Source organism: Nelumbo lutea, chromosome 4, assembly GCF_056320005.1.
Source record: "Nelumbo lutea isolate HS-2025 chromosome 4, American lotus-T2T, whole genome shotgun sequence".
Lineage (NCBI taxonomy): Eukaryota > Viridiplantae > Streptophyta > Magnoliopsida > Proteales > Nelumbonaceae > Nelumbo > Nelumbo lutea.
The window spans coordinates 8,855,076-9,143,433 of record NC_142687.1 but is presented as its reverse complement, the minus strand read 5'-3'; the positions used below and the strand labels follow the sequence as shown (position 1 = coordinate 9,143,433).

The window sequence follows — 288,358 nt, the reverse complement described above, 5'->3', positions numbered from 1 at the left end:
TTCTTTTCATTGATTTTGTTCTACTTCAATTTGATTTATTATTATCCCTAAAGTAAATGAAGTCATCTTATCTGCGGCCGTTGGATTCTGGTAGGTTCTGATTCAGTGCAACTTTAGGACACCACCAGATAAGATGTAGGATTGTAGCTTGTAGAAAATGACGTGTCCCACCACACAACTGCATGATCCAATGGTTCAGATGTGTCGTGTAGAAAAAGAGACATTTGTTCACGCCCTCGTTGGAACACTGCTCACTGGTCCTCCTTTCAACTCCCAAATCCCAAGTCCCAAGTCAGGCTTACAACTCACGAGTCATCGAGTCGTCGTCTATCTTTCTTTCGTCCTCCCTACTCGGCTACTCCCTCCCCCACCTTCGGACTTCAGATTTTTTTTTTTTTCAAGGCCAGACTTCAGAGTTCAGACCTTCTCTCTCACAACTCATACATATGATTATGAATTTATGATCTTCCATTCTACATGTCTACTAGTATTCGCGCTCTTTTTTTTTTTTTTTTTTGAGTCTTTTTTCTTTTAGTCTTACCAAAAAAAATAAAAAAAAATGGTTTTTTAATGGGTGGAGGTTATGTGGGGCTTCCCGCACGACCTCTTTCGTTTTAGCCACGTGGAGGAATAATTTAACAACTCAGAGCAATGCAATCCCACACGTAAAAAGAACCTTCAGGATGGATAGACACCTCTTGAATCTTTTCTACGCCACGTCAGTCCTATGGCCCACTATATTTGACACAAAACATTTAATATATATCCGGATCCGGAACCGGAACGGAAGAAGCTGAGACGTAGGGCCGTGCTCAACTGCAAACCTATCTGCCACGTGAAAGATTCCTAGGTCGCTAAACCACTCGATTAATAAAAAACAAAGTAAAAATCTATGATACCGGAAATACATGGTACCGCTTCGATTTGTTTATTCATTTAAAAATACTACGCGGCCGTAGACTCCATGTTTGCACAGTGATTACCCATTACTGATTCCGCGTTGGGAATTAGGTCAAGCCTTCAACATCACCCACCAACCCAACCAGTTTTCAGTTTCCAGTCCCAACTCAGCCACCATAAAATTTTTATCATATATAAAGTGCAAATATAATGTATAAGTTTTTTATATTAAAATCGTTTTATTATAATTTTTATAGTAATTAAAATGTTTAGTGTATTTAATTTATTTTTAATTATAAGGATTAAAAATATAACTTTAATTATTACTTTTTATCTTATTTAATCTCTTTTAATTAAGTCTTAGGACAATTTTCTTAAACTATTTTTATTATTTGTGAAATTGACTAACTCCACTATTCCTTTAATTGGCATGGCCTTTAACTGCTAATAGAAACAAAATGTCTGAGAAAGGAAAACCGCCACCTTGGAAACTTGCAACGGTGGTGGTGATTTTAGTTTGAACGAAAAAAAAAAAAAGATGGATTTTGACAATAAAAAAAAAAAAAAAAGAAAAGAACAGCTGGTGAGCCTCCGGTGACCTCAATTGGTAACCCAACAACATGACACTAGAATTCCCCACAAGAGCTTCCATGGCAAAAACAAAGCGAACCAACAGACTCCTCTATGTAAACGACATCAACAGCGATGACGAAATCGAAAGGAGGGTTTAGAGTTTTGATCTTTAAGTTTTTTCAAGTGTGGATTTATTGAGTTTGAGGTTGTGCTTGAGGACAGGCCTGACTAGGGCTATATCAATGAGAATGATGTCCAGACCGAGCAAGGAGAGTTCCATGCCAGCAGGGCCACATCCAGAGCCCAGTTCAATGGTTCGCTTTCCAGAGAAGTTGAGAAGGAGAGAATAAGGATTTGGGGTGGAGGGAGAAGCCAACCCTCGACGAATTTGACAAGGGCAAGGGAGCATGGCCAAACAGAGGTGCCGACGTGCATGGAGCCGTCAATCGGATGGTTTTGATTGTGTTAGGAAGAAATTGCATAATGTAATGGCTTCCTTTGTGGGAAGGGACATTAAATAGGCCTTAAATCACTAGGTTCACCGCCACTGTTCATCCTCTTCAAGCTCTCGAAGCGGTGGTGCATAACGCTCCCCACGGCCATTATTCTTCCTTCCTTTTTTCTCCTCTCTTTATTCTCCCATATCTCTCTTTCCCTCATCACTCCCATCGTTCTCTTCCTTTTTCTATCTCCACTAATCATCATCACTTCCGACGAAAAACAGAGGAGTTGCAGCGGCGAAACTCCTCTGTTACTCTCACTCGGTTAATCCCTTTTGGCACAAACCCAATCGATACCCAACGCCATTCTATTTTCCATTGCTTCCAAGCTCTCTCGTCCCATCGGCCCTATTCTCTATAGCTTTACGATTCGGACAGGAAAGATTGACGCAACGGCCATAATCTTCTACGAGGTTATATCTGCTCGGAGGGGAATGACCCAAAGCAAAAATATGTCAAACCTCCTCTATTTTTTTTGCATACATCATCCATGGAGTATTTGGTCGCAACAGTTGTTGCTGGAGCTCCCTTCCATAAACCAGCAGTTCTTCGGAGACTGAACCTATAGTGACCCGTCAGTTTTTTTTTTTTCAGTCGAGTAGTCAGAAGTTTGGGTGACCCTTGTTACAACTCCCTTGCCACGAGTTCACTGGTTAACCTCCGGCAAAAGAGTGCTGCCGGAGATTTAAAGCACGGTCAATAGAGGAGTCAAGGTATTTTATGAATTTTAAAATAATTACCGTTTACATTGTCACATGTGAGTGTAACGAAAATTTGATGATAAGGGAGGTTTTAGACAATTATAAACTTAAGGGTACTTTATGACAATAGCTAAACAGTAAATGCAGAGATAGTATTTTAAGGAAACTATTAAATCTAATTTTATGTTTAATAGTATAAATCTATATATTTTAAAATTGACTCAAAAATAAAATCATTCTTTATCCAAGTGGTGGTTAAGCAATTCAATCATCCGAATCAGATTGATCAATCTAAGAAGTCATAGTTAGGTAATAAAATTTTTAAAATATAAATAAATAAAGAAAATTACAAAAAATATATAAAAATTAGACACATTTATGCAATCAAATTAAAAAATAAATGCAATAAATAACAATTATTTTTATTGATAATGAAAATAAAATATATAATTTAGAACTAGCCAAAAATGAAATATAAAATTAATAATAAATAGTTCAACTTTTGGGTTAAATGTATTAAACTTTAACGTTATAAATAAATAATAAAAATTAATAAAATATAAAAGTACAAAAAAAATAAAAATGCATACATTTTGTTAAAAAAAAAAGCATTCACATACATGTATAATATCATATATTTATCATATTAAACAAAAAGTAAGTGTAAAATATCAGAATTAGTTTTACACACAAAAATACAAAAAAAAAAAAAACTATAGTAAAAATTGAACACATCTATAATTATATATTTACACTACTACTAAAAATATTTATAAGATTGTAGGATTTTTTTACTAAAATACTTATTTTTTTAATTTAGTCCCTATTTAAATATTTAATTGTGATGTTTAAATTATAAATTGAACTACTACTTTTCACTACATTCAATTCATTCTATTTAAATCTTACATTTTCTTTTATAAATAAACTAAAAAAAAGATGCACGAAAAATAAAGCATTACAAAATGAAGAATCTAGTTAAACAATGTGATTATGTAATTAGATTTAGATTTTACAATTTACATCCAATTAATAATATAAAATATAAAATATAAAAAACAAAAAATATATAAAAAAAATTATAAAAAAATTGAGGTTTTAACCCCTGGAATAAAGCTAAGATTTCTAGGGATGAACTGAATCCTAAACAGGGAGCTACTAATAGACTAGGTTGTGTATAATTTCATATTTGTGATATCCCAAAAAAATTGGATATCATTACAATCATTATGTGCATACTTACTGATAAAATTACAATCATTATCATTATTTAAAATTATTACAATGTTACGTATAAAATATGTGCATACTTGCTGATAAAACATAAAAATCAAAACAGCCCCTTTGTCGTTGTGAAAAAAGAGGGAAAAGAAAAGCAAGGCCGTTATACTTCCACGAAGGTGATCTGCCTTGGAATTTGAAAGTTGAAACATACGTCAGCCCTGTGTAGAATTTGACAGTTAAATATTGATGTAAAATCTATGATTTGGAAAGAGTTGAGACTTACAAGTTCAGTAGATGCGTCATGCCTCCCGTGTCGACCGAAGTTGCCACCTGTCCTATGATTGAAAGCTCACAACCCACTGCTCTTCAAAGGTCCCACTCAGACTGAGGACTTTCATTCAACCCTTAGCTTGCAACAAAAATATAGAATGAATTTTATCCCACGGTGCAATTGGAATTGAATGCATAAAAGCTTACAAGAAATGCTCAATTGAAACCATAGCTGAGGGTAGGTAGGACCCATGAAAAGACATGCCTAGTAGTTGCGTTGCCTTTTGATGGATAGATTCCACCATGTCTAGCGGGGGCGAAGTTTCCAAGAGCTGCACCAAGTCGTTGTTTACTAGACATAATTAGAGTTCATTCCACGTTAACTAAAAAGTACCCCAACCCTAACCCTATTCATTCATGAAGCTGCACCAAGTCGTTGTTTACTAGACATAGTTAGAGTTCATTCCACGTTAACTAAAAAGTACCCCAACCCTAACCCTGATAAATTAAGAGTGTAGAAGAAAACAAAATTATCTGAAAACGGGAAAGGAAAGGCACATGTAAAGAGGACAGCCAGGAATAAGACTATTGGAGTTGTGTTGTGTTGCTCACACATCACACATCACAGATCACAGTGATTTTAGTTTCCGTAGTAGGCTAGGACAGTGGGATCATGAGTAAAGCAACAGAACGATGTATCGATGTTGATCTGCCCGTGCTTACGACATACTTAGTTACTTTGATGATGATTTGGGTCTGCATTCCAACGGAAGAGGACAAGGTTTGGATGTCCTCTTGCCTCTTGGGGCGGGATACGGGAGGAAGAATTCTATCCATTAGAGAGAGAGAGAGGTTGAGAAAGTAATCAATAGCAATAGGGCAAGCAAACCCTAGCTACACTATAGCACCAGGCAACAACACTAGACAACCAAACTGACACGAGGCGTTTTCGTTGCTGGATACAACACCAAGGTTTCTTCCTTTCTTCGATCAGCCCCCTTCCAATCAAGCTAATTCATTTCTTGTAACCAAAACCAAGCAATGGGCTTGTAACTACTCCAATTGGTACCACTGGAGTGGGGACCCCCTGAAACGTCTCCGACTCCAACATCAACATCCCATCCCTGTTTTCACATTCCAACGTCGATAACTTGATATCGGCAAATATAACACGGCTCTACGGCCTAACAAACTAGAATACAAAACTAACACAGTAACCAAGCGCTCGCTACTCAATACACACACACACGACTCTCTCATACTCTGCTTATAGTCTCACTAATGACTAAACAGATGCCTGAGGCACATCAGCAAATGGTCCACAAGGTAGGAACTAGGAACTAGGAACTAGCTCTTGACTAACCCAGATTAATTAATGTTAGTTTTGTTGCAAACTGCTTCCTTCCTTGCAATGATAAAGCCACCCATTTTGTCATTCTAAACTAATGTATATTGGAATACAGAATTACTGTTGCAGTCTTGCAGACCACTACACCGAAGAATTCTATGTTCTACAACAGCACAATTCTGGAATGACATCATAGAAGGTAATTAACCCAAGACTGCTGGGTTTTCTGCATGCCCGCCCGGGTTGGTATTCTCTCGACCAAGCTAACTGCGTGTGTTAGGGATACGCCAGAAAGGTGATTCATGAAGGGTCATTGTACACAGGAAGCATCATAGGAAGGTGAAGTGAGTATGCCGTGGTGCCTATGGCTATGGCTATGGACTCTAACCAAAAACATCAAACACTTGATTGGGATAGAAACAAAATGTGAGAACCCATCTCACATCTACTAGGAAGGAAACCAAACCGTTGCAATCATTGCAAGAACTCGCCGGTCAGACTCCCGTGGATAGTGATCATCATATCCAATTCCTTAACAGTCCTAAGCATGATATTCAAGGATGTTAGGCTCAGGACCAGACCAGACATAATTATTCTACATAGTTCGTCTTCCTGGAATTCACAACAACGGAACCCAGGCAGCTCATTGTTTGCTTGAAATCAATTCCAATTTTCCCTGTTCAGTTTGACGCGACCCCTCCTCCTGCTTCGCAAATCACAATCAAGTTGAGTTAGAATAATTGGATATATGATTGTCGAAAGCATTGAATTATTGATTCAATACCAGGAAAGATGATTGGCTCATTGGCAAGCTTAAAGCTTAGTATGGGTTTAACTACTACAATTTTCAAACCCACCCATAACCAGAGGTTCATTCTGTAGACTGTGATTTGTGAAGAAGTTAGTGAGGCGAGGAGATAGATGACGAAAAAACTTGCAATCAGACAACCCATACGGAAACGGCTATTAATTTCTTGCTTGCAATTTTTCCTTTCCCGGAAGATTCCCTGTTGAGTGACAACTTAGTTGGATAAGCACAAGCCTCAAACCTCACGCACCCAAGTTTATAGATTCTAGTTACCAATCCTTTTTAAGCTATTGTCAATTGAGTCTGAACCAGGTCTCCGCCAATTGAAAAGTCTCAACTCTGAAATCCAGTATAAGGGATGCGTGGAGAGCACTTTTAGGGTACCCAGCTCAGGTTTCGGAAGTGCAAAAGAATTTAAGATTATGAACTGAAACGGCCAGAACTGTGAAAGTTTGTTTTAAACTATTATCAATTGAGTCTGGACCAGGTCCCCGCCAATTGAAAAGACTCAATTCTGGTAATCCAGTTTAACGGATGCGTAGAGAAAACTTACACAGCTCAGGCCTCGGAAGCAAGGTTATAAATATTGATACAGAAATCGATTCAGAAGAATCAGTTTAAGTCTCGACTATCCTCTGAACCATGGCCTAACCAAATACACCCCCTGTAGGAGCATATTGGGAAGGCCCCAATACAATAATCGACCAATACAAACCGATTCAAGAAAATTCTAAACCTTGCTTGAAAGTACATAAGAATACAAGATTATGAACTGGAACAGCCAGAACTAGGGAAAGGTTGGCCGAAACCTTGTGCAGTCCGCCCCGCAGACTGCATCACTGCAGCTTTCTTTGAGAACCTCACATTTTATAACATTTATATCATTTTGGCCAAGAGCGTCTCAAAGCTGCCGTCTGCAATGGTAATAGCAAGGATGTCTTTGTACCATTACCATTGCTATTTCTATCTGAATTGTTTTGGGTTGACAAAGATACCGGCCATGACCCCTTGACGAGAGCCCTCGAAAAAGATTACATTGATTGGGCTTACGGCTAGCATTCCCCAACAATGTTTAGATGAATTACTCAATTAGTTGTTAGTGGTGAATCTCTTCAACAAAATCATGGTTATCATGTAATTTTTAAGACATTCCGGTTGACAAAGCTTCTAAAACTACCACCAATTCCCATCAACGTCATTCCAAAAGGTATGGGCCTGAGCCCATCAGTAAGTTGAATAATGTTCAACAACATACTGCAAAAGCCAATACATGTTCAAGATAGTAAAACTTGAGTTTGGGAGGCCACTGAACGATTGTTTATATTGTTAACAAGAAACTGAATCAAATCGGAACCAACCCACCTTCAGCGACCTTTTTTAGAGCTTTGCGAGCAATCCAGTGTGAATCGACTTTGTCACAATATTGTCCTTGAGATCCAAATCACTTGCATTCGGCGGGACATCCACTGCTGGAGAGCAATTGAAAAATCCATGGGGCTGGCATGCAAAAATACCAATGTAAGGGCAGGCTAATAAAACTTTGGAGCTTCAACTATCAAGACTTGTCTGCAAATAATCGTATCATTTAAATTCAACGATATGGCCACGAACAAGCAAGCAGATAAAGAAAAACATGTGTACTGTGTGCAGATGTACAAATTTAAGAAATTTTCCTTACACTGTGCGTGATGTATATACATACAGAGGTAGTCTATACACAAACGTTGCGGCAACAATATCACTGGGGTCTATGAGTCCCAGACTTCCAAACTCGAACCAAAAAATCAGTTATCAAAGGTTAGATTTTATGGCTTTGGGGACAAATTAAGACAAACCATATTAAAGATGTCAATAGCATACCCCACCATTAGAGAAATATGCAAGAGATCCAGAAACAGTTGAAATACTAAAAATAGAATGACTGGCAAGATAGCTAGAATTGTTGCAAACCATTTCTTCTTGAACGATGAACCTCAACAAGGAATTAGCTCCAACATTAATAGATTTTCCCGTAACATTATTAGAATGATGAATCCAACAAATTTCTCACAACAGATTATATAACCAATGCCAACAAACAAATGGTCAATGCAGTTTTGTGCACTAAAATTCTATTATTGTGTAGATGGTGTTGATATCTAGCTCCTAGCACCACCAGTCCACTCATCATTTTGGGTGTATTTGGAGGAACTTTGGTGCATTGTTTTAAATATGTTTCCTTCAGCATATAACATCTTTAGAAGTGCCCGTACAGCAAGAATTCTAACAACGTAAAACCTACTTTACTTCAATACCATTTATAAGCATGATCTATTTAATTTTAAAATTTGCATGCATAAAGTGCATGTCCCAAGAAAATGCCATGACCATGACTAGAGCATAGAGTTGGAAGGAAAAATCATGTTCAAACTTCTAATGCCAACAAACAATTAGTGATATAGCAACCATTAAAAAGGCACAATTTCTGTTGCAAAATTATGAGTGGATTACCATAAGCATAAAACCAATTCGCTCTACTGGCATGACTGGCCAGTCTTCCAAACGAGGAATGTGTGTAATTCCAAAAACGTACCTGCAACAATGCACAAGAATATAGGTATCACAATGACACTTGCGTCAAGCCAGAGCAGCAATAAAGTGCACAACTTTTTTGGGAAGACAACAAAAAGCACATAATAAAGTCAAGTTGCACAACCAAAATACAAGAAACAATATGGGCCTCAAATTTTGTAGTAATTCATTTCACTGTTTTTCATCCAATGTTGACAGTCTTGGACTGGACGCAAAACCAAAACCACTTTGATTACTCGGTCACAGGTTGAACCTTCCAACCATCCAGTTCAACCATTAAAGTTGCTCAAATAAAAATTGCAAAAAATAAAATAAAACAAATCCAGATTATCTTTTTAAAGCTTTTTTACATAAAAAAGCATAAAAGCATAAATATTATAGGTTATAATAGATAATAACACATTACTTACAAAAAAAATAGATAATAACACAGCTATGTGAGGTAGGTTTGACCAAGTCAACATTTCTAATGACCATACAGCCTACAAAACATTTTGACTGCTTGTTCTCAATTCTTATGGTTCAACCATCCAGTCTGATCTGTCTGCTAAACTGGTTTAATCATTTTTTTTCTTCGAAAAGCAACTTTGTTTCGTTAAATCTAATACTTTCATTGAAGCACTTCAAGAATGACAATTTATCATATAAATCCTAATAAATTAATCATGTAGCACAATTCATTTATCAGAAACATATTTTGAATAATCAGACCAACAGGAAACCAAAAACTGTTATGATATATGGAGATTGTAGCACCAGCAAATATATGTATACATGAGACAATGATATTTGCTTGTGTCCAACATAAATATGCTTTCAACATTGAAAAGGATATGTGGAACCAACCAGAGAACTATATCAGTTTCTTCAAGTGATCTATCTTGCTTGACCCATGTAGCCAATCCCTCACCAATACGTGGATTTTGATTAGGAAACTCTCCACCAGGATACATCTCATCACGTGAATAAGGCGTAACCCAGAGATTATGTTTTAAGAAAGCAGCTCTTCTCAAAAATTTTGCCTCAGAACCAGCTAAAGGCAAACAATTAGAACCAGGGACAAGCTTATATCCTGTTAGTTGGCCAGTTCGGTTAACACTTCTTGTGTTCCTGACCTGAAACATGAAGGAATGCACAAACAATCAAACAATAATATCCTGATGCCAAAGAAAAAATTGCAGCAGCATGAGTCCAACTGGAGTATAATCAGAAAAGACAAGCAGTAGGCAAGCAGATTTTTGAAAGTCAATGAAAAAAAACAACATCAACAAAGTATGTCTTACAATCCAATGGCGAGCAGTTAAAGGATTGCAATCGCGCATTGCTTGCAATTCTGATCTGAGTAGATCTTCTTCGGCATAGAATGCATTGTTATGGACGTTGTCCTTCCCTGGCTCCTCAACTTTAACATTCAACTCAACCACCTAAAGAAACAGGATTTAAAATGTCTAAAAATATTCTTAACAGAAACAGTATCTCCATAGCATTAAGCACAGAACATAACCCATAAAGATACATGCACACAGCTAGGGGTGTCAATTGAACTGGATTTGGTCCAATCTGATCCAGTCTAATGTGAGTTCACTATAAATGGAGCAGGTCCAATCCAATCCAATGAATTTTTTGGACTAATTTAGACCGGTCCAATTCAATGTCTGAACCATTCAATCTGTTCAAATTCATTCTGATTTAGATTGGTTTCAACCCAAACCCAGTCCATCGACACATATATTCTTATCTTATATCAATGAACCAGATATTAGCTTAATCCAGCCCAATCCAATATAAATTTGTTATGGACAGACCAGGTCCAATTCAATTTAATAAATATTTTGGACCAGATTGATCCAATCCAATATATCTTGTTGGTCCGTCCAATCCGTCCAAATTAATTTTGGACTGGACAGGGTCCAATCCAAAACCAGTCCATTGACACCCTTACACAGTCACAGACACACTAGAGACAATACACACAAGAGTTATTTCAATAATCTTTTTTTCTTGAGAATTATTTCCATAATCAATAAGGTATATGAACACAAATTGGTGACGCATGTCGGGACACATCAGACAGAGAAATACAAACGAGAAAGAATTAATAGTGGCATAATTAATTATAGGATTAATAATTGATTAAGTCCTAAACAAAGAAAAGAAAAGAAAACAAGGATAATGTACAAGGTTTCTGTGAGTAGCACATCATTAAACATCTTAAAGAATTTCTTTTGGGAATGAATGTGCATACAAAAACATATAAAATATTTATTCTCTGCATGTAACCAAAATATGGCAAAGAAAACAACACATTTGTCTCGGTTTATTTCAATGTAGGATCAGGTGCAACATTTCTATACCCTTTAGAAAGGCAGAAAACATAGCTCTCATTGTAAAAGGACGAAATACTTACGTCTGAAGAACTTTTTATCCATTTTACAAAGAAATGTCGGCAAGATATGATTTGCGGCAAATTAAGAAAGATATGATTTGCTGCAAATTTAGAAAGATTTGATTTGATTGATTACAGATTTGATTTGATTACAGATTTGAATAAATTTAGGAAAGATTAGATTTGAATAAAATTAGGAAAGTCATATCCTAGGATTAAGGGAAAGATTTAATCAATCCCTAATTGAGAAAGATTCTAGGAGTAATTGAGAGAGATCCTAGGAGTTTTTCTCTCCTATCTTTTCTTATTTAAGTTGTATGCTCAACATGTTTTATCAACACATTATCAATACAGAAGTATTTCTTCTTCTCTCCCTCTTCATTTCTTCTTCTCTTCCTCTTTATTTTTCCACATGGTATCAGAGCTTTAGGGTCCGATCATGAATGTTAAGGCCTCCATGGTTGGCTCTGGTTCAGCCTCTTCAAATGCTACCAGTGGCCATCTCTCTTTCTGAGAATTCTCTTCAAATTACCATTCACAAATTGAATGGAAAAATTTATCTTGAGTGGTCTCAATCCGTGCGGTTGGTGGTCGACGGCAAAGGGAAACTCAGCTATTTGAATGGCGAAGTAAAACCGCCAGCCACTGATGATCCAAAGTACAGGCAGTGGCGTTCTGAAAATTCTATGGTTACCGCCTGGCTGATCAACTCTATGGATCCTATTGTTGAAAAACCATTCATGTTCCTGTCGATTGCTCATGATGTGTGGGAAGCCGTTAGGGAAACCTATTCAGGTCTGGACAATCATTCACAACTGTTCGAACTGAATACCCGAATGTGGAAGAAAAAATCAAACAGTGACAACAAATCAGAAGGAGAGTCTCTTCCTTTCACAAAGGAACAAATAAAGCACTTATATAAAATGTTTCAATCTCAATCGTTAAGAAACTCTAACCCATCCTGCTCTCTAGCCTAGTCAGGTAATTTTTTCAATGCAGCCATTGCTTGTACCAAATCTAATGACTCCTGGATATTAGATTCAGGTGCCACTGATCATATGACCGGCACTTCACAATTCTTCTCTTCATATACACCCTGTGCAGGGAATCAAAAAGTTAAAATTGCAGATGGTTCCTTTGCCATTGTTGTTGGGAAAGGAACTATGTCTATTTCTCCTTCTCTAAACCTTAAATATGTTCTACATGTTCCTAACCTATCATACAATCTCTTATCTGTCAGCAAACTAACCCTTAATCATAATTGTCGAGTTAATTTTTTTTCTTTTTGTTGTGAATTTCAAGATTTAACCTCGGGGAAGATGATTGGGGGTGCTAAACTGGATGGTGGCCTCTACCTCTTTAATAAAGGATCAACCTTTGAAAGGCAAGACCGACAAACTTGTTTCAGCTCTATCTCTGTTTTTAGTGACAGTGAAGTTTTGTTGTGACATTATCGGTTAGGACATCCTAGCTTTCAATATTTAAAGAATCTATTTCCCTAGTTATTCATGAATAAAAATCATTCGTGTTTTAAGTGTGAATCTTGTGAATTAGCAAAACATCATCGTGCTGTTTTTCCGTCCCAACCATATAAAAAATCAAAACCATTTACCATGATTCACAGTGATGTTCGGGGTCTTTCTAGAGTAACAACTCTTTTTGGAAAGCGTTGGTTCATTACTTTTTTTTATGATCATACTAGGGTCACTTGTGTTTTCCTTTTAAAAGAGAAATTAGATGCTGAAACTGTGTTTAAAACTTTCTATAACATGGTTCAAACACAATTTCAGACTCAGATTGAAATTTTTCGAAGTGATAATGGAAAGGAATTTTTTAACAATGTGTTAGGGAATTTTTTTGCTGAGAAAGGAATTGTACACCAAAATTCGTGTAATAATACATCTCAACAAAATGGGGTGGCTGAAAGGAAAAACAAACATCTCCTTGAAGTTGCTAGATCCCTAAGTTTTTAAACTAAAGTTCCTAAATATCTTTGGGGAGAAGCCATTTTAACAGCCACTTATTTGATTAACAGACTGCCTACACGAATTTTGGATTTTAAAACACCCATACAGGTTTTCATTGACTGTTTTCCAAACTCTTGGCTAGTGACAAACATTTCCTTAAAAATTTTTGTAAGTGTGGCCTTTGTTCATAACCATGATCCTAAACGTTCAAAACTTGATCCAAAGTACATAAATGTATTTTTGTAGGCTATCCCACTAATCAAAGAGGTTACAAATGCTTTGATCCAATTTTGAAAAAGATGTTTGTGACTATGGATGTCACATTCTTTGAAGGAACTTCATATTACAAACACTTCCATCTTCAGGGGGAGAGCAACACTAGTGAAGATGGTCTTTTAGATGGTTCTGATTTAATGTTTGAATTTGTCCATAATGGTATTCCTCACAACCAGTCACCGAAAGAAAGTGAAGTAGAAAATATAGATTCAGTGGAAACAAATGAATTAAATATTGAAAATGAACAACCTTCGGTGATGCCATCTCAAAATAAAAAAGCTGAAACAATAGAGATGCGTGTGAAACAGTATAAAGGCCTTATATATTCAATGGAACATCTAGCACTGAAAAGGAGAGGCACTATTCCGCAACATCAACAAGAATCTGATCTGAGGGTGGATCATGAAATCCATGATAATTCTCCAAAAATACCTGAAAATATTCCTCCAGGTAATTCTAATTCTTCTAGTCAGTTTGATCTTCCCATTGCTCTTAGGAAAGGTGTTAGGTCTTGTACAAAGCATCCTTTGTCAAATTTTGTATCTTACAAAAAATATTTCACCTTCATATTGTGCATTTATTTCACAAGTGTCTAGTGTATCCATTCCTAACAATATCCAGGAGGCTCTAAATGTTCCTGAGTAGAAAAAAACTGTTTTTGAGGAGATGAGAGCTTTGGAAAAGAATGCTACTTGGGAGAAAGTGGATCTGCCGAATGGAAAGACATTGTTGGTTGTAAATGGGTGTTCACTCTAAAGTACAACTTAGATGGATCCTTGGAGAGATATAAAGCTCGCCTAGTAGCTAAAGGCTTTACTCAAACGTATGGAGTGGACTACTCTGAGACCTTTTCTCCAATGGCGAAACTAAATACAGTTCGCGTACTCTTATCTGTTGCAACTAACCTTGACCGGCCACTGAATCAGCTGGATGTGAAGAATGCCTTTTTGAATGAAGACTTGAAAGAAGAAGAATATATGGAACCTCCACCTGGTTTCATTGAGAAGTTTGGAACTAAGGTATGCAAGCTAAAAAAGTCTCTATATGGACTTAAACAGTCTCCTAGAGCCGAGTTTGAAAGATTCACAAGGTTCCGTTAAAAGTCAAGGATATAGTCAAGGGCAATCTTATCATACTCTTTTCACAAAAAGATCCACCAAAGACAAGGTATCGGTTCCGATTGTCTATGTTGATGACATAATCTTTGACTGGAGATGATATTGAAGAGATGAGCAGACTAAAACAGAGCTTAGCCAAGGAATTCGAGATTAAAGACTTAGGCCAGCTAAGGTACTTTCTTGGAATGGAAGTGGCTTGATCAAATAAGGGCATTATGGTTTCGCAACGAAAATATATTCTAGACCTCTTGAAAGAAACTGGAATGAGTGGATGCAAACCTTCAGACACTCCGATAGAAGTTAAGGCTAAACTCGGAGAAGTTAAAGATGGGGTTCCAGTAGATGCAAGTAGATACCAAAGGCTGGTAGGAAGATTGATTTACTTGTCACATACACGTCCTGACATTGCCTTCGTTGTGAGCATGGTGAGTCAATTTATGCACTCCCCATACGAAGAACATCTTGAAGTTATGTATCGAATTCTTAAGTATTTAAAAGGCACACCAGGAAAATGACTCTTCAAGAAAAATGAGAAGAGAGGGGTTGAAGTGTATACAGATGCGGATTGGGCAAGCTCAATCACTGATAAAAGGTCAACTTCAGGGTACTACACATTTCTTTGGGGCAATTTAGTTACTTGGAGAAGCAAGAAGCAAAGTGTAGTTGCTAGAAGTAATGTTGAGGCTGAATTCAGATCAATGGGTCAAGGAGTGTGTGAGGTTCTTTGGCTAAAGAGGGTGCTAGCAGATCTTAAGAGACCAGTGAGTTTTCCTATGAAACTGTATTGTGATAACAAAGCAACTATCAACATTGCTCATAATCCGATTCTACATGACAAGACTAAACATGTTGAAATTAACAGACACTTTATAAAGGAGAAACTCGAAGAAAGAATAATTTGCACTCCGTTTGTACCAACCACGTAGCAAGTTGCAAATGTTTTGACTAAGGGCTTGTTGAGACAGCCATTTGAACTTCAAGTTAGCAAGTTGGGCATGATAGATATCTTTGCACCAACTTGAGGGGGAGTGTCTGCAAGATATGATTTGCGGAAAATTAAGAAATATATAATTTGCGGCAAATTTAGAAAGATTTGATTTGATTAATTACAGATTTGATTTGATTACAGATTTGAATAAATTTAGGAAAGATTAGATTTGAATAAAATTAGGAAAGTCATATCCTAGGATTAAGGAAAAAATTTAATCAATACCTAATTGAGAGAGATTCTAGGAATAATTGAGAGAGATCCTAGGAGTTTGTCTCTCCTATCTTTTCTTATTTAAGTTGTATGCTCAACATGTTTTATCAACACATTATCAATACAGAAGTATTTCTTCTTCTCTCCCTCTTCATTTCTTCTTCTCTTCCTCTTTATTTTTCCACAAGAAATAAATGCAGTTTTGTGGGTATACCTGATTGAATGGTTCACCAGGCTTACAATCAACAGCCATGTCCATACGGGCAACAAAGAAATGTTGATGAACTGGGGCATATAACCCTGGTGCAATTGTTGTTCCATATTTTCTTGATTCTCCTGGCTGCAATGCTCCCAGGCTAAGAATTCCAGTAAGTTTAACCTCAGCTTCAATTTTTCCATCCTGCGACCAAAACGTGTAACAAATAAATTCACAAGTATTGCAAACTAAAACTTTTAGTAGAGTGCAGAATTTGATCAAGACAAGGTCATAATTTAAATGTTTAATAGAATTTCAGGTTCAGAAAATGTTCAACACCAAAGCTAAAATACCGTTAAGTTCAAAGAAAATATAATAGAAAAAAAAAAAACAAATGAGGTTCAAATTAAGTAGAACTGATGTTAAAATTCATTATATCCATTGACAACCTAAGGTTTTCTTTGAGCTAACAATTTAACACTCGTAAAGATAATAAATTTTTTGTGGTTTTCCCACATCTCTTATCAGCATATACTTCATACATCAGTTACAACCTTGAACCTTAGACCTACCTAATAGGCATTTAACCAATAAAAAAAGGAAGAAAACAGGGATATTTTACACAGCATAAAAGCTCAAGTTGGTTACACCCTAATAACTACCATTTAATAAAACAAAAATTACCTACATGCTTAACTGAAACAAAGAAATAACCTACCTGATAAAAGTGCCAGAAGAATCCATATTCATAATTTGCAACAGTGCATATAAAAGACACCGTTAGCCGTCTAGATCTCCGAACTTCTGCTAAGCCTGTCCTCCAGTCCTGATGTTTCCATAGGATTCCATGATCCTCTTCATGCAAACAGACACAATTTTCAATTGTCTCAACACCTCCAGTAAAATTTGTAAAGTGGGCATCAAAGTATTTGATGTAACCCAAACAATCACATCCCTGACAAAAAAAATAAAAAATATATATTTCTCATAATAACAATTTTCATGGCTGAAAAAAGGTGGACAGCGTCAATGTTCCAACCGAAGGCAAAGCATAAAATAAGTAATTGCACCTTCTTAAGAGAATGGGCATTTTTACCAAGGCCATCTTCCCCAGCATCAAATGCATTCTTCCTATAGTGTGGCGCATTTGGATCTCCATAAGGAACTACCATCTCAACAAAGCTCAACCTATGGGCCACAGATCTCCGACCTCGACTACCATCAATATATGCAACAGAGTAGATAACCAGACCTTCCCTAGGAGTGAAACCAATGCGAAAATTCCACTGCAACCAGCCAAAATATAAAGATGCATCTCATCTTAAGGCCTTAAACATAGTGGAGAAAGGTAAAATGGTAAATAATAATAATTTATATGGGCACGCTAGTATGTACCTTCTGCCATTCTACAAAGTGCCCATTGACACGAAAGCTTGGACCTTCAGGCTGAATAATTTGCAGGGGCTTCACATCACTTCGGTCAACACCTCCTCGTGTTTCACCAGGAGTATAATTTCTCAATGGATCAGCTGGAGGTAGAGGAACAAGCTTCCGGTCTTCAAACTTAATTACCACCATATTTTGCATGTCAACAACCACATATATGCCTTCAACGGGACGAGCATAACCATTTTCCATTGGGCAGTCACTCTCAGTTCTACAAAAGATGAGTGGTTTGGCAAGCCTGCGACTAGGAGCATCAGCCTCACTATGATAACCAGCACACCTGTAGGAAACAATTTACAGTCCAAAGCATAAATAAAAGATTAAATCCTATATTAGCAACATATTCTCACAAACTAGAGGTGTAAATTTTGATTCCCATGAATAGCCAGCACACCAAGCTAGGCCTGAACTTGGGGACATTTAAAATCCAACAGAATGTTCAGCCTGCACCCTGCCCACTTGCACCTTGACTTACAGTGTATCATAAATAAAGATACAGATGCAGAATTGACTAACCAGGCATCTACCATCACAAGATCCATATCCTCAATACCCCTCTTCTTCATCGCCTCCCGAAATGGAGGGTAGTCTTTAACAACAGCTTCACATTCAGCATACTCTACAGCATCCTGCAGATGTAGAACAATAAAAAATGAAATAGAGATTCTAAGGATGTATATCTAATTAACAGGAAACTAGAAGCATCTTAGGGAAAGCAAAAAAAAAAAAATCCCACTTAGCATAAATGAAGTCATTATCCCATGATTTGTAGTTCTATCTTTAGAAATAGTGGAAACCATTTTAGTAAATGATGTTTTTTGAGTTAGTAAATGATGTTTTTTGAGTCGGTAAATAATGTTAAAATAAATTTAACTACCTTCTTTTGGAAAACAAAAGAAAATGAAATAAAAGAAAAGGTCATTGATCAAACTTCAACTAAATCCACCAAGTGATCCAAAAACTTAAATTTAGTCCGCCATAGAACCACAATCAGTCTTCATGGGTTTTTCTAGGAGAATGTTTAGTAAACATTCAGCAGGTTCAACAAAATGTCAAAGAAATATTACATACCATGGGAGGTTGAACATCTGGAATGACTTGTGATGAAATGACTTTCCCCCTATGATGTCCACCTCGAGTTGCTGCATGCACTTCAGATAGTTCGACAACCCAGACACTTGTCTCGTTTGATTTTTTATTGTATACAACAAGTCTAGCACGCCTTGGAGGAAGTTTACTAGGAATAACAGGTCCACCTTTTGTTTTGGGGAGTAATGATGGTTGGAATGGAGGGAAGAAATATGCATCTGCTAACGCAACAACATTTTTATCTGGTTCCAATAAAACAACTTCAATAAAACGCATGCCATCTCTGACCTGAAAATGAAGAGAAAGGAACCCATTACAATGAACCTAAAATAAGTATAAGAATAGGTTCCAAATTCAGCTCCAAGTATCATTCCATGCCATATTATTTTCTAAACCTATATCAAAAATAAATAAGATGTATTAAATAACCTCAGGAGTGGCACCAGCAGCCCTGACAGTTGCCACTGCTACAGAGATTTCAGCAGCCAATAAAGGGTCCAATGGATGGCTGGATTGAGCCCTCATCATGACTTGCAGACCTGTACAATCATGAAGATGAAAAAGAAGGGAGAAGAGCATAGAAAGCAACAGAAAATTAGTCACAAAGAAAACAATACATGCAGTATCCAATGTCTGTAAAAACAGAAGCTAGGAAAAACATCAAGTAGCTAATCAGAAAGCATCCAATATAGGGCATACTTATGCCTCAAACTTGCATAAAAAGGTCATCAAAATTTCCCTAGTTTTCTTTAATAAATATTGAAGATGCACAAATACCAACATAGAACTCACAAGTACAAAAGAAGATGAATAATAAGGAGCAAAGGATTTATGTTAACATCAGGAAATGAGAAGGCAGATGAAAAAGAACAATCAAAAGGTCAGGCTTCTATCAACATTGCACTGGAGCCCTGAACTAACCTCAGTATGATGCTTGGTTTTCAGTTTACATAATGTACAACCATTTTCCTTTTACCAATGAAGTTCAATGACAACTTGAAATAATCATAATGTCAACATAAGATGATGGTAACTCACTTTGAAGAGGCTATATGCACTTTTACGGATGATGATGTCTTCAAGCATTCAATAGGCATGCATAATGTAATAGAACTATTATTTGACCCGGCAGGGAACTGGTAGGAATAGAATAAGATGAATCATGTGGTCTTGGATTCATTGAAATTAACATCAAGCCTATCAATCACTCATTTCCTAATCAAATGCAAGAAAATAATACACAAGCATGCCCTTCAACCAATAAGGTACTATCGGTAAAAAAATGTCGGCTAAATCCATGCAAATTCCAACACTCACTTTGGGCCCTAGTTTACATTAAAAACTTTAAGTCGAATTTAAAATTGGCATTACACGTCTATTAGTTCTCTGCAAGTTGCAGTTTGTGACCTTCGGATGTTCCCTGTTTATCCATTATATCTAAAAAGAATCTTGCATCTTTTTTCAAAATAAAAGTATAATTGGCGGTAAATATTTTTCATGGCATAGACAGTAGTAGAACAGTAGGTACAGGTTGGTATTGCTATTGTGAAAAAATAAATTATGAATGAACAGACACAAGAAATTGAAGAAAGCAAATAAAACAAAGAAATAAATCCAGAAAAAAAAAACATTTAAAGAATTTTCTCATCTCTTGAAACTACATATTATAAGCATGGAACACGCCAGATGCTCAAATCATATCACTATACCCTGTCAATAATTAAATCTAGACTCCAAGAACCATTCAGGTGAACACTTGCATCATAACCTAGAAGGCAATTTGTCCATGCAAGATACCACTCGACAACAAAGAAGACAATATGGCTTTTGCTAAAGTTTCAATACAATAGTCCTACTTTCCTTTGTTTTTGACAGCAATTTCACAACAATCACTGGCCATCAGATGCGCAAAACAATCTCAACGGGAAGGAAAAACAGAGAAAATTATTCCATGCAACAGAGAAAAGGAGAAAAAGAACATGTACATGTAGCTCATCAAGATCAAAGTTATAAAGAGGGAAAAAGAAAGACAGATCACCCTTCGAGGAAGCATTTACTGACGACTCAGGAAGAGAATCAACGGGGCGAATCACTGACGTCGTCATGACACCTCTCTTGTGACGCTGATCGTCACTCCCATCAACATTGTCTACACTCCAATCCTGAACAACGTCTGCTACTGTAGTTGAAGAAACAGCTGCTTTTCGGTGCACGGCAGCAGGTTTATCGCTAATGCAGCAAGACGTCGCTTTTTCCTCAGTTGTGGCCATTGTAGTGGATTTGCAAGCTCACCAAAACCGCCGTAGTAGCTCCCGCTGCAATCTACTGACATACAGCAAATCTCAGGACAACCAATCTCTTCCACCACCACCCGGTCTCCCTCTCGCTCTCCCTCTTCCCTTCTATCTCACACCGTCGTTGCTGACTGTCTTAAATAATCGTTATTTGGATTATTGATTTAGAACAACCTAGAAGATCGCAACTGCAATATAAGATTGTGTTCTGCTCTGTGTACAAATTCCGCCACCAAGGGATTCGGAAGCCAGGACTCCGAAACAGTTTCCTTGTTGTTCGGGATGGATGAAATTTCTAGGAGTCCAATTTATAGGACGATGGAGATAAATTCACGTGCCGGTCGCACAAGCTTTAGTTTTTTCCTTTCAAGGGCTGGGATGGAATTAGGTAGATCGATTCCTTTTTAACGATCCACAATTAGGATGGCAAAAGGATCTATTTTGGATGCCTGGGCGTCTGATTGTCACAAATGTAGCTTTTTATAATAGGAGTAGTGTAGCGTAATATTTGATGCTTCTCTTTCAATGGGAAATTGGGGATGGATATCCTGTTTTTTCGTTTTTTTTTTTATTATTTTTTCGAGTGTTATGCTTATCACCACTCACCAGGACTAAATACTCTGAAGTAATGGAGTTATGGAGATATGGGAGCACTCCGCACTCGCCACTCGGGGAGTAGCGTGACTAGTGATAGACTGATAGGAGCATCTACTTGTCAGAAAAAAACATTGTATTTATGTCAATAAAGAAATTAAATATTCTAGAATGCCCAACAAATTTAAGTATTTTAAGAAAAGACCTTGCATCAAAAATGTTATATCGGCCCCTTGTACTTTTAAATTTTACATTTGTTGCTCCAAAAGTAAAGAGCTCCTCTTCTTCTCCCCGGGGCCCCAAAAATCCCAACCCATTGACCCAACTATTAGTCTATTACCGTAGCATAATCCATCATCATGTGCTGTTGAATGAGGATGCATTCAGAATTTATTAAAAATAATTTATAATATGTTAACGTGCAAATATGTAAATTTAACAAACAATATAGATCATAGATGGGAATCTGTACTAAAATATTAAAAAAGGCTATTTCTTATTTTTGGTAATTAAATAAGGCTATATCTAGCCATCTAGGCTTAAGCTAAGCCTACGATTCATGTGCCAACAAAGGCTATTAGTTGTCCTTTCCAAGTTGAATAAATTATAGTGGTTTTGCAACTTTTTGTCCTAAATATTAATAAAAGATAATATTTTTATAAAATAATAAAATAAGTAAGCTTTTTTGAAAAATATTAAGGAAGGGCAATGACACTGTTCATCGCCTTCCTTTGCGTTTGTATTCATACTGAACCTCACAACTGAATCGGAGCCAACCGCGGAGCCGTCCAAAACAATGTAATCACATATGTTCCTCATTAATGCATAGCACCATCGACCAGTTGAACGATCTGACCCGTTTGAAGTTTGCTCTCAACGTTAACAAGAATCATCTAGAGCTGTTAGTAGAAAAAACGTATGTTAAGTGGGCCAGGCATCTTCAATGGAAGCGCTGAAACAGAAAATGCACCCATTCCCAACTTCAAATCCAAACATCCTGTCAAGTTTTCAAGGATTCAAGCATATAAGAACCCACCCATCTCTTGCTTCCAGAGAAATCCAGGTCTTCAGAGCTCGAACACCCACATGAAAAAACTTCAAACGAAACCTAAGCAAAGCTGCAAAGGGAACCCCACCTACAATGCCCGAATACTCAGGATCATTCGTAGGGTTTCCACGATTGCTCATAGCCAAACCAAATGGAGAGGGGGAAAGAAGAAGAGTACGACGTCCTGCCGCCTGGTACTGGTTTCACAGACCGGATGCTTTTGTCTCAGACCTTTCTTTATTAAACGAGAGAGAGAGAGAGAGAGAGAGAGAGAGAGAGAGAGAGAGAATTTCAGGCATTTCAAAAGAGTTTTGGTGGAAAATTCTCCCACGAAAAATGAATAGTCGTGGCGCTGCAATGGTCAGAGACAGAAACAGGTAATGCATTGTAAAACAGTAGTGATTTCATGTAGCACGCATCAGAAAACAAATGCGAATCGTGAATATCAACCGTTAGATTTAAGGTGTTCGTGGCATAGCGGAGACAATCGTGTTCGTGTTTCGGTTTTCCTTCACTGGTTCAGAAAGGGAATTCCGGCCTCCATCACCAGAGGAAGGGCAAAGGAAGACAATGAAAGGTATCATTGCCCTTCATTGATATTTTTCAAAATAATTTATCTTATTTTAGTTATTTTATAAAAATATTATCTTTTATTGATATTTATGTCAAAAAATTGCCCTTGCTTCAAATTAGGCCATAAAGGGATTAAGTCTTTTACTATAAGTTCGGATAATTAAGGCTCATTTTGGAAGTATAAATATAAATATATGGAATGCAAAACTTTATATTTTCTATCTATCTGTACTGTATATCAAATGAATAAGGTTTGGAATTGGAATTGGAATTGAAATGTATTGATTCTAATTATTTGGCTGGGCAAAATTAGAATTCCATTTTCATTTATGGTCATGCAAATTTTCATTTCAATTATTGTCTTAGTCCAATTTCCAACGATTTTGATTCCTATTCCAATTCCAACGGCAAATCAAAAGGACCCTTAGATAATTAATCCTAGGATCCAATTGATAAGAACACAAATACAAATGGAGATTACGTGTATAAACTATAAAGTGTACATATTTGCATTTACACTCTTGGTAAATGGAGCCTAAATGATTTTATTGTGGCTCAGTTTTGAAACAGTATAAATACAAATATATACCATATAAATACATATAAAATAATACAAAATACAAGTTTTTACACTCTACAAGTTTATATTTGTACTCCTTCCAAACTGAGCCTAATAAGAGCAAGGTTTAAAGTATAAATACATATTGGGTATCATATCAATGGGTCAGCAATACACAAAATAAAGGGAATTTTGGGGTAAGACCTATTTCAAGGAATTGCCAATGCCTTTAACCCCCCCTCCCAACATGTTTGAAAGAAAAACTAAAGTTGCGTTTGTTTGCAATGTAAAACCTCATTGATATAAAAGTCCATGGATGGAGTTTCACACCAAATAATCTAAAATCTCTGAAACGTTGAGCTTCAAAAAAATGTGATCATTGATGTAAAGCTCTACTATAAATGAGGTTTTAGTGTTTTACATCGATTTATAATATAAAGCTCTGTTTCATCCAAACATCAACAAATCTAAATCGTGAGTAGAATTTTACATTGATATTGATTTACATTGCAAACAAGCACCAACAAAATCAAATCAGAGTAGGTTTTTACATCAATGTGGTTTTACACTATAAACAAATGTAGCCTAAAGAAAATTCAAAATATATTGATACAAAATCCGATATGCCCAATTTAACGTATCGGACTGTACCGATACTAAGAACCTTGAATAGAGATAGCAACAAATACAATATAGAGATGATCATGGGCTCGCCCAAGCCAGACCCGGACCAGGTTTTTATAGGGCATTAACAGCTTTGACGCCTGCCCGGGCATGGCCCCGCCTACACCCCGAGCCTAAGCGCAGTCGCCAACTGGGCCAGGCCGAACATCTGGGCTGGCTTGTGAAAATTAATAGATACTTATCTATTTTTTTAAATTTGTAAATTGTATCCTAATTTTACATGTCCCTTTCTTGAATTCTCATTTCACATTGATTTAATTACAATCCATCAAAATTAAAAAGCAAAGGAAACCCCCCATAGATTACAAATTTACAATGCTGTGGGCGTAGACTGAGCATTCAAACAACATTCAACAGAATCATTATACCTGATTGACTCAAAGCGCATATATAAATTATAAAATTTAAACATCATCGATACCCATAAATTATAAATAATGCCGTATAAGATGCAAAAGGCTGTGACAGTGAGGGAAATCCTGTTGCTGAGTCGTTATATAGTCAGTTATCATTGGCTACATACATGAAATATCATCATCATCAGGCATGTTCATGAAGAACCTGACATGTGACATACCAATATATTAACTAGGCATGTCATGGATGGACCCTCTGCCATACATCATCCACTTGGGTTGCTCCATTCTATAATTTATTTCCGTAAACCTTTCTAATGACATTATGTGGTGATGATTTCATGTGTTAACTATAATTTTGTCTTCATGGATGGAACTTTTTTGGTTCCTGTAAGAATATCAACTCGCCATGGCTGATTCAGCACCCACATGTGCAAGTGGATTAATGTCTTGGTTGAGACTGATGACTCCAATCCCCGTCGTCTATACATCTGTAAAGTAGGGACGTCGGCGGATCGGGCTAAGTGAAAGCCTGCCTTCACCAATCATACAGGGATCGGGTCAGTCAGCTTAATCGGGTCGAATCTGGCCAGCACCAAACATAACGCATTGTATATTTAATTACGCAGTGTTAGTCTTCTATTTTCGAAAAATAATGGTACTAATCATGGGGCAAGTCCGGGCAAGCTTAATAATAACCCATTCCAATTAATCGCGTTGGATTGACTACAGGTCAGGTTTAATCGGTTGAGCCAAAACTGTATCAAACCCAACCCGCAGAAGAATCCAAAGCAAATAAACAAAAGAAATGGACCTGCTGGATGTGGGGGCTCATGTCATCTATTTTATAGATGACTTGTTTCTTTGCTATACCGGCACATTATTGACGATTTTGATTAATGAGAATAACGCTGGGAAGGGATTGAATCGAATTGGATATAAGCATATTCAAAGTTGATTTGCTTATGGAGTTCAGATTACAATTAAATATTGAATGGTATAAATAAATTGAATTAAAAATGACTAAAATATTATATATTAGCTTTAAAATAAATGAAAATGACTTGAATGTTGTATTTTATGAACAAAATAAATTAAAAATAATTATATTAAACTTGAACATATGACAATTTAGTAAAAACACAACTTTGGAACCAAATTTATCAATAAACACAACTTTCTAATTATAAACAATGCGGATTCAAAATACTCCCTTAATGGGTTCGAATTTGAATTTGAACAATCGGATACAATATACAACTCTTTTTTTCTTTTCTTTTCTTTTACTATTTTATTTGGTGATACACACCACTAATATCCCCCCTTTTTCAACATTGATGGTTGTGGGAATCAAGTAGTCTATGTCATGTTGAAATAGACCAACTAACATACCAATTGAGCCACCTCTTAAATGGCATACAGTCCTAATGAATAACCCTCAAATCTGCAGCAGGAGGAGGGACTACTGATAGGAGAATTTAAAGCCAAGGGCTTTTATAAAACACAAAATAGGACCATTATTTGCGAATATGCAAATTATGAGGTCCTTATCATGTAACCAATGTATATATTTTTGATAAATACTAATAAAGTAATAAGTAAATGGAAATGTTGAAGGAAAAAGGCGTTGTTGGCCCTATCAACGTCGGTATGGTTTGCTGAATAGAAAAAAGACGTCGGTGTAGATGGTTGTCACGTTGGTGGTGGAACTGGAACCTAATAGACATACACTGGATAGGGACACTTAGCTTTTTGCCTTTTACAAAAGTAGATTTCGTTTTCATACCCACCCTCCTCTTTATTATTTCTTCTTATTTTAAATAAATAAATATAGTAAGAAATATGTGAATAGAAATAATGTTTTGTTTGTATTAGCCAATGGTGTGTGAATGGGGAATAGCATACAAGTGGACGATAGATGTAATAAAGTACCAGGTATAACTGGAAAGCTAGCATGTCATCCATTTCTAAATCCGAAAAGCAGTAGTGAGTAGTGAGAACTGACATCTATTTGTCCAAACATGTCAATATTCATTCCCAGCTAAGGACCCAACCCTTCAAAAAAAATTAAAAATCTCTTTTGATAGTTATCAAATAATCGTTAAACATATTTACTATATTAGGCCCAATTTACTTGAAAAGAGATGAGAGACCTGTTAAAAATCATACAAATACTCTTTTCTAACCATTCGGAAATAAAATTAAGTAACGTGTTGAAAAGAAAAAAAAAAAAAAGGTTACTAACCATTTTTGGAGCTTGAGAATATTGTAATTGGCTCGAAACTTCATTGGAAAAGATGTGTTTATTAATTTGTTGTTCAGTCAAAAAAATCAGATGTGACTGGGTTCAATGGAGCTTGTAAAATCTGCCTAGAATTCGGTCGAATTGTTAGATTGAGTGTGCCAAACAAGATTTAAATGTACAGAATCGTTGAAAAATTGCATCATATTGGATGAAGTTGACCTTACGTTTCTATGGATTACTACTGGCTTCGGTGTGCTCCAAATGTTCGGATGTACTCAGGAAGACGTGGATAGCACGATACAGTCAAAAAGTAGACTTTACTCCACCAAATGACCAAATTGCTTTGTGCTTGCGTTGGTATTTTTCTTTTTCTTTTCTATTCTGCCTCTGATATCTCATCATATTCGTGGTCCGTGGATATGGATGGGTTGGAATACAACTTCCAAACTGCTTGTGGGGTTGGTTGAATTAACCATCGCATGCACCTCCAAATGCCACAACGAATACACAACAAATAAATTAATATATACAGAAACCACAACATGAGCTAAACGTTTGTTTAGTAATATAATGTAATGAAGTGATCCAATTTCATTATCATATGTAAAAGAAATATACTTATAACTTATTTAAATAAAATGAACAAAATTGAAGTAGCTTAAATGTTGTTTTAGATATCATGATTTTTACCGATACGTTTTGGGTTTATCATACAAATTGGCATGTAATTGTTATTTGAGGCTGAAAGAGGCATATCTTCATCCATGCGGGGGAGGATTTTTGTAGAGATATCAACTTGACATTTTAGGTACAAACAAAAATGGTACTTGTCATTGCAGCTGGACTACTTACTCATAATATTTATCTTTCATTAATTTGTATTTATTAACTTAAAATGTTTCAAATAAAATCAGCAATGGTGTGTACCACAACCTAAAATGGTTTGTACATTATGCATATATTGTAAAAGAGTCCAGATCTACGCTGGCCACAAAATCCTATACATGGGGAACATTTGCAATACTTGCATCTGATCATTCATGGAGATGTTCCTGACGTGTGACTGTAATATCTTGTTGCTAACTAGCATATTGTCGTCAATGGATCCAAACTGCATAGAAGACCATTTACAGCACCAATGAATAGTGAGAAATGATTTAAGGCCTCATAATAATGGATATGGCACCAAATAGAACAGAAAGGCAAGATAGATTCATTTTACCAATCCTATGTACAATTGAGAAAAGAGTGAAGGAGAATGATGATGATGATGATGATGATGATAAGGAGCTGGAGGAAGCTGAGAGAAGTGGGGTGAGGATTCAGCCCAACCATGTGTTTCAATTAATGGACTTTGCTATAATATTGCTTACCACACACTCCTCTTATAATTTCCATCCTTAAAACTATAGGAAGTTGCTATTAGTAGATGATGATCACATCTCTATATATTTCTGCAATAACGTTTTTATCTTTGTGGCTGGGACATGGAGCACTTATCATTCTGATGGGGTCTGTCATATTTTGGTGGGTCTTGAACATTGATTCACTCGTGATTGTGCTTGAGGTGGACATTGGATAGGGATGTGTTGGTAAGATGGATGACAGCTGAGAAGCGATTTTTTTATATGTACAAAACCTCTGATGATGAGGGTACATTGTTTCTCCTTTTTAGGATTGAGTTTTTTTTGGGAGAATGACGGTTTGGCCCATGGATAGAATTTTTAGGCTCAAAATACAGTTGGGGTAGATGCTAGTTCGGAATTGATGTCAATTCATGGTCCGGCATTGGCATATAAAATTGGGGTTTTTTGACATTTTGAATGTTTATAGGTCTATAGTGGAATACTTTTTCATAAATTTCTCTTGTGGTCAATCACCTAGTTATTCTATAGTGGTCGGGCATTGGCATATAGAATGGTTTTTTTTTTTTTTTTTTTGAAAGTTACTAGAGGGCCCTGTGAGATGCATAGAAGCAAAGCGAAGTGAAGTGAAATGAATCATATAATAAATTTAAGGGATTTTTGGACTGCAATCCCCCTCAGAAATTTTTTTTGCAATCCCCTCCTAGTCTATTAGTACCCCCCACCCCCCTATAAACCACATCCAGTCTATGAATTTGATATCAATCTATGGGCAGGATTCAATTTACCCCTAGGAAATCCTATCTCCACCTAGGGGTGGACTGAATCATAAAACCCCTAAATTTTATTTTATTTTTTATTAATTAATTAACTTCCGAAGTATATTAACTGAATTTGAGGGAAGGTAAAATAAAATAGATATGAATCAGAAAATATATGAGAATAAGACATCGAGGGAGGTAGTCATGACTGAAATTTAAGAAGAGAAATAGGCTTTGCAAAGAGAAAATAATTAGTAGACCTGTTTTTTGTCAAAAACAAAACAAAATAAAATATTAGTTAACCATGCTAAAATGAAAAAAAAAATAGTGCATATTCCCTTCAGAGAGAGAGAGAGAGAGCACCCACTCTTTGAGAAAGGGGAATCATAGGTAAAATGACCAAGCTGGAAAATTGCAAGAAATTAATAGTGTCAAATAATTTTCTTCTCCTACAAAGAAAGACAGAAAAACAAATACAAATAAATTAAATTTTAATTCCATAAATAAAAGGCCAATGCAATTCATAAATAAAATTGAGAATACCCATTGCTCGGCATGGGCAAGTAAGATTGAATAATTAGCATTTTTTTAAAGGAAAAGAATAACGAGAGTGGTTAAAAAACCAATTGAATTTCTTACTTCCATGATAATTAAAAATATATTGCAATAACTGTTAACATTAAAGTTTATCACACATGTATATTATAACAGTTGTGTTTTGTCCTTTCAAAATAGTATAAATAGTCCGAATATTAACATATTAACATTGTTGCAAGAGTCGCTGTGATAGGAAGCAAAACAGTAATCGATGATAATAATCCGTCAGCTACCGGGAGATTGACCAAAATAATCAATATTCAGATTCCACCACATTTGGTTTGGCCGTCTAGCTAACAACAAATCGTCTCCAAAAAAATATCTCTCTCATTGGGGCAGCAAATTCATTACCAACCGTCATAGGCTTTAGCACTTCACAATGAGGCTCCCCTAGCCCTACCTTGACACTAATCATCATAAAGACCAAGTGGGTGGGAGTTTTCTATTAATTAAGAGAAACAACACCACCCAGCAAAATGTAATTAACAATCACCTAACCAAGTTAATGTTTAAATATAATTAACAATTAGAAGTTAACGTAATAATTACAAGTTATTTTTTCTTTAGGCTTCTTTTGGTTGCAATGCAAACGCAATTATGTACATTACAAATGTAAATATGATTCACATTTTAAATCGTTTTTGTATTTATCCTATTTATTTGAAATCGGTGCAAAGGTATAGGCCCATTATTAACTGCTCCAACTATCTTATGCTACAAAGCTTCAACTTTGGTCAAAAGTTAATTATCAAATTAATACAAATTTGTATCAAAAAAGTAGATAGAGTAATGCTTTCTTTTTAGAGTACAAAAATGTCAGAAAATGCAATTTTACTTTGAAAATCATTACTTTTTTACGTTTCAAACAAATGCTCGCAAACGTGAAATGGGGTGCATAAATACCCCAGTTCGGCATGCAAACAAACACAGCCTTAGGCTGCATTTGGAAATGATGCAAATGAAGTGTAAATTCCATTTCAGGGTAAATTTACACTCTGATTCGGTTTTGCTTTTGTTTCGCAACAACGCATTATGCATTGACAATTGACAGAAAATACATTTTTCAATGCATTTTACATCTATAAAAGTATACCAATAAAAAAGAATTAAATTTGCATTCAAGTGGGCTTTTGATAAAAAAGGCATGTACTTTATTAGAATTCGTATTTGCATCTATTGCATCTAAAAGCATGTTTGTTAAGAAGGTAAATTTGTCAATGCAAAACTAATCCAACTTTATATTTACATGAACCTTTTTACACTTTGCATATTTGCATTCACACTCTATTTTCATAGTTTCCAAATGTAGCCTTACAATCAAATCATAGTGGGGCCTAATAAATTAGATACGCCATACCTCTATTGTACCAATCATACCAAACACCCCTTGTATGACCTTCTAACTAATTGCATAAAGGTTCTATCCAATAAATTTCTTGCATTTGTTCCAAATTAATCCATCACTTTAGTTGCAACCAGATCATGGGTCTCAATTCTAGACATAGAAGGAAGGTAAGTTATGAGGATCCATACCCAAGGATCATTCTAGGGATGGATGATGAACTGCTGAACTTGTTCCATAAATTATAAAATCCAAAGAAGGAAAACTCAATAATCAAAATTTTCCACATGATGTATGGGATTTCTTTTTCAGAACATACTATGGAACTAATTAATGTGACTGATTGCCAAATCTAAACATGTTTATGACTAAACACGTAGCTAGTCAATCCCGTGTTTGGATCTATTGGAAAATAATAAAGAAGGCAAATGGAGGGTTGAATAGTGTCATTTGATCATTCTCCTTAAAACTACATTTATCCCGTATGGTGCAGTTGGGTGATTGCAAATCGGTCGTCAAGATAAAACAGCCCAGAGGCCACTAATAGGTGTGCAACCGCTTACCAGACTTCCACTTGAAAATGTTGGTGTAAAAACTAAGTCGACCAACGCTCCTTTTATAAAGTATTTTCAAACTCGAATAAACATAGAGGTGTCCAATAAGACAAATACTCTTCAAAACAGTGCACCTGTTCGAAGAGACACAGAAAGGAAAGAGACATAAACCTATTCGAAAAGACAGAGGAGAGAGAGACACAAATAGGAAAAGAAATTCGTTCAAAAAGTAATTTTGAATTTTAAAGTCAAACCGTTAAAGCGGTAAAAACTAAAAACTGATTCGATGCATTGCACGTACACGTGCACGCACCCACGACCTAGCTCGGCTCGGCTCGTGCGTGTAAAAAGCACATCCAACCCCTCCTCACATGCATGAGATATCTAAAGTGCTTTACTCCTATGGGCCCCTACCTATAAAGAGCAAAACTATAGATGTACTCTAATTCTACTCTTTTCCAAGTAATGTGAGATAATGAATGAATATTCCCATGTAGTCAAGAATCCAAAGAGGAAAAGACAAATTTAAAACAAAAGAAGGAAGAGAGATTCTTAAAATTTTTGAATCCCCCTCAAAAAAATCTCTACCGTATTTGTACATTCATGGCCCGATAGGCGTGGTGCTATGTGGGTAGGATTTTTTGGATAGATGATCTGGATTCGTCAATACCCCATGGTTATATTCTTTAACAGTCAAAAGTGATAGACAGATATGGCCATCGGCGGCTCGCAAATTAACAACATTTCATTTTATTTATGAAAAAAAAAAGGAAGAAATGATATTCTGCTCATTTGCCAAGAAGAAGAAGAATAAAATATCATGGCAGAGAAAATATAATCACGAAAAAAATAAAGTCGCAATAGAAGACAAAAAAGAACAAAACTGTGTGCTCATTGTGGTCTTCACAAATACGTAAAAAAGCAATAATACAACGAAGTAACGTTAACATTGTGTGCTTTTTGACTGTAGTATCAATTATTGATCATGGCCACATGCATAAAGTATCTGTATTTCACGAATTTTTCTTTATCAAATGGTTGTGTTTATAAAATCCATCTTCAGCTTCTTTCTCCCTGCAAAATTCAAGCACCACTGGAGAGAAGAATTAATTGCAGAAAACTTGAAATGGCCGAGCAACATCAACTTCCATCAACCTTCAAGAAAGAAAGAGGTATCTAAGGTTTGGGCAAATGAAAAACAGGGGTGTTGGTGATATAGTCAAGAGTAGAGGTAACACTAAGGCTGTGATTGGTTTGAATGAAAAAGTAGGGAAAGGAAAAGAAATGTAGAAAAACTTTTACAAATCGTGTATGGTTTCCTTATATTTCCCTATTTTTCCTTCAAACCAAATATACTCTAAGAGTCAATGTTTTCCTTCACTTGCCAGAAACTGTTAATCTCTCTTTCTCTCCCTCTGTGTTATGTGCTATGCGTGAACAAAACAAAAAGAAACAATGATAAAATAGAATGGTCAGTGATTGCCAAAATTTCTGTGTTATGTGCTATGCGTGAACAAAACAAAAAGAAACAATGATAAAATAGAATGGTCAGTGATTGCCAAAATTTCTAATGAATATTTTTTAACAATTATACTTTATTATAGGGATGTCAGGCATTATAATCAGCCAGATCTCCCACCTACACCTACCCACAAGACATTAAAGTTATACATTGGGAATATCTCCTCATGAATTTTAGCAGCAATAAATAGGTGAGATGTTTTCAATGTGTGGCTGTATTGATGTGTGGGTAGGATAGGCTTTGACATCAGTATGATGCTAGGCCAAGTTTCCTGCCCACAAGAACTCTACCCACAACACACTACTTCCGTGAATTGGGAACATCTCCCCATGCATAATACTATGTAGGAGGATGAGATGTTCCTCATATGTGGCTGTGATGTTATGTGAGTAGACATGGATAAAGTTCTTATGGGTGGGAGATCCGGACTCCTCGGGTTGGCCCTTAAAGACGGTCAAAAGGGCTTTAATGTTATGTAAGAAAAAAAATTGAGAGATTTAATGGAAGGGATTGATTATTGAATAGAAAGAAAGATAGAATGGGAGAGATTAAGAACGATTTCATTAGAGAAGAATGATGAAATATTTGAATAAAGAAAATTAAGAGTTTAAAACACAAGAGGGTCTTTATGAGGAGACATACTAGTCCATTGAGATTTATGAGACTTTATGATAAGAATTTGAGATACTTAATTTCAATTTTTATTTTCATTTTAGTAGTTTTATAATTTTAATTTTTTACATGTATGAAGGAGAGAAGGGGATACTTCTTGTAACGCTTGTGGTGTGGTGAGACACCTTCATCTGCCCGTGCCCCACACTCCTCTTTCTCATATAGATGTAAACTAGAAAATGACCATCCCGTACTAATATTCAAATCAATTTTATTTGGCATTCATTGTTTATAATGTAAATTTAGATTAGTTTTCTTTTATTTGATTATGTTATATATAGATTTATTATTTAATTTAAGGTATTGAAAAAAATTATTTGTAAACAATAAGCCAGTTTATGGATATTATATAATTTGAAATAAGTTTTTTAGTGAAAGTAACAAGAACCATTCATAGGTCGAGTAATCCGATGGGTTGACATGGCATAAATTGGGCTTGAACAAAGTTTGAAGCCCACTGGCTCTCTTCTAGAGCCCAACCCTAAATTCTCAGGCAGCCACACAATCGGCAAAGTGGCGAACGTTCACCGACGCAACAACTCCGGCGGTGAGTCCTCTCTCTCTCTCTCTCTCTCTCTCTCTCTCTCTCTCTCTCTCTCTCTCTCTCTCTCTCTCTCTCTCTCTCTTGCTCAGATACGAACTAATCACTGTTAAAATCGCAGGTCGCAGCTCACAGTCACCACGAACACAATCACCGGCGATGAGTCCTCGGACTCGGGCTCAAGTTATAGGCCCGTTGGTTGGGCTAAGCTCGAACTTGGGCCTAACAAATTTTCATTAATGAAGAATAAAAACCCGGCCCATGAACATGTCTAAATCCAACCCAATAATATCCACCAATCATCCGAATCCAAAGTAATATTGTTGGATCAGGTTTTCAGGTTCATTGACAGAGCCAGTGGTAATAGAAGGTTATAGTGTTCCCCATCCACGCATCCCATGAGACAGAGCTTTCACGAACGAGACTGGGGATCAAAGTCCCATCTTCACCAAGGTTAGGGGGTTTTGGCTCAATTAATCTGTACGGGGTTTATCCTCTAGGTAGTAGAAATTTATCAAGTCGTGGCCATGTGAAGGAATGATGCGACTGGTCATGTGTTGTTCAATCTTCTTCGTTATGATGGTGTTTGGAATTGTGAGTGTATTGAATAAATATTATCGCATAGGTGTTATTCAGCATTGGGGAAATCTTCATTTTAGCACTTTCCCCAATAATTAGGATTTATTCAGTATTTTGTTGATGTGATGTCTAATAATCTCTAAGTGTAAATATAACATATTCATTATTGTTTTTTTTTTTTCAATTTTACAAACAAATCAATTACAAATATTTAACAAACAAACCCACAATTCCAAAGACATATTACATCTGTCTTACACCTTATTTTGTATTGGCCTTTTACCCATCTGATATTGGCGTTGCTGTTTTCTTAAAGTCCTTTGTTTTCTTACTGCCATTGCACGAAATGTTTCTACTGTTAGTCCTCAGGTTTTAGTTGATACTGTTTTTTTCCTTTTTTGTTTTTGTCGACCTAATAATGCTTGAGGCTCCAGCTGTGTAGGCGTAGCAGCCACTTGACACATTTCAAAGCATGCTGCCTGGACTGGACGTCTACAAAATTTGCAGTCTGGTTTACTATGTCTTCCTAATCTACGTCTAATGTATTGTAGGATCTTGAGAGGCATTTTCCAATAAAAAGATGTCGAGATTCTTCTGAAGTATGGTTGACGCAGTCATAGACTAAGCATCTTTTGAGTATTGAAAGAGCTTGGGCACGAGGCCAAGCGCAATGAATTCAACATTGAAGCTCAAATGCTCATTTTATTTTGGAGATGTGCCTATTACCGAAACCTAATAACAATTGAAAAAAAAAAAGAAAAAAGAAGAAAGAAAAACAAAAAGAACCATTCTTTACATTTAGGATGTGTTTGGCTTGAAAAAAAGGTACGGAAATCTAGTACCTTTTCTTTCAAACCAAATACAGCATTAGAGCTTGGGAACTTCAGATCACAAAAAATCAATTCTGACCTTAAGCAATTAATGGCTACTATACAAGCAAATGATCTACAATAGCATCAATTGGAGAAGATTTATTTAGCTTTTTGGCTTTTTTTCCGGTAGATGTTGAAACTACCCGATGGTGGCTCAGTTGGTAGATTATACAACCTAATAACAACTGAGTGAATAGATACCATGCGCTTTGAGAGAACAAGCAAAGGATGTCACGCGACTCACGCCTATCTGAGGAATTCACTGAATTTAAACTAGTACTCTTACCAATCCAGTCTAAAAGTGAAGAACTTGTCTTTATCCATACGAAGACCAAGCCCAGACCCGAACCACAAGTGACTGACAGTCTCTTCCTCTCGATGACAAACTGGACATGAGACCGGCCTGGTCCATAAATCTTCCTCTTTGCTAGATTTTGTTGGATTTTAATCTCATAAGAAATTAAATCCAATGGATTTGATTGGTCAATTACATGAGAAATTGCACATGTACACTTGTTTGAAAAAATCAAATTTTCTCTTACAAAAACCTAGTTTTGAACTTATCCTACATTGGAAAATTATAAGTTTCATTTTCAATATTTCAATAGGAACTGATTTACACTCCTTAGAATTAGTAGAGGAGCGTATGGGGATTCGATACCGCGCAACACGCGCGTGCACATGTGTGTGTGGCGCAATGAGGCGCACTTTGCTCGCACTTCGCGTGGCTTGCGAAGGGCGGCTCTGGTTTTGGTACGTTGATGACCATTGATCACCATTGATGAGATCAACGGTCACGATTCAATCGAATGTGAATTTCGGGCTGTAACCCAATAGCAAACTCAGTAAAACTGAGTGGGGGCAAATAACGTTCTAAAAATAGTGTCTTCAGACGCACCTCAGAGCTTCTCCTCCTAAGTTACAATGACCACATCTTCCCCAACAAATTTATATTAACTGCTAACCTACTATGAATTGCTCTACATATGAAGGATCTGATTTTCGGAGCCACATCTGCTTCCCAAACAGCTTTAGTATTCACTTCTAGATCATTACTAAATGACTGGCCATTAACCTCTTTTGCCACACGATAGGCTGAAGCTGAACGGACAGAGAAAACCCCAGACTTTTCATAAGCCCAAGCCACTGAATCCTCCACTCCATGAATTGGTAAGTAGGCCTTCAGAATATCCTCCATCACATTAGAGTAAAACCATTGTTGTAGCAGCCCCCATATTCCAAGCTTTCTAGAATGGAAGAATCACATCTGAAACTCTATCAACTGGACAGTCAACTGGCTTAGTTTTGTTCAGCTTGAAACGATTCCTAATCAGCAATTAACCAGGCATCTTCCCAAACCTTAACATTACTACCATAGCCTATACACCACAATAAGCCTCTATCAAGAATTTCCTTCCTCTTAAAGAATACTATTACAGCCCCACCAGCCCACCTTACTCTGTTTATGTTACATTTGGCATTCCTTATTGTAAGGACTTATCTCCTTCTTGCACGCAGTTAAAAACTGAATGTCTAACAAGGACTTAGCTTGTTTGGCTAACAAGGACTTAGCTTGTTTGGCTAGGGCCTGTTCTTTTGCTCTTTATCTGAAGTCTGACATCCGAAAGTGTAATAATTACATTAAGAGGTATATTAGTATTGGTGAACTTTTCTTACCTCTAAACTCTGAATGCACAGAATGTTGTTTTAAATTCAGAATTTTGAAAATTATCAAATATCCAATTTGATGAGAGGATTTTTATTTATCTTTTTGCGATGATCATTGAAAAACAAAAATTTGTATATTTGCACTTTAAGAGATAAGAGATAAGAGGAAATTAACAACCATTTTTCTCTTTTAAAGTTAAAAAATTCATATTAAGAGATAAGAATTAAAAAGAAATGAATAGGCCCTAAGCCTCTACACTTCCTAGCCCAAAGAGACTTCGGGTTAATTAAGTCTCCATGCTTGTTTAACTAACAAGGCAAGTTAAAACATCTTGAATCACGTAATCCAATACCACCTAATGTTTTTTATCTCAACTAATTGTGCCCCTGTCAGAAAAGATACAACAGCTTGGCCACTAGTAGACATATTCATGGGTCAAGTAGCCCAATGGCCCGGCCCATACCCCAGTCGGGCTTGGTCATGTAATTAGGCCCGCGGGCCTGACCTCGGACCTATCACAGTAAGCCTGACTGTATTTCGGGTTGGGCTCAGGATTTGTCAAAAAAGCCCAGCCCAAGTCCGGCCCGACTTGAATCAACATTACATATTTTATAAAATATATAATATGTATTTTATATATGATATAAAATATATAAATAATATAATATTTATTAAAATATATATTTATAATTTAATATATACATTTTTTATTCTTTTCTCTCTCTCTCTATTCAACCGCTAACAGTATGGGCTAAATTTCGGGCTCGGGCCCAAGCTTGGGCTTCGGGCTTTTTATGAGAGCCGGGCTTGGGCCCAAGTTGTAGGCCCGATGGTCGGGCCGGGCTCGAGCTCGGGCCTTAGAAAATTCTGTTAATACAGAGTGAAAGCCCGGCCCATGAACATGTCTAGCCACTAGGTAATAGAAACTTTAAAATCCTGAATTTGGTTACAAGGAGCCTTAGATCATGGTTTTCAAAACCGGACCAGAAAAATCGGGAACTGGTCACCTGACCGGTTCTGTTTTTCCTTAAAACCACTTTTTTTCCCAAAACCGTTGATTTTGGTCAGTAAACCACTGAACTGGCAGATTAACCATTCGAACCGTTCAAACGATTTTAACCTTTTTTTTCTGGTAACCGGACCCTTGACCGGTTTGGTCACCGAGTCAGTTTTAAAAACCATGCCTTAGCCATGAAACCGGGGTTTATGTATGATCAAAAACCAATTTATTTCTCGCAAACCATATGTAATAGGAGCCTATAGACTTTGTTGAGCTACAGCCAGCCACTTCAAAAATTGTTGAGCTGCTCTGTTATTTAGGCTAGCTACCAAATGGCTGAGAGTATCTGTAGGGAACCTAATTGCACATGGCAGTCCAAACCATACAGCCTTGGCAAAGTCAGACTCACAATCACAAAACAGACGCTGCCATGTTTCCGCAGCACTGTCACAAAATTCATATTTCATAATTTGCAGATCATCTGACCGTCACATTCTAGTTTTAAGCTTTAACCATGGTAAAAACCGTTAATTAAAAAGTCTATGCCTGAGGGCAATTTTCAAATCCCATACCCAACTAAGAATCTGTCTTCGAATTTGATTATATTGGATCGGTTAGAGGTGTATAATATCTGTTCCAATTATAAACTGATCAAATTCAAATCACCCTTAGTAGGATTGAATTCCAATTCAGACAATCGAATGCCATTTACAGCCCTATTTTTTATTAGAGAGGGCTGTTAAGATTCAGTATTCAGCTATGTATTCTAAAAGATGGAGTAGGAAATACCCATTTCTTCAGGAGATCGGCTTACGACTCAGCCTTGCCCTGATAGAAGCCGAACTCTTTCTTCAGATACGGACAGGCCTTCTATGATCTAGCTGGGTTTGTTCACCTCTCGCAATGATTGATTCCGTACCCCCCCCCCCCCAAAAAAAAAAAAATCTTGAAAATTGTATAGCCACTTCGACCATGCTTACACCATTCTCTGCAACTTTCTAGGCCGGAAAGCTCGAAAATGGCTTCAAGCTTGCCATTTTTATGGTCCAATTAGTTTTATTTAATCCAATTAACTGGATTTGGATTGTGAGTTACAATCACTTTGTGCTTTGAAATTAGCAATTTTGAGTGTTTTCTGTCAAATATCATGGCATTGCACCCCCATCTGGAGTTTGTTAACTACTGAGAATAGAGGGTTCTTGGTCATCGTTTCTTCCGTGAAATCTGGATATTTATTATTTGTTTGGTCAAATAGTTTCAGGGTTTATCGGTTGAATATCCGGTATTTCTGTCTGATTCTATTTGGTTTATTAATTTACCCAAAAAAACCTTCAAGTCCTATGCAGACCATCATAACAAATTGTTATTAACAATTAGAATCTCGAAGAAAACGGAGTGAAAGAAAACAAGAAATTTTGTTGGAGAGATTAATGGTGATTTCTCTAACATGAGATTGCTCAATAAATGGACAGGATCCAAGTCTATTTCAGTACTTTTCCGTCATACTATCATAGCATGAGTCAATGACCTTGTATGCAACTAAGCAATAAAAAGAGAAAAAAAAAAACTCCAATTTCTCTCACATTCACGTACATTCATCAGAAACTAAATATCAACACCATCGAAAAGAAAGAGCAGATGACACAGCATGCTTGTTTGCATCTCATTTCCTCTTGGCTAATCACTACTTCACTACACACACCTGAAGTCATAAGCCACTCAAATGCCACTTAACAACTAGTTATCGACAGGTACTGGATTGACACGTTTTGAATGTTAGGGTATTGAATTGTTGCATTTTAAAGTTGAGGGACCAAAATGGCACTAGGCCCAAAGTGCAAGATACTAATCGGGAGTTTTCCCAAAATATAATTGGAATAGAAAATCGAAGAAACAAAATACAAAAACACTCCTACAGTTTCTAATTGACTGTATGCTTCACCTGAAGCAGTTATTCTCATTAAATATTTGAATTAACGACAACTTTGACTCTTTGAGTATTTAACCATGCCTCGCAGGAACCAAGAGGGGATTGAAATGCTTTCTGGCGCTAAAAGTGGAACCAAAAGATGCTTAAGATTAAAATTTGAAAAGAATGCAATGTTTCCTCTAGGGCTAGAAGTCGAAGCAGAAGATTAGTCAGAGAAGAAATTAGCACTGACAGTTTTTTTGAAGACGCTGAGAACTTTAACACGTCGACTTCACTTTTTTGATGCCTATCATTACCAGTTAAACAACAACCCAATAACTCAATCTAAATTAATTCCCCCTCCACATAAATCTTCCTTGGCATCCAGCAAATGGGCATACAAAGAAGACTAAAGGAGAAGGTTTTGAGAATGGCTGATTGACAACTGTAGAAATGATAGAACGGGAATGAGCATGAAAGGCCATTGCCCGGTAAAAAACAAAAACAAACAACAAGGGATAATCTGATAATATGGTCAGAATACCATATATAGCAATAGCACCAGTAGGAAGTGTCTTTGGAAAGTTGGAAGGGTCTACAAGGTTTAATGGCCCAAGGATTTAACATTGCAGAATGGCGAGCAGGATTCTGGATTTATGTAGCCAACCATATACTTGGGCTTGGGGCAAGGCTTTGTTCAGGTTATAGGGGAAAAGCTCAGAAAAATAAAGCTGAAACAAAACTAGCATTATCGAAACATTCACTGATCTGAAATATCAGACCTAGAAGCAAATAGAAGAAAGACTTCAAACATAGTCTTTAATTTCAAAACATCAAACATATTTAGTGACTACCAGTTTAGCACACAATTACGTGAGCAATAACTAACAAGTACTGCTTCATTTGAGGAAATGAGCTAAAAAAAGATAAACCGTTTCTCAGCTTACAAATATCAATTACCAAGTAGCTCAATAACTCGATTTTCCTGTGGCAAAGTTCTAAGCAGTTCCAAGTGACGCAAGATGTAAAGAATTCCATGTCAAAAATAAAACTCTCTTACTCGGATTTATACTGTCGCATTCTTTGACCAATGCTATTGATGAAACAACTAACGAACTAACTCGAACTAATGTAGACAAATCGATCGATCTAAGCAACAAGAATAAAAGACAATAAATTTGCACCAATAGAGCCTCGAACAATAAATCCATCAGAAAACATGAACAAGCTCACATGAATCAAACTAAGAAAAACAGACAAGTACTCAAACGATTTTCTAGTTCCCTTAAATTAAAATTTAATATCCAAAATATAAGACCTAAGGAGGAAGGAAAAATTAAAACAGAAAAAAAGTAGTAAATCCGATCACCGTATATAACTAAACCTACGCAGTGAGAACGACAGCACCACCAGCCTCCTTTATCTTCTTCTCTGCAATCTTGGAAACGAGCTTGGCCTTCACAACGATGGACTGAGATGGGGGCAAGACACCTTTGCCCAAAACCTTGAAATAACCAAACTGGGCGACATCGATGAGTGGGGCGTTATCGGGGGAGGCCTTATCCTTGACCTCCTGAGGGACCATAGACCAGAGCTTGTCGATGTTGACGATGGGGCAATAGAACTTATTGCGGAGCTTGTGGAAGTAACGCATACCCACCTTTCCAAAGTAACCGGGATGGTACTTGTCGAAGAGGATCCGGTGATGGTGCATTCCTCCGGCATTACCCCGACCTCCGGGATGCTTCCGGTGCTTCCCGATACGGCCGTGCCCGGCACTCACATGGCCTCTCTTCTTCCTGTTCTTCTTGAAACGCGTCGTCATTTCTCTCCCTTTGTCCCTCCCTCGGTTTCTCTCCCTTCTCTGATGCAGAGCGCGGCGGCGAAGAAGAAATTGGGGTTTCGCATAAAGGTGCTCTTATAGTCATTGGGTTCCTTCAGTCCTTTGCCCTTTATGCCCTTAACCACTTTGTTATTTTACATTCACCCCTCACCACCGAGGGGGCAATAAGAGCTGCTGCAAACGAATCGAATCTTATACATCAATAATGTGAATTAAACCAAAAATGACCAAATATTATATTTATTTATAATAAAATGAATTAAAATGATTTCTACTACACTTAACAATTTTCTAGTTACTAGGAGATACAATATTAATTTTATGTAAAAGTGTAATCATATACCAAGTTTCACCAAATCGAATCATGGGTAGATGTCCATTTGATCCAACTATATGAACTGAATTTGGATCACCCTCAACCAGATTGAATTTGAATTTGAATTCATTCAAGCCGGTAGCATTTATAGTTCTAGGGAAGAAAGGAAAAGAATAAGAACAGTCTTAGTAATAAGAAACCTTGCACTTGAAAACAAATCATATAGCTCTTTTACTTATTTATTTTTATTTTTGGCTGTGTATTAGCGTATAATATATGCACCGTATCTGTATGCAAGTTTCATCGGTAAAGATTGTCTGCGAGGTGCTACGCCCATACCTATTATCAATTTATGCAACTTTCTAAAGCTCCATACAGTCAGTAGCCTAAAGCATGATCTGCTTTTATCTAATTTATCTAATTGACAATTGGATCCACCACTCGTCACCTAGACACCTACTCAGGAGTCAGGCCTAAATTGACAATTGGAACTTAATGCAACCTTAGTCCCAATACGAGGGCCAATCGTGCAAATTCTGTCCTGTTAAAAACCACAATTCTTTGTCAAGTTACAGGTATATATATATCCCGAACTTTGGGGGTAGTGTCAAGTTAGTATCCAAACCTTTAAATGTGTCACTGCAGTATTTAAACTTTCAAAAAGTGTTAAATTGATCATTGTGTTAATCAATCGCCTTGAAAATGTCAAAATTAGCCAAAAGAAGACATTGTTCATTATCTAATGTCTTTTCATTGTCTTCTACCTTGAAACTAAACGTTTATCTTCAAAGAAAAAGATAGAGAAAGAACATGAAATATAATAAAGGAAATTAATAACTAAAAGCAAAGAAATAACCAGACAAGAATGTGTATCAAATCTAAAAGTAGAAGACAATAACTTCATTAGTGTAGAATCTCAATTTGCAATAGTAGAGTTCAAATCACCGAGGCTCAGTTTGAAAGGAGTACAAATACAAATTTGAGAGTGCAAACCTTGTATTTTGTATTATTTTATATGTATTTGTACTCTTTTCAAATTGAGCCCAAGGAATCTCGAGACCAAGAATCAAACAGGAGGTTATTAATCTATCTCAATGAAAACGATACATATCTATACTATTTTAAAAAGCAAAAATTGACGCCTCTACATTTAAATTTATTGATAAAAAGTGAGGGCAAATAGGATAATCAGTTATTAATATTAAATAAATTGAAAAGAGGTAATTTTATGATATTCAATGCACTAAATTCTCTTTCAATAAATAAAATATTTAATTCATTAAATTGCATTCGTGTTCAATGAATCATATATTTAAGTTATTTTTGTTTCTTCTCATCATTAAGTTCTATTAATTAAATTCATACTTAATAAATTAATAATTTCAATAACATAAAGCTTATACTTTTAAAATTTACCTATAAAAAATATAGTTTTCATCTAGGTGGTGGTAAGAAATTAAACCATTTTGGGTCAAATGGATTAATCCATGTTGTCACAATTAAATAATAATATAAAAAATATAAATTAAAATAATTGAAAACATTTTTTATATCATGTTAAACAATAATAAGTATGATAAATAAGAAATGTTTTATTAGTGATGGAAATTGAATGTAAAATTTAGAACCAATTGAAAAATTAAATTTCCTACTCTCTCTCATTAAATCCTATATTTAAGATATCTTTTCTCATCATGAAATTCTTGTAATTAAATCCACAATATTAATTTTAATAGGATAAAAATAAATATTTTGAAAAATAATTTGAAAACAAAACCATTTCTTCCCTCCCAGTGGTGGGCAAGAAATTCAAATATTTGGGGTCAAATGGATTAATAAATAATTCCATAATTAAATAATAAAAATTTTTAAAATAAATAAGCATGAAAGTGTAAGAAGTATTTTTATTAATGATGAAAATGGAATGCCAAATTTAAAATCTACCAAGAAATTAAATGATGTTATAGTAAAATAACACATCGTTTTAAAAATAAAAAATATAAAGAATCACAAAAATAAATTAAAAAAAAGAGAGAAATTTTTTAGCACATATCTATTGTTATATATTTATAAAAAATAAAATATAAAGCACATCTCTAATATTATGCATTCATTATATTGAACAAAAATAAGTATTATACATAAGATTTTTTTTTCAATGATGGAAGTGTAATACAAAATTTAATGTCAACATAGAAATCAAACTATTTTTCTTTTTGTGTGGTGGGTTAGTGGTTTAGTCTCCCTCTCTCTCTCTCTCTCTCTCTCTCTCTCTCTCTCTCTCTCTCTCTCTCAATCAATCAATCAATCTCTCTCATTCTTCTTCCTCACCTCCATATCGGTTAATATCTCATTCTCCCCCAATCTTTCTCTCGCTACCTCTCTGATCATTTTTTTATTTTTCTTACAATCTTTTATAATATTAATCAAACCGTATAAAAGAACTAAAGGGACTAACCACTTGTACAACCAAGTTATAAATTTCTATCAAGTTGGTGTAAATCTTATAGCCAAGAGTTTCTTATGAATTTTTATCACATTGGTGTAATGAATTTTGAATTATACGAAGTTGGTCTCATGTTCTTTTTATACAGTATGATTAATACCATATAAATGTGTAAGAAAATAAAAATAAAAAGAACATGAGAATGAATGTGAGAGAAACTGACGGAGAACGATAGAAATTACAAATGAATGAGTGATTTACCGAAAAAGAGAATGAAAGAGATTGGAGGAGAAAAGAGAGAGAAATTGATAGAGAAAACATAAATACAAAAAACGAAAACATTTTTGTTTATTTTCAAATCACACAATCGATGAGCAAAGATAGACGAATCAGAGAGAGAGAAACTAAAAAACATTTTCTTGTTTTCCAATCACCTAGCATTAAAGGGCAATTTCATTATAAGCTTTTTGTTGTGTCCAACATGGATTGAGATCCCATGTTGGCAATAGCCACATAAGCCTTCGATGACATGGAAAGGTTTTTTTTATAATATGAAAAGTAGAGTCCATTATCAGAGTTTTGTTGATTTATAGACTAACCTGTAGCTTAATTTTAAATGTATAGCCAATTATGACTATAATTTTCTTAATTTAAAACTAATCCAAAAGCAAATCTATTCTATTATATAGGTGGTGGGTCAATGATCCAATTTTTCTAAAAAACCCATTATGTCACAATTGAATAATAAATATTTTAAAAAAGATAAAACACCAAAAAATGAAAATGTGCATAATTTTGTCAAGAACATTTTAGAACATTTCTAATGTTATATATTCATCATATTAAATAAAAATGATTGTTAAAATAAAAGTTATTTTTATTTATGATAGAAATGGAACACAATATAATAATAATAATTGTTATTTGATACAAGCATTTAAATTTATTTTTAATCATATTGTTACTTTTGTCAATTTTCAATTTCTATCTTAACTATGATATATCTAAAATTCAAGTAATTAATATAAAAAACTTCTCATGTGGAACACATGTGCTTAATTACTAGTCATACAATATGCACCAATAAGCATCCATATTTTGAACCTTGCTTGACACGAACCTCTTATCAACGTAAAACAGACTACCAATTGCAATGTCCATTACATAGTTAAACCTCCTTTAAAGAATAGCTTAATTACAAAAGGAGACATTGTAAGTTCCTTGTAAATTTAAATTAATGTGAATACAGTGTTCCAATTATTGGGAGGGTCCCGTCGGCATAAATTAAGACCCTAAAGTTGGCCTGTTAACATACGCGCACCAAATGCAGCCTAATATTTTATCATTGAGTGTAATTTTAGTTAAATAACTCCTCTTGAAAAATGATTGTAGTTTCTGGTCAAAGGAGGCACAAATTGTAAACCCAAGGAGAGGTCTAAGTACTCAATCAAGAGCCCTGGACAGGCAGAACTAATTTGCCCTCGTTGAGTTTGCTTTGACTTCATACACCCCCACTTCATTTTATGTTCAGGTGTAGAAAGGGATACAAGAGACAAGGGATTCGTGTCCCACAAATGGCTTCAACTTTTGAGTTAGAAGTTGGAGCTTAAAAGCGGGGTTCAACTATTCAGTGTAAATACTGCTGGCATTAACAAGCTCCGCTATCTTGGTGACTCTCCTCAGTTCCCAACATTTTACATCTTTGACACCAAAAGAAATAAGAAATGAAAGGGTCATTCTCAACGTGTAAAACAATTCACAAAAGAAATTTTTATAAGAAACTTGTGAAGCACTAGTAATGACGAAAACCTATATATATGGCCAACTACACCACCTTCCTTTACAGAGATTACTATGATCTCGTGCATGTTCACATTTGAGAAAAATCTTGCAATCAATTTTGGATTGTGATCGCAGCACCCAATGCAGATCTTGTTGCACGGTTCATCTATGAAGGAAGAGGGCAACTCCAACCAGGCCCACCCAAAGAGTCAAAACAACCCAGAAAGTTTGGCTCTTCTCCCATCCAACAGGAGGTCGCCAAACCATGAAGTCACCCAAATAATCCTTGGATGAAGGAAGTTGATTAGTTGTTGACCAGTTTCTCCTTTGGTCCCGGTCCTTGTATTTGTCACTCCATGTTCCTGCATAGCTGCAACAACCACCGTTCGTCAATCACAACTTGTCTGAGATTCCATGGTTAGTTTATCTGTGCAATATGAGTTAGCATAAATTTTGAAGGCAATATTGTGCAATTCATTTGTTATTGATAAAAAAAAAAAAGTGCAATTCGCAATTAACTATGTTAGGCCAGTTCTGAGGACTCCCATTTTGGACTAGTCTATAACAACTAAACCCCAAAAGAATGTCCTGAGATTGTTGTGCCAAGAAAGCATGTCCTATAGCAGTATATCACATTTGGATGGAGAGCAGCAGAAAATGATGATTCCCGGACAGCAAGTATTTTCAAATCTAAACTATTAAGGTTCCAGATTTAACTTGGAGGCAGTTCTGCATGTTGTCATGCCAATACACATTTAGGTAACATCTTTTATATGCAACCCCAGTAACAGAATAAATATCCCAAGGAAAAAAGGGAAAAGAAAAGGAATAAAAAAAGATATATTCCATTAAGAGCAATAGAGTTCGTTCAGCTCACTACAACTTCCATCCGTTGGATTCATTGCACCATGATTCACAGAAGAAAGAAAGCAAGAAGGAGAAAATGAAGTATAAATAAAACATGTAATATAAATGTTAAGTGTTGGAATAATGTTAGAATAATTTAGTTGCAGTTGTTAGGGCCTGTTTGTCTAATTAAAATGTTTTTTATTTCTGTTATGTCTGTTATTGTACTCAGGGGCACAAGGGTCTTTTCCCTTGTTATTTCTGTCGCCCTATATATATTAAATAAACACTGGCGCCGCCAGTACTGTTGCATTGCAAACTCTCTCTTTTCTCTTCTCTTCTCTTCTCTTCTCTCCTCTTTCACCTATCTCTGGCCGGCTACACTGCCAAGATGGTATCAGAGCAGGAATACTGATTAAAAGAGAGCAGACCGATCAACCCTACTGTCAAGAGAAGATCGATCAACCCTACTGATTAGTGGAATAGGCTAGCAGAAAGGAAATCTGATTCTGGACTACAGAATAGCTACGACTGGTACAGTTCTTCCTCTATTTTTCTCCTCTTTACTCTCCTTGATCATGGGCCGAGTGAAAACCCTATGAATCTGGGGCGGCTGAATGCTATCGAACTTGTGTAACCCTAGTTGTCTTGGATTATGTGATCCTGTTGATGTGTTAAGACAACTGTAGGTCAATGCTGATCTGTCATCTCAATGGTTTGAGTTGACTATAAGCAAGAAGGATCTCTCCTGCTGATTAGTGGTTGTTAGCCATTCTAGATTTCTGATAGGCAGGTCTGAAACTGCCGAATATTACCTCAGTTTTGTCTAGAATTTGGTACGGTTTGTGCACAATCTGATTGGTAAACCCTAGTGTGTGGGTGTGAACTGAGTGGAGCATTGCTTTGTGGAGTAAGGAGGGGTCCTAAATCCGGTGTGTGGGACTGAGTAACTGCTTGACCATGTCGACTGAGAATTCTGCTACTTCAGAAATCTCAGGGAGCCACGATGGAGTGAGTGGGGGAATGGATATGAGCTTTCCCATGGTTGTCATTCCCTTTGATGGTCTGAATTACCTTGAGTGGTCTAGGGGGATAAAACTCTACATCACTGCTAGGGGGCGAATAGGATACATCAATGGGAGAGTAAAGGAACCGAAATATGAAAGTGCTGAGCATGATAGGTGGGACCAAGAGAACAATATGGTGATGTCTTGGCTCTTGGTTTCAATGCTACCACAAGTAGGGAAGACATTTATGTGGGCTGAAAGTGCTCGTGAGATATGGGAACAAGCGAAGTCCACTTATTCAGAACAGAGACACTATGCCAAGATATATCAACTACAAGCAGAATCTTCTACTTGCAAGCAGGGGGGAGAGGAGTCTCTCAATGTACTATTCTGATTTGACATCAATATGGAAAGAACTTGATCACTATCAGAATGTGAACTGGAAGTGTGATGAAGATGCAAAAGCCTATAAATCACTTGTATCACAGCAACGCGTGTTTGCCTTTCTCTTAGGGCTGAATCAGTCATATGAGTCCATCAGGGTACAGATCTTGGGTAGTAAAGACTTGCCATCAGTCCAGGAGGTGTATGCCTTGGTGCAGTCAGAAGAAAGCAGAAGTGTGATGAATGGTGTAGAAGGAGAGTCAGTTGACCTAGCGGTCCGGGGAAATTCAGATACAAATGTCGGAGGTGGTTTTAAAAGGGGTGACACTCAAAAAAAAAACAAAAGATAAAAACAAGCTTTGGTGCACTCACTGCCAGAAGACACGATACACTAAAGATAAATGTTGGGATCTCCATGGAAAACCTAAATGGGCACAGGATTTGGGTAAGAAGTCAACACCGGATTAGGGCAAGAAACCAGGCCAACAGAAACAAAGAAGGTATAACTCAGCTAATCTGGCATCGACAGAGATTAGTCCTTCCGTAACTCAGGAGAGACATCCTGGTTCTGACCCTAAGGAAGATATAATCAATTCCTTCCGTGAACATTTGGAATTGTATGGTAGGACTCTCCGCCAGGTGGATTCTGGGCCTACTCCTTCTACCTCATTTGCGTCTACATCAGGTAATGCCACAGCCTTCCATGTGTCATCTCATACTACTGATTCACCTTGGATTATTGACTCCGGAGCCTCAAATCACATGACCGATAAGTCAAATTTGTTCCAGACATATAACCTTCTCTCTGGGAGAGATAAGGTAAGACTGGTTGATGGTTCCTTTTCTACCATAGCTGGCCGAGGCACCATATCTCTCCCACTTGGCCTTACTCTTCCAAATGTCCTGCATGTTCCGAAATTACCTATTAATTTGTTGTCCATTAGTAGTATTACTCACTCTTTGAACTACTCAGTCACATTTTTTCCGTCTTCATGTGTGTTTCAGGATTTGACCTCGGGGAAGACGATTGGTAGAAGAAGCATGGTGGATGGTCTCTACGTGTTGGAGAATAATGCTGGTCTAATGGCGACTGAGTCCACAAGTTCGGCGAGTGAGAGTCAGGCCTATTTATGGCATAGTCGTTTAGGTCATCTTTCTTTTGAGTCGTTAAAAGTTATGTTCCCAAAGATTTTTGAGTCCTTGTCAGTGAGTCAGTTACAGTGTCAAACTTGTCAGTTGAGTAAGCATTGTAGAAGCTCTTTACCTTTAAGAAATAAAAGATCTGAATTTCCATTTCATATTGTTTATTCTGATGTTTGGGGCCCTGTTACTCTACCTATTGCAGCTGGCTATAAGTATTTTGTTACGTTGATTGATGATTATTCTCGATACACTTGGGTTTATCCTATGCGATCTCGAGAAGAAGTGCCACAAATTGTGAAAGATTTCCAACGCATGGTGTTCACTCAGTTCCAAACGGAAATTCATATTTTCCAGTCGGACAATGCAAAGGAATATTTCCATAATGATCTCACAAAGTTCTTTGCTTCGAGTGGGTCACTTCAGCGAAGCTCTTGTGCCAAGACACCCCAACAAAATGGTGTGACTGAACGAAAAAATCGTCATCTACTCGAAATTGCTCGTGGCTTGCTGATTCATATGAATGTGCCGAAACAGTTCTGAATGGATGCAGTATTGTGTGCGATATATATCATCAATCGCATGCCCTCTCGGCTACTAGAGTATAAGGCCCCACATCAGCTCTTGTTCCCTACAACCCCGCTGTCCACCATTCCGATGCGTGTCCTTGGGTGTCGTTGTTTTGTCCACAACCTATCACCTACTCGTGGTAAACTTGACCCTCGGGCTATTCCTTGTGTTTTTCTTGGTTACCCCTCATCTCAAAAGGGGTATCGTTGCTATGATCCCATTGCCCGTAAGTACTATGTTTCCATTGATTCTCATTCTTTGAGAGTCAACTGTTCTTCTCGGTTTCTCCTCAGGGGGAGAGTAGGGTTGAGGAGAAATAGGCGACGACTCATATTCAACTACCTCCTTTACCCGATCCTCCACCGTTCCGGGTTTTCCACCGTCGTCATAAAAGCCAGTAGAGTTCAAGAGTCGTGGAGCCGGACACTATGCAACCAACATCATCGGATTCACCCGAGGCAGATCCGTCTCATTAGCCAGGTACACTTGCTCCCATTGCTCCTTTAAATGTTGATTCACATGTCCCCAATGATCTTAATATTCCTATTGCTAAGAGAAAGGGTGTTAGATCTTGTACCACTAATCATTCTATCTCTAACTTTGTGTCCTATGAGCATGTTTCACCCTCGTACCGTGCCTTCCTCTCCTTTGTGGACAGTGTTCCCATCCCTAAGACCGTGGCAAAAGCTTTGTCAAAACTTGAATAGACAGATGCAATGCAGGAAGAAATTGATGCCTTACATAAAAATGGTACGTGGGAGTTGGTAGATCTTCCTAAAGGGAAGGAACCAGTGGGTGTTCACAGTGAAACACAAAGCTGATGGAACTATTGAAATGTACAAGGCTAGACTGGTAGCAAGAGGCTTCACACAGGTATATGGAGTGGACTATGCAGAGACTTTTGCCCCTGTAGCGAAGATGAAATCCATTCGGATTCTTCTTTCCTTGGCAGCAAATCTTGACTGGGATCTTCACCAATTGGACATCAAGAATGCCTTCTTGAATGGTGATTTGGAAGAGGAGGTGTACATGACCCAACCCCCAGGGTTCTGTGCCAGAGGCAGTGAACAAAAGGTGTGCATGTTGAACAAGTCCTTATATGGATTGAAACAATCACCTCGGGCTTGGTTTAGTAAGTTCCATGTAACAGTCCAACAAATGGGATTCAAACAATGCCAATCAGATCATTTTGTAAAAAGAGGTGAAGGTAAAATTGCAGCTCTTATTGTGTATGTGGATGACATAATGATCACAGGAGATTGAGAGGCTGAAATCCAGAGACTAAAAAAATTCTTAGCCACTAAATTTGAGGTGAAGGATCTAGGCCCCTTACGATACTTCCTTGGAATTGAAGTTGCCCGCTCTCACAAGGGCATCTTTATTTCCCAACAGAAGTATGTACTAGATCTAAGGCAAGTTGGGGGTAAAACCATCTGATTCACCTATTGAACATAATCACCATCTGGGAGACAGTCAGGGAGAGTTTTTGAAAGATGTAAAGATGTTCCAGAGACTTGTGGGGAGACTTCTGTATTTGTCTATGACCAGGCCTGATATTGCCTATGCAGTGGGTGTCCTTAGTCAATTCATGCACAACCCGATGACAACTCACTTTGAGGCTGCAGAGAGGATCTTGAGATATCTCAAGAAGTTTCCTGGGGCTGGTTTGTTGTTCCAGAAGCACAGTCACTTAAAAGTGGAAGTATATACTGATGCAAATTGGGCAGGAGCAGTCAATGACTGAAAGTCCACCAGTGGTTAGTGCCTTTGTAGGAGGAAACATTGTCACATGGAGAAGCAAAAAACAAAGTGTGGTGGCTAGATCCAGTGCTGAAGCAGAATATAGAGCGATGGCTCATGGGATTGTGGAAATCATGTGGATAAGAAATCTGTTAGGTGAACTGGGTTTTGCAGTAAACAATCCTACTTCACTCTACTGTGACAATAAAGTAGCCATCAATATTGTTGCTAAGCCAGTTCTGCATGATAGGACGAAACACATTGGAGTGGACAAACATTTTATCAAAGAGAAACTTGAAAGTGGAGAAGTGTGCACACCATATGTCAACTCGGAAGAACAACTTGCAGATATCTTCACCAAAGGTCTTCATCATGTGCGGCACAAAGATTTGTGTGACAAGTTGGGCATGATTGACATCTATGCTCCAACTTGAGGGGGAGTGTTGGAATAATGTTAGAATAACTTAGTTGCAGTTGTTAGGGTCTGTTTGTCTAATTAAAGTGTTTTTTTATTTCTGTTATGTCTATTATTGTACTCAGGGGCACAAGGGTCTTTTCCCTTGTTATTTATGTCGCCTTATATATATTAAATAAACACTGGCGCCGCCAGTACTGTTGCATTGCAAACTCTCTCTTTTCTTTTCTCTTCTCTTCTCTTCTCTTCTCTTCTCTCCTCTTTCACCTATCTTTGGTCGGCTACACTGCCAAGATTAAGCTCTTCCACCTTTTAAGTCAGCATCTATTTGTAGGTTTTGCAAAGGGTGTATATGTACATAGGTACAAAGGTAAATGCTTATCAGTTTATCAGGAGTCAAAAATGCAAATATCATATATTTATACAGAAATAGATACATACATGTGTGTGTGTTTGTGCATGCATATATACATGAAAAATAGTCATATTGAATTGTTAAAAGACTAATCCATTAGTAAATTCCTCAGCACTATTTCAGTTCAACTGATCAAAAATTGGGAGACAATGGGATATTTTGTACCAGAAATGCTAATCTAAGTATCTAACACCTAGTCCCCCTAGGTAACCTCTTACAACTTTGTAAAAACTAGCTTGAGGCATACTAGCTAAATGTTTTCGGAATTGGACCCTTATTTATCCATGTGCTACTCGGCTTAGAAAGACATTGATTCTGAACAGGTGGTCAAAGATGGTAGTTGAGTGGCAAGGTGCCAACCAGCTGGTTCGTAAGGTCTCCTGCTGGTCATAGCGGAGACTTGAGACCGAATCCCAAATGCACCTGGGGGGCTATGGGTTGGGGGATGAGCTACCCCCGTTGTGTAGCCCTTCAGAAGATATCCAAAAAAAAAGGTGGTAGTTGAGTGACAGAACACATCAACAGTGTTGGTCAGATGTTACTTCGTGTTAATAATACATTTCGGGTTGAAACCAGTGGTATGAATAAATAAAAGCAATGTTGCCAAATAATCATCAACAGAGAAAATTTTTATGATAACCACTCAGCAACACCATACAGAAGAAGCAGAAAAGATATTCAGCATATGCTCAAGCAAGACAACACCAATAGCAATAAACAATCATAAAGCCACTGCCTCTTAAAGAGAGATGGCATATCAATTGAATGGCAGGCACCAACTTATAACTTAATACATTGGTACAAGATATGTAGAGATGGCAATTTTCCCCATCCCTGACGGGGACCCAACCCGATGGGGTCGGGGATGGGGATTGAAGCCACCGCCCCGCCCCGACCCCGTTTTAATATATATATATAAATAAATAAATATATATATATATATCATAACATATTTAAAACATTATTTATAATTTAAATTTTTTATTTATTTTAAGTAAATTTGTTTTTCAAAAAACACTATTATCTAAAAAAAATTTAGGGATTTGGGTCCCGTCGGGAATCAGGGATGGAGGACAAATTTTATCCCCAACGAGGATCGGGGACAGGGATGGGGTTTAATTTCAGAACTGGGGGCAGGGACGAGGAATATGATCCCCGCCCTGTTGCCATTCCTAAAGATATGGTAGATACTGTAGATTCAATAATGCATGGCAACGTTAAGATTAGTGGAACAAAAAAGGTTGAAAAACATAATCAGATAGATTGATGAATCCTATGAAGGTGAAAAGCAACATCAAACAAGAATGTCTGCAATTTCTCCAGAGTCATCTCAAACAGTTTAAATGAAACCTGAATGCTTTCATCATTTTGATATACCAGTCCTGTAGTTTGTGTATGCACATATTTTTAAGAATATACTTAACTATATCTATTCAAAAGTCTCAAATTAAGCATCACAGAAATACTAAACCATATAGTATAAGGTAAACCAGTAACTAAACCATTTGAAATTCAAAGTAAGGACGACCAACACAAATTCAGCACTTTGTTTTCAATTGATTGGCTGCATAGGGAAAAGCAATGCTTCCCAATCTCATTTCAAAATGGCATTGAGCTTCATCATTGTAAACTTTATAGTATAAAAGCAAGAAAATCCAGCCAACTACTGATGTAAGGTTTTACAGGGGTTCGATAATTGGAGAACTAAAAGCTCAACAATAAAGCTTGCTGCAATTACTCATGAGGATTCACATGGCTTGGAAAAATGCAATTTCTGCCTTAAGGTCTTCAAAGTAAGCATCCAAAAATCAGTTAAATACATAAAAGTTTATCAATTATGCATGTGCATTTCCCACAGAAGTTTGAAAGCATCATTTTACTTATCATCAAAAGCATTCTTTTAATGAGTTATCCACTGAAATGCAGATGCTACAAGCAAAAGCCAATAAGCATGTCTAGCAGTAGGCAGAAGTGCGCTCCTCTTGCTACTGATATGTGAAGCACATATCTTTTTTTTTATAAGCTAGATAATGTGGAGTTATGGGAAAATAGATAGTTAAAAGGAAAGCAATTATAACTACAAATATTCTTCTTATAGATTGAGAGACATGAAAATTGGGAGTCATGGTAACTGGAAATTACAACCCTCTCTCCACATTTCTTCTGTGATGTTTAAAATCTGTACATTGAAACATGTATTTGATTCTTCTTGATGGTCATTTCCAACTTCCACTGGGAGTCGTGGTGGAGTGAAGGATACAAATTATCCTTTTTCTACATTGTGATTTCTGTGATGTACTATGGGCACAAGTTAATGGTGACTTCTTCACTTTGGGAGTTCTTTTTCAGATGGCATGTTAAAGGACCAAGTAGAAGGGGGAAAGTTCTGTGGGACATGATTCCTTTCTACTATCTACCTAACAATCTGGTTAACTTGGAAAGAGAGGATGGTTCGAATTTTTAATAACATGGTTACCTAGTAAGTACTACCTACACAAAAGCAATTTTGTTGGAATAATTGGATTAGATTTTTTTTAATGAGTTAAATGGGTTAGACTTTTCACATGGTGGTCTGGACGTGAAGCCAAGGCAAGTATTGCCTTATTGGCATGTAGTCAGGATGACTTGAGAGCAAAAACTTTGGAGAACAATCTAACTCAATTAGTACTTGATACATATCAAAGCCATTTATAAAAGAGTTCCTATTGCATGATAAGATCACCAAAGAGTACTCTTTCTCATCGTAATTAAATGATTATATAGCCAAGCAAGGTTTGGCTAAAATGATAAGAAGCTATGAAAGCAATAAAAACTAAAATGTCATTGAAACAAAAAAAAAAAAAGAAGTTAAAAGAAAATCAACAATAACAACAAATTACCTATCATAACTGGAACCAATTAATGGGATAGAAACCATCTCTTCTTGAGATATTTTGAGCTTGGGTGCCTGCAATATGTAACGAAGTTCAGCGGCTTGCCGTCGGATACTGAAACTTGGGTGCTGCTTCTCCAATTGTTGATAAAGCGCGATGCAGTCTGCATGTCGATTATTAGCCTCATAAGCCATAGCAAGCCATATTTGTATCTGGACACAACAATTAAACTTCGGTTATTAGACGGCAGGTACATTCCAATGTGCAACTGACAGCTAGATAGTAGAAGGGAAATTCCCCAATGCATCAGATACTGACCTCTCCACCAAACAGAGTCGGCCTAGGAATGATTGTGAGGGCGCCCTCTAGGAATTCAATAGCTCGACCATACATGCCCTTCCCATAGGCCTTCTGACCCAACTCAAACATTAACTTTGCCATTTCTCTCCGCTCAGCTTGCTCTTTCGCCACCTGCTCTTGTTCAAAATAGTAATGCCATCTCATTTACTACTTAACCATTAGCCATATACAGCAACCGCAATAAGAAATAAACTCAAATTTGTTTTAACAAATTCAGCCACATCTCTGAGATGACATCCATGATCCATACCATCTATTCGTCCATGACGCATTCTGCTTTTAAATCGGTAACATTTTTAATGATAAAACGGAATAAATGAGAACAAGTATGACATTCTTACACTTGTTCTCGTAACTCGACGTTACAATACCTTTCAAATGAAACTGGTTATGGAATATAACAGACCAACTGACATTGCACAATGAAGATTATAAAACGGTAGACAAAGAGAAATAATGAGTAAAACATTAGAGAAAAGGGTTATTGATGCCTTGATGGAGTCATCATATTATATTCTATTGGATTGACTTGAGAGTTGAGAGAGGGAAAATTATTCCGACCTTTTCGAGCTCCTTTCTCACTCTCATCCTCTTTTCTTCTTCCGTCTCTTCTTCGTTTTCGCCTTCGCCATCGGCCATCTGACTCTGTAACTCCTCTGCTTTCTTCTCTAACTCTTTCATCTCTTCCAGTTCTTTCACTCTCTTTCGCATTTCTTTTTCCCAGTCGTAGTCGTCATCTTCATCCCCATACCCATTTTTGTTGTCCTCGTCGCTCGGATCGGCATCGAAATCGACTGAGTTAGATTTGGACAAAATTTTCCTCGGAGTGCCGAATCGGTAATTTCTGGTTTCACCGTCAAGATCGAAGCTCCTGGCGGGAAGAGATGCAGAAACTTTGGCACCGTGGGTGATGTACCAGTCCCTCTTGGGGAGGTTCAGGATCAAGTCGCAAATCACCGCACGATTCCTACGGTCTGTCAACCCTGCCCGAGACGAACTCGCGTCCGCTAGCAGTGCCAAATTGCCGAGCAGTACGGCCATGCCCGTTGGCGTATCCCCTTAAGAAAACCGAGCACGCGCAGACTCACCGGAAGAGAGAGAGGAAGGGGAAATAAAGTTGTTATCCACGGTCCACACAGTTCCTTTATATTAGTTTTCCCTCGCAGAGATGAATGAATCTGTGTGTGTGCGTTTATGAGGGCATCCACTGAAAAAGACGATACTGCGGGATTGGAGATATTTTGCTGTCTGAAAACTGGAAAGACGAAAATACCCTTACGTCTCTACCAATATACCATAAATAAAATCATTGATTGACGTATTGTTTCTGGAAGAAATGCTAATACGGATAATAAGTACCATATATAGGGTAAAATAGTCCAGAAAAGAAATAGACGTGGCGGTATTGTAGTTGCGGTATTAGTAGCTCTTGCCGCCTTGGAGTCAAATGTGTCACGGAATCAACATTGAATTTAGAAACGAGGACAATCATCACCGTCCATAACGATGATTCTCTGAGTTGACCCACAGATAAACACCAACCTGTTTCTTGGCAGGTTCGGGAAATGCAGCTAACGACTGTCCCACTGTTTTGAAGTAACCGTTTTATGGAGTACATAATTTTTGGGTTCAGTACTCTGCAACAACCGTTTGGCAAGTCTTTTTTAAGAGATATTAGCTCTGACAGTTAAGGGAGGCAGATTTTGACATAGGATCTGATTAGCCTGAAGACCGTATAAGATTTAGGCAGTTCGAAGACCGTATGGGTTTTTTAAGTCTTTTCGTGTGAGGTTAAAACACGAAGATGCATGATGTTTTATTTAGAGCTTTCCAAAATCAGTTCAAAGTTCGCATCTTTTTAGTGTTTTGGTGAATAAATTTTTCATGTATCAAACGGAAATAAACTGATTTTTTATCTTTTTAATTTGTAAATAGCCGAAAGATTGCACGAAAAAATACACCAATACAAATATATTAGCAGCCCCTTATAAACTGCATTTGAATTTGGCATCAATTCACCGTCTCTTGTACGGTGCGGTTATAAAATTCTATCTTAGACTGATCAGTCATTTTCCCTAATTTTTCTGAAATAGGTAAAGTTGCATTAGGAAGCAGTGTAAAATTCGATTTGATGTAATTTTATACTCATTGAGTTTTATGAGTTTTATGGTTGTCTAGTGTAAAATAAAGATGAATATCGATATAAATGAGTTTTTTGATAGTTTTTTATATTTAAAATCAATATTAAAAATATATCAAAAATCGATGTAAAAACCTCTTTTGGTCTCTCCATTGGTGTAAAGGTAGTTCTCCCATGAATCTCTCTCTTTTCCTCCAAACTACTCCGTCTCAACCCAGTTTGTTTCAATCTTCCTTGTTGTCATTGCTTCTCCATCAATCATTCTCTTTATCTCTTTCACTCCCTCCCCTTCCCCCCCCCCCTACCCTCTCTCTCACTCCAAGAACAATCGCAACCATGGTTTTAAAAAATAAATTGGTGATCGAACTGGTTAGGGGTCAGGTTATTGGTTCGAATAATCCAATCGTTCGATCCAAACGACCAACCCATTCTGACAAAAAATTAAAAATATAAGAAAACGTTCAAATGGTTAGAACGATTAACCGACCAACTCAGCAATTTGCTTACCAAAATCAATGGTTTTGAGGAAAAAACAAATTTGGGGGGAAAACAGAACCGATCAGGTGACTAATTCCCGATTTTATCGGTTTGATTTTGAAAACCATGATCGCAACTACAACAGCCACCAGCCCACCATGACCTTAGGAGTCCATTGGGATCATGATCACAACTTTAGCCAGTTGGCAGCCACCATGATTGGATGTCTAGGATTCCAATATGGAATCAGTCAATCAGTGTGAAAACCCAAACATGCCTTGGACAAGAAATAAGCTTTTGCAACTACGTGGTTCAGATAGCAGCAAATAAGCTCTAGATTTCGATCCCAAAACCAGATTCTCAGTCTATAAGCCTAAATCCTATGAAGCTCTTGTCACAGATGCTGTAGATTTCGATCCCAAGGCCAGATTTTGATCCCAAATTGATTTTTCGTTGGTTTTCCTGTTACCAGATTTCGTCTGTAAATCCTAGGAAGCTTTTGTTCTTTCTCATGTTTTCCCTCTCAATTCCTTGCAAATATTTAAACTGATTCATCGTAGAAGAATAGGGGTTCTTGTTATAGGATGAAAACGAACGCATTTAATCCCAGCTGCAACTTAGGTTTTTGAAGATCATGCTCAATGTTGGAGTGGAAAAAAAGAGGAGAGAGACTGACCAATCAAAGGCTTAAGCAACGCTACCTTTTTACATTGACACACAAGAGTGTAAAATGAGTATAAAGCCAAGTTTCTTTTTACACTAAAAAATCCGACGTTGTTAAACTCCATCATTGTAAACTTGTATTTACACCACAAATAAATGCAACCTTGATGATTGTAGTTTTCTTTGGGCAAATAAAACCATTTCCCTTGACAAGTGATTCCTCAAGAACATTATTTTGGTGATTATAAATAAAGTGTACGACTTGATAAAAAAATTAACTAAATAAGACGATTAGCATTTTTGACATACTCCCCCCCCCCCTCTCTCCCTCCCCCAATCTGTGGATTTGCAACCAAAGATAGGGCTGTTCACGGGTCTATTTGCATTTTTTCTGTCATTATTAAGGCTGATCAGGTTACTTAAAGAGCAAACTAAAACCTTAGATTAGCATTATTTGTGAACCTGACCGGCCAAAGTAATCTGTGGATTAACATTATTTGTGAACAGCCCTATCTTTGGATTAGCAAATGACATGATTATTAGCATTATTAGCCAAAACCAAAGATTACTTAAAGTAATCTATGGATTAGCATTGTTTGTTAACAGCCTTAGCCAAAGACATGATTATCGCATTTGCTTGAGAGTTGAGGCCCACCTCTGACTTTAAAACAAAAACCTCCTCGAGATTTAATATAAATAATTTATTATACGTACCATTATCTGTTTTCAAGGGGAAAATACACAGTTTTGAATCCATAATAATGCCAGAAAAAAAAAAAAAAAAACGATTCCACCAAAAACGAAAGGCATCCACATAACATTGCCATCATTATCTCCATTGTTCAACATTATTATGAAAGTGAACATATGGTACTAAAAATCAGGGTATAAGTCATACGCATACTACTCTTCCAAGCAGTAGCAGAGTCACGGATTTTCTTTTTTTTTTTTTTGTGGGGGGAGGGGGGGGAGTGAACCAAGAAAATGAGATGTGGAGTAGGGATAGGGTTTTGAGAAAATTGGCCTAAGAAGGTTTGGATCTATGATAATTTAAAAATAAAATAAAATAAAACAATTTTATTTTATGAATACAAACTTCAAGTGAAAGTTGTTGATAAAAGTCACTGGCAATGCCCTCTTCCTACCAGCCCACATACATTTTTATTGTATAACAAAAAGGAAGACCATGTAGACAATGTTCTTATGTAATTCTCCTAACAAAATTCCTTTAAAAGAACAAAGCAGTTCGACCTCACATATCCATTTTGTCAGTACTTTTCGTTTTGTTTAGACATAGTTCTTAAAAGAGATTTTGTATTCGCTGTAATGGAGTAGACATTTTTGTCTGATGCTGGTATGAAAATAAGGGTATGTTTAGGTGTTTAAGAGAAACATCCATGGAGGTTTAAATCTCTTACCCATTTTCTAAATCATTTACTAATAAATTCACATTAATTAAGGGGGTGTTCCACAACATGATTTTTTTTCTTGTTTTTGGTTTGAAAGATAAATCAAAACCATTTTACCTAAAATATATTATTTATCAAAACAAAAACACACAAAATAAAACATGTTATTGATTGTGTATGTATTCTTTATTTTTAAAACTGAAATAAAAAACATGTTATTGAATTCCTTGATTAAAAAAGCATGCTTTTATCTAATAATTTAATATCATGTTTCATAAACATATAATTTATATCTTATAAAATTTGTTTATCTTAATAAACTATTATTTTGATAGTTCCAAGGGCATGTATTGTTTTGTGGAACAAACCCAAATTGTTTTCACCATTAAAAACAAAAGTAAGGTTCAAAAACACATTGTTGCTGATGTGGCAATTTAAAAAAAAAAACAAATGAAAACAAAAAACATTTGTCTTGAAACACCCCTTAAGACGCCCCCTTCAATTTGATTATTTGTAAAACACTTCCAAATTTGTATTGCTATGATGCCCTACCTCCTTAAATTGGAGATCGGCTTCCATCAGGGCAAACCTGTGCCCACGCTGTTCTAACGGTGTTTTGATACCTTGCATGGGAATATCTCCCCGTGAAATAAAGCATATACTTACGGAGATATTCTCAATGTGAGGCAATAAAGGCTAATCGAACAGGCTTTGCCCTGACTGAAGTTGATTCCCTTACAGTGACATTTTAACCTTCAAGAGTTAAGAACCACTAGACCATATTTATCAACGAAAAGTGAAAAGATAAAACATCCACTTTGTCCCTATTGAATGAGGATAAGTGCATACAAGCAATAGATCCATTTTCATCTCCATGGGTGTTGAATCACCACTATAGTCGAAACAATTCTTTGCCCTTGGACTCGAACTAGCTAAGTCTGATTCTAGTCCTACCAGCCATCCCAACACAAAGTTCGGATCTGCTCCTCACACCGGCTGCACAACACGTCTTAGTTGCACATTATGAACATCTCCCATACTTATATGTTATTATTCATGGAGAGATGTTCCCAATACATGGTTAAATGTGGCTATGAGGTTGGTATAAGGAGCAAATCCCAATTCCCAATCACAATGTTCAGGCATCACTTGTTCCATTATATAGGAAACCAAATCACATGTGTAAAGCATCGACACAATTCACAAGTTACACCCCATAGAAACCAATTGCCAATGCTTGTTTGTTTGTTTGTTTGTTTGAAGTGCCTCAAAATAAGTGGCACAATTTATATTCAATCCAGATGCCACTACTCCTCCATAACTACAATAGGGAAGCTTCTTGTAGTTCACCCAGTGACAACTAAACAACACCAAACTCCACTTCATATTTCCTTAAATTGTAAAAATACATCTAGCGATGCTTCTATTTGTTGAAAGTTTCACTAGCAATGCAAGTGTGGATGATGAAGATGGCAACAATGATTAAAAAATAAGAAGAAGATAAGTGATTCAGCAACCACAGTTGAATGTTGGGCAATAATTAATGAGACGTATGTGAAAGCTCCTACTCAAAGGGGAGCACAATGCTATACTATTTTCTAATGCCAGGCCTGTTCGTTTGCTCTAAAGTCTGACATTTGAAAGTGTAATAATTATATTAAGAGGTATATTGGTATTGGTGAACTTTTCTTTCCTTTGAACTCTTAATATAAAGAATGTTGTTATGAATTTTGAATTTTGAAAGCTATAAAATATCCATTTTGACCCCATATGTGAGAGTTTTTGTTTGACTTTTTGGGGGTATCATTAGAAACCAAAAAGTTATATGATTGCATTTTAAGAGATAAGAGGAAACGTGCAACCAATTTTTGCTTGAAGTTAAACGTTTTCTCTTAAGAGATAAGAGTTTAGAGGAAAAGAACAGACCCCAAATCTTTTTTCTCTGTCCATAAGTAACTACATAAACATCATTGGGAGAAGCCTCTTTTTTATTATATTTTTGTATATTTTCTCATTTTTTGTTGATACCACTGTAGTTTATATAAATAGAAAATGACGTAGCAGCAGCTCATATATTGGCTCAAAAACCCAAACATCTGAATTCTTATATCCCTTTTGTGTACCCCCTCAATTAATTGTTTTAAGTTAGTGGGAGGGGGCAAATAATCTATGTATTTGGTATAGTTTTTGTTTATTAAATAAACATTTATACTTGTTTTGTAAAATGGTTGATAAATGTTTTTCAGGGATTTATTGACAATTAGATGCTACTAGGTGCCACATCAATAGAACAATAAATAAATGCTTTTACATTCCTTTCCCCAATGGTTGGTCTGCACTTAAATTAACACAATAATTTATCAATAAATATGAATATGAAATAGAATGATGGAACAAATGCTATTTGACGATGACATGACACAATTTATCAAATATACCAAGGCCATACCAAACACCGCCAGTATCCTTGATGATTTGGGGGTTCCCTTTCTAACGACAAAAAAACACCCTAACCATAGATTGAAATAGAAAGGGGAAAACCATGGGGTTTTGGCTTTGTCGATGCATGTACTTGTTGAGATTTGAGGCAATAGTGATGGCGATATTAAGCATTGCTTACCTATGACGGTGGACGATAGGTGTATCATGTATCGTTGATTGAACAACCTCGATTCAAGTCCATGTTAGTGTAATTTTTCACACCCAATTCAACAGTACCCTATACCAGATGTGACTACTGATCTTCCAACACTTGTACCAAAAGTCTCTACCCTCGATTCAACACTACCCTATACCACTCATCATGGCGGTGGATGACTCAGTTCACCACTTCATTTCTCTCATTTTATTATCTATTGGAGATGCTCATAAGCTCCTATGGATGACTTCATTTATGATACTATCATTTTATGTATTTATATCACTCGTTTACCCATTTTATTTTTTTATTTTTTACATGTAGTTTGACATCTTTTCCTTAAAACATTAATGTACATTACATGTAAATTTACTAACTACGTTAAGAAAATTATATCCAATCACACACATATATATACACTTAACATAACTAAGCAACCTCACAGACAAAAGAAAAAGGGACATTATAAATGAAAATTACTAACAAATAATTGACCAGAACCCAAACCTGGATCTCCTTCTAGAAAAACCACACTCACACAGCTTCCAAGTGCACATTGCGAATATCTCCCATACATGTATTTTAAAATCAATGAAAGCATCTTATACAAAGTTTAGTAAGGCTTGGACCCTAGGTAAAATGAATATGGTAAAATTTGCATTCAATCAATTAACAAATGTGAATTTTAAAATCCATTCTTGATCATTTGCATGTATGTGAAATAATGAGATTGGATGTTAGATTGAGTTTTTCAATATTGTTATTAATATCCTACATTAGCACAAATGCATGGGAGTGCAAATAAAAAATATATATAAAAACTCTTGTTTGATTTTGGCTTGGGTTTTACATTCTTCTACTTCATGTCTTATTTTACCTCATTTATATTGCAATGAAACAAAATAAGGTAAAATTCAAAACACAAAACAAATCAAATTTTGCACCCAAATGATTTACATCATCATAATTTTGCATAAGTACAAATAACATTGCATTGCAACCAAATGATAAATCAATTTTCCATAAGTACTTATTCAACCTACCTCATGAAACTTTTGTATTCCCATTTGGGAATGGTCACTTTACCTCTCTTAAAGCAAGTGGAAAACAAAAGCAACTCCAACGATCAACAACTGCATCTATCTCTTTAAGGTTTAAGGAGGGAAGCAACAACGTGCCTTTTAAGAAGACTACCCAAAAACAACAATGATCAACACAAACTAAAGTCCCTAAGCATAGGCTATTGAACATCCACGATGCTGGTTTACTAAAGCGTTGAGCACAACCAATAGAGCAAAGCTCTTCATTATATCGAACTACGTCTGGCTTCTCACTCCAATAATCACCTAACGAGCAATACCAGGGAGTATCTTTGTTTTTACTTATACTAATATCTTGTGAATCTTCTTACGTAGTTCTTTCTTTTTGCATATTTTCGTTTTCTCTCACTTTTGGTTTGGTTACTCTTTCCAATCTCCCTTTAACTGCTTAGTTATTGATTGCTAGTTTAATTTTTTGGTTCTAGTTCAACTCTTTTAACTAGTTTGTGCCCACCTTTACTCCTTCATCGAGTAACTCTATCAGGGTTTCTCCTGAGACTTTTTAGTTTGCTCGGCACACCCAAAATATCTTGTCTCAAGCCCTTGATCTCGACCCATCTGGTCCCTCTTCCTCTAGAGGTAAGCGCCCACAGATTGACCTTTTACAACACTTGGAAATTGAAGAACCCACTAACATACCTATCTATGAGCGCCCAAAGTCATCTTCTTGAAGTGATAAAATTGAACAGATTCTGATCATTGTTCCTGCCAATGAGAATGATGAAACAACTCTTTATTAGAATATGCACCAGATGAAACGTACTTCTGACTCGGTTAGTACTTCCTTTTATCTTCTTCTTTCTTTTCTAAATAGGGAGGTGGTGGCTGGCCCAAAACAGCCACATGTCCACCAATGTTGATTTTAAGCTAGAACTGCCATGGAGCCAAAAGGCCCAAGGCAGTTTAAGGTCTGGGGGTACTAATTAAAAATCATAACCCATATTTTATTTTCCTTTCTGAAACAAAAATATCTTCTGACAAAATGTCCTTTTTGGCCCATTGTTTTCGTTATCCTAACTCTTTTCTTATGCCGCATGAAGAACGAACTAGAGGACTAGGCATCTTTTGGAAGAACAACTTAAATACTTCTGTCTTTTTTGAGCCACCCAAGGTAAGTCTTCCTAAAAGTATTTTATACCCAACAATATAGTGATTGGCTTCTAGGTTTTATTTATGGCCATTCGATTAAAGCTCATCAGAACAATTTCTGGCTACAATTAAATCAAAGACTCCAACAATTCAATTTACCCTTCATATTAACTGGAGACTTTAATGAAGCGGACAATATAAACATCCAAGACCCTTATACTTCTAGTGGTTCGTGCCGCCTTTCATCTACTCAATACATAAATCTCATTTTTTATCATAATCTAATTGAACTTTATATTCAAGGTGGTATTCTTAGTTGGTCTAACAAACGTTGAATTGGTCTTATTTGTAGAATTTTAGATAGAGCTATAGCTTCCCCTGATTGGATCTCCTTTTTTTTCGTAATGCCACTCTTTCAACTTCTGCAAAGTGGGGCTCCAATCGTTATCCCCTTGTCCTAAATTTGTCTCCTCTCCAAACTAGTTTTCCAAAACCTTTTAAATTCTTTGAGATGTGGCTATCGGATGACTCTTACAAATTAGAAATCTTAAATGGATAGAACTCTCATTTTAATGGTTTTGCAACTTTTAGAATATCTTCAAAATTAGATAAAGTAAAACATAATCTCATCAATTGGAGGAAATTGACCTTTAAAGATCCCTATCTTAATTTGAAAGATGTTGAATCTCAAATTGTGCAAGCAGAACAAACTAGTCTTTGGGATCATCAAAATATTTTAATTTATATCAGAAAATTGACGAGATTCAAATTCAATTTGAAAGTTTTTAGAGACAGAGATCTAGACAACTCTGGCTGAACTTAGGAGACAAAAATACTAATTACTTCCATATAAGTACAATATGTCGCCAGAGAGTAAATGAAATTCAAGGAGTAAAAAACCAACAAGGCTGACCTGTTCACTCAAGACTCTCCTATTGATCTGTCATTTATTTACCACCTTTTATCTCCCATTATTACTGAAGAAGAAAGCTGTAGTCTAACAGCTATCCCTTCTAAGGAAGAAACCAAATCAACTCTCTTCAGTATAGGCAGCCTTAAATCCCCAGAACCTCATGGGATCCTGCTTTAGTTTATAAAGAGTTTTGGGATTAGATGGGACCTGAAATCATTGAATTCTCTAAGGAAATTTTCCAAAACAATAAACTGCTGAAACATCTTAATCATACTTTTATTTGCCTTATCTCCCAGAAGGCAAATTGTACTGCAATGACTGACTACCGCCCCATCAGCCTTTGTAATGTAATTTACAAAATCCTGTCCAAGATTGTTGTAAATAGACTCCATACTCTTTTAGATAAGTGCATTTCCCCTCATCAATCTACTTTTATTATAGGTCAACAAATGATAGATAACACCTTAGTAGCTCATGAAATGTAGCCATCAAACTTGATATGGCCAAAGCCCATGATTGCCTAGAATGGTCTTTTATCCTAAAAATACTCAAAGCTCTAGGCTTCAATCAAGATTTCTGTCAAATCATCTTTGGATGTATCTCTACAGCTTCCTATTTTGTCCTTATAAATGGCTCCCCATAAGGGAAAGTCCTACCGACTAGGGGGGTTATGCAAGGAGATCCTTGATCTTCATACTTGCTCATTTTAGCCGTGGAATGTTTAACTAGAATGATCTTGAAAGCTGAAATAGAAAACCACTTAACAGGTAAGCCCCAATCATCTCTCATATTATTTTTGCTGATGATATTCTCTTATTCTTAAGAAGTAATAGAGATGAATTAGATAATCTGAAAAATCTCCTCCATCAATTCCAATAAGCCTCATGACAGCTCATTAACCTAAATAAATCAGGGATATACTTTAGTAAGAACACCCATCCAAGACATTAGAGAATGATCCGAAGATAACTCCACATTGAGAATATTCCTGACAATTTGAAGTATCTAGGTCTCCCTCTCAGTTGGGGCAGAAATAAACATTCCCAACTTTCCTTTATTTTGGATAATTTGAAAAGTAAACTTAATAATTGGAAAGATTCCTCTATTAGTTAGGTTGGGAAATTAGTTGTTATCCAATATGTTATTCAAGCTATCCCTTCCCATGCCATGACAGTTTCTCAACTACCCCAAAAAGCAATAGATTGTATTGATGAAATAATTAAAACTTTTTGGTGGGGTAAAACCGAAAATAACTCTCATCCCTATCACTAGGGTTCCTAGGACAAACTGGCCCTCCCAAAATCCCTTAGTGGTATAGGTTTTCGAAAAACCAAGACAGTAAATGTCACTTTCCTCAAAAAACTTGCTTGGCGTTTTTTGAGTGAGCCTAAAAAACGGCCGGCCCAAATTTGGAAGTCCAAATACTTGTCTTCTAATACTCCTTTTCCTTACTCTATACCTAAATCCAGTTCATTCTTTTGGAAATCAGTTGCTCCTAAGCTTCAAGATCTATCACAAGAAGTCGGGTTCCTTGCAACCAATAATTCTGATGTAAGTATCACCTTCTATCATTGGATCCAAAATGGAAACAACTTTTAATTTCTAAATCAGCCTATCCCAGCTCATTTTTGCAACTTATCATTTGCTGATTTAATCATTAATGGTCATTGGAATATTCCCTTATCCCAAAACAGTTTTGATTCTAACAAAGTCTCTGCAATTCTCAACACTCCCATCCTTCCTGATAATACAACAAATCAATGGATCTGGACAAAACATTTCTCAGGAAAATTCAAAAATTCAATAGCTTATTCAGATCTCCTGCAGGGTGGTATCCCTCATTATGTCAATCAAACAAACTCTCCCAATCTTATTATTTGGCATTTGAATTGTCCCCATAGGTTTAAACTCCTTTTTCTGGCGAATCATCAACAATTTCATTCCGGTTAAAGAGAAGCTGTTCTCTTCGTTCAAAGATCAATCTTGTAGCTTCTGTCAAATAGAAAGTGAAACTATTCAACATTTATTTTTAACTTGTCCTTTTACTAAATCAATTATTTTTGCCACTCCTTCAAATATTTTAAATCCTAACTCCCCTTATAATTCTTGGTCTGGAGGCATTTTGGATCTTATGCATAAAATTCCTGATAAACATCTCCTTAAACAAATTCTTGATTGGTATGCCATTTCTCTTTATTATATCTGGTTTGCTTGAAATGAATGTATTTTCAGAAACCATACTATTTCCAATCATTGTATAATCTGGAAAACTAATAGTATCTTTCATAACATTTCTTCTTCTTACTTAAACACAATTCCTGATCTTCCTCTACAGTTCTGCCTAAAGACTACTCAGAATATTGATCATATCATATTTACTGATGCATGGAAAATTAATCAAATTTATTATTCTTATGGTGTTATTCTACTTGATTCACACAGTTATCTTGCTTGCAAATTGCAGGAGGAAGAAGAAGTTTAAAGTCAGTTGAAGAAGCGGAACTTTTTACTATCCATAAAGGACTTTCCATTGTCCAATCGATAAGGAGATGTCACATTTTGCTCTGTACTGATTCCAAAGCAGTTATTCAAGCTCTTCAAGATTGTTCTTCTTTACATTGGTCTCTTTTAAGCCTCTTAATAGAGACAAAAAATTTACTGCTTTCTTTTGAAACTTATCAGCTAATTTTCTTCAAAAGGAGGTACAATATTCCTGCTCATCAAATAGCCAAATTAGCCAAAACATTACAGCAGGAGTCTTTTGTATGTTATGAGTACCCTTATTTTTTTCCTCCTGAACAAAACTTTGTTTTTTGTTCTCCTTGTTAATATAATCTTTTACTCTTCAAAAAAAAAAAAAAAATCCATAAGTATACCTATTAGGCTATCACCCAATGGATTTCACGTGAGGAAAAAATTGACAAAACATCAGTAGACAAAATTACATATTTTAATGATGAAATTTATAGACAGAATAATTAATTATGTAATTTATATACGAAAAAGCTATAATTTATCATAAAATGAACGGACCTTATTTTTGAAGACTTAAAAAAAACATATTTTATTCAATCAAAAAATTGATACAAGTTTAGAAAATTGACAGCAAGGTCAATCAGGAAAACCAATAAAAAAATCAAGAAAAAGTTGACCCAGATACAATTTCTAAGAAAGAAAAAAATATAAAAGTTTACGGTCGTATTTACATTTCATTCTTATTTTTCTATCAAATCAAACAAAATTTTGGGTTAATAAACAAATTTAAGAAATACGGGGTGTGTTATCTGTTATTATCAAAACTTCAGGTAAGATATTTGTAATTAATCAATTCTGGCGTTCTTTTGTCGCGTATAGACGATGTAAAAGATAAAAAGAAAAAAAAAAGGAAAGGAATCGCTTCTTTTATCGTTACTGTTACTTTTTAGTGAGATCACATCTCCGCCCCCACAAAGAGCCGCCCCACAACGCCCATCGGGACTGGTACTATTTTCGTGAGATGTTTTTAATACACGGCGGGGATCAGCACAACCTTTTTAGAGCCATTCTGCGTTTTGTTATGATTTTATTTTTCGGTAGAAAAAGGAAAATGAGTGAGACAATAACCAGTCGATAGTGTGAGATGCCAATCGCCAACTGACATCAAACACTCGGGGACGAGGGACAAACCAGTACATTTGATTTTCGAACTAAGCACAAATTTCCGACGACAATCCTTAAATTAATCAATCTGGTTTCCCGCGGCTGCTCAGTGTGTGGAAAGCCAGAGTCAGTTCAGTGACTTCAGTACACCAAGTACCCACTAACTCCCCCTCCCAAAGTGAGCGTAACTAGGGCTTTTTTTTCTTAGCCACTTCAATACATACAATTTCACTCTCCACTGATAGATAGCTAGTCGTTTGTTCTCCAACCTCTGCTATGTTGAACCCTTTCTCTCCCTTCGGTTTCGTTTGAGTCGGTAGATTCCGAGAGAGCTTGAAGATGTTTTCGCTCGCGTGGTTGACCGTGCTGTTACTGTTTGTAAATTTGCCAGCATTGCAGGCAGTTTCCGGCCCCCATGTAGCTGATGTGAATATTTTATTACCTCCTCTGATGACTTATCCTGTAGAATATCGGCTACAAGGAAGTGATGGCTGTTTCTCTTGGTATGCTTGATCATTGTTTCAAGTTGGACATTGTTATGCATTTCCCCAGTGTTAATTCAATTGCTATAATCATTATTTGTATTCATGTTTCGGTATCTTTTTTCACCTCAAAATTTACTATGTTATGACTGCACTGTCGTGTTTAGAACTCAAACAGCTGTTCGACTATCACCCATTTGTGTTACTTGACCAAAATAGGAGGTCCAAGTTTGACAATGTCATGCATTTCCTCAGTGTTTGTTCCATTACGATGCCTTTCTTTAAGGTTCTAGAAATGACAATCCCTTAACTCCATAGTGCTAAGCACCATGTGTTTCCTCTTGGGAGACACCTTGAAATGAAATCAACCAAATTTCGTTTTCTGCTAACATTTGAACCCCTAGAAAATGGCTTAGTTTTTTTTATCACTGAACAAGGTCCCTTTCTGCTTTCGTAATTTATTCAAATACTAAAAATGCCCCTCTATGGATGACATATGGGCAAATTCCAATTTGGTTTGTACTGGGAGCTCTGCCACCCTCAATTGGACCCTGTTTTGCTTTGTAACATATCCCTTCGAATGCAAGGCACTTAACTATCAGGGCTCTGGTTACCATTTTGTGTGTGTGTGGGGGTGTGTGGGTGTGGGGGGGGGGGGCAATTGGCCGTTGAACCTATGCAGAGTCCAGTCATTCATGGGTTTTCAATGACCTGAAAAGGGACTTGGTGAGTTGGTTCTTTTATTAACTAGGTTCAACCAACTGGCCCATTCTGGTTTTCAAAACATTGATAAATATGTGCATTTATATACTGAAAACTAATTGCTATGTCATCATCATCATCATCATCTAAGTCTTATCCCAACTATACGAGGTCAACTATCATTTGGCAAAAGTTTTAATGCCTGCTGCCAACATGACGCAACCCTCCTCATTAATCCAGGCATGGGACTGGCAGTGTTAGACAAGCACACACTGGCAGAGTTACGGGCATGCTTTTAATTAATTTTGTTAACTGATTAGAAATCTCATGGATGCAACAGGTCATGGGACCATCATGATATTCTATCTGTTCAACCAGAGTACAATGCTAGTAGTCGCTGCTCAACAAGCGCTCGATTGAGATCAATTGCTCCTTATGGTGGTAGAAAGGAAACTGCTGTTTATGCTGCTGATCTCCAAAGTGGCACTGTAATCCGTTGCAAAGTTTTTATTGATAACATCTCCAGAATCCAGATATTTCATAGCTCTATTAAACTTGACTTAGATGGGCTTGCTACACTGCGTGTCCGTGCCTTTGATAGTGAAGGTATCCTTTTAGTTTAGTGAGATCACTGGCTTTATTTTTCTTTCTAATTATATGGCTTTTGGTTCCTATTATCATTTTTTTGTTTGCATTCTTTGATGGAACTTGGTGCTAGAGAATAGGGATCGTCTGCAGTCTGCCTTGCACAATTTTCTATTAGTATTATTTTTAATTGTGCTTTTACAACTTTTCTTCATGAAGCATTACAAAATTGAAATTTATTAACTTCCAAGATGTTCCCCTAATTCACCATCTTCACCCCAGTTACACCTTTCTAAATGTGAATGTTATTGAACAAAACTATAGGTCCTATGCAACATAAGAGAGTTGCATGTTGTTGCCTAGATAAATGAATATACTTTTCATGTTTATGAAGCTAAACATGTAAAGTTCTAATATGTAAAACATAAATAATGTAACAGGACTGCAGAAAATTTTAAAGAGGATGGAATTTAAAATTTGTAGTTGCTTGTTCTTTAGTATTCATGCCACCTTATCTTAATGGATGGATGTGTCTGACTTCTGCACATGACATATTATTTCATGTATCTAATTTGTGCATGGGTAAGCATCTAAAATGAGTATTTATATTATCTTACCTGTGCATTGGTTGCTTCATGTCTGAGTTTTCATTAACTGCCTACAAACTTTAACATGTCAATTCTGTTTGGTTTTTACCAAATATTTATCTTTCTTCTATTAATATATTCTGTTTTGATTTGTATCGCAGAAAATGTGTTTTCATCATTGGTAGGTCTACAGTTCACGTGGAAGCTTATTCCTGAAGCTGATAGAGTGCAGCATCATCTTACTCATGTTGCTTTGAAGGATTCTCCCTTGAGTGACTGTGGTGGTTTTTGCGGTGACCTAGATATCCAAATAAAACTGGAAGACAGTGTATGTATGCTGCTAATGCTAGCAAATGATAAAATGTCAATATTTCAATCGCACCCACCCAAATTATCTAATATATACATAATATTCTTTTCTTTTTCTATATGATGCAGGGTGTATTCTCAGACTTGTTTGTTGTAAAGGGAACTGGAATTGGCCATGAAATTGTTTCAGTGCATTTGCTAGAACCACAGTTTGAATACATGGCGGATGAGATTGTTTTAACTGTTGCAGAAGCAATGTCACTTGAACCTCCATCACCTGTTTTTGTGCTCATCGGTTCTTATTTCCATTATAGTTTAAAAGTTGTTCGCCAAAATACTCCTCAAGGTTTTCAAATGCAATTTTTGTAATTAAGATTTTTGATTTGCAAATTCCTAAATGCATTTCAATATTATGTCTAGTATACATGATTGTGGTGGCAGGAGTAGCTAATGAGTAAGATAAGTCTCTTTTGCTCTTCTTTGCTTATTTTCTAATTTGATCAAATCTTTTTGTTGTCCTGTAATATCTATTTCTAAAGTAGAAATTAATATAATAATAGCATGTGGAGTTGGAACTTTTTTTTGGTATGGAATAAATAGTTGGTTTGGGTTCCTAAAAGCGGATCCAGGCATTTCGTTTTTTAATATTGCAGTTGTGTGGAAAAAAAGAATAAAATAGATTTTACAGGATAGACTGTGTCAAACACCCTGAAGTTACATGAGGGTGCTAAACTCCCTTCCCCACATTACCCTTTTTTTGTTGATTAGAGTACAAAGCTCTCTTGTTCCCTGTTGGATGAAATCAGTATTGTTTAATGTCTTCCCTAATCTGGCCCCTTGTCTTGCCAGTGCATCTGCCATATCATTGGCTATTCTTCTTATCCAACTGAAAGTGGGTTCTCAGATCCCTTGCCAGGCAAGTTACCTCTATCATAATTGTAGCACCAAGGTTCTTGACTCTTGTTCTTCATCCACCCAATGTAGTACATCAATCACCCTTCACTATGAGATCAGTATAGTTTAGTGTCTTCCCTAACTTAAGCCCATGCAACAATGACATCATCTATGCCTTAATTGAGTTGCATTGACTTATTGAGCCAGAATAAATTGTCAATACTATCCTTTCATGATTCCTTAAAATACTCCCTACTCCTGCCATAATAGGTTTGCCCAGGTTACAACTGTCAAAATTCCGTTTAATGCACCTTAATGGTGGAGGTAACCAAATTCTAACTGTTGAAGTTCTGGAAGAGGATGGGTTTGCAATCTGTTGCAAGCCCCTTTGACCCAGTGGGTCATTAACAGCAATATTCTCAATCAAGGCTTCAACTGTAAATTGATTGAAGGATGGCAGATCTGGTGCATCTCCACAACATCTTCCCCCTTCTAGTTTTAGGAGGGGACCACCTGCAACTGAGAAGGTTAAGGAAAATACTCCCAAATACCACCAGAAGCAAGGGGCAGGAGATTAGTAAGTATTGACTAGTTTCACCACTTGACCAACATAAAAAGCACAAATGAGGGGGACACCAAGTGGGTCTCCTATTTGAAAAGGGCTAACAGGTGTTTCTTTTGGTGGACCACGTCCCAATAGAAAGCCCTAATCTTCGGTGGGGTGGGACACCGTATTATATATATATATATATAAAGAGAAATTCATTGAAAGAAGAAGAGAATACAAAAGGAAGGTGATAAGAAATCACCCAAGAGAGATAACAAGACACCAGATGCCAATACAAACTTACAACCAACAACACAAGACTAAAGACAATCAACAAAACGAAGACCCAGAAGCACCACTTCTGGACACCTCCACAAGCTCCGAGACCACACAGGACCCAGTCAACCAAGTCCTAATCCTCCCCTTCGAACACTTCCTCCTATCTGTCAATATCCTCATCCCACATCATTCTCTGTCGCCCTCCTCCTACCTAAATCCACACCTAACTTTCCAATCACCACTTCCTGAAAAGGACTGTGAATGGCATCAGAGCACTCTACCTGGGAAGATTCGCAAACAGCCACGTCGTTATCCTCTTTTTCTCCACCGTTATCTTCTGAAACCATTCCAGATTCAGCATTGCCAATCCCTATCGCAACTTCCTTTGTCCTCTCCCCCAACCTATCCTTTGCTTGGTCCAAACATTTATTTTGAAAGACCTCACAAGCGTTGGCCTTTTGATGAAATACTTTCCAATTGAAAGTCCTAATCTTGGGTGGAGTTGGTCTAAACCATATATAACTGGGAAATCCCTTTTTAGGAGGACAAGGTGGGAGCATTGTTTCGAAGAAAGAAGCTCAAGAGAAGATGCTAACTCCCATAACGAATCCAAGGATGAAAATCTAATAAAGTGTGGAAATTTTGCCAATGAAAAAAAGGAAGTTTAAATAGCTGACCCAGGGTATGGAGATTAAACTGCAGTGGGTAAAGAGACGTGCCAACTCCTTTGTTGATAATCTTGCTAGACAAGGGGTGGAAAGGGATCAATTGTTCTAAGCTGTGTTGTAATTTTGAGTTTGCTTTTCATGTTGGGGAGGGTTAAGAGAGTTTACCTCTCCCCCTAACTTCTGTTGTGTTTTCTCCTTAATTTTCTTTATTAAAAGTTTCAGTTATTGATAAAAAAATCAGATAAAGTGTCGAAATTGATTTCAGGAAAGCTAGGAAGGTTTTGGTAGCCATGATAAGACTAGGAAGTGATCAAAACAGAGGTACATGAGATGATGTACAGAGAAAGGATCCAAGAGATTGCCCTGAAAATTACATAGGTAGTGTATTGTCACTATACAATTCATTTCTATGAAACCTGACTTAGCTAATCCATTGACTACTGTGTTTAGTTCCCTAGAGATATATTCTTCACCAAAGAATTAGTAAGGAGAAGAGGAAGAGGCAAGTGAACTGAAGAGAAGGAAGATAGGTTGAGAGGCAAAATCAAGGCTGGTGGTGCCCCTTGTATTATTTATACTTAAGTGACTTTGGGACGTAAAGAAAATTGAAATTACAAGAGTGCCCTTGTGGCACATACTATCATAAAAAATGTATAAAAACTCAACACTCCCCCTCAAGTTGGGCTGTGTATATTGATCATGCCCAACTTGTTACATAGTTCATTGTGCCGCAAATAGGGAAGAGCCTTTGTAAGAACATCAACAAGTTGTTGCTTTGAACTAACATAAGGAGCACAAACTTCACTCTTGTGCTTGTCAACTTTAATATGTTTCCTCCTATCATGGAGGACAGGATTGGTAGCAATATTTATGTTTGCCTTGTTGTCACACTATAGAGACATAGGGTTGTTAACTTGAAACCTGAAACCTGAGTTCCAAAGTCCTTCAGCCACTCACTGGGCCATAACCCAATATTTGGCCTCAACAGTTGATCTTGCAGCAACACTTTGTTTCTTACTGCTCCATGCCACCAGGTTTCCTCCCACGAACGTACAATACTCACTGCTGGATTTTCCATCATCCACATCTCATACCAAGTTCATTCGTGTAAACCTCTACCTCCGGATGATTATGTTTCCTAAACAACAAGCCAGTTCCTGGACATTGCTTTAAGTACCTGAGAACCCTCTTTGCAGCTTCTAGGTGAAGAACCTTGAGTGAATGCATAAATTGACTAAGAACTCCCATGACATAGGCAATGTTAGGCTGAGTCTTAGAAAGGTACAATAGCCTTCCTACCAACCATTGCTTCATATCCCTCAATGGTTCTCCATCACAATCTCCCAATCTATGATTAACATCAATAGGGGTATCAATTGACTTTGCCCCTAGTTTACCAATATCTTGTAGAAGATCTAGGACATATTTCCTCTAAGAGAGAAAGATGCCCTTTTGTGATTGGACATCTTCAACTAGGAAATACTGGAGCTGGAGGTGTCCTAGATAGGGGTGAGCATTATTTGGTTAAAACCAAAAAACTGAACCGAAGTTAAAACAAAAAAACTGAACCGAAATTTCAGTTTGGTTTTTGGTTATTTCAGTTCGATTATTTCGGTTTTGTAAAATTTTGGGTTCGGCTGAGGTTTCAGGTTTAGAAATTCGGTTAACCGAAAAAACCAAATTTTATTATTTATAATATATATATATATATATATATTAACATATAATACACATATAATATGTATAAAGTATATTATATATTAAAATATATAATTTATTATGTACATTGTATAATATATAATACATATATAATATCTATAGCCCAAGTAGAAAATATCTTTTCAAAATATCAAGCACCACTAGGCGATAGACATAGTTGAGGATGATGGCCGAAGGTTAGGTCTCGACAATGGAGAGGATGGTTGAGGTGGACGTACGAGGGCTAGGGAAGGTGGTTGAGAGAATGCAGGTGTTGGAAGCAAGCTTGGTGGGTAGATTTGTTGGCATAGACATAGAAGTGGATAAGGTGGAAGCATGGGCGATGATAGAGTGAGGGAAGTAGAAGCTAATGGAAGTGAGGAAGCTAAATGGGGGATTATTTCTGTTTATGTTTCACAGCAAGGAGAAGGTGGGGCTTGTTATGAATTAAGAGAGAGCGAAGGAGAGGGAGTTCGATCTCAGACTTGACTGGTGGTTCCTGGCGGCAGGAGCTATATCATATCAAAGAAGAGAAGGGCTGTATGGATCGATGTGGCTGGTGTCCCTTTGCATGCTTGGAGTATAACGACTTTTGAGGCAATAGGAAACCACTGTGGGGAGTTCCTGCAGTTCGATGATAGGAATAGATCCTGGGACAAGCTAGATTTGGCAAAAATTCTAGTAGCGGTGGAGGAAGTTTCAAACATCCCAATTCAGGTAATCTGAAGTTCGCAGGTGAAGTGTATGACCTGAGGATTCTGGTCGAAGGTGATGATTTCACGTTCTTAGGTTGGAGGAGTTTCAATCAGACCAGAGTAGCAGAGGAATAGGGGAAGGGCTAGAGCCCTAAGTCGAAGTAGGGGAGGGAGTTAGAAGAAAGGGAGAGGAATCGACAGTCAGGGGAGAAGGAAGAAGACGAAGAGACCTTGTCAAAGGGTAAAAATGGAATTTCATAGGACTATATGTTTTAAGTCATCTAATGTGGCACATAGAGAGGAAGGAGGGAAGGGAGCCAAAAAGCCACAAAAAAAGGGGGTGGTGAGGAGATATTGCCATAAAAGGGAGGGGGAAAAGGAGACTTTGTGGGTGGGGTCCATAGTGGTGCGAGGAACTCAAAGCATCCCCGTCTTATGGTTTTAGGTGTAAAGAAAGGGAGGGGTGCAATTGGAAAGAAGAAAACCAGCAACCAAAGAGACAGGAGTTCGAAGAGAAAGAATGGGAGGGAGGAGGGTCTGGGTGATAACAAGATTTAGCAAAGGCGGGAAGGATTCGACGAAGGTGAGAGGAGGGAGGAAGAAGAAGAATAATTTTAAGGACCCTGTGTAGACTTCAGAGTTGAAACTGCATCAAAGGAAACATCAAGTCAAGACGAAGAGGAAGAGAGGTGTCATGAACCGGAGGAGGAAGGTGTAAGCTGACCAGTACAAGTTTTGCCCTCTACACTAGCAGTCGAAATTCAGCAACTTAGAGATCCTTCTCTCGAGGAAGTAGTGTGTGCAAAGACTCCAAGAAGAGGGGAATGAACAAAACAAGAAGTTGCGACTGTGCCTCGGTCTATCGATTCTACAACAGTAGACAAATCAGACGAGGTAACTCACACCTTTTCTTCTTTGGCAACCCCAATTGAAGTGAGAAGTGTTGGCGGAGAGGGAGGGAAAGTGGAAACAGGGGTTGAAGAAGGTAGGGGTTGTGATGGGAAAAGGAAAAGACAAAGGGAAGCAGATGTGTCCAGGGAATAATAGAGGGTGTATAATAGAAGGAGGTTGTTGGGTCTTTAAAGAAAAAAAGGGAGGGCAGAAGGATTATCAAGAGGAGAAAGGAGCTTAGAGGAAGCGGTAGACTTGGGAAACAGTGGATGTGATGAGGGAGGGGAGGCAGGGAAAGGAAGTGGAGTGATAGCCGAAGGAAAGGACTTGGAGTTGAAAAGGATAGTTGATAGAGAGGTAAGAATAGGGAAGTCTCTTGGACTATTCTTTTAGGGAGGAGAAGGCTTTGCCAAAATTGTATTTGGACATTTTGAAAGAAGGAAAGTAGAAGAAAAGTCAAAAAAAAAAAAAAAAGAAAGCAAGAAAGAGAACAGCTGGAACGAAGAAAGAATAGGGGAAGACCAAGTTATGTTTGAAGAGTGACGATTGGTCGGAGAGGAGCAAGTTAAAGAGGGGGGCGGCCCGGGTGGGGAAAGATGAAGTTGTTGAGTTGGAATGTCAGGGGATTGAGTGAGAAAAAGAGGAGGGATTTGGTACACAACCTAATCAGAAAACAGAAGCCTGATGCAGTCCTATTACAGCAAACAAAGTTGGAGGCCTTCGATATAAAACTGATGCATGAACTGTGGGGGAAGGATGGAGGAGAATGGGTGGAGCTGAAAGCAGTCGGGTTGTCAGGTGGTTGAGTCATACTATGGGATCTAGGGTCTTTCAAAAATCGGGGAGTGGGCTGGGAGATATTTGGTGTCAGTTTGCTTACAAGAGACAAATGAAGAGTGGGTTTGGGGATTGATGAATGTGTATAGGCCAAATGAGGATGGAGAAAGAGCGGAGTTCTGGGAAGAGTTGAGAAGGGTAAGGCAGAGCTGGCTGAAGGAAAGGAAAGAAGTACTAAAGAGATTGTGGCTTCAGTTGGTAAACTCATCACAAGCTGGGTCATTTCTCGTCCAAAATTTGGGCAAATCAGACTTTTGGACGTAATGTGAATCAGTTAGTCTGATATGAAGTTTGATGTTATGCTTGCTTTAAGTTAGGGTGTCGTCTTGACACCTGAATAGCTTGTATCTGTTTTGTTTTAATAAAATTTTTACTCTTATTCTTAAAAAGAAATAGTGTTGAAATTCGGTTTTAACTGAAATAACCGAAAACCAAACAAAAGATTTGGTTTTTCATTTAAAATTTTGGTTTATTCGGTTCGGTTTTTAACCAAATAAACCGTTTGCTCACCCCTAGTCTTAGATCCTTAACTTCATTTTGGAAGCTAAAAACTCTTTGAACTTTTGTATTTCTGCACTCCTGTTACCTGTGAGAACAATGCACCTACATAAGCTATAAGTACTACTACCTTTTCTTGATTCCTCTTTACAAAGAGAGTGTGGTCAGATTGGCACTGCTTAAACCTTTTTTGCTGAACTGCTATATGAAATCTGCCAAGTCAGGCCCCGGGAGACTACTTTAGGCCATACAAAGACTTCTTCAGTTTACACACCTTGTCCTCACTACCTTTAGCACTGAAACCTGGTGGTTGAATCATATATACCTCTTTCAAGTCACCATTCAAGAAAGAATTCTTAATGTCAAGTTGATGTAACTCCCAATACATAGTGGCTTCTGGTGATAAAAGAACTCGGATAGAGTTCATCTTTTCAATAGGTGTGGAGGTTTCATCATAATCAATCCCATGAACCTGCGTGTACCCCTTCACCATTGTTAAGTCCTTAAATTTGTTGGATTGGGAGCAGGTTATTAAGATACTCTCAGTCACAGCTTAAAAAAAGGGGCCTACAGTCTAGTTTAGTGAACATCAGGCCCCAAGTTATTTGGGCTTATTTATAATGCAATAAGCATTTAATGGGTCTGCAGTAGTGCCCATTTAGTGGAACAACAGGCCCTAGAAGAATAAATCCATTTTAAGTAATTTCTTGTGAGGCGTCCCACTTATTTATGAGGGGATGCCACTTGTCCTATTCTAACAAGAGGACTGTTTTCCCTCCTTTAACCATTTGAAGTGGGGGGACACATGTCACCCTAGGGGAGAGAGTTATTTTCCCTCCTCTAACCACTTAAAGTGGGGGGGGACACATGTCACCCTAGGGGAGAGAGTTATTTTCCCTCTAACCACTTGAAGTGGGGGGAACACATGTCACCCTAGGAAGGAGTTATTTTCCCTCCTTTAACCACTTGAAGTGGGGGGACACTTGTCACCCTAGGAAGGAGTTATTTTCCCTCCTCTAATCACTTGAAGGGGGGGGACACTTATCACCCTAAGAAGGAGTTATTTTCCCTCCTTTGACCACTTGAAGTTGGGGGACACTTGTCACCTTAGGAAGGAAAAGTTTTATTTTCCCTCCTTAACCCATTTTAAGTGGGGTGACACTTGGCACCCTAAGAAAAGAGGAGTGGGGAATTACTTAACCACCTCCCTCCTCTATATAAACCACTCTCCTACAAGGAGAAGGGGCTAATGCCTTTTTCGTGGGCTAATGCCTTTTTGTTGGCTATTACTAATTGATTTATAGGATTTATAGCATTAAGAAACAAGTGGGAAGAGAAAAGAGAAGAAGATTGGTGTGGAGAGTGTAAAAGAAAAAGGAAGAAGGTAGGGAATCTTGTGTTCTTCCTACTCCTCTGATTCACAACTTTAAGTCTTAATCAAGTCTGATTCACTAAAATCTGGCCCAATCAATTTAAAATGGCTTGAGCACTGCAACCTCAAGCTATTTTTTTGATCTCGCAGTGCTCAAGGGGGCACTGTTAAATCCTTAAGTTTGTTGGACTGGGAGCAGGTTATTAAGATACTCCCAGTCACAGCTTAAAAAAATAATAATAAAGAAGAGAAAATGGCTTTCTTATAAGCCCAATCAGTTCTATTGGTAGGCTGAAACATTTTTAATAAAAAAAGGAGCTTGTAGTCTAGTTTAGTGAACAACAAGCCCCAAGTTATTTGGGCTTATTTGTAATACAATAAGCATTTAATGGGCCTGCAGTAGAGCCCATTTAGTGGAACAACAAGCCCTAAATCCATTTTGATTAATTATTTGTGAGGTGTCCCACTTATTTATGAGGGGATGCCATTTGTCCTATTCTAACAAGAGGACTGTTTTCCCTCCTCTAACCACTTTAAGCGGGGGGACACATGTCACCCTGGGGAGAAAGATTTATTTTCCCTCCTTTAACCACTTGAAGTGGGGGGACGCATGTCACCCTAGGGAGAAGGATTTATTTTCCCTCCTTTAACCACTTGAAGTGGGGGGGGCACATGTCACCCTAAGGGAGAGAGAATTATTTTCCCTCCTTTAACCACTTGAAGTGGGGGGACGCATGTCACCCTAGGGAGAAGGATTTATTTTCCCTCCTTTAACCTCTTGAAGTGGGGGGGACACATGTCACCCTAAGGGAGAGAGAATTATTTTCCCTCATCTAACCACTTGAAGTGGGGGGACACATATCACCCTAAGGGAGAGAGAGTTATTTTCCCTCCTTTAACCACTTGAAGTGGGGGGACACTTGCCACCTTAGGAAGGAAGAGTTTTCTTTTCCCTCCTTGATCCATTTTAAGTGGGGTGACACTTGGCACTCTAAGAAGAGAGGAGCGGGGAGTTACTTAACCACATCCCTCCTCTATATAAACCCCTCTCCTACAAGGAAAAGGGGCTAAGGACTTTTTTGTTGGCTATTACTAATTGATTTGCAGGATTTCTAGCATTAAAAAACAAGTGGGAAGAGAAAAGAGAAGAAGATTGGTGTGGAGAGCGTAAAAGACAAAGGAAGAGGAAGGTAGAGAATCTTGTGTTCTTCCTACACCTCTTCAATATGATACTCCTTGTGCTTCTCACATGAGATGGAAGCCCATATTCTATCAATTCCTCTCACTCTTTTTTTTTCTTCCTTTTATTTTTTCTTTTTTTCCTTGTTTCATATTGAAATACATGTAAGGAGACAACCATCTACAACCTTGTTCATGAAACTTGGCTGATTATGGTTCCTTACAACCTAGTAACCTGTGTGTGAGGGGAAAAACCATCTACAACCTTGTTCATGAAACTTGGCTGATTATGATTCCTCACAGCATGATAATGCACACAACCATAATTTAAAGGCCATTTGTAGCCTTATTGATGAAACATGCTTTTTATGATACCTATTTACTTGTTATGCATACAATGTTTGTTTCTTTATATGCTGGTTTTCTCTCAAATAAAGAGGGAATATATACCAGAATTTTCCTTTGAAAATTCTGTAGAAAATTCATACTTAGTTTAGTCTCTATTCATTGGTACTTCTGAATCAGAATCAAAAGGTTTTCTTTGCCCCTAGCAGAGATGTAATTAAGGGAATATCTACGTGATTTCCTGAATGGGGATTACCCAAATAACAAAAAAAACCCAATTATTAGTCTAATTGGGTGAATTATGTTATGTGAGGAATTATACTAAAAAAAATTTCCACTAACATAATTTTGGCACGCCCGATGGGACCCATTCTCCTTTTCATCTCTGATGAAAGAAGTTGAAATAAAAATAGGCTAAAACTAAAAAACATGGTGATGGTTCATACAATATCCTTATATTTGTATTGTGCCTATACAGGAAGAACTTATGGCACCAAAGTAATTGTTCACTACCTTGAACCGACAGTTGTAGAAAAGGAGAAAATGGGGGGCTCAAAGAAGCCTTCCTACAAAGAAACATTCACTGTGGATGTGAATCCCCTTGCTGCTACCATCATGGCCTCGGTTCCTAAGACCGAGAAGAAGATTAAGAAGGGAAAAAAGAGAAAGGTCAGTAAGACCTCTTCTGCAAGAAATAGCCTACGTATACAGGCTATGCTCAACTCTGCCAAAAGGGTAGGTTTTAAGCCTCCAAAGGCAAAGGTAACCAAGAAGGTTGCCTCATCAACCTTGAAGATCACAAAATCAAAGGTGGTCTCTCTAGTAAAGGCTACCAAACCAAGGTCTAGAGTGATTGCCTCAACTCAAATCATGATCGGAACCATTCCCGTGAATTTGCCAACTCCTCTACTTCCAAAACCTCTACCGAGGTTTCAAAGGAAAATAATGAAAATGCTCCTACTTCATTGCAGTTGAAACCTCGAGTTATTGAACTCAGGTCATCAAGTGGAAATGACTCTACCCTTCGTAGAAAGAAAGTTGTTTTCAATCAAAGTTCTCCCCTTACAAAAGAGGCATCAAGAGAATCTTCCAATATCATTCGTAGGTTTAAAAGATCTTTGAAGATTAAGAAATCTCAAGCTGAAGCTTCTATGTCACTTGCTGGTTTTGCAGTAAAACAATCACAAAAATCAAAATCAGATATGGAAGCAAAGAAATGGGCATTCATATCAAGATATATGTATGCAAAGCAAGCAGGGATCTTTTTCAAGCAGGGGGCATACACCATACCCACCGAAGAACTTAGACAGGACCCATCACAAGAGTGAACGCTCGATTATTACATAGTTGGGAGGATACCCCAAGTGTAAGTTCAGGCATTCAGTTAGAATCAACTGATCAGATGTCCATAGTTCAAAAAATCAACCCGATGCATGAAGATCTTGAATCATTAATTCAAGACATAGAGTCTATGGAAGAAGTATCTTCTTAGTTTCAGGAAAGTGTAATCATTGCAGATGACCAAGAACCAATTTCTATGCCAGTTTTTGTAACAAGAACTTCAAGCCTAGAAGAACAAATCCAAGATATGCAACGAAGACTGGCTGAAAAGGATGCTGAAATTACATCCCTAGCTGCACAAGTGGCATCTCAAGCTAGCAGTTCCACTAGGGAAACTTCACAACAGTCTATTCTGGTTCCTACCCCTACTTCTCAATTGGATTTAGCATTGATTGTAGAAGGAATTAAGGAGTTTTAGGCATCATTCGCTGTACCAGTCCTCAGATACAGGAAACCGTATCCTGCCCACTATGATACACTCCCATTTCCTTCAGGATATCAAAAGCCCAACTTTGAGAAATTTGATGGAATAAATGGATCTCCCCATGAACATTTGGCCCATTTCTATTTTGCATGTGGTGAATCAGCAATGTCTGATGCCTTATTAATAAGGCAATTTGTGTAGTCCTTGAAAGGAGCAACTTTTACCTGGTATACACAATTAGCACCAAGATCAATTATCACACGGGATGATATGCAACGTGGTTTCTTAGCACAATTTGTGAGCTCCAAGAGGAAATTATCAATTACAGACTTGGCGGAGACGAAACAGAGGCCAAATGAAAGTGTAAATGAATTCATTACACGTTGGAGAAACATGAATCTTCAGTGTGTTGAGCAATTAAAGGAAACATCGGCAGTACAAATGTGTGCTAACAATCTCTTGCCAGGGATTGCCACCTTTGTAGGTACAACAGAACCACAATCATTTGATGCATTGGTCTCTAAAGCTAGCAATGTGGAAAGACAAATTGCTAGGCAAAAGGTTGTGGCATGCAAGCCTAATCCTCCTTCAGAAACTAAAAAGAATGGCAAAAAGCCTGTAGGCAATGGAGAGGCCATGGCCACCTTCGTTAGTGTTAAAAAGAAGGATAAGGCTAAAGGAAATGATGTTCCTAAGCCCATGACTTTGCAAGAAAGAAGGGAAAAGAAATATTCCTTTGAAAATGAAGATGTACAAGGGATTTTTGATGACCATATGGCAACAAATGCTATTAAATTGCCAGATCCAAAGCGACCAGGTGATGTCAATAAGACAAAGGACCCAAAGTATTGTCCTTATCATAGGATGGTTAGTCATCCCATAAAAGATTGTTTTGTCCTTAATGACATTATCCAATCAATGATAGACAAAGGGGAAATTGAATTAGCTGAACCTCCTACAAAAGAGACTATTGCAACTACTAACAGTATTATCTCTTGTAGAAGAAAAGGCTCCAACTATCCCTTCTTTATATGAATTAATGGCGCAACCAAGCATGTCATGTTTTGATGATTCCTCTGCTTTAGAGTATGAAGAAAGTTGGCAGACAATTGTTAACAAAAATCCAAAAGGGGCAGTTAAACCCTTAAGAATAGAAAAGTTTGCCTCTCCAGGTATCACGTCTAGGAGACGTAAGGTCCCCAAGAAGAATAAGAAAAGAAGGTCCAAAAAGAAGCCTCAGATAATTTTTGAGGATGAATATGAACAACCCCAAAGGTTCCCTGTTACTCTAAAGGAATATATTCCAAAAGAAATACTTGATGAAGTGAAAATGGTCTCAACAATGCCATGTCATACAACATCTTATCAAGAAGAAGATGCGTCTACAATGCAAAATGAGGTGGACCAAATCACCTTACAATATAGCCGACGCCGTCTTCCTTCTACACAAGAACCTTCTTCAAGTAAGGATTCAATTGAAAAGGCTAATAACTCTACTACACAAGTAGAGATTGAAGAAAAGGAGGATAGGGAGTTTGTTACAGAAAATGGGACAAATAACTCACAATTAGAAACACCACTTCGAGTTCGTCCTATACGAAAAGCTAGAATGTGTGCCAAGTATGATGTTCTTGCTCACTTGAAGCGAATTCCGGCTCAGTTAAGTGTTTATGATGCATTGCAGCTTTCTCCAGATTTAAGAAGGGCCTTGGTTTAAGCATTATTAGATCCTGAAAAGATCAAAGATGAAGTGAATCAGGTGGAAGCACAACCAAGTTACCCTAAAATGTGTGGCATGCGCTTCCTTTGATGATTAAGATTAGCAGCTTGGAACGGAGTATCATAACCATCCCTTATATGTGTCAGGCATAGTGGGTAGTACACCCATTAATCGAATACTCCTTGATTGTGTATTTGCAGTAAATCTTTTGCCCTTGAAGACACTATTGGTTATGGGTATGACACCTCGCCAACTATCTCCTTCATATCTAACTATTCAAGGATTAAATCAAGAAGGACAAAAGGCAATTGGTACTATTGTCTTAAAAGTTGAAATCGGGGAATTGTATTCAGATGCCCTATTTCATGTTATTGACACAGACACCTCCTACAATGTCCTCCTAGGATGCCCTTGGTTGCATACATATGGAGTAATCCCTTCAACGCTCCATCAATGTTTTAAATTCAACAAAGGTGGAGAAATAAAGAAGGTTATTGCTGATCCAAACCCATTCCAAGGAGAAGAGGTGCATTATGCAGATGCCAAATTTTACAAGACTATTGATCTGTCGTTGACTTCTCCAAAGAAAGGAGTCACAAGAGGTAGCGTGAATAGGGAGCACAAACCTTCAATGCATGAGGGTCCACCAAAAACCCCAAAAATCAAGATTGCCAGGATCACATCTGAAGAGCCAAAATTGCCAATTGACTCTAAACCTAAAATTGTTTTTAGGTACACTCCTAAGAGTCAAAGAAGCCAGGGGCAGAAAGCCCTCACATCACTGCAAGATTCTATGACAACATTAATGACAAGCTACACATGCCCATTGAGGATGATTGATCAATCAATCCCACAAACTCAATTAATAGTATCAACTTCCCTTCAAAATATTAAAGTGAAAAATAAGAGGATTGTTCTCCGCAAGTTTAAGCCCTTGTCATTTATGGCTATGAATAGGGACAACGGCAATCCTATTTGCCGTGATGCAGCATCAACTTCAGAGGTTTCAATACTCATAGATTGTGAAAAGACTATTTTTAGTCAAGAGGAAATAAAGCCTCGAGTCTCTGTGTTCAAACGACTTGGAGACTTAAAAAATGTTGAGCATGAAAAGAAACGAGTTTCTGTCTTCAACAGACTCATATTACCATCCCAAGGGGATTAGCGGCTTAAACTTGTCCTCTCGGTAAACAAGAAAGTAAAAGATTGGGAGAGACTAGGTGAAGAAGTCCAACAGATATTGAAGACTACAGAGGTGTTGCAGATTTCTCCCTTTGACGACCACAAAGCTGTAGTGTATTTTCAGGGGATTCCTCTGGATTTTGCTACTGTTTCGGCTGTAACAGAGCAAGGTGTGGTGGTGTTGGAGAAATGGAAGCCTTTATGCAATGTACAGTTGGTAGAATCCACAGAACTTATCAATCTGAAAATTATTGGGTTGCCTTTCCATCTATGGAAGATGGAGGTATTCAGGAAAGTTGCGAAGCTACGTGTAGGTGAGATGGTTTCCTTTGATGCTTCCAACCTGAGTGCCGTGCAGATTAGTGTAGCTGGAGCAAAGCCAGAGCTTATCCCAAGGTCTTTGGGTTTAACTTCAGATAATGTAGAACTCAGGGTTTGGATTGCAACTTCTACAGAAGCTAGATGGTGGAGATTGGGGTGGAGTGGGGAAGACAAAGATGACGTGGCCTCCAAGGTTCGAGTTAACACTGGGAAGGAAACTGTAAAAGCAAGGGATAGGAAAGCAGTACCCCGGTCTTCCACTTTAATTGGCAAATCATAGGATCGGACTAGGACTTTTGCTCAGGTGGTAACGTCCAAAGGTGGAGAAAGTCTGTCAGAAGACTTTTTGAATTTGAATAGGTGTCCAAAGGTGGGGACAGGTGGAGGTAGACTGGAACAGCAACCAGGTGGATTGTCATTTGATATGGCCCAGGCCTGCTGTCAGGGAACCAATACTAAACTTTTAAAAAGACTGGGTCAGGTTCAAAATTATAAGGATGGGCCAACAGTAGAAGTGAGGGGTACTGGTGGGCCCAGTCTTAAACTTCAAGTGGATGGGCCTGGAAATAAGACTCCAACAGCAAGTAAGCCCATAGATAAATCAGGTGACCACTTAAATAGGCACGTGAGGTGGAACAAGGTTCAAAAGACTATGGACATTCGCTGTAGTATATCTTCGTCTTCTTCAGATTGGTCTGCAACTGGCTCGAAAGAAAAACGTTTGTCTGGTCTGACTTTAGTGTGGCAGCCAAGACTGGTCTCTTACTCCACTAGCCCAGATAAACCTAATCCGAGATATAATTGCATGACCTTAGAAGAGGAGGATTCTGCTTCAGACTGGGTAAGTGTAGATGATGAGTCTCTGAAAGAGGAGTTGTATGTTGAAGAGTCCAGCTATGGTAGCATACAGAGTAAATGTCGTTCAAGGTTTAGGGAGGAAGATGACCCAGGATTAAAGTTACTGTTCGAAGATGAGGCTTGTACACTTCCAGGAGAGTTGGTTTGGCCTAGAAAGGAGTTGGAAAGAAAGAAAACAGGCTCGGGTGAGGAGAAAACCGAAACAGGGAGAAAAGGGGATTCAATCCTTTGTAAAGACCAGGGAATGGGTGCTTGTATGGTGTGTGTTGGCAATCTGGTTCCTCCAAGCAGCGCTATAAACTGCCCGCTTCCCACTGCAATCAATCCAGATCTTGATTTCGAGGGTCCTATTTCCAGCGAAAGTCAAACAAAAGGGGTTCAGGCTATTCCAGCAACTCATATTGCATCTTCTTCCTCCCAAGGTTTGGATTGTTTTCAGGTTCAGTTTTTGGTTACTAACTCTGTTTCCCCAAGTCCTGTGTGTGTCTGGCCTACAGGTGATTGCAGCCCAGCTTTAAAATTTGCCGGTTCGTTTGATTCGGGACAAGTGACAGAGGTAGTGGGGGAGATAAATTAAGTAGCAGAAGAGAGAGAACTAGGGGACAAAATTTGGGAGTTGATCTTGGAACTATTTAGAATCAGAATGGAAGAGGAGCTGAATGTGAAAGAGGGTAGGGTTGAGGAGGAGATTATTCAATTTCCCAATACAGTGGAGAAAAGTGGATACAGTGGAAAATCAAAAGGACAACGGAAAAAGAAGAAGAAGGGGTCAGGTAAGAAACTAGAAGGAATTGAGAAGGTGGAAAAGTCTAGTAAGAAGGTAGGAGAGCTTTCTAAGAAGAGGAAGAAAAAGCTGAGTGAGGTGGAGAGGTTGAAGAGTGGGGTGGTTTATGATAAAGCGAGTGGGGGTAGGAAGGATAGAAAAAAGGACTAAAGAGGGTGGTTTGGTTGGGGCTACCTGAATTGTTTGTCCATGAAGTTAATAAGCTGGAATGTAAGAGGTTTGGGGAGTTCAAAGAAAAGGCGAGTGATCAAAGACTTCTTGAAAAGAGAAGAACTAGATGTGGTCTTAATACAAGAATCAAAATTGTCTGAGGTGGAGGAGAAATGGGTGAGGAGCATTTGGTCAACAAGAAATTTGAGTTGGGACTTTGCACAATCGTGAGGAGCTTCAGGGGGAATTATTACTTTATGGAGAAATGAAGACTGGGAGTGTGAAGAAGAATTAATTGGGAACTTCGCGGTGTCAATAAAATTGAAGAGAAAGGAAGATGGGTGGCCTTGGGTGGACTGAAGTGAGGGCTGAATAGTAAGCAGACAAGCTACGGTTTCCCTGCTTAAGTAGCGGATTCAGCCTGTAACTGATAAATCTTTGCGTAGTGTCTCTGCTCTGAATAGGTTGATTTAGCCTGTTCCCATATCTCATTTCCTGTATCAGCCCATGTTCCTGTCTTGGGTTCCTTGACCTTTCCATTGATATAATAACTGGCTTTTCCCCTGGATGTAACATACAGCTTTACTCCCTTAGACCATTCTAGATAATTTAATCCATTCAATGGGGTAATAGGCATAGGGAAATTCATACTGTCAGCCCCAACAGTAGGTGTTCCCTAAGGTGATGTAATTCCCGATGATGCAGAATCGTCAGTTGCCATTTACTGAAGCACCCGACCACCAAAAACACAATCTGATCTCACTAGATGGAACCCAGCACCTCAGTCCAGCACTCTTGGAGGAAAAAATAAGGGACCAAATCCTAGTCGAACAATAGGAACTGCTGAGACCCTTCTCACACACTGGCTACACAGCCAAAGAACAACTTTTCATCACTAACACTGCACACACTGCTAACAGCATATACTTGTGCACTGGATCACACAATCCACTACAGCCACAAGAGAAAGGCACATGACCCCAAAAAAGACTGTTTACAGCATTCGGCTACCACCAATTACTTCTGTTGGCACTACAGATAAGAACAAAAGGGAAGGAGAGACGTATGATTGCTGGTCTGATCAGTCCGAAAGAATGAACTCTTTCAACAGTTGAGAAAAAAAAAGGAAAAAAGGATTTGAAGAGAGAAGTTGATCTCAGATCTTTTAATGCCCAAGAAGGTGCTCTGATACCATATTCTTCATCAAAGAATTGGTAAGGAGAAGAGAGGAGAAGAAGATGAAGAGATTATAAGAGAACCGAAGAGAAGAAAGATAGGTTGAGAGGCAAAAATAGGGCTGGCGGTGCCTCTTGTATTATTTATACTTAAGTGACATAAAGAGAAAGGAAATTACAAGAGTGCCCTTGCAGCTCATCCCATCAGAAAAAATATAAAATCTCAACAAGGCATCGATGCCAAAATATCTCCAGCTTCCGCTAAGAAGTTAGCCAGCCTCCAAGGGCCTCCCCCCTTCTCCTTCAACCAGTTAATAGTATTAGCGGAATCTCCCTCTATAGCTAAAGAAGATATACCCAGCTGTTTGGCTATGAGGAGACTGGTAAGGACAGCTGGAAACTCGGCTTTTGTAGAGTTGGCCACCCCAACCGGACCACTAAAGGCCCAACAAATTCTTCCATCCCTTATTACTCTCATACCAGCCTCACCCGGGTTCTCTCTAGAGCATCCATCAAATTTCAATCTCCACTCCTTCCGAAAAAAAGAGGTAAGACTAGGAAGTAGGAAGGATAACCAAGTCTTGTGTGAAAGGACAAGTGGTTTCTTCCATCTTTTGGTTCTTCACACAGCACATTATGCAAACTTAGAAATAACTTGTCTTCAAGAAACAAAGTGATTTACGGTTAGGATGCTAGAAAACAAGACCAGTTACATAATATACTATTTCCATGGACAATTATTCACTCTCTTAAATTTCAAGACAATTGGAATGACCAGTGTATTGCTCTACTGTCTACTAAATCCGTTTTGAATATTGCAGTTCAGACTAGGTTTTGGCATTGCTGCTTATTATTGAGTTTTTAACTGTATTAATCTATATTGCGCATTTTATCTACACATTTTTCTGATCCATATTTACTCTTACTATTCTCAGCTTCAATTTGTATAAGAATGTATGGTACCTAGTTAACTATGCCTACCTGCTTGTTTCTGCTTTCAACTTTTTCTTTTTGATTAATTAATCTCATTTGAGTTTCTCATTACCTCTTATAGCAATTGATTTACCATCTCCATATCACCGGTGGCATGTATCAAACTCTTCGGTGGCACAGGTCGACTCTATGATGGGATTGACTCATTCATTGAACTTAGGAGTTACAACTATCACTGTAGAAGACACTAGAGTTTCAGGGCACGCGCAAATGTCATCCCTTCATGTTGTTCTCCCAGATGCTATGTATTTGTATATAGTGCCTTTGAGTATATCTGGTGATCCCATGGAAGGTATCACAGCTACTCCAACAGCCCATTGGCATGTTGTTGTTGGCCGAAAATATGTCATTCACATGAAGGTTTTCTCCCGTGGACCTTATGCACATGAAATATACATCACACAGGTATTAACTCTCTCTCTCTCTCTCTCTCTCCCCCCTCCCACTTAGTAGTATTAATTTAAAAATGGATTTGAAAAGTTCACAGATGCCAAAGCAAGCTTTATCATGTATGAGGATGATTAGTATGTATTGGTACTTTGATATTACTTATTCTTGTGCAACAAATATTCTCATCATCATTGTCATCATCTAAGTCTTATCCCAATTATATGGGGTCAGCTGCATGAATCCTGTTTCACCATCATCATCATCATCATCATCATCATCATCATCTAAGTCTTATCCCAATTATATGGGGTCAGCTTCATGAATCCTGTTTCACCATTCCATTCTATTTAATGCCATATCCATTGTTAAATTATGAGCACTTAAGTTATTTCTTACTACTTCAACCCATGTCCTTTTTGTTCTGCCCCTAGCCCTTCTAGCCCTTCTAGCTCATCATCACTGTCATCATCTAAGTCTTATTCCAATTATATGGAGTTGTATGATTTGGTGATTTCTTGTCACTCTATTAGACGCGTTCTTTTTTTCTTCTTAATAAATTCTCCTTTCTATTTCCAAAAATCTTGTTATTGTTGTTGTTGTTGTTTTTGTCGTCGTGCTGTTTTCTCTTATTCTCTCTCTAATCATTAGTCAACTGCTAAAGAGTGGTTTCTTCAATTGTTCTTACATATTCTTCTATTTATTGCCCGTTGATTCTTCTTAAGCTTCTACTGTTGTTCTGTGTGATGAAATCTGGTTGCATTACCCAACTCAGCACTTAGCCCTCATTTAGTTGCACTAATCATGGTCATGGATGAAATACTAAACTTGTTCAGGTGGAGGTTCCATGGTGCATGTTGGTTGCTGATGATATAATATTAATTGATAAAACAAGAGAAGGATCAAATGCAAAATTAGATTCATTGACAAATACCTTAGAAACAAGAGATTTTAAAATAAGTAGGGCTAAAACAGAGTTTATGCTATATAAATTTAATAATAATTGGAGTGGAAATCGGGATACATTTGGGATTACCAGCCAAGAGATATATCAATGTGATCTCTTTCCTTATCAGGTTTGATAATCAATAACAATGAAGAGATTGAGGAAGATGAAGGGTTCCTCATAGAATTAGAGGAGGATGGGCAAAATGGAGGAGCTGCTTCTGGAGTCTTATGTGATAGAATACCACTTGGGCTAAGAGGAAAGTTTTATAACAGTTATAGGGCCTGCAATGTTGTAGAGTGTTGGGCAATCAAAGAAACAAAATATATGATGAGTGTGGCAGATGCAAATTTTAAGATGAATGAGTGGGAAAACTACAAAGGATGGAATCAGAAATGAACTTTTTTGAACTTCGAAGATACCTAAGAATAGGTCCAATAGTTGATAAAATGAGGGAAAACGGACTAAGATGGTTTAGGCATGCACAGATAAGGCCATCTACAGCAGCACTGAGAAGAAGTGTTCTGTTACAAGTCAAGGGGCTGGAAGAGCTAGGGGGAACCCAAAAGGACATGGTCTGAACTCTGAAGTAGTAACAAATGGTTTTAGGGCCCATAATTTGACAATGTATATGATTTGTTTTTGAAGAGTAAAGAAGAAATGTATTAAAATAAAAAGAAAAGTACAATCTGACTGGGTGTCAAGATGACACACCACACCAGTTAGTCACGAAGAAACAAGTTTACATTACAAACTTGAATCTCAAGAACATCCCAAAAATTTCCACCAAATCTGCACTGTTTACTTGCTCAAATTCTGGAAGGACTAGAACCCAGCTTGAAACCAGCTTTCTGACTGAGGCCACCAAAACTTCAATGCTTTTTGAATTGTCTTCGAAGAGCCTTCTATTCCTTTTCTTCCATAATGTCCAGCACACAGCTACTGAACACAATGGAATAATGGAACAAGATTCTTATATGTGACTCATATAGTTTGAACAAGGTTTAGACAATGATGATAATGGAATTAAGAACTGTCTAGTTCAGACCTATGGTCAAGAAGAACTGGATAGATGTTTGGAAAAGGATTTGGCTCATATTTGGTCATTATTTTTTTCCTTTACTAATTGTAGTTCATTCATGTTCTAAAACATTTACTTGGCAAGTTGGCATCTCCTTTTCTTATTATTCACTTGGTTTTCTTACTTAAATATTTCTATTGTATGTGGCAGGGAGACGACATTAAATTGTGCTACAATCAATCTTTGTATTGGGACATATTCTTAGTACAAAATAGTATTGCTGTTAAACATGGTTGGCGGAATTCTAGAATCCTGAAAGCAACTTCACAGGGAATGGGAAGATTAACAGCTTCTTTAACCCACCATACTGAGCACCCAGCAGCAACAGAGGTGACAACATCTTTTATATTTGGTTGGAAGTGAAATTAGAAATACATGGGAGGGATTTGGAATACATTACCTTATAGTTTCAAAAAAAGTGTCATTCTTCCTTGTCATACATGGGAGGGATTTGATTATTGTGAAAGAAATATTACTGAATCAAGATTTGGTTGTTCCCATGATGATTTTCTTTTATAGGTTCTCAAAGTTGTGCAAGAAGTCATGGTTTGTGATCAAGTGAAGTTTAGATTGGGCGAAAGAACTAATTTTTCTCATAGCATTTACCTTCCCTGGGCTCCTGGTGTTTATCAGGAGGTGGAGCTAAGGGCAATGGGAGGTCAATGTTTTTTTTTTTTAATAATTAATGGGTAGTCAATGATTTTGACATTTTTCCTTATATTGTTTAAATAATTTAATAGCTTTTGAGTTTTGAAACTATTGATGGACTAGGGAATTCCACAAACTGCTGCAGGTTGTGCAAAGACGTCCAGTGATTATAAGTGGTATTCCTCTGATGCAGTCACTGTGTCTGTATCTCCTTCTGGAGTTATCCAAGCAAAGAAGCCTGGTCAAGCTTCTGTTAAAGTGGCATCCATTTTTGACTTAACCAATTATGATGAGGTATTGGTTCCTGTTCAGTGTTCTAGTTTTGCGTAGTACTTGCACTCTACCAAACATTTGGTTATTGGTTTTGCATGTTACTGTGCTTGACTGCTTGAGTTAACCTGTTCTTTAATGCAAGGATAGCAAGAAGGTATCATAGACTTCCGGTCTTCAATTATAAACTAGAATTCCCTAAATATCTTTAAGTTGAATTGACAAAATAAGAAAATGCAGTATTAGAAGACCAATATTTTGTTTTATTTCCTTTTCCTATTGGTAAAATGATGATGTTTTATTGAGTAATGATACAGGAAAAAGGAAAAATGGAGTGACCCTGAGATACTGTCACAAGCACAAAGAAATTGTCTTCTGTCTATGGCCCTCTTGGTTACCAACTTAGTAATTGTCTCCTCATTTGCTAACCTCAATCTGCAAGAAGAGAGACAGGATATGATTGAAGTCCTAATTTCTTTTGTTATACGAGACAATCTCCTGAAAAACTTATATTTCTCCTTAATTCATGTTCTGTTGTTTGTGTAGACTTTATTTCCTGTATTTTTTTTTCAAAAAATAACTCTTTTCTATTTGAATTTTCCATAATTCAGATTGCATATAATAAATGAGTTTTATTTTCACTTCCACTGCTTATAGCTGCCATCATATTATTGCCTTCTGAAGTGGTATGATTTTTATAAGTTGCCTTACTGTGTGGCATCTTCCCTGACTTCATGTTCTTAATGTTCCTGATATAGGTGATCATTGAAGTTTCTGCCCCTTCATCTATGGTAATGATGCAAAACTTTCCTGTGGAGACTGTTGTAGGAACAAATCTTCAAGCTGCAGTTACATTGAAAACATTCCATGGTAGTATCATACCCCTGAGTTATCCAAAGTTATTTTCTTCCTATTTGGTTATCTTACTGCATCTTCTCATTCTTTTTTGCATGTATTCTCTTTGGCATTTTTCAGGTGCCTCTTTTTATAGATGTGATGCTTTTTGTTCGTCTATTAGGTGGAAGACTGGAAGTGAGTCTTTCAAAATTGTCAATACTACAGGGGATGCATTAGCATTGGACAAACTGCTGAATATTAAGGACTTTGACTCGCTTTATGGTCCTCCATGTTCATGGACCTACATATATGCTTCTACTGCTGGTCGAACTATGCTGCATTCTACATTGTCCAAATTGTGGCAAACTTCTGATCATCCTTTAGATGGTCCCATTGTTCTAAAAGCATCCTCACATATATCTGCATATCAACCGCTTATTGTCTACCAGGCAGGGGATGGGAACAAGTTTGGTGGTTATTGGGTTGATTTGGCTAATGCGGAAGCTGGAAATCAGTTGGAAAACTTGGATGAACTCTATCTTGTTCCTGGAACAGGATTAGATGTAATGCTCCTTGGAGGACCTGAAAGGTGGAATGAAGGTACTGAGTTCATTGAAAGTATTGAAATTTTTGATGAAGAATATAATCCTCTCAAGGATGAAGTAATTGTTCATCAGGCATCTACCAGTAGTGATGGTGTATATGGAGTTTTATGCCACGCATTGGGAAACTATGTAAGGCCCTGTTATTTTATACTTTGGCTAATTTGCCTTACTATTTCCTAAGTTACAAAACTTATATGTTCATAATTTCTTCGTCTTGCTTCATGTCATAGAAACTAGTATTTTCACGTAGCAACTTAGTTGGGGATGATCATCCAGTGCCAGCTATAGCAAAATCGGAATTGTCCCTTACATGTAGCTTTCCTGCCTCAATCACACTGATTGCTAATGAGCCTGGTATGTTTGGAGAGCTAGGAAGTATCCTCAAATATTTACACTTGTACTTAAAGATTTGCCACTTGTCACTGACATGCTGTTAAATGTCCCCTTCCCCCAAGCCCTTAAAAAAGGAAGAAAGAATGAGGTTGCCATTTAATTGTTTTTCCATGTTTTTCAGTGAATGCACTTGATCTTGTGTGGTCTGCAAGACAAGCTGATCGTAATCCAGGGAGGATTCGTGTTACCCCTATTACTGTTGCAAATGGCTGTACTATTCGTGTAGCTGCAGTTGGTATCCATAATTCTGGAAAGGCTTTTGCAAACTCATCTTCTCTTTGTTTGAAGTGGGAGCTGAGCAGTTGTGATGGCCTAGCATATTGGACTAATGATAATGGCCTGCAAAGATCCACTGCCAGTTGGGAGAGATTTCTGGTTTTGCAGAATGCATCAGGACTGGTATGATCTGATTATATGTTCCATATTTGTTTTTCATTGTATACATTATCTTTTTATACTTCTTGTTAATAAGAACTCAAAATTTTTGGAATTATATTTTGTTATATACCTTACTAAATATGGCCAAATCCTTTTTTGTTTGGGCTTTTGGTGTTGTTACATTCATAAATTGTTATCGTTAGATGTATTTTCCATGTATTCTATCTTTTGCTTGTTTTTTAGGTGTTATTGGTAATGTGTTCATGTCATGATTGGAACTAATATTTTTGTTCTTCTAAAGCATCAGAACTTTCTAGTAATTTGAACAGTAGAAGATCAAGACTGTAATCAGTCTTGAATCCTAAAAGGTTTTAGGTTTGCAAAACAGAAGAGAAAGTGAGAGAAAGGAGAGAGAATAGAAGAGAAACAAGAGAACACAAGTTGTTGAAAGGAGGGACAGATTCTAACAGATCTGCCGCTGCCACTCTCTTAATATTTATAGGTTATGTTTAGTACATAATGGAAAGGACACATCTCCCTTGGTACTTACATAATAAATAAAGTAAATAAAAACTGAAATAAATAACAACTGAATTAACAAACTGACTCAAACTGACACTGCTATAACTGAAACAAATAACTACACTGCTGTCTTACGAACACAGTGGGGACCACTGCAGTGGGGCCCACATCAGTGTTCTCTACACTCCCCCTCAAGTTGGGAGTAGATATCTATCATGCCCAACTTGGATAGATCTGTCTCTAACTTCTTCCTTGGTACAACCTTGGTGAGGATATCCGCGAGCTGCATATTAGATGTGATGTACGGAAGACACTTCTTGTGATGTGATCCTTACTCGCACAAAATGTCGATCAACTTTGATATGTTTAGTTCTGTCATGCTGCACTGGGTTGTGGGCTATATTAATAACTGCCTGATTATCACAATACAACATTAAGGCTTTTCATAGTCAATACCCAACTCTTCAAGTAGTGACCTCACCCATAAGATTTCAGCCACTCCATTAGCCATTGACCTGTATTCCGCTTCAGCACTGGAGCGGGAAACAACACTCTGCTTCTTACTCCTTCAAGAGACAAGGTTACCTCCCACCAGGGCATAATATCCAGAGGTAGACCTTCTGTCATCAACACTTCCAGCCCAATCGGCATCTGTATAGACTTCCACCCTCATGTGATTATTGTTCTTGAGCAATATACCTCTACCCGGGCATCTCTTCAAGTATGCTAATATTCTCTCTGCCGCAAGAAGATGAGAAGTTCTAGGGGAGTGCATGTACTAGCTAACAACACTAACTGCATAGTTGATATCCGGTCGAGTGAGGCAGAGATATAGAAGCTTTCCAACCAACCGTTGGAACATAACTTTGTCTTCAAGTCCCCACCCTCTGCACTAATCTTGTGATTTTGTTCGATGGGTGTATCGGCCGGCTTAACACCCAACTTTCCAGTTTCCGCCAACAGATCTAGAACATATTTTCTCTGAGAGATAAAAATCCCCTGTTTGGATCTAGCAACCTCAATACCCAAAAATTACCGTAGTGCACCAAGATCTTTCACCTCAAATTCTTAATGGAGCTGTTTGAGGGACTCAATCTCATGACTGTCATTTCCTGTCACCACAATATCAACATATACTGCTAGTAGTGTCAGAGAGGACTCCACCTCTTGATGAATAGTGTATGATCTGACTGGGCCTGTACATAACCAAACCTTCCAAGGGCTAATCTGAACCTATCAAACCAGGCTCTAGGTGACTGTTTCAAACCATACAATGCCTTGTTCAGTCGGCAAACCTTCTTACCTGTCTCTGTATCATAGAATCTAGGAGGCAACTGCATTGGAGAGGCATTTTTAACATCCATCTGAAACAGGAGCCAAGAATGATTTGCTGCAAGGGATAACAAAACTCGAATGGTGGTCATCTTGGCTACTGGGGCAAAGGTCTCCAAGTAGTCTATACCATAAGTCTGAGTGAACCCCTTTGCAACCAGCCGGGCTTTGTACCTTTCAATAGAGCCATCAGCATTATGCTTCACAGTGAACACCCATCTGCATCCCACCGGTTTCTTTCCTTTTGGTGGGTCAACCAGTGTCCAAGTATTATTATTCAACAGTGCATCCATTTCGACTTGCATTGCATCTTTCCATTCTGGAACTGATAAGGCTTCTTGCACTGTTCTTGGAATAGGGACATCGGCAATGGAAATGAGATAGGACCGGTAAGATGGTGATAGACGATCATAGGATAAGAACTGTGAGATGCTGTGAGCTGTAGAAGTGGTGCAATGTCGTTTCCCTTTGCGAATGGCAATAGGGAGATCAAGGTCATTCACAGGAGGGGAAGTGGCAACAGTGAGAGGTATCTCAGTAGGCTCTAGATCTGGAGGCGCAGAAGGAACTGGAGCTGGCCGGGACTGTCGAAGACTAGGATCAACCTGCCTGCATCGCCTGTGATAGACTTTCAACTCCGGCTCCCTATGATCACCCTCACCACTACAACCTTCATTACCCAGTGGAATAGGTAAAGGAACAACCCCACTTCTACCAGCCCCGCTTCCACTCTCACTTCTCTCCCTCTGAGGAAAGAAACTCAAAACAACCCCACTCTCACTGCTCTCCCCTTGAGGAGAAACCCTAGGATATTAGGGTGTCTCCTCAAAGAAGGTGACATCCATGGAGACAAACCGTTTCCTTGAAACCGGATCATAGGAGCAATAGCCCTTTTGAGTTTGTGCATAACCAAGGAAAATGCATTTGGATGCCTTAGGTTCAAATTTGGAATGATGAGGCCCGAGTAGCTGAATGAAACAGGTACAACCAAAGGTTTTAAGGGGAACAATGAACAACTCCTCGTCTGGGTATAGAAGGGAAAAGGGGGTTCTCATATCAAGGACCCGGGAAGGAACTCAATTAATGAGATAAACTGCCGTGAGGATAGCATCACCCCAGAAGCGAATAGGTACATTGGAGGTAAACATAATGCTTCTAGCCACCTCCAAGATATGCCTATTCTTCCTTTCGGCAACGCCGTTCTGCTGTGGTGTATAAGGGCAAGTGCTCTGGTGAATAACTCCATGGCTAAGAAGGTAGGAGGTCAATGGCTGAGCAAAGTATTCCTTTGCATTATTAGATCTAAGGACTTTTGATTTTGGTCCCAAACTGAGTGAGAACCATCTGATGGAAGTTTTGGGTCAGAGTAGGAACCTCATCCCGAGAACGCATAAGATAGATCCAAGAAAACCGGGTATGGTCATCAACAAACAATAGAAAATATCTGTACCCACCCATAGAAGAGATATGATATGGCCCCCAAACATCAGTATGCACAATATCAAAAGAGGAATTACTCCTTTTATTACTTAAAGAATAAGAGGTCCTACAATGTTTGGCAAACTCGCAACTCTCACACCTCAACTTTGATAACTCAACAGACTCAAATAAAGCAGGAAACATACTCTTCAAAGACTTAAAAGACAAATGACCTAATCGGTTATGCTTTGGCATAACCGAACTCACAGACTGGGACACAAAAGACTTCTTATCCACTGACTCCTCCTGACGAGAACTCTCTCCAAGCAGATAGATCCCGTTCGTCTCACGGCCAATCCCAATCACCTTCCTCGTCTCCAAATCCTGAAAAACACATCGGTCAGGGAAAAAGGTTACTGAGCAGTTCATGTGTTTGGTAATACTATTAACTGAAAGCAGGTTAATATCAAGCTTAGGAACATGCAAGACAGAAGATAAAGAGATAGTATCCGATAGCTTGATGTCCCCCTTCCTCGAAATGGGAACAAGAGAGCCATCAGCAATGGATACTCTATCTCGGCCAGAGGACAAGTGATAAGAAGTGAACAAAGATGGCAAGCTAGTCATATGGTCAGATGCACCTGGATCTATTACCCAACAGTGATCAATATTACCTGGAGCTGAAGCATGGTAAGCTGAGGCTCGAGTACCTGAATGTGCAAATGCAGATGTGGCAGGAGCTGATGGTGACTGAGATGGCTGAGCTGAACTCCCAACTTCCTTTTCCAACTGTATGAGGGCAGCCCGAACAGTAGCTAAAGTCTCCAGGGATGTGCCTGATGAGGATGTTGAATCAGTGTTCACTGCCGTATGAGCATTACCCTTCTTATTTCTTAGTTTTGCTGGGACCAAGTGAGGATGTAGCTTCCAACAAGTATCTTTTGTGTGCTTGGGTTTCTTGCAATGTTCACATACCAGATCCCGTTTATCTTCATTCTTCCGGTCCCTTTTTGAGTCACCCCCTGGCTTGGGTGTAATAGCTGTCAAGGCTGGGAAAGAGGGCTGAGGCTGCATCATAACTTTCCTCCTGGTCTCTTTGCTATGCACCAGGGAGTATGCTTGAGAAAGGGTCACACCATCTCTTGTCAATATCTGTTGTCGCACAATGTCATATTCTGAATTCAAACCAGCCAGAAACTCAAATACCTTATTCGTCTCGACTTGCTTTCTGTGAGTCTGTGCATCTTTAGGACTCTCCCACTCAAGGGTCTCTAGATGGTCAATCTCATGCCACAAGGATTTCAAGGTAGAGAAGTAGACAGAAACTGGCTTCTCTCCTTGTTTAAGGCTGTTCACCTCACACTTCAGTTCATAGGCTCTGGCAACATTAAGGGGTTGGAAATATGTTTCTTTCACAACATCCCATATCTCTTTGGCTGTCTTTGCCCACAAGTAATTTCGGATGATATGTGGCTGCATAGAATTACACAACCATGCCATAACTAAATAGTTCTCTTGAACCCACTTGGTGTATGTTGGGTCCTCATTGGAAGGTTCTTTCACATCTCCCTAGAGGTAACCCAGTTTTCCCCTTCTTCCAATAGCCATCATGGCTGATTGCGCCCACTCCAAATAATTTGACCCATCAAATCTCATAGTTGTAATTTGTAACCCGGTTTCAGATACATTACCATAACTGTGGTTTCCAAAATTACTTTCTCCCTGACCCTTAAACTCCATCTTTGATCAAGATTCAGTGGCTACAAACTGTTAGAGCAATTATACCAGAAAACAGAGTCAAGTAAGTAAGTCTGAAATCTGATCCGAAACCAACACAAATCTGATCTGATCTGATCCGATCTGAAACCAACCCAAATCTGATCTGAAATCAATCGCCTATCACAATATATGCAAGAAATCAACTTAAATCTGATCTGAAATCAATCGGCATGCACATTACCAGGCAGCCTATCAATCTGAGATGCTATTTTCTGAAATCATTACTGTGGGGCCCACTACTGCTAGAGCAAAAATATGGTTTCAACTGTAGGTTTGAAGTAAGTGCTCAGCTGCACTCTCCAAGCAGTCCGCACAAGTGGGACTTGTCGTAGGGCAATATGAAACCCTAAAAACTAATCACCTTTGAAGAGGAGGGTTCGGCCCAACAGTCAAACCCTAGAAACAAACTTAAACACAGTTCGGCAAGCCAAACCCTAGAACAAACTTGAACATAGTTCGGCCCCTCGTTCTAGATAGGTTCAACCTATCTCGGTTGGCTGCAGTCTCTAAAACTCTGTAAAAAAAACTTACTTACTGATTACCTGTCTTCGGTTTACTGGTTACCTGAACCCTAACCTTCGCTGCCGCTTCCTGATTACCAACTCTCTGCAAGCTACGACAAGTCTTCAACTGCTGTGAACCTCTCCTGGTTATCTCCAAGATTCAGCCACTGAAAAACTTTTTCAAAGCTTCCAGCCCTAGCTAGTCCTCATGTGGTCAGCTGGACTAGACACACATGAGAAGCCCTAGATAGGCTCTGATACCAAGTAGATGATCAATACTGTAATCAGTCTTGAATCCTAAAAGGTTTTAGGCTTGCAAATTAGAAGAGAAAGTGAGAGAAAGGAGAGAGAATAGAAGAGAAGCAAGAGTACACAAGTTGTTGAAAGGAGGGACAGATTCTAACAGATTTGCCGCCGCCACTCTCTTAATATTTATAGGTTATGTTTAGTACATAATGGAAAGGACACATCTGCCCTTGGTACTTACATAATAAATAAAGTAAATAAAAACTGAAATAAGTAACAACTGAATTAACAAACTGACTCAAACTGACACTACTATAACTGAAGCAAATAACTACACTGCTGTCCTACGAACACAGTGGGGACCACTGCAGTGGGGCCCACTTCCCTGTTCTCTACATGAACAACAACTAAGTTTTCAGGAATTTGTTGATCTATATGTTTTGTTTACTCCTTGGTGTCTTCACTAGTTTTTACCAAGGTTGGTGAAGTGGTGTTCAACGGTTCAAAAAAACTGATGTTCAAAAGTGAAGCATGCTAGCAGGCACCACAGAGGGTTTATCAGTGGACTTCACTGCACACAGACATGGTGTATAACCTTTAGCCTTTTCCAATAACCTCACCTCACATGGGTTTCAGCATGTTTACAGTGGGCTAAAGTCTACTGCTAAACCCTTGGAAAAACCTGCTAGAATTCCATGCCAAAATTTTAGCGAACTATTTAGTCCTTAACTGGAATTTGGATAGAGTAACTGTCTCAAGTCCATCATTATTTGTAACCTGAAACTGGAGGTGTCAAAGCATACTCATTCAGCTTGATTTTAATATTATTAGAAAAATTATTCAATTACCTATCCCCCAAGCTCACAAGTTCATGCAATTCTGCCATGAGCTTAGTTCTGGGAAACATATGGACAACCTATGGATTTTTGATGACATTCAATGTTTAGGGTTTATTTGAATCTTTTAGATTAGATTTTTATTGTTTGAGGATATTGGTTCAGAAATTATTTTCTTTGTAGAAAGCTGTCTCAAACATGTATTGGGTCAAAGGCTTTACTTTTAGAAGTTTTTTATGAGTTTTAATCAGTTTTAGAGACTTAGGTGGTTTTCGGAACCATGGTCATCTCATGGACGGTCCGTTTTGATCCTTGCCACGGGATGGCCACATCATTCGGTTTTTTGTGGACAGGACTGATCCATAATATGTCATGGATTGTCTCTGTCTACAATCCAAAATCTCGACAACACATATATCTCGTGGATGTGATCGGTCCACAACATTTCAACACTCTATTTTAATACAATACATCTCTACATACTTTTCTTTATAATGTTAATTTTTAATATTTTTATCAATAAAATAATAATTTTAATGTTAGTTCTAGCACAAGCCCGTTAGTGCTCCTTCTCCACTCTTTTTTCACTTATTTAAATATTATTTTTTAAAGTTTTCATCAATAAAATAATAATTTATATTTTTTAATTATTTGACTATATTTTTTATATTAAATTTAATATTTATTGGTTATTATTAATTTATCGATGCCTTTTTCAATTTATTTATCATATAAAATGTAAAAATTAAACGTTTATAATCGACTGTGTAGATCACTTCATAAACTGTATATGGGATACATGGAATCAAGAGGTGTGGTGGAATGGTTTACACTACACCTATAGAACGCCACTATGGGTGTACATTGGTCCAGTCCCCACAGTTTGTCCATTGTTCAAAACAGTTGTGGACTATGATGTGGTGTGGTGTGGACCAGACCACTCAATTTCTCATCCACACACAGAACACCCCCTTACTGTTTATACTCTGTAGTTAGTCTTTAGGATTTCTTAGACTAGACATATCAAAACAAGGTGCTTTAATACTAGCCAAATAAGCCTATATGAAGCATAGTTATAGAAATTGTATGATTTACAATATGATTTTTGAAATGAACCCTAAGGCTTCTTATTCAATGCTTATATATAAAAGAATCTTTTGATTATTGTTTTGATCCTATTATTTGATTTGTTAATATCATATAGTTTATTAATTGACATGATTCAAATTAAATTGGTTAGGATCCAATTTTCATACCTTGTCATTTCCTTTTTTTGTTTTAAATAATTTTTTTCCCAAGGTTCTTTTATTTCAAAACCCTTGCTTGACTGAAAATTTGTTTGGGTTATTAAAATCTATTTTAAGGACAAATTGGTCTAGTTTCTTTCAGTATGTAGGTTAAGTAACCATTATGTGGAGGTCAGTTAACCCTGATGTTAAAACTTGGTTAAGTTTCCTATGTAATTCAATCTTCTCTGTGTTTTTTCCCATCACTTAGTATTTTTGGGAGGTGAAGTGTGTTAGTGTCGACTGTGTAGGGGTAGTTTAGTTTTTTTATTTATGTTTTGATGTGAGGTGTAATGTTTAAGTTAGGTTATGTGTCCCATACTTAAGTAGGGGCATAACAGACCTTTTGCTTTATTATAGAAAACTATAAATATAACCTGGCTGACTAGAGAGAGTGACTTTTCTCTCTTGTTCGAACCAGTTTCTTCTTCTCCTGTCTTCTCTTCTCTTCTTCTTCTTCTTCTTCTTTCTTTTATCTCCTCTAACCTTCTTCTACTACTATTTCTAACTAAATTCTAGTGCAGGTCTGAACTTTATCATGGTATCAGAGCCACTATGACAAATTCAGATGTGCCTAGAATTCTTTTCCATCACCATTTAGCCTAGGGTTTTCTAGATTTCTTCATCACCTATTGGAGATAAGAAAAAAGGCTGAAAAGGAATGATCACCCTTTACCTTTGGAGGTTTTCATGCCTCTGGTCAGTGGTTTAGTGGGTGTTTGTAGGAAGCCCTCTAATTGATGGTACGGAGAGGGTTGTTTCAGGTGGTGCAGTGGACAGTCGAGTGCAGGTTGTTTTTTTGTTGATCAAATAGGTGTGCTGTATGGGTGTTACAGTGTGAATCTAGTGGTTTGGGTGTTGCTATGGTCATGGTGTGTATTCAAGTAATTTTGGTGTGCTGAGAGAAGAATATCAGTGATAGTTATTGTTGAGAACTATGACTGTAGGTATTTTCATCAATAACCTGTCATTAGTGTGTAGTGTGGTGAGGAGTGAATTAAAAGTGTGATATATAGGTGAGAGGAAAAAAAGGAAAGGGAAAGAAAAAACAATTCAGATATGGGAGACAGTAGTGAACACAAATTTAGTGTTATGGTTCCCACTGATTACCTGAATGTTCAGATGGCTTCTATCAAATTGAATGGGGAGAACTATATGCCTTAGGCAAAATCTGTAGAGGACTTTCTTAGGGCTAAGAAGAAAGTGAAGCATGGAAGAGAAGAAAAACCTCCCGTTGATTCTTAGGAGTATAGTGGTTGGGAACAAGAAGATGCACAAATTATGACCTGGTTATGGAATAGTATGGAACCCAAGATCAGTGTGAATTTTATGTTCTTAGATTCATCCATGGAGATTTGGAACCATGCCAAGATTTCGTACTCTGGACAAGACAATACTACTAGAGTGTATCAGCTTTATCAAGAGTACTTTAATCTACAACAGGGTAATCAAAGTCTTGAGGAATACTATGCTAGCACGACGAATCTTCGTAATGAGTTGAATGTGTACCATCCCCTCATGTCTGATGTTAAGATTCAGCAATAACAAAGAGAGCAACTAGATGTAACGAGATTTTTAGAAGGGTTGAAACCTGAATATGAATCACTGAGAGCATAGGTTTAGGTGGGTCATCTCTTCCTTCTCTAGAAGGGGTGTTTGCTCGACTTGGGAGGATTTTTGTTGGACCTATAGAGAATTTTAATATCTCTGACAGGTTTTCCTTTGCAGTGACGAGAGGGAGAGGTCATGGAGTTAATGGTGGAGCTTGGGGGGTTTAGCCTGGTCGTAGTGGTGGTAGCGGACCCATGTATGGTCGTAGTGGTGGTTCTAGACCCATGTATGGTCGTAGTCGTGGTGGTGGATGTATTGGAGGTCGAGATTTAGGGGGAGCTCGTGGCAGAGGACGTAGTAATGGTTCGAGGAGGTGTACACATTGTGGTATGGAAGGGCACACTATCAACTTTTGTTATGATTTGCATGGCCCACCTTCAACTTGGTCAAGTCATGTAGTGGCCAGTGATGGTAGTTCAAGATAGGATATTCAACAAGTTGATCAGATGCCTTCTACATCTACGAATGTCTCCGGGAAGGAGATGATGAGTATGAACGGTTTATGTAAGCCACGCCACAATAGAATATAGCTACCCCTTGCACTTTCAAGTATGGATTGTCTGGCATCCAAACCCACCCATTGGATTATCGACTTTGGAGCTTCCGATCACATCACTAGGACTTTGGGTGTGTTTTCTTCCCTTTCTCAGAGCTCCTCGTCACACTCTATTACCTTTGCTAATGGTTTCACATATTCTATTTGTGGTGTTGGTAATGTTGACATAGACCCTTTATCCTTGTCCTTAGTTTTGTATGTTCCCAAATTTCCTTTTAATCTTATGTTTGTTAGTAAGATGACCAAGTCTCTTAATTGTTCTATCACCTTTTACCCTTCTTGTGTTTTTTAGGATCTCAAGACGGGGATGAAGATTGGTGGAGGGCATGAAGCTGGTGGACTGTATTATTTTGATGGTGGTGGTGGTTCGTCAACAGTTCTTCAGACATCTCTTTCTCCACTTCAGTGGCACTATAGACTTGGTCATCCATCACTTAAAGTATTGAAGTCACTTGTTCTGTCGGTTAGTCGCCTTTATGTTTTGGATTGTAAGTCGTGTCATTTGGAGAAACATCATCGTATTCCCTTTAGTCCTAGGGTTGATATCCGTATGTCGAGTCTTTTTTCTTTAGTTCATTCAAATGTTTTGGTTTCAAATAAAATAGTGTCATACAATGGTTACAAATACCTTGTTATTTTTGTTGGTGATTATTCAAGGATGACATGGCTTTACCTTAAGAAAGAGAGGAGTGAGTTGTTTTCCTTTTTCCAATTTTTTTTTGCTGAAATTCGCAACCAATTTGGTGTACACATTAAGATTCTTCTTTCTGATAATGGTTGAGAATACTTTTATACACTGTTTCAGTAGTATTTGGAACAACATGGCATTATCCATCAAACCTCATGTACCTACACCAACAGCAAAATGGGGTGACTGAGAAAAAGAACCGCCATCTTTTGGAAACTGTTCAGTCCCTTTTGCACCATATGAATGTACCCAAACGTTTTTGGAGTGATGCTGTACTTAGATCTTGCTTCCTCATTAACTGGATACCCATGCCCATCCTTGAAGGTCATTATCCTTTCACCACTTTGTTTCCTCTCTTGTCTTCATTACCTTTTACTCCTAGGGTTTTTGGGTGTGTATATTTTGTCCATATTCTTGGACCTGAAATGGACAAATTAGATGCACGGTCCACTAAGTGTATCTTCCTTGGCTATTCTTGGACCTAGAAAGGGTATAAGTGTTATAACCTCAGTCCTTGATGTTCCTTTGCGTGCTCTAATGTTACTTTCTTTGAGTTTGTTCCATCTTTTTCTGGGTTAGGTGATGTCTCTTCTTCTTCTTCTCCACCTCTTCTTCCTCTTCCAATTCCTATTGAGGACCCCATCCCACTTGTTCTAGTTGTGACAAAGTCTGTGCCTCTAGTGTAGCTTCCTGTTGAATGGCCACCCATCTGCCAAGTGTATATGCATCGATGACATGTACTGCTCCTCCTCCAGCTTCTTCACCGTCGACAGATCCGACAGTTGTTCCCACACCAGCCCCACCTATTTTTGACCTTGATCTTCCTACTGCCTTGTGGAAAGGTAAGCGTTGTTGCACACTTCATCACATTTCAAATTATGTTTCTGTATCTCACCTTTCTGCTTCCCATCGCCAATTTGTTTCTATGTCGTCTTCTATTTATGTTCGTACGAATGTCTAGGAAGCTTTTGCATCTCCAGGGTGGCGCCATGCAATGGAAGAACTCTTAGCTTTGGCTCGTAATCGTATGTGGGATCTCACCACGCCACCCCCTGGTAAACATGCTGTAGGTTGTAAGTGGGTATACACTGTTAAGTATTTACCTGTTGGCCGTGTAGAGCAGTTGAAAGCTCGACTGGTTGCCAAAGGAGTCTTTTTTTTTTTGATAAGTGAGAGTAGTTTTATTAATTCAAATAAAGAAAGTACAGTCAGCCTAGGAGGCACGAGGTGTTGCCTCCTCCAAGGGCTGAAACATAAACACTAAACATACACAAGCCTGAAACACAATTACAAGGTAGCCCAAAACAAATCTCCCCTTGATACCCCTTGCTTGGCCAGAGAACCAACCATTGCATTTGCTGATCTGTTGACCCACTGAACCTTGACTGTCATATTTCTTGTCATTCATTTAACTTTCTTTAATAGATCCTTGTAGCCCCAACAAGCTGTTTCTGGACTTGTCAACCAACCCACTACTACCTTGGAATCCCCTTCTACTATCAAATTGTTCACTCCAAGTTGCTTGGCCATCTGTATACCTTGTGTCACTGCTAGTATCTCGGCCTTTACGGAATCACCAACACCCACTGGTCCTGAAAATAAAGACAACATGTTGCTGTCTTTGTCTCTCAAAATCCCTCCTATTCTGGATGGCCTTGGGTTACCTTGGCAGCTACCATCAAAATTCAATTTTACCACTCCATCCGGTGGAGGTTTCCTTTCAACTTGTGGTTTGTTCTTTGTGGAGACTGTAGAAGTCACTGCTGCCCAATTTCTCCTTAGGTCATCAAAGGAGTAATTTGCCAACGAGTATGAAGATTTCAGCCAAGAGGCTGTCCTTGTCATTATGCACTCCTTGATTTCAACAAGACTTCTTTCCTTTTATTGAAATATTCTAGCATTTCTCTCCTCCCATAACGTCCACAAGGTAGCAGCTCTGATACATTTCCACATTAGTTTCCCTCTTTTTGTCATTCTTCGAAAGGCAGACGGAATGAACAACAACTTTACTTCGGGGGGCATGTTCCACCCGCACCCAAATAATGAAACAACCTAGTTCCATATATTGGCAGCAAAAGAACATGATATCAGCAAATGGTTACACTCCTCACCATTCACTTTACACATAAAGCACCAATTTGGGGACAAACACATATAAGGTTTCTTCTTTTGCAAAATTTCCACAGTATTGATCTTACCATAATAGGCTTCCCAATAGAACACTGCTATTTTAGGGGGTATTGGCCTTGACTAGACCTCTTTAATGGTGAAGGCTTGAGAGGAAGGGTTGGAGCAAAGGGATTTAAAGAAAGATGCACAAGTGAAGGAGCCAACCGGGGTTAGAGACCAAACCCTTTTATCCAGGTTAGGGGGTCCAGAGGGAGAACCCCGGGGGGGGGGGGACCATGAAATAGAGAGAAGGGAAACAGTCTTTTAGGGGTTGAGTGCTCACTCAAATATCTTCCCAAAAAAGAATGGAGTTTCTAGAACAAACATCATACCTTACAAACATAAGGAATTTGGGGAGAATGCCAGAAATAACCTTCCAAGGTGTTGTGAGCAAAGCCCTTCGAGATACCCCCACATTCTAACTTGATTCAGAATAGCCATATATACTCTTCACTACTTCATGCCACAACCTTTCCTTCTCCAGGGGTCACCTCCAAAGCCACTTACGTGAAAGAGCTTCATTCTTGCTCACTACATTCCCTAAGCCTAGGCTTCCTTCTTTTTCGCTTCGACTGACCATCTCCCACCTAATCAAGTGATCTTTTTTCTCTTCTCTAGGTTATCGTAAGAAGTCCCTCATCAGTTTTTCCAACCTCTTTGCCTCCCTTTTAAGAATTCTAAAGACTGACAGGAAGTATAATGGCAAGTTAGCTAAAGTTGCCTTAATCAGAATAACTCTACCCACCAATGAAATATAGTTTCTCTTCCAAGCTGCCAATCTTTTTTCAAATTTCCACCACTGGGTTCTAGAACCTACTTTCCTTTGGATTTGCACCGAAGGGAAGTCCTAGGTAGGATTAAGGCCACTGAGACCAAGTGCATTCTAAAGAGGTTGCTATAGACTCCATCTCCTCTCTGTTCAAATTTATTTCCACAACACAACTCTTCTCAAAATTTATCTTCAAATTTGAGGCCTTCTCAGAGTGAATTATTAAATCCTTCAGAATCCTTACCTCCATCAGATCACAACCTTCACAAAAAATTATCATGTCATTTGCAAATTGAAGATGGTTAATTGAAACTCTATCTCTACCTATTCTCCACCCTCATAAAGACTCGACCCTATCTGCTTATGGGAGGATTCTACTAAAAGCGTTGGCAACTAGAGTGAATAGGTAAGGTGACATGGGATCACCTTGTCTCAGACCCCTACTAGTTGGGAAAAAACCATTAACTACCTCATTGACTAGGATGGAGTAATGGCAAGAGGAAAGGCATCCATTTGTCCATTTGCACCATCTATCCCCGAATCCACACTTCCTTAGCACGAGAAATAAGAAACCCCAATCCACTAGGTTGTAGGCCTTTTCAATATCCATTTTACCAACATAACCTTGATGACCCGATCTCCTCATCTCCTCCACACATTCATTTGCTATTAGAATTTGATCTACTATTTGTCTTCCCTGAACAAAAGCTCCTTGGGCTAGGGTGAGCACTATTCGGTTAAAAATGAAAACCGAACCGAAAATTTCGGTTTTGTTTTTTTCAGTTTGTTTTTTTGGTTTTAGGTTAAATAGGTTCGGTTATTTCGGTTTTTGGTTTCGGTTTTTAGAATTAGAATTACATATATAATATGTAACATATAATATATAATATATTTATAATTAATATATAATACATTGAAATTTGATTTCATAATATATATTTTATAATATATAATATATAATATATTATATTTTATAATATATATAATAAAGTGTACATTATTAAAAATCGGTTTTAATCGAAATAACCAAAAACCGAACTGAAAATTTTGGTTTTTCCAAATTTTGGTCCCGGTTTCGGTTTTTAACATTTTGGTTTATTCGGTTTAGTTTTTAACCGAATAAACCGAATGCTCACCCACCTTGGGCTTGGCTGATAAGACAAAGAGGCACCTTTTTGATCCTCAAAGATAAGACCTTAGCCACAATCTTGTATACACTAGTCACCAAACTAATAAGTCCAAAGTCCTTTGGATGCTTCGACTCTTTCTTCTTGGGAATTGAGGCTAAAAGTTCCATGCTTAATCATTGAATTATCCTCAAATTCCTTGAAAACCTCTATCAAGTCTTCTTTGACTATGTCCTAACAATCTTGAAAGAAAACCATTGTAAATCCATCGTGCCCTGGTGCTTTAGATATGTTCATGGAGAAAATGGCTTGTCTAATTTGTTCCTCCTCAAAATTCCTTTCCAACCAGCTTCTACTCTCTTCTAGAAGCCTCTGCCAAGTCACACCTTCCAACTCCACTCTAGGTCCTAGGGGTCTCCTCAAGATGGATTTGAAATGGTCAACAAAACAATTGGCTATCCTCTCTTGGGAATCAAGGACTAGTCCATCCACATCTAGTTTGGATACTAGCTTTTTCCTTCTCCTTCCATTGGCTGGTTCATGAAAAAATTTAGTATTTCCATCTCCTTGAGCCACTTACATCTAGACTTCTGCCTCCAAGAAATTTCTTCTCCCAAGATGACTTCATCTAACTCTCTTTTTAGTTTCCATCTCCGATCTCTTTCCTAAGAGTTTATGACTCTTTGGGATTCCTCCACATCCAATTCCTCTATTTGGGTCATCAAAGAGGATTTCATTTCTTCTATTCTTCCGAAATGCTCCCTATTCCAATCCTTCACATGTGCTCTCAATCTTTTTAGTTTTTTGTGAAATCTTACCCCCTAAGCCAAAGGGGCAATGGTAAGATGTGACTCTAGGTAGAGCTCTTGTTATCAAATCTGCCCACTTGTTTTCCCAGCTTTCATTGAAAAGGGACCTATCTAATTGGAGTAGGTTGGTGTTTCTTGAAAGTTGGACCAAGTATAGAGAGCTTGCAACATTGGGAGTTCCTTCAACTCACAGTTATTAATGAAATCATTGAATCTCCGTATGCTGGTTGTAATGGCCTGTTGGGGATTATTTGATTCATGTGTAATTCGAATTACATTGAACCCCCCCCCCCCAAAGCCCTTAAATCCTATAAAGTTCTTCCCAAAATTCATTCATTTCTCTATCATTGCTTGGTTCATGCACATTAGTTAGTGCCCAAGTAAATCCATCATCTACCATCCTGAATTTTAATGGTACTGAAAAATTACCTATTAGCTCCTCCAATACCTCCACAACATCCTCTCTCCGAAAAGTTGCAATACCTCCCGAAGCCCCTCAAGAAGGTGCTGAAACCCAACTTATTCCTCTAGATTTCCAAATGCTTCTTCAATTTCAGCTAATTTGGTATGCTGTAACATCACTATATCTGGCCTTTCCCTTTTAAGGATGTCCTTAATTAGCCTTATTTTCCTAGCACTCCCCAGCCCCTTCACATTCCAACTAATGATTTTCATGGAGATAAAAGATTTGGCATCCCCCTTTGAGATCAGGCCCCTACTTGGAGACGTCCCTTCTCTCCCCTCTTCCACTAAATTCCAAATCTCCTTCTATATCTAATATCAACCTTTCCACCTCTGATCTTTTCTTCTTCCTTCGGTTGTTAATTGTTCCAGATCTGCTTAAGGCTGCTTTTGTTATGTTTCACCTTTCCAAAATTCCTTGGTTTTTCTCCAAAGATTCCTCTATTTGCCTATACTCCTCAATGAAAGCACAAATCTGTCCCCAAATCCTCTCTAATTCCTCCTTTCGCAGCTTTTCCAAGATTGATTTATCTCTAACTTTTTTGCTACTTTGAACCCCTGTCTTAACTGATCCTTCTTGAGCTTCATACTTTTCTACCGCTTCCTCTTTTTTCTTGTATTCCTCCAAATGCGTACAGATCTGATCCCAGATCTTCTCTATCTCCTCTTCTTGGAATTTTCTTTTCCACACCTCTTCCTCTTGTTTTTTGCCCTCCCTGTCCCCAATTAAATACTCTCCATCCATGGCTGCTGCTTCAAGTTGAGCTGCAAAAGGTATCTGTTCCATGCACAAAATCCACATCAGTACCAAAAAACGAGTTGACAAAGTGTTGTTTTAGTCCTTGCATTAGAATCTGCCTTTAAGAGTTGTCCCCTGATTGATGACTCTGTGATTAGTGACCGAGATGTGTCTTGTTCTTTTAGTCTTCTATCATTGCCAGGTTGCTCTTGCGAATTGGGAGAATATTTGGGAACCGGTATCCCCTGCCTCTCCTCTATACTAGTTGTGGTAATCTCCATTTCCTTAGGTAAAGAGAGAATTTGAGAGGGCTTCTTCTAGGCTGAGTCTATAAGTTCCAAGTCATCATTTTCCAAAAATATCAGCTCGGTGTGTAAGATAAAATTGGTTGCTAAAGGATATTCCCAAATGTATGTTATTGACTACATCGAGACCTTCTCTCCAGTTGCTAAAATTGGTTCAGTTTTTGTTTTGATATTTCTAGCTGTTATGTATGATTGGCCTTTGTTTCAGCTTGACATCAAGAATGCCTTTTTACATGGTGATTTCCTTGCGGAGGTCTATATGGAGCAACCACCGGGGTTTATTGCTCAGGGGGAGGATGGTGGTAAGGTGTGTAGGGTAAAGAAGGCCATTTATGGACTCAAACAGTCGCCCCCTTGTGCATGGTTTGGTAGATTCAGTGAAGTGATAAAGAAGTTTGGCATGACACAATGTCAAGTTGATCACTCAATATTCAGCTATGATTCACATGTTGGGAAGATTTTACTGGTGGTATATGTAGAAGACATTGTTATTACTAGTGATAGGTTGAAGACCTTTTTGCAGGAGCACTTCTAGACAAAGGACCTTGGTAAATTGCAATATTTCTTGGGATAGAAGTAGCAAGGTCTAAGCAAGGTATTAACTTGTGTTAGAGGAAGTTTGTTCTTGATTTGTTGGAGGTGAAAGAATTGTTAGGTGCAAAACCTACTGAAACACCTATGGAACCAAATACCAAGCTGAGTAGTGATGTGGGTGAGGAGTTCAAGGACCACGGAAGGTATAGGAGGTTGGTGGGTAAGCTAAACTACCTAACCATTACTCGGCCATATATTTCATTTGTAGTTAGTGTGGTGAGTCGGTTTATGCGAAATCCTCAGGTTCCACATTGGGATGCCGTTCTATGGATTGTAAGGTATTTGAAGGGTTCTCTTAGTCGTGGCTTGCTATACAAGAGTGGAGGAAACCTTGAAATAGAGGGATACATCGATGCTGATTGGGCTGGCTCTGTATTTGATAGAATCACAGAAGGTCCAATATAGGTTGTTGTACCTTTCTTGGGGGTAATTTGGTGACATGGAAGAGTAAGAAGCAGACAGTGGTGGCAAGAAGCAATGCAGAAGCTGAATATAGAGCCATGGCACATACAACTTGTAAACTAGTGTGGTTGAGAAATCTTCTATAGGAGATGGGGTATTCGATTGACACTCCGGTGAAGCTTTATTGTGACAACCAAGCTGCAGTGTACATCTCTTCTAATCAAGTTTTTCATGAGAGAATAAAACATTTAGAAGTTGGTTGTCACTTTGTGAGAGAGAGGGTGCTTAGTGGAGTGATAGATATTGCATATGTTAACATAGGAAGTCAATGGGCAGACTTGTTCACCAAAGGGTTGAGTCGGGAAGAGTGGACTGCATATGCAACAAGCTGGGACTATATGATATATACTCACCAGCTTGAGGGGGAGTGTTAGTGCTGACTGTGTAGGGGTAGTTTAGTCTTTTTATTTATGTTTTGGTGTGAGGTGTAATGTTTAAGTTAGGTGATGTGTCTCATACTTAAGTAGGGGCATAACAAATATTTTGGTTTATTATAGAAAACTATAAATATAACCTCGCCGACTAGAGAGAGTGACTTTCTCTCTTGGTTGAACCCGTTTCTTCTTCTCCTGTCTTCTCTTCTCTTCTTCTTCTCTCTTCTATCTCCTTTAACCTTCTTCTACTACTATTTCTAACTGAATTCTAGTGCAGGTCTGAACTTTATCAAGGTGCTTCAATAAGGTAGTTGTATTACCTAGGACCCTAATAGAGTAATTTTTGTTTTTTTGATAAGTGATTTTAAGTTTCATTGGTGGAACCAATATATACAGCAGTACAAGCATCCCAAGAGAAGGCAAGAGCTTTACCTCTCACATCAAGAAACAAAAGACGAACAAATTACAACTGAGACCAAAATAAGTGTTCGTTGTTAACCCCTTGCATAGATAAGGTATCAACCATCCCATTAGTCGATCTTCTCATCCATTGAATCTTCAATGTCATATTACCTGTTAACCAACTAAATTTCTTAATCTCATCTCTAAACTCCCAGATGACAGTCTCTAGATTCTGTAACCATCTCACCATCAGCTTGGAGTCCCCCTCCACAATAAATTTTTCCAAATTCAAGTCCTCAGCTATTTGCACCCCTTGAATCACTGCAAAGAATTTCAGCCCTAGTTGAATCTCCCACTCCCTCTGTTCCCTAGAACATAGCAGTTACATTTCCTTCATTATCTCTAAAAACACCCCTTACTCCAGATAGACCTGGATTACCATGGTGGCTTCCATCAAAATTAAGGTCAACAAAGTCTGCAGTGGGAGGTGACAAAAGACAAAGTGTTGACTACTTTATAGCTGTTTTTTTTTTTTTTTTTTTCTGAGGGAAAGGTATTTGTATTATATTATGTCAAAACCCCAGTCCCCACTCTATAGAACCACCTAATTGCATTAACTAAGTGTCTTTTAATAGTGAAGCAGGAGGTCTGAGCTTGCTTAGCAATACCTTTCATTACCTATGAGAATCTGCTTTGATATGTCTCTCATCAATGAGTCTGTTAAATATTTCCTAATACTATAGGTATTGAATCCTTTAAGATAATTTTTCTGTTGATCCTTGATGCACTATTTTATTTGTTCTTCGTAATCTTTTGAAATTTCTTTGGATGGCAAGGTGTTGCAGGAGTTCAAATACTGGGTCAAGTTAGCCATGTGTTTCACATTCCTCCTGTGATAAGAATATAATGTACTTAGTTCTGTTCCAGATTGATTTATCCTTTGGTCTATCAATTACTGAACTGATATCTATCTATTTGTTATGTTGGCATTTTGTCTTTATAGAAATTGGGAGGTGTGAGGCTTTCTGTTTGGCCTCTACTTCCTATATTTGTGTTGAGAATGCAGTTCTTTTTTTCTTTCTTATTTTTCTTCTTCTAACATCATATTTCTTTACTGTTTCATCTGGAAATAAATTAATATTTTGAACCTTATACTTCAGTGCATTGTTCGTGCTACTGTAATTGGTTTTTCTGATACCATGACTGGTCATCTTTATGAGAAAGCATCTTCGATGTTGGAAGATCAAAATAATGTTCTCACTGATGCCATACGTTTACAGGTATGCTTTTTCTGATCAGAACATTTATTGTTATCTGTTTCTTCATATGAGTTAAATATACTGTGACTTATTTCCCTTTTTTCTTTTCAATTCTTACTGGAAAATTGTTGGAAAGTGCAGCTTGTTTCTTCTTTAAGAGTTATTCCAGAGTACATTCTATTATTTTTCAGCCTTGATGCAAAGGTATGTAAAGGTGGTGGTCCTTATAATACCATTTATTTTATTTTTTTTGATAAGTATACCATTTATTTTACTTAAGTAGGAAATCTTCATTATGCTGCCATCATCATCCCACTAATAGCATAGATCTGAAAGCTGTTTTGCACATTTCTTATAGAGTTGTGGACTAGAACTAGGAAGGATGAAGGATAAAGATATTACTTTACTTGGGAAATGGCTGTGGGATTTTCAGTGGAAAGTGATTCTCCTTGGCATTCCATACTAGTATTACTTTGTCCTTGGAAAGGAAATTTATGTGATATGGACTTCATTCACAAAATTCACAAAGTTTGATCCAGCGTTTGGACAAAATGTCAAATTGTGGGAAGATTGGTGGTTGGGAGGATCGTATAGCATTTTCACAAAAATATGACCATTTTGGAGTTGACAACCACATCTTAAGAGGGCATGGTTTGAGATTTGGGCTTGAGAAAAGGTCTTAGAGATCTTGAGATTGATGAGTTTATATATATTTTTTTGATGAATGGATTGATGAGTTTATATTAGTGATTAACTCCTTTGATTCACATTTTCTTCTCCCTTGTGAGGCTGATTCTAGAGTTTGGATTTCAGAAATCTTGGGTACTTTTTCTTTCTTATTTTTGAAAAGCTTTTATGCATGCCTACGTACACCCCTTCCTTTTCTCAGTTAAGGCATTTTGGATGGTTGTACTTCTAAAACTATAACATCTTATAGGGTATTGCTCTCAAAATGATCAATACAGGTCATTTTATATTTTATTTTATGTTATGGATAATAGTACATTAGATATTATTAGCCTAAATTGTTCATATTATGGGTTTATAGTATTAAATATTAATATTATTATTCTTATACTAGTTTCTTTTTATTATTTTCTTATTTGTTTGGGTTGAATTGACATGCAAGCCAGTGATTATTACTTCCATACATTTTTCCATATTGAATGATAAAAAAACATTTTATCATATTGGTGCCCAAAACATGAATATCAAAATTGTCTGGTACCAAACATGCTTCTATTATGCTCTTGCATTTATTACTTATTTTTGCTATACCCTTCAACTGTTCCCCTTTGGTAGCTTTTTGGTTTCTTGTTTGGTTCCTCCCTAGCCATTCCTCATTTTGTGACAAAGTTTGCATATGTCTTGTGGTCATATTTTATGGGTTTTGATCCCTTATGCCATCTGTTGGTGTATCTGAGAAAAAAAGGAACCTCTGTACATTTGAGTGGGACATACCCAGATTCTATGCAAATGTAGTAGCCTTCTTATATATATGGCTCTTGTACTCAAAGATTTCAGCTTCTTTAGGTAAGGGGATTTTGTATTCTCTGCAAATGTAGTGGCCTTCTTATAGCTGCTGTAGGTGGTCTTCTCTACACATGATCGAACCATCTAAGCCTACTCTCTCATTTTATCACCTCTTGGAGCTACTCCTAGGTTCCTTTGAATGACTTAATTTTCTGATCCTATCCTTTCTAGTTTTTTCCGTTCATCCATCTCAGCATATGATTACCACACTCATTTTTTGGGCATATTGTTTTTTGACTGTCTAACACTTTGCTCCATACAACATTGTTGGCCTTACAATTGTTTTATAGAATTTTCCTTTTAATCCAAGTTGTATTCACCTATTACATAAGACTCCAGATGCTTTCTTCCATTTTGCCCATCTTGTTCTAATTCTATGGGTGACATCCACTTCAATCTCTCCCTTGTTATGGGTTGTCGAACTAAGGTTACCGAAAAAGGTCATGTTGAGTCATCTCTTGGTCTCCAATTGTAAGTGTATTCTGATTTGCTCTCCTATTATTATTATTATTAAATTTACATTGCATATATTCTATTTTATTCTTACTTGTTGAAGATTAATTAGTTTTATGATGTTTTTCTGAGTAGATGTTTTATGTTAGTTGTTAGATAGGAGGTGGGGACCACAATAGTTATGTGAGTCTAAATTTTATTGTTTTTTGAGTGTTATATATGCTGTTTTATGTTTTGCCACCCTATAAGGGCATAGTTGTCTTTGTACTGTTCTATTATTTTAGTATAAATAATAAATGAAGGGGGTGGTCAGATTATTGCTCTCTTTTCTTTCAATTTCTCTTCTTCTCCTCTCTTCCTTCTCTCTTCAAGAAACTACTTTCTTTCATATATTTTTTTTAATTCAGCAGATTTCTACTTGGTATCAGAGCATCGACTAGGGTTTCTTGAAGCATTCTCATGCAGCCCTAGATCAGCCGACTGCATGAAGTAGTAAAGGGCTGGTTGATCTGCTATAGATTGCCCAGTTCTTGGAGTGTTTGGTGGGATCTAGACATCAGGAAGGTGATCTACTATTCGACATCAAAATCAGGAAGAAATGGAGTACGGGGAAGAGTCCTAGAAAAGTTGGACTCTTTGTTTTTGATCTGATCTTGGGCGCCCCGGTATTGTTAGTTTTCTTTTGATTTTCTGAAGAGGACTGTTTGGTTTTTGAAAATTTCTAGGCCTCTCGGAGTGATCGATTCACTTTTCTCTCTGTTGGGAGGCGTGGGGAGGAGAGAGATTTCCCTCCAGCTAGGGTTTTATTCTTCTGGAAGGGTTGGTTTCTTTGTGTGTGGAATTAAATTATTTTTTGAAGGTCTCCAATTTATTTTTTTCTTACTGTTAAATTGTTTGAAGTAAAATCGAGAGTTGGAATATCGAGATGAAATCTACCGGTATTGTGGGACTGGGTGTTGGAGGTAGTAGTGATATTTTTGGGTCTGAGATCATTACTACAGTAAAACTTGATGGTACAAATTATTTGGAGTGGGCACAATCGGCTAAGATGGCTATTGGTGCCCGCGGAAAATTAGGGTATCTCACTGGAGAGGAGAAGAAACCTGATATAGACTCTTCCCGATGGGTGCAAGAGAATTACATGGTAATGTCTTGGCTGTGTAATTCTATACTACCTCATATTGCAAAAAATTTCCTATGGGCTAATACTACTAAGGAGATTTGGGATGGAGTGATTGAAACCTACTCTCATAAGCAAAATGAAGCCAAAGCCTATCAGTTAAGAAATCAAGTGATAAGTATGAAATAGGGAGAAAAACCTCTTGTTGTGTATTTTTCCATGTTGAAAACCCTATGTCAGGAAATAGATCACTTAGAAACTGTGGTATGGGAAAGTGTAAATGATGCAGCAACTTATCACAAACTGATAGAGAGGAATAGGGTTTTTGAGTTCTTGGCAGGACTGAACCCTGAATTTGACATTGCTAGGTAGTAGATTCTTTCTAGGGAGGGTGTGACTCTCTCTTAGGCCTATGCTTTTGTCTCTGGAGAGGAGAGTAGGAGGAATGTAATGTTGAGACAGCCTGGGATTGACCAGTTGACTATGGTTGGTACAACAAAACCTAAGTTGAATGGAGACAGGGGGAGTAGTGAGACTATAAGGGAAGATAAGAAGGACTTGGTGTGTGATTATTGCAAGAAGCCTAAGCATACCAAGGACACTTGTTGGAAGCTTCATCCAAATCTTATGCCTGCTCGGATAAGAAACAAGAAGGGAAATGCAAATGTAGCCACTACAGGAGACACTTCAGCCCCTCTCTCCCAAATTGATTGGGAATCCATTGCAGTAGTAGTAGTGAGAACAGAATTGGAGAGGTTTGAACAGCTTACGAGTAAGAAAGATTCACCCAACTCTAGCCTTCCAGATGGACAACAGAATGAAGGAACCAAGTACACCACTTCCTTTGCACAAACAAGTAGTTCATATGCAAATGCGAATCTTGCATCAACTTCAGGTTAGGAGGGACCTCCCTGGATTATAGACTCAGGAGCATTTGAGCATATGACTAATGCCCCTACCAATTTCAGTTTCTATCAGTTGTGCTCTGGTAGAGATAGAGTCTCTACAGTAGATGGTTCACATATGCCCATTGCTGGGAAGGGGACAGTTAGAGTGACCAATGATGTAACTCTGCCCTCTGTTTTACATGTCCCTAGACTTCATACCAACCTACTGTTTGTTAGTTCTTTGACATTGTGATCTTTCTTCCTAGTAATTATGTTTTGCAGGATCTGGAGTCAAAGAAGATGATTGGGAGTGGTCGTGAGGTGAATGGAGTCTACCTTCTTGATGAGATTCCAAAACATTAGGGCCATCATGTTAGCAACAACAGTAGTAGTGGGTCAGAGTCAGTAAACCGGATTATGCCTTGGCACAATCGCTTATGACATCTTTCTTTTAATTCTTTGAAATGTCTTTTCCCAAAGTTGTTTGAGTTTGTTCAATTATCTCCTTTGGAGTGTGAGAGTTGTCAGTTAGGAAAGCATTGTAGACAGTCTTTTAAACCAAGTAATAAAAGAAGTACTGCTTTTAATATTGTTCACACTGATGTATGGGGGCCATATCAAATCCCTTCCATGGGAGGATTTCGTTACTTTCTCTTGTTTGTGGATGATTATACACGATATTCTTGGATATATTTGATGAGATCACGCGTTGAGGTTCCTAACTTAGTACGACAATTCCACCAGATGGTTCTCACACAATTTGGAGTGAGAACTAAGGTTTTTAGATCAGATAATGCCAGAGAGTACTTTGAGAAGGACCTAGCCACGTTTCTCTTAGAACATGGTGTAGTTCATCAAAGCAGTTGTGCATATACACCGCAACAGAATGGAGTTGCTGGGAGGAAAAACAGACACATTGTGGAGGTGGCAAGGAGTCTTATGGTGTGTGCTTTAGTTCCTGTGCAGTTCTGGGGAGATGCAGTTCTTACAGCCGTACATGTGATTAACCGTGTTCCTTCACGGGCTTTGGGGTTTAAGGTGCCATTTAGCCTCCTTTTTCTAGATGGAGAGATATTTCATATACTTTTGAGGGTTTTTGGCTATGTTTCTTTTGTTCACATTCTTCGCCCTCATTGCAAGAAATTGGATCCTAAGGCCAAGAAATGTGTTTTTCTTGGGTATGCTCAGAACCAAAAGGGGTATTGTTATTATGACCATTGTCGAGGAGCAAATTTGTCATTATGGATGTTACCTTTTTTGAATCTACATTCTTCTCGAGTGGTTCTCCTTAGTGGGAGAGTTTTGGAGAGGAGAACTCACAATCTGTTCTTCTTCCTGTTTCTGTGGTACCTCCCTCAGTTCAGCCAGCACTTGCACCCGCAGTTTCATTACCCGAGTCACTACGGGCAGCCTCACAGCAATATCAGCGCTGGCAGATGATGGTTGACTCCACACATCCTCGACCCACACCACTCTCTGTCAGTCCTTCTGAAACTCCAGATTCGACAGATACAGTTCCAGGTATTCCTCTTGATGATAATGTTTCTGTTCCTAACACCATTGTTGTAGTTGATCCCACTGACCTTGGTATTGCCATTGCACTTCGTAAGGGGAAGAGAAAGTGTACAACCCACTGCATTTCACACCATCTTTCCTACAGTGCCTTATCACCCTCCTACCGTGCTTTTCTTTCTTCCCTAGATTCTGTGTCTATACCCAGGAATGTTACTGTGGCTCTCTCCAAACCTGAATGGAAAATAGCCATGCAAGATGAGATGGATGCTTTGGTCAAAAACCAAACTTGGGAAATAGTTGATCTCCCCCTAGACAAGGAGTCAGTTGGATGTCGATGGGTATTCACAGTGAAGTATAAGGCCGATGGCAAGATAGAGAGGTACAAGGCAAGGTTGGTAGCAAAAGGGTATACTCAAACCTATGGTGTTGATTATCTGAAAACCTTTGCACTAGTAGGTAAGATGAGTTCAGTTCGTATTCTTTTATCTCTAGCAGCCACCTATTCATGGCCCTTGTTCTAGCTTAATGTCAAAAATGCTTTCCTCAGTGGTGATTTACAGGAGGAGGTATATATGGACATTCCAACAGGCTTTTATGAAAATGTTGGTAAAGGAAAGGTGTGCAGAATCAGAAAATCTCTGTATGGACTGAAACAGTCACTTAGGGCTTGGTTTGACAGGTTCAAAGGGGCACTCATCCGTTTTAGATACACATAGACACATTCTGATCACACCCTCTTTGTGAAGAGGATAGATGCTTTGGTGTCAATTCTGATTGTGTATGTGGATGATATAGTGGTGACAGGAAATGATCTGGAGGAGATTTGATGATCTAAAAAAATCATTGCAGAAAGAGTTTGAGATCAATGATCTTGGTGAGCTCAAATACTTCTTAGGGATTGAAGTTGCAAGATCCAAGCGTGGGATCTTCATGTCACAGAGAAAGTATGTACTTGACATACTGCGAGAGACTGGGAAGCTAGGGACCAAACCAACAAATACTCCTATTGATCCAAATCACCGAATTAATGGTGTGGATGGTGAATTGGTAAAGGATGTGGGGAGATATCAAAGAATGGTGGGCCAACTGTTGTATCTGTGTATGACACGACCAAATATTTCTTATGCTGTCAGTGTTGTGAGTCGATACATGCATGCACCTCGGGTTCAACACTAGGAAGCTATTGAGAGAATACTTGCATATCTGAAAAAGCACCCTGGCAGAGGCATTCTTTTTTCAAATCATGAGAATCTGAAGCTAGAATCCTATACGGATGCAGACTGGGCATGATGCTTTGATGACAGGAGGTCTACATCAAGAGTGTGTACCTTTGTAGGTGGAAACTTGATCTCTTGGAAGAGTAAGAATCAAGCGGTTGTGGCAAGGTCAAGTGTAGAGGCTGAGTATAGATCCATGGCTCATGGTGTCCCAGAACTTCTTTGGGCTAGATCTCTTTTGAGTGAGATTTCGGTGAAAGCAGAGGAACCTATGATGTTATACTGTGACAATCAGGCTGCAATCAATATTGCCCACAATCCAATTCAGCATGATAGGACAAAACACTATGAAGTTGATAGACACTTTATAAGAGAAAGGGTAACGACCGGAGAAGTGTGTTTGCCTTATGTCTCTTCAGAGTTGCAGCTGGTTGACGTTCTCACTAGAGGGGTGGCAAGGAACAAGCTTGAACATGATCTATGCATGTTGGGAATGTGTGACATTTACTCCCAACTTGAGGGGGAGTGTTGAAGATTAATTAGTTTTATGATATTTTTTTTGAGTAGATGTTTTATGTTGTTAGATAGGAGGTGGGGACCACAATAGTTATGTGAGTCCATATTTTATTATGTTTTTTGAGTGTAATATATGCTGTTTTATGTTTTGTCACCCATAAGGGCATAGTTGTCTTTGTACTGTTCTATTATTTTAGTATAAATAATAAGTGAAGGGGGCGGCTAGATTATTGCTCTCTTTTCTTTCAACTTCTCTTCTTCTCTTATTGTCCTTCTCTCTTCTAGAAACTATTTTCTTTCATATTTAATCCTTCATTAGTTTTATCATTTTTTTGATCAACAAAATAGAAAGTTAGAAACTTTATTAATTGATTTAATTCAGAATTGGTACTCTCATCTTGAACTGTTCCAAGAGCCCGTGTTTTACAGTATACATTTCAATATTGCATTACACTTTGGCCCAAATCAATTGTGGCCTTTGAATCCCCTGTTTAGCTAATCGATCTGCCATCCCATTTGCTGTTCTTCTAACCCAACTGAATGTGACATCTATCCCTTGTGATGCTTTCTATTTCCTTAAAGGCATGCCTTGTAGACCCAGGGAACTGAAGTACTATTCTTTGTCCATGGAATAACTAGCTTGGAATAACCTTCCACATCCATCTGTTGATACTGAAGCTGTTTAGCTAACCTTAATAGTTGCAGTAAAGCCAAGTCTTCAGCTTTCACCGAGTCCCCCATTCCAATTGGTCCTGAGTACATTGCCACCATCTTGCCTAAGAATCACTGAGTACACCCCCTATGCCTGCTGGGCCTGGATTTCCCAAAGAGCTTCCATTGAAATTCATCTTTATTCTATTGTTGATTGGAGCTTTCCATTCATTAGTTTCATCAATTAAAACAATGTCATCATCAAATAACAAGCATCATGGGACCTCCTCCTGAATATGTTTTGTCAATTCATCTATATAGGTGCAATGTAGACCTTTATACATGTACATGATATTTTTTTTGATTGGTTATCAGAAAAAAAAAGAAAAAGAAAAAGAGAAGTACTTTTCCATTATTCTCATGTTCGCTTTCACATGGTACATAATATATTTTTTTGATTGGTTAGAAAAAAAAGAAAAGAAAAAGAGAAGTACTTTTCCATTGTTCTCATGTTTGCTTTCACATGGTAAAAAATCGTTGTCCTTTGGCCAATTAGTTTGTTATATTGTATTATTACCTATTATCAACTTATAACAGGTAAATCTGTCGATTACTGGAGGAACTTGTTTCATGGATGCTGTTGTGAATGATACTCGAGTCATAGAAGTAATTCAACCACCCCCAAGTTTTCAGTGCTTGCAAGTAATGCTGGGTCCTGTAGGGTTGGGAAGTGCACGTGTCACCATTCATGATATGGGACTTTTTCCTCCTCTTGCAGCTTCTGCTGTGGTAATTTTCTTCTATTTTGAATTGTATGTTGATTTGGCTTTTAGCATTTCAGAGTGTAAAAGTTCCTCATTCTTGTTAATAATGTTTATCTTCTCCCTCCTTGTTTCTTCTTCAGTATTTGTTGAAAGAACCATTGCAAAGGTCTTTATGGATATAGAGTAGAGTTTGGATCATTTTTTGATTAGTTGAAATGATCCTTGAGGATCCCCAATACCTCAGTTTGACTGTTACTGCATGTAGCAACATGTACCAGCAGTAAATTGTATTAAAATTTCATTATTTTAGATGGCGAAAAATTCTTTAGTGCTCCTAAAGAGCTCCTCAAAGAGGAACCAGATATTCTTATTAGTCCCCCATGTGCTCCTAAATTCCTAGGATGCTTTTCCCTCTTCCATTACTTCCAATATATAGAATGAAATGCATTGAAAGTTTATCAAAAAAGGTGCTGAAAGTTTACAAAATCCTGTCTTAAATATCCACAGCTCTCATATATTGGACCTACTTCTGTCAATAAAGTGAATTAAAATTTGACTGGGTATTACTGTGTCTAAGTCAAAAAGCCAAAGGTACAATATGACTGAAAAAAGTCTTCCATATTTGTAATATTTGCATGTTATAGAATTCTTGTCACTCAACAGAATGGAATGGCAGAACAGGATTCATGTCACCAACCCTATAAAGTTGGAACAAGATTCTTGTTACTGTTTGGTCTAGGATCTGTGTAACATTTTCTATTTGAAGTTCCACCTCTCATGTTACTGTTTGGTCTAGGTCTTGTCTGATACTCATGAAAATAATTTCATCTTCTTCCCTTTCCATAGTAAAAGTTTTGATCTTCTGACATGATTTCTCATGGAGGTATTTACATTATACAGGTTCAAGTTGCAGATGTTGACTGGATTAAGATTATTTCACAAGATGATATAAGCCTTATGGTATGTCTGACTGTCACTTTTCATTTTATTTGTGGATTGCATGTATTAGTGGCTTTATTTTGATGTTTTGTAGGAAGGAAGTGCAAAAGTTGTTGACATATTAGCTGGGACTCGTGATGGAAGTACTTTTGATGCTTCTCAGGTTTGAATGTTTAAATTTGTATTTATCTCTGAAGATGTTAAATTTGTTTTTGACATTTTGTTATTGGAACTCATTACTTGGTATTTTTACCAGTGCAACATATCTGTATCCGAAGGATGTACATGGGTGTTTTGTTCACAAAGTTACTCCTTTTGTTCTTTTCAATATGTTCTCTTTTCTAACATGCCTATTTGTGCTAGATGAGTTGTTGCTGATATATCAAACCATATTTAGCCACTGTTTTTTACTATTTTTGCCTTATTCCTGTTTTACCTTATGCTGTTTTTTCCTTTTCTTGTAGTATGTCTACATGAATATTCATGTCCATATTGAGGATCCTATACTTGAGCTTGTCAACAAGGATGATATCTCAGATCCTGGTAGTGGAAATATTGATGGTCCAAAATTTATAATTCAAGCAAAACAACTTGGGATTACAACTCTTTATGTGAGTTTTTCTTTTTTTTTTGTCCGGCATGATACTGAAACTCTACTATTTATTACTTCCAAATTATGTTAATGATATTCTCTTTTAAGAAGATTTTAAATCTATTGATATAACTTGATATCTCTAGGTTAGTGCTAGGCAACGCTCTGGACATGAAATTTCAAGCCAGCCTATTAAGGTTGAAGTCTATGCACCACCAAGGATACACCCTGATGATCTTTTTCTTGTGCCTGGCGCATCTTATGTGGTATGCTTTAGAATATTTTGATACCCCCTATCCACTTAGGATTTGAAATATTAAAAGAGCAAAGGAGGCATGTTGTAGTTGCTTAATATCAAATGGTCAGATCTCCTTCTAGACTACACTTATGGCCATTTCAGTATATTTTTAAGCTTTTAAGTTCTTGTTTAATTTTTCTGATATTGTTTCTTTGCTGATGGTTGGTTACTTTCTTTGTATTGCAACAAAATCATCTTATCTTTTTATCTTTAGCTTACTGTGGAAGGAGGTCCCACAGTTGGGGCATATGTTGAGTATGCCAGTATGGATGATGGGACTGCGACAGTGAACAGAACTTCAGGACGACTTGTAGCACTATCACCTGGGAAAACTGTAAGCAGGAATTTTTAGATGTTTTCACTTGGTATTCATGTATTGGTGATACCTGTTCTAATGATTGATGGTGAATGCTCTTTTGGATTCTTTTTCATAGTGGTCCTCTTCTGAATTCTTAATGATCTTGTTTGTCCATACAAAAATGTAAATGGCTTTGTTAGAAAGAATCTTTCTGGGACTACTTCTTTGTTGCATCTGCTTTGGATTTTTCTAGAATTAATTTGTTAGTAGGAAAACAAAAGGTTAATGGCACATTTAAGTATAAATTATCAACATGTATTTTTCTTTACCTAACCTGTGGCATTTTTTTTTTATATCTTGGTGCAAGGTGGCCACTTTCAGACTTAAACACGTTTCTCATGCTTGTTAGCCTCAGATTTTACCATTAGACCAAGCAAGGACCCTCAGAATTGCATATGTACGAAAACATATTAACCAAAATAAAAAACAAAAGTCAATATTTGTGCTAATGCTTTGTCTTCTAAATGTTAAGCGATTAACATGGATAGATAAAGTATTTCTTTCACTTTATTCTCAAAATTTAGATATTAAAACTAGTATTCTTTGTGTCTCTATAAGATTTATTTGTATTTCTTAAGGGCATTCTGTTGTATCTTAGTTTTCTAATGCACATATGTATTTATCTGTATCCACAATACATGAATTGGCATGTATTAATATGCATTGATCATTAGACGTGGGAGACTAAGTTGCACCCGTTGAAATAGTTTATTCTATGTCTTATTTATTATTTTGTCTTGTTAGGGTCTGTTTAGTTGGCTTAAAGTCATTTTTATTTTCTGTTATTGTACTTTGCTTACGTCAGGGGCATAAGGGTCTTTCTCCCTTTTTATTTTAGACGCCCTATAAATATTAATAGAAGCTGGCGCCGCCAGTGTCGCCAATCTCTCCTCTTCTCTTCTATCTTCTCTCTTCTTCTTCTCTTCTTTTTCTCTCTTATTTCTAGTCGGCCTTATTGTCAAGAGCACCCAATTGGATTTTGATGAGTATTGAACTCCTACCCTCCTGATATACATACATAATGTATGAAAAGATGTACAAGTATAGCCCATGCAGAGTGGGAAAGGACAAACTTATCCAATGGAACTAGAGCTGCCAATGGGTTGGGTCTGGTATGGGACAACATGGACCAATCCTGAACTGATTATTAATCAGTTCTATAAAACATACTACAGACCAGATCCAAACCAAATATCAATAGGGATAATTAGGTCTGGCCCGATTATACTTAAAATGTATTTTTCTTTATGATAATAACAACTTGGAATTTCGTTTTTGATAATTTAACTTTAATAATTGATAAAACAAGTGTTTTTTGACCAAATTAAATTTTTTTATAGTAAAATAAAAAATTTATTAATTATAAAAAGGAAGCTGATTACATCCACTTAAAGGTGTTAAGGCAACACCTCCAGCACTTGACCAAAATTATCTTCTATATTGTGTATGAAATTTACCCTTTTAGACATAAAATATATAAAAAAATTAGAAAAAAACCACAATAACTTTCCTTGCATGTCCAAAGAATCAGAACCGACATAATTGGGTTGGTCTGTTTGGTTATGTCGGGTAGACCCAACCCATTGACAGCTCTAAATGGCAGTTGTCAAGGCCCCTTTCCCTCTTTCTACACAAAAAGCATCGTGCGATCAAATAAGATTGACCGCAGATGAATTAGAAGGTTTTGGTATTGCTAGCCACAAGTGAACAATGTCTACAGCCTTTTGACTTGCCTGCTCCATGGAAGAACCTTGCTTTTTCTTTTGATAATTAACAGTGGCATTACATTATCTTCCTTAAAAGAACCTCCCTTCCATGCCCAGGCTTGACAGCAAGGGTAATACCTACAAACAGCATGAGGCTGACATACAATGATGCAGAAAACCAGAACTTTAGATTTACAACTGCACCCCAGGACCTGGCCTTCCCCAAATACATCCTTGTACTGTCACTCCTGCTCCAGCTAAGCTGTCAGCTGATCTAGGGATCCACCTGAATGAGCAGTTCAGTCTATTTCCAATGGATTTGGCTTCCCTAACAAAAGTTCTCAATCTCCAAGGCAGTTTCTCTTCTGCAATAAGCCAAGTGATAAACAACTTGGCAATCTCCTTCTATTAGAACATTTCTCTAATTCTGTTGTACAAACAACTTGAGACCTCAGATTAAAGCCATCATACCTGCTTTCGAGGAGCTTCCATAACCCACAGTCCCGGAAAAGCTCATCATAATGATGCCCCTTTAATCCCTTACCGCCCCTCCCACACTGGACTTGCCAGGTTGCCTAAACAACAGCTGTCAAAATTAAGCTCAAGTCTTCCAGCCTCAGGGGGCTGCCAATTGATCACCCTTTGTAGTCTTCTTATTGTCACATTAGCAATGATGTTCTGGCTTCTTAATAGATCATCCGTTTTCGCACCATGGAACTCCTCACATGTTAGAACCCAATGTGCAATTCTTAGTTTGACTAGTTCTATTGGAGTTTCCACGTTTCTTGTTCTTTATTTTCAAAGACCCTTGCATTTCTACCCCCAAATACTCCACATTCTTGCAGCACTTTTATAGTGCCATAATAGTTTTTTTTTCCTTTTGTCTGGCATCCCCAGATATCATGTGAGAATAAATCTATAATCTGCTGTGGTGCAATAGAATTCCTTTAAAGAGGGCAAAGAAATGATTCTAGACTTGGCTATTGTAATAGAAGAAAAACTGTCTTTTGAAACAAATGGACTAATTAAAAATAGTCAAAAAGATGATAGAGAACAACAAAAGAGAGAAGCAAGTAGAGAGAAGAGGAAGAAGAAGATGGCGGCAATAAGGGTTCAGAGAGAGATTTTCGAATGTAATCCTCTCTTACACCCAAATCCCTTTTCATTAACTTAATTTTCAGTAATTACAGAGAGGCCCTTAACTGGGCGAATAATTTAAAGAAAACATAAGTAAGGCCCATGTTGAGGCCCATTACAACAAAGAATATAAACAAAAGAAATAAGTAAACAATCTATGGGCCATTCGGCCCATCCTCTCTACACTCCCCCTCAAACTGAGCATAGATGTCAATCATGCCAAGCTTGCCAGTATCATGCTGAAGTTTGGCCTTGGGGATTCCCTTGGTAAGGATATTAGCTAACTGTCCTTTAGAAGAGATAAATGGTAGACAAACTTCTCCAGAAGCCACTCTTTTTCGGATAAAATGTTTGTCAACTTCAATATGTTTGGTCCTATCATGTTGCATCGGATTGTGAGCAATGTTGATGGCAGCCTAGTTATCACAATATAACATTAATAGCTTATCATACTCAATACTTAGTTCGTCCATCAAGGATTGTAGCCAAAGTAGCTCAAAAACTCCATGAGGCATGGCCTTGTACTCGGCTTCAACTGAAGATGTGGCAACAACTGATTGTTTCTTGCTTCTCCAAGAAATAATATGCCACCAAGTTATAGGACCCAAAAGTTGACCTTCTATCACCAATGTTTTCGGCCCAATCAACATTTGTGTAAGCCTCTAGTTTCATATGACCATGCTTAGCAAATAGATTTCCCTTTCCAGGAGAACCCTTTAAATAGCACAGAATTTGTTTTGCTGCTGCCATGTGAGTGTCCCTAGGAGCATGCATGAACTGACTAATGCAGCTGACAACATATGCAATGTCTAGCCGAGTCATGCAAAGATAGAGCATTTTCCCAAGTAACCTCTGGAAGACTCCCTTATCTTTCAACAATACTCCATCTGAGGCAGAAAGTTTGTGACATACCAATAGGAGTAGCTATTGGTCTAGCACCCATCTTCCCTGTTTCAGTGAGCAAGTCAAACACATACTTTTGTTGAGAGATAAGGATTCCATCCTTAGACCGAACAACTTCTATGCCAAGGAAATACTTCAATTCCCCAAGATCTTTGATCTCAAATTTTGTATGAAGGAAAGATTTAAGATCATTGATTCTTGTTACATCATTACCAGTCACAACTATATCATCAACATAGACAATATGATATACCACCAAAGAGCCTCTCCTCTTCACAAAGAGGGTATGATCAGATTGAGTCTGTATATAGCCAAAGTTAACAAGGGCAGCCCTAAACCTTTCAAACCATGCCCAGGTGACTGTTTAAGTCCATAAAGAGATTTCTTCAGCTTGCATACCTTTCCCTCCATATCTGTGTCATACATCCCCGGTGGAAGAGATATATAGACCTCCTCATGTAATTCTCCATTCAGGAATGCATTTTTCACAACTAGCTGGTAAAGTGGCCAATCTGAATGTGTAGCCAGAGATAGCAGAACCCTCACATAAGTCATCTTTGCAACAGGAGCAAAGGTCTCCAGATAGTCAATCCCATATGTCTGTGTATAACCTTTGGCAACTGGCCTAGCTTTGTACCTTTCAATGGTGCCATCAACATGGTATTTGATGGTGAAAACCCACTTATAGCCCACTGGTTCTTTCCCTTCAGGCAAATCAACCACTTCCCAAGTGCCATTCTTATGCAGGGCATCAATTTTTGTTCTCAACATCCCCCCATTCTGGAATAGTAAGATCTTCTGACACTGGCCTTGGTATTAGGTTAGAAGCAACAGAATAAAGATAACCAAAATATGAAGGAGAGAGCAAACTATAAGAAAGGCGTTTGGAAATGCAATGTGCAATACACTTCCTTTTACCTTTCCTGATAGCAATAGGGATGTCAAGGTCTGGGAAATGTGGCACCAAAGGGACTGCATTAGTATCTGTTGTCTCGTCTGTGATTGGAAGTGTAGGAGGCTCAAAAGAAGACTCATCTGGGACACGAAGGGGGAGATCAAACAACTATGACTAATTCTCCCCCTTTTGACAATGCTTCTCCAGAGAAGGATCATAGAAAGAAGAAGACTCATCAAAGGTGACATCCATTGAGACATACTGAGTTCTAGACTTTGGATCAAAACAATAATAACCCTTTTGCGTGGAGGCATAACTAAGGAAAATGCACTTGTGGGCCTTTGGTTCAAATGTATGTCTCTTGGTACTTGGAATGTGTACATAATAGGTGCAACCAAAGACACAGAGTGGAATAGGAAAAAGGTTCTTGCCTGGATGAAGGAGACTAAAAGGCGGCTTAAAACCCAACACTCTAGATGACATATGGTTAATTAGGTAGGTTGCAGTGAGAATAGTATCCCCCCAAAATCTTGTAGGAACATGTGAAGCAAACAAGATACTTTTTGCAACTTAAACAATGTGCCAATTTTTTCTTTCAACAACTCCATTCTGTCCTGGAGTCCTAACATAGGAACTTTGGTGGATAGCCTCCAAATCAGTGAGATAACAGGCTAGTTTTTTCTCAAAATATTCTTTTGCATTGTCGGATTTGAAAATTTTGATTCTAGTATCAAATTGGGTAAGAACAAATTCATGGCACTACCTCACAAGTCTGGGAACTTCATCATGGGACTTCATAAATAATAGCCAAGTATATCGTGAAAAATCATCAATGATCAAGATAAAATATTTATAGCCACCCATAGAGGGTAAGTGGTATGGCCCCCACACATCAGAGTGCACCGTATGGAATGGAGAAGAAGATCTTTTATTATTCAAAGGGTAACTGCTTCTACAATGTTTTGACAACTCACAATGAAGACTAGACAAATTAATTTCCTTAAATAGTTCTGGGAATAAATGACTCAATGCAGAAAAAGAAAGATGACCCAAACGAAAATGACATAACATCACACGACTGACAACTCTGAAGATGTAGATCCAAAAGCAGCTTTCCCATGTTGGCCTTGACACTGTCCAGGAGCATCCAACAAATATATTCCATTCGCCTTATGGCCACTTCCAATCACTTTTTGAGACTCCAGATCTTGAAAGACACAATAGGAAGGAAAAAATGTTGCACTGCAATTAAAAGACTTAGTTAGACTACTTGTAGATAACAAATTTGTATTCAATTTGGGCACATGAAGAGTAGAAGGAAGTAAAAGAGAGTCTATGGCCTTGATGGTTCCCTTGGCAGAGATAGGAGCAAGAGAGCCATCAACTAAGGTGATCTTATCCCGACCAGGAAGCAAATCATAAGAAATAAACAAAGTGGAAAGGCTGGTCATATGATCAGAAGCTCCAGAATCAATAATCCAAGGGATCCTACGATTACTTGAGATAGTTGCATGATTGGCAGTGGCCCTTATACCTGAATGAGCAAATGCAGAAGAAGTTGAATTTCCCGGAGGGTTGGAAGAAGAGACAACACTCTCAAGGTGATTGATCATCCTTTCATACTTCTCATATTCTACCTTCATAACTGCTAACTATTCACTAGTAGTTCTCTCATCGATTAAGTACCTGTAATTATTTGGACCAGTTGCAATGTTGGCACTTCCAGTCTTCACATTATCAGCCTTCTTTTGGAAATGAGGAGGAAGAAGCTCCAGATGCAGTTTCCAACACTTGTCATTTGTATGTTTTGGTTTCTTACAGTAGTCACAAATAACTTCCTTTTTTCCTGAACCACCTGGATTTCCTGTAGTTCCCTTTGGTTTCAGCCCCATGTTAGCAAAGTGTTCATTTAGACCAGCCCCTTGAACCTGGACTAGTCTCCTGCTTTCTTCACTACTTGCCAAGGCATAGGCCTAAGACAATGAAACACTATCCTTGGATAAGGTGTTCTGTTTTGTGATGTCATACTCGGGATTCAACCCCGTCAAGAATTCAAAAACCCTGTTTGTCTCAACTAATTTTCTGTAGGTTTCAGCATCATTAGTACTTTCCCAGGCAATAGTTTCCATCAAGTCAATTTCTTGCCAAAGAGATTTTAGCATTGTGAAATAAATGGCCAAAGGTCTCTCCCCCTGCCTTAAATTTTTCACATTACTCCTCAGCTTATATGCTCTGGCTACATTCAGTTTCTGAGAATAGGTTTCAGCAACACCGTTCCATATTTCTTTTGCTGAATTCATTCATAAATAGTGTTGACTGATTTGAGGTTGCATCGAATTTACTAACCATCCGATTACAGTGTAATTTCTCTTGCATCCATTTTTCATAATATGGATCATCTTTCGAGGGAGCCTTCTTGTGCCTGGAGATATACCCCCACTTGCCTCTACTGCAGACATGAATTTTTACTGAATGTGACCATGCCAGATAGTTGGCTCCATCTAGCTCGACTGTGGTCACAACCAATAGAGAGTCAACAGAGGCCCCCTGAACATGTCCGGATTCAGCAACATGCTTGTTTTCAACTTCCAAAGGATCCATCTTCTTAAAAACACTCCAAAATAACTTCTAACAACTTCAATTAACAATCAAGGAAGACAGGAAAAAATATATGTTGTGCATCAACCTCTATGCAGCTGTACCTGTTAACTGCGTTACACCTGGAACCCGGAAGAAACAGAAAAAACCTAGCCGCACCTTGTATACTTCATAGAACACTGAGCTACTTAATTGATCTTCAAGATGAAGAACAAGAAGCCATTCAATCACTGAGCGCCAAGATGAAGGTCAAACTCCCTGTGGGGCCCTCAAGCAGATTTGTCCAGTTAATTAGGGTTTTGGGCAACACACCTGAGACTGTCAAAGTGACGACAAAGACAGCCTCCTCTCCAAAAACCACTAACAACTGGGTTGAGAAAAAATTTTTTTAACTACTCATTCAATTCAGTTCTCCATACACACTGTGTATGGGAAGAAAAAGGAAAAAAGGAGAGCTTGCTCTAATACTAAGAAGAAAACACAGTTTTTTGAAACAAATGGACTAATAAAAAATAGCAAAAAAGATGATAGAGAACAGCAGAAGAGCGAAGCAAGTAGAGAGAAGAGGAAGAAGAACACGAAGATGGCAGCAATAAGGGTTCAGAGAGAGATTTTCGAATGTAATCCTCTCTTACACCCTAATCCTTTTTCATTAACTTAATTTCAGTAATTACAGAGAGGCCCTTAACTGGGCGAATAATTTAAAGAAAACATAACATAAGTAAGGTCCATGTTGAGGCCCATTACAGCAAAGAACATAAACAAAAGAAATAAGTAAACAGTCTATGGGCGGCCATTCGGCCCATCCTCTCTACAGTAATGACAAGAAGCGAATAGATGAATAGTGTATTGTCCACTCTTGATGCAAAGAACACACATGTAGGGATAAAAACCATGTTTTCCTTTTCCTTTGGCATCTATACAAGTATTGATGATTTGGCAAGAGGTTGCCCAACGAAATACCTTGACTTTTGGGGAAGAAGTCAAAACCCATAAAGCTTTCCAAGGAAAAGGGGATGGATATTAGAGTGGTCTAGCAGCTTGGTAAAAGAAGAAACAAAAAAATGCCATTATAACAAGGAAACAACACCCTTTTATCCACCCCTAAAAAAGGAGGAAAAACAAACTCTAGGTTAGGAACAAGGCCCACTGATTCAACAACCTCCTCTTTCATGTTACCCTCTCCTCAACCCCAAGTTCCAAGAAATATTACCATTAATTAGGGTGGAAGAATTCTTGTTTTCAAAAATTATTGAGTTTCTCTTCCTCCTCCCCCCACTGTCTGTAATTATCACTTGTATATTAACAGTCTTCCTCTTTTGTTTAACCCCTGCATCCTCCACCCTTTGTAGATATATTAGTGTCAAGGAATCATATCTAATACTTATGTGGGGTTAATTCCTCGACAAAAATTTATTCTATTTCTTATTGGTCTCCTCTGATTTCTAATATCATCAAACTGTACTTTGATGGGTGTAGCTTGGGGAACCCTGGAATTTTGGTTATAGGGGGGTATTTAGAAATTGTGATGGGAGATACTAGCTTTGTATTCTAGACCCATTGTCTATGGTGATTAAACTTAAGGACGGTTCTAAATGGGCTGAGACTCGCTAAACATCCAAGGTACAGGGATCTAGTGGTGGCAGGGAACTCTAATACAATTTTGGGCTGTCTTAAAAAACACAATATGGGATCTTGGAAATATAGATAGATCATGTGGGAAATTGAACACCTAACTACAGAACTAAGAAAGATCTGCCAACAGGATAAGAATATCATCATCATCATCCATGCCTTGTCCCAACTATATGGGGTCAGCTACATGAATCGTGTTTTGCCAATCTGTTATATTTAAAGCCATTTATCCACTGTTAAACTATTATTGCTTAAATCATTTCTTACTACTACCCATGTCCTTTTTTGTTTACCCCGAGCTCTTCTAGCCCCTTCAATGTGCAACAGATCACTTGTTATAACTGGCATGGTTGGTGGTTTTCTATGCACGTGCCCAAACCATCTTAATCTATTCTCTCTCATTTTATCACCTATTGGAGCTACTCTTAAGTTCATACAGATAACTTCATTCCTAATCCTATCGTTTCTTGTTTTCCATTCATCCATCTTAGCTTTTGAGGATAGGAATATATAAAAGAAAATCAGATAGAAGGCTGATGGGGGCTAGGCCAGTGCTTGGTAGATTAGTGTTTGTACACCATTTTTTTGATACATGTTAAATAAAATATTAACTGTTGCTTAAAGAAGTATTCAACTGGTAAATCTAATGCAAGATGGTTCAAATCTTGACAATGTTTTTATCCTCCATTCTTGACAATGTGTGCCATTTTTTCAAGAAACCATTAAGTGACAAAGAAGTTCTAGGCCTTTTTTATAGGCATATAATGTTAAAATTCAAAAAATGGATTATTTTAATGGTTTATACTTTCTATAGACATGTCCTCTGGTCCTTGTTTTTTCTTCCAAAGTGAGACTCCCTGAGACATGTAGGGTTCTGATTCTTGTGTCATGTCCATTTGACACTAGGGGTGAGCATTATTTGGTTAAAACCGAAAAACCAAACCAGAAATTTTGGTTTTGGTTTTCAGTTCGGTTATTTTGGTTCAGTCAATTCAGTTTTAGGGTATTTCAGTTATCAGTTTAGGTTTTCAGATTTGACAATTCAGTTAATGAAAAAACCGAATTAACTGAATTTCATTTTTTTAGAAAAGTAAAATAGAAACTTGTATTAACTGAGAAAATTTCATTGCGAGATAATATAATTAATATTATAAAATATATGTAATATATTCAATATATAATGAAATTCAGTTTTAACAGAAATAAAAAAATAAGAAATTCGGTTTTGGTTTTGGTTTCGGTTTTCCCTCTAATAATTTTGGTTATTTTCGACTAAACCAAATGCTCACCCCTATGCAACACTGCTTAAAAGTCTTTCTTGGACTATATCTTGATTTCTTTGCAAATTGGTATATTATGCTGGCAAATGCTGCCAGTGCATCTTTCTCTTATTTTTCTGGGTCTGGTACTCATTTCATGTTTATGATAATTATACATAGTATAGAACTAATAAAAAATGATACACAGCATACAAGCATTTAAGATGTGGATAAGATGCCTCTTTTGTATTTCTTCTGTTTGCTTTCACTTCTAGGGTTCTTGTTTCTTTTCTTTTCTTTTTTTATGATGAATTTCTAGGGTTCTTGTTTCTTCTCTTCTATCATTTAAAACTGATGCTCTTTTCCCTTTATTCCTAATCAGCTTAGCATTGTAACATATTTTATACATTAAAATCTAGAATTTTTTTGTATGTTCTTTCTCATGATCAGACCGTACTGGCTACAATGTATGGGGCTGGAGATAGTGTGATTTGTCAAGCCAAGGGGAAAGTTGAAGTAGGGATCCCTTCTTCCATGATTTTGAATTTACAGAGTCAACAGATTGGTGTTGGTCGTGAAATGCCAGTATTCCCTTCATTACCAGAGGCAAGTGCCAGAAAGAAGTTTATAGCTTATTTATTATTTGGTTTCTTTCATCTTTACATCTTCAGCTAACTCAAATATATGCCTTAGGGAAATTTGTTTTCCTTCTATGAGCTATGCAACAATTACAAGTGGACCGTAGAAGATGAACAGGTCGAATGAATTTTCCTGTACTTATTCTTATTGCCATTTTGTTGCATTCTTGTTTTTTTTATGTTGTTTGCATAAAAAAATTGTCTATGTTAGGTGTTGAGCTTCCAAGTGGCCAAGTGCTCATATGGTGAGAAGTATGATGTTCTATTATCTGGTTTGAGGGGAATTATGTCTTCCAGTTATTCAGATAACAAAGAACTCAATCCCATCAATGTATTACATGGAAGGTATGTTTTAATTGCTTTTTATGTTATAAAAAGCATGCGTTAAAAAGTGAAATCAGAAGCACGGAGAAGAATATGAAACTGTTTCCTCAATTTGGGTGGGAGGACCAAACACTACAATCATCTTAGCTGATCCTAATTTCATGATGTGGTTGGGAAATTGGCAGATCCATCTCTTATTATTCTCCAGTTAACTTTTGAGTGAACACAGAACACCTGAACTTTCAAGTACTTATATATTGTTAAAGAAAAGGAGTCATTTTTCTTTGTAATATTTGTCCAATGTGCAATACATTATCAAAGTTACTATTGTTTTCATTTTAATTTTGAATATGTTTTTCCATTATGCTTATGCTTTTGCTATAACCTTCAATTTTTGCTACTTAAGATTTGTATTGCATAGAATATGTTTCTTATCTTGCCAGTGCAGTGTGTGAGACCTGTAGGTGTCTAATACTTATTTGTGACACATTTTTCTGTTTGCAATATCTGTTTTTTTTATAATACTTCATTTATCTTTTTTAACATTGATAACTTGTTTCCCTAATGTGAATCTCTGCATACCAGGTTTGCTGGCAAAACAAATGTTGCTGTTTCATTCTCCTGTAAATTTTCTTCTGGTGCATTTTCACAATCAAGATCATATAATGCATCTGCATTAGTGTGGGTGGTGTCTGATCCTCCTCTTGCTCTTGGAAAGTCAATGACTTGGGTCCTTCCTCCTTTTTATACTACCTCAAATCTTTTGCCTGGATCGACCGAATCATACAGTCATCGGGATTCTCATAGTCGTAAAGGGCCTATTATTTATTCTCTATTGAAAACATGTGGCGGTAAAAATGAAGAGATGCAACAGAAGGCTATTTCTGTAGATGGTGGTAGAATAAAGACAATGGAGAGCAATGATATTGATTGCATTCAGGCAAAAGATCGTACAACTGGGATAGTTGAGATTGCATCATGTGTAAGGGTTGCAGAGGTATGAATTTATCAAGTTATGCTACTAATTCTCTAATTTGAATAAAATTCAATATGCTTTAGTGTTCTTATATAAGACCAGAAAACAGCATCAACACCTTCACATCAGCCATTGTTCTGATATCATGTTAAACTGCTCTTAAAATATTTGGTTGTTTGCATTTCAGTACCCTAGAAAACTAGAGCAATTTTTGGTCCTACACAACAGGCTAACAGAATTTTAAAGTGCACACCTAGATGTAAGCTTTAGATTTGGCAAGTAAAAGAATACTGTAGTACCTGTCTCTAGAGAGAAAAAAATTATCCCTTTTTTTGCCGAAAATCTGGTCATACTTAAGATTGATGAACATAGTGACAGAAAACTAGAATAAGCTGAGGAAAATCTTGGATGGTTGGTGTGGCTCAAGAATGCAATAGAAACTGGATAATCATTTTCTATTGCAGTGTTTTTTTTTTTTTGATGGTTATCAAATTGATAATGTGTAGTATCATTTTCTATTCCAGGAGTCATCCTTCATATTCAGTGCTGGTAAGAGGCATCCGTTAAAGTGAAAGACATAGAAGTTGCATGGATAAAGTTACATGTGCAGTTCTTTTTTTTTCTGTTTAAAGTAAAGAATTGTATCAAGCAGTATAAAAATTGTAATATAATGTACACCAAAGCTCTGTACTTTGGGGATATACACAGTGAAGAGTCAAGAGACAATTTCAATTGTGCATTTCTATTTGTAAACAAGCTATAACAATCAAAAGAAGAGTTTTGAGGAACATCCTGTATGTCACCATGATCTTAAAGTCCCCCAGGCCTTCCATTTTACTACATCTCTGTGCTTGTCTTGTTCACAAAGATACATGGATTTCTCTAGCTCCAATAGTTCAACCCACAGAAAACAGCATTATGCCCATTTGGCTCAAACCATATATATGCTGGCTGTGGAAAAATTCTTCTAGAGAGCCTGAGAAATAACATCCCAACCTAAAAATTCCCAAAATTTAGACCATGGCAGGAAGGCGAGTTGACAGATTAGGAAAATATGATTTTCTGATTTTGTTATGTTGGAAAGAGAACATACTCTTCATTATCCTGATATATTCCCCTTTTATTGAGATTTATGGTTAGGCATTACCTAAGAGTTGCTGGCAAGGTGACAATACCAAAAATAGCCACATCTAAATGCACATTGAGGGCACCCTGCCTTGGAGCTTGGTTAAGACCCAGTGGAGCAAGAGCTTAGGTTTCTGAAAAAATTGAGTGGGATGAGAATGACTCCAGGGGGTTTCAGGCCCATATTCTATCTTTTTATCCAGTTCTGGTTTCTGGCTTTTAATCTTCTGCATTAACTCTGTCATGGTTTCTATTTGCCAAACATTTAAGTTATTTTCAATCTTGGATTCCACATCACTTCTTATGGCTGCTGAAGCTTTTTGTGACCACTGCACCCTTATTTTGGGCTGCACTGAACAGGGGGTATAGTTCCATGAGCAAATGATTGCCATGACATGGATTTCTCCTGGATCTTACTGGAGCTTTCATGTCAATTTTAGATTGTGTACCATTCATGAAGTAGGTTGATATAGGGAAGGAAGGGGAACGTTCTACTAGGGTGTATATGGTAGGTAAAGAAAGGGAATTAAGGATCTGAACCATGAGAGAAATATATATTTGATATAGGGAAGAAAAAGAAGAAACATTGAACTTATCTTTTTTGGTTGATGAAGAAAAATTGAACTTTTCTTTTTTGATTGATGAAGAAAGATTGAACTTTTCTTTTTTGATTGATGAAGAAAGATTGAACTTTTCTTTTTTGATTGGTGATGAAAGATTGCACTTTTAGAGAAAGAGAGAATCACACTCTTAGTGCAAGTAACTTCAAAACAAACTTTTATTCCATTTGCTCAACTTTAAAATTCTAATTAGAATGACTCTGTAGGCTAAACTTAAGGATTGGACCAAAAAACTGACCAGATGCATCCTACCTGCCTTAGAACGGAAGCAAACCCATAAGTAACCTATAGAAACAGTCAACTCCCAAAACAACTCTAGTGATTCATTACCAATCTTACTAAAACCAAACAAACCAAACATAAATCTAAGAGAGACCAAGAAGACAGACTGAAACCCCATCACAGGTTGGCACTACCAGTGAAACAATTATAAAAGAAAAGGGGAGGATCCCCAAGAGATTACAGAGGAGGAAGCTTGTTACTAAACAAATGATCGAAAAACACCCCACACTTGGCTAAGCCATCTGCTATATGATTTTGTTCCCTTGGAATCCAAACTAAAGTAGCATTTAAGCAGTCGAAAGAGTCCCTAGCCTCTGCCAAATAGTGGCTCAGTCTCCAAGGTTCCCCCTCCTTGTTTCTTATCCACTTTATGGTGTTTGCTGAGTCACCAGTAATGGTTAGGTTCTGAATTCCCAAATTTTTTACTGTTCTGATTCAAGTGAGAGCAGCCATCACCTCAGCCTTTGTGGAGTCAGCCAATCCAATTGGACCACTGAAAGTCCAGCATATGTTGCCCCTTTTCATCCCTTACTGTGCCTCCAATGCCAGCTAACCCTGGACTACCTGGAACTCCCATCAAAGTTTAGAGTCTTCTTTCCATCAGTGAAACAATTATAATTCACTTGTATATATATTTTTTTTATCAATAACAGAATGATTTTTTTTGACAATAACAGAAGATTTCATTGAAGAAATTAAGGATACAATGGGAATAGATAACCTCTCTTATCTCCCCCGACATGAAACAAACAGAACAGAAATTTTCAATTTAGAGCAAAACAAAGCACCCCTGTTCACCCCCTGTTTTGCTAAACCATCAGGAAAAGAATTGGCACGTCGCTTGACCCGATTCACTTTTACCTCCATGTCTTTTGTCAGCCACTTGAATTTTTTCTTTTCATTTCTGTAAGTCCATGGATCATTTTTGTCTTCTTTCAACCAGCTCACCACCAGTTTGGAACTTTTGAGTCTCCTTCTATAATCAGCTTCCTTATATTTAACTCCTTGGCACTCTGTACACCAGTACACCTTCCAATTGCCACCAACATCTCAGCTCTAAGGGAGTCACCTGCTTCAATTGGATCTGAGAACAAGGCAATTACTTTCCCTTTCTTATCCCTTAAAACACCCCCACTACCTGAAGACCCCACGTTACCAATACTGCTTCAATCGAAATTCATCTTGAAGAAGCTGCTTTGGGGGGGGGGGGTGGACCAAACTGGAACTGAGACCTCCTGACCCAGAACTGAATAGGCAACTTATTTCCACTTTCTTGACAGTCCATCCATCAACACATTGTTGAATAACTCCATAGATTTGTCCTACCCTGATAAAAATCACCTCCTGGATAGCTTCCTTGCTTCTCTCCTTCCCTGTGAATATTCTTGAATTTCTTTCTTCCCAATTGGTCCAGCTAATGGCAGCCCTTACACATCTCCACATTAGTCTTCCCCTTTTCTTTGGCAAACTGAAGAAAGTAGGAGCAAACAAGATTTGCACATATGGTGGAGTCCATTTGCATCCAAACAAAGAAAAAAACCATTCCCATAAGCCTTTAACAAATATGCAAGAGATTAATTAGTGGTAGCAATTCTCACCATCAACCTTACAAAGAATACACCAATAAGGGGACAAACAACTCTTAGGTCTTTTTCTTTGAAGCGAGTCACATGTGTTGATTCTTTCCAGATATGCTTCCTAGCAAAAACTCCCAATCCTGGGTGGGATAGGTTTACTCCACACCTCTTTAACAGGGAAAGACAGGCCCTCATTAGCGGATCGTTAGGTTAGGGTTTTGAAAAAAGATGAACAAGTGAACAGACCATCAAGGGTAGAGGTCTAGTTTCTTTTATCAGATTGAGAAGGGTCCAAATATACCCCATCCAGAATTCCCATAAGGGACATAGTACTATTTAACTCAGAATCCCTAATAGCCCTTCTCAAACCAAAAACCCAGTACTCGAGTTGGTAGGAACCAAAAAAGTAGACATAGGCTCATTCTTGTGATTAGACAAGGCAAGCAAGGAAGGAATTGATCCCTTAATGGGGAATCCCCAACCCAAAACTTAATACAGCTCCTAGAGTGTAAGTCATACTTGATCCCACTATTTTAAAAGCGCAAGGCGCAAGGTGAGGTGCGCGCCTTTTTGAAGCAAGGCGCACAGTTTAAAAAAAAAAAGATAAAAATTCAAAAAAAAAATCATAAAATCATAAAACATAATATTAATAAAAATATAAACTTAAGTTTTAAAATAAATGTTTTAAAAAACCTATTAACTAAAATTAAAATACATAAATATAATATGTAAATCATATTCAAATGAGAATTTAAAAATGAAATCAAACACATAAAACCCACAATCTCTTTTTTTCTCTTAATTGCATCAAGTAGCTAATGTGACATATTACATTCCTAATTCTATGAGCCGCCTTTGTGCCATGCCCCTCGAGGCTAGCCCAAACAAGTCCATGTTAGGGTCTTAAACCAGAGCTTTTGAGAATCCCCTATTTGGTAATGTTGTCCATTCATTCATCCTAATAAAATATCTTCTTAAAAGCAATTAAAACTATAAAATTATTATTTTGTGTAAAAACTAAGAATTTAAGACCCTAACATGGACTTGTTTGGGCTGGCCTTGAGGGGTGTGGCACGGGGGTTCGGGGGTGAAGCCCCCGACCCAGTAGCCAGACTAAAAAAAAAGGTAAAAGCAGCAAATTTCCAAAAGGCACACGTCTGGCCTAAGGTGCAAGGCACACCAGGCGTGCGCCTTTTGAATGGGCCTCGCCTATGCGCCTAGGTTCGCCTTTTAAATCACTGCCTGATCTAAGCAAGAACAAGAGGAGGATGGCTTGGATAGATTTCCACATGGATGCTCTTGTAGTCCTTGCTTTAATTCCAGTTTCCCAACCATTTGTCGCTAGCCCATGGATACTCACCACTACCTTAGGCGACAACTTTTCTATCTCATTAGGAAGTCTCCAAAGCCATTTCCCTATAAGAGCCAAATTCCATTTCCGCACATTCCCAATTCCCAACCTTCAAACTTTTTGCTTCTACACCACTTCCCACCTAACTCTATGATCATTTTTTTCCTCTCCAGTTCCCACAAAAATCCCTCATTAGATTCTTCAACTTTCTAGCCGTCTCATTTGGAATTTACATACTGACAAGAAATACACGGGTAAATTAGCTAGAGTGGATCTAATTAGGGTGATTCTCCCTCCCAAGGATAAATAATTTCGTTTCCAAGAGGCAGTCTCTTTTCAAATCTTTCCACCACCAGGTTTCAAAAACTCTCTTTCCTAGGGTTATCACCTAGTGGGAGACCCAAGTATTTGAGAAGCCAACTAGAAACCACACAACCCAAAATATCGACACTCTCTAACACCTTCCCCTCCCTCATATTGATTCCAGCTATGCAGCTTTTCTCAAAATTCACCTTTTAATATGACATTTGTTCAAATAGTTGCACTGCAATTTTGAGATTTCTAGTCCATCCCAAGTCACCTCCATCACAAAAGAGGACCGTATCATCAGAAAATTGTAGGTTAGTGATTGGTACCCCATCCCTACCAACTTCACCCTCTTATTAGGTTTCTTGAGTCTGCTCTAGATATCAATTTCCCCAATACATTTGCTACTAAGGTGAATAGGAAAGGAGAGAGAGGGTCTCCTTGTTTAATACCCCTCAAGCCCGTGAAAAAATCCACTATTGTTCCATTCACCAATATATAGTATCGACATCTCTTTAAACATCCCATCACCCATTTGCACTATCTTTCTCCAAACCCAAAGCAAACCATCACCTCCCCCAAGAAGGACCAACCCCCCATATCATATGCTTCTTCTAAATCAAGCTTACAAACCACTCCTTTCCTCCCTGACCTCCTCAAAACCTCACTTGTTGTATTGCCTATCTAATGACACCAAATACATGCAAAAATGGCACATTTTGAACCCTAAAAAATAGGTCAAAGCAAAAATGGCATGATTTCATCTTCAACTTTGCAGAATTCTAAGCGCTAGTATTTCACAATGATGTAAGTAACACTTGTGGTAGATAGTCAAATGACTTGGAGTTGTAAACAATTTTTGGCTGAGGGATGCTCTACCTCTTTTAATATAAATACATATTTACCTTTCAAAAAAAAAAGATTATTATCTAATTTGACTCTTTAGAATGATTGACCCTATCCTGAGACACTAACAAAATAGAAGATGAATATCAAAAGACTCAAATTGAACAAAACTAGAAACATGAATACATTATAAAATCACCACTCAATAAGGAATTGTGAGAATGTCCATAAGTAGTGGTACCACCAGAAGAGGGATTTTTTTTTTTTTTTTTGATGAATATTAGAAGAGGGATTTATCAAGTTATATTTGATAAAAGTAGCATGGGGAATCCGAGACCTTTGGGTATAGTGGATATTATAGAGGTGAGAAGGACAATGTAAAGACTTTGTTTTGGGGGCCACTAGGGAAAGGGGACTCACCAAGGGCAGAAATTGTGATAGGAGATTCTAAGATGGTGGTGGGATGGTTCAGAAACTAGATAAAAGTTCTATGGATGTGAAATCAAAAAGTTCAAGTGGTTAATGGTGGTAGGAATGCAGGTGCAGGTGCTGGTGCAATGGATACAAAGATTAGCCAATAGTATCATAGTATGGTTGATAATCAACAAAACAAGGGGTGAATAGAAACAATTTATTTTGGGCTGAGCTGTGATGATATTTTTGTGGGGAGGAGAAACAGAGGAATTAATGAAATTAAGTTATCTATCAAAAGTGGATTTCTCCTAGAACCCACTCCATATTTCTTGTGTTGTACTATGTTGCATGTTGCAATAATCTTCTTTGACATTCTGTTCAATTCTTGCCTTGAATCTCCAGTACCAAATTTCTTGTGCTGTAGCATGCTCTTAAAAATTCCTTCGTTTCTCTTTTTACATGTCCAAGTACTGCTGTTCTTTTTGAAAGATACGGATTTGTAAAATGGAAACTCTGTCTTGTGGAGCATTATATATCTTTTCTCATTTTTCTAGACTTGTTTAAATATTTACAGTCGTGATAGTTGACTTCTCTTTTATTTTCTTTATTTCCATTTTTTGCTTGAGCTTATGTGCTGGCACTTGATCAGGTGTCTCAAATAAGACTAGGTGCTAAGAAGTTTCCTTTCCATGTGGCTGAGCTTGCTGTTGGTGCTGAACTTGAGCTTGTTGTTAGCTACTGTGATGATCTAGGTATTTGCGTTTCAACTATAGAAATCAACTGTCTTTTTATGTATTTCAGTTTCTTTTGGCTTAAGCAGTCATGTTCATGTGCAATTGCTTTGATCAGGAAATCCCTTCTTTGAAGCTTATGATGTGGTTGAAGTCAATGCTGATACTAATTATCCTGATATCGTTCTAATTAATGGCACTCCTGACAACAATGGAAATATCCATCTCAAGGTTTGAGGCCTCTTCCTAGTACCCATAAACTTCCAACTTTTCAGTGGTGAGCAAAATGCAATCAGGGAGCAATCAAACATTGGACGACCTGAAAGTTTTCAATGCACTTTTCTCTTTTTTTTGATAAATAACAGAAACTTTTATTAATAGATATTAACAGATATTAACAAAAACTCTTAACCCTCTCAATTAGTACAGTTCAGTTTACAATATTGCCCAGAAAAAATTGACTCTTCCCACCCCTTGTTTGGCCAATGAATCTGCCAAGGAATTGGCACTCCTCTTAGTCCATTGAAACTTAACTTCCATGTTTTGAATGAGCTGTCTAACTTTCTTTTTCTCATTTAGAAATTTCCACAAACTAAAATCGTCTTTCATCAGCTAATTGGTAGCCAACTTAGAACCACCTTCCACCATCAGTTTTCTGATATTCAACTCTTGGGCTCTTTTTAACCTTTCCAAAACAGCCAATATTTCAGCTCTAATGGAATCTCCCCATCCAATAGAACCAGAATACAATGCAATAATTCGACCTTCTCCATCCCTGAAAACTCCCTCTATACCCGACGGGCCTAGATTTCCTTCGCTACTGCCATAAAAGTTCTGTTTAGTGAATCTCAAAGCTGGAGGAGACCAAATTGGGTTAGCTGAAATCTTCCTTGGAGCTGACCAAGCCACTTCTTTCCACTTCCTGATGATGTCTCCTTCTGAATAATTTTCAAAGAGCTTCAAAGTCTTAGCCCAATGAACCACCCTTATAGAAATTAATTCAATGATTGCACCCATGTAACAAGGTTCCCTCCTATAAAGGTGCAGTAGCCACTAGTAGACTTTCTGTCACTTTGGGATCCAGCCCAATCTGCATCTGTATACACTTCAACTTTCAAATGTCTGTGCTTTTGAAACAACAAACCAGTACTCGGATACTTCTTCAAATATCGGAGGATTCTCTCTGCTGCTTCAAGATGAGAAGACCTAGGAGCATGCATGAATTAACTGAGGACACCAACAGCATATGCAATGTCTGGGCGAGTTATAGAAAGGTATAACAATCTCTTACAAGCCTCTGGAACTGTTTCACATCCTTGAGTGATTCACCACAGTTGTCACCTAATTTACGGTTGGGGTCGATGGGAGAGTCAACTGGCTTCACCCCCATCTTTCCAGTGTCCTGAAGTAAATCTAGGACGTATTTCCTTTGAGAAATGAAGATACCCTTCTTTGATCGGGCAACTTCAATTCCAAGGAAGTATCTGGCAGGTCCTAAATCCTTCACTTCAAACTGAGTTGCAAGGAAAATTTTCAATTTCTGAATTTCATCCTCCCAATCACCAGTAACAATTATGTCATCTACATAAACAATTAGAGCAACAATTTTACCTTCTCCTTTTTTCACGAACAGTGTGTGATCTGATTGACATTGCCTGTATCCTTTCTGCTGAACTGCCACATGGAATCTACTGAACCAAGCTCTTGGTGATTGTTTCAGACCGTATAAGGACTTCTTCAACTTGCACACTTTCTGTTCATTGCCTTGGGCTAGAAACTCAGGAGGTTGAATCATGTACACTTCCTCTTCAAGGTCACCATTCAAGAATGCATTCTTGATGTCCAGCTGGTGTAAAACCCAATCCAGATTGGCTGCAAGAGAGGAAAGGACTCTAATGGAATTCATCTTGGCAATGGGGGCAAAAGTTTCTGCATAATCAACTCCATACACTTGAGTAAATCCCTTTGCCACTAAGCGAGCTTTATACCTTTCCACTGTTCGATCAGCCTTATGCTTGACTGTGAACACCCATTTACATCCAACCGGAACCTTTTCCTTAGGAAGATCAACAAGTTCCCATGTGCCATTTTTGTGAAGGGCATTAACTTCTTCCCTCATGGCATTTGTCCATTTAGGAACTGAAAGAGCTTCTGCCACATTCTTAGGGATAGGGACACTGTCAATAGAGGTAAGGAAGGCACGGAATGAGGGTGAAATGTTCTCATAGGAGACAAAGTTGGAAATGGGATGTTTTGTGGTGCACAATCTAACACCCTTCCTGTGAGCAATAGGACGGTCAAGATCATTAGCAGTAGAGGAATCATTTTCAATAGATTCAAGGACATCATTGGGAGCTAAAATACCTGAGTGAGTATGATCCTCCATCGAGGAGAAAAAACACGAAAAAGTGGAGGGTCAAGGAGAGAGGGAAGCTGAACTAGTTTCTCCTCATGTCTACACTCCCCCTGAGGAGAAACAGGATAGAAAGGCTCATCTTCAAAGAAAGAAACATCCACGGAGACATAGAATTTATGAGAAACAGGACCAAAAACACAGTAGCCCTTTTGAGTGAAGGAGTAACCAAGAAAAATGCAAGGTATAGCACGAGAGTCCAATTTCCCACGAGTGGGAGACAGATTTTGGACAAAACACCGACAACCAAAGACACGGGGAGGAATAGAAAGAAGGGGAGCCTTAGGAAAGAGAAGTTGATGTGGGGCTTTGTACTCTAACCGACGAGAGGGCATACGGTTTATAAGGTAAGTGGAACAAAGAACAACTTCAAGCCAAAAATGTTTGGGAACATTCATATGAATTAGTAAACCTCGAGCCACTTCAAGGAGATGTCGGTTCTTCCGTTCGGCCACACCATTTTGTTGTGGTGTGCGGGCACGAGAGCTACGGTGAAGGGAACCATGCGAAGCAAAAAATTCCGTGAGGTCACTATGAAAAAATTCTTTTGCATTATCTTTTTGGAAAATTTGGATTTCAGTTTGAAATTGAGTGAAGACCATCCGCTGGAAATCTTGAATGATTTTTGGTACTTCTTCCCTGGTTCGCATCGGGTATACCCACGTAAATCTAGAATAATCATCAATGAGGGTAATGAAATACTTGTAGCCACTCTCAGATGGTAAAGTAACAGGGCCCCACACATCAGAATGAACAATGTGAAATGGAGATTCAGATTTACTATGTCTTTGAAGAAAATGAGTTCTACAATGTTTACTCAACTGACACGTTTGACAAGAAAAGTCAGAGACAGACATTGACTTAAACAGTTCTGGGAATACAACTTTCAAAGACTCAAAAGACAAATGACCAAGACGACACTGCCATAAATAGACTTTTTTCTTACAGAATTGACTCATAGATTCTGTAACATGAAGACCGGCCTTATTCTCCAGCATGTAAAGTCCATCAGCCATACGACCCCTACCAATCGTCCTCCCCGAGGCCAGATCCTGAATCACACAATGAGAAGGGAAAAAAGTCATTGAGCAATTCAAGGAATTAGTAACACTACTAACAGAGAACAAATTAATGGGAAAGTTTGGAACATGAAGAACATCAGAGAGGGTAAGGCCAAGAGGAAGAGAGAGAGTTCCTGGACCAGCTATGGAAGAGTATGATCCATCGGCTAGTCTCACCTTGTCTCTTTCAGAAAGAGGGTGATAGGTTTGAAAGTAAGAGGACGTACCAGTCATATGTTTTGATGCTCCATAATTAATGATCCATGGAGAGTCATGGGTGTGAGAAGCAACATGGAAAACAGTGGCAGGGTTACCTGACGTAGATGCAAATGAGGTTGAGGGAGGAGTATCCATCTGACGAATTGCTCTACCATAAAGCTCTAAATGGTCACGGAAGGAATTCATAATGTCCTCCCTCGGGTCAGGTCCAGTGAGATGTGTCTGAGTCGCAGTAGAAATGGGGGGCTGATGCTCCCGAGTAGCCATGTTGGCCATGTGATGTTTCTTTGTATTTTGCTGCCCGTACCTCTTATTCACCTCTGAACCTTGCTTCTTAGTCAGATCTTGAGCCCATTTTGGTTTCCCATGAAGATCCCAACAGGTATCTTTGGTGTGTCGGGGTTTCTAGCAATGAGTGCACCACAATTTTTCCTTATCTTCTGTTTTTTTTCTGGAGATCACCTTTCCGAGAAGAAGATCCCCCACCAGTAGATACACCTCCTTTTGCAACTAACACAACAGCATCCCCACCAGGGCTGTTCATCAAATTTCTCCTGCTTTCTTCAGATTGTACAAGAGCATAGACTTCCTGAACAGAAGGGAGATCCTTAGAGCTGAGAATCTGAACTCTGATAGATTCATACAAAGGATTCAGACCATGTAAGAATGCAAACACCCTTTGCTTGGAGACAATCTGTTTGTACTTCTTAGCATCCTCATCACACTTCCAATCCACACTCTGGTAGTGATCCAACTCCTTCCAGGCAGATGTTAAGTCAGAGTAATAGACCGATAAACACCTCTCCCCCTGTCTACAAGTAGAAGATGTTGCCTGCAGTTGATAAATTTTGGCATAGTGTCTCAATTCTGAATATGTAGACTTTGCTTGTTCCCAGATTTCATTCGCAGTTTCAGCCCACATGAAATTCTTCCTGATTTGAGGTTGCATGGAAACCAAGAGCCAGGACATTACAATATTGTTCTCCTAATTCCATCTATCATATTCAGCACTCCCGGAGGATGGTTCTTTTATCCTCCCATTAATATAGCCTATCTTCCCCCTTGCAGTGATGTATAACTTGATCCCTCTTGACCACTCTAGGTAATTTAAACCATTAAGAGGGACAACAGCCATAGGAAAGGATAGGTCACCCCCACCCGTTCCATTCAGCATTGAGGAAACTCCAGATGAGGCTGAATCTTCACTACTCATGATTTCTGGTTTAAAAAAAACAGCAACCAAAGGAGTACTTCCGTACAAGGCTATTATAGAAACAGATCCTTCTGACCTACGGTTTCACTGGGAGCAAAGACTGAACACTGCTGTTGCAGTACTGGAACAGGTCTGTAAAACCTACGGTCTTGTAGGAATCCAAGAAAAGAACACTGCAGTTGCAGTACACAATTAGGTCTGTATGACCTACAGTTGTACAGAGGTCATATGACCCTCCAACAGAATAGAAAAAACAGGTGAAGTTCACCACACCCCTAATCGGCAGGTCTGGTAGCCGAACAGTCAATGACTGAGATCAATACAATATCTGCTTTAGGACATCAACAGTCCATCGAAGGGGTAAAGAAATACAAAAAAAATGTTGAATACAACTGCTTTGTTAAAGAAATACAGTCCCTCAATAGTCCATCAATCGGTTGAACAGTCAATCAATAAATAGTCAATCCGTAGGGCAGTCGAACAGTAAATGAACAGTACCTCTTTTAACTTCAGATGATAGCCTCTCTGTAAACCAGAACTCCCTCTACGAACCTCAGATGATAGCCTCTCTACAGTCGAATAGACAATGAATACCACTTCTGGGCTGGAAGATGAAAAGTCTCTATAACTTCTGGGTCGAACTGAATACAACTGATTAGCAGTTCGATGGATACAGCCCTGGGAGATGAAAAGACTATCTGCTCAACATTGAACAGTAGGTTTGCTTGACACCACCCTTTAGGCCTGGACGACTTGCACTGATACCATGTTGACCAAGAGCAAGAGCAAGTAAAGAGACGAGAGGAGAGGAGAGCCGAGAGGACTGAAAGCCCCTTCTGAACTTGTGGGGCGAAAGAATGATCTATTATTATTTATACTAGTACAGCCGAACAATGTAAACAAAGGAGAAATTACAACAATACCCTTATGGTACTAAACCTGAATACATAAACAACTGACAACAGTGATGACAAGTCTCACCATTCTTCTTACAAAGGATGCACCAGTGCGGGGATAAAAACCAATTAGGCCTTTTTCTTTGAAATGGGTTGCAAGTGTTATACTTTTCTAGGAAGGCTTCCCAACAAAAAGCACTAATTCTGGGAGGGACTGGTTTACCCCAAACTTCCAAAACTGGGAAGGGGAGTCCAATAACAGGTGGGGAATGAGCCAATTCTTTGAAGAATGAAGAGCATGAGAAGACACCCAAAGGAGAAGAGACCCAAATCCTATTTTCCCTCCTAGTGGGGTCAATACCCACCTCATCTAGGATTTTGAGCAGGTCAGAAATAAGGTTTAGTTCAAAGTCTCTAAGGGCTCTTCTAAAACCCAAATTCCCGTCAATAGTTGAATTAGAAGTGGTTAGAAAAGTGGAGACTAGCTCATTTTTAAAATGTGATAGAGAATACAAAGAAGGGAATAACTCTTTCAGTGGAGTGTTTCCCACCCAAACATGATCCCAAAATTTCACAAGGTTACCAGAGCACAGGTCATACCTAATTATAGGAAGGAAAGAAGGAAGTATGGCATGAATGGATTTCCAAGGAGAAGCTCTTGTAGCCCTAGCTGATACTCCCGTGTCCTAGCCATCCATCACTTGCCCATGAATACTTAAGACAACTTGAGCCCACAATTTATCCCTCTCCAAAGTCAATCTCCAAAGCCATTTCCCCAATAGAGCTTCATTCTTTTTCTGCAAATTACCTAAAGCAAGCCCACCATCACTTTTGGTTTTGGTAACTATATCCCACCTGACTCTATGGTCCCTTTTCTCTTCTCCCGGCTCCCATAAGAAATCTCTCATTAACTTTTCCAAAGTCCCACATATTCCCTCAGGCATTTTTAAACACCGATAGAAAGTAAACAGGCAGGTTGGCCAATGTTGACTTAATGAACTTATCAATCACCAGATTCCATAAACTCTTTTTGCTTGGGTTATCCCCTAGTGGCAGCCCCAAATAGATCAATGACCATTGAGCAATCTCGCAACCCAAAATTCGGGCCCTATCCTCCACTTCACTTTCACTCAAATTAATGCCAATCACACGGCTCTCATCTAAATTCACTTTGAGATTAGTCACTTGTTTGAACACTGTAGAGAATATGGGCCGAATGGCCCATAGGCTGTTTATTCTTTCTTACTGTTTATGTTCTTTTCTGTAATGGGCCTTATTCCTGGCCCATTCTTTCTATGTTATGTTCTTTGTAATTTCTTGCCAACTAAGGGCCTCCTTGTAATTATTCAAATTTATCTTAATAAAATAGTGTTAGGGTGTTGAGAGAGAGTAGTGTTTGAAACTCATTCTCAAAACCCTCATTGTCGAACTCTCAAGGTCCATTTTCTTCAGTTTTCTTCATGGTATCAGAGCAGGCCCGAACTTCAGTATTCTAGGGCCGAAAGCTTTAGCTCGTGTTGCCTGATTCTTGAAGGTCATTAGAAGGTGCCCAAGACTCAAATCTCTTGGAGATGTGGTTCGGTGGCCAGGAAGAATCAGAGAAAAAAAAGGGGGAAACAGCTTGGTTTCTGATTTGAAGCTTAAATATTATAAGTTGTGCTCAGATTTTTGGGTTATTTTTTCTGTGTTTGGACTGTTGAAGTGTCCGAAATTTCTGGGTTGTTTTTTGTACAGCTATTCGGCTGTCTTTTAATCTGGTTTAACCCAGAGATTTCTGGGTTGTTTTCACTCCTTTTTGGACAGTCAAAACTGTCGAAACATCCTTGGATTCAGTGTTGCGAATTGTTGCTTCTTTTTAGCTGTGTTTTGGGGGCCTGTACGGACTGTTCTTGAGGTTTATTTTCACCTTTGATAGTGGGGTCTTCTCTATTGCCCACACTGTGTTTGTAAAAAGGCCTCTTCATCAATACGGACTGGTATTTACTCTTCTTGGCTACTTTTTGGTGATTACCTTGAAGTCCCTGATTAGAAAAGGAACTTTGAAAACAAGAATGGTGTTGAATATGGACAGGTTCAGGAGACTCCAAGTGATTCTTTATTGACTGTGACCACAGTTAAACTAGATGGAACTAATTATCTGGCATGGTCACAATTGGTAAAGATTTATATATGTAGTAGAGGAAAGTGAGGTTTTATTTCCGAGAGCAAGAAGGCTCCCCCAGAAGATGGTCCATTCTACGAGAAGTGGATGCAAGAAAATTACACTGTCATTGGGTGGCTTGTGAACTCAATGCAGCCACAAATTAGCCAACACTACCTATGGATGAATTCAGCAAAGGAAATTTGGGACAATGTTGCAGAAACCTATTCCCAAAAACTAAATGTGGTTAGAGCCTATAAATTGAGAAGTGATGTGAAGAATTTAAGGCAAGGGGAGAAACCTTTAGCTGTATACTTCTCAACTCTGAAGTCTCTGTGGCAAGAAATTGACCTAATAGAAGTTGTAACTTGGGACACCACCAATGATGCAGAGACCTACAGAAAACTGGTTGAAAGGAACAAGGTGTTTGAGTTCTTAACCGGACTAAACCCAGAATATGATATCACAAAACTGAATATTCTTTCCAAGGAGAGTGTCTCATTGTCACAAGCTTATGCATTGGTGAGCAGTGAAGAGAGCAGAAGGGTTGTCCAGGTTCAAGGGGCTGGTATTAGTGATCACTTTGCGAATATGGGGGTTAAACCCAAAGGTGTTGTTGGGACATCTAGTGGCTCAGGAAAGAAAGAAGTTGTATGTGAGTATTGCAAGAAGCCGAAGCACACCAAAGACAAGTGCTGGAAATTACATCCTGATCTTGTTTCCATTCGGTTTCAGAAAAAACATGATAGTAAAAGGATAGGAAGTGCAAATGTGGCTGCTGGGCCAGATAGTGATAAGTACTATACTAAAGAGATGTCTGCTTATGCACAGTTGGCAGCCATGAAAGTAGAATATGAAAAGTTTGGGAAGATGGTCAGTCATCTAGAGGATGTGACTTCTTCCAACCCTTCAGGAAATTCAGCTTCTTCTGCATTTGCTCATTCAGGTATAAGGGCTTCTGCCAATCATGCAATCACTTCAGGTAATCTTAAAATCCCTTGGATTATTGACTCAGGTGCTTCTGATCATATGACCAACCTTTCTACCTTGTTTGTTTCATATGACTTGCTTCCTGGACGTGATAAAATCACTTTAGCTGATGGTTCACTTGCCCCCTATTTCTGGCAAGGGAACCGTCAAGGCTATAGATTCCTTGTTCATACCTTCTGCCCTTCATGTACCTAGACTAAATACAAATTTGTTGTTTGTAAGTAGTTTAACCAAGTCACTAAACTGTTGTGTAACCTTCTTTCCTTCCTACTATGTTTTTCAAGATCTGGAGTCTCAGAAGGTGATTGGGAGTGGCCATGAGGCGAACGGAATATACCTGCTTGATACTCTGGGACAATGCACTGATCATCCTAGAATGTTGCTTTTTGGTCTGTTTCTTCAGAGTCTATTAGTCGGATTATGTTGTGTCATCGTCGTTTGGGTCATCTGTCTTTTTCTGCCTTGAGTGATCTATTCCCTGAACTGTTTAAGGGAATTAGTTTGTCCAGTCTTCTTTGTGAGCCTTGTGAGTTATCAAAGCATTGTAGAAACAATTATCCTTTGAGCAATAAAAGATCTTCTTTTCCTTTTAATATTGTACACTCTGATGTGTGGGGGCTTTACCACTTACCCTCCATGGGTGGTTACAAATATTTTATCTTGTTTATTGATGACTTTTCTTGGTTCACTTGGATATTCCTGATGAAATCCCGTGATGAAGTTGCAAGAGTTGTAAGACAATTCCATGAATTTGTTCTAACCCAATTTGATACCAGGATTAAAATTTTCAGATTTGACAATGCAAAAGAATATTTTGAGAAGAACCTATCCTGCTCTCTCTCTGACATGGAGGTTATTCATCAAAGCTTGTGTTAGGACCCCAAAACAGAATGGAGTTGCTGAGAGGAAAAATAGGCATATTGTTGAAGTTGCAAGAAGTATCTTATTTGCCTTACATGTTCCTACAAGGTTTTGGGGTGATGTCGTTCTCACTGCCACCTACCTTATAAACCGTATGCCATCCAGGGTTTTAGGGTTTAAGTCTCCCTTCAATCTCCTTCATCCGGACAATAACATTTTTCCTATTCCTTTTCGTGTCTTTGGCTGCACCTGTTATGTACATGTTCCAAGTGTCTAAAGGCATAAATATGAACCCAAAGCCCACAAGTGTATCTTCCTTGGTTATTCTCCCACACAAAAGGGTTACTGTTGTTTTGATCCAAAGACTGGCACTCGGTATATCTCAATGGATGTCACCTTTGATGAGCTTTCTCCCTTTTATGGTTCCTCTCCGGAAGGACATTGTTCACAGGGGGAGGATTTGTCACAGGTGTTTGCTCTTCCTCTTCCTGTCCCAGTTGAGTCTTTTGATGAGTTTGCTTCTCCTTCAAATGAATCAAGGGCGGATCAGTCGTTCCATTCTCCCTGTCTAGTGTTCTTCCACCTTTACCTCATCCTATTGTCAATCCCAAGGTGTATCAAAGGCAAAGATCCAGAAATGAGCAGGTTGTTTCTCCTACAACACATGAGCCTCATACACTTCCAGTCACAGATGAAACAACAAGTACAATTTCAGCACCCTTGGAGTCATCCTTCCTTGACCTTGATATTCCCATTGCTGTCAATCCCAAGGTGTATCAAAGGCAAAGATCCAGAAATGAGCAGGTTGTTTCTCCTACAACACGTGAGCCTCATACACTTCCAGTCACAGATGAAACAACGGGTACAATTTCAGCACCCTTGGAGTCATCCTTCCTTGACCTTGATATTCCCATTGCTGTTAAAGGAAAACAGAAGTGCACTGCTCACTGCATTTCCAAGCACCTTTCTTACAGGTTGCTTTCACCTTCATACCTTGCCTCTCTCTCTTTTGTTGCTTCTAACCCTATTCCCATGTCAGTGTCAAAAGCTCTTAATATTCTAGAATGGAGGGATGCTATGAGGTCTGAAATTGATGCCCTACACAAGAGTGACACATGGGAAGTGGTTGATTTTCCTGAAGGGAATGATCCAGTCGGTTGCAAGTGGATCTTTACTATCAAATATCGAGTTGATGGCACCATTGAAAGGTACAAGGCCAGGCTGGTTGCAAAAGGCTATACACAGAAATATGGGATTGATTATCTGGAGACCTTTGCACCTGTTGCCAAGATGACATCTGTGAGGGTTCTTCTATCTTTAGTTGCTCACTTTGACTGGTCCCTTTATCAATTGGATGTGAAGAATGCATTTCTGAATGGTGAATTACTAAGGAGGTTTATATGTCTCTTCCTCCAGGGATGTATGGAACTGATATGAAAGGAAAGGTATGCAGGCTGAAGAAATCCCTTTATGGACTAAAACAGTCCCCTAGAGCATGGTTTGAGAGATTTAGAACAACACTTGTTAACTTTGGTTATGTGTAAACATAGTCTGATCATACTCTTTTTGTGAAGAGGAGTGGACCTCTAGCAGTATACCTCATTGTATATGTAGATGATATTGTAGTGACTGGTAATGATGTTTCAGGAATTCATGATCTAAAATCTTTCCTCCATATAGAGTTTGAGATTAAAGATTTGGGGGAACTGAGATATTTTATTGGCATAGAAGTTGCTCGATCCAAGGATGGGATTCTTATCTCCCAAAGGAAGTATGTTCTTGACTTGCTTTCTGAAACTGGAAAGATGGGTGCTAGACCAGTTGCTACTCCTATTGATACGAGTCATCAACTCTCTGCCTCAGATGGGATATTGTTAGAAGACAAAGGAATCTTCCAGAGACTTCTTGGGAAACTTCTGTACCTATGCATGAATCGGCCAGATATTGCATATGCAGTCAGTTGCATTAGCCAATTCATGCATGCTCCCCGAGACACTCATATGGCAGTAGTAGAGCGAATCTTATGTTATTTGAAGGGCTCCCCAGGAAAGGGAATTATGTTTTGCCAAGCATGGTCATATGAAACTTGAAGCCTACACCGGTGCTGACTGGGCCGGAAACATTGATAACAGAAGATCTACTTCTGGGTATTGCAGCTTGGTGGCTGGTAATGTTGTTTCTTGGAGAAGCAAGAAACAATCGGTTGTTGCTCGGTCTTCAGCTGAAGCAGAATACAGGGCCATGGCACATGGAGTTTTTGAACTATTATGGCTAAAATCATTGATGGAGGAACTTGGGGTTGAACATGACAAGCCAATGATGTTGTACTGTGATAATCAGGCTGCCATCAACATTGCTCACAACCCAATGCAACATGATAGAACTAAGCATATTGAAGTTGATCGACACTTCATTAGAGAAAGGGTCTCTTCAGGTGATGTATGTCTTCCTTTCATCACATCTGAAGGACAGTTGGCAGATTTTCTCACCAAAGGCATTCCCAAGGCAAAACTTCAGCATGATACTAGCAAGCTTGGCATGATTGACATTTATGCTCAGCTTGAGGGGGAGTGTAGAGAATATGGGCCGAATGGCCCATAGGCAATTTATTCTTTCTTACTGTTTATGTTCTTTTCTGTAATGGACCTTATTCCGGGCCCATCCTTTCTATGTTATGTTCTTTGTAATTTCTTGCCCAACTAAGGGCCTCCTTGTAATTATTCAAATTTATCTTAATAAAATAGTGTTAGGGTGTTGAGAGAGAGTAATGTTCGAAACTCTCACTCTCAAAACCCTCATTGCTGAACTCTCAAGGTCTGTTTTCTTTAGTTTTCTTCAAACACATTGATCACTAGCTTTAAATTACTAACCCAACTTACCTCATCCCCACCATAGAAGAGATTTGTGTCGTTAGCAAATTTTTTATGGGTTACTAGGACCCTATCCCTCCCTACCGTCCAACCTTTCACCAAGTTTCTAGAATCTGCCCTCTCGATGAGCTTCCATAGGACTTCGGCAATTAGGGCAAAAAGGAAAGGAGAAAGGGGGTCCCCTTGCCTAATGCCCCTAGTAGCCAGGAAGTGATCTACCACCATACCATTCACTAAAATAGAATAGTGGCATGTCCTAATACATCCTTTCACCCAACTGCACCACTTCTGCCCAAATCCAAAAGACTCTAGGACTTCCAATAAGAATGACCAATCCACCAAATTGTATGCCTTTTCAAGATTCAATTTGTACACCAACTCTTTCTTCCCACTTCTTTTGAAATCTTCCACTCTCATTTGCAATTAGGATTTGATCCACAATTTGTCTATTCTTCACAAAGGCACCTTGATTCGGGGAAATTATTAAGTGTAGCACCTCTTTAATCCTCCGAGATAACACCTTGGCAATGATTTTATAAAGGTTGTGTACCAAACTGATGGACCTGAACTCTTTGGGGTGACAAGCTCCTCCCTTTTTAGGAATCAGAGCAAGGAAGGTAGAGTTTAGACCTGGATTGATCACCCCTCTTTCAAAAAATTCAGAAAACACTCCTTGAATATCATCCATAAGTATCTCCCAGCAGTCTTGATAAAACACCATCTTAAAGCCATCATGACCAGGTGCCTTAGATCTATTCATCGAAAATATGGCTACCCTTATTTCTTCTAATTCGAAACTTCTCTCCAACCACACCCTCGAGTCTTCTGGGAGCCTAGGCCACTCCAAACCTCCAATCTGTAATCTGCTAGACATAGGCCTTTTGTAGATGGACTTGAAATGGTCCACAAAAGCCCCTTCAATCTCATTCTCCTACCATTGGCTATAGCATGAAAGAATTTTGTGTTCCTATCACCTTCCTTTACCCACTTGTGCCTGGACTTTTGCCTCTAGCTAATTTCTTCTAGAAGAGGATATCCTCCAAATTTTTCCTCAGCTCCCACCTTAGCTCATTGTCCCTTTCCCCAAACAAGCCTAATTCTTCTTTTGCATCTAGCTCCTCAATCTGATTAACCAACTGTTGTTTTCTTTCCTCTAGCCTCCCAAAATGAAGAATATTCCATTCTTTGATTTTACTTTTCAGCTCTTTCAGCTTCCAGTGAAATTTCATACCTTCCTAATTGACCCTTGGGTTACTTCCTAACCACCACTCCTTTATTTTCTCCTTAAAACCTGGATGGGACAACCACATATTCTCAAATTTGAAGGGGGTAGGTCCTCTATTCCTAGGCTCAAGCTTACTTATCAAAACTGGCCAATGATCAGAGATGACTCTAGGCAATGTCCTTGACACCATGTCTCCTCAATGTTCTTCCCAATCAGCAGTGAAGAGATATCTGTCTAATTTTGAACAAATTGGTTCAGCTTGGAGATTGGACCATGTGAAACAGTTATGCGAGAGGTTCAGTTCTTTGAGCTCAAACAAATTGATAAACTCATTGAATTTCCTCATGTGGTATTTCTTTGCCGCACATTGTTATACTCCTCAGTGAATCTAATTACATTAAAATCCCCTCCTAAACACCAAGGACCTTCCCATAAGCCTCTGATATCTCCTAGTTCTTCCCACAACTCATTCCTCTGCCTGTACCCATTAGGGCCATAGACATTAGTTAAGACCCATTCACAACCATCGACCACCTGTTTGAATTTGACAGAAACTGAAAATCTTCCAACTAATTCTTCAACTCCTTCAACAACTTCATTCTTCCTCAATGTTACTATCCCTCCAGAAGATCCCCAAGAGGGGCTCATTGCCCAACTAATACCATTTGCTCTCCACACACTTCTGGCCCACCTACTATCAAGTGTCATGAGCTTAGACTCCTGAATTAGGAGTATATCTGGGTTTTCCTTTCTTTATAGCTCTTTTATTAACACTCTCTTTCTTACATTCCCCATACCTCTCACATTCCAACTCACAATCTTCATTCTACCTTCTTAATCTGTCCATAATCTCTTTTTCTTCCTATCTACCTCCTTTCCTTCCCCTTCCCTTTCTTTCACTGAATTTGTATTGTAGACGACCAAATCATGCCCATATTAATGTAACCTGTATTCTGCTGTTGAAATTCTTCCTGGCTCTTACATCGACCTCTCGCTAACTTATTTGTTATTTTTTATTGAAGGCTGTAAGTCATGGTAGGGCTCTTGTACGAATATCTATTGGCAACAATGCACGGAAGTCAGACTATATTATGGTACTTACATTTTATCAGTTATGAAACTATTGGAAATTTCTTATGCAGTGTTTGGATGCATCTGTAGGCTGAACTTCTTATAATTATCCAGCTAGAAAGTGTTCACGTAGCTTCTGTTTATAGAAGACTTCTGCATTCCATGTTTAATGTATGGATGTATTTTTCAGATTTCAGTTGGTGCTCATTTACATCCACAGAATCCAGTCCTACATGTGGGTCGTTATCTCAACTTCAGTGTAGAAGGTGGGTCTTCTATTGGCATCTCCTACTTGAGGGACTCGGCTTTTCTTTCATTCTATTGTACTCTTTTTATGCTTGAAAATGTTTAATATGTTTGATTTTATTTTTAAATTTTCATCTGAATGCACTTTAAATGTTATGCTTATGTATTTTAATTTTAGATAATAGGTTTTTAAAACATTTATTTTAAAATTTAAGTTTATATTTTTTATTAATATTTTTTGCATTCTTTTAATTTTCTGACATTTTAAATTCTTTTTGGCATTTTTGTATTTTTGCACCTTGAGCTTTTAAAACACTGATAAGATATATCTCTGAACAAATTTTGCACTGCAACCCAAGAGTAGATTCTGCCCCATAGAGCCTTGACAATTTCTTCTTCCATTCCTGCACATCTTTCAAAAATTCTGGAATTTCTTTCCAGCTACACTGTCCATACTAAGGCCAGAGGCATGATATTTTCCCAAACAACTTTTCCTTTTTTTGCTTGCCACATTAATATATCTTATATTTTGGCTCAACCCTTATTAAAATTTTAATACTGATGCTTGTTTGGAAAAGTTTGTTGCTTGATATTTCTATGATAAATTTTGCAGGATATAACCCAACTTACATCTCACTTCTTTTTAATATGTGGTTTTCTTTTCATGTTTAGATATAATTAAAATTTAAAATCATATATTAATTGAACAAGAGATACATAATTGGTAAGCTATCACATATATTTCTGTTACAAAAACAGTTGCTACCTCAGGAACGTAGGTGACATTTTGTAATGTTCCAACGGAACATTCCTAGAACAGAAACATAACCATATCTTTGGTCCCAGAAACACCATAGATGTTCCTGCGGAACGTTACCAATGGTGTCTGAGGTACTTGAATATCTATTCTTTAATGAATGTACATCCATATTCTTTTGGTTTGTAAAATCCCAGGATGATGTGTGGCTCATTGTGACACTAGCAAGTGCACTAGCCGTTCAAGTAATAAAGTAGAGAGTGAAGTATCGTTCCCACGAGGATTTAGGAAACAATTACCAATACTAAATTGAGCACTTCTTATCTGATCAACAAATAAATCAAAACTCTAATGAAAGCTAAGAAATCCTAAATTAAAATCTATCTAAATCATTGGCCCAATTGCCTTCAATTCAGGTTAGAAAAGTAAGCAGTAAATGTCAATCTCAGAATTCAGCAATCTATCAATTTGGATCATTCGAATAAATCATGATTGAGCCTTGGTTTGGTGAAACCCCAAGGTCATGAACAGCCTCTCTCAAGCGCATGTTCATCATATGCATGAGTGACGGTTCTTCTATCTCTAGCAAGAATCTAATCCCCATGCATGCATTTCTTCAAACACTTCTAAGGCATCAATTCAAATCTGAATTGATCACCAACTGAACTGTGCAAGTTATCTCTAACCTTGCACTCAATTCAGTTCTTGAATAGTAGATTGCTGAACTGAAATTTTACAAGCTGAAATACATCAAGGAAGAATGGAAACAAGGAGAAAGAAGAAAGAAAATATACAAAGAAACTGAATTCAAATCAAAAGAGAATGAAACTACAAATGATTTATTACAAAAGATCTTTGAATCACAAACCCTCAATTTGAACTCACCTTCTTCTTCTAGCTTGCTTGTCTTGAACTTCCTTCAGCCCTTCTTCTTTTTCTTCCTTGCGCCTAGCCTTCTTCTCTTCTCTTCTCTCAAGGTGGCCGAACCTCTAAGAGTGGGAGAGCCTTCCTCTCAAGCAATTGAACAACTTTCTCCCCTCCTAGAGGCCTCCTTATATAGTTTTTCAAGGGGGCTCTTGCCCCTTCTTGAAGCCTCTAGAATGGGGTGTATTACACCCCTTATGAACCTTCTAGAGTGCTCCCTCCTTCTCTTCAAGAAACATGTAGGAGTTGCCGCCCCTAGCTCCCTTTGGGCTGCTATTTGGGCTACAAATTAGCTTGCTTTTGAGCTCAAGTGGGCTACACTCTAGGCTGTTATTTGGGCTAAAAATGGGCTGGGCCGAAATTTCCTTCTTGCTAGGCTTCTTCCCTTGGATTTTCCAAAGAGTTTCACTTGCTCTTCTTGGGCCGAATGAAATTCTCTTGCTCTCATGGCTGGGCCGGGCTGAACTTGATAAATTTTGGGTTTTCTTTTCTTGCTTTTGCCTTCTTTTTGTTGATTTGGCTTCCCCTGAAATCTTTCTTGCAATCAAGTTAAAATAAGGCAAAAATTAATAAAACCGGCATAAAAATCCATGCAAAAACCTCATAAAATATAGATAAATTGTAGGTTCATCACAGGCTAACAAGTTTGAGGACATGGGTTCAAGTCTAGGAGCAGCCACTTTGTGCTAAAAAATGCCAAAGGTTTGGTCTGTGTCCAATCTATCTCCTGCAAGATCCTAGATATCTAGGATCTACATGGGGTAATTGATGTAAGTCATGTAACAGAATGCATTTAGCTAGATCAGTTTGAGCCTCTTTGGAAGCCCAAAAAGAAGCTAAAGATGAAGAGAAGGATGAAACGGCTTGAAAAAAGTCCTTTGGCCTCATTCTGTTCTCCAAGGAAATTCACAGGAGAATAGTTGGTGAAAACCAAAAGTGGGGTCTTCTTAAGAAGAGGGTATTAAGTTTTCTAGAATTTTACTGTTATTTCAAAATTACTATTCATAGTAAAATCGTGATCTACTATTTTTAGTAATTTATGGTGCTTTACACTTAGTTTAGAATTAGTAAAGTGTTATTAGTTCATTTTAGGACTTAGAATCTTTATTGGAGTGTCCCTATGAGTTACCTATGGATTGTCATAGTTTTAAAGCAATTAGAAGTTGATTTGAGTCAGTTTCCTAGTTCAAATTGGTAAAAGGACATCTTAGTTCTCATGGCGAGTCTATTAATAGTCACGTAATTGCAATTTGGAATATTTGATTTGATGAAATAAACTTCTATGAGGTCTAACTGTTATTTACTCTCACAGCAAGAGTTCTTTTCCTTCTTTCTACTCTTTTGCACATTCTTTGGTGGACAGCAAGCTGTCTACTTACTTTTCCATATATAGCTTTGTCAATTCCTTAGCCATCTTTTTATCTACCTAACTGTATGTTTGTACTTCTAGGGTCTCATTCCATCTGTTATGGCTCATCCAACTATAACATTAGAATCCCCTTTGACTCTCAAATTTGTAAGGTTTGATAAATAATAATATATGTATATCCATATTAACAAAGAAAAACTGAAGTTATAGGGAATGATATGTCACCAGTTCAACCATCTGGGTCAAATGGGCCAACCCGTAATATGTCAGATATGTATATATATGTACATATAAATATGTACACACACATATATAGGTAAAAATATGTATTATATTAATAAAATAATGTATAATTATATTCTACACGTAATATATGTATATATAAGTATTATTTTATGTTTAATTTACATTTTTTAATTCAATTTTTCATTTTTTATGTATAAAAAATGCTAAAAGTTATGATTTGAAGCCAAAAAGGGGTTTTTTGGCAAAAAATAGCAGGGCAAGGCACTTTTGGCCTCTTGGGATGCATAGATCTCAAAACGTTACCTAAAATAGAAAAAAGATCACCCCAATTGGACGTCGGAGTGAAAAGTTATGGCCTCCGAAAATTTGCATATGCATTTAGTATGCAGCCTGTGACCTGGTGACCGGGCTGAATGCGTCAACGTTCAACCACCCAGGTCAAATGATTTTGACCCAATCAACAGTTTTTGAAGGATTTCCGGGTTTTATGAGACCTGGACCTGGAATTATGACTGGGTAACGGTTTGAACTGTTTGACCGTCCAGGTCAACAGTAGGTTGAGAACACTACCATATTATATATGTGCTAGGCATGGACATGTGTGCATGTGTAAGAAAGGGTTTACTGGTGCAAAAATTATGCTTGTTTAGGGACATTAGTTGAAGTATTGGTAAACACATAAATGCAACAGACAACATGGCCCTTTAGTGGAAGATGAAATAGGATCATGTAGATAGCTCGAAATAGTTGGTGTAAGGCTTTCTGAGTGGAGTTGAACTGACAACTGAGTTGAGATATGAACGGGTAAGATTTTACACATTTCTCTTGTATAAAATTTGTTGGACTTTGTAGCTGATAAAAAAAATTGTTGGATTTTGTAAAAAGTGTTTTATTGACTTAAAATGCAAGGATAAGTGCATTTGCACATGCCATTGAACATCAACAAGAACACATGACTAAATTCATATTAATGGTTCATAACATGATGAGTTGGGGCAACATTACAGCTTATGTTAGCATTTCTCCTGTGGCCAGCTTGTTGGAGCTTCATGTCATATTGAGAAAATGGGAATGAAATATGAGAGTCATTGATGTGTACATGGTGTCAAGAAAGAAAATGTGGGGGAATGAAATCAGTTTTCTCTTGATTCCTCAACCAATGCAAATTTCATAATTTTTGGATGATTGGAATTTTGATCAAAATTCCTTGGAAGTTATTTTTTAGTTTAGTAGTGTCTTACTTTATAGCTTGTTGTGCTTGTTTTTTTACGCTTTAAAGAATTCAATGCCTTTTTCAAAAAGGGTTATCTATTCATTTTAACTTTAGCTTGCTGTGGTCAAAACTTGTCTGTTTTCTTTGATTTTGTTGCCATTTTGTTGGCAGTGTTTGTAGTAACAGGATTTAATTTAGAGTTTTTATTTGCCTTTTTGAAGCAAGGCACAAATTAATATATATATATATATATATATATATATATATATATATATATATATATATATATATATATATATACCTGAATTTTGAAAGAATTAAATGCTAAATACATAAGCATAACATGTAAGACATCTTCAAAGTGAAAACGTGGAAGTGAAAGTGAACATATATGGGCCATACTAAAGTGCTTTGTCCATCCAACGATTCAAGCATGTGAAACTTTTAATTTGTTTATTATCTCCTAGTTCCATTACTTAGAGTAGCTAGTGTGATATTAAAACTTTCATTCCTAATCCTAGGATATTGGCCCTCCACCTCTGTAAAGGCCCTTTGCGGCAAGCTCAAAGTCTATGTGGGGTTTGGGGCAGTACCTCCAACCTAATTATTTGGCCTGTATGTATAAAAAGGTGCTGGTTTTGTAATTTTAGTTGCAGTTCATTCTTTTTTAGAACTAGGGATTAGATACTAGTTGTATTTTTGTTGCTTTTTTAGTGGAAGTTTTGCCATTGAAATCCTTTTTGCAAGAACAAGACTTGAAAAGTATTCAAAGGGTATTTATTTATTTTTTGAAAGGAAGTATGGTATTATATTAAAAGATAACAAAACATGTACAGCAAGTTTCTGTACCCAGGGCTTTTACAAAAGCTAAGCACTACAATCCCAACCCTGTAACCCCGTTTTACAAAAAGGTTTTCATGTATGAAAAAGGAACCAAAAGGTTTTTATTTTTGTTTTTCTTGAATAATGCATAGACCATTACAAGTATACAAACAGCAATAAAATGGTGATGTAGAAGTTGATGTACCATTGCAAAGGTGTAAAACACATAGGAATCTTGAAAAAATAACAAAAAAGAACTTATTTAAAAATGGAATGCACTTGAGCTGAGGTAAAAGGATTGGGGGTAAAATGCAATGAATTTCCTTTTGTCATAATTTCTTTCCGCTTTTTCCATCTTTTTCCTCAGGGTGAGGACATTGTGCCTTAGGATTTTTCCTAGTTCCGACAATTCAGTAGTTTAAGATTGGACCATTCTGTTTACAAAGATCTTCATGTTCTATGTGATTAAGATCCTACATTTCTCTGTATGTTTCAGGACTGAGTGATCTGGTTTCAGGCCAGTGGTTGAGTTCCAATGAAAGTGTTATATCTGTGGATATGTTATCTGGAGAAGCCCATGCGGTTGGGGAAGGGACATCTCAAGGTACATAATCAAAATACTTTAACAGACTAACTTTCTCTTCTGCTTGTATAGTGGTGTATGTGTTTATAGAAGAAAAATGAAGGGGTAAAGCTTCATTTGGAAATCCCATCATCCAAGATGAAGCTAGAGACTAGGGAGATTTAAAAAAGTAATTATTAGGTTTCATGAAAGAAATGACATTTCTGTTTGCACAAAAAGTGCATCTTTGAACTACTTACTGCATAGAACAAGAGAATCAAAGAACAATTGTTTTCATGCCTTTCGATTACCAATTTGAACAGGGCCATGCTTCATTCTTTAGATTTCTATGATCTCGTCTAAATGTGCCAAATGATAGGAGAAGGGTTTATCTCCATTTAGTCCAAGCGTACTGCGTACTCAATGCAGCAGTTGGTTAATTACCAGCCTAAATTCAGGGATCCCTAGGAGAAAGTGGCACCACCACCTCTGGATGTTGAAAAAAAGTTGGTTTATGACTTAACATTATACTAGTCTGGAGAACAAATATTTTGGGGATGGGGGTGTAATCTTTTCCAGATAACAAGGTGGTGTCAGTGGAAATGCCAGTCGTCCAAATATAAGAAACATGTTGGAAATGTCGGAAATATTGTAAAAGTTATAGACATGGTGGAAACATTGTAAATATGCAAAATATAGAATGATCTTTTGTGAAATGATAAAAGAAGCATAGGCACACCTTTTTTAAATTATTATCTTGTTCCAAGTCATTAACAAAGCTAAGAAACTAAGGTTATATTCCAAAAGAATATGTTTTGAAGTTGCCCAATAAACCTTTAAATCCAAAGTGTCATAAGTTGAAGCAAAATTTAAACTCAGAGAAAATGCAAATGGTTGTAATAGATCAACCAAATAAAGTATTACACAAACAAAAACTAATATTTAACTTCTTGTTTGAAATGAAAATTGAACTAGCTCAAAGTGGTTACTCCACATATCTACAGTATTGTCACCAACTTAAGTTATGATACTATCTCTTGTACTCTACATAATGTTGATAGTTTTCACTGGGGAATATGTCAATTCCAGTAAAATTTCATGTTGCTACCCATGGAAGCGAAAATGGAAATCTGTCGTGGGAACTATCTCTTGTGCTCCACATAGTGCTGGTAGTGTTCATTGGGGTATGTTGATTCTGGTAAAATTTTGTGTTGCTACCCATGGAAATGGAAATGTGCCATGGAAATATTAGGGAAATTAGGGGACAGTTCAATTACCAAAAAAATTAGGGGACAGTTTAAACCATTTAGGTATGGACCATTGTTTGGGACAATGGTATTATCTTGTGTTGACAAGTGAGAGAATACAGGCTCAAATCTGAGAGCAGCTATTTTGTGCAATAAGTTGCTTAAGGTTAGGTCTGTATTGAGTCCATTCCTCAAGAACCCAGATAGTTGGGACCAACAAATAATAGGGAAACTAGGGACATTTTAAACCATAGGTATGGACCATTGTTTGGTACAATGGTATTATCTTGGGTTGACAAGTGTGAGAATACAGGCTCAAATCTGAGAGCAGCTATTTTGTGTAAGAAGTTGCTTGAGGTTAGGTCTGTATTGAGTCCATCCCCCAAGAACCCAGATAGGTGGGACGAACATTAGGTGTAAAGGTCCCAATCTTCCATTAAAGGTGGTTGTGTCTGAAAGATCTCTACTCAAATATGTAAAGGAAATGCACCCTTTGGAAAAATTGTTTTCTGAACTTTTTAATAGTAATAGGTAATAGTCTTTATACCACCCATTTTTCTGTATTATAGAGAAGCAGGGGATGCAAGCATAATGGTATTCTGCTCCTTTCAATCATCTTTATGTTGTTGCATTTGGGAATAGTTTAGTCCTATTCATAATTAATATATGCCTTTTTCTTAACAGTAATTTTTGAAGGTTTGGGTTTGAAACTGCAAACAACAATAACGGTTCTTATGGAAGATCAGGTTTCAGTTGATGCGCCAACAGAGACATTAACAAATGTTCCCTTCCCTTCAAGGGGATATAACTTCTCCGTGAGCTTTAGGTTTGCATTTATCTCACTTTTATTTGTTAGCAATTATGTACAAGTTTTTTTGGAGTCCATTATTTTTGTGATTCTATTTGCTGACTGCTTATTCTCCTTGAATTTCTGAATTCCATATCTTCTAAAAGATTCAGTTTGCATTACATTTTGACTTAACAAGACAATGAACATGATACACCATTAATGCCCATTGACTTACCAAGTACTTAGTGTCTCTAGAGTACCTTTTAGGGGCCATTGCTTGATGCAATGGTTAAATCTCGAGTTGACAAGTGAAGCACGTAATAAAATGGGTCTGAATCTGATAATAACCACTTTGTTCAAAAAACGCAATAGTTCAGGCCTGTATCCAGTCTACCCCTCCCAAGACCCTGGATTGCTTGGACCAACTTTGGGTAATTGCCCTCTCTCATGTAGATGTTTTTTTATTGAATAATACTCAACTTGTTCATGCATGTTTTTGCATCAACATTGGGATGTTCCCCCCCCCCCCCCCCCCACCTCTCTTTCTCACGAAACAGATAATCTTAAAATAATAATCTCCACATTCTGACATTCTCTATGTTGGTGTCAATTGGTTCTGTAGAGAACACTGATGTGGGCCCCACGGATGTGGTCCCCACTGTGTTCGTATGACAGCATGTGTAACCTTTGTTAGTCATGTCAGTGTTAGTTGGTAGTTATCTTAGACAGCTTGTTATTTCAGTTTGTTATTTATTTCAGTCTTTTATTTGTTTTATTAGCCATGTAAGTATTAAGGGCAGTTCTGTCCTTTCCTACATGTAGTGAACATAACCTATAAATATTAAGAAAGTGGCGGCGGCAGACTCATTCAACCTGTCCCTCCTTTCAAAACCCTTGTGCACTTTTTCTTCTTCTCCTTCTTCTTCCTCTTCCTTCTATTTTTTCTCAATCCGAAGTCAGTTGGGATTCAAGACTGATTGTAGTCTTTGATTGACTACTTGGTTTCAGAGCTTATCTACGGTTTCTCATGTGAGTCTAGTCCATCCGACCACATGAGAACTATCTAGGGCTGGAGGCTTACAAAGGACTGTTTGTTGGCTGATTCTTGGAGGTTACCAGAAAAGTTTAGCAGCTGTTCGAAGACTTGTCGCGGCTTGCAGAGTGTTTTGGTAATCAGGAAGAATCAGAGGAGGTTAGGGTTCAGGCCACGATTGAAGGTAGCGATCAGAATTCTCTGGGTAAGTCTTATTTTTCCCTTGAGATTGCTGTCAGTCAAGATAGGTTGGACCTATCTAGGAGGAGAGCGGCCGAACCCTCCTATTTTCTCTCAGAGGTCATCAGTTTTTTTAGGGTTTGTCATTAACCCTACGGCTAGACTTGCCTGTGAATTCTCTTGGAAAGTGCGGCTGAGCACTGTTTATGTTCTCACAAGGGTCTTCCTAACCCTACGATTGAAACCCAAATTCTGCCTCAGCTCTGCAGAGTGCTTTCTAAGTGAGTTTCAGACCTGGTTTTGGCTTCCGAGCCTGTTTTGAGAGTGAGAACTGCTATCAGACTGCATATATTCTGATTGCCGATTGGTTTCAGATCAGATCTGAACTGATTTCATACAGTTTTCTGATTGTGATCGATTGCTTCAGTGCTGTTTTCTAGTGTGGAAACCCTAATAGTTCTTAACTACTGATTCTTGACCAAGAATGGAGTTCAAAAATCAGGGAGAAGGTGTGTTTGGGAACAGCAGTTCTGGTAGTATGTCTGAGACTGCGTTTCAGATTACAACTGTGAGATTTGATGGATCCAATTACTTGGAATGGGCCCAATCAGCCATGATGGCTATTGGGGGAAGGGGAAAACTTACCTATCTATTGGGAGATGTGAAAGAGCCTTCCAAGGAGGACCCAATGTATACCAAGTGGGTTCAGGAGAACTACTTGGTTATGACATGGCTGTGCAACTCGATGCATTCACATATTAGCCGAAATTACTTGTGGGTGAAGACAGCCAAGGAGAAATGGGATGTCATGAAGGAGACCTACTCCCAACCCCTTAATGTTGCTAGGGCGTATGAAGTAAAGTGTGAAGTGAATAACCTTAAACAAGGAGAGAAGCCAGTCTCTGTGTATTTCTCTACACTAAAATCACTGTGGCATGAAATTGACCATCTGGAGACTCTTGAGTGGGAAAGTCCAAAAGATGCATAGACCCATAGAAAGCAAGTTGAGACCAATAGGGTGTTTGAATTTCTGGCTAGCCTGAATTCAGATTATGACATTGTGAGACAGTAGATACTGACAAGAGACAGTGTGATCCTTTCTCAAGCATACTCCCTGGTGCATAGTGAAGAGACCAGGAGGAAAGTTATGATGCAGCATCAGCCCTTTCCCCCAGCCTTGGCAGCAGTTAAACCTAAGTTTGGGGGTGATACAGAAAGAGACATGAAGAAGGAGAACAAACGGGATTTGGTATGTGAACATTGCAAGAAACCCAAGCATACGAAAGATACATGTTGGAAGCTCCACCCTCATTTAGTCCCAGCAAAACTGAAGAATAAAAGGGGTAATGCTCATATGGCTGTGAATATTGATTCTGCATCCTCGTCAGGCACAAAAGGCACACCCCTAGATACCTTAGCTGCTGCTCGGGCTGCCCTGATACAGTTGGAAAAGGAGGTCGGGAATTCGGCCCAGTCATCTCAGTTACCATCAGCCTCTACCACATCTGCATTTGCTCATTCAGGTACCCGGGCCTCAACCTACCATGCTTCAGCTCTAGGTAATACTGAACACTGTTAGGTGATAGACTCAAGAGCATCTGACCATATGACTAGCTTGCCATCATTGTTCACTACTTATCACTTGGTCTTCTGGTAGAGATAAAGTATCCATTGTTGATGGCTCTCTTGTTCCCATTTCTGGCAAGGGTGACATCAAGTTATCCGATACTATCTCTTTATCCTTTGTCTTGCATGTTCCTAAACTTGACACTAATTTGCTTTCAATTAGTAGTATTACCAAACATCGAAACTGTTCAGTAACCTTTTTCTCTGACCGATGCGTTTTTCAGGACTTGGAGACGAGGAAGGTGATTGGGACTGGACGTGAGACGAATGGGATCTACCTGCTTGGAGAGAGTCCTCATTGGAAAGAGCCAGTGGATAAGAAGTCTTTTGTTTCTTAGTGTGTGAGTCCGGTTATGCTTTGGCATAATCGATTAGGTCATTTATCTTTTCGGTCTTTGAAGAGTTTGTTTCCTACTTTATTTGAGTCTGTTGAGATGTCAAATTTGAGATGTGAGAGTTGTGAGCTTGCCAAACATTGTAGAACATCTTATTCCTTGAGTAATAAAAGAAGTAATAATTCTTTTGATATTGTGCATACCGATGTTTGGGGGCCATATCACATCCCCTCTATGGGTGGGTACATGTATTTTCTGTTGGTTGTTGATGACCATACCCGTTTTTCTTGGGTCTACCTTATGCGTTCTCGAGATGAGGTTCCCGCTCTGACCCAAAACTTTCATCAGATGATTTTAACCCAGTTTGGGGTCAAAATCAAAGTCCTCAGATCTGATAATGCAAAAGAATACTTTGCTAAGCCACTGGCCTCTTATCTACTTGATCATGGGGTTATTCACCAAAGCACTTGTCCTCATACACCACAGCAGAATGGGGTTGCCGAGAGGAAGAATAGGCACATTTTGGAGGTGGCTAGAAGAATTATGTTTACCTTCAATGTGCCTATCCGTTTCTGGGGTGATGCTATCCTTATGGCAGTGTATCTCATTAATTGGGTTCCTTCACGGGTTCTTGATATGAAGCCTCCGTTTACCCTTCTATACCCAGACGAGGAGTTGTTTATTGTTCCTCTTAAAACCTTTGGGCGCACCTGCTTTGTTCAGCTTCTTAGACCTCATCATTCAAAATTTGACCCTAAAGCCTTCAAATGCATTTTTCTCTGTTATGCACAAACTCAAAAGGGTTATTGCTGCTATGATCCTGTTTCAGGGAGGAGATTTGTCTCGATGGATGTCACCTTCTTTGAGGAGTCACCCTATTATCCTAGGGTTCCTCCTCGGGGGGAGAGTAGTGAGAATGAGAATTTGGGTCTTTTTTCTCAGGGGGAGTGCAGTGAGAGTGGGGTTAACTCATCTGAGGTTGTTCTTTTACCCATTCCATTGAGTAATGAAGGTTTTACTGGTGAGAGTCAGAGGGATCATGAGTTGAAAGTCTATCACAGGCGATACAGGCAGGTTGATCTCGGTCATCAGCAGTCTAGGCCAGCCCCAACTCCTTCTACGGATCCAGATCCAGGTACTACAATCCTAGGGCCCATTGAGATACCTTCCACTGTTGCTACTTCCCCTCCTTTTTCGGATGACCTTGACCTCCCTATTGCGGTCCGTAAAGGGAAACGACACTGCACCACATCCACAGCTCATTGCATTTCCCAGTTTCTATCCTATGATCGCCTATCTCCCTCTTACAGGTCCTATATTACTTCCATTGCTGATATCCCTATCCCAGAACAGTGCAAGAAGCCTTATCAGTTCCAGAGTGGAAAGATGCAATGAAAGTTGAAATGGATGCCCTTTTGAAAAATAATACTTGAGAGCTAGTTGACCTACCCAAAGGAAAGAAACCAGTTGGATGTAAATGGGTATTCACTGTGAAACATAATGTTGATGGCTCCATTGAGAGGTACAAAGTCCGGTTGGTTGCAAAAGGGTTCACTCAGACTTATGGTATAGACTACTTGGAAACCTTTGCCCTAGTAGCCAAGATGACCACTATTCGAGTTCTATTAGCCCTTGTAGCAAGTTATTCTTGGCCCTTGTTCCAGATGGACGTTAAAAATGCTTTTCTGAATGGAGACTTACAGGAAGAGGTCTACATGCAGTTGCCCCCTGGATTCTATGATACAGAGACAGGTAAGAAGGTTTGCCGACTGAATGAGGCATTGTATGGATTAAAGCAGTCCCCTAGAGCTTGGTTTGATAGATTCAGACTAGCCCTTGAAAAATTCAGTTATGTATAGTTCCAGTCAAATCATACACTGTTCATTAAAAGGGTGGACTCTTCTTTGACCCTGCTTGCTGTATATGTGGATGATATTGTAATGATAGGGAATAATAGTAGTGAGATTGAGTCCCTCAAACAGCTTCTTCATCAAGAGTTTGAGGTGAAAGATCTTGGTGCACTGCGATATTTTTTGGGTAATGAGGTTGCTAGATCTAAACAGGTGATCTTTATCTCTCAGAGGAAATATGTTCTAGATCTGTTGGCGGAAACTAGAAAGTTAGGTGTCAAGCCTGCCGATACACCCATTGAACATAATCACAAGATCAGTGCAGAGGGTGGGGAGCCTCTTGAAGACAAAGTTATGTTCCAACGGTTGGTTGGAAAGCTCCTATATCTCTGCCTCACTCGGCCAGATATCAGTTATGCAGTCAGTGTTGTCAGCCAGTACATGCATTCCCCTAGAACTACTCATCTTCTTGCAGCAGAGAGAATATTAGCATACTTGAAGAGATGCCCAGGTAGAGGTATACTGTTCAAGAACAATAATCATATGAAGGTGGAGGTCTATACAGATGCTGATTGGGTTGGGAGTGCTGATGACAGGAGGTCTACCTCTAGATATTATGCCCTTGTGGGAGGTAACTTTGCCTCTTGGAGGAGTAAGAAACAAAGTGTTGTTTCCCGCTCTAGTGCCGAAGCTGAATACAAGTCAATGGCTAACGGAGTGGCTGAAATCCTATGGTTGAAATCACTACTTGAAGAGTTGGGTATTGATTATTAGAAGCCCTTGATGTCGTATTGTGATAATCAATCGGCTATTAATATAGCTCACAATCCGGTGCAGCATGACAGAACTAAGCATATCGAAGTTGATCGACATTTTGTTAGAGAGAGGGTCTCATCACAGGAAGTGTGTCTCCCGTATATCACCTCCAACATGCAGCTCGCAGATCTTCTCACCAAAGCTGTACCAAGGAAGAAATTAGAGGCAGACCTATTGAAGTTGGGAATGACAAATATCTATTCCCAACTTGAGGGGGAGTGTAGAGAACACTGATGTGGGCCCCACGGATGTGGTCCCCACTGTGTTCGTATGACAGCATGTGTAACCTTTGTTAGTCATGTCAGTGTTAGTTGGTAGTTATCTTAGACAGCTTGTTATTTCAGTCTTTTATTTGTTTTTAATTGCCATGTAAGTATTAAGGGCAGTTCTGTCCTTTCCTACAGTATTAAGGGCAGACTCATTCAATCTGTCCCTCCTTTCAAAACCCTTGTGCACTTCTGCTGCTTCTCCTTTCTTCTTCCTCTTCCTTCTATTTTTTCTCAATCCGAAATCAGTTGGGATTCAAGACTGATTGTAGTCTTGATCGACTACTGTCTCTACAGGTTCATATTGGATTGGGTATGATCCATTGTTGCATTAAAATAAATCAAACTTTCTTCTTTTTCTATTGGATTTGGATCGGGTTGGAGCCATATTACTTCTAATGGATTCATACTGGATTTGGGTGAATTGGACCAAAACCTGGTCCCATGACAGCCCTACTGGGCACAAATTCTTTGTTTATCATTTATTCTCTTGTTTAATAAAATTTTCAGCAGATACTGATTTAAAAAGGAAAAAATTATGTGCCTGTAGTTTGTTGAATTTTGGTGATTTCTCGTCTATTCTGAACGGTTGATGTGGGCCTTTTCCATATGGGTGCAAGGATATTTGATAAATGGATATTATTTGAAGTCAGGAATATTGATTTTCTTATTTGAAGTTAACTATTGATGATATAAAGTGTACAGAAATCACCAAAATCACAAGTTTTATATTATATTACATCTGTACTTTATTGTATGTTCTTTTATTTCTAAATTTTTATTATGGTGTCATATTTTGTGGTTTGTGTGGCAATTGAAAATGAACTGATGTCCCTTGACCAAGCTCCTTTATGTGCTATCTTCTGGTAGTCTCTGACTGCTCTACATTAGGAAAAACAAAGAACATCTAATTAGTAGATTGAAATTTGTGGTGTGTGAATTCTTATTTGTCCTTTCTTCCACTTTTTTCTAGTAAAAAGTTTGTTACTTTATCAATTGAGTTCTTTGGTGCATGAAGAATCTAATCAGAGAAATTATTTTCATCTACTAATATGATTGCAAAAATGGTACCTACAGCCAAATGTTCGGAGCTCTTGGGAAGAGCAAAGAAGTTCTGTATGATTGTAGTGTGGATCCGCCTTTTGTCGGGTATTTTCGTATCTTGTATTGATTTGTTCATGGCACTACTGAATCCACTTTTAATGTAATTGTACTGAGTTCCTCTGGTTGACTGAAGGTATGCAAGGCCATGGAGAGATATTAATAGTGGTAATTCATATTGTCTCTTCTTCCCATACTCACCAGAGCATTTGGTGCATTCTATACCCAAGACAAAGGCTATGAGATCAGATGTATCTGTCTCTATTAGTGCTTCATTGAGGGAAGCTGAATATGTTATGGGATCTGCAACTGCTCTTTTTGTTGGAGGATTTTCTATTTTGGAAATGGACAAGGTACATATATCATGTATTAAACAAACAAGTGATGTTCATAATCAGTATTCACATATAACGTTGATCAATGTTCTGGATGACTTACTTTCATCTAAATATAGGTATGAGACACCTATTGTCCTGCTAAAATTCTTGTGCCAAGGGCAACCTGCATGTCTTGGCAATATGCAGTATTTTCCAAGTGTTAGGACTTGGGAATACTACAAAAACCTATATATGCGGAACTAATTCTCTTGGCAGACACCTTTGTAAGTCCAGGGGATTGACTGTAACAGCTTTAGCTTTATTATATTTTTTATCACTAGTGTTATTAAGCATCAATATTTGCATCAGTTCAAAATTAACCATGAAGGTTATGACATGTTGGAATGGAGTACTCTAGGTGATAGGATGGGTCCTGCAAGACCAGTCAATAGAGAGACTGGACAAATTTGTTCTTACTTTCTGACACTGTAAACATTTGTGTTGAGATGCTTTCCTTTTCCAGGGTTTAATGCAGTTGAATCTGACACCTGAATCCAACAAGAGCATGATAAATATTGTAGGGAATACAGGTAAATACCAATAAATACATTTGGCATGTAAATTTGGGAGGGAATATTAGCATTGCATCAAGATAAGAAGAAGGGAATAAATGGTCTGCCTGTTTCTTTCTGGGCATGTGGCATGCATATATAGTATAGCTTAGATGTAGCTCAGGCAGTTCCAAAATTTTAATGCAAGCAATGCTCTGAATCATTTTATCCATCGAGTTATTAATCAGCAGAATGCAACAGATGGGATTAGATGTATCATTCAATTATATACACTTTCCTTTTAGAGGAAAATTTTCACAAATAACAGATCAACATGAACCTTACTATTAGAAGGAAAGAATGCCTGAGTACAAGAAATACCAGTTGCTAGGCTATTAGGCTAAAAGAGAAACCAACAGCTCTCAATAGACAAATCCAAACTATGCATCTCCATTAGCATGACATTTGTATTATGATTTCATGGGCATGGCGTTTATTTGGTGTTGCTATCATCATCATCATCATCCATGCCTTATCCCAACTATATGGGGTCAGCTACATGAATACTGTTTTGCCACTCTATTCTTTTTAATACCATATCCACTGTTTATTAGTGCTTAAATCATTTCTTACTACTTCTACACATGTCCTTTTTGGTCTACCCCTAGCTCTTCTAGCCCCTTCCACTTGTAACAAATCACTTCTAATTGGAGATGTTGGTGGTCTTCTATGCATGAGATGAAACCATCTTAGTCTACTCTCTCATTTTATCGCTTACTGGAGCTACTCCTGGGTTTCTACTGATGGCTTTATTTGGTGGTGTTATGTTGAGTATCATTTCCATGCATGTGACTTGTGGCAATAGGAATTGCATGACTTTTTTCTTTTCCTCCTTGCGGCAAATATTGCTATTAGATTAGCAATTATGACTGATAACTGGTTCCAATATTTTATAGATGTGGATGTCCATCAGCAAGGCAGGGATCTTATACAGGTCAGCCCCATCTACAAAGAAGATTTTGGGATCGGTGGGCGTGTAGGATACGAGGTAAGCACAAAATACTTTTCTGCTCTCCAACTTTTTCCTGATTTAATTGTCAATGATGCAATTTTGTCAAAATATGGTATTATGGGTTAGTTTCATTATCTTGTTATCTCCATTTCTCTTATTGCTAACTGCAGGTCAAAGTTTTAAAAACTGAGAGAATCAAAGAGACGGTCACCATTACGCTCCCAGCTACTGGTATGGCTACCTTATTCTGAAAAGAGGCCAGAGCTTAATGTACTTACTAGGAATTTATCATTTTAGTATTTCTTTCTGAATGTCTGCATTTTCTTCCATGGTTTCAGGAAGTTTATGCATTATTATTTTTTATTTTTTTTATCAATGGAAGTTTATGCATTATTTGGGAGTATTATTTGAACATTTACCATGGTTGAAGGAACTAGTTTAACTAAAACCATAATTAAATTACAATTTTCTATTCTTTGTTAGAAAAATATGATTAATAGCATCAAAATTATAGGAAGATACATTAAGCCATCCTCCAGCTGTGCCATGTGCTTGGCACCCCGCACCCCAGCAGTCATTCTGGAATACAATGATTGAACATTTTAGATATGCAACCTGATAAGATGATCTTACATAACCATCCCATCGATCTTAGCCTTTTGCCTCAGGAATGAGTGATTAAGAAAGGGTATTATAGACTGGACAGCTACATGCATATTGTGAGGTCAATTAGATCATAGAGGGTGCTTCATACTTTGGTTCTTGTAATAAAGCAGTAACTCTTCCATGCTTTCTCAATTTGAAGGGCCCTCAGTGAGATCGAGTATTGAGGTTTGTTAATGGTTTCTGTTACAGGTCAAAGAGCGGAGATAATTGTAAGCTATGAGCCTGGAGAAAGTGAATCATCACCAAGCAGGAGTTTTGCCCTATGGGCCAGTATATTTGGATTTTTTACCGTTTCTATATTGACTTTAGCCATCTTCATGTGGTTCCTGGACAAACCTGCTCGGCCTTCTGTTCCTGCCACACCAAATATTGCAGCGCCCACCACCCCTGATCGCAGTAGTCCTGCAAGTTATAACATGCAGCAGTCCCCGCGGACACCACAACCATTTGTAGATTATGTGAGGAGAACGATAGATGAAACCCCATACTATAAGCGGGAAGGGAGAAGGAGGTTTAATCCACAGAATACATTCTAGAATTGTGGATTTGGGAATTCTGTTGACCTGCATAATAGAATGTCATCCAGAGAAGGTGCAAAGCTCTTTTGTTCTCCAAATTTTGGTATATTTGTGGTTCAAACTATAAGAGTTAAAGATTAAAAGTTTGGAAGGTGCCACCAAATTTTTTTGGTGTGCGCCTGGAAAAATTTTGTAGATCCAGTCTAACGATGTGTTACCGGTAATGCTTCTATTTGCTTTGATCTTGCCATTGAAGTAATTCCCAAACTTTTTCTATTGATGGAATGGCATTTCCCCATTTGAGGCCCATTGGCCTCTCCTTTAGGAATGGGAATCCATTCTGGCTGATTTTAATTCTGATTTCAATTCTTGTTTGAACCAAACAGGTGGAAATAATAGACCATCACAGTTCTAATTCTGATTCTGATGGATTTCAATTCAGACTATAAATCAAACGAACCCTTGAATCTGTCGTTTATTTAGGCAAAATTTTGTGCATTGACTAAAATGCCTTGTTGGGCTAAAAAATGACAATGAAATCGTACCATTGCAGGAGATTCTCTTTCAAACAGCTTCACCCAGAAAACGTACGGTAAAAATGACAATGAAATCCTCATGTGAAAGATTTAATGAACCAAGGAGGAAATTTCTCCTAAAATCCATTGTCGAAATGACCAATCCTAAAATCTAAGAAACTGCTTTTCCTTTCTTAAGCTTCAGTTACTCTTTTGATAGGTCTAATTGAAAGGCAGAGCATTAGAAAAAAAATGGATCTTTCAACCGTTTAGGTGGGAATATGGTAGGAACTAGGGAACGAATCTAATACGAGGGACTGCAAATGAGATAGCGAGAATCAAGTTGATGTGCAAATTTATTTCTTAATTATCTAAGAAGGTTATTAAATTGGAATATATTAATTTGGACAAAATTGAGAAGAACAGAATGGAACAGAAAAATAGGCAATAATGATAAAAAATTCACAGAGCTTAATATGATAATGGATATATTGCATGGTAACATATTATCTTGGTATTGGATTTCAGCAGTCAACACTACTGAAATTGCAGCGGCTACCTTGGTAGGAATATGCACCAAGGAACTACCTCATTCAATCACATCACATATTAGAAGAAAAGTTCTTAATATAGACTTTGAAGGCCTCCTTGATGCCTAACCGTCTCGCCTATGTAGCCTTTTAAATTCTAAAACTTTGGACTGAATTGTAAATATTTGATGAATGATAAAATCTATGGTGCATATAAATAAATAAATAAATAAAAACTTGAAATAATGATAAAGGGATACTTAATAGTTGAAACTTTTAACATTATTAAAGTCTTTAATGATAAATACATCTAAAATGTGAATTTTTATAATGTCAACTATTTTATTTTTATTTTTTATTTAAAAATTTGAAGTAAAATAATTAAAATTTACAATCCTATTAAAAATCTAAATATATTCAAAACATATATATATATATATATATATATGTTAGTGGGGATCCCCACAGGATAGGGATCGGGGGCCCAGTGGGGCAGGGAATACTTTATATATATACATATTAGTGGGGATCCTCACGGGATAGGGATCAGGAGCTTGAGAGTGCTCTCCCCATCCTCATCCCATTCACGACAGGTCCCCGTTAGGATCAGGGAAATGGGAAAAATTGTTATCCCTAGTAGAGACTTAGGATGATGGCTCATTTGATAGGATTTTACTAGGGCTGGTGGGTCAAGTGGTGGGGGATGAGCGCCTGTTGTGTAGCTTGAGATTTTTTACAATCATAAAACCTCCCATAAGGTTTCATTTTTACAAAATTCTCCCCTGTATCATTGAAAAAACCTGTAGTTACCTCCTTTTTATTATTGTCTTGGAGGTAAAACGTTGTTAAATGCATTAGTATTTAGAGGTACCCAGGAAAGTAAAGAATAAGAAGCAGAAAAAAAATTGTGTGATGAGTCTTTTAATTGAGGGCAATTTTGTTCTAGAAAATTTAAAATCTTTCCCACTCACTTTTTTTTGTCATCATTTTAAAAACATAATTGATTTTGTCAAATGACCAAACTTGTTCATTTATTTTATTAGAAATCCCTATATCTATCAATTCAAATGAATATTGATCAAAATCCCTCAAAAAGAATTTTTCACTTTTAATTAAAAAAAAAAATCCAAGTTAGATCTGAAAGAATAAAGTAATTTTACTCTAGTGAAATCTAAGAAGTCTAAGAGGGCAAATCTGGACTTTTGCATTATACTAACAGATGCCCTAATTTGTATGTATTTGTATTCCTTCCAAACTCAGCCTAAATAGTAATAATATGAGAGAAAATCTAATAGTGCCGGAAAGACATACCACGCGAAAGGCTTTAACTAATCAGTAATCACAAGATCAAAACGAGGAAAGCATCCTTGACCTTTCTCGGTAGAAAAAATTTCGATGGTGGATGAAAGAGCCACGTTGCCTACAATCCCTTGAAGTAAAATTGAATTCGTTGCCACACGTGATCATGAGACCATAGGTCCACAAATCACAAATGCACGATGCGGTGATGCAGAGATTTTTTTATTTTCTGGTTCTCTTCGTTCTGTCCACACATTTACTTACACACACGTAATGCACAACCAGAGACACAGAGATAGGGAGAATGGCGATGATGGCGTCGTCAACCCTCGTTTCATTTCAGAAGGTGGGCAAAGGCCAGTGTTAGTGGCCTCTTCTTTTCTTCGCCGTTCATCAATTTCTTCGTTACGACTAAAATCAATTTCCAAAATTGAAAATTTTTGCAATCACAGGGACTTCAGGTTTTCTGCAAAAAGAAAGATAGAGATCGAGATATTTATCCCTACAAGGTCATTGAAATTACTCCTCCACCTAAGAACCTTGGCATTCGTTGCTTTCCCTCCGTGAGTAATCTGAGCTCTTTCCTTGTTCTACTTTATATCATATATGTCCTACATTTTTTTAGATTATATTTCAAGTGAAAGTATAATGGTTAAACGGGTACTCTTCCTCGAGAGTAATACGTTTTTAGACAAATCGATCATTCCCGTCAGATAATGCCCCCCCCCCCCCCCCCCCAAGTAAATTTTATGGTTATATTATACATATCTGTAGGTTCGAACAGCAAATTTAATTGCAAATGTGATGTGAAAATGATAAGAAAAAAGGAAAGGAGGAAAAAATGCATATAGAAGTAGAAAGGACTAACTTTTTGAATTTTCCATTTTTAAGAGTAACAGAGTCTTATCGTATTTGTTGTTTTGTAATGTAGAAGTTTATAGTGTTCCCTCCGTCAAGGAAAGAGGACAGAGATCAAGTTATAGTCTTTTTATGCATTTTGATTCAAAGCCTTACTTTTTTATGCAATTTTATTGCCTAGTTACCTAAGTGATGGTTGGTGGTTGCAATAGAACCTAGGGAATTGACCTGACCTAGGATTCATTTATTTGAAAAAATAAAAAATCCATTGCTTAGGTGACTAGGCAACGACCCCCCCCCCCCGTTTGCCTTGGCGCCTTGAAAACTATGATATGTTATTATGTTAACCTAGGCAACACCTTGACAAATACAAGGATTTGGTGCATGTACAATAGAAATCATAAGCTTTCAAACATTATTACAATCTGTTGAATTTCTTCCCAGGTGTGATTTCAAGGATTGATTTGCAAGCTGCATAAATTACACTCTCATTGCAGTTGCTGTTATCAAACCGTAATCTCTACATCATCATCCAAGCCTTATCCCAACTATATGAGGTTGGCTACATGAATCTTGTTTTGCCATTTTGCTCTGTTTAATGCCATGAGCTAGTGACCAAATTGATTGGTTTTGTTCACTTTAGAAAAAATAGAAGGACCAAGTTAGCAATATGTTTAGTTCTGAAGTCTTTGATATTGAAAGAGGAGAGGCAGAATTATGTGGAGGTGTACTAGAGCAGCAGTGTTATCGACTCTATGGGAGGAAAGGAACTCAAGAATCTTTGAGGGGAAAGAGCAGATAAGGAGGTTTCTATTGAATACCTCACAATGAAGTTAGCACAGTAGGTGAAGACATTAGACTTCAAGCTGTCGGGTGTGGTCCACCTGCACCCAAAATAAGCAAGATAGCGAGCAAGTGGACAGGAGATTAGTAAGTGGTACACAGTTTCACCATTCAATTTATACATGATACACCGGACTTTAGAAATGGGAGTGCAATTGCATCTAAGAAACCAAAGATAAAGGAGTGGAGATTCTATCAGGGAAAAGCTTATGACAGCAGTGTTTCAGGTGCAAAAGGCCTAAGAAATGGGCATTGATAGACTGATTATTGAATATGACTCAAAGTAATCATTAGCTGGTTAATGAAGAGCAGAAAATCTAACTGGAGCTACAGAAATGGAATTGTAAGATTTAATTGGTTATCAATAAATATGCAACTAGAAATACAGTGGGTTCTAAAAGGTCAGCCAACAGCCTAGTCGATGCGTTAGCAAAACAAGGGGTGACTAGATAAACAGTTCTTTTGGGCTCAATTGTAAAAGATTTGTAATGGGAGAGATAGCAGGGGCTATGCTCTCTAATTCTAATTGAATTGTAAACCACAACCTCTTGTTGTACCTCATTGTTTCTTAATTAACAAAATTTCTGTTTTCTGTTGCCGATCAAAAACAAGAAGCCTTGGATATCGAAAATTCTATTGGAGAAAATCTCCTTAGCTAATTAACCATTGCTGAGTAAATGATCTGTCCTCTTCCATGTAACTATTGCATATGGGGGCTTTGCACCAGGGAATTTCACAGTTGTATCTGTGGGAATATTTCTCTTAAGGACTTGCCAAGAAGGTGATCTTCTTTGGGATTGCCTGGTGCTAAAATCAATTGTCTCCTACTAGATTATCAGTTTGATCCCATTGCAGAGGCAACAGAGAACCAACTGTTGTTACTTGAGGTCAAGATAAATTTAACCTTTCCATTAGAGAATCTGATCTTATTTTCTTCTAGATCATTAATGCTGTGGTCATGGAGAGATCATCCAAAGATGCTTCTATTCCACTTGCTTTCAGTCCCTATCACTTCTAATTGAAGCCTTTATTAATATTTGGATCTGTCACTGGGTCCACAAGGTACAGATCTGCACACCATTTATCATACCAGAAGCTTATGTTTCCTTTGGAGACATCTAATAAAATTGGAATGGTATTACCTTGACTATTCATTTTGAGGGTGAAGTTTTGTTTCCATATCACTGTATCAATTGGCCTTCTCTTGTCTAATAAAAAACGATAAGCTTTCAAATACTTTTTCTTCATATATTTATCCCCAAAGCCCTTACCTTGGAGGAGATGCCACCCTAACTTGAGTTTCAGAATGGGTTCAATATCTTTGATTGTTCTAATTCCTAGTCCTCCTCCTTTTAGGAGTTTGATGATCTTGGACCAAACAACCCAGTACTTGCACTTACCATACTTGTGCTTTTTCAAGAGAAAAGCTTTAAAAAATTCTTTCAATTTGTCAGACATGGTTCATAAGGGAGAGGGTGAAAAGAATGCAAATAGGAATATTAGATAGGACAAGTTTTACCAACACCATTCTTGCACTCTGAGAAAGGGATTTTTTTGCTCCTTCTCACCAACTTTTTAATGAATCAGGCATATGATGGGAAGGAAGAGGATATTTTTTCAAATGGCCTTGATATAAAGAAATACCCTGGTATTTTGTTGGGAGGGAAGCTCTTCTGAAACTTCTTTTAGAACGGATACTCTCTCCTTTAGTAATAAGAGATTTGCTGCAAATGAAAATTCAACTGTTGCTTCTATTTACTATTTGGCAATATGCCTTTTCATAAATATCAATGTATTTCAAGAAAACTTCTACTGATTTCTTGCTGCCATTCATAAAAATGATTGCATCGGAAAAAAGGTGAGTGACAGACAGATAGGACATTCTATTGGAATAGCATACTTTCCAAAAAGTTACTGTTAAAGATGGCCTTTGATTTATAGTTAATGATCCTTTCAGCAATTATAAGGAAGCTGGAGAGAGAATGCCTCCCTGAGGCAGGCCCCTTGTAGTAAATAAGCCTGTCGTTTGGAAACCTGTTAATCATGTCTGAGAGGTGGCGATTGCAAAAGCAGTTATTCACAAAATGGGACCGATTAAATTTGAAACCCAAAGTTTCAAGTACCTTCCAAAGGAAGGGCCACTCCATCTTGTCATAGGCTTTTTCCATATTAAGCTTTGGTTCCAAATTTGGTCCCACTTTGCCCTGGCTTTCCTATTCAGTGCCGAAAGCAGTTCCTTAGCAAGGAAAATCACCCTGTTCTTGAGATATCATCTTGAGAAGGACATTCACCAACCTGATAGCAGAGATTTTTGAAATAACCTCAGGCAAAGATGCAGAAACTTATTGTACAGAATTCAGCCAAGTGGTCATAACCTATGATACCTGAATACATTTACATTCCTAGCATACCGGTATAGAACACAATAGATTTCTTATGGTATGATTTGCCATCTCCATCAAGAATTAAGCATTGCAGCTGCCACGTTTACAGTTGAGTTGCACCAATTCTCCCATACATATTTCCAATTCTTTTATAGGAATTTATCAACGTGAATTTTTTCTAGGATTGTTTGTGCCACCAAGGCATGCTACATTATCTTACTTTATCAATAAATAAATTAGAAGCTTCCCTGTTGAACTCTCTGATCATAGGTCATATATGGAACTTTCACTGTAGGGAGTACGAAATGATGAAATTCCAAAGACCCAACATTTCATGTATGCATACAGTTTAAAACTGAAATTTATAATTGTTACCTCTTCCTTTTTCTTTCTCTTTGAGTTCAAAGTAAACTCCCATTTTATTTGTCACAAGCAACCCTTAGTGATGAAGAATATTGTAGCAATAGGCCGATAATGTTCTGTAGGAGTAGTTATATATGGAAGTTTGCATTAAGATATGTATCCTATTTCTTTTATTCAGTCCTGCTGAAATTGAGGGAAAAAGAAAGAGCCCTTTCCATTTCCAATTTGGTTGTAGGTGTTTGAGATTGGCACAACTCAGGAGTCAGATGCTTCAATACTTAATTCAGAATTCAGATCCATGATCCTAGTTTCATCAATGGTTTTCTAATTGTAGTACAGTCCAATATCTGGTAATACACAAGGGCAGCTTGTCGTATCCAATGCTTGATTGAATAATCCATATTAATATATGGATTATAATGTGCAAGCCATGGGATGAAGGGAGCACAATATGTAGCTTTGCTTGTGTCCTGCATCTACATGTTGACCCTTGACCCATTGAGTGGATTGGTGGGATCATCATAAATTTTGGAATTTGGACACTAACCATATGACGGTTGCAGATGCAAAAGTTCTGTCACAACTTTCACATCATGGCATGAGAATACCCTCTGATTAATTATTTAAGTGCTGCAAGACACCATTAGAAAAACAAACCCCAGAGACAAAAAGCGTTTTGAGGCATTTTTCTTATTTTTCTCTTGTTTGTGTGTTTCTCTTTGGCAGAATATACATTGCGGGGAGAGTGTGACAATCGAAGGCCAAGCTTACACAATTTCAGCTGTAATTCATCGGTACCAACTTCGAAAGGGAAAATATGAACCCAGTGAGAAGCGGCTTGATGTGCAGTCGACTGGGAGATACATTCTAAATATGTATCTGGAGAATCTGCTAGAGCAATCTTGACATTGATTGTTGCCTAAATTCAGAGTAAATAATTAAGTCTTCAGTCATTTTACCATCCATTATACATCGCCCCACCCTTCACCAGCAAATTAGATTGTTGCTTTCTCCCTTTTATGTGGGGGTGGGGGGTGGTTAAATTGGATGAAGCTGTGTTACCTTTATAATATTCCACTTGGTCGGTGTGTATCAGTGTATGTATAGACTTAACATCTATAACCAAATACCCGCTTCACTGTCTGGTGTAAAATACTTCCCTATTTGAATGTGAGATTGCTAGAAAATTGTTTAATAACTGAACCAGAATTCTGTTAATGTGTCATTTCTTAATACTAAGCTGAGTCCCTATACAAGATTAAGGCTACATTTGGCATTCCTTATTTTAAGGACTTGTCTCCTTTCCTGGTGTTCATAGTGACATTTAAACTACAAAAAGGAGATACTAAATGCAGCTTAAGGGCCTGTTTGTTTGCTTTAAAGTCTGACATCTAAAAGTGTAATAACTATATTAAGAGACATATTGGTATCAGTGAATTTTTTTTTCCTCTGAACACAGAATGTAGAGAATGTTGTTCTGAATTCTGAATTCTAAAAATTATTAAATATCTATTTTGACCCCATACAGGAGTGTTTTTATTTATCTTTTTGGGGGTATCATTGAAAAGCAAAAAGTTGTATGATTATACTTTTAAGAGATAAGAGATAAGAGAAAACAAACAACCATTCTTCTCTTAAAATTAAAAGATTACTCTTAAGATATAAGAATTAAGAGGAAACAAGCATGCCCTAAAAGTAATTGTTGTTTTTAAAATCTCACCTGATGTAATCTAACAATCATCTCCAAGGAAATGTATTTCAAAATTGCAGAACCACCATTGGTTCCAACCATCATTGCTGAAAATCTCAAACTAAATTATTATGAGATATCATAAGCAAAGCAATAAATACACTGTTACAAGTTACCACGAACTTCTTCACCTGTTGTGGTTTTAATTCTTGAAATATCTGATATAGGCAATATGTTTTCTGAGCTTTCTAGGCTTTCCAGTTCCTTCAAATGTATTCCGTTGTGTTTGGTTGCAGTGCAAATTTATTTGCACTAGTACAAATGCATGAGTGTAAATATAAAAACTGTTTATTTTGGATTTTATTTTATTCTGTTCTATGCTTTAATTTACCTTATTTGTATTGCAATCAAACAAAAGGAGCTAAAATTTGAAATAAAATAGGTTAGAATTTGCATTGTCATAAATGCAAATTTATTTGCATTGCAACCAAACACAGCCTCAGTGATACCTTTTTTTTGATAATAAAATCATTCAGTGACGATGATACAGGTCTCCGCTTTCGGGTTGTCGTCATCATGTGTTAATACCCTTTATGGGCTGTCCATGTCTCCATGACCTAACTAGTTGAGCTCATTGAGTTCATTCGCGAATTTTGCTGGTCTGGCTTGAGACTTGGACTCGATTTTAAAGCTCAAGAGCCGACTCTCAAAGCCTCAAGATCATAATTTAGTTAAAAAGCTTCACCTCACCAGATCCGAGGGAAGCGTCTAATCAGTTGGATTAGGTACCCTTATGTTTTCTACGCAACCTGAACCTCTATATATATCTGCAACTTGGAAGAATGATGTTGTTGATGTCCACCCATCCAAATACTGGATGGATTAGTTCCAGATTCATCACTTCAATCTGTAATCTTGTACTGGTGTTACTTTAGTTATTATTAGTTAGCTCCAAACCCACTTTCCTCAGCTGAAAAGTTTGAGCTTTATTAAAAGGGGAGAGGACCCTACCCAGTCACACTCACCCAAAGCAAAACCTGACCTCCTGGCTCCTGGACGGTGGGCCTCACTCTATAGTCTCTATACAATCAATCAAATCCACCTATGCAGCCTAACCCAAGACTCAAGCCTGAGCCCTGAGCCGAGTTGTGCAGGATTGACATGAGAATGGGATAGAGTGCTTACTAGACAAGTGGCAAGCTAATGACACCCCCACGCTATATACCGCCGTAAGGTAGGGGGTGGAACCCATGCGCGTGCGAGTCAGTAGTTTGTTAAGCCCCAGATCCTGGATTTCCCGCCGTCTACACTCTACAGATACAGCCCTATGGGCTATGGGCTATGGGCTATGATACCCTAAATTTATAAAACAAAAGAAACGGATAAGTAGACGACTGTACAGTGCAGATTGAAAGTGATTGTTTACTTGCGTCCCAACGAGGTGGGGGATGAAGTTGAAGGAAAAGGTTTCTGAGAGCCAGCGCTTTCCACGTGTAGAGGGGGCTAGGGACGGGCCCACCAGTGAGAAGGAAGGGTAGGTGTTGGGCTTTCTCTTCCCGGGCTTGTCTGCCAATACTTAAAGCGATCATATGATATGATCCAAAGCCTTTCGATCACTGTCGTCGTATTCTTTTGGACAACTCAGGAGTCTGGACATATGAAAATAGGCGCATATCTTTCTTATCCTCCCGTCCTGACGTCAATGTGTTGCTCCTCCTTGTCCTTACTTTGCCCCAATCTACTCCAGCCTCCAGGCTCCAGTCAATCAATTAAGTTTTAACCCTCTTCTCTCAGACTCCGGATCTGCTTCCCACAACATATTGATGATGGTTCATCCAACGTGGTCAGTAACTGGTAAGCTGAGACTGAGGTGGGTCCGTGGCGTATGGGGTTAAGCGAGATAGAGATTTAGCTGAGCACAATCCTGTTCAAAAAACTGTGAAACCAATTAAAATGCACAAAACATTGATTCAACCACTTTACTATGGGTCTCATCCATTCTGATTAAGCATTGGAAGCGTATTTTATTATCATGCGCAGCTATCCACAACTCCGCATGCATTTCGCCTTTTCCTTCCGGTTCACGTGCATGCATGTGACACCTCTCCATCTGGCCTCTTCCCCCAAAAAATATGTTATATTTATGATATACTAATGCTGTGGTAACTTAACCTCATGTGAATGTGATTATTTTAAATTAATCTAAATCCAACAAGATAAAAAAAGAAATAACTTAATTAATTAACCATATATAAACCATTTACCTTTGTCTAGTGGCTACTGGCTACTCTTCACTAGATTCCGAGCAATTGGATATCTTACAGTATTGCCTTTTAAAACTGCTGGGATGAATGGCAGTTGAGCTGTTGAGAGCTAATGGTCCTAGCGATGGCTTTTGACCATCCTTTGATTTAAAAAAAATCCCAATCCAATGGTCGTTCGCAAGTCTCGTCCAATCCCGGATTAAAAAACCTGTCCTTTCGTAGAATGGACAGGGCAGCCGACTGTTGGACTGTTAAGTGTTAACGTTATATTATTCATTTTATTGAGGTAGACAAAATACCCTTCTTAGTTTGAGAAAATTCCATTTTAGTACTTAAACTTTTATTATCCCAACTTTCAAATGTGTTATTGTAGTACCTAAATTTTAAAAAAATATCAAGTTTATCTCTATCTGATTATCTGATGGCATGTATAACTTAAAATTTTTGAAAATATCAAAAAAGACATTATTCATTATCTTATAACTATTCATAAGAAATAAACTAGCAATGAACTCTCTGGCGAAATCCCGAATAACTTGTCTGCAACATCCAGGCTTCAACTCATCAACCTCTCATTCAACTGGCCGGTTCACCGGAGAGATTCTGGGTAGCTTCGGGAACCATGGGATATGCATGGCCACGCCCATCATGCACGATTCTAAGCACAGAAGATGGGATGCTCTTTACGTTGTAAGCCTTATGACAATAACGTATGTGTCATGCCATTGCCTCGGTATCAAGATGAGAAACTTTTCTAATTCCAAAGCACTCCATGCTCAGAAGAAGAACAATAAGAAAGATGCAAAGGGATGCATGCAACTATGCAAGAACTAGGATTGTCGTGGCTACAGCAGATAGAATATAACGCTGTTCTTGATTCATCAATATTCAATACATAGGTTGCCTGTTGAATGCGGACACATACTGTGCAAACAAATTGGACCTAATGACTAGGTTAACACAAATTACGGACAATTCATTCCACCTTGCCAAAGTAGTAGACTGCATTTTCTTTTAACCTGTGAAGCAAACCAGATAGTCAAGACCCTGTCGATAGCCATACGATGAGTATTATCCAAAGTCGGCCTGTAGTTCATATTCATGATTAGATAAATGATAACTAGTGATTTACCATTTTTTAGCTTCTCCAAATTCTTTCTTCTAAGCAACTAAATGCTAACAATTGAAATCAAATGATTGAAGAATGAGTTATTATTTACACATTTTTAATAGGTGATTATCCATACAAACTTACAAAGGATCAGCACCATTAAATGAATTGCTTGCGATCTCCCACTAGAATTGGAACCGATCTCCACCGGAACAACACCATTAAATGAATTGTTTGCAAGTCTCAGCTCCTTTAGCATGAAGAGGTTACCGATCTCCGCTGGTGATGTGCCAGTAAATGAGTTACCGGAAATATCCAGCATTATTAGGGTCAGGGTCGACACATTTGTCAAGGCACTAAATGTCGCCTTTGATGGTGGAACAAGGCCCATGAAAGCATTAAATCCAAGCATAACGATTCGCAAGGAACCGAAACGGTTGAAGCGAGAGAACCTCAAATCTGGGAAGAGCTCCTATAGCCGAAGGTATTACACCTCGAAGTGCATTGCCTTGAACGCTTAAATGCACGAACGATGAACAGTTTGCAAGTGCAGAAGGCAGAATTCCTCCCAGCATATTCCAATCTAACCATAGGTACTGAAGCTGTTGAAGTCCCCCGAAACTAGCTGGGATCTCTCTGGTGAACCAATTGAACGAGAGGTTGATGAGTTGCTGCCTGGGTGTTGCAAAGAAGTTATTCGGGATTTCGCCACAGAGTTTATTGGAAGACAATCCATATACTGAAGATTCTGCGGGATAACACCAGAGTTTCCTCATGAGAGAATAACAAGGGTTAATTTATTTTGGATGTCTTACTCTTTAAGGGTAGTTTTGATATTTTCGAAAATTTTAAGTTATATATCAAATAAGTGACGATTGATTAATAGCAAGGACCGATTTAACACTTTTTAAAAGTTTAGGTACTAAATTGATACTACCCAAAATTTAAGATACTAAAATGTAATTTTATTTTTTAATTTTCGGATAAATACGGATATACACGATGCAGAATTCTGAATTCCAGCCCCCCCCCCCTTATTATTAGCCCTCTCTCCCTACGGCTGATTGGTCATTCTCCCTTTAATTTTTACCAGCAAAACGCATTAGGCTAATAATACATATTTATTCGTGCTCTCTCTCCCTGATTTTATTTCTGTTAATTATTCTACTAATTCGTTTTTTAATTTTTCAGTAAAAAATAAAAATCCCTCACGCAGGTCGCAGTCTCGGTTGGCCAGTCCTGTAGAGAAAGAGAAAAAGAAAAAGACGGCCTGAAGTATACTTGTATATTACCATTAACAAAGAACTGAGAAGAGAATATCCGAAGATAAAAGACGGATCGCTTTGCATTGCAGTTCATTTGCTTGTGAACTTGGCTTGGATTTGTCTAACCTCTCAAGACGAGAAATGATGAATTAACAGAAATTTGGTAGGAAGAGTTCTCCAGCCACAGAGGCCAGCGAACTCCGACTTCTTGCTTCGATCGGATCCATAAAGTCCTTCTTTTAAGGGAGAAAAGGGAAATCTCTCTCTTTTCGAGCTCTGAATGGTCGCATTAACTTTCTAGCCATGAAAGATCGCCCCTGCCGCATTTTAAGATCTTTTCTCTAATCAGCTAGGTAATCTCAGTTCTTTCTCTTTCTTTTTCTTTCCGCATTTTCTCTTTTCTGGGCTCTATTTTCTTTTGCAGTGGTCGGCTTCTGTGAAAGTCTAGAATTTTGTTTCTAGTCTTCATTCGATTGCATATACATTGATTACATCTTCTTCTTCTTCTTTTATTCGTGGCGGGAGAACGTAATCTTTGAGAATCGTCTGTACTGTCTAAGTGATAATGGTGGTTTCTTTAACGTGTCTATACAGATTGGGAAATTAGATTTTGAAGAAAAAAGAAGAAATAGAAAATCTTTGAATTGCTTGGTGTGAGCCTCGTTCTGAGTTGATCTTGCACGGCAGAATCTCTGTCTTGATTCGTCTACTCGCAAGTACGGTTTTAGTTGAGTATCCTGCGTTTGATGGCTACACCTTCGAAACTACAGACCGCCCCCTCTCAAAAACCTATGGTTGCTGACTTGAGTAGCAGTGCGTCGGTGTCGATGCTGGATTGCTCCAAGGAGTTGCTGGCCGATAGAATTCGTTCTTCCTTGAGACTTCATGATTCTGCTCCCTCTTCCAGTTCTAAACCTTCCCCGTTCTCAGCAAAACCACCGCCACGGTCTTCTTCCAAACAGCCGACGAATGGAGCCTCCTCTTCTAAATGTGCAACTGCAACTGCACCGGATCATAATACCAGGACGGCTGGCAATCAAGCGACTCCTGTTATCCATCAGAAGCACTCCCACAGGACATTCGAAGGTCATTTGCAAAAGGAAGACCTACCAAGTTCGTTTAAAAAATCGCACAAACACAAGGGACAACCTGCAGTTGTGGATTTAAAAGATTGTCCTACCGAAACCATGAATGCAACTCCTAATGAGAAGGTTTTAACAGAAACAGTTCCAGAGCCGGAACCTTGCATCAAACATCCCATTGATGATTCCAAAACTTCTCACTCAAACTGCTTGTCAGAGCAGGCAGATTTTGTTTCAGGCCCTTATAAGAAGCAACATAACAGTCAATTAATATCACAGTCGGGCATCAGCCATTGTCCTAGTCCTGATAACAGTTTCTACACGGCAACTCAATTCACAGAAGCTAAGGACAGTTTTGCTGCCACAGAAGTTAGTGATTGTATCAGCAGTGTGGAAAAATCTAGTGGAAGTGCCAAAGTTAGCAACTCCTGTGATTTTGTAGAGAGCAGGAAGACTAGTATCTGCAGGGGCAGCACTGGCAGTGATGTTAGCGACGAGAGCAGTTCAAGTAGCTTTTGCAATGCCATATACAAACCACACAAAGGGAACGATAGAAGATGGGAGGCCATTCAAGCTGTTCGATCTCGTGATGGGATGTTGGGGTTGAACCACTTTAGGCTTTTGAGAAGGCTAGGCTGTGGTGATATAGGTAGTGTTTACCTATCGGAGTTGAGTGGAACTAGAAGTTATTTCGCCATGAAGGTTATGGATAAAGCAGCTCTATCAAGTCGAAAGAAGCTTCTGAGGGCTCAGACAGAGAGAGAGATTTTGCAGTCTCTGGATCATCCATTCTTGCCCACTTTATATACACACTTTGAAACAGAGAAGTTCTCTTGCTTAGTGATGGAGTTCTGCCCAGGAGGAGACCTGCATGCACTACGTCAAAGACAACCAGGAAAATATTTTCCTGAGCATGCAGCCAGGTATAATCCCTAATTAATATATTCTTTTTTTCCCTTAAAATCCCCCCCCCCGGGTGAACTTTGATGAATACCATCTAATTGCTTACCACTTTTATGAAGGTTTATCGATATCATAGTTGAACCCCTTTATTATTAAATCACACATGCATGTTTGTAAACATTACTAATATAAATATTTCTATTCATATCATAGAATATATTTGAATTTTGTCATTATCCTGAGCCTATGCCACTTTACCAGACTGAGATTATCTTTCCCTTTACACAGATCTTTATGAGTGTCTCTAATCGTCCAAACCGGTTTTTACCAGAGCCATTTGTATTTGATTTTGAATCTTTTCTGGATACCATCACAAAAGAGACACCTTTTGAATGGCCTTCCAACTCCTTATGAAATCCACCATACAAAGTTATCATAAAACAGCATGACCCGATCTCATGTATATAACATAACTAATTGGTACGACAGTGGTGATTGTGGAGTGTAGGTAGTTGTTACAAAAACCAAGACAAAAAGGTTGCAATTTCAAAGTCAAATTGCTTCTCAAAGGGTCAAATTTAGGATGACATATTGGCTTAATTTATTGAATTAACTTTGCAATTATGGTGCAGGTTTTATGTGGCAGAGGTTCTCCTTGCTCTGGAGTACCTACACATGCTTGGGATCATTTACAGAGACCTTAAACCAGAGAATGTTTTAGTGAGGGAAGATGGCCATATAATGCTTTCAGATTTTGATCTCTCCCTAAGATGTGCAGTCTGCCCAACACTGGTGAAGTCCTCAAACACAAGCATGGACTCAATAAAGAATTCCTTCTGTGTTCAGCCATCTTGCATTGAGCCAACTTGTGCAATCCAACCATCTTGCATACAACCAACATGTTTTGCACCACGTTTCTTTTCAAGCAAGTCCAAGAAAGAAAAGAAATCAAAATCAAAAAATGAAGTTTATAATCAAGTAAGCCCGCTCCCGGAGCTTATTGCAGAACCTACAAATGCTCGATCAATGTCCTTTGTGGGCACTCATGAGTACTTGGCCCCTGAAATCATCAAAGGTGAAGGCCATGGCAGTGCTGTAGATTGGTGGACATTTGGGATCTTTCTCTATGAGCTTTTGTTTGGAAAGACTCCATTCAAAGGATCAGGGAACCGTGCCACTCTCTTCAATGTGATAGGGCAACCCCTGAGGTTTCCAGAATCACCTACTGTGAGTTTTGCTGCAAGAGACTTGATCAGAGGTTTGCTTGTTAAAGAACCACAGCATCGTCTTGCATATAGACGTGGGGCCACCGAAGTTAAGCAACATCCATTCTTTCAAAGTGTGAATTGGGCACTTATCCGGTGTACCAGTCCACCAGAGGTGCCAAAGCCTTTCATGATGGACTTGCCAACAACAACAGAGGTGCCAAAGGCACTGGCAAATGACAAGATGCCAGGATTGGATATGAAACCTTCAGGTAATTATTTAGAGATTGATTTCTTTTGATTCTTGTAATCTGCACCAACTTCATGGTATTGTGGTTGAATGGTTCTTTTCCATGGCAAGGAGATCAGAAATTGTAGCTCCTCCCAACTACACAAGTAAATTCTCTTTATTTTCAGTAAGCATGACAATTCCTGCTGAGATGAGGATAGAACTTGCTGTTCTTTCTTATCCGTCAAACCCTGCTCACTGATATTGTAAATGATGTATCTGATTGGAAAGTCTGGAAGTATTATCATTATTCAAGCATCTCCATACTTACTAATATATACAGAAATTTTCACTTGCTCACACTGAAAAATCAGCCAATCACATTTAGATGGAACCTATTTAAATATCTTTACTATTCGGAGATGTTGGAATGAATAATGAGGAGAGCTTTGGTTCATGATCATACGATCTAATCATTGTAGTCCTAAATTTCAACTATTCAATATTGAATTTTTTGTTTATATGCTAGCCTAAGGCCTACTGCTTCTCTGAACCAGAGAATTTAAGTCTATTGTCTGTATTTGAAATTTTGCATACCTCAAAGCAAACGTTCTACGAAGAAAAAAAAAAAGATAATAGTTACTACTGTTGAAAAATATAAGGTTCTAGACCAAATTGTGGGATCTTTGAAACCCTAGCTACTTCTCATCATAAATGAGTCCTTATCTTATAACTGGAAGCTTGTATCAACTCAAGAATGACTTAGATTTATGATTTGAATAAGATACAGAATAATTAGATAAATCTGATCAAGATGTTCAAGGTGTGACACCAAGTCCAACATGTTCCTAATTCTGCAACTTTTTACTGCTATTGATGTGGGGCCCATTTTATTCTGATCTGGAGAGTCCATTAAAAAGGATATCTAGAACGCTTTAATTAAACATCTCATGGTTTGACATGCAGTTTCCCTGAATTTGGGCCATATGAAGGGATGTTTATTGTTATTTGCAGATTAATTACACTTAAACGTGCCTGTTTAAGACTTTCTTAGACTTTATGGATACAATTAGAATATTGCAACTTCAGGAAGCATGGTGAGAAAAGGGTACTCAAGTCCAATGACTTCAACATTTTGTTAGTATAGACTCTTGACTTCCTTGTTGCCACTGATGCTTGATGATTTGGATACAAGATAAGATAATTAAATGCCCATTTGGGAGGGCTTGATGATTTGGATACAAGATGAGATGATTAAAATGCCCATTCGGGAGGGCTTTCACACATTGGCTTTTGGTGCTGTATGAGCCAAGAAACCTGAAAAGTCATGAAGGCCTGTTTGGTAAAAATCCAGAAAGTCGAAAATAGGTTTACATGAGCCCAAAAATCAACTTTCCAGTGAAGCCATCATTGGTATCTTCTCAGAAGCGGCTCTGTCAACACAGCTCATCACCGCAGAAGCCCTCCCAAACGGGCTCTAAAGCTAAAGTTATTTGAATTCTTTTTTATTTTGCCCCATCATAGGTGCAGAATTGATTGATATGAAAGGATTTGCAGCATTCAAGGAAAATTGTTAAGAACTTCTTGTAGGAAAATCCTTTTAGATCTGTCATTAAGAATTACTGATCATTTTATGTATTCCCACTTCAAAATTTATAGACAACATATGTTTGGTCATTGTATGTATATAAAAGTACTCTTTGCAGTAATACTAAATTACTAATACCATGAGCAATAAACTTTAAACAGAAAAGAACAAACTGGGTATACAGATAAATTGAAACAAGATTCTAAGATTTCTAAAGATCCTTGAAAACTTGTTGACATTTGGAAGTCAGGTTGTTGTTGTGGCTACAGTAGGTCACTTATACTGTAGCCAATCTTGTCATTGATTAGTAGGTATACCGATTGTTGGGTCACCCACAAAGTGATTGTTGTGGGTGGTTCAGTGGAATGCACACACCCACAACTTTCTAGTTCCTTGTCACAATTCATTATCTTTAATAGTATCTTAAAAAATTTTCATATAGAATTTTATATATCATAGTATCAGATTTTGAGGAAAGTATCATATAGTGTTAGAAGCATATGCCTCAATAAATGACTGAAAAACAAACATTCAAAGAAGCTCCTTTCTGCATTTTGTGTCATTTTCCGCTGTGCTAGAGAAGGATTCTATCCCATCATCTGTTGTCCTACAACTACAACATTTCTGCAACCAAAGACAACGTTGACGGTTGACCTCACAAAAATCTGCGCTTTTTTTTGGACAAATTTACCTTCCCCAGACCCTTCTCAACCGCCTGCAGAAGTAATTCAATCCGTCAGCAATAAGTCCTTTGGGAGTTGCAATGTAAAATTATTCATGCTACGATAGGAGCGGGAAACTTTACTGGAAGGCACGAAGGAAAAATCGGAAAAATCAAGTGATCAAATGATTCTCTGCTCCCAATAACTGGGGAACAATAAAGCAGAGAGTGCAGAGGGATATTTGAAGCCCTGCTCCTTTAGCTTCCAAGCGATGGCTAATTAAAAGCAAATATCAACTATTAACGAGATGATTATGTGTTAGCACTCCAATTGAATGGTTACGGGAGAGATTAAGGGTCTCTTTGGTTTGCAGTCGGAATTAGAATCAGAATTGTCTATTCCCATCATGGTCCGTTTGGTTATAGAAATAGGAATGAAAATTGGAATCAGCAGGAATGGAATTTCATTCTCAAGGGAGGGGGGAGAGGATGGTCATTCCTTCAAATGAGGGAATGCCTTTCCACCAGGAACAGAAATGAAATTTCGATTCCACTCAACCAAACAGTTAAAAATTCAGTTAAAATTGGAATAACCCATTCCAAATCCAATTCCAGACCCCTATTCCCGCAAAACAAATGGGCATAAACCACCAGACCATCTGAAAACAGAAAGTGAAAAAGAAAGATTTATGAGCTACTATGTGAACAGCATCATGAAACCATCTATTTATTTGATAACTCATGTTACTAAATATTGTCGACGAGGGACTAAGGGATAGATGACTCAGAACCATTTAAGAGCCCAACAAAAAGAAAAAAAAAAAAAAAAAACAATGAATCAGATTCAATTGTGAAAAAACTCAAGCCTTGGTTTCTATGCAAAAAACAACTGCAGATGGGATAACTTTCAGTTCCACTTCCAAGATGCCCCGATTGACATGACCAAACCAAGGTTCAAAGTTTTGATACAGTTCGATATGCTAAATTGGATGTATAGGACTTTGTATCGACACTCTTTTATATTTTTTAGTTTTTTTTTTTTTAAGTGTGACTATGATATGAAAAAGATAAGATATCTGAAAAATAACTATCCAATAAAGTAGAATCATAAACACGGTAGCAAATAAAATGTTATTTATCAAAATTCATAAATGAGTTTTAATTGGTCAAAACCCTTTCCATACCATATATTTTTCCCATAATATTTACCCATTTTTTTTAATATGTTCAGAGGGTCAGTTCCTGAAACTCCTTACATTTCGTATATCGGTGAATACTTATCGGTTGATACGTAACAAGACTTTGGACCTTGGACCAAACCACTGCAGCAGCATGAAAACAACCAGTATCTCTCATAGCAACAAAACCATATGATCCTTCCCAGACCCAGTCGTTTTTCAAATTCCCCATCACATGTGTCTTAGAAAAACCAGTTTGCAACCGATATATTAATCTTCTCTGTAAATCACCGATGAATAGACGTCTTCACGTATTCCTGGCTCACTTGCTTCGATTGGTCTAATGAATGACACAAAATACCCGATTATCACTGGCTTCGATTGGATAGAAACTCTGTAAGTTCGCGATCGAAGTTATAATTATTTTTAGGCTTTTTATAGTCCACTCCACCTCAGAATTCATTTATTAATTTTCCTTCGCCTCAGAATTCATTTGTTAATTGATTAATTCCCCAAAATGATATTTACCCCTCCCCGGTGAATTGAGAATCTTTCTCCTCGACACTGACCCGAATTGTAATTCAAATTACCCCTTATTTTTATCAATTTAACTCGGTAATAAAAAATGTAAGTCCGGTCAGATTTCGTGGGATTAGGATACTCCTGACGAATTGGGATTAGCTGAATGCTTATTCATAGCAGGCTGTGAGAGCAATAATAATACCCCATATCAATGATAAAATAAACGGGGCTCAGACTAAGAAGGAAAAAATACACCGGATTCATGGTTGTGGGGTATATTATACCCCATGTATTTTATAACTGATGTAGAGTAAGATTTAAAATATCGATACAGGGCGATACTTTGGCGTATCGATACTGTTTTTTATGTTTTTTTATTTTTTGAAACTGATTCAGAGGGGGAGTTTTAAGGCTGGTCTACCCCCCAAATCACTGATCAACCCGAAACACCCCTTGTAGAAGCTTCTTTTTGATAAATATAAATGACAATATAATGGGTTCAGGGTGGGAATCATATACCTCATCCCTGATTCTGACTTTTAAATTAATCTCCATCCCCGACCCCAATCCTCGTCAGGGAAAAAATTTAGCCTCCACCCTCAGTCCCCAATGAAGGCAGATTCTCCATCGGGGATCCAAATCCTCAAATTTTTAATTAAAAATTTGTTTTTTGAAAAGGATTTATTTAAAATAAAGGATAAAACTAAAATATAAATAATTTTATAAGTAACATAAAATAATATTATATTTTTAATATATATACATATATGTAATATATACTAGTAAAAGTGTATGTGCATTTGCACATGGCAGTATCTCTAAGACAAAACTATTTAAAATTTACGGGACAGTTTCTCAACTTTTTTAAGTGGTCAGTTTCTAAACAATTATAAGTGGACAGTTTTTGAAATAAGAGTAAATGACATATATGTCCTCTCTTATGCCCATTGTATCCTTGGACAAGGGGGGTAGAAAATGTCCAATGAAAATTCCATAAATAAGTAGCATTTACTCTTTTATAGGCAGTATAGGTAATTGGGATCAAGGTGGGGTGGGGATTTCATTCCTCATCCCTGTCCCCATCCTAGATTGGGCATCCCTTTTTAATCCCCATACCCAGCAAGGCAATCTCCATCCTTGTCATCGGTCGGGGAGGCTAGATACACAATGGGGATGAGGAATATTGCCATCCCTACTGATAGATACTATTGATATATATAAATTTAAGGTTTTATTTGATTTTTCTTAATTTATGGGAGAAAAGGGTGAATACTTTTTTAAAATATGAAAAATGGAGGTATTTTTTTATCAATAAGGGTGTAAGAGAAAAGGGTAAATAAAGGAAATAATAAAAACTCAATTGAGTATTTTGATAATTTAATGTATTCCATTCCAGAGGGAGATATTTGTGATAAAATGAAAGTTTAAGGGGTATTTATTACAAATGAAAATTTGTGAGGATAATTGTCACTGATTCCAATAGACGCAAGGCATGAATGAGGTAGAACGTACAAATGAATAGTTCCGGGGAAACAAATTGATCTTTGCCAACAGCTACACAAATGTCGTGGATTCCTTCACCATTGCTGTTTTGTAAGTTGTAAAATTCTCACTGCCCTCTCCTATCCTATCTCTACAAATTTAGGTGTCGATCTCACAGCCATTATTATTATATTGTCGCTGCTCCAAAAACACCAAGAACAAGTAAAATAACGTGTGCGAGAAGATAACCCTACTTTAACTAGAAGAATTTGTGATATGTTATCATTTATAGGGAGAATGACCAATCAGCCCAGATCAGAATTTTATAGTCTCATACTATGAGGGAATGCATTCTCACCGTGAATTTATACCAAATTCACGGGTAGGATGTGGTTTATAGGGTGGGCTGGAATTTAGAATTTTGCATCGGGTGTATTCATATTTCTCCGTTATTTATATCTCGTCCAGAACTTTGGATTAGACCTGTTTATGGGCCGGGTAGCCTGGCGGTCTGGTCTAGTTCAACCTGATCTAAGTTAGGCTTGGACAGGATTTTAGGCCCGCAGGCTCGGGTTTGGGCTTAAAGCATCATAGCCGACCTTTTTTTGTATCGAGCTCAGGCTTTCTCAAAAAAGTCCAATCTAAGCCCGAGCACTACTTGATAATGTATTATATAATAAAAATATATATAATATTTTTTTCTTCTCTTTTTTCAAGTAATAATGAGATCTTTCATTTTTAGGCCTTGAGGTCTTTTAATATAAATAAATTAGTTTTTAATTGAATTAAAAAGGGAAAAAAACAAAATTTTGACCAATCTTGGGCTTCGGGCTTTATATGATGTTCGGGCTCGGTCTCAAAACCTAGGCTCGATGTACAGGTCAGGCTCGGGCTCGGGCCTAAGCATATTCTGTTATTGTAGAAACAAAGCCTGGCTCAACCTATGAATAGGTCTACTCCGAATTTGTAAATTATCCATCAACGAGTTCCCCAATGGGAACGCATGATTAACCTATTTTGGATTTTTGAGGGCATGTACTTTTGGTGAGATTGGTTAAATTTGATGTTGTCAATGGGTTGGGTCTAGGTTGCGTTAATGTAGATCCGATTCCGAACCAAACCCTGTAGGGCTTGTTACTTATAGAACTAGAAGCAACCTTATTAGTGATCCAACCTACCATATCTGACCCAATAAAACCCGATTGTAATTGGGGCCACATAAGGGGTAGCCCATTCCCATTTCAAATGCACGGCTACAAGGGCTGTGAGTTGGGTGTAAGGACCAATTTTGTGAGGAGGAAATCTATATTCTAACCCTAAAAATTCAATTAACACTATGTATTGTTCATTTTCATTTTTGTAGCTTATCCATGTTTTTTTGATTTCTAGGATTTCCAAGTAAATAATAGAATGACATTTTTACCCATAAAAAATCTAATATAAACATGTTGTGTCAATGATGTGAGGCATTTGTTGTGTCGATAATGATAGGCAACCGCTGGGCCTGAGTACACCCATGTGCTATGGGCAATGGGGTAGCTCGATCAGCTTAGGCATGGGGTTGGAGAGGTGTAGGGACATGCTTGGGCCAGACCCACATGAAAAGCCTCTCCTTCATGTGCATTGAGTAGTGCTGGTCCATGCACTATCCCCATGAGCATGTTGATGCCCATGAAAGACCCTGGTAACCATGCTAGGCATTAACTAGGGCCGTCTCACAATGGATGTTGGTTTAGGAGTGCTAGGGTTAGGCACCCAAGGAGATCAACCACCCCTCCTTAAAGAGTACGTTAAGCTTTTGGAAATCTATCAATAGGAAACATTACTTCTCTGAAAAATCATACTGACAACATTTATGATAATGCCACTCAACATAAGCCCACAAAGCATAGGTAAGACTAAGCTTATGTCAGACCATGACAGGCTCCCCCACTCAGTATGTTGTCATCCTAACAATGACTCCTTTGTGAATGGGTGTCTGTGTTCCACGCCATCCACATGTGCTCCGGGTTAGGGTTGTCTAGTCAACCTAGGTCTCACCTATGTTGATGTCCATTTATGGGGACAAAACCATTTCACCATGCTGGTCTGCTTGGACTTCACCTGTTGGGTTGGGGTTACTCAAACCACACAATGACTGTGTATGTGTCCTTTGTGTATGTGTGTACAGCCCCCGAAGATGTTATGTGTGTGTGTTTCCTAGAGGTCTGCCTTGTGTTCTCTTTACCTCAAGGCTCGATCGTCTTCTTGGTAGCTTTTTGGTGGTGCTACCAAATATGATGTGATAGGTTTTCTCCTGCTATTGACGTAGTGTCCTGGGAACCCTTTCATTGTATTGCCCTATGGACTTCACCTCGTTATGTTCGAATTACTCAAACTTAGTCATGACTTATGCTATTTTGGCCCTCGAAACTATACTTTACCTCCTTGTGTTCGGGCTACATCTTCACTCCGAGGGGGTCCCAATATGTTTTGCCTCAAGGATCCGACTGCTTTTATGTGCGAGTGGTGGAAACTTTTACCCATGATGTTGCCTAAAATGCATTCGCCTATGTGATGTGTGTTAATGTTGCGAATGTTCTACATTGATGTGTGTTGAGCATGTCCTCCAATGCAATACCGGTGTTATGCCACCATACTCCAACGACAAGTGTACCCACATTCCTAACATTCCAATATTGTGGTTTCAACAAAGGACCCTTGCTGATGCAAAATTATCACTTTAGTGATATTCCTTGACTAACCATCAACACCAACCAATTTCGGATTGTCGTCCCCACCTTAGTAGTGAATTTGACAAGTTACAAAACAATGGCTCATCCGTCATGAAACCAAGATATAGGCTCATCCGTCACTAAAATGAACAACGACTGATGTCCATGAGGAAGCATGACACTCCCCACTCAAACCACTACAATATGCCTCCCATGAGACGACCCATGTGTTTGCCCCCGCATGAGCACTGCTTCGGGGCCATTGGAATGGGGACACGATGATTAGCCTCTTGTTAGGTCTGGTGCGTGATGCTTGCTTGAACCTGAGTGGGAGTGCCAAGGGACTACACCCCATGATGTGACTGCTTGTCAAGAAGACCACTTTCAATTGGCTTTGTTGTTTGCTCTGATACCAGCTACGACAGTAGTTGGCTTATCTGCTATGATACCAATTATCACGAGGTAGATTTGTAGTGGAAGAAAGTTGTGCAGCTATGACAAGTTTGATGTGTTTAAGGGCCATGTGTCGACCCGATGATGGCTCCATCAAGGTCAGTGGCACTGAATCATGACCTTGTAGCTCATGGTCGGGGCTATCTGTGGCTCTTATCAATCCATGGGAGGCCCCTCTTACGTACCAAAGGGGGATTGCCATGATGAGAGGCACATGTGCCAATGAGGATAGACAATTGCTGGCTCTGAGCACACCCATGCGCTATGGGCAATAGGGTAGCTCGATTAGTTTAGGCATGGGGTTGACGAGATGTAGGGACATGCTTGGGCCAAATTTGCATGGAAAGCCTCCCCTTCATGTGGGCTGCGTAGTGCCAATCCATGCATTACCCCCATGAGTATGTGTGTGCCCATGAGGAATCTTGGCCATGCTATCCATTAACTAAGGCCCCCCCATAAGGGATGTTGGTTTAAGAGTGCCAAGGTTAGGCACCCAGTGAGGTTGACCACCCCTCCTCAAAGAGTACGTTGAGCTTTTGAAGATCTGCTAATAGGAAACATCACTTCTTCGAAAAATCATATTGATGATATTTATGATAGTGCAATTCAACATAAGCCCATAAAGCATAAGTAAGACTAAGTCAATGTCAGACTGTAACACCCTAGATTGTGCTTAATACCACATGATTTATTGCCTCTTTTATGATACCAACTGATTGGCGTTGGAATTTACCATCATAAGTCACAGAACACAGAATTGAGAATTTACTATAATTTTAACTCAAAATCAATGCCTAGACTAGGCTGCTATAGAAAAGAGATCACTCTTGGCCTAGATTGTGCTTAATACCACATGATTTATTGCCTCTTTTATGATACCAACTGATTGGCGTTGGAATTTACCATCATAAGTCACAGAACACAGAATTGAGAATTTACTATAATTTTAACTCAAAATCAATGCCTAGACTATGCTGCTATAGAAAAGATATCACTCTTGGCCATTGTTGTTCTAACTATTTAATATGGTTGCAATAGGCCACTACCAACGCCACTACCAACACCACTTGTCAAGTTTTGAATTGAACACTGTTAAATAAAAAATATTGGATGTAGTGTGTATAGTGTAAAAGTGATGTCCATGACGTTATATGCGAGTTCACATCAGCCCCCACAAGGGGTTGCCCCACAATGTCCCACAACACATTCTAGTATTGTATTGGAAACATATACAGATGATAAATACAAGAAATAATGAAACATCATCGGAAGATATTCCTAATACATGGCTGGGATGTGCTGTGGGACGTTATGAGACACCCCTTGTGGGGGGTTGATGTGATCTCATTATATGCATATAGGTGGGTTCAAATTAGTTGGACTTTAAGTCTGTTTAACCGAGAATATAAGCCATGCAATCAGTCCAATATATCACTTTGTGTGTGGGTTGCATGGGGTGTGTTATTATTGGTTAAACAGCCCCGAACACAAATATCCAATGCAATTAACCTAGATTCCATATAGATAGCTGGTTTGGGTACTAACCAAGTTGAAACAAGCAAAACTGATGAGAATGAAAATCAAGGGGAAATTAGAGGGCTTTCTTTATTATATTATATTTTTAATTAAACATAAATGGTCTTATTACCAATCAAATTGTTTGATTGATTCATGAAAAAGGAATTTAGATCTTCTCCCAACAAAACTGTCCCAACACATTTCCAACATGATGTTGTTCCTAGGTCTCATTTTTTTTTTCGGGGGGCGGGGGTGTGGTTGAGGAGATATGGATAGTTTTGAGCACATCCATGTTTTAATGAATAAAATGACAGCAAAACCCTGATTCTAATTACAGAAACTTGTCAAACTGGTTGAATTCGACTCTAGTCCAACTTGCGTTGGTATACTAGTCCACGTTGGTATATTAGTCCAACTTGTTAACATTTGATTGGATTAGGAACAACTAGCTGTTTGACCTGTTTAAGCCAATTTTTAAAATATTGATTTTATTTGTTAATTGAAGTAAATATTTAGTTTGAAAAGCAAATTACTTGATTGTTAACTTAAAAATTAACTATCTTTTAAAAAAAGCAGATTATTTGGCTTAATAATATAATTAATCACTGAATATCTCTATTTTAATATAATTATTTTTTATCAATGATCATAATTTAATGTAAATATATTTAGTGTATTTAGAATTATAGTTAAATTGAAATAGATATAAATTAGGTTAATGAATTCAATGGAGTAAGAGAGAAGAGAGAATTAGTGCCACGAGTTACTGAAGGAGGAAGTGAGTGAGAGAGTGAGAGAGTTAATGGTGAGCATATTTGTTAATGGGTTGGAGTGGCCCGGGTTTTGGGCTGGGCTTGCCTCTTTATAAGTAAAAAGGACCAACCCCAAGCTCGATCCTGACCCTATTACACATATAGACAGATTGTTTTCAAGATTTGAACTTTAACCACATGTTGCAAAGGAGTAATCCAATCGTTACACCAGAGCCCACCATCTCCTTGGCCATATATACATACTTACATATTTTGGGTAGGGGTGCTTATCAAAAATTGAAAAACATAATGGAATTGGCAAAACTGAAACAAAAGTGAGGTTAATTGAACGGACCAGGACCAATGTATGTATGTATATATGTATGTAAGTATGTATATATATTATATATATGTATGTTATATATTTTTTATACACACATATATATATATATATTATCTATATATTGTAAATAAATTACATACATTATATATTTATAATATATACTATATTATTTATATTTATAATATAATATATTATGTGTATTTATAATATATAAAAATATATTATAATTGACAAAATCCAATTAATTTCGATTCACAATTTTTCAAAAAACTGATAATACCGATTTGATTTAAAAAATAAGCCCATGCTGATTAATCGAACCACAATCACCCCTAATTTTATTCAATTTAAAAACATACCTAATTAATCGAACCATAAACACCCCTAATTTTGGAGAGAAGCTTAGATTAGACCAAGATTAACCATACACTAGTTGAAAGCTCAACAACATTGGGCCTACGTAACCAAAATGCAGTTTCCACGGCCCCGGTTAGCTCAACCAAATGACCAATCAATTATAATATACTAAATTTGTAGGGGAATTTGAAAATAAATCTGAATGTGTAGGCATTAAATAATCCATATGTGTATTTTGCCTTTGGTTGTGAGTCAGATTATTATAAAATCAAGTCTAAATAGGCAAATACCATATCTTTAATACTTGCACCTGCACTTTTACTAATAAACGAGAAATAAATAAATAGTTAAAATGAAAAAAGAGGTTTCTGTAACCTTATAGGTATTGACCATTGGCTATGTTTAGGGGAGAAAATGAATTTTGCCCTAAAAAGAGTAAAAAACAAATCCCTCCTGCCTCCTGGCCTCCTCCCCTGTCTGTTCTGTACACTGTAATCTGTATTGGCTCTCTCCCTATTTCTCCCCTCCCACCCAAATCCCCTCTACCCTCCCTAATTCGTCTATTTGTTCCCGCTTCTCTACTCCAAATCATATCCACCATCCTTCCAAATTCCCGTTAGAAGATCAAAAGCTCCCCCTTACTTGCGAAGAGAAACAGGAGATATTACAAATGGATGCTCTTCAACAACCTCACAGATTCATGAGACCAGCAATGGCGGGAGCAGCTCCACCACTGCCACCACAACCACCAATTGCAGATTCTCAACTGAGACCACCACCACCTCAGGGGCCCTGGTACTCCGGCCAGTTTCAGTATCAACCTTCGCAAACTCCTCCGCTGCACCCTCATCAGCAACATCAACAACAGGTGCCGCAGTGGCCCCTTCATTCCGATCATCAGCAAATTTATCCTACGCCTCACCACAATTCCGTTCCGCCGTTTCCCGGGCACCCTCACCACAACCAGTACCCTACCCCTTCTCGACCACCGCACGTGCCTCCTCCCCCTCCTCTTCACCACCATCCCCAACCTTCTCCTCGGTTTCCTGAAGCTTATGTTCAGTCCAATCAGGTAGACAATTCACACACACCCTTTTTATTCTGCTACGAATCAGGGTTAGCAGTTTTCCGTTAAGCCGGCCTTTTAGTTACTAGACTATCTTTGTTCGTTTCTCTGAATATTGTTATCTGGCTCATGGAAAGTGAAAGAATGGAGTGCCAAAGTGCATGCGTACTTCCAGTGTTGTGTTGTTTGACGCATTTTATTTACTTGGTTGGGGGCGCGAGGCGTTCCCTGTGATTTCCCTTATTTGTTTACGTGAGTTGAGGAACGTTGGGCTCTCTGTTACGATTAGTGGCGGGGCAATTAGTTTTTCCTGCTGTCCTTTTTATTGCTAAGATGCAATAGAAAAGATTATGGTTCTTTAACCACCTCTTGACGAACTGTTGGATTTAGAATTTTATACTTTCTTCTTCCTCCCTCCTCTATTGATGCTTTAATGTTATCATGTCTTGCTAACTTGTTCCAAACTTGTTACTGTTAAATTTCATTCATGAAGGGTATGAAACGTCCTGTGATGGCTTAAACGTCCCTTTCTGGCCTCAGTTCATCACTTCCTCGAAATTTTGACTGCGAATAGGACTGACTTGATAGATCACTTTCTCATGCTTAAGGCATTAGTAGAAAAGATAAGAACTCAAAAAGCTGATAAATTGTGATTTATGGGGAAACTGGATCAAACTTGAATTAGAAGCTCACTTTCCATAATATAAATCATGCAAAACTCTGAGGACTTTCTTTTTGCCTGCTTTGTAGAAGATGTTTTGTCCCATGAAAATTATGGCATTCTATGCAAAGAGACAGATAATCTCTGGATAATTATAAATCAATTATTTTTTTTTCTGGCCATTAGGGGTCCATCAAGCATGTAATCAACATAGATAAGTTGCATTTAACTTGAAGAGGGCCAAGCGAAAAGAAGCCCAAAAATTTAAATCCCTGATAAGGCACTTGTACTTGGTTGCCTCTTTTTCTGATTTGCAATTTGAAGGTTGGGATTGTTTCATTCTGCTCAAATCACCTTCTGTTAATTTTATTTTCTTTAAGGTTCATAATGAATGTGTAGTAATGGTGTTAAATCAAGTTCTTTATTTCCTTTGTTGTATCCATAAAGTTATATGCATAATCAAATTTTCTTGATAAGTTATATACATAATCAATTTCATTAGGCATCATTATATTTTTCTGAGTGGCCCATATCCGCTCACTTCTTTGGTACAAGCATCAGTAATACTATGATTTTATATATTTCATATTCTTCTGAAAGTCTCCTCATGTCTGCAAGTCATTTAGATACACAAATATTAAAATTTATGTAAAATCTCATTCGATTTTCTGGAGCGTGGATTACATATCTCTCATATGTTACCCCATATTCCTTTTCTTGTCTTGGAAGGCTTCCTCTAAGTAGTGATTTTGGGTTCTTTTTTATTGGATTACTATATCACAAAGTTGATGCAGAATGAGGTTTATTAATTTTATTCTTTCATGTATTTACATATTTTCTTCTATTCGTAAATGCTTGTAGACATGGGGAAATCCAAATTGGCCTCATTATCAAGGTCGGGAATATCCAGGTTAGTAATAATTTGTGTCTTTTTCTGTGCTTTGCTTTACTTATGCTAATGTTTTCCCCATTTCCATGCCTTGTACTGATCACCAGTTAATTAGCATTTACTTTCAGTCCATCTTCACCTATCAAATTCTTAATGCATGTTTTGTTATCAAAGGAATAACTTTTATGCATAGATAGTTCTTTTGTTCTTTATGTACAGCGCGAGGGGAAGAAATTAGGTGATTTTTGCTGTTATTATAATACCTGGAGTTCCTTAACTGAAGGCAAATTACCTGTAATATCTGACTAAGGTGCTTTTGCTTGAAGGCTCAGCTCATGATCCTACTTGCTGGAGCCCGGAGATCGTCCTTTTCCCTTGTCTTCTCTTTGTCAAATAGGTGGAAACACTGACTATAGTTAGGGCTTAGGAGGAAGAAGGGAAGGCTTTCATTTGACCATGGGACTAGAATAATGACATGCTTGTTATTGGGTGGCATAGCTTGGCATTTATCGATTGTAATTCCAGTAGAAGATCAAGACTGTAATCAGTCCTGAATCCTAAAAGGTTTTAGGTTTGCAAAACAGAAGAGAAAGCGAGAGAAAGGAGAGAGAATAGAAGAGAAACAAGAGAACACAAGTTGTTGAAAGGAGGGACAGATTCTTACTAATTTGCCACCGCCACTCTCTTAATATTTATAGGTTATGTTTAGTACATAATGGAAATGACACATCTGCCCTTGGTACTTACATAATAAATAAAGTAAATAAAAACTGAAATAAATAACAACTGAATTAACAAACTGGCTCAAACTGACACTACTATAACTGAAACAAATAACTACACTGCTGTCCTACGAACACAGTGGGGACCATTGCAGTGAGACCCACATCAGTGTTCTCTACACTCCCCCTCAAGTTGGGAGTAGATATCTATCATGCCCAACTTGGATAGGTCTGCCTCTAACTTCTTCCTTGGTACAACCTTGGTGAGGATATCCGCGAGTTGCATATTAGATGTGATGTACGAAAGACACACTTCTTGTGATGTGACCCTTTCTCGCACAAAGTGTCGATCAACTTCGATATGTTTAGTTCTGTCATGCTGCACTGGGTTGTGGGCTATATTAATAACTGTCTGGTTATCACAATACAACATTAAGGGCTTTTCATAGTCAATACCCAACTCTTCAAGTAGTGACCTCAGCCATAAGATTTCAGCTACTCCATTAGCCATTGACCTGTATTCCGCTTCAGCACTGGAGCAGGAAACAACATTCTGCTTCTTATTCCTCCAAGAGACAATGTTACCTCCCACCAGGGCACAATATCCAGAGGTAGACCTTCTGTCATCAACACTTCCAGCCCAATCGACATCTGTATAGACTTCCACCCTCATGTGACTATTGTTCTTGAGCAATATACCTCTACCCGGGCATCTCTTCAAGTATGCTAATATTCTCTCTGCCGCAAGAAGATGAGAAGTTCTAGGGGAGTGCATGTACTGGCTAACAACACTAACTGCATAGCTGATATCTGGCCAAGTGAGGCAGAGATATAAAAGCTTTCCAACCAACCGTTGGAACATAACTTTGTCTTCAAGAGGCTCCCCACCCTTTGCACTAATCTTGTGATTTTGTTCGATGAGTGTATCGGCCGGCTTAACACCAAACTTTCCAGTTTTCGTCAACAAATCTAGAACATATTTTCTCTGAGAGATAAAAATCCCCTGCTTGGATCTAGCAACCTCAATACCCAAAAAGTACCATAGTGCACCAAGATCTTTCACCTCAAACTCTTGATGAAGGAGCTGTTTGAGGGATTCAATCTCATGACTGTCATTTTCTGTCACCACAATATCATCAACATATACTGTTAGTAGTGTCAGAGAGGACTCCCCCCTCTTGATGAATAGTGTATGATCTGACTGGGCCTGTACATAACCAAACCTTCCAAGGGCTAATCTGAACCTATCAAACCAGGCTCTAGGTGACTGTTTCAGACCATACAATGCCTTGTTCAGTCAGCAAACCTTTTACCTGTCTCTGTATCATAGAATCCAGGAGGCAACTGCATGTAAACCTCTTCTTGTAAGTCTCCATTCAGAAAAGGCATTTTTAACATCCATCTGAAACAGGGGCCAAGAATGATTTGCTGCAAGGGATAACAAAACTTGAATGGTGGTCATCTTGGCTACTGGGGCAAAGGTCTCCAAGAAGTCTATACCATAAGTCTGAGTGAACCCCTTTGCAACCAGCCGGTCTTTGTACTTTTCAATAGAGCCATCAGCATTATGCTTTACCTTTTGGTGGGTCAACCAGTGCCCAAGTATTATTCTTCAACAGGGCATCCATTTCGACTTGCATTGCATCTTTCCATTCTGGAACTGATAAGGCTTCTTGCACTGTTCTTGGAATAGGGACATCGGCAATGAAAGTGAGATAGGACAGGTAAGATGGTGATAGACGATCATAGGATAAGAACTGTGAGATGCTGTGAACTGTAGAAGCGGTGCAATGTCGTTTCCCTTTGCAAATGGCAATAGGGAGATCAAGGTCATCCACAGGAGGGGAAGTGGCAACAGTGAGAGGTATCTCAGTAGGCTCTGGATCTGGAGGCGCAGAAGGAACTGGAGCTGGCCGGGACTATCGAAGACTAGGATCAACCTACCTGCATCGCCTGTGATAGACTATCAACTTCGGCTCCCTCTGACCACCCTCACCACTACAACCTTCATTACCCAGTGTAATAGGTAAAGGAACAGTCCCACTCCTACCAGCCCCACTTCCACTTTCACTGCTCTCCCCCCGAGGAAGGAAACTCAAAACAACCCCACTCTCATTGCTCTCCCCCTGAGGAGAAACCCTAGGATAATAGGGTGTCTCCTCAAAGAAGGTGACATTCATGGAGACAAACCGTTTCCCTGAAGCCAGATCATAGCAGCAATAACCCTTTTGAGTTTGTGCATAACCAAGGAAAATGCATTTGGAGGCCTTAGGTTCAAATTTGGAATGATGAGGCCCGAGAAGCTGAACGAAGCAGGTACAACCAAAGGTTTTAAGGGGAACAATGAACAACTCCTCGTCTGGGTATAGAAGGGAAAAGGGGGTTCTCATATCAAGGACCCGGGAAGGAGCTTGATTAATGAGATAAACTGCCGTGAGGATAGCATCACCCCAGAAGCGAATAGGTACATTGGAGGTAAACATAATGCTTCTTGCCACCTCCAAGATATGCCTATTCTTCCTTTCGGCAACGCCGTTCTGTTGTGGTGTATAAGGGCAAGTGCTCTGGTGAATAACTCCATGGCTAAGAAGGTAGGAGGTCAATTGTTGAGCAAAGTATTCCTTTGCATTATCAGATCTAAGGACTTTGATTTTGGTCCCAAACTGAGTGAGAACCATCTGATGGAAGTTTTGGGTCAGAGCATGAACCTCATCCCGAGAACGCATAAGATAGACCCAAGAAAACCGGGTATGGTCATCAACAAACAGTAGAAAATATCTGTACCCACCCATAGAAGAGATATGATATGACCCCCAAACATCAGTATGCACAATATCAAAAGAGGAATTACTCCTTTTATTATTTAAAGAATAAGGGGTTCTACAATGTTTGGCAAACTCACAACTCTCACACCTCAACTTTGATAATTCAACAGACTCAAATAAAGCAGGAAATAGACTTTTCAAAGACTTAAAAGACAAATGACCTAATTGATTATGCCAAAGCATAACCAAACTCACAGACTGGGAAACAAAAGACTTCTTATCCACTGACTCCTCCCGACGAGAACTCTCTCCAAGCAGATAGATTCCGTTCGTCTCACGGCCAGTCCCAATCACCTTCCTCGTCTCCAAATCCTGAAAAACACATCGGTCAGGGAAAAAGGTTATTGAACAGTTCATGTGTTTGGTAATACGACTAACTGAAAGCAGGTTAGTATCAAGCTTAGGAACATGTAAGACAGAAGATAAAGAGATAGTATCCGATAGCTTGATGTCCCCCTTGCTCGAAATGGGAACAAGCGAGCCATCAACAATGGATACTCTATCTCGGCCAGAGGACAAGTGATAAGAAGTGAACAAAGATGGCAAGCTAGTCATATGGTCAGATGCACCTGGATCTATTACCTAGCAGTGATCAGTATTACTTGGAGCTGAAGCATGGTAAGCTGAGGCTCGAGTACCTGAATGTGCAAATGCAGATGTGGCAGGAGCTGATGGTGACTGAGATGGCTGAGTTGAACTCCCAACTTCCTTTTCCAACTGTATGATGGCAGCCCAAACAACAGCTAAAGTCTCCAGGGATGTGCCTGATGAGGGTGTTGAATTAGTGTTCACTGCCATATGAGCATTACCCTTCTTATTTCTTAGTTTTGCTGGGACCAAGTGAGGATGTAGCTTCCAACAAGTATCTTTTGTGTGCTTGGGTTTCTTGCAATGTTCACATACCATATCCCGTTTATCTTCATTCTTCCGGTCCCTTTCTGAGTCACCCCTGGCTTGGGTTTAATAGCTGTCAAGGCTGGGAAAGAGGGCTGAGGCTGCATCATGACTTTCCTCATGGTCTCTTCACCATGCACCAGGGAATATGCTTGAGAAAGAGTCACACTATCTGTTGTCGCACAATGTCATATTCTGAATTCAAACCAGCCAAAAACTCAAATACCCTATTCGTCTTGACTTGCTTTATGTGAGTGTGCATCTTTGGGACTCTCCCACTCAAGGGTCTCTAGATGGTCAATCTCATGCCCCAAGGATTTCAAAGTAGAGAAGTAGATAGAAACTGGCTTCTCTCCTTGTTTAAGGCTGTTCACCTCACACTTCAGTTCATAGGCTCTGGCAACATTAAGGGGTTGGGAATAGGTTTCTTTCACAACATCCCATATCTCTTTGGCTGTCTTTGCTCATAAGTAATTTCGGATGATATGTGGCTGCATAGAATTACACAGCCATGCCATAACTAAATAGTTCTCTTGAACCCATTTGGTGTATGTTGGGTCCTTTTTGGAAGGTTCTTTCACATCTCCCAAGAGGTAACCCAGTTTTCCCCTTCCTCCAATAGCCATCATGGCTGATTGCGCCCACTCCAAATAATTTGACCCATCAAATCTCATAGTTGTAATCTGAAACCCGGTTTTAGATACACTACCATAACTGTGGTTTCCAAAACTACTTGCTCCTTGACCCTTAAACTCCATCTTTGATCAAGATTCAGTGGCTACAAACTGTTAGAGCAATTATACCAGAAAAAAGAGTCAAACAAGTAAGTTTGAAATCTGATCCGAAACCAACACAAATCTGATCTGATCTGAAGCCAACCCAAATTTGATCTGAAATCAATCGCCTATCATAGTATATGCAAGAAATCAACTCAAATCTGATCTGAAATCAATCGGCATGCACAGTACCAGGCAGCCTATCAATCTGAGATGCTATTTTCTGAAATCACTACTGTGGGGCCCACTGCTGCGAGAGCAAAAACTAGGGTTTCAGTTGTAGGTCTGAAGTAAGTCCTCAGCTGTACTCTCGAAGCAGTCCGCACAAGTGGGACTTGTCATAGGGCAATATGAAATCCTAACAACTAATCACCTTTGAAGAGGGGGGTTCGGCCCAACAGTCAAACCCTAGAAACAAACTTAAACACAGTTCGGCAAGCCAAACTCTAGAACAGACTTGAACACAGTTCGGCCCCTCTTTCTAGATAGGTCCAACCTATCTCGACTGATTGCAGTCTCTGAAACTTAGTAAAAAAAAACTTACTTATGTACTTGAGTTTACTGTCTTCTAGGGTTACCTGAACCCTAACCTTCGTTGCCTCTTCCTGATTACCAACTCTCTGCAAGCCGCGGCAAGTCTTCAACTGCTGCGAACCTCTCCTGGTAATCTCCAAGATTCAGCCACCGGAAAACTTCTTCAAAGCTTCCAGCCCTAGCTAGTCCTCATGTGGTCAGCCGGACTAGACACACATGAGAAGCCCTAGATAGGCTCTGATACCAAGTAGAAGATCAAGACTGTAATCAGTCTTGAATCCTAAAAGGTTTTAGGTTTGCAAAACAGAAGAGAAAGCGAGAGAAAGGAGAGAGAATAGAAGAGAAACAAGAGAACACAAGTTGTTGAAAGGAGGGAGAATAGATTAGGTTTGCAAATCCTAATCTGCCGCTGCCACTCTCTTAATATTTATAGGTTATGTTTAGTACATAATGGAAAGGACACATCTGCCCTTGGTACTTACATAATAAATAAAGTAAATAAAAACTGAAATAAATAACAACTGAATTAACAAACTGGCTCAAACTGACACTACTATAACTGAAACAAATAACTACACTGCTGTCCTACGAACACAGTGGGGACCACTGCAGTGGGGCCTACATCAGTGTTCTCTACAATTCCATATCATTATCTCATCTGCACCAGACTGATAATAAATTGCATTATCTGCAAATGTGTTGTGTAGTAAATGCTAGAAAGGTTACCAAGAGTTGAAGTAGAAAGCACTAGCAGTTGGATTTAAAATCAATTTAATGGTGAGAGTAAAGAACCTTCAGGGTATTCAAGGTCTTCAGCTCAGTGTGCAAATATGTGGATGGGAGTCCTGTATCCCATCATTCGGACACATGGAACCCACAAACTATATAGTTGTGCTGCCCATGATGTTGATCAATATGGCCTTCTTTATTGGAGTGTGTTTATAAAAAAGGAATAATTTGAGTATGTTCTTTGAATTTGAATTTCTTGTTCAACAAGAAAAATAGAAAGAGTTGTTCATGAGTTCAGAGTTAAGTTGCCCTAGTGGAGGTCATGGTTTCTAATATTTAATGTTCTTAGTGTTTTGAATTACCCCTTTGCATCTCTTTCCTAGGATTTATAACTTTCTTTGCATAAAAAACAAATCCATTTCTGATGTGGCAACCTTATTAATAGAGATATTTCTTGGAACCTGGGTTTGAGGGGAGGATTAATAGAAAGAGAAGAGATTGAGCCAGTGGGCCTTGTTCACAATTTTGATCTTGTTTTTCTTCTTCTGTTTTTTTTTTTTTTGGGGGGGGGTGTGTGATGATAGGGTGTGGCTTCCCTGCCTTAATGGTATTTTCCCTGTTACTTCTTCCTTTAAACTACTAGATCAATCTAATGCCGAGGCTAATTTGTCCCCTTTTCCTTGGAAAGCTTTCTGGGTTGGTCCTCTCCCAAAAGTAGGTTTTCTGTTGGGAAGCCTCTCTCCAAACCATCAACACTTGTAATAGACTTCCAAAGGAAAAGGATATTGCAGTGCTTATTCCCACATGTGTGCATTCTATGTTTCAAGAGCAGAGAAGGTTCTAATCATCTTTTCCTCTCATGTCATTATACTAGCTGGGTCTGGAATTGATATATATATATATATATATATATATATATATATATATATATATTTTCTCTATTTGGTAGAAATTGGGTTGTAATACAAACCATAATAGAGTGGTTTTCACAAGATATCATGGGCTGCCACACCAACATAATGGCACTTCTATGGCATAACACAAGGGCTGCTGTAATGCCATACATTTGGAGAGAGATAAATGCAATAGTGTTTGAAAATAAAGAACACAGTGTAAATTCTCATTGAACTAGTTAAAGTAAGAATTGCACATTGGGTACTGGTATATGAGTTTCAAGATGTGAAGACAGATGGATGGTTGGTTAAAGGCGATAGAACTTTATTGCTAGTGTGTCACTTAGAAGACTACAGAGGACAATCAATTGGCAAACTCCCTGAGGCTTGCAGGCTGAAATGTAGTTTTGATGGGTGCTGTTTAGGCAACCCTGGTGGGTGGTAAAGGGTGGCAGCAACTTGATGAGCTTTTCAGGGGCTGTTGGCTTTGGCAACTCTTTGAGAGCAGAGATGCTGGCTTTAATCCAAGGTCACAAGATGATGGCACAACAAAATTTGAGAAATGTACAAATAGAAGGTGATTGCCAAGTTGTTATTTCTTGGCTTTTTTCAGGAGTCACCCTGGAGGTTTAGAAATTTGGTTAGGGAACCCAAATCCATTTGAAGCAGCTTGTCTGCTCATTTTAGTGGATCCCTATATCGGCTAACACCCTAACTGATAGCTTGGCTGGAGCTGGAGTATCTGTACAAGGGTGTTTATGGGGAACGTTGAAAAGATTTCAAACATAAAAATGGTTTAAATCTGGGGATATTGTTTGTATATGATAAATTTTTTTGGGGTAAAATAACCACTCAGTATCTGTTTTTCATCATTCAGCAATTAAGTAGGTTTTGAGTTACTGAAATGCTGAATGCCACATTTTTAAATTTGGAATCTTTTCAGATTCAGCTTTCAGCTCCTATTTCAGCAGTTACCAAGTGCCAACTTGGAGTTACTTAAGGGGTGATAAGTAACTTCCTAGATACTTTCACCCATTTAAAATTTAGAAATTACTTGAGAGGTAACTTAATAATCCTAGGCTTAACACTTTTACCTCCTCAAAGATTACTTCACAGACACTTCATCACCTCCATTGTCACATCAGACAACTAATGACCTTCATTGTCACATTATGACAACTTGTTACATAATGGTAACTCATCATAAATCAAAATTATAGAATTCCCCCAGCAAAAGAAAACTTACTATAGCATGACTGAAAACAAATTGACCAAACTGCCTCTATTTCTTGACAAACTTGAAGTTGCAGCACACTATTAGTGACACAATGGACAGCGGAACTTACAGACTTCTATCATAACCACATGGGTCCCCAAATTAAACTTCTATCATATCTGGTCTTCTGTCTCCAAGAAATCTTCTTTCCTTTTCTATGGTTTTACATCAGGAAGGCATGTTACCTGGAACAACCAATTGTCATTTAGACAACTTGATGAAGTGAATAACAGCTTAGATGAAAACTCACAATGGAGAAGCAGGTGAGACACCATTCATCATGTTTGCAATGTAAAGAGCATAGGTTTTCTGGATCCCTTGTGCAGTCAAGTGATCAATGATGAGGATTTCATTTTAGACTTTTTAGTACATTGTCCACATGAGAAAGGGATATTTGGATGGAACACTTTGAGTCCAAATCCAACTCCATAGAGAGGATGACACACCTCCATGACAATGGGGGTAGTTAGAAGGACTTAAGCTCTAGGATTATGTTTCCTAGTCCCATTATCCTTCTTGTATGGGGAATCTTAACCTGTTGATTATAAGACGAGATATGGTACAAAATTGGCCTTCTGACAAATGACATGCCTCCTAAACGTTGGGTTTCACACCACTTCATTACTCACCATTAGGGGTGTCAATGGACCGGTTTTGGGTTGGACCCTGTCCAAATTAAAATCAATTTGGTTGGATTGGATGGACCAATAAGACATATTGAATTGGACCAGTCCAGACTTATGGTTCAAAGTATTTATTGGATTGGATTGGACCTGGTCCATCCATAATAGATTTATATTGGAGTGGGTCGGGTTGAACCAATATCTGGTCCATTAAGAATATAAGTGTCAATGGACCAGGTTTGGGTTGGGATGAATCAAAATTAAAACCAATTTGAACAGATTGGACAGTCCAGACATTGAAATGAACTGGTCCAAAATGGTCCAAAGTATTCATTGGATTGGATTGGACCTGATCCATTTGTAATGGACTCATAATGGACTGGATCGGATTGGACCAAATCTGGTCCAATTGACACCCCTACACCATCCCCAGGCACTCTTGGATTCTTGCCCCCAAAAACTGCATTAAAAAGGAGGAAAAGCCTTAATGAATAGCCTACCATGACATCTATCTTTCTGCATCCCTTCTTCCCACCTCTAAAAATTTAACATAAAAAGATATTGCTCTTCAAGTTGGAGAATTATTTCATGGTGCCACAACAAACACCATACTGGAAAGGTTCCAACTTCCAATGTCAAGAAGAGAATCCCATCCAAGTCAGCAATACTATTATTATTGTTAGTGCTACTGATATTCCTAGTACCGTTATTTTTCTTTTTTGACTTGCATTTTTCTCTGCAAATATTAGTAGTAATCCAGAGTTGATTTTCTCATGAGCTTTGTGATGCAGATAGAAACATTTCTCACAACAATGAGGAAGATTGGGCCGCCAGGGCCAGGGCATGGGCAGCAGCCAAGGCAGCAATGGAGAATCCACAACCTCCATCGCAACTTCCTCCAGTTGGCAGACCAGAAGACCCCAGTAATGTGTATCACGATCCGTATCATCAAACTGTTGATGCTCGTTACACTGATACTCAACAACCATCACTTATGGCATCAAGCCAGCAACAGTTCCCAGTTTCTGCCACAAACCTCCATATGCCACCTGTAAGCCATATCCAGGAGTCCTCATCCTTCAGCTCTGGACAGTCTTCTTCTTATGTGTCAGATGGGCATATACCATACGTTGCTAGAGATGGTGCTTTGGTTGAGGATTCAGGTCCTGTATTTCCTCATCTAGGAAGTGTTCCTACTATCTCATCAGTTTACCAGCAGGAGGTACCTTCTAGTTATTCTTCTGTTTCAGGTAATGCTTCATGTAGCATTCTGAATTTGCATGTGACACTTTTGTTCAAAAACTTGGTTTTGTTTTGTAGTTGTGTTTGTGAATTATATAAAAAGTAATACCGATATTTTCCTTGTCTGATTCTTGACAAATCTAGTAGATGGTTGGTGTCCTCTGTAGATCTATTGTCAAGATTCAACCTTGTTTTATCCATAATTTTCAGATTTTTTGCACTGACATTGATGTTCAATTGGAGGTGTGTAGGTTCTACATTGTTCTATCATCTCAATAGCCACTCGTTTTAACTCAAAGTATCCTTGCAGGGTTGCTCAGCCAATGTAACCATAGCATGAAAGAGTTGAGGTAGGGATGCAACTTAGGCTTGGGTTCATGTCAGCCCTGGACTGAACCAATGTATTAAAATCTCAACACTAATCCTAATAAAACTCGATCTTTGACCTGAGGTTCCCAACCCTAACCCAACCTGACTCTATTATTTGGTTGGTACTTTACAACCGTAACCCTAATCCAATCTTCAACCAACTGTACTAGTAAAATCTTGTTTTTGCATTTCATTGATGGTTCTAAGAACATATAGTGAGAGGATATGATCATATGAACTAACTTCTTGCTCTTAATTTTTTTCTATCCACCAAAAATAAATGTAATAAGAAATTTCTTTTTTCTGGATAGTAATTTGTTGTATTAATGTCAAAAGTTAAAAAGTGTACAACGAGAAGTTATACAATGGGGGAAAACCACACATGCATTAAAGAGAATTGTAAGAAGAAAGATCATAGTTCTAGTTCCATGAACTCCTCTGGGATCAGCAGTGTTTTAAAAGCGCAAGGCGCAAAAAAAGTGCAAGGGCCAATTTGCGCCTGAGGCGCAAGGCGCTAGGCGCAAGGTGAGGTGCGTGCCTTTTTAAGAAAGGTGCAAAATTACAAAAAAAAGCTAAAAAAAAGTCAGAAAATTCCAAAAAAATTTAAAAAATATTAAACATAATGTTAATAAAAATATAAACTTAAGTTTTAAAATAAATGATTTAAATAACCTATTATCTAAAATTAAAATACATAAACGTAACATGTAAAGTGCATTCAAATGAAAATTTAAAGATAAAAGCAAACATATAAAGCATTTTCAAGCATGTAAAATCCACAATCTCTTTTTTTTTTCCTTAATTGCATTGCTCCAAGTAGTTAATGTGATGTAAAGCATATTGCATTCTTGATTCTATGAGTCGCCATTGTAGCGCGCCCCTCGAGGCAAGCCTGAACAAGTCTACGTTAGGGTCTAAAATTCTTATTTCTCACATAAAAAGTAATGATTTTACAACTTTGATTGCCTTTTAATAAGATATTTTATTGCAATGAATGAATGAACAACATAAGCAAATAAGGGGTTCTTGGAGCCGTTAAACTAAAAAAAAGCAAAAAGCGCAAAACTTTAAAAAGGCGCACGCCTGGGTTGAGGCGCATGCCTAGGCGCACCAGGTGCGTGCCTTTTGAAAGAGGTGCGCCTAGGACTTGGGTGAGGCGCCTAGGGATCAGTGATTTAAAAGGCGTGCCTAGGTGCATAGGTGAGGTTTATTTTAGGGTAGGTGCCTTGCCCAGGTCCTAGGCACAGCCCATTCAAAAGGCATACGCTTGGTGTGCTTTGTGCCTTATAGCCCAGGCATGTGCCTTTTGAGAATTTGACACTTTTTCTTTTTTTTGAGTCTAGCAGGTGGGCCGGGGGCTCTGCCCTCGGACCCTGTGCCATGCTTCTCGGGGGTAATGCCGTCCATTCATTCATCCTAATAAAAGAATTAGGAATGTAATATGTCACATTAGCTACTTGATGAGATTGTGGGTTTTATATGCTTGAAAATGTTTTATATGTTTGATTTTATTTTTAAATTTTCATTTGAATATGCTTTACATATTATGTTTATGTATTTTAATTTTTGATAATAGGTTTTTTAAAACATTTGTTTTATATTTTTATTAATATTATGTTTTATAATTTTTTGATTTTTTGGCTTTTTTTTTGAATTTTTTGACATTTTTTATTTTTTAGCTTATTTATTTATTTATTTATTTTTTAAGTTGTGCGCCTTGCCTCAAAAAGGCGCAAGGCGCGCGCCTCATCTTGTGCCTTTCACTTTTAAAACACCGTCTGGGATGGAGCCCCACTAGTGCAAGGATTTGATCATCATAACATGCACTCTCATCTAGCAACAAAATAAAAAACTAAAGATCAAAGGATAAACACAATGTTGGAGTCTCAAATCTTGTGTCATCAATTTTGAAAAGTAAAATGAGCTTTATCAGCAGTTCTTTTTGGAGCCATAAAGTTATTCTTTAATGGCACTTTAAATTTATTATGACATTCTAAGGTTGTGACATTGCATAATTGCATCCTTATTCAAATATTTCTTTGTTACTGACAGAAGGGGTAGTAAGTTGTATTTCCTTGCATAATATAAATAGGTCATAAGCGGTGTTGTCAAGATCTTATGATTTACGATATGATTCACAATTTGGATCATGAAATCCAAGGGTTTCGATTCGAATCTTATATCTGAATACTTTTTTGCAAAAATTTTACGATTTTTGTTTGTATCATATGATTTGATTCATAAATCTTACAGTTTATATGATTTCTGCAATTTACTGCAATTCAAAGCAATTCAATTAAGAATTAGTACTCTTTTTGGCATTTTGTTTTGTTTATATTTAGTTTTGCCAAGGGTGATTTGTTTTAAGGACCTTACTAGGAATTGATTTATTTATTTTATTTAAGATCATATATTGAGTTTATTTTCCATAATATGCAGGATAAGGAGCCATTGTGTGTGTATTATTTGACTTTCACGTCAAAGTTGATTATATCATCTTAGACTTATATTGTATAAGTGGAAAATTCTATTGTTTTAGGTACATATATGGTAGATATGGATTAAAATTAGGGATTTCTATATACATTTAGCCTTTTAGCATATCTGTCTTTAATGTTTTGACAAGTTTGTAAAAATAGAAATGATCTTATGAATTACGACACAATTATGATTTTCAGAACACTAGTCATAGGGTTGCCCTTGGGTTTATGCTCCATTGTTGTCAACTTGGTTTTTGTCATGTGAATCTTATTATTTCTTAATCAGATTTAGTGGTGTGTAATATACATGTGTAATTTCAATTAGTTTCCTTTTTTATCAAGTACAATTCATAGTTGTCAAGGCATTGCCTAGGCGCCTCGCCTAAACGCCTTGACTTTTAGCAACTAGGCGGCCGCCTAGGCGACAAAAATGACAAGGCAGGCGCCTTTTATAATATCATTTATATTGATGTATGTGTTAATACATTTTATTATATGCTATATATATATATCAATTATACTTTGTTTTAATGTTTTACTATTGAAATTTAAAAGATCAAAGGGTTTTGAGAAGAGAAAAAGAAAGAAAGAATAGAATAATAAAGTTCTTTTTGCCTATTCTTTCTCTCTAATTAAATAAAACAAAAACTCCATCCTTGTTTTTTTTTTCTATTTTACTTTCCATCTTGAATATTTATCATATAAAGTTAATAACCTTCTTTAGCTGCTAATTAATATGAATTTGCTCTATTAAATACTTATTATTGTAGTATTATTTTTGAAAATAATGAAATTAATTTATGTAAAAGATTTTTATCTTTTAGATGTGATAATTTGCCACATTTTTAGAGGAAATTTAATGTTCTTAATAAAGAGAATTGCTGTTTTTTCAGTTAACATATATGCTGAATGGTATATAAAACTAGGAAACTAGCCAAAAGTCAGTTTTTTATATTATAAATACGATGCCTATTATGTAGCTGTGCTTTGTCCCTGAGTGATGTCTTTTTTATCAAGTACCCTACTAATCTGAGAGGTCTTTTTTTTTTCATGACTTGTTCCCCTGAGTGATGTCTTTTTCTTTGTATTTTGTACTCCCTTTTTTTCATGTTATATTAGTTTGCCTTTTTTTTCTGGTTGAATGAAAAATTTGTTCTGTTGGCTGCAGTGTCCTGGAAAATTGTGTCATTTTCCCCAGAACACCACCTAGGCCAAGAAAGAAAGATACATTATGGAAATAATTGTCTATAAGTTGTTAGTCTTTGGACTTCTTTATTTATTATTCTTGCATTTGCTTTTCTCTTAGATGGACCTCGTGGGGTGATGTTCTTTTCTTTGCACTTGACAATTCCTTTTTTCCTTTTAGAAATATAATTCATTTTTTTTAATTCATTAAGGACCTATCTATTTGAATTTTTGTTTCATGAGTAATGTAATCAACCTAAAATTAATCTTGTAAACAAAGGGAAATAAAGGAGAAAGAATCCAGCAGCAGGGAACAGCATATAAGATAGAGAGAATAGAAAGAAAGAAGAAGAGTGGGGTTTGACTCGATAGAGACATCTCCTAACTGCCACACTCTTATATTAATATTACAATAAAAGATGGGATTACAATACTGCCCTTAAATTAAAGAAAGACAAACCTGCTCCCAAACACTTCTAGCATACCTAAATATTTGGATGACAATACAATAAGTTGCATGTTGATCCCTGTACCATGCTGAATCAGTCTTCTCAGAATTATAGCCTATTTGGCTATGCCAAGAAAGGAGTTTAAGGTGGTCAAGTGAACTCTCTTTTGAGAGGATGGCAAACAATAACAAACTTTGTCACTAGGAAAAGCTAATTGCTGCTTTTTGGATGGCTCTGGAGGAGGGTAGGACAAAGTTAAAATTTTGATGGGGGCTGCATTAATAATCCTGGAGCCTGGAGCTTCAGAAAAGGGGGTGGACGAGTGAGAGATAATAACAAGGGCCATCACTCAATAATCGTCCTGTCATGGGTCTTGAGAGCATTAGACTGTATATGAACCTAACCTTTGGCACTAAGTGGCCACTCTCTGACTTAAACCGCATTCTCTTGCTTGCTAGTCTGAGATTTCATCATTTTACCAGGCAATGGCCCTAAGGGGATCTTTAGAGATGATGGGGGAAATACGCTATTAGCTACCAAGGCCCTGCAGGGAATGTAATTAACTAATTATCTCTCAAAGTAGAACTAATTGGCGATTCAGCAAGGTTTATAACTAGTTGGAAGTAAAGCAAAGAGAAGAGAGTTTTTATTATGCTTTATGTATTCAAACATGATTGTGAATATGAGGATGTGATTTTTTAGGTTGGACCTTTCCCAGCAGTCTGTCATAGAGTCAGAACTGTGTTTCTATTTCTGCATATTATCATGCAGAAGATGGATGTATTATCTGCATAGGTCCTGAAGAGTGTGGTGTTTGCTGGATGGCTCAGGTTGTTTCCTCTGCTGGGTCTTTTAACTTTTGATTTTGCACTCTAAATGACAGGTAGACAGGAGGTTGGGGATCAAAATGAGCAGTTATGCAAGCCATCACCTTTGCTCATATCATCAGATCATGATGGACAACATGTGCAGCCCAAATTACCTGCTGCTGCTAGATTAATTTCAGAACAGCCCCATTTTACATATGGCGATCAATCTGCTGAAGCTGCAGCTGATTTGAGTGATCGGCCTTTAGATTTTGCACCAAGGTTTACTCATGAAAATGAACTAAATCAGCAAAATAGTTACACACATCCTGATCAAGCAGGGCCTTTAGGCAGTATGGACTCAATTGCAACTGTGCCCTCAATTCATGCATGGACTCCCCCAGTTGCTCTAGGGGTGGGATATCCTCCAATTCCATCAGTTCCATCAGGGCCACAAGTATTTGTTCTCCATATGCATAATTTCCTATTTCCTTTAGGTCTTGATCCGAAAATGCTAATTCTTGCTTCATTTGCAGTTTGATCCTCCATTTGTTGCACCTTCTCCTGTTTCTGGACATGCTGCACCAATCTTTGGCAGGATGCCTGGAGCAGGCTTTCGGCCTACTATTCCAGTTGCCGGTGCCCCTTTTGGCCTACCTACCATTCATCCTTCAACCACATTTCCTGGAGATGTGACTGTTTTGGAACGTCCAAAGAAGGTAAATATATTTATCTAATGTTATGTTTTGAGGGAATGATGAATTTTTATTATGTTTGGATTCTGTGAAAAATTCCAGGCTTCGGTACCCAATTGGCTTAGAGAGGAAATAATTAAGAAGAAAGCTGTTATTTCAAGTTCAGTTCAGGAGCAACCTGAGGAAGATGTTGGTGAAGGTGTTAGTAAGCCTTTTAAAAAAGATGATCAAGCAGATAGCAAAAGCATTGATTCTTCCAAGTCAACTGAGGATGAGGATGATGATGAGGTTCTTTCCTTTCCTCAGTGCTGTAATACATGAATTTCATTAATCATAATGTTCTATCAACTTCCCTTGTTTCGTCTTAAAATGAGTTTGAAAATTTGTCATTATCTCAGTGGTTACTATAGCTTCCTAATTAGTAACATGTACAAATAATGACATCTCTTTACTCTCCTTTGCTCTATATGTAGGATGATGTGGAGGCAGCAAGAACAGCAGCAATCAACCAGGAAATAAAGCGTATCCTAACTGAAGTTCTTTTGAAGGTTGTAACTGCATAAAAGTAAAACCAATGGCCATGCTGTACTTCAATGTATTTTTGGTGCTGAGTTTTATCTTTTGAACAGGTTACGGATGAACTGTTTGATGAGATTGCTACAAAGGTTCTTAGTGAAGAAGATCTGACAGTTGAAGGTACATACTTACAGCTTGCTTTCTGTAACTTTGAATGCTTTTACCTACTCAACTCAGCAGACTTTTTCCCAACTGCATTCGGTTGGCCATGCAAACCCTGTTATGCCATTCCCAGTTAATACTCTACAAGTCCTTCGATAATTTCTGGCTACCTCAACAAATGTTCTTTTTGGCCTTTTCTTGGTACTTCTATCACCATTAGTGTATTGGATCATTTCTTATTAGTTTAGTTCTCTTTTGTTTCATACACACATCTAAACCATCTTAGTCCACTTTTCCTCATTTTAATACCTGTTGGGGATGTCAAATATTCCTACAATTGTATTTGTTTCTAATTCTTACCATTTCTACTCTTCCCCATTCATAATTCCTATAGTACTCTTGCCACTTATCCATCCCAGTCCCCCTCTCTCCTTAATGCGTGGTCTGTGGACATATTGCTTGTTGGTTGCCCTTCACTCTGTCCAGTACAATATTGTTGCCCTTGTGGCTGTATTATAATTACTTTCCTTTTAATCTGGTTGGTGTTCCCCAAGAACAAACTATGCAGTATGCACGTTCCACTTCATCCACCCTTAGTTATATGTGCAAATATCCTTCTTCAATGTCTCTATAACCATGGGATAGTGAACATAGGTAACAGAAATGGTCTCCTTGAGGTTTTCTTTGGTCATCAATTCAATCCGTACCCTCATTCTAATTCCTGCTTTTTCTAAATTTCCTATGCTTTTTTTGTCCTGGTTCTAATTAAAGCCTTTTGATTATTTATATGAAATTGGTCTGCCAGTTGACCACAGTTCTGCTGCACCAAATCAGAAGGTATTACCATCACCTCCAGTAGTTCAAACTCCCAAGGCTTCTGCAAAGGTTCTGATTCCTGTTAAGGCAAAGGAAGCTGATGCCAGGGAAGTCGGTGAGAAATCTAGTTCTAGTTCTCCTGGAGATGTACTGGGTCTTGCAAGTTATGCCTCTGACAATGATGATGATGATGAGATACAAAGCTCCACCATGCCCAACAGGCCAATGGATGCTGCCTATAAACAGTCAACAGATGGTAAGCTTGCAGAAGATATCCCTAATGCAGTAGGGGATGGCATTCCTATAGGAGAAACTGAGAGGCTCAGTAGGAGTCAAATGGGAATGGAGACTGATAAGAGGAAAACAAGCCAAAATGTTGGTACACATAAAGGCAACAATTTGGGCATTGTGGTTGGTAGAGGTATGGATTATGAGAATGATGGTCACCTGACAACTGCTCCCAAGGTGGTCTCTGGATTCCAAGAAGATAAAGTCAATTCCAATGGTGAAAAGATGGTTCAGGCCTCAGATGGTTCTGCGTCAAAGGATACTGGTGGAGGAAAAGGCCATGTGAAACCTGGGCCGGTGCATGGAAATGATAGTCATAGAAAATCACTGAAAGATGATTCTCATGGTAGGGAGGCCAAAAGTAAATCAGATAAGAGTGATGGATTGGGAGCTAGGAGCTTTGAGAGTAAATACACTGTCAGAGAGGCTGAAACTGGTAAGAGTAAAGTGTCTGAGAAACAGTCTAATTCCACTGATCACAGGAGAAAGGATGAAAGGCATACAAAAAAGGAAAAGACAGATAATAAAAATGGCTCGAAGGAGAGGCTGAAAGATCGAGGAACCAAATCCGAGGAAAAAGCAAAGGAATCTGATTCAAGAAAAGTTTTAAGTCATGTCAATAGTAAGGATGACAGAAAGGAAGCTGAGAAAGTTAAAAAATCCAGCTCTAAAGAAGATAATTACAGAAAAAGAGAGCGGACTAGGGATGAGAGGGGAGATAGATCCAGGCATAAAGTTTCAAGAGATGACTTGGGCAGGCACAAGAGAAGGCGTTCATCTTCAATTAGCAGTAGGGATAGAAAAAGCAGAGATAACTCAGTGTGCAGTCATTCCAGCAACTTGAGTAATGGTGTTTCTGAAGATTCAAGGCAGCAAAGGTTCACATTGTAGATCTTTGACCACTTTCCCTTTTTTATTCATTTCCCCCTTTTTATTTAGATATTTACACTCAGGTGCACTCTGCAGAAAGCCACATTCAAAGCGGCATAGCTTGTCACCATCACCTACCAGGTCTAGGCGAAGGTACTTTTCTTTACATTAATTTCACTACTTCTTGCCATGAAGTCTGTCTTGAGACCCAGTGGGTTTGTTTAAGATTCTAGCTGGTGCAAGATTTTTACATGCGGTGGGTAGATAATTGGGGATGGGACCAGATTGGTCCATATACACCATCATGACTAATTCTGTTTAAGATTCTTTTCCTTGTTTTTATTTAAAAGAAAATTCACTAATTAACAATTGCATGGAAGGGTTATAGACTTCTAGTAGTACATGATTAGGTTTTGGACTGTTGTGGATGGAGGACTTTATAGTCTGTAAGTTTTTCATGGGAGGGGAATCCACTTTATAGTGTATAAGTTTTTCATTGGAGGGGAATCCTCTTTAGACACATCGGTGTTTTAAAAGGCTTATGAAGCTTATGCCTTGGGGCTTTTCTTGAGGTGAGTACCTAAAAATATGTATATCATACATTAAAGTAAGGTTCTCATCATAAGAACAAGTTAGTGATCAATTCTAAGATTTCTAGATGTGCATTAATGTTTAGTGTTTTCAATACCAATTTGAGGTTTTAATTTACATTAAGAGCTTTCTTACTACTTTTTAGTCCTTGGTTAAGACTTTCATTTATACATCAAAAAGGAACTATTACCCAATGATGATCCTGGCTATCCACGGTCTTATTGGGCAATGACCTTTTTTTTCTTCTAATGTATACTAGTAATCTTATAATCAAGGAGTCAAGGACTACAAAGTAGCGAGTTTTTTCTTATATATATTCTTCTCATTTTATCTTATGTTTTTTTTATATGTATTCTAAAGAGAATGAGATCCCACAAGGCTTAAGCCTTACACATGTCAAGCATTAGAAGATCTTAGTGGTCAGTGCAACTGCTGCTTTTCTCGTTGAGGGCCAACTGGTTGTTCGGCAAGCCTATGATCTGTGGTGGCAAATTACTCAGTGGTTGGTACTAGGGTTGATCATATATATATATGTATAACCATACATAACTTATATAGTACATATTAATAAATTAATGAATATAAAAAGGGCAGCCCAGTGCACGAAGCTCCCACCAATGCAGGGTCTGGGGAGGGGCAGATGTATGTAGCCTTACCCCGACACATGGGGGCTGTTTCCAAGAAACCCTGGTCACCCAGTTGCAATGGAGCAACCCAACCGTCGTGCCAAGGACCACCCTCTTTAATATATGTATTAGGAATATCTATATGTATTTTCTGTAATTTTGATTGTAAAGTTAACAATGTATTCTTAATAAAATATAATTTATTAATTTATATGGACAAGCTGGGATGCCTGGCCTGGGCAGCCCAAAAGGCTGTTATTACACTGTAAAGGCTTGGCCCATGATCATCCCTAGTTGGTACTCTACCTGAGAGTCTATGATAATTTGATCTCATTAAATGATCTACAAGGTGCACTTGGGCAGCATCTTCTCTGTGGGTTCTCTGTTGTGGGGCACAAGAGCATTTTTGTAATTCACCATTTTGTAGTGTTCATTTGATGGTTGACGTTCTTTTTTTAATGGGAATATCTTGTCTATTTAATTCTGTAAGATATTATTTTTGTCATCAGAGGCAGAGTAACCTATTACCTATACAAACAGGCTGATTTGTATCAAGTGCTGACTTTATACGAGGATGAAATTTTGTGTATTAAATTATTCATTTTAACTCACCGGGTCAGTATGATGGATGTTTTTATTTCTAGACAAGTTTCGCGGTCACCACATAGCAAGCACTCTCAACGCAGGCATTCTCCTTACTCTTCTCTAGAGACCAGCAGGTGTGTTTTCAGGCTGTCTGTTTTTCAGATTGTGTTAAAAATGTTTTGAGGCATATACATGCATCATAACAGTAAACGTCTCAGGTGAAACATTCAGTCTTTTAGACCTATGGCTCAGAATTTGTTTGAATTGAAACATAATTCTAACTGCAGGAGTAAGAGGTCAAGATCCAACTCGCCTGTTCGTAGGAGAAGATAATGATATAAACGGCAACTATTTTGAGGATGTAGTATTCATATGTTGTGCAGGGGGGATGATGATAATGACATGTTACTTGCCTCGGAATGGTCATTTTCTTCTGCCGAGGATATCTGCGCAGAAATCAAATGTGCACTGTTTTAACCATGTGATGCTTGGGCTGCTTCTGATCCTGACGTTTTACTTGCATTTCGAATTGGCGTATCCTGTATCAAGCAACCAGTGTAAAAGCTTTGTAGCATATTGCTGACAGTTTGGTAAATGATGTTCTCCCAATAAAAGACGAAGTTTCAGATGAAAATTGTATTTCCTTTTGTATGCTCTCTGTTTATGCCTACTGGTCGGCTGGCTTGCAATGTGTTCTGGTAAACATGCGTCGAGTTCAAAGATGTAGTTGATGCCGATAAAAACAAGTATTGTATTGACGGAGGTGCGGTTGAATGGGGGTTGGTTGACGTTGACGGACGATGATTCTGATCGCCATGTTCAATGAAATGCCATCCCTGGTTTGGCCTTTCGACTGTTCGACATCGCGATGGTGGGTGTAAAATATAACATATTTAAGAACTTAAGCTCACTTGGGAAATGGAGTGAACCACAAGACTCAGCTACTGGGGGGATCTAGGAGGGAAAATTGCCTTTCTAAAGAGTAAAGATGGGTTCAATGCTTCACAAAGCTTGTAAATCATGTTCCTTGATGGCCGAGTGATAGAAATTGATAAATCTAAAGAAATATTTTTTTTTTCTGGTACAAGAAATTAGTAAATCTTTGGAAAGTATGATCTGAAATTTTGGACATACAAAAAGCAGATAATGATTCATGGGAGGTGTTCGCAATGCACGGCTGCAAGTGCTGTGAGGAAGGTTCTGAAGAAATCTGGATTCTTGTTTATAGGAAGTGTAAATACGAATAGGTACAGTGCAGATACAAACAGAGCCTATGAGTTTGAACTATGAATCTTTGTATTTGTGCTGAACATATTTGCATTTATACTCTTTCCAAAGAGCTTTAAGGGTAGTAAAAATGAAGGCAATCTAAACTCTCAAGAGAGCAGTGATTTTCTTTTATTTTTATTTATTTTTTGATAAATCAAAGAGAGAGCAGTGTTAACTGTGCACATCACATTCACAATAAGGGTTGGTTGTAATTTTATTCTTTTTTACAGGGTAGCAAGAGGGTGGATGCATTTGTATATTTGTGTGAAACGAAAAGGGAGGTTTTAACATAGGTCAATGTGCAAAAGGAGGTTTTAACGTTTGTAAATAAATGGGAGGTTTACATATTGGGAAAATCTATGATGCTGGAAAGGCATGATAACAGAAGGGCTTTGACCAATCAAAACCATTTTGAGAAATGCCACCTGATTGGTTACCATTTTTATGATAATGGCTGATAGGATAAAAACCTTTCTGGTATCATAGCAGAACCCATGTATAGTCTGGTATTTATGCTATATAAGACAAATACTTCCCTTGGTTAGGTGCATGTTATAAAAGTTAATTTTGATTATATTGTTAGGATTCAATTATGATGTTAGAAATACATGATACCAGAAAAACTTTTAACCAATCAACCTTCATCATAAAAGTGGTAATCTATCGGTTGGATTTTCATCAAAATCCATAGGACATTTTGATGGATCAAATCCTTTCCAGTATTATGTCTTTCCAATATTATAGATAATTTAAATCTTTATTCTTTACTTGCACAAGTGCATAATTCGTGCCCCTCACTAGTTCTCTACTCTAAAAATAAAATCTAATAAAATTGATTCTGGATCTCTTGCAAACAAAAACTTTGTGCTCGTAGTAATATCATCCAGTTGCATATTAGGAATATCTCTCGTACATGTATGTTAAATTCATAGGGAGATGCTCCCAATGTGCAGCTGGATTCCCATGCCTTCAGACTGTGTGCAGAGTTTTTGCTTGCAATAAATCATGTTGCAATAAAATTGATTGTCTTGGGGATTATATGCTAACAAAAATTGAGTTTATCAAGCCCACGGGAGCAACCTAATCTTGTTACTCACTGGATCATCACCCCTTACACAACCTAATCTTGGATGTGAAAGACCTTTTGTGCCTCCTTCAGCGGTTGAGACTAATCTGTATTCGAAGAGAAAGTAACCTTGTTGCTCATTCAGTAACATCTAGAATGCATAACTATTCCAATGACTAGGGGTGGGCACGAATAGCTTTTCACAAGGTATTCGAGCTCAACTCATGATAAGCTTGATTTGGCTAAGTCTAAATTGAGCTTCAAGTCAAGTTTGAGTCCAATGAAGCGCTCGTGAAGCTCACAAGCCTAATTGAGCTTATATATATTTAAATGTAAAATAAGAATTTTTTTTTTTACATGTGTACTATTTTATATTTTAGGAAGTTTAGCTCATGGTTGAGCTCAAGTTTGAACATATGAGCTCTTGGGTTGAGTTGAACTTGAGCTTTGATCCCTAGCTAGAATTGATCATGAGCTTAAACCTCATGTTGTTTGCTCGATTTGAACCCACCCCCCTTTTGTAGTGACTTTGTCTATAGTAGGGTGGATCTAGGTATGGCAATGGGTAGGGTACTTGTGAAAATTGCCCTTCCCATTACTGAATCCATTTAGATACCCATGACTCCAAACTCATTTAATCTTTTGTCCAAATCTTCCAAACCCCAAACTTGTTTTGTCCCAAACCTGTTAAACCCGTCCCAACCTGTCTCACCTGATTATTATTTGAATATCCTATTATTGCTATCATTTTTCAAATTTGAAATTTAAATTTACTTGTCTTATTAATACCCATTAAATTCATCATAATTGACTTTATTTAACACTCCATTTACCATAATTGGCTCCATGGTCAACCTTATTTAACACACTAACTTATAACCAAGGTTCAAAGTATCGAAAATGCAAGGAGAGTATTGGAAAGACAATTTTAAGAGATGTATCGAGATACACTTTGGATACACATAGATACGGACAAAAAATTAAGATACGTATAAATATGTTAGGAAATTCAAATATATCCTAAAAATATACTACTAACAATAATTATAAGTTTTAAATAATTGTAAATAAGTTATTTAAATGTAAAAATCCATATTTACAATCATTTAATTATAAATGATTACAATTAATAACTGTTGAAAAATGATGGAATAAATAAAATGTGAGAAAAAAACTAAAATATAAATGTCTATACATCAATTTTCAAATAACCAATATAAATGTTATGTGTGTATATCAATTTATATTGATATTTATTAGTATATTAATTTTAATAATTAATTATAGCATTTATTAATAAATATCCATTAAGAAAAGAGAAAATTTACTTAAAAATAATAATGTATATGACCATAACAAACAAATGAGCGTGGCTTAGTGGTGACTTACATTTGTTAAAACCTAGTGAGGTTTGAATCTTGCCATTGTTTAAAGTCTGTAGTTTTTATACTAATAAAACGAAATTAATGAGATAGGATCATTAATTAACGGAATTAATGAGAGAGTATCATTAATTAATGGAATTAAAAGAGAATTGAATTAGGCGCTAAAATTCAAATTTAAATTTAAAGTAGGAATAAATGACTAATTAATGAAAGAAAAATTAGAATTAAATATAGAAGTAATTAAAGAGATTAATGAATGAAGGGCACCCTAAAAAAATCAAGTGTATCGAGCTATATCATACTGTTTCAGGCCTATATTAGTGTGGTACATACAAAAAGAAACAGAACAGATGATTTTTACACATTTCACATGTCGGGCTCTTGTTGGAATGATACGTATCGGCCCGATACATTGCAAAATTTTGAACCTTGTTTATAACATTACTTAGTTCTATTAATTATCTCCATCTTATAATTAACTTGATTAATTCCATTTAATTATATTTAAAATCAGTCTTTTGTAAAACTAATATGTTACAAGGATTTAAACCCAAGTTTTACTTGAAACATAAGTATTCTAACCACTAGGCCACTTCATGATCTCTTGTTTAATTAGTGACAACACGCCATGTGGAGATCTTAGAATCATCGCATGACACCCTGACACCGTGTAGGCAATGACTTGCCTTAGCCAAAATGATGGAGACCTACTCGAAACCATGTTGGATGCGCCTTGCACACTTAGAGGGCGCTTCGTCACCACCACGCCATGGCCGACCTGTAGACACCTCGTCAGGATCGGGACAACCACCTTAAGATTGAGTTTGAGACCTCGACATGAAGGTAGACCTCCTACCGAGGTCTCACTGACTATACTGAGGTCTAGGTAGCAACTTGCATGACATAGTGATAAACTTGCCTACACCTTGGACGACCAAACGGAGACTCAGGTGGCGACTTCATCATGACTGAGCTAGGGACTTAGCATTAGGGGCGACCTCCCTAGAGACCCTAGCGACCTATTTGACGTGCTGGGCGACCTCCTCCTTAAGCGAGTTATTGTCTTCGACTTCCCCGGGATCATGATGCCACATGAAGGAGCCGGTTATCACCATGCTCGCTTTGAGTGCGATTAGATAATCACTACCTGCTTATACGGAGTCCACCTCCAAGTGTGAAACCACCTCCGAACCAAATGGGTTGGAGATTTCGGATGCGCTTTGTGAGCCTCATGGCAACTTGCCTATATAAAGGTGTCCCCTTCCTCAGAAAAGGTACGCGCAATTTAACTCTCATAGTTCACTAGCTCTCTAGCTCTCTCAAAACTCTTCATTGACTTAAGCATCAGAGTGCCCACCCCAGGTCAAGCAACCCGGACACTCTGATCTCTCCTTTTGCAGCTTAACTAGGTGACCTACTCAGTCTAGCGCTTGAGTTATCCATCGACAGGGAGCACCAGATCGTGCATCATCAATTGGCGTCATCTGTTGGAACACACTACACAAAAGATACGTTTCAATCCGTTCTCTGAGCCTAAAGTAATGAAATCCTCAAGCAACAACAACAACGCCTGGATTGAAGGAACCCCTATAGGGGCATAATTAGAATGATCAGCCTGGACATAATCTCCCAGCCCTGACTATGAGGCCGCCCTGTGGGTCGATCCCTCCATTATCCTCATAAAAGTTGACGGCTAACAAATTGTGAGGCCACCCTCACAGGTTGACCCCTCCATGGTTCTTATGGGAGTTGACAACCATCAGGCTGTGGAGCCACCCTCGCAGGTTGGGCCCTCTTTGCTTTTTGTGGGTGTTGATGGCCAATAGACTGTGGAGCCGCTCTCATAGGTTAACCCTGTATGGTTCCTGTGGGAGTTATCGCCTCGCACGCCCTGAGGGCGCTTTTTCACCACCTCGCTATGGCTGACCTATAGACACCTTGTCAGGATTGGGACGACCACCTTAGGGTCAAGCTTAAGACTTTGACACGAAGGTAGACCTCCTGTCGAGGTATCACCGACCAGACTGAGGTCTAGGTGTCAACCTGCATGACATGGTGGTCAACTTGCCTACTCCTCCGCCGACCTACCTTTGCCGACTTGACAAGACCCAGGTGGCGACCTACCTTCGTTGACCTAATGGAGACTCAGGTGGTAACTACCTCCGCCGACCTGAGGGAGACCTAGTTGGCAACTTACCTTTGCCGACCTGATGACATAAGATCTCGACTGGGCTAGGTCAACAACCTGCCTCCGTTGACCTAATGAAGACTCAGGTGGCACCTCATAACGACCGAGCTAGGAACCTCGGCATTAGCAGTGACCTCCCCTAGGACCCTGCCGACCTAACTGGGACCCAATTGGTGATCTACTTAACGTGTTGGGCATCCTCCTACTTAAGCAGGCTATTATCTTCGACTTCCATGGGATCACAACACTATGTCGAAAGAGCTGGTTATCACCCCGCCTGCTTTGGGCATGTCTGAATAAGCATTACCCGATTAAGTAGAATCCACCTCTAGGAGTGAAACCACCTCTGAACTAGATGGGCCAAAGATCTTGGATTTGCTTTGTGAGCCTCATGGTAGCTTGCCTATATAAAGGCGTTTCCTTCTTCAAAAAAGGTACACACGATTTATCTTCTTCAAAAAAGGTAAGCATCAAAGTGCCCACCTCGGGTCAAGCAACCCTAACACTCTGATCTCTCCTTTTGCAGCTCAGCTAAGCAACCTACTCAGTCTAGCGTTTGAGTTGTCCACCATTAGGGAGCACCAGATCCCACATCATCAGATAAGTAACTATATTCATTTGCAAATACCTAGGTCTCGAGCCATAATCAAACTAGCTTTGAATACTTTTTCTTCTATAATATCAATTATCCATTCATGAGATATTTTTGGATGACTAATTTCATAAGAGAAAGCAATTTTTCTACCATGACATATCACCATTACTTATTAAATTTGTAACCTTTTACATGATCGTTAATGAGATTTATGGTATTAATTTGTTAAAACTATGCATATGTGTGTATTAATGTTTTCTTGGAGTATTTTGATAGTTTACACATCCCATTTGTATGGTGAAACTGCAATTCACACAAGCCATAAACTATTAAAATACAAGTTTGTTGTGTATAGAGCAAGGTTTTTAAAATCGAATCGAGCATAGAACTATTTTGGGGTCAAGTTCCTAGGTCGAATAGCTCGACCGTTTGGTCCAAACGGATGGTCTGTATTTACAAAGAAATAAAAAAAAAATGCCAAAACCATTGTTTGAGTTGATGGTTCGATTGCCTAGGTCAACGGTTAGTTGACCAAATCGATGGTTTTTGCTAAAAGGTGGTTTTAGGGTGAAACAAAATTGGTCAGGTGATCGATTCCCAATTTTTTAGTCCAACCATATGGTCAGGTCCAGTTTTGAAAACACTGGTATAGAGTAATTAGAGTTATAGATTATAAAAAATCATATATTTTTAATATATATTTGAATTTTGATGACATATCCATATATTTCAATTTTTTCCATTGTATCCATTCATATTCGATACATTTCTTTTACTTGCTTCTTCAATATTTTTTTGCACTTTTTGATACTTTAAACCTTATATCTAACTTTACATCATATAAATAAAATATGATGTCCCTCTACTCACATTAAGTATAATTGGATTTAAATACCCTGAGTTCAGATTTGCTGACCTGTTGACCAAGGTTGAAAATACTGGTGACCATAATACAACCGATATTTCATATGTGTGGCTGGATACCCTAACGTGCCCAGCAATGTGATGTGGTTGGGCTCGGATACCCTAATATCAAAACCTAAATCCCTTTCAAATAATTTAATTTAAAATTCCAAATCTATCCCAAACCTATAAGATTTTGATATATAAATCTTGAGAGTCGGGATGGATCGGAACCGTTTATGCAGTTATACCCTCAAATTCCCTCTAAATTGTTATTCTAGGTGCATCAGCATCTCCCATGCATGCCGCCTTCCTTGTCTCTTTGACCTATGAATCCTTGTATACCCTGTAATCTGTATAGGTTTCTTATGAATAAAAAACAAAATCCGGTGGGAGCGGCCGAGCGGGAAAAAAGGATAGGAGTTCCCAATGCGGGTTGACGCCTCTATGACGCCACAATTCACGTGTCCCCAACTGGGTTCTCACGACTTTCATGTCCCCTGGGTCTGGGTTGTTAATACTCCACTAAACTATTTCTGCAAGGCTGCCTCTTCTTGCGCGATACTTCGCTCCTTTCCGTTAAAGTTCCTCTCTTTTTCTCTCATATTTAAATCCCAATGCAAACAAACCCATTTTCATTCCATTCTGGTTCGAGGCGATGAAAGCTTCATCTTTTTTCACTTGGTTTAGATTCAACAAGGTCAGATTGCTCCCCAATAAACACAGAAAGTCCGACGTCTACTTGCTCTTCTATTTTTGTTTTTTTTTTTGCTTTTTTCTTTGACATAATTTACATACTTTTTTTTTTTTTGTTTTAATTCCCAGACATTGCAGGTGGGGTTGTGGTCTGTTTGGCTGTATGGATTTCTCTTGATTAGTCTCTCCTTCTATGCTACGCAGAGGTTGCCTTCTTTGAAAGACCATCTCAAGCATCCCAAGCTTGATGCCAGTAATCCGGCAAGTCCCAATATAACTATATTCTCTGTGCCCAGTGCTTTTGCTGGCCCCATCGGGGCGAGGCAGCTCCTAGCGCTTAGATCGTGGCTCGCTTTATCTCCATATGTCACCGTCGTTCTATTCGGACGAGACCCTTCTCTTCTTTCGGTCGCAGGTTCTCTTGGTTCACGGGTTTCCGTCGAACCTGACATTGATTTCACGTAAGCAGTTATCTAGACTCCCTACCAGTGCTTGAAATGTGATTTGATCATCCTCTTCGTATAGTTCAATCTTGATGTGTTCCTCGATGTTATGGGTTTTATTTTGCTATCTCTTTGCTTGCTCTTACTACTAGTGCTTTGTATCTTAGTTTGGATTTGTTGATTCTGCTCCAGGATCAGATACTGCAACTAGTTGAAGTAAAGGAAAGATCATTTCAAATATATTATTATTTTCCTAATCCTTTACTCCTAAATGATTTAGCTATTGGAGATCATTAGAAAGCACGCTTCAAGATGTACAGTAAAATAAATTAAAAAGGAATCCATTATATTGCCAAAAACATTGAACCATTTCGATAGATGATACTAACAATTTTTTTATATATAGAAAACGTTGTAGCTTTTAATGCCCAAAAATAAAATTAATGCAAAATATTATGCTATATCGAGAGCAGAAGTAATGTAACCAGAAGGAAGTATGTAGCATTAAAGCACATTTATTCACCTAGCCTTTCTGTTGGTGGTGGGTATCCACCATTAGATGATGTACAATAGCTACAAAGCTAACCTGGTTAAATGATTGCAAACATTTAATATAATTGTTTTATCAGATTCTTTAACCTTCCGAAGAATGATCTAAAGGAACGGGACATTTCTAAGATTGAATAATCTGGCCTTGTGTGCAAACTGATGCATATTGTAGGTATTTAGGTAGCTTAGATGATTTTCTTTTCTTCTTTTCTTTAAAAAATTATACCTTACGGTCCTTAACCTTTAAAAAAAATAAATAAATGTAAGCAATCAATTAAACACATGCTTAAAGTGACATGAAATAATTTCACAGTTTTGAGCTGATATAGGGGGTATTCGACAATATGGTTGGTTTTGTTTTTTAAAACAAAAACAACTGCCACATCAGCAAAATTGTATTGTTTTTGCTTATGTAGCAGTTGTTTTTGTTTTCAAAAACAAAACCAACCATGTTGTTGAGCACCCCCATAATTTTATGCCCTTCATTTTTGTTATATCAATACCAGTATATTTAACATTCTTGCATAATTTACCAAATAGTTCAATGTACCAATATATTGACCTCATTCTTTGAACTTCTCTTTCTAGGTTCCTGGGGACCCCATTCTTTCATTCCATTGTTGCAAGATCACAGGTATCAACATCTGAAATTTCTGTTCTGATCAATCCAGAGACAGTACTTCTTCCTGATTTTATCTCGATCCTGAATTTTGTTCACAAACTTGATCATGATTGGCTCCTTGTTGCTGCATCACCAAATGTTTCTCACTTCTCATTTCACTTGGATGAAGCTGGGCAGCACTGGCTGCGAGAGGATGGGAAACAGATAAAAGTAGTCAAGGTATGGAGGAACCTATTGCAAGGTAAGAAATGGATAATTCACATGGAATAGTTTCATTGAAGTCGTATCTCTTCCATCAGCTGCAGGAATTCCTAGATCAAAAGCAGCGTTTGAGCCACTGCTATGGGAGGATGTTTATGGCATGGAACACAGGGGAACTGCCCCTACATTCTGGAGTCTTACCTCCCTTCTTATATGGCAAAGGGCTTCATAATGAATGGATCATTAACGAGGCCTTGTCATCAGACCTTAGATTTGTATTTGATGCTAGTGAGGTCATCTCAAGTTTCTACCCAGTTAATCCGGACCATTGGCCTGGCAAGCTTTTCAGAGGCTCCAGTGTTGTAGATACTGAAGAGAGAAGTTGGGAATATATTGGAAATACTCTTCTTGGAACATTATATGGTTCATTATATTTTCGTGGAGACATTTTTTTCAAAAAGCTGGTAAAACTTATTAAGTGTGATGAAGATTATCTTTTCATCAATATAGAAGAAAACATTACTTATCCATCTGGAGATCAGGGTTCATTAAGTTTCTTGAATGAAAGGATCTTACAATCCAGGAGGGAGAAGAAACATATGAAATGTTTAAAGGCTAGCAATTCACTGTATAGAAATATGGATTGCTCCTTTAAGGATCTATTTAAGCTGCCCATCCCCTTATTTCTTCCATTCTCCTTAGAGTCGCTCCTTTCAGTAACTGCAGACAAGGATAAGACAATTGTGCTTACAATTGCTGGCAATAGTTATCGTGATATGCTTATGAGTTGGGTTTGTCGCTTACGCCAACTCCTAGTTACGAATTTTGTTGTCTGTGCTCTTGATGAAGAAATCTATCAGTTCTCTGTATTGCAGGTGCCCCTGCTTAACTGCTCTCTTTCTTTTTTTGTTTTGATCTCCACCTTTTTGGCTTGTTGGGTATTTCTTTTCAATTGTTGTTTTTTATATGTATGCAAAAGTCTGAAGTACAAATAGTAGTAGTATGACCAGAACACCATGAGGCATATGCTTGTGCCTCCAGGCAAGTCTCCCCCATAACACCATGAGGCATAAGTCAGAGGTGATGATGCCTCTGAGGTGTATGCCTCATACTAAAAGAAAGAAATAGAAGAAAAAAAGAGAAAAAAAAAAAGAAAAGAAAAGGGAAGGGAAGGGAAAAAACAGGAAAAACAAGATGAGATCCTCCTCTTAAGGAAGTTTACACCTCCTTGAGCTTGGGAGGTTTATACCTCTTGTGTTCTGAACTACTGCCTCATGCCTCTTGGTAGTGGAACACCTCACACCTCCTGTTTTAAAATATTGATGTTTAACAGTGTATATGACTTTAAATAGAATGGATTGGAAAAACAAGATTCATGTAGCTGACCCCATACGGTTGAGATAAGGCGTGAATGATGGTGATATTTACTAAAGGAATTTTATAGATGGATGAATATAAACCAGTTGATATTCTTTGCCCTTTCCAAAAGGTTCTGTACTTGGGAGGTGGGAATATCAATTGGGGGTAAAGCTCCTAATTTGGACCTTGTTCACCACTATGAGGTTATAGGTTGGTTTTATACTAAAATGTTAAAACTCCAATAGCTAATAGTAGTTGTGAGGAAGTCCAATATAAGGTGAGGCATATAGCTCTGATATGGACTGTCAGATTAGACATGTGGCAATCCAATGGGTTCTGTATGGTCTAGAAACTTCCTACTTGACCCACCTTGTGAACCTACTCTCCCTATAGTTTTGCTGTTTTAAGATAGTGTTTTTGTTTCATAGGGCTTGCCTGTCTTCAAAGACCCACTGGCTCCAGGCAACATCAGCTTCAACAATTGCCACTTTGGCACAGAGTGCTTTCAGAGGGTGACAAAAGTGAAGTCCAGATTGGTTTTGCAGATACTTAAGCTGGGTTACAATGTGCTCTTGAGTGATGTTGATATCTATTGGTTTCAAAATCCATTGCCATTTGTTCGTTTGTTTGGACCTGCTGTTTTGGTAGCACAGTCAGATGAATACAATGAAACAGGTATTGATTCTATGTAAACATCTTGCTAGCAAATCTTTTTTCACTGTTCAGCACTATAAATTACATCTTTGCCAAGGTAGGATGCAGGAAATGTTAATAAATTGGATGAATGGATATACTTTCCAATTTGTTGAGTAGTTGGCCTAGAATCTCTTAATGGGATCATGGGATCACCCAGCCTTATCATTGGTAGACCATCCTTTTGATCTTTCTGATAGTTGGTACTGATTCACTTACATTCCTGAAAAAGAAAAAAAAAAGAATATATACCAGTAGAATCCTGTCTATTACTAATGAAGAGTTAATCTGCTTCTTCTGGGAGTTTTGTTTGCAGGCCCCATAAACAATCCCCGGCGCTTAAACTCTGGTTTTTACTTTGCTAATTCTGATGGTGCAACAATTGCTGCAATGGAGAAGGTGGTTGAACATGCATCAACTTCTGGCCTATCTGAGCAGCCAAGCTTCTATGATGTACTGTGTGGGGAAGGTGGATCAAACCGTATAAGTGATGACAAGTGCCTTGAACCTGAGAGTAATGTGACAGTTCATTTCTTGGACAGGAATTTATTTCCAAATGGGGCCTACCAAGGCCTGTGGGAGAAAGAAAATGTCAAAGCAGAATGCACGAAGAAAGGGTGTATAATTCTCCATAACAATTGGATCAGTGGGAGGATGAAAAAACTTGAGCGCCAGGTGCTCTCAGGTTTATGGGAGTATGACAGTAGCACAAGGATGTGTCTACAGAGGTGGCATAGGACTAAATCACCAAATTCTTTGTGAACTGTGTAAAAGGGAAGAAAACAAGCAGAAGCTCATCCGTCTCCACTTCTATATGTTTGTGCTAAGTCATCTTTCGTTTCATTGACCCACACAATGGGAGCTAATGATGCCTAAGCCATTCAAATCTTGAAACCATCATCGGATTCTCTTTCACTGGGCAGTTGTACTGGGATGTGGTAAAGTCTAGACCAAACAGTTGTGATTACTGAGAGATGCTGAGGTGATGTTCTCTTCTGATAGGGGTGGCCCAATACACTCAGATTATTCAGAAGGAAGAAAGAATTCAAAGGACCTTTCCAGTTCCATATCTTTTGACTTGGGCTTACAAGAGAAAGTTGGACGTGAGGATTACACATGAAGGTGGCCAGGTGGACTCGTAGAGATGTGCCAACATGTGAGGATTATACATGAAGGTGGCCAGGTGGACTCGTAGAGATGTGCCAACATGTGATTCTTGCATCATGAGCAATCGAGGCATACACTGCATTATGTCTATCTTAGAGCCTCACAAGTCCACTCTAGCCCTTCCAAAGCACCACAGCAGATAGATGGGACCATCATTTGGGCCTTCCACCGTCATACAGGAACTGAAATATATACACCCTGAGGAGTTGTAAGTGGAGAAAAATGCTGAAGACAAAGTTTAGGAGGTCTTGACCGAAGAGGATGGTGGATGGGGAAGGTGATGATAATTTTGGGGGGTCTATTTGTTCACCCTTGCTTTTGTAGAATAGCCACCTCTGTGGGGCCATATTCTTCTGCTATGGTTTATTCCCTCTTCTTCCGATGCATTTTGGAGGAAGCATCTGATATTCTAGTTCCTGTATCATCATATATATGTTGGCCAAAGAATCAGATACCTTAAAAAAGAATGTACGAATGTAATTTATGATTTTGTGCTAATCCATGTGCTCAAACAAATAAAAAGATTGATCTCTATTCATTTGATGATTGCATACCATGTAAAGGATTCTTTAACTAATAAATAAATAAATGTAGATATATGATAATTTGTCTGGTTTTGTGATGTGGATGGCCGCTTTAGACCAATTGCTTTTCTTCCTTCTCTTTGTTTTTGACGTGGTCCTGTCCTTTGGATTAAATAGCCATTTTCATGTTCAGTATAGGTTGCCTTTCTATGCTGGTTCAAAGATTTTCTGTTATATTGAGGTCGGAAGTTGGATCCATGGCCTGATTAATGAATTCAGGAAATATACTATCCTCATTTTGACATGATCTGTTACCATCTGCCTCTTGCCATACGGCGATGAGTGGGGAATTCAAATGAGTGTGATAACAATCATCCGAGAATCTGTAGGTTTTACTCATTTAATGGTAGAATGCTGTTAATACTGAGACGAGACTGCAGTCAAGAAAACATTCTTAACCTTTAAAGTGAAAAACGGGAAAAGAAGTTCCAACCAAAGCACTCAAAATTTTAGCTATTATATACACAAACGATATTGCCAATCACAATGATACAATGAGTGAATTTGTCAGCCGATCCCAAACACAAATAAAGACATGGAAGAATTCTAGATTCTAGAGGAGGGATCTGAGTTCTGTAATCATCTCCTCGAGCGATCTCATTGCTGTAACAGCAGCCTTCTCATCTTCCACTGACTCAATATTTTCAATAATCTGTTCCAGAAATCCATTCCGAGTGGCCTTCCTTCTGAAACCATGGTTTGGGGAAACTGGATTTCTCAACACAATCAACAGATCTCGAGCCATATCCTTGGCTCTCCTAGTCCCCTCCAGGCTTAACTGAAGCAGACCAGGTATCGGGCCTTGCCTCAAAATCGATCCCCTATACTTGTCGATGCAGGTCCTACATATTGACAGTAGCACGCCCACCGCGTGCTCCCTGCTCTGTTGGGAATCCCCCTCAACTGCCTCTACAAGTGCCAGAATTCCTCCTTGGGTGCTGGCAATCTCATCAACTGCAATCTCTGACGAAGCAGCAATATTTTCGAGTAGCGCCAATGCCTTCTCGGTCAACTTGGATGCCTTGTTAGAGTTGTATACGAGCTGGAGAAGGGGAAAGACTACACCGGCCGACACGATTGACGGAACGAGTTGATGACAGGTTGAGAGATTGTGGAGCGCGCTGATGGCATCAAGGTTGGCCTGCACGCTACTGTGCCTTCTTCCTGTTTCTGTTCCTGTAGTTATGTTGTCGAGTGTGGTGAGGCTGTCGACTAAAAGCTGAATGGCACCAGCGGCCACAATCACCGGTTTGTTCTTGGTGCAGGAAGAGAGTATCAACAGAGCAGTCGTAGCAAGTTCAGACAGCGAGCTGCTACTTTTTTGTCGGAGGAGATCTACAACAATCGGCACCGCGCCAGATTCTGCAATAAGGATCTTGTTCCTGGAATAAGTAGAAAGAAATTAAAGCGAAAAAAATGGTTCCAGAAAATAATCAAGGGAAGGCCTTGAATGGATCGGTGAATAACTCAACTGAATATAAAAGAAATAGAATGTACGCGCGTAAGCGTAACGTACTTTTGGCTACGAGTGGCGAGACTGAGTAAAGCAAAAAGAGCAGCTTCGATGGCCTCGTAATCTTGTTTAGAACGAAGCATGAAGACAAGAGGAGTGGCGACGCCCTTGTCGACCAATAAATTTTTGGCTTCACTCGTTAGTTTGGTGAGATATGTTGCTGCTCGAATCTGAGTTTCTCTCCCTCCGTTGAAGAGAGCTTCTACCACCAAATCCTCCATGGAGACAAGTCTGTTATTTCACCAATTTCTAAATCTGTATTGCCTTTGTTTCTAAGTAACATTTATTTAACGATGCCGACTAGAATCAGAGAACTCGAAATCCGATTGTGAGTGGGAATCTAATACTTTCCTTTTGAAGAAGCAAACTTACACCAGCTTTCCTGATTTCTTAAGGCGGGAAAGTTCACTTCAACCCAAAGAACCCGAGTCGATAGGCGATGGCTAGTGGGATTAACGAGGTGGAAAGTTGCTGTAGTATTACTGATTAAGATTTAAGAGCAACTGAGACCCTCCCGTTCCGACCGCAAACCAGAGCCTACAAGACTGGGAAAACAAATCCAGATCCAAGAGCTAAGAAGCACGGCATCCACTTCACAAGTGACTTTATCATATCATCAAGTAACTCTTTTTGTAGCAATAGGGCTACAAACGGCATCCAATTTGTTCCACTTAAAATTTGAACCAAGAGTAATCCGAAATTGTTTTGATATTACTATGAATGCTTGGGTTTTATATGTGAAATTGATTTGGATATGGTATTTTTGTTAAACAGTCACTATTCAAGTTTTACGAGCCAAGCCTTTTTTAATCCATTTTATTATTAATATATAATCTTTTGATCATTGTTCTTTTTTTTTTATACCCCAAAATTTTCTTTTGAACATTGCTCTTTTGGTAAAGGTATTTTGAACATTTTTAGTTCAATTTATTAGCATTGCTCAACATTTGATTGCAATTTGAATCCCATATAAAGCCAGGAATTAGGTTTGGTTCCAACTTGACTATGAATGGATTAGTGGCTACGTATATTTAATCCTAATATACATATAAATGAGTAAAAATGTTTTTTTTTTTTTAATCAAGTCAAGTGAGAAATTCTCCTTCACAAACCTGCCGATTTTTGCCACGTCAAGATATCTAGTGGCCAATACAAAGTATTCATCACACCCAATACTAGCTATTAAAATTCCATTTAATGGTCAATACAAAGTATCCATATTCCATTTAATGGTCCATATTAGCCATATATCCCACCTTTGTGTTGGCCATTTTCACAGCCAATACTAGCTATTAAAAATTCAATTTTTTAAGGGTAAATTATACTGATCCCTTGTATTATAGGGTTAGTGGCAAAGACCCCCTACATTTTTTATTTTTATTTTTTTTGTGACAAAAACTCTCTGAACTTTGGCCGTTAGACAAAAATTCCCTTCGTTAGTGTTCCATTAATCAATTTCGAAAAAAATTCTCATCTGACTTTAAAATTTTCTAAATATTCAAATTACCCTTTTTTAGAGACAATTACTAAAGCTCAGTTTGGAAAGAATACAAATATAAAATATATACAATGCAAATACATACAAAATAATACAAAATACAGAGTTTTGCACTCTACATATTTGTATTTGTACTCCTTCCAAACTGAACATAAATGAGAATTGGGATTTAGGTGACTGAACAAAGGGAGGATAAAGAGATGTGAATCATGTTGATCGCAATGTTTTTGCCATTTCCACCACTGCCTCCAGCTCCACTTGTCATCATTCCTGATGTCTCTACCGGTATCACCACCCATTTCAGCTCTAGTGTCATACACCATGGTAGTTGGCTCTGGCCGCAAATTTCCAATTCCATCTCCGGTGTCTCTGCCACCCATTCTAATTCCACCATCATCCAACCTGCATTGGTTTTTGTTAAAGAATAAAGCATATTCAAGGACCTCACTTAACAGTTTTAGCTTTTAAGTTGAATGGTTCTCTAAGATGGTATTAGAACCACTTCGATCAAGTGGTCTAGTGTTCAATTTTCATCATTCCCATTATAATTAATTAAGATTTACAAGATATGAATCTCGGAGAGTTCTGGTGGTCTTGTATCCGTGTCCAATTAGATATCCCTACCAAGTTCTAACCCTAGTGTCTCCGCCGCCCACCCCAGCATAATTCAACTCTGTATTGGCTCCTCCTCCATTTGACCAGCGTGCACCTTGATTCCACCCATGTTTGTTGCCCATTTCCACAATTCCACCAAGCAGGAAACAAACTCCTGTTTCTACTCTTTCATGGCAGAACATCTCTAATCAGGAATTCGGGACATATAAATTTTTTTCGAAAAAAATATCTTTGAATTGTAAAATCTATCATTTAGCTCATTAGTTGTACACTTGTTATTTTTCAATCCCCGGGCCCGGGTGTAATAGACACGTTAGGTAAGTACCATGAGTGAGCATGTAATAGCTGTGTGACACATGTCCCAGTTAATGTGCCTTTCATTCAAACGTTTTGACTCCATTAGACAGAAATTATTCATTATTTTATTATTTTTGTCTAAATAATTAAAAATAAAAAACAATGAAACAAAAACGTAAATGAGTCCCAACTCTTAACATGTTTAGGTTTTCTTTTTTCATTGTTTTTATTTTTAATTATTTTGACAAAAACAATAAAATAATGAATAATTTATATATAATTGAATAAAAACATTTAAATGAAAAACACGTTAACTAGACATATATCACACAGCTTTCATTGTTCTTACTTAACATGCCTACTGCATCCGGACCCATTTAAAATTCTCTCTCTGAAGCATCGTCTCACATTTCTTGATTATCGAAATATTCCTATCTTTTAAGGATGAAATCTCCAATCAAGGCATATGGCTTCTTTTTGTTGAAGGTAGGGGGAGGAATTTCTACCAAGAAAAGGGGTAAGAGGAGTTTGTAAAATGGATAAACTTATTTGATAACAGCTGAAGTGATTGAGCTGGAAACTTTATTATTTGGTCTTTTAATAAATAAGATTTTAAGATTTTAAGGAGGTTATGACTTATGAGTTCTTTTAGTAGGTGTTTAGAACTGGTGTCATTTTCTTGAGAAGCAGCACCACATTAATGCCACGTTTGAAATCCATTTTTTTGGGACCACGTCTAATATTTGATTATGTATTTTCAATTTTTTTTTCTTAAACTATACCTTAGAAATTAGAAAAGGCATGTTTTGGTGTTTTTTCATTTTTAAACTGTTAATAGCAACAACAGTATAAAAGAATGCGTATGTGGGAGCAACAATAATGGTCCTAAACAGAAAAAAAGAAAAAGCATTTTCTGGAAAAATACATTCCAATACAGCACCGTTTTTTCAAAAGAAAAAAAAAAACACATACACACACCCCCCGCTAAGGAAACGGCATTAGTTGTAAACATGAAGGTTGAAACTGAAATTCGATAAATTAGTATACCCTTGAATGTTTTATTATTTTACTAAAATAAAAAAGCAATAAAACATTTGTTTCAGCCACTTGAATCATCGTCAAATAGTCCCTATAGGCTGAACAATCAAGGGTCTTTTTATGTGGCAAATTGATTTGGGTCCGAATGGTCATTACTCATTTATCTAATCATCTCTATTAATGGATTAAATTTGAACCAAAAAGTGCATGGTAGTTTTACATTAACATATGTAAGTTTTTAAGGCCAATGTCATTAGGTTTAGGGCAAAAGACAAATACAAGGTAAGGTAGGATGTAGGATTGACTGGAACAATTAAATAGGTATCTAATCCAATTTCATCCAGACCACCTACTTGATGGTTGTGATCTGCCACATCACATCATTCCTCCACATGGCCAAAATATGGCAGATCATACGGTCTATATCCCATTAGCCCTGGGCTATGTTTGATTTGAAGGAAAATGTAGGGAAAGGAAAAAAAAAATGTACGGAATTTTTTACAAACCTTGTATATGTTTCTTTGCCTTTCCCTACCTTTTCCTTCAAACCAAACACAACCCATGGAAACATTGGATGAAATTCTATAACGTGATTGCCTGGTTTTGTTCGGAAAACTAAAAATCCACGTCAGAAATAATAATGTGTTTTTTTTTTCTGACGTGGCAGCTATTTTTTTTTGTCTTGAGAATGCAGAGAGTAAAGAAAGAGGATCGGATCTTCAGTCGTTAGTTGATCTTGATTTGTTTTGATGCCATGCCATCATCTAAAGATTAAAGGAATAGGCAGGCTCCTCTTCTGAGCTTGTAAATTGTAATACAGGGGACCCGAAAGGAGGGTCACCCAGAGGAAAATGTCAGAAGCCGAAATCTCAACAAACCAAAGGGAGAAACAGAGACGACGACGCCGGCGTCGCAAGCAAGAAAAAAGAAGTGAAGAAGAGCAAGAGCTAGAGAAAGGAGAAACATCGTCATCTTTATGGAGCGATCCTCAGGCATGTTCAGCAATCTACACAGCCATGGCCCACGCAGGCCTGGCCTTCTTCATAGCCATCTTGTACGGTCTAGTCAAGCTTCTCCAGGAATACTGGCGTCCCATCCAATGGGCCATTCTCTGTTCTATGCGCTTGCGCGAGCTCCATGCCGCTCTGGTTTCTTTCTGGTCTCACTCTCTGCATCTCGGCCTCTTCGAAACTCTCCTCGCCATCCCCGTAGCTATCCTTCGTGCCACCACCGGCTCCCTCGTTGACTCCCATGTCGCCGTTCTCCGCTTCCTCCGTAACCGTCCTCCTGTCAATCCCAATGAGAAGGTTGGATTCTCTAAACTCATGCAGTGGCTCGTATCCTTCGGCTTCTTCGTTCTCGTCTATGAGTGTATTGGTATCGTCTCCATTCCCCTCTTTGCTATCCCTTCTCTCTTCGCTTACGTTACCGGTTCTGCCACCCCTCCACTCCTGGCGCCGCTTCGACTCTCTCCGCTATCTCCTCAGTCCGTCACAGCAGAGAACAAGTTGTCCCTAAACTCTCCCTGTGGACCAATTTAGCCGATACCTAACTTCCCTTATGCTTAATCGGTTGAGGATCGCTGTTGGCATTGGACTGGTTACGTTTATGATTGTCGGATCCGTGACTGGATTCGTTTTATTATCTTATAAGATGGTGATCGAGGGGAAAGAGGCAGTTATTTCATTGAAAACGCATTTGGAGGAGAACAATTACGCCGAGAGGACCGGACTTAAGCACTGGGTAGATGAGAATCGAGTGCCGGAGTTGATCGATGGTTACACGTCCAAGTTCTACGAGGCAGTGTTGCAGCAGATTGATGACATGGCTTTACATTACAATGCGACCGAAATGTTGGAAGGGGTGAGGAATCATTTGATCAAACCACTGCGCACTACGTTTACTTCCACGGCTCCCGAACAAGTGCGGCAGTGGTCTTTATCAGATGAGCTGTATTACATTCATGTGCGATTGAGGACCAGAGGATGGAACTTGATTTATGGAGATATAAATGGTATGTTCAGGGAAATGAAGTCTGTGATTGCAAGGGAGCACTTATCGGAGAAGATTAAAAGTTTTGCTCTTCAGAGTTTGTATATCCCAAAGCGAGTACTGGCGAGTAGTACCACGGTCTTGGCGGGGGGTGCCAATCTGTTGTTAACCGTGGCAGTTTCTATTGTTTCGGGAGCTGCAGGTTTATTGAATTTTATCTCCCAGCTGATGGTTTTCTTCTGGATTTTATATTATCTCATCACTTCGGAGTCAGGAGGTGTGATGGATCATGTTTTAGGGATGCTCCCTGTTTCAAAATCCACTCGAGTTCCATGTGCCCAAGTTCTTGATCGTGCTGTTAGCAGCGTACTATTGGTCACTGCTAAAGTTACATTGTTCCAAGGGTGTCTCACCTATCTGTTGTTTCGATTCTATCGCATTCATTTCCTCTACGTGTCCACATTTCTCGCACTGATGAGTGCTATCTTGCCCATAACTCCAGTTTGGTTTTCGTCAATCCTGGCTGCAGCACAGTTAGCTATAGAAGCAAGATACATAGAAGCTGTTTTGCTCACATTAATACATCTTATACTTATGGAATATGGCACGGCTGCCATCCAAGATGATATACCTGGGTAGAGCCTCTACTTGACTGGGCTTAGCATTCTAGGTGGCATTGCGTTGTTTCCATCTGTTTTGGAGGTTAGTTCTTCTTAATTAGTTATATTTCTTGCACTCTGACTGGTTAAGCTCCGACGAGTTTTTATGTCTTGAATTAGGAGGTTCTACAACATGCCCTTTATAACTGGCAAGTACACGTTTAAATGCTGAAGTTTATTTATGCAGTCTCTGTCTTAATACCATTTACCATATACTCTCCATCTTCTAGACACTATCCGGTAGTTTAAACTATTATCGTTTTGTCACTGATAGGATTGGAAATGTGTTATTTGTGCAGGGAGCAATTATGGGTCCTTTACCGATGACAGTAATGATTGCATTGAAAATTTTATATGTTGAATTTGTACTTGCCACCACAAAAGAAACCGGCAGGTGATATACTAATGGATAGATATATTTTTACTTGTACTTAGAATTGATTTATGTTGTTCATTCATCCAAGTAAATACTTTTTCCTGGATATGGCTGCAACATTGGCATAATTCTTTAACTAATCAGAGCGGTAAAGCATGGTATGTTCAATTTTACTATATCTCTGTCATTTTCCATTTCAGATGCATAGGTTGACATAATTTTGATAATACATAATGGTTTTTGTTTTTTCCATCATGATATGCATTTCACATAAATTGGCATAGTTTCTAGATGGGAACATCACATATTGGTCCAGGAAATATGGTTTTCTTTTTGGCACCTTATCCAAACCAGTACCAGTCTGTTGCAAGAGTATAGTTGCTCAGGTCCATTCTTTTGCATAAATCTGTCTACTGTTTCTGCATTGTTATCCTCTTGACCCGCAATTGTTGCATTTGGACCAACTTCATTAATCTTGTATTAATTGCCTTGTCTTTTTTAGGCTCAGTTTCTACACTTCAAAACCACATTTGTACCTTAATTATTTTAACTGATTTTGGTGGGAAATTTTCCCATGTTTTAGCTTCTTCCCGAAAGTTCACATAGAATTCACCTCCTGATCCTGCATCATTCTATAAGTTGGTAACAATTGACTTTTTGACCTTTGATAGGCAGAAGTTTGAATAAAAATCATCTAAGTCATGCTTCCAACATTTTCAGCTAAGATGAAGCCTAACATGGAAGACCTGTGTATTCTAGAAGCATCATCCTAGAAGACACCTAATTCTTACCATTCCAGTTACTACAGACTTCTCCTACATTGGAAAGTTGTAGACTTTAAAACAGTGAAAGAAGTCACTGATGGTAAAAATGCTAGGTTTTTTTTTCTTTATTGTTTTCTGAATGTAGCTTCCAAATGAACTTTGGTTCTGGCTATTGACTGATCCACCATCTATGTCACCAAGATTATACCTTCTTTTCCTGTTTGTTATAGGTACTTATCCAAGAGCACTTCATCATGATCAGTGACATTTATCAGAGGATATTGAAGCGGATAAGGTAAGTAATGCTTTAAAACAATCTGCTGCACGAGACCTGCTTCCTGGACTTAGAGAGTGTAGTAGAGACAGTTCCTAGCACTAAGAAATTTTAAGAGGAATCAAATAGAAACCATAATCTTTTATTGGAAATCCAAAACAGAGGTTCATTTGGAACCTTCACTGCAACATGCATTGCATTGGTAAAAATATTACCTTTTAAATTTCAGGTACCCATTCTCTTACAGGAAGTCATGTGGGTCAATAACTTTAACATTCCTTGCAACAATCAAAAAAGGGAAAGGACAGGGAAGGAAAGCTTTCCACAATCATATGCCTGGAAATATTTTTTCTTTCAACCTCTTGATAAAATGCCTCAAGGTACATATGCTAGGAGCCTTGTCAGGATCCATGTATAGAAAACAGCAAAGAATGCACCAACTGGAATTGTGACAGCCCAAGAAGCAACGATCTCCCTCACAGTTTCTGCTCTTACACTATTAAGTCCCCTTGCAAATCCTACACCCATGACTGCTCCCACAAGAGTGTGGGTTGCAGATATGGGTAGTCCCAACTTCGATGCAAATAGAACTACTGAAGCTGCTGCAAACTCAGCTGCAAATCCCCTTGTTGGTGTTAGCTCTGTAATTTTCTTCCCAATTGTTGCTATTACCCTATAGCCCCACATCATTAGTCCTGCAACAATCCCAAATCCTCCCCAGGCAAGGACATCATTTGGGATAATAATCTCAGCTCCACTAGCACCTCCTTGGAGAATTGATAACGCAGCAGCCAAAGGGCCTATTGCATTAGAGACATCATTGCCACCATGGGCAAATGACATGAAGCAGGCTGACAAAACCTGCATGTAGCCAAAGACACCATAGACAATTTCCAGCTGGGTACCTTTGGGACCGGCAATGTCAGATAGGAATCCTAAATTTTTGTTTAGGGAAGTATCCTCTTTTGTCTCTTCTTCTGACGATTTGGACTTGAGGAGGAGGTGACCAAGCTCTTTGTGGATAACACTACTGACCATGAATGCGCCTGCAGTTCCAAATGCTAATGCCTGCAACAGAGCTAGAGGGAGACTCTTGCTAAGAGGGAAGGCAGCGAAGGAAATGCCAGTTACACCCAGAAAGACAGCAACTGGTGCAGCTGCAGCAGCAGCCTGCCCTGGATTTGTAGCACTATACACAAACTAGAAAGAAAAATAGCAAGAGTTAGTGCTTTTAATTCCTTCAGAAGGTGCTTGGTATATTATGGTGTATGCTTTTGTGGTTTTACTATATCATACCCTGCGGATACATTTGTAGACAATAAATGAAACTGCTGCTCCCATGATGGGTGAGATGACCCATGATGAAGTCACCCTTGCCAGTGAGCTCCAGAAGACAGCACCAACTCCTCCATAAACTAGACCAAATCCAACCATGGCTCCTACTATACAGTGTGTAGTGGAGACAGGCCAACCATAATAGGATGCAACCTGCACAACAAAATTACAGTTGTCAATGCTATATGACTTAGGAAACCAGCGAGCAAATGCCACACAGACAACTTTGTAGGATAACAAAATAGACATCAAACATCTCCAACTCTCCATGCTTATGAAGGTTTGAACGAAGATGAGATTGAACATTTCAGTGAAAATTTTCTAATTCTAAGGATTGCCTCAGCTAACTTTGGTGATTGATTACAAGTTTTAGCAATTTCTTATGAAACTGTTGTCCATCTCCATTTGTAAATGTCAACTATTTTTTATCCATTACTAAATTAAAATAAGCTCATCCTTTTGGACGGCCGGGAATGAGAGCCTTTGAACAGTTTAATATACCTACAATGAGATTTCGAAGGGCCTCCAACATGTGGTATTTGAAATATTGACAAGCATTTTGCATGACTTGTAGCTCCGCCACTTGACAATATTTGCATAAAAGGATCAATATTGTCTTGTATCAGTACTAGCGATTTCTTGGAAGGGGATTCTACGCTTCTAGCTAGCTGGTTATACACGTATACGGGTGGACTTTAGGCAGGAGGGTTGAGCATTCTCGGTTAATACTTTAAGAGCAGGGAAGTTGGGGCATTTGTGTATCCTGTACGTGTGTCCGTATGGATTAAAGAGACTCTGGGAATAGAGGTCTAGAATTGGAATTGGAATGAGGTATTTTGATTTTAACTATTTGATTGGACAGAATCAGACTCCCATTCCCTTTTTGTCTTTTTCTCCCATTTGAGGAAATTGCCATTCCTTCCCGTTCTCTTGGGAATGTAATCCCATTTCTGTTGATTTCGATTTTTATTGGTATTCTTGTCTGAATCAAATAGACTATTAAAATAGACCATTACATTATTTTTTGTCATGGAAACAAAAAGAAAAGGAAAGAATAAATTCAATAGATAGCATCACATCATGGGAGCCAATTCTAAGAAAGCTGATAGATAGAATGCATTTCCCAGCCTAAACAAAAATCTCCTTACAGTGGACACTCATACCTGTAGTGTCCTGTTCAATTAAATTACGGAACTAACGGAATGAGTGAAGTAAATCAGTAATGGGTGTGCGGAAAGGATCACCAAGACCAAGAGCAAAACCACCCATTTTCTCAATGTCACGGGATATGAATGCTCAGTCTCAAGCTTCAAATCTACGGAAACGAAAAAGGTTTGCGAAAGGGGAAAGGGAGGGTAGAAACTCTGTAACTGGAATTGAGTAAATGCAAATGCACCAACCTGCAACCAGGTACCGGCAGCAGCCAGAGAAGAAAGCAATCCAGCGAAGAGCAAGGAATCCTTTCCTTGAAAGACATTAGCAACAAGAATCCCCTTCTGCATAGTGCTGGTGACGTGGGTTCCCATCAAAAGCGCCCCTGAAAATTCTAGCACAGCCGCAGTCAGCACCGCTTGGCGAAGGGTGAGAGCACCCGAACCTACAGAAGTCCCCATTGCATTGGCCACATCGTTAGCTCCGATATTCCAAGCCATGTAAAATCCCAGCAACAGGGTCACATAGGAAAGCAACTTTGTCTTGAGCGCCAACCCTTGCCCCAACGACTTCATAAAAAACGGAAAGCCGAGGGCTGCGAAGGCTATGCAGATGGAGATCGCTGAAGCCGTGCTGGAAGAGATGTTGAAGGCCTTTGCCATTTCCGGTAACTCCTCTGCTCCTGCATCCTCGTGCTGTTGGTTAGCCTCGGATGCCTCTCGTCCTTCTCCTTCGGCCTCGGCAAAAGATGATAAGGTCGCCAACGGGAGGATCGATTTCGAACCTTTTAATATCAGTGTGGGGACGGAGGATTTAGGTAGTGAATGGGTGTTTAGGAGTAGACAGTCTCTCCTTAGGTGGTTGATCTCATGAGGACAGAGGGAAGGAAAGTGGTGTCTGCGGAGGTAGAGATGACAATTCCGGAGAAGTAGAGCCTTTCCTGCTAAACCGTTTCTCGTGGAAGAGAAGCAGTAAGAAGTAGTCATGTCTCAAGTCTTAAACAAGGAAGGGAGAGAAGATGTGAGGAGGCGAGGAAGAAGTAGAAGAAGAAGAAGAGAATATACTAGTGCTGGTACTGAGATGAAAATTTCGCCATGGAATCTGGAGGGGAAGAAGGGAAGAAGTTTGCATTATTTTTTTAGGAATATTTGTGTGAAGAAAGAAAGAAGTGTGGATTTGGGTGCTTGATTTGGTTGATTGAAATGAGTGGTGGGTGTGTTTCTTCCGAGCATTTCCATCCACAAGTATGCTGAGACAAAATTCTCTCTTATAAAAAAAAAAGGGTCGCATCGGATGAAACTCACAACTATATCCAGTCTTCATGGTCTCTGATATTTTTGCATAATTTTTCTTTTTCCGTTTTTCTTTTGAAAGTTATAGGGTGGTGCTGAAGACCTCTGGAACGAAATAAAGACCGTAAAGCGGCCCTACCAGTTAATGGGGCTTATGGCTCTACGCCTCTACCTCTACTTTGCGTGGATGGTTGCCCAAGTCGGAGATCAATTGCCAAGATGTCTCTTATCCAGTGATGACCACGATTATTCCAATCCAGTGACTACTATTTTGAGTTTCTATGTGTCTCCGGTATGACACCACCAACCCACCTTCAATCGACAAAGACAGAATCTCTAACCAAACAAGGATTTTCTTGATTTTTTTTTTTCTCGCTATTTTTAGCTTTTGGTTGGTTGGTTGGTGGTTGAGGTTTGGAAGTAGAACAGAAGGCAGAAAGTAGACAGTAGACAGAGATGCGCGACTGCTTGTATGTTTTAGCCCTTGACCTTGCGGGCATTCACGAGCTTTCCAGTGCAAGGCAGCAATCAACAAATCAAGAATTTTGGAAATTGGAATAGGAGGAAAAGAGGCAGCCGACGGGTCATGGTTTCGATTAATTAGGGCCAATACCATAAAGAGCAGGGTTAAAAATCAACATTCAGGACCACGCCAGGGATTTGAATTTCGGAAATTTCGCCCATTTCAGAATTCAGACCCTTGGATCCTGATAGAATTTTCTCAAATTTCTGAATTTTGGGTGAAAAAACTTGATACTTGTATTTATATGTCACTTCCCTCTTTTTTTTTTGAGCACTTATTGTATGTGATTGCTTGACTTTCCGAAATAAGGTTTTTAAAACAGAATCGGACAACGAACTGGTCAAATGTGCGTTTTTCAGGTCGAATGGTCTGACTGTTCAAATCAAATGGATGATCTATTCTGACAAAAAAATTAAAAACGGGCAAAATCGTTGAATGGTTCGAATAGTTTGACCATCCGGGTCAATAGTTTGTTGACCAAATCAACGGTTTTTGACAAAATAATGATTTGGGGGTAAAACAAAACCGATCACTTGACGGATTCCTGATTTCTCCAATCCCACCATCTGGTCCAGTCTGGTTTTGAAAATCATGGTCTGAAACCAAAGACTGCAAATTTTCACCTTAAAATCATGACTGGGAATTTCAACAACTGTGATTGGTCCACCATACACGGGATTACGGGAAGGCCAAATAAAAAAGGTAAAAAGGTTAGCTTTGAAGCTTTCTCAGACTTCAGTTCAAGGATTAAAATTTTGTCAAGTATTGAGACGTATTGACCGATACGTATCATATCAGGGCCCCTCTGAGACGCCCCTTCACTAAATGTTTTTGGGATCCTACCTATTTCAGGGGAGGGGATAGACAGGCCTTAAACCGACCATACCTGAACAAATTTCAAACAAAAAAAAATAAATAAATAAAATAAAAGGGCAAGCAACAATAAAGACCAATAGTCTAATCCACCGTATCGATCTATATCGATATTTTGAACCTTGCTTCAGCTTAATAAAAAATGGCCTGTTTTTTCCTTAATTCGTTCCTCATATTGATAATTAGGTAGGGAAACAAGTCAGAATGAGAAACGTTCCTTTCAGACGTTCTTAATAAATCTGTAAATCTATCAACTATCATCATCATCATCAGAATTCAGAACTCCATGTGAAGAGTAAGCACTAGTTTACTTGTTGGGTGTTTTGGTTAGGTTAGATCTGTGGTAGCCTGATGGGTGCCTATATGCCATTTGTGGCCGGTGGCAATGGCCAAGACATGGCTTGCCTCCATTCCTTTGCGACCCAACTACTGCACATGGGCTTCCCAGCCCAGGCCCAGGCCCCAGGGCCCCAGGTCTGTGTCTGTTACTATGGAGTATGGACAAAGTAGTACTACCCCGACCTCCTGCGGGGGTAAGAGTAAGATTCAGAGAATCTTATTTTGGGCTGAGGCCCAGCCCATACTAACTGTTTGAGATTTCTAGATTTGTATTGGGCTTATTTTCGAAATTTATACTACCTTCAAGTTGGAAATCCGTCAGATTAAGAAATTCTAGCCTTCTAGGTTCAATAAAACTGGCGTTGATACTTGTTGAATGAATTCCCACAAACATCTTACCAAATAATAAGGTTATTCATAAATAGAAATAGGATTAGGATATGGTACACAAGTACACAACCTACTGATGGAGTGATGGAGCTACTTAAATGTCCTCAATGTCCTCAATTCATGGCTTCACTAGAAATGGATTCAGGGTGTCAGTCAGGTCCACTTCCGATTAATAAACCGGTCCAATTTGAGAGAACATGGACACATGATAAATTGATACCCCACCAATCCTGGCACTATTTCAATGAGCATTGCTTTAGGGTTCACTTGTATATGTTCCTCACACAGCGCTCCTCACACTAACTTCATAGGCACATTTCATCATAGGTGGGATGTTGATGTTCTTAACATACAGTGGGATGTGGCTGTGAGGTCGGGTGTAAAGTGCGTTCTGTGAGGAGCAGATCCCAATTCCACTTGTCAGTGGCCAATTAATGTACATTATAACATTCCTGGATCTCATATACTCCCTGATGTGGTCCATATATATACATCTGTAACTCTGTTCGTTCCATTGGACACTCCTTGTTCGATCCAAGGTTCTTGAAATCACTTGCTACACGTCGGAAAATTTCATATTTGTTTTTGAGTCCTTTGGCTTAGAGAGATCCTCAATCCTCACTCCTCAGCAGCCTCTTATGATTGTCAAGTGCTCAGCTTTCTGAGGCTGTGTTGGCGTAGCAAGGCTGTTTGCAGCAACAAAAGAGTTGGTGGGCGAGTAAATAATCATTCCAGTAGGCTGTTGCTGCTGCTCTGCTGGTGACCAAGATTTTATTTTATTTTCTTTTTCTTTTTAAAATAGAGAAAAAAAATTAAGAACGAGGGTGGCATGAAGTCTTAACCTTGAAAAAAAACTATAAGTTAGAATAGGTTAAGAATAACAGGGTGATCTATGAATATTTTATAATTGAAGCTTCTCTTAGATCTTTTTGAATTTATCATTCTTTTTCTTTCTCTTGCTTTTCATTATCACACCGTCGTGATTGGTGACCAAGATCTCCTTTAACAAATATTTTATAATGCATATTTATATCTCGACCATTTATCTGACCAGTGATTCTAAGAATTAGTTACGTTCTTGATTGTTAAGGTTATTGTTAGCCTTATAATGTTAGTTCGATTTGGTTTATAGTGTTACTTTTTCAATAGAAGTTGTGGTTTAGTTCATCTCAAATTTTTATTACATTAGTAAGTGTGCATGTTATTTGCACGTGGCGATTGTTGTTGCTGATGATAGTAAATAAAGGTTGCAACTATGATATGGAAAAAATATGATATCAGAAAAATAACTGATCAATAAAGTGGAATCATGAACGAGGTAGCAAATAATGTGTTATTTATAAAATTCATGGGTAGGCTTTGGTTGCCCAAAACTCTTTTTATACCATATTTTTCCTGCATCATAGATTTACCTGTAAATAATATGTTGCAGAAATTTTTTACAATTTTTATATTTCTACATCTATAAAAATTATTCTTATTTGTCACTACTTAGGGTCCGTTAGGTTCACAATTAGAATTGGAATCGAAATGGTCCATTTCCATCGTCTGTTTGGTTCAAACAAGAATGAAAACGTAAATGGGAGTCAACAAGAATGGGATTTCATTCCCAAGGGAGGGGCAGGGAATGGCCATTCCCTCAAATGGGGGAACGCCATTCTAGTAGGAATGGGAACGAGATTCTAATTCCACCCAACCAAATAGTTGGAATTGGAATAGACCATTTTGATTCCGATTCCAAACCCCTATTCCCATGAACCAAACGGGGCCTTACTTTTGTTGAATATGATGGATATACAATATTAGAGATGTGCCCAAATATTTTCTACTTTTTTTTAATATTTTTATACTATTGTGTGTTCTCATCTTTTTTAATTATTATTATTATTATTATTATTATTATTATTATTATTATTGTTGTTGTTATTATTATTACTATTATTATTATTATTATTATCTAATTATGGCATCAAGGGTTAAGGCTATAAATGGATTGGATTTGGGTTTAATCCGACTCCGCTTTAATTTTTAAAATACAAAAAATAAAAGTTAATTACTTTTTAACTTTTAAATATGACAAATTAATGTAAATATAACATGCTGAGTTTATTATATATATATATATTCATGTAAAATATAATATACAAAAATATAATTTTTAAATTTTTAAATATCATTACATAATTTTTATATATTAAAATTAATAAATATTATAATATAATTGGGTTTAGATTTTAATGAGACCGAATTGAGTCAAATCCAAATCCAGTTCAATTATTAATCTGATTTAGATTGATTGCAAAATCAAAATCCGGTCTAATGTTGGATTAGGCTACAAAGTTTTAGGTATCATTGGTGGGCCTATCAAGGGTTTATACATTTGTCCCCAAAAGGTTGAATTGTTGACTCACCACCAAATAGGAAAACAATTCCATTATCAGTTTTAAATTTGTATATAATTTTTATTATCAATAAAAACAATTATTTTGTATCACATTTATTTTCTTTAATATGGTTAATTCATATAGGATTCAATGAAATAATGAGCTAATATCCTAAATATTAGAGTCAATGAAAGGGAATTGAATGATAAGAAATATAATAGTTCAAATTACATTTTGTGCCCTAACAATTATAGAGGGATCATGTTAAAAAATAGGGGGTATTCTAGTCAAGAATAGGGTTCAATAAATGTTAATAAGAGTTAATACCTTAAATATAAGACTTAATGGGAGGGACTTGAATAGGAAAAAAGGGTTGTTAAAATTATATTTTTTGTCCTTACATTTAGAGAGCAACCAAATTTAAAAATTGGGATATTTTAGTTAAATAAAAATTCAACACTCTCATTTACACTTTTAATAGTTGTATGTATATATATATATATATATATATATATATATATATAATATATATAGATTTCTCCACCAGGGCGGTTGAAAATTTGTTTGTTTACACCTAAGAAACTTTTCTTCATCATAGTACTTTCCTTTGATTATGCATGTCCACATGTTTCCTTTAGGCTCCATTTGGGAAGAGTGAAAATAGAGTGCAAATACAAATGTGTAGAGTGCATTATGGTCTGTGCAAATGCAAAGTTGGTTTAGTTTTTCATTGATAAATTTATTTTCTTGCCAAAGTATTTTTAATTGTAATGGGTGCAAATACGAATTCCTAGATTGAAACCTACCTTTTTATAGTGACCAACTTTGAGTGTAAAGTTTGCATCAATTTTTTGGATGCAAGTATGCCTTGAAATTTGTGAAATTTGTCACTTTCAATACATAAATGCATTCTTACCAGTTACCAAACACTAGCAAACTTGAACCAGAGTGCATACATGTACTAAAAAACATTTGCACTCTTAATAGAGCCTTAGGATCCTTTGTATCTATTTAGAAAATAATGCACTATTTCATCTCATGGATTCTTCTTAGGTCCACCCCACATTCTTTTTTGGAATTGCACATTTTGCTCTTGCTGATATTATTGACTCCTTTTATCTTTTGTGCTCTCCCATAGGAACTTTTGTTGTATTTGCTTAAGCTCATTTATTTATGACTTTTTAGGCAGTAAGTTTACTTGCATGATGTATGCAAGCAAAGCTTGTGCAATTGCCAATGGGTCGGGTCTGACCTGACAGACCCAAACCAATTGGGTCAGCCCTAGTTTTAGGAACAAAAACCAATGGATTGGTTTTGGTTGTTGATATATTGTCCCAGTTATTATCGGTTTAGAACTTGTTCTACCTAGCTTTGAACCAACCCATTGGGTCAGACCCGATTGTCCTGAAAACCAATCACTTTGGGTCTAAAATTATAGACCCTATCGGGTCTGATTTGGTTTCATGTCCTTAGTATTTCTTGTTGGGTCAGTTCCAGTTCTACTTGGCTCGACCCAAACCCGACTCATTGATAGCCCTAGTTCTCCCTCTTAAGAGACCACTTTAGCACACCATCCTTCTATTCTCATCTCTAGTCTTTCCTTTATCTGTCAGAATTCATTGCTTTCTTTGCTTTCTCTTAAGTATTATTGTTAGCTGCCTTCATGAATATTTAGTGAATTTTGGGTACACATGCTCTTAGTATATATGATTCCTGATTTGTAGTAATTAATCTTTCACCCTAATAGATCCTCAAAACTAGGGCTTTTAGATTTTTTAGGGGCTTAGGCCATGTTTGGTTCGCTGTTGTAAGCCTCATTCTAGGCAGAATGAGCAAGAATAAATCACATGAGAGTGTTTGATCACAAAATTCTTACCATGGACTTCGTTCGTTTTAAAATGAAAAATGGATTCATGGCATAAAAATTGAATTAACTTGCATAATGAAATATAATATTGCCTCATATTGCTCATTTTCATTCTTAAAAAAGACTCTATGTTGGTGTTGCTGACATAGTTTAACGGGTGGATGGCCGACAATCTATTATGAATACATATGATATTAACCGTTGGCCATCAGCTGGTAAAAATCTATGCCAATGGTTTTTGAAACCCAGGCTGGCGGTTTATGATCTCTTGGACATACAATTTCTTAAAAAATGAAAATAAACAATATGATGCACGATTGCCTTCATTTGCACAATTGCCCACTCAATTCAACAAACTAATTTCTTTTTAATTAGTTTTAAATAAGTGCTACTTGGTTCCATTAAAATGAAAATGACATTTATAACCAAACAAGTTCAAAATTTATTCTCATTCTTGCCATCAAAAGAATCTTTTTTAAAAAAAAAAAGCATTTGGTTTATAGCATTCTATTCATTTCTACTCATTATTATATATTCTATAATTTTATTATTAAAAAGAATGAACAAAAATGAGAATTAAACCAAAATGGCCTTAATGAGAAGATAATAATATACAAAGAAAGCATGAGTTAGTATATTGTAATTTTTCTTTTTGTCAATTTTATGCTTGTATTTTCACTCTCTTCTTCTTTTTGTTTAGTATGCTTATTAAAAATGGTCGTAAGTATGGTGAAAAAGGGTCCCCTTTGTCGTCCGCTTTTAGTGACTGACTACTATTTGAAGTATAGAAAAAGTTGGTAATTAAGGAGATATACTGGCGTATGAGTATATTAGATTGCATCACGTCCTAACTCCATGCTTTTCATTAGAATTCAGAAAATGCTATCCCATCGTATCTGATGCTTTTGATATGTCTAGTTCCATTCCTGTTGTTCTTCCTGCATCCTCATTTGACTCTTTTAAATTATAACATTGTTAATAAATATATGAAAAAGTACTGACAGACCCATTATAGATTTCTGAATTCTACTTCAGATTTTTAAAATTCAAAATATCAAATACCCTCATTATATACACTAATGTATACCGGTAAATTGGCATTAATTTCCATCTGACACCCACCCCAACTGTACTTTGAATCTAAAAATTTTAAATCTGTGCTGAACCATCATTCTCCCATAAATATATTCATATTGGACCAACTCTGAGATGTCTCAGTGTTTTGAGAAAAGCAAAAGGCTGCAATCTAAGATGGATGACTTTTGCTAATCCACCTTTGGTCCAGTCTCCAGTGGTGTGTGTGTCGGCGTCCACTCTGACCTCGTACCCGTACGCTAGCTTTCAAGACAATCGGGATCCACCCTTCCTTCATCATTGATCCAGCTCATGCATTTAAACAACAATTCACAGGAAAATCCATCCTAGCGTTTCAAGAAACATAATTTGATGTTTCTACGTGCTCTGGGAAGTAGACTTTCAACACTCTGACTACATTTTCATCAAACAAGATTCAAGCACAATGAGTGGTGTATATAACCGGTGTTTCATCTCAAAACTCAAAACGTTGCAGGTTGAAACTCGACCAGTGGTACCAAACACAACATTAATTATCTGGTTTATTTCAAAAAATGCTTATATATATATATATATATATATATATATATATATATATATAGAATAGGTTGTTTTTCATCAACACCCATTCAATGATTGAATTAAAAGTTCTACATTATAACTTGCGCTTTTTGAACTTTATTCTTTCTTTCTTTGGTGCTTTTGAGTTTTGATGGAATCTCCACTCAAATAAATGCAGTAAGAAGAAGCAAAAGCAGACCTAGGTGGGTTATAATAGCTCAAGCTAATTACATAGCGGAAGTTAAAATTTAAGATGTGATCGTTATATGCAAAATATATGTCAAGTCATGGAATCACCACCTTTTATATATAATGATCCTTTTTCCTACTCAGCACTGAAGATATTGCTACCAATTACAATATACGCAAGAATGGTTCAGTGAGGAGGTTATAAACACGAATTCACAAGGTCAATCTACGATTGGTCCCCAAAAGGGAATAAAAAATGGGTACTCCCAGAGTAAAATTTCTGGGAGTACTACTAGAATATTTATTGGAGAAATGATGGATGGATGTGTATTCATCGATCTTTGACAAAACTGGGTTTTGTTAGCTGCGTTTGTTTTGGATTTGTGTTCTCTCAAAGGGGTTCGGAACTTCGGATGAGGTAGGCACCAAGTTATAAACACCTTCCATAAGCACTTGAAAATTTTTTTTGACACCTGACCTGTCTGTATAGATCATCTACATCCCTTGTGTCTTGACTTGATAATTAGCGCGCGGCCCCGTATATCCGATCCTTAAGTGGTGAGTGGTAAGGATTCAAAGAGCCCTGTAAGTGTGGAATGTGGAATGCAGTGCACAAGTGCTGTGGTACGGTTTAATATGAGGAAATTAATTAGTAAAGTGGGCTGTGATGATAAAATGAGCAAGTAGTATTTATAAATAATTAATAAGATCATTACTGTACGTAGTCATTAACGAATGTTTTAACTGGAGAATAATGTCTTTGATGAATGACGGGCATTACCTTGACAGGTAGGAGATTATCATCCACACATAATCTTCTAGTGAGTGTGCCTATCCCATCTGTACCCTACTGTTTTTTAATTTTCTATACAATGACTAGTAGTAGTGGTGTATGCCCACCGTCGCTTAGACGCCAGACTAGAAGAAGAGGACCAAGCGAGAGCCAAGGTGATGATATCTCCCCCAGTCCCCACCACTAATGACCAAATCATATTATATTTAAGCTTAGAACACGACATATTTAAGGTTTGGTTGTGAATTCAATTGTGATTACGCTTGCGTATCAGACTTTCTATCAGTATCAGGTGGATAGAAGAAAGCAGCAGCCTTTATTTTATATATTATATTATATGATGGTATCAATACAACCGAACTTTTTATTTTGCTTACCCAATTCCACGGAGGGTTGTGATTGGAGGCACATTTCATTATAAAAAGAGCACACCACTAGTTTTATTTGTGAAAAGAAACAATTAACATGGAGCACCAGTCTGGATGATTCTCCTTTTATTTTTTTATCAAAATCAGATAAAGTTCGAATCTATTAGTTTCTTAGATTCAATCCAATGTCTGAATTCCAACTGGGCAAATGCCATGCTTTGGAATTGTGTGTAACCGGTTGAAAGTTAAAACTGACAAACGATAAATGAAAAAGATGCAAGCTCACCAGTCACCAACATTCTTAATTGAGACTGTTGCTTTTTAGCAAGGAATATAGAGCAAATAAGAAAGAGAAATTGTCTAAAATTCTCCATGAATTTATAACATTTCTCTTACATTCACCACAACTTTTCAAAATATTATTCACCAAGAATATCTAAAATTCATCACAACTTTTCAAAAAACCACTACCGCCACCCCACCACCACCCACAATTTGCGTATCCATCCAATATAGTTCTCTGTTTCGTCTCTAGCTGATCACCAACAGTGGAATCAAATTGAGATAGGTTTAATGAAAATGGAGAACATCACATCGACCCCATATAGAAGAACCACCACGATTAAGGTTCTACAGTTCCAGAAGTGACGAACCTGCCCTTCACAGGTGGGGACTGGGGAGTGGGGACCTATCTTTCAGTACGCTGCACGCTGCAGAGGGAAGGAAGTGTCCTCTCTCTCTCTCTCTCTGTTTCTCCCGTCAGACTCTATAAAAGGGAGATCAAATCCTTCTCAATTGACTCCAACTCACAGCTCTGCAATTTTATGCCAGAAAGTAAAAAAAAAAAAAAGAAGAAAAAAAACAGACATGCCGATGACGTCTATTCTTCTTACTGTTCTCAAGGTGTTGATGATCTTGATTTTTGCTAGTTGGGTTTGCCTCTGGCTCCTTAAACCCACAGAACTATGGACCAAATCATGGCACAAGGCCGAAGACAGTGCAAGGAACACGTTTTTTGGATACAACGGTACGCAACTTGTCCATTTTTCTTCAGAAATTTTCACTGAAACCTCTCTAGTTTATACACATTAATTACCTCTTTAAAGTGTTCAAGTAACGGGGGACTCTCATAGCAGAGCCGGCGCAAATGTATTAGTATTTACTACTTATTTGAACCGTGGCGGGAATTAGCATTTGAAATACGGATGATTTGCGTTTTGCAGGTCTCGATTTCTCGGTTTATTCGTTTCCCATTATTGCCGTGGCCATAATTGGATTCATTTACATGCATTTGCGTGCTAGGGAGCCAACAAGAAGGTAAGGATTTCTTACATTATTTTTGCACTAAATGACATCATTTTTTTTTTATTTTTCTGGATTTCTGAAAAAACTTGTTCCTGCTTGTTGACAGACAGAAGAGATTCCCAATCACCACGCTCTCCAATCCAGTTATTGTTCATAGCCCTCTGGGTATTATATCAACCTGGGAGCTTCTTATTGCAGCTCTCTTTGTATTCTTTCTGTTATGGACAATGTATGTTCATATCTCCAAGGACTTCAAGAAGCTGACACCTCCAAAATCATTGAAGTTGGAAGTGTGAGTACCCAAACAAGCTATCTTGATAGATCCCTGTTCATTGGATATCAAATGTTCTAAAACAACTGATATTTGCCCTATATTTTTCAGATGGCAGATTAAGTTTATGAGGGTGGGGATCAGATTTGGTTTGCTAGCGGAAGCGTGCCTGGCTTTGCTACTTTTTCCCATTCTAAGGGGAATGGCTTTATTTAGGCTATTTGGTCTCCAGTTTGAAGCTTCGGTACGATACCATGTCTGGTTTGGCACATCAATGATATTTTTTGCAACATTACATGGCTCTAGTAGTTTGTTCATCTGGGGTGTTAAACATCGTCTTCAGGATGAGGTAAATCAAGGTTCTATCCATGACCCATTTTAATTTTTTTTATTTTTTCAATTTCATGTGCTTTTAGGGTTTGTATAGTTCTTGTTAACACTTTTTTTCATGAACAGATGTGGCTGTGGCAAAAAACAGGGCGGATATACCTCGCCGGTGAGATTGCTCTTGCAACAGGACTAGTGATCTGGATCACGTCTCTTCCACAAATACGAAGGAAGCGGTTTGAACTTTTCTACAACACCCATCATTTGTATGCTGTATTCTTAGTATTCTTCTTGTTCCATGCTGGAGACCGGCATTTCTACATGGTGTTCTCTGGGGTTTTTTTTTTTGCACTGGACAAACTTCTCCGAATCATACAGTCGCGACCAGAAACTTGTATTATTTCTGCTCGCATCTTCCCTTGCAAAGCTGTAGAACTTATCCTCTCAAAACACCCCAGTAAGTCTGCTACGTTTGACAGAAAATCAGAAGAAAAAAATTCAATATATACTGCTCTTTGAGAAACCTTTTACTAGTAACAAGAATGAAGATGTTTGCCCAAAAAAAATGATCCTTTTAAATTGGGAAAGAAAATTGAGTAGATGGTTCTCTTTAAATAGCCCTCTTCTATTTGCAGGATTGAAGTACACCCCTACAAGTATTATATTTTTGAAGATACCCAGTATCTCAAAGTTTCAGTGGCACCCTTTTAGCATAATTTCTAGCTCCTGTGTGGATGATGACACAATATCTATTATAATCAGATGTGAAGGCCAGTGGACGAGCACTCTCTATAACACAATACATGCTGCATTAGACTCTGGTGCTGGTCAGGGAAAGTGCCTCCAAGTTGCAATTGAAGGCCCTTATGGGCCTGCCTCCACAAACTTCCTAAGGTGAGAAGGAAATTCTATTCCTTTTAAGTTGTTTCATAGCTTTAGAGGTGGGTAAGAAATTTTGTAAAATCCAATTGGTGGAAGTTCATTCTTGAGGTCACTAAAAGTGTACACTTAAGCTATGCTGCAGTGCAGTTTTATTGAAACAAGGGAAACAAAACCACAAAACGTGCAGGTACAGAAAAGAAAGAAATTATCAGAGTCATGAAGACCTCTATTTAAACTCTTAACAGACTCATCATGGCTTTCATTCCAGAATTAATGCTGGCATGGATTTAATTTAGCAACTGTTGTAATGTTCTCATCCTTGTCTCAGATAAAACTAATAGATTAGGCTGATTATGTCCTAACCTGAAACAATCTGTTTCTGCAGATATGACAGCCTACTTCTTGTCGCAGGAGGAATAGGGATAACCCCATTTCTAAGTATTCTTCAGGAAATTGCTTCTTCTCCAAAGAGCAAAAGGAGCAAATTTCTGACACAGATACAACTGATATATGTTGTGAAGAAGTCTCAAGATATCAGTCTGTTAAACCCAATCTCATCTGTAATTTTGAACCAGAAGGCTGAGCAAGGAAACAGTATAAAACTAAAAGTTTTTGTAACTCAAGAAGAAAGATCTAGTACAACACTAAGAGAATTTCTGAGTGAGCTCTCTCAGGTTCAGACAGTCAACTTCAAGAGAAATTACTCGACTCATGCAGTGTTTGGATTTGAAAGCTTAGTTTGGATGGCTTCTGCAGCTGGGTTTTCCTCCATTATTTTCCTCATTTTACTTGGGTGCTTAAGCCGTGCCTTTCTTCATCATGAAAGGAAAGCATCTGAGAAGAACCCATCATGGGTTACAGATCTTCTCCTTATATGCTCATTTTTTATTGCAGTATCTTGCACCACTTTGGCCCTGGCTTTTATGAGATGGAGAAGAATGAAGAAAGAAAATTTTCAGGTCTCCCGTAATCAACACAAGAGCACTGAAGCGATTTCCATTGAAGCAGGGGATACACTTGAAGAACACGAAATCCATTTTGGAAAGAGGCCCAACCTTCAAGGTACTATTTTCTTAAGATTTCCTTGGTAACTTGTTTAGGAAACTAAATTTCATTGCTTTTAATTCAACAGTCATTAACATTGGATCTGGAAGTTCTATCTTAATGTGTATGTTTTTGTGTGATCTAAGCAGACATACTTGCTCAATTTCCAACTCAGTCTGGGGGGTCAAATATAGGAGTTCTAGTCTGTGGACCCGAATCAATGAAAGAGTCAGTGGCATCGTTCTGCAAGAAAAACTCACAAGGTCCCAAGATTGAAGCCAAGAGAAGCAAGCCTTACTTCAGTTTCCACTCCCTCAACTTTTCCCTCTAATTTCACCTTGGTACTTTCTTGGTGTGTGTTCCTGCTGAAGAATGATCTACTTCCATGAATAGCATAGAGGTAAAGCCATCTATTTTTCTTGTTATGTAATTTAGTTTGCAAATTTAGGCAGTCAAGGATTAAAATGTAACATAGCAGTGAACTTGACAGTGTAAGTGTATAGCTAACAAGTAATCATCAAAAAAAAAAAAAAAGGTGTATAACTAGCAAGTAAAGTGACTTTTACACATAATCTTCTACTTGAGTAGTCTGTTCTTTGAGCAGCCCTCCTGATGTGGCAGAAACCAAGAGCAAGAGTGCAATTCAAATATTAGTGGTTGAGGGCATAGCTAGTAATTCGTCTATTAAAGCAGAGAAGACTAGGTGCTTATTTCTATTTCTAGATTAAAAGATAAAAAGTCAAAACTTGAGTCAAGCAAATGCAAATGGATAAAATATGTAGAGTGAATATACATTCACTTAATAGAATTTTTTTAATGTAAATATTTATTTGTTTTTCACACTATACTAGCTATGTATGAAGAAACATGAGATTTATTTGAAAGCATACTTTTAGGCTATGTTTGGTTTGAAGGAAAAAGTATGAAAAGGAAGGGAAAGTACTTCTAGACTTAGAGTCTAGTGCAGCATGTATTGTGATCTTATGTATTAAACTCTGCATGCTGGGGTTGATCTGGCTAGGGATGCATACGGATTGGATTGGATTGGATCTGTTGAGTTATTGGATCAAATTCGGGTATACCCTCGATTCGATCTAATAAGATCCAATTAGTTATGAATTATATTATATTATATTATCAATTTTTTTATTACAATCCAAATCGAATTCAAATTTGAATCGAAATGGATATACCTCTTACCGAATTCAATTTGATCCGTTTGCAGCTCTATAGCATCTTGGGAAAAACCATGCACTTGATGGCTTTTATGGGTTATTTAACCAATGATAAATGAATAATACCCTATGTCATTTGTGGTCCAATGAGGTCGAAATGGAACAAGACAATTCACAAAGGAGGTGACGATTGCTAAATCCATTGTTGGAGATGGAAGATGATTAGAGGATACTCTTTTTTTATTTCCTAATAATATGTGACGGATGTCATAATATTTTGTTATACAAAAGATGTTTGAAGTCCAAATGACAACAAACCATCAGCCCTAGTTTCTAACGTGCAGTTTCTCTAATCCACCATTCCACCTTGCATCGGCAGCCCTTTCAGTTTCCAAGCATCCTTCTGCATAGAGCTCCAACTTTAACATAATTGTAGTTGTAGCTCCTTACGTTGAATAGTGTATGCCATCAAAGTCCAATAGTTATGTATATTAGATTTGTTAAATAAAACCAACTTATTATATGTGTTAATGGGCATGTTTCTAAGTAATGACCTTAATCTACATTTAAAGATTCTAATCTTATATTTGAGACACTCATAATTGATATGTAATCTAAGTGTTCCCAATCAATGGATCAACCTAGATAGCTCATCGTGTTAAGCTTGATGCATTCATGTTGCCTTGTGTGAAGGAGCAGTTTGTCTCAATTGCCAGGTCTAGACCCAAAGCACCAATGCTGGTACTTGTGAAATGTTGAATTTGACCACTTCTAGTAAATTCATGGACTTTATGATTAGTGGAGTCTTTGAATTATTGCATACAATCCTAGGCTTGATAATGGCACTATGTTAAAATCCTGATATATCTGCTTTTGATATGCTAGCCAGCGGTATCTTTGGGGTCAATACCAGAGTATGTTGAAGCAGTTATCGATTAGTTATGGAAAGCTATCATTGTTATAGGGTTTGCCACTCTGTCGGCCAGAGTGAATATTTTGGATATATTTCCTTGGATGAATGCTAAATCTACCAATTGTATATTTCAAACTAGTTTGAAATTAAAGATTTTCTGGGATTCATTTGAGTAAGAAGCATGGCACTGACTTGTTCTAAAAGTAGGGAATAAATCCTTCCCTTGTTTCAGTGTTGGGTTTTAATGGCAAAATGGGTGCACTGTAAGTGTTTATTAAGCCTGTTTACCTGATACACACTTAGGCTGAATTTGGAAGGAGTCCGCATACAAATATAAAATGTACAGTGCAAATACATACAAAATAATATAAAATATAAGGTTTTACACTCTACATATTCCTATTTGTACTCCTTCCAAGAGTACAAATGCAAATATGTAGAGTGCAAAACCTTATATTTTGTATGTATTTACATTTATACTCTTTCCAAACTGTATGTATTTGCACTGTAGGTATTTGCATTTATACTCTTTCCAAACTGAGCCTTAAGACCAAAGGGTTTGGGCTCTGAGGGTGGCAAAGCTAGACATATAAAACATGATGGACCTAATAATAGGCCCAATAGGCATGAGTGCATCCCCACTTAAAGATAAGTGAGAATTCAACCATGTGGCTCCCACTTGTATTAGCACTTTGTGTTTCTATTTTAGTTCTAAGTGGACTCCTATGGATCCCACACCATACAAGCTTACTCTCCCTAATTATTCTTTGGGTTGGAGAAGGATTCTTAGAGTTGATTTGTTGAGAGTCAATTAATAGAATTATTGCCATTTTCTAATTCAATAAGGATTAGGGATCTTGTTAAATGTCATTTTCCAATTCAATAAGGATTACCCTAGATTTTTTTTTTTTAAAGTCCAAATAAAAAAAAAAAAGGTTAGGATGTACAGTTTTATTGCCATCACCTTCTTCTAATTGTCGATTAGAATTAGCAAACTAATTGCTAAAAGAAACCTATAGGTAAACACATTCAATTGTTGTTTGTTCAAGTTTCAAATCAGTTGTAAACCAGCCTTGATTGAGTTATAAGACACTTTGGAAGGCATACAAATTAGTTTCATATTCAACCTTTACATTAGAGAATTCATTGTACTTGTTGTTGTGACAATCTTGTCGTCATTCATATCGAAAGGAACAAAACCTCCAGTAGAATTATAATTATAAATTTATAATACCGGGCCGGTGTCCGGAGGCGGACTCCATCCTTGCTGATTCGATGTTAGCTCAAATGAATTCATATGGCTCAGTTTGGAACAAGTATTAATACAAATTTGTAAAATGTAAAACCTGTATTTATATCCACATATTTGTATTTTGTATGTATTTATTAGTCGTTGGATTCGGGGTGTTAGTTGGTGTGGAATTCGACAGCAGATTCACAAAATGACAACGATAGAATCCCAATCCCTTTTGTCATCTGTAACAAATTGCATGCATAGTCTAGGTATAATAAAAGCTGACCGCAACCCATCCCGAAAAATTCAAAGTTTGAAAGTACGAATGAATTCAACAACAAAATCAAACAATAAATAATTAAAGAGGAGGAATAATTGATGATTCATTCGGGTCAATCTCCAAGGAAAATAAAATGATTAAACAAAACAAAACCATAAAAGATAAAACATCCTTATATCCTCACTTCATGGATTAATTAGCAACAAGTGATAGTGACAGTGTTGGACAAGATACTACACACGCGGCGCGCCGGCTACCACAGAAATGAAGGAATCTACCCTTCCCTAATATATCTGCACTCCACCTTCCTCAGTTCCTTGTTTAAGCCAGTGGCGTGGCGGGTTGATGCATTTCCATTCTTTGGAATTGAGACCTGGCCCCAACCCCGTATTGGACCGGACCTCAACTAGCCCCATACCCGTATTGATTAATTAGTATAAGATTCATGGGAGGGCCAGCAGCCGGCTCCCCACCGGTACCGGCCGGCGGATTCTCGATCGATTTCTGTGTATTGGGTGGGCATGTATTCATTCCAATTCCAATTGGTTTCTTTCCTCGCATTGCCAAAAGAGAGCGCAGCATGTCTTGGCTTCTTGATACATATCCAAGGCCAAATCTGAAAGGATCTTAACCTCCGTAGCTGTTCCTGATAGGGATATAAACTGACGTGCATAACTTGGGAGGTGGAGGTGATTCATTACCACCTGTACCTGATAATGTCATCTCCATCTCCAGCGGCTTGCCGGCACCAACACTACCATGCGCAAGCTCCGACAATAAACTCCGCACTGGGGCCGACCCCTCTGCACTCGTCAGTATGCCCAACACATCCTTCATCGTTGGTCGCTGCAGAGGGTCGGCATTACAACAAGCCAGCCCTAACATCAACACTGTCTCCATATCCTCCACTCTGTACTCTCCGGCAACTCTTGCGTCTGCCGCCTCGCAAAGCCTTCCTTGTGCATAAAGCTTTCTCACCCAATCAACCAACAAAGGCTCATCCCATCGCAAGTCAATTGGCCTCCGTCCACACGCTACCTCCAGCACCGTCACCCCAAAACTATAGACATCGCTTGATGCCGTCGCACCCATGTTCACCAGCTCCGGTGCCATATACCCAAGCGTACCCGCCACCCCTGTCGTACCTGGTGCTTGCCCCCCGGTCCCGTGTTGGTACAATTTGGCCAGTCCGAAGTCCCCTAACCGACCTTCCAATTCTGAATCCAGCAATATATTGCTAGACTTGATGTCACGATGCAGCACCACCTGGTCCCACCCATGATGCAGGTAATTCAAGCCCTCTGCTACATGGACGAGCACCCTTCGCCGTCCCTCCCACCCTAAAAGTTGGTTCGGCTTGTCAAAGATCCGATTGCTGAGGCTGCCATTAGGCATATAATCGTAGACCAACATCAACTCGCTGCCTTTCCTGCACCACCCTCTCATGTGAACTAAGTTCTTGTGTTGCAGCCTGCCCATACTTGAGATCTCTGCCATGAATTCCCTAAATCCCTGTTTGGAATCTTGGTTGACGCATTTGACTGCAACCTCCGTGTTATTGGGTAGAGTTCCTTTGTATACTTTGCCAAAACCACCGAATCCTAGAAGATTTTCTTTTGAAAATTCATTTGTTGCTTCCTTAAGCTCTTGGAATGAGAACCGGTGGGGCCAGTACTCAAGTTCCCATTCTTCGATGTTGTCCTCCTCTTCGCTTTTCCTCTTCTTTCGCCAAAACCAATACGACCCAAATAAGATTAAAATTATAACGGCGAAAGAAGAAACAGCGATTCCAAATATATCTCCTAGAGAATATGACGGTTGCGAATGTGGAAGATGCGGTATAAAACTTGGCAATTTCGTTGTGTTTATATCAGGCAAAGAACCAAATCCTTTATTAGTAAAGCTCCAAGCTAAGATCCTCTGCGCTTCTCCTGAAGTATCCTTTGATGCAGAGAATCCAACAAACATCTCGTTGGATATGTACTCGTCTATTTCATTGCCATAAAAATTGAACAAAGTCTGAGAAGGTCGAGAAACGCCTGCAGGAGCAATTGTGACCTTGATCTCGGGAGCGGTCTCTTGATTCACGTCGAAATCGATCCAAACACGTATGTTCTCACCATTCCGCATATCAATAGGGACTACGTTACCGTCGTGGTCATGGTATTCGGCTTTCTGAACCTCGGAGGTGTTAATATTGTTGAGGTTAACACCAACGTGGTTTCCATCCGGATCGTTGGTTCCTGGGGTGTAGCCGGTATCGAATTCAACGGCTAGGATAGGAGCAAAGGAACGCCGGGTGGAGTTGGGAAATAGACCAAAGTATTGGTACGACGTGTCATCATCGCCGATGCCGCAAGAGATAGACTTGCAGAGAACGAAGGCAAGACCATAACCAGGGCTTGGACCGGTTGGAGGGAGTGTGGAAAAAACAAATGAGGTCGAGAAGGATAAGAGATAATTAGAGTTATTTCTCATGCGGATTGGAAATTCGAAGAAGGCTCGTCCGACGGAGTACCCATCGGAGGCCTTTGTTAATTTAATGACAGACGGATCAACTCGAGCATCCCCAACGAGTTTAAGATTCGTGTTGTCATTGAAGGAATTGAATAGGAAATCAACAGAGAGAGCGGAGGAGATGAAAAGGTGGACGAGGAGGAGACGGTACGGGTGCAACATCATCCGTCAGTTCTTCTTCACCAGAGAGAGAGAGAGAGAGAGAGAGAGGTTCTTGGGTAAATTTATAAACGTTTGTGAAGGGGAAGCACGAATTTCATTCTATGTATTCCTCGTGAAGAAGGGAAGGAAATGGTTCATTGTCTGAAGTCTTTCTTTCTTGTTTGACATCATGCTCAGAAATCGAAGTCTATTTAATTGTAGCGTTGGATGTTTGATATTTTTTCTAGTCGAGATGATGTCAGGTAGAGATCCATATTCGTAGATACATCTCTCTGTCTCGTGTGTCAAACATGGAAGCTTCTGTTATATCCCAGTACAATTTATTATTTATACTTGTTTAAAAAATTAATCATGAATTTTCAACATTTTTCTTAAGTTCATCGACTTTTCAAAATATTTAAAACTCACTATGTTATTAAATTTTTATTTTTCAAAACTTACTTTTCATTATAGCAGTAGTGTACCGTTAATGATTCTTAATAGAAAGGTAAAGGTCTATGTAAACATAAATAACAATTTTTATGACAAAATTACTCTTAAATGGAAAAATGGTCTTTTTCAAATTTCAAACTTCTTGCTTTTTTTTTTTTTTGCCTTATAGTGTTTTATTATAATTCCAATGTTTTTTGTAATTTCTGTTTTTTACATTTTTCTATTTTCTACAATCTATAACTTTTACTGTATTTTTGTTATTTATTTACAGTTTTTGTGTTTTTCTATAATTTTTGGTTTTCTTCTACAATTTTTATCTTTTAATTTTGTTTTTCAATTTCTATAGTTTCTATAATTTGAAAATAATTTGTTATTTTATTTGCAATTTTTATATTTTTATGTATTTTATATTTGAAAGTATTTTTTTGGACATTTTCCTTTTTTTCATGTCTAAATATTAAAGTGTTAATATATTAATACCCATTAATTTATTTTATTTATAATTTATATTTTTCTATGAAGATTAAAATGATAATATATTAACACCAGTTAGTCCATTTAATGTCAAGTTAGTGACATGGTGAATTTTAAACATTTTAAAAAATCGTGATGAATTTAAGAAAAATGCTCAAAAATAAATGACCTTAGATCCTAATTGATGGGATCCGAATGATTACTATTCGTCAGATTGTAATCATTTGGCCAAGTGACAAGAATTAGAATACGTAACCAATAGGGCGTGGTGAAAATTAACGAAATTGAGAACCAGAATCTAATTAATTAAATATATAGCTAGTTTCCTTTTTGTAGAAAGATGGAAGCCAATCTTCTTACTTGATAATATATTAATTAAAAAAGCTTATGTTACGGTACATGTCGTCTCACTATAATCCTCCAACACTCTCAACCTTTCAAGTTTCAACCAAGTCCAAGTTACTTGGATGACTCAACACGCTGCAGTGTAGCATTACAACCACCATAATATTAGGTTGCAAGTTGCAGCTTGGAGGTCCAGCATGACAATTCTAATCTCTATCCTTCACAATCACAAATGAAAGAAAGAGAGCATTGAGTTTTGACCGTCATTACCGCGTCTGCGTGGACTCGTAAATGTAAACTCCGTATCCTCTACGGCTCCCGATGTTGGTAGGCACTCATAATACGTCCGTCAATTCAGCATCACAGGACTCAGCCACTCAGCCACTCAGGAGAGACTTACCACGTTAAATTAGATTTTTTTTTTTGAAGATCCACGTTAAATTAGATTGGAGTCACGCCGGCCCAATCCCCATGTAACATGGGCCATGTTAAGGTTCCTTTTGTTGGGCACTAGCCCATTGGTCAATATCATGCAATTACTGTAACCAGTTCGGACTTCGGATCATGGTGTTTTCTATTGGATTTCCATTCCGTTACGTGTGGATCATGGTGTTGTTGTCCATGTACCAGTTCCATCTTCCGTCATAATGTGGTTCAGTGATGCAAATTCGGACCTGAACTTGGATCCACTTATATTCCATCTGTTTGATTTTCGTAGTCATATTCGACTATTACACCCAAGGTTTTAAAAACCGATTCGAAATTAGAATTGTTCTGATTACTGATTTTTGAGTCGATAATTTGATCATTCGGTTCAAATGGATCAATAGTTTGATCACCGAATCAGTGGATCACTGACCAAATGAATGGTTTTTGCTAAAGAAAAACCAATTGTCTGAATGGTTTTTAGGCTGAATGATCTAATCATTCAGGTCAACGGCAATTTGAAAACACTGGTTAGGCCAGTATATTATTGCCCGTTTGGGCTGGATGAGCTGGACGGTGCCCATTTGAGAGGGCTGAAGTACAGCGGTTTATGAATTTCCAATGTGGTAATAGCTTGTAAGTTATGTTTGGTGAAAAGTCTGGAGAGTCCAAATCAGCTGTTCAACTGTTATTTTTAGGGCCGTCTACTTCAAACTTTTTTAGTAGTTTATCTGAAGTGCATCAAATCAACTGATCCACCCTGGCCATCAGCTAAGTTAGTTCAGCCACTTTGAGACACTTTAGATAGGATATCTAAAGAGGCTGAAGCTGAGCAGCAGACAGTCTAAAAATTGATTTTTTTTTTTTTAATAAAAGAAAACTTCTATTGCAAAAGAAAACACTGTCTAGAAAAGGGGGAGGCCTAAACCACAATCAAGGTTAAAAAAATTGTTATATATCTGTCCATATTGGCCAATACATATTGTATGGGTTCTTCCCTATATGCCCCTACGGGGTTGTATCAGGTTAGGGCCTTATTCAGAAGGTAGCTGGGACATAAACAGATCCCTCTGAATCAGTTTTGAAGGAAAAAAAAAAAAACAAAAAAAGGAATGATACAGCCAATACACCCTAACGGCTTATTGCCTGCATCAATACTTTGAACCTTGACCAAATTCCTCCCTAACAAAAGAATTGGCCATGGAGGCCAAAGTATGAGCCACAGAATTTATGTTTCTTTTAACAAAAACAAAAGAAATAGAGACAAAGTTCTTAGAAAGTGAAAAAAGGAGTCAAGAGACCAAGGTATGGAAGAAGGATGTCCATTGAGTGCCGAGATAACTTGAAGACTATCTGACCACCGAGGGGAATTTAAGATCTACCACGAGGGAGACTGCCCTCTGAGTTGCCCTCAGCTTTCTTCACCGGGCCATTCTTTATCACATATGATCCACAGTCCAAAAATAGATTGATAGACAGAAAATTTGGGCTCTCCGATTTTTCATCAAACATAGTTTAGAGGCCATCTATATAGGGCCCAATCAGCCCTCCCAAAAGGGCTTCTAGGGCATGTTTCGTATCATTGAACGCTGATTTCTGAATCATCATCGTACGCGTTCAGCGATTTTATGACAGTTCGATTGCTTTTATCATTTAATATGACGGAGCTTATATGCAAAGTACAGTTCGGACGGTCAACAAATTTATTTGCTGATTCGCTGACCGTTTGATGATTTTACCCTTTTTTGAACCTTAAAAGCAAATGACCATAGGTACTTAAAGGATAATATTATTAATTAATGAATAATTAATAATAACTATTTAAGAATAATATTATTAATTAATGAATGAATAATTATGTCTTAATAAATAAAATTATTAATAACACATAATAATAATAACAATAATATTAATATCAATTCATTAATGACTAATTAGTACTTAATATTATTAACAATTAATAATCAATAATAATATTATATAGTACTATACAGTTTTTAATAATATAAATAATCAGTAATGCATAAATTAACAATAATTGAAATTAATTAATAATAAAATTATTGAATATGAATAATTTTTATAAATAATTAATAATATTAGTCATTAATAATAATAAATTATTAAATAATAATAATAATTTATTAATAATAAGTAGAATAATTAATTAATTAATAACAATGATACAAATAATTACTTAACAATGAATAATAAATTGAACATTAATTAATCATAATTAGCAATAAATAATAATTATTAAATATTAATTAGTAATAATAAATTTAAATAATTAATTAGTAATAATAATAATTAATAGTTATTAATTATTAACTAGTGATAATAATAATAAATATTAATTAATAATATTTCTTATTCTTAATTAATAGTAATTAAAAATACTAATAATTAGTAATAATAATTATAATTAATTAATAGTAATTGTTAATAATATTAATTATTAATTAATAATAATTATTAATGATGTATCGATTTTTTGGTGATGGCTCTATTTTTTGGCTAAGTACTTCGTCATTTGGTCTGCTTCCAAGTGGTCGATGACTCAGGCCAAAGTGAAGAGCTTTGGCTACCGAGCAGAGTCGAGCTGGGCAGGCTAGGTGGCGAGCTTAATATAGTGCCGAGCTGACCAGGTGGCGAGCTGCTTGTGAGGTGCGGGGCTGACCAGGTGCCGAGCTGCCTGTGAGGTGCAGGGCTGACCAGGTAAAGAGTTGCTTGTGAGGTGGCGAGCTGCCTGGTGACGAGCTGGATTGATGAGCTTCGTTGCTCTTTAGAGACTTACAAGGAACCAAATGTCAGAGGACCCGGGGTGGCTAACCCGGCGAGGTCGCTCCGATGCTTAAGTCAGTACTCTTGTAGTAGACTGCGAGCTAAAAATCACAAAGTTTGAGAGCTAGAATTTGCTTACTGGCTTACTTGCCTCTCTTGCCATTGGGGTTGGTGCCTTTATATAGGCATTGTTTGGCGTGGGCTTCACGCACCATATCCGAGATTTCTAAGAAGTCGTCTAAGTGGTCCGAGATTCTCTAGGGTAACCGCCATGCACGTTGACCACCCTCCAGACCATTCAGCACGTGGGCTAATTTCCAAGGATCGTGGGAGTGTTCGGATATGCATGCCGAATTTGTTGCCGAGCATGTCAAGCAGGTCGCCAGGTTAGCACCTAGGCCAGGCCGCCAGTTCGCACCAGGGCCAGGCCGCCTGGTTGTGCCTCTGCCAGGCCGCCAGGTGGGACACCATCAACTTGGCTAAGGCAAGTTGTTGCCAAAGTGATTCCAGGTGTCTCCTAGTTGTTCCGAGGTGCCATGTGTCACAAAATCATTGGAGGGCCAAATCCGCCCTCATCATTTGTCCCCCACTCCCGAGTTGAAAGTAACTCGACGAATGGAGTAAATTTCTCCTTTTGGTCGAAATGAATAATTCGATGAGCTCGTAAGCGTCGATTCAATTCCTTAGGCTCTAGGAGCGACTCGTAGTTCGCTCCTTGATTTTGTCTATGCGGAAGAGGCGATTGGTTCTTATGTGGTGATGAGGTCTTCGCTACTTCGGTACTTTGGCCCTTAGGGTCTAGGAGTGACTCATACTCCACTCTCCTTGATCTTGCCCATGCCAAAGAGGCGACTGGGTCTAATGTGGTGCCGAAGTCTTTGCCAGTTCGGCACCTTAGTCCTTAGGCTTTGGTAGCGACTCGTAGTCCACTTTCCTTGATCTTTGATTTTTCCCATACCGAAGAGGTGACTGGGTCTTATGTGGTGTCGAAGTCTTTGCCCAGCGACTTGTTGTCCATTCTCCTTATCCTTGATTTTTGCCCATGCCAAAGAGGTGACTGGGACTTATGTGATGCTGAGGCTGTTTATCAGTTATTTTTAGGGCCGTTCACTTCAACTTTTTAAATAGCTTATCTGATTGAAGTGCATCAAAGCAATTGAACCGCCCTGGCTATCAGCTCAGTTGCTTGCTTCAACCGCTTTGACACACTCTAGATAAGCCATCTAAAAAGGCTGAAGTAAACCGTTCAAAAAAATAATTGATAGACAACCAAATTGGGATTTTTGGAATTTTTATCAAACATAGCTAAAGGCCATCTACCACCTCAGAATGTCATAAGCCATTGCACTTCCGCCCTCCCAAAAATTAAAACAGGCACTTAAACTTTGCTTGGACTAAAAAAAAAAAAAAGAAACTAGCGGTGCCAACTTGGTCATTTGGTAAGGTCGTTGGCTGGTTGTACTAGAGCTTGGGACCATCTCCCACTAATTGCCACGGTTGGGTCAGGTTTAAGAATTCGGATTAGCTGAATGTGATGATGGTTCAGCGGGCTGTAGAACTGATGATAAGGTTTTATGTCAGTAATAAATTCATGGGCCCTATGTATTTTATTATTGATGCAAAATCTTATCATTAATTCTACAGCCTGCTGAACAGTCATAGTGTTTAAATAAACCTTGTTCTAGGTTTAATCTCAATCCAGGACCAACTCAAGGAATTGGGTTTAAGGCTTGAGTCCAGACTGAGCTTGAGGTTAAGGACAACCTATCCAATCTAAGCTTGGCCTATACTAAAATTTGATGCACTCATATTGGGCTCAAGCCTAGTTAAGGCTCAAATTCATCCCTCACTAAAATTTAATATAAATATGTGTTTATGTAGGCATACATGATGCATGTAAATATGTATCTATATATACATGGAAGTATTTGTATAGTCAGGTCAGACTGAGGCTACCTAAACTTTGGACCCAAGCCTAACCTGAGGACTGAAAATCCAAACTTAGTCCATGTAAAAATGTGGATGGGCTCCCAAATTACACCCCTATGAGCCACGGGTACAAAAAAAGAAAAAAAAATACGAGTGGAGGAAGGAGAATAAAAGCAATCGCTTTGAGCCTCAAGTTATTCATTCTTGGAGACTCCAAATAATGTTGAAGAACGGCATTTGTTATGTAAATGTAGAAACCTTTAACCAATCTGATTCTGCTCAGGACATGCAGATGTATAGTCCATGTTCAGTATCAGGGCCATTTATAATTCGAGTAGAACCGGTATATTTTGTTAGGCTCGATGATTGTAGAAACAAGTATTTTTTTCTTGATGATATTGTCATATACTTGCAATTAATAAAAATAAAAACCTCCATGTACTATTGCTTATTGTGTCTGTCGCTGGGCTATGAAATCGCCGATCGATTTATAATTTATTTGATGATTGGGGAATGGGGGGCATCCGATTTAGTGGTTTCTGGAGAAAAAGAAGTTGATTAAATTGATGATTCGTTCATGTCCAAACTCCAAAAAGAAGTTGGTTTATGCGATTCTCGAGTCTCAAACTCCAACAGGATAAAACCAAAAGACTCCACTTAATAATTATGCATCCACATAAAACATCTTTTATTATCAAAAGATTATGAGGCCCGCCGGCCGGCCGCAGAGATAATTAGGAGATAAGAATATCCTCAGCAGTGGATTATCCGCATATCGGGCTCCTAAACCAATAAGACCCATATAATACTAAGAATTATAACGGCGAAAGAAATACATCAATTCCTAATATAGCTCCCTCCGAAGTGAAATTTGGCAATTTCGTTGTGTTTATGTCAGGCAAAGAGCCAAATCCTTTATTAGTAAAGCTTTAAGCTAAGATCCTCAGCGCTTCTCCTGAAATGTTCTTTGATGCAGAGAACCAACAAATATCTCGTTGGATATGTACTGACTTATTTCATTATTATAAAAATTGAACAAAGTCCTCGAAGGTCCAGAAATGATTGCAGGAGAAATTGTGATCTTGATGCGGTCCCGCATCTCCCGTCGAAAATCGATTCAAACACGATGCATGTTCTCACCATTCCGCATATTAATAGGGACTACGTTTGTTGGATTTTAATCTCATAAGAGATTAAATCCAATGGGTTTGATTGGCCAATTACATGAGAAATTGCACCTGTACACTTGTTTGAAAAAATCAGTTTTTCTCTTATAAAAACTCAGTTTTGAACTTATCCCATATTGGAAAATTATAAGTTTTGTTTTCAATATTTCAATAGGAGCTGATTTATACTCCTTAGAATTAGTAGAGGAGAGTATGGGGATTCGATACCGCACAATGCGCGCGCACGCGTGTGCACGCGTGTGTGTGGTGCACTTTGCTCGCACCCGCGTGGCTTGCGATGGGCGGCTCTGGTTTTGGTACGTTGATGACTGTTGATCACCATTGATGAGATCAACGGTCACGATTCGATCGGGTGTGATCAAGATGCACAATTCAAAGTTAACAGTCACCAATTGTTAACAACTTTTTAAACAATCACAATGGTTGAAATTGTGACTGTTCAAGGTGCCTTCTCTAAACCAGCACCTACCTTTTCCTCATACCTCTTCACAAGTTATTTAAGGAGCATGAATCTGACTCCAAAAACAGAATTTCGAAATTCACTATCTCTCTCTCTTTCAGTCCTGTCTGCTACAGTCTCACAGAAGGTTTCTTTGGAGACTCTTCAACTTTGCTGGTTGCAGATTCTCGCCCAAGGCTCTGTTGTATCCTGGGAACGAATTTGCATGTAACCCAACAGCAAACTCAGTAAAACTGAGTGGGGTTAAATAACTTTCTAAAGACAATGTCTTCAGACGCGCCTCAGAGCTTCTCCTCCTAAGTTACAGTGACCCCATCTTCACCAACAATTTTAGAACGTTATTTTGCAATGGAGGCGGAAGCAAGCATGACTTCGATCAAGATGATGAACCAAGATCTTGTTCGACTAGACCAGTTCGATGGAGCAAATTTTAGCCGATGGAAATATAAGATGATCTTCTTTCTGACCACACTAAAACTATACTATCTGTTGGACCCGAATCTGCAATACTTCCTGAACCCACTGACAAAGACTCTGAGAAACTAAAGAAGGAAAGAGCAAAACGGGAAGATGACTCACTTCTGTGCCGAGGACACATATTGAATGCCTTACCAGACCGGCTCTACAACATCTACAAGGAACTTACATCTCCAAAAGAAATCTAAAAGGCCCTGGAATTCAAATACAAGGTGCAAGAAGCAGGTACGAATAAGTATCTTATTGCAGAATACTTTGACTTCACCATGAACAACCATAAACCTATACTGGAGCAAGTTCATGAACTACTGGTGATAGTCAATAAAATTCAATCCTTTAATATCATCCTTCCTGAATCTTTCCAAGTGGGAGCAATCATTGCCAAACTTTCACCCTCTTGGAAGGATTACAAGAAGAAGCTTCTACACAAGGCTGAAGAATTTACCTTGAAGCAAATTCAGCAACACCTTCATATTGAAGAAGAGTCTCGAATTGGAGACAATAGGGATAAGACCTTGACCGGTATGCTGAACTCTAAGGTAAATTTTGTGGAAAACGGATCGAAGAAGACTAACCCTGCATTACAAGTAAAGAAGAAGGATGGGAACTTCAAAAAGAACAACAATAAGAAAGGATCATGCTATGTTTGTGGAAAGAAGGGGCATTATGCTCGAGTCTATCGATATCGGAAAGGCAGAACCAAGTCTGCAAACATTGTAGAAGACAATCTTGTGGCCATGATTACTCAAGTCAACATGGCAGAATCGTCTTCTGG

General features: G+C 38.1%; 11 protein-coding genes, 1 long non-coding RNA gene and 2 pseudogenes across 23 annotated transcripts in view; 7 read left to right on the top strand and 7 right to left on the bottom strand.

Annotated features, from left to right (window-relative positions):
- The window catches only part of ARO4 (armadillo repeat only 4), a 2,951-nt gene extending 2,485 nt beyond the window's left edge, over positions 1–466 (bottom strand). The window contains exon 1 of the mRNA XM_088986330.1: positions 1–466. This exon is cut by the window's left edge and continues 2,485 nt beyond it. The gene's annotated coding sequence lies outside the window, so the exon portion shown is untranslated.
- A 3,451-nt stretch (positions 467–3,917) lies between these two features.
- Positions 3,918–21,162, bottom strand: LOC148853782 (spermidine copper dependent amine oxidase 1-like). Of its 6 annotated transcripts, none has more exons than XR_016113289.1 (14): positions 20,613–21,162; positions 19,004–19,113; positions 18,557–18,862; positions 18,002–18,114; positions 17,435–17,765; positions 17,110–17,325; positions 16,758–16,994; positions 16,058–16,243; positions 10,179–10,319; positions 9,742–10,010; positions 8,815–8,896; positions 7,687–7,821; positions 4,182–4,307; positions 3,918–4,116 (listed from the first exon to the last, which is right to left on the bottom strand). XR_016113289.1 is itself a non-coding variant. In XM_088986329.1 (13 exons), exons 1-12 carry the CDS (start codon positions 20,842–20,844, stop codon positions 7,702–7,704), a joined length of 2,343 nt encoding a protein of 780 aa, XP_088842455.1. In that variant the 5' UTR covers positions 20,845–21,162; the 3' UTR covers positions 5,575–6,219; positions 7,687–7,701. The 6 variants fall into 6 exon arrangements, 2 of the variants coding, with proteins under 2 accessions (XP_088842455.1, XP_088842453.1); XR_016113291.1 differs by having other exon boundaries at positions 3,918–4,083; XR_016113292.1 differs by having other exon boundaries at positions 3,918–4,079.
- Positions 21,163–32,623: 11,461 nt separating this feature from the next.
- Positions 32,624–34,915, top strand: LOC148853781 (uncharacterized). The gene is made up of 3 exons (XR_016112172.1): positions 32,624–32,717; positions 34,137–34,286; positions 34,402–34,915. It is a non-coding gene; the product is annotated as an uncharacterized LOC148853781 (long non-coding RNA).
- A 6,571-nt stretch (positions 34,916–41,486) lies between these two features.
- On the bottom strand, positions 41,487–42,208 carry LOC148853780 (large ribosomal subunit protein uL15x pseudogene; annotated as a pseudogene). Its single transcript, XR_016113288.1, has one exon. The product of XR_016113288.1 is annotated as a large ribosomal subunit protein uL15x pseudogene (transcript).
- A 4,424-nt stretch (positions 42,209–46,632) lies between these two features.
- On the bottom strand, positions 46,633–57,655 carry LOC148853779 (Tetratricopeptide repeat (TPR)-like superfamily protein). The gene is made up of 4 exons (XM_088985681.1): positions 57,008–57,655; positions 56,405–56,557; positions 56,093–56,298; positions 46,633–47,066 (listed from the first exon to the last, which is right to left on the bottom strand). The coding sequence occupies exons 1-4, from the start codon at positions 57,485–57,487 to the stop codon at positions 46,859–46,861; spliced, it is 1,047 nt and encodes a 348-aa protein (XP_088841807.1). The 5' UTR covers positions 57,488–57,655; the 3' UTR covers positions 46,633–46,858.
- A 12,734-nt stretch (positions 57,656–70,389) lies between these two features.
- Positions 70,390–181,833, top strand: EMB3012 (embryo defective 3012). Of its 2 annotated transcripts, XM_088940837.1 has the most exons (36): positions 70,390–71,017; positions 72,039–72,304; positions 73,032–73,198; positions 73,309–73,525; positions 92,092–92,435; positions 94,595–94,774; positions 94,964–95,102; positions 95,238–95,386; positions 96,121–96,232; positions 96,338–96,933; positions 97,035–97,158; positions 97,319–97,596; positions 117,726–117,845; positions 117,966–118,028; positions 126,314–126,505; positions 127,381–127,440; positions 127,514–127,582; positions 127,884–128,030; positions 128,158–128,277; positions 128,524–128,643; positions 139,251–139,406; positions 139,494–139,556; positions 139,650–139,783; positions 140,348–140,759; positions 147,909–148,011; positions 148,109–148,221; positions 162,901–162,972; positions 163,140–163,215; positions 169,023–169,130; positions 171,020–171,161; positions 178,309–178,380; positions 178,469–178,685; positions 179,173–179,239; positions 180,157–180,248; positions 180,383–180,443; positions 181,068–181,833. In XM_088940837.1, the coding sequence occupies exons 1-36, from the start codon at positions 70,854–70,856 to the stop codon at positions 181,412–181,414; spliced, it is 5,862 nt and encodes a 1,953-aa protein (XP_088796963.1). In that variant the 5' UTR covers positions 70,390–70,853; the 3' UTR covers positions 181,415–181,833. The 2 variants fall into 2 exon arrangements, 1 of the variants encoding a protein (XP_088796963.1); XR_016094764.1 differs by lacking the exon at positions 179,173–179,239.
- Positions 181,834–183,795: 1,962 nt separating this feature from the next.
- Positions 183,796–189,386, top strand: LOC148853777 (uncharacterized). Its single transcript, XM_088985787.1, has 3 exons — positions 183,796–184,086; positions 184,193–184,303; positions 188,915–189,386. Exons 1-3 carry the CDS (start codon positions 184,045–184,047, stop codon positions 189,092–189,094), a joined length of 333 nt encoding a protein of 110 aa, XP_088841913.1. The 5' UTR covers positions 183,796–184,044; the 3' UTR covers positions 189,095–189,386.
- Positions 189,387–194,484: 5,098 nt separating this feature from the next.
- Positions 194,485–198,307, top strand: LOC148853776 (serine/threonine-protein kinase D6PK-like). The gene is made up of 3 exons (XM_088982424.1): positions 194,485–194,871; positions 195,113–196,523; positions 197,136–198,307. Exons 2-3 carry the CDS (start codon positions 195,265–195,267, stop codon positions 198,007–198,009), a joined length of 2,133 nt encoding a protein of 710 aa, XP_088838550.1. The 5' UTR covers positions 194,485–194,871; positions 195,113–195,264; the 3' UTR covers positions 198,010–198,307.
- An 11,603-nt stretch (positions 198,308–209,910) lies between these two features.
- LOC148853775 (Nucleotide-diphospho-sugar transferase family protein) lies at positions 209,911–246,747 on the top strand. The gene is made up of 19 exons (XM_088983464.1): positions 209,911–210,577; positions 212,094–212,142; positions 222,185–222,643; positions 228,002–228,381; positions 228,461–228,643; positions 228,722–228,907; positions 229,093–229,167; positions 229,249–229,315; positions 230,103–231,279; positions 231,368–231,424; positions 233,133–233,207; positions 233,361–233,392; positions 240,761–240,827; positions 241,065–241,179; positions 241,305–241,636; positions 242,756–243,008; positions 243,089–243,865; positions 244,778–245,024; positions 245,359–246,747. The coding sequence occupies exons 1-19, from the start codon at positions 210,176–210,178 to the stop codon at positions 245,802–245,804; spliced, it is 5,379 nt and encodes a 1,792-aa protein (XP_088839590.1). The 5' UTR covers positions 209,911–210,175; the 3' UTR covers positions 245,805–246,747.
- Positions 246,748–247,219: 472 nt separating this feature from the next.
- LOC148853774 (ARM repeat superfamily protein) lies at positions 247,220–248,903 on the bottom strand. The gene is made up of 2 exons (XM_088986336.1): positions 248,310–248,903; positions 247,220–248,175 (listed from the first exon to the last, which is right to left on the bottom strand). The coding sequence occupies exons 1-2, from the start codon at positions 248,525–248,527 to the stop codon at positions 247,347–247,349; spliced, it is 1,047 nt and encodes a 348-aa protein (XP_088842462.1). The 5' UTR covers positions 248,528–248,903; the 3' UTR covers positions 247,220–247,346.
- Positions 248,904–252,585: 3,682 nt separating this feature from the next.
- LOC148853773 (uncharacterized) lies at positions 252,586–256,382 on the top strand. The gene is made up of 2 exons (XM_088986536.1): positions 252,586–254,448; positions 254,705–256,382. The coding sequence occupies exon 1, from the start codon at positions 253,315–253,317 to the stop codon at positions 254,383–254,385; it is 1,071 nt and encodes a 356-aa protein (XP_088842662.1). The 5' UTR covers positions 252,586–253,314; the 3' UTR covers positions 254,386–254,448; positions 254,705–256,382.
- Positions 255,929–260,328, bottom strand: PHT2;1 (phosphate transporter 2;1). Its single transcript, XM_088986535.1, has 3 exons — positions 258,555–260,328; positions 257,116–257,307; positions 255,929–257,019 (listed from the first exon to the last, which is right to left on the bottom strand). Exons 1-3 carry the CDS (start codon positions 259,290–259,292, stop codon positions 256,195–256,197), a joined length of 1,755 nt encoding a protein of 584 aa, XP_088842661.1. The 5' UTR covers positions 259,293–260,328; the 3' UTR covers positions 255,929–256,194.
- Positions 260,329–269,725: 9,397 nt separating this feature from the next.
- On the top strand, positions 269,726–275,039 carry FRO8 (ferric reduction oxidase 8). Of its 4 annotated transcripts, none has more exons than XR_016112267.1 (9): positions 269,742–269,986; positions 270,183–270,276; positions 270,371–270,556; positions 270,647–270,884; positions 270,992–271,319; positions 271,498–271,756; positions 272,130–272,806; positions 272,938–273,188; positions 274,853–275,039. XR_016112267.1 is itself a non-coding variant. In XM_088982232.1 (8 exons), the coding sequence occupies exons 1-8, from the start codon at positions 269,827–269,829 to the stop codon at positions 273,117–273,119; spliced, it is 2,124 nt and encodes a 707-aa protein (XP_088838358.1). In that variant the 5' UTR covers positions 269,726–269,826; the 3' UTR covers positions 273,120–273,360. The 4 variants fall into 4 exon arrangements, 1 of the variants encoding a protein (XP_088838358.1); XR_016112266.1 differs by having other exon boundaries at positions 274,849–275,039; XR_016112265.1 differs by lacking the exon at positions 274,853–275,039 and adding an exon at positions 274,014–274,340.
- A 1,422-nt stretch (positions 275,040–276,461) lies between these two features.
- On the bottom strand, positions 276,462–279,285 carry LOC148853770 (L-type lectin-domain containing receptor kinase S.1 pseudogene; annotated as a pseudogene). The gene has a single exon (XR_016112642.1). The product of XR_016112642.1 is annotated as an L-type lectin-domain containing receptor kinase S.1 pseudogene (transcript).
- Between the last annotated feature and the right edge of the window lie 9,073 nt (positions 279,286–288,358).

Coding starts and splice junctions, on each gene's coding strand:
- LOC148853782 (XM_088986329.1), bottom strand. CDS start 20,844: ATGGCCACAACTGAGGAAAAAGCGACGTCTTGCTGCATTAGCGATAAA. Junction 18,115..18,556: donor CAGATGTTCAACCTCCCATG/GTATGTAATATT, acceptor CTACATCTGCAG/GATGCTGTAGAGTATGCTGA. Junction 7,822..8,814: donor GAATTGGTTTTATGCTTATG/GTAATCCACTCA, acceptor TTTGCATGCCAG/CCCCATGGATTTTTCAATTG.
- LOC148853779 (XM_088985681.1), bottom strand. CDS start 57,487: ATGGCCGTACTGCTCGGCAATTTGGCACTGCTAGCGGACGCGAGTTCG. Junction 56,558..57,007: donor TGAGAAAGGAGCTCGAAAAG/GTCGGAATAATT, acceptor GAACAAGAGCAG/GTGGCGAAAGAGCAAGCTGA. Junction 56,299..56,404: donor CGACTCTGTTTGGTGGAGAG/GTCAGTATCTGA, acceptor TGTTGTGTCCAG/ATACAAATATGGCTTGCTAT.
- EMB3012 (XM_088940837.1), top strand. CDS start 70,854: ATGTTTTCGCTCGCGTGGTTGACCGTGCTGTTACTGTTTGTAAATTTG. Junction 96,233..96,337: donor TACATTGAAAACATTCCATG/GTAGTATCATAC, acceptor GGCATTTTTCAG/GTGCCTCTTTTTATAGATGT. Junction 126,506..127,380: donor CTCTTGCAGCTTCTGCTGTG/GTAATTTTCTTC, acceptor TACATTATACAG/GTTCAAGTTGCAGATGTTGA.
- LOC148853775 (XM_088983464.1), top strand. CDS start 210,176: ATGGATGCTCTTCAACAACCTCACAGATTCATGAGACCAGCAATGGCG. Junction 222,644..228,001: donor TAGTTATTCTTCTGTTTCAG/GTAATGCTTCAT, acceptor TCTAAATGACAG/GTAGACAGGAGGTTGGGGAT. Junction 241,180..241,304: donor CTTGGTTTAGATTCAACAAG/GTCAGATTGCTC, acceptor TTTAATTCCCAG/ACATTGCAGGTGGGGTTGTG.
- LOC148853773 (XM_088986536.1), top strand. CDS start 253,315: ATGCTTAATCGGTTGAGGATCGCTGTTGGCATTGGACTGGTTACGTTT.
- LOC148853776 (XM_088982424.1), top strand. CDS start 195,265: ATGGCTACACCTTCGAAACTACAGACCGCCCCCTCTCAAAAACCTATG. Junction 196,524..197,135: donor TTTCCTGAGCATGCAGCCAG/GTATAATCCCTA, acceptor ATTATGGTGCAG/GTTTTATGTGGCAGAGGTTC.
- FRO8 (XM_088982232.1), top strand. CDS start 269,827: ATGCCGATGACGTCTATTCTTCTTACTGTTCTCAAGGTGTTGATGATC. Junction 270,277..270,370: donor GCTAGGGAGCCAACAAGAAG/GTAAGGATTTCT, acceptor GCTTGTTGACAG/ACAGAAGAGATTCCCAATCA. Junction 270,885..270,991: donor AACATCGTCTTCAGGATGAG/GTAAATCAAGGT, acceptor TTTCATGAACAG/ATGTGGCTGTGGCAAAAAAC.
- LOC148853774 (XM_088986336.1), bottom strand. CDS start 248,527: ATGGAGGATTTGGTGGTAGAAGCTCTCTTCAACGGAGGGAGAGAAACT. Junction 248,176..248,309: donor CTCGCCACTCGTAGCCAAAA/GTACGTTACGCT, acceptor TACTTATTCCAG/GAACAAGATCCTTATTGCAG.
- LOC148853777 (XM_088985787.1), top strand. CDS start 184,045: ATGGCGATGATGGCGTCGTCAACCCTCGTTTCATTTCAGAAG. Junction 184,087..184,192: donor CCCTCGTTTCATTTCAGAAG/GTGGGCAAAGGC, acceptor TTGCAATCACAG/GGACTTCAGGTTTTCTGCAA. Junction 184,304..188,914: donor GCATTCGTTGCTTTCCCTCC/GTGAGTAATCTG, acceptor TCTCTTTGGCAG/AATATACATTGCGGGGAGAG.